Source organism: Urocampus carinirostris, chromosome 12 (assembly GCF_059441175.1).
Source record: "Urocampus carinirostris isolate Australia breed hairy pipefish chromosome 12, RoL_Ucar_1.0, whole genome shotgun sequence".
Taxonomy (NCBI): Eukaryota; Metazoa; Chordata; class Actinopteri; order Syngnathiformes; family Syngnathidae; genus Urocampus; species Urocampus carinirostris.
Window position 1 is genome coordinate 24,980,369 of NC_142360.1, and position 251,434 is coordinate 25,231,802.

Below are 251,434 nucleotides of genomic sequence, written 5' to 3' on the forward strand. Positions count from 1 at the left end.
AAACTTGGCAATGACTATAGTTTCTCCCATATCGCATGTGTTAAAGGCTTTTACACTAATTGTATATCAGTTGAACAAAATCAGATTTGTAATTTCTCTGCTTCATTCATTCATTCATTCATTTTCCGAAGCGCTTGTTCTCAATAGGGTCATGGGGTTTTGGTTTCAAAACAACAACATTGTTTAGGTGCGTTGTACAGTGAAAAGTGACCCCTTGTACCTATTTTTTTTATATGAAGCCCTCAGAGCAGTGGTCAGGAACCATTTTGACCCAAAGAGCCATACATCCATTATCTGCACTGCTTACCCTCAGTAGGGTCGCGGGGGTGCTGGAGCCCATCCCAGCAATCATCGGGCAGTGGGCAGGGGACACCCTGAACTGATTGCCAGCCAGTCCCAGGGCACACAGAGACAGACAACTCACTAGCTCATTTACACCTAGGGACAATTTGGAACAGCCAATTGAACTGACATGCATGTTTTTGAATGTTGGAGAAACCGGACAGCCCGGAGGAAATCGACGGAAGCACGGGGAGAACATGCAAACTCCGCACAGGAAGATTCGATCTCATGACCTCAGAACTGTGCTGCGGACGTGCTAACCACTCAACCGCCGTGCCGCCTACCCAAAGCAGAAATCTTTAGATTTTTATTTTGTTTTATTTTTTTTTTAACAGAGCCACGCCATATACTTTTTATTTCACTGTGTGATGTTTGATGATTTTATCAAATCTATGAAATAACAATAATGCCAAAACCTGTGTCCCATATGAATGTAAAAATAACACTTCCGTATAGTCTCTCTCTTGCAGTTACTTAATAGCATTGAGGCTCATTTATACTGCCATGTTTGACCTAAATAAAAATTTCGAAACAAAGGTGCAAGCAAGGTTATTTTGTAAAAAGGTCACAAAATACTGCATATGAGGATACCAACGTATTTACCTTCAGTGCAGAAGGTTCCGGCCGAGGACAAAGAGTGTGCGTATCAAAATGCGCTACTAGAGCTTTTGGGTAAAACGTTTATTTTGGGTTAAATGTGGCTTTTCATCATTAAGTGTCTCAACAGTGATCATCTGTTATTTAATGAGCGTCCATATAAAGGATTATTTAGGGTTTTACAGCCACAACAGGGTCTGTTGGTTTGACACCTTGACTGTAAACTGTAGTTACAATTGTGTCCTATATATACTGGACTGTACCCCGTGCGTTGCAGTATTCCCTCAGCTCTGCAAGAAACCATTTAGTAAATATTGCACAAATTCTATGTATTCATGAAAAGTACCATATATGGCTTGGGAGCCATAGGTTTTCAACCCTGAGAGGAAACAGGTTTTGACACCTCTGCTTTAAAGTTTTAATTTAGAGAGTATTCACTTGCTGTCAGGACCAGAACGAAAACAGGACCAAATTGCGTAGCGTTTACCGCATGTTTTATTGAAGGAAAGAGGAAGGGCTGCGCCCACAATCCGATGTTCGCTGAACGCGGGAAGCAAGTTGCTCTCGTACTCGGATTGTGATCCGAACACGGAAATGGATCTTTCCTAACGAGCAATGGCGGTGTCAGGGGCGGAAAAACTGGTCGGTAGCCGGGACTGGGAGAGCAAGGCGTGGTCGGGGTCGGAAACGAGTCGTAAGCCAGAACGAGAGAGTAGGCGTAGTTGGGGACAAAAAGAGGTCGTGAGCCGGGACGTGAGAGCAGACGTGGTCAGGATCAAAACAGGTCGTAGCCGGAGACAGACGGGAGCAAAGATGGGACAGGTGGGAGCAATGTTCCCTCTAAGCTCCGCGCGTGCGCAATTGCGCACTGCCCCCACATTCTCAGCGCACAAGAAAATCTAGCTAGCTCACAAAAATGAGGGCTCGAAATTGCTAATTAAAAAGCGAATTGAGTCAAAGTTACAGTGCATGAAGGTAAAAATACACGGGTTCCCCTGACGCTGTGTCATAAATGCAGTATTTTGAAGTTAATATCGAAGTAGAAGGAAGTTGAGTAAAGTTAGTAAAATTTTTCGAGAACCGGCTTCTTCGGCTCGGCTCACTAAAAGAAACTGTCTCTTTCAGGTCCTAAACGGCTCTTCAGGTTGTTTTTGCTTCTTTAATTCCAACATGACCAAATATTATGTAAAACGACTTAAAGGAAGGGGGGAATGGAACAAAAAAGAAAAAAATACCAAAATGAAAAAGTAGTGAAACACTGAGAAAAAAAACAAAAAGGAAGAGAAAAAAAAGAAGGAAATTTTCAGAAAAAAACAGAAAAAAAGAAAAGAAAGAAACAAAGGAAAAAAAGTAAATAGAGAACAAAAAGAAAAAAGTAACAGCTAGGAAAAAATAAACACAATGAGATTTTTTTAAAGGAATTTTTTAAAAAGTAGAAAAAAACAGGGAAAAAGAAGAAAAAGTTTGTGTTGCATTCAAATAATTTCAAATTATATCAAGTCAATCTTGTCACCAACATTGTAATTCCCCTAAAAAAATGAAATTAAATACAGTTGTGTATCGTGCAACCGACTAAATAATCCCCCAAAAATGTTAGTATCATGCGACAATAGATACCAGGAAAAAAAATGGAAATCTTGTGAAAGAATTGTAAAAACAAATGACGTTTGTAGGCCGAACAATCTTCAAAAATACAATATTTAATTCATTCAAAAGTGAAAAATGATTTTGCATTGCTGGAAACTCAGCAAAATGTCAAGTTTTGGACCTGTTTGATAATAATTTAGTTGCCACACTTTGGATTGCTGTTGCTCACTGTTGTTTCAAGCGTTGCTCACCGACTTTGTGTGAACGCTCAGACCCGTAGAAAATTAGAGGGAACATTGGGTGGGAGTCAGGGTCGAAAAAAGGCTTGCCTAGTATACACTGAGGTTCACAGACGGACTGACAATAGGGGACTGACAGGACTGGGTTTAAGTCGGGACAGGGAGCCAATCAGAACCCGCGGCAGTTGGCGCCAAATGAGCGGGCACAGGTGAATCACATCAGTAATTATGACACTTTCACACACACACAATGGCATTTAGTTATTTACTTCCTAATGTAAAGCATATCCGCTTTATTGAGAAATACAAATATCCACAAGCTGCTCTGTATTAAAAGCTTACATTTTTCGAAAGCCTATGAATATCCTTTTACAGTCACTTGCCTCTTTTTACCATTATAAAATATAAACAAAAGAATCCAAAGCACAGTGTAGAATGTAAACAGTAATTAGGCTCATTTCACTTGATGGCGTGTAACTGATCATCAAACATGGAAAAATCAGAAAGCGTCAAAGATCTTGCTGCTACGTCATTTCAAACAGGACCGGCCGAGACAACAACACACTTGAAAACGTACGGTTGTTGAATGTGTGTATTAAATGGTCGGGGACAGAACTTCACTTTAGATGTTCAGATGTCTTCGAGTCATGTAACCCCTTTAAATAGGTTCCTTCACAATCAGTCCTGGTTACATTTTTTCCACATAGTTACCAGGGAAGAGACCTTCTTTTCCTCGAATTCTGCCTGTCCACCATCCCGACGGATCTGTACGATAGAACAACAACAAAAACACAAACTGAATAATTAAGTGTGCTGGAGTTGATTTTTTTCTGAATTACTGTGGACCTGAAACCATGGATGGTGTGCTGCAGGTAAATGTTTATCCAAGTAATAGATTTTTTTTTGAGCACCATTAGCTGGCCCCGGAGGTAAATTCAATTTTGAAATATGGGAGGCCTAGAACTTTCCATTGTTGTTGTCTTGCACGCTGCAAATATAGGTATGGGGCGATGTAGCACTGTTTTGTGGACAGTTTAGGTTATTTCGGCTCATGTGGTTTAAATTGTTGCAATGCGGAAATTACAAAAAGCCATCATGGCAGCACGCTTTGCCTGCTGTCTAGAGATACAGCATTGCCTTTTATAGTGAACAGGGAGTGTGTATTATTGGACCACTAGAATTCGCAGTTTTGTGAGATAAAAACGAGAACTAGAGCTAAAAAGCACAAAGAAAACTCCAAGCAATGGAGACTCAAAGTGGCCAAACAGCACCATTTTCCTATCTATTTTTTTCCTCAGCTTTTTGTGGGATTTGAGGTTTTTAGGTCCTCATAGCAGCAATGATGTAACCTCCCTCTAGGTGAGGCTTATGTTATGTAAAATAAATGCTTCTAGTCCTATACATATTCTTTTTATTGTTTTAATTATGAAGTTTTTTTTTACAAGGACGAAGCTTTAAAGGGGATGAAGAAATACCTTTTTTTTAAAAAAAAGATTAGGCGCAGAACATGTACAATCATGCAGATATGTTTCAAAATTTTCAACGAGTCATTCTTTTTCAGATTGGAATATTTACATGTTTGTTGACTTAATCGTTTTTGTTGTGTGGGCTCCTAGTTATCCTGGCTGCTTACTGCATGTTTTTGGTCAGCCAGCGTCTATTTTTTTCCGCTGATCGGTCCCGGTTCGTCCTCTATGGCAGCCGGCTAGCCTGCCTGGAGGTGTGTGCTGTATTTTCTCGCTGGTTCAGCCCTTGTTAGCTCTGTGTGTGTTATTTTTTCCAGTTTGCCCCATTTTGGCTGCTCGCCATTTGTTGTACATTGCTGCACCCATCTCTAACACAATGCCTAGGCATTCTCCACAAAAACTACCAAAATTTGGCTTGAAACACTAAAAACCTTTTTGACTGGTTAACATGTAACCCAATAGAGTGACTGGCTTGCAAGGGTGCTTGTGTGCTTCACATGACATTTTAGAGCTCAGGAAGTCAATGACTGTTTTTAAAATGCATTATATAAAATTAATCTCCCTTTAAACAGCACACTGACTCTTAAAGGTTAATGGAAATTTCATTGTTAATTAGCAGTCATTGAGATGCCGACAACTATTAATGACTAATTTGTTAATGGCCCACAAATTGGAGACGAGTTAAAATTGTGTGTGTTATTTATCTTATTACTTATTGATCAGGGAGAATGTGTTTTATAGCTATTTAGTGTTAAATTAGAGTGTTTTGTCAGGCTACGGATTAATTGGATTTCAGTCATTGCTTATGGAGAATATTGTATTGACATGCAAGAAATTCTAGATATGAGCTTGATCTAGGAGAGAATTAATCTTGTATGTAGAAGGGACACTGTATTTCTTCAAAACTATCATTCATATTTCTTCACAGGTGGGAAGGGAAGTATTTGTACTAATAGTGTTGGTATGTTGAACCAATGACCACTCAAGATTTGGGTATCGAATCGGTCCAAATAAATGTGCTATCATCACTAATCCTATTGTTGGATATTTATTGTAAACATTGAGAAGATTCATTTTGTAATTGGAAAATAATGAGTCTGACCTATACTGATCTTTTGAGTAGTCATGGATGCTGAGGTACTGAAATACACTTGTTTAGAGTTATACCTTGAAATTCCAGCATCATTTTTCAGAATACTGTACTGGAATCAGATCATGGTAATTTGTGAGTATGTTGATCAAAGCATAGTACTGTATCGGCACAGATACCTGGTATACACCAAGTACTCACCCTTTTCTGAATTTCACAATTTCTGTACATACTCCAAGACACTTTGTACAGCAAAAGTTCATTCCCAGACATAAACAACTTTAACAATCTTAACTGTATCATGTATCGAGTAATCAATTCGTCTGTATCAGTAAGTAGCAGCAGATAATCTCCTTTATCCTTTCAGGAGCGATATCAGTTGACATTTGCATTGTGACAAATCAGTGTTGGCTATATCATAGATTATCTTCTCAATTTAAATGTAAAAAAAGAACTGAAACCTACGACTCAGCACATTTCCGAACAAGCCACGTACCTTCTTTTACAAGCTCAAACACATCGTTGTACTCGAAGCTGATCTCATCGGTGTCCTGGCCATTGTACTGATACAAGGCTCGACAGCGGGGCCCCTGAGGAACGGGCTGAGGTTTAGGAGCGGGAGGGGGCCGCCGACCGACGCTCAGCTTTCTTTGTTTTCTGTATTCATAAAAGAAAGACAAGCGACTATAGTATTGACAAAGAATATTGAAGCATTTTTAAAAAATGTCATTTTTTTCTTACATAAGGTGCACTGGACTATAAGGCGCATGAAATTGAGTCTACACTAATGGCATATAATGGTGCAATGATCGATCATTCGAGATGTCATGATTACTGATTCGGGACACTTGTGACTGCCCCGTTGGCGCCAACAGCCACGGGATCTGATTGGCTGTTGAACTCTTTTTAAACCCCAGTCTTCCAAAAGGAAGCCGTCAGACCGTCTGCGAACCTATGCCCTCAGCTAGGCAAGCTTTGTACTCTCCGACATTATCCTGGCCTGTTTCCTGCATGATACCTGTTGCCGACCTGTTTCTGGACCGTTTCTGCTTTTGATCCTCCGTCCCGCCATCGACAGATTTTGCCCTGTTTCCTGCCTGATAACTGTTGCCGACCTCTTTTCTGGACTCGTTACTGCTTTTGCTCTTCCGTCCCGGCCATCGACCTGTTTTCTCACTTTCAACGACGAACCTCGGTCGACACGGAAGTTCCACTTCCGCGTTCCTGCCATCAGCTACCCGTGACCGACGATCATCGGATAATGGATGCAAGCACTGTTCGCTTTCTCAATAAAAACTGAGTAAAACGAACGCTACTGGGTCCTGTCTCCGTTCCTGGCTTGTGACACGAGACTATACAAATCGGTATTTCTGGCCATGTGAGCAAAAATAGTGTGATTTTGAGACAAGCTTTAATGGCTTTTCGTATGTTATCTGGACCACTGAATGTGTCATTAAGTGTCACAACTCTCACTGCCACGACCTGGATTCAAATTCCACTGAATATCAATCATGGGTCTTTGCTTTGGCAAAATAATGCAAAGGAATAATGGAGGGTCAATTACACCCCTTTATAGTAGATAGCGATAACGCCCCGCTCGATCTTCTACCTGTTTAGTCAATTGAGGGACCACATCTCATTTCGTTGTGATTTTGTTTTATTTCCCTTTTCTACCAATAATAATGGGTCCATAGAAAGTTAGTGAGAAGGGGAAGGAAAATGTAAAACACTGACAACAATGATGGAGTCGAAAAAAGAAACAATAGCAAAGTACGAAAATGATGTACAGGTTTCTGCCGTTAAAGTGCTGCTGGAGGTAAATACAGTAGTATACAGTAAAAAGTTTAAATATTTTATATTTTTAGCTTATTACCATTGTATTCATCTTTATTTACTACACAGTTAAATGATTATCAATGTTCAGCCCTTTAGGGCAGGTGTAGGTAACCTATGGCTCAGGAGCCATACATGGCTCTTTTCATGAGTACATATGGCTCAGAAATAAAGTGTAACCATTGCACACCTCTCTGTGGCGTTCCAAAGTTAAGTGATTCCATCACGATTTTGGTCCATATAAAGCCGAAGTAATTAATGCAGAAGTTCGATAAGAAACCATTCAAACTGATCAATAAAAACGCTGGCAAACGACTTTGATTGGGTGAGCAGTACAGGTGGGCGGATCCTTGCACACAGGGCAAGGCACTTCCTTCTCTCTCGCTCAGTGCAGTCTACACCGTAAGTGAATATGACGATATGCTTATCATTTGCAGTCATTTGTGACATTTTTACAAAAGAACTTTGCATGCACATTGTTTTGAAACCGTTATTAAGGACAAATTTAATGGAAAAAAATTGCCTCAACACTCTGAACTGAAGGTGGAAGTCAAATTGTAAATGGCAAATTTACATTGATTTGGGACACAGGATTTGGCATTATTATCATTTCATACATTTGATGAAATCATCAAAAGATACACAGTGAAATAAAATGTGCTGAAGAATTAGCTTTTGTCTAGAGAGCATGTTTGGCAGTTTTTTCAATTTTGTCTGAAAATATATGATGTGGCTCTCTCAATTTATTTTTTTGCTTTTATGGCTCTTTGGGTGAAAAAGGTTCCTGACCCCTGCTTTAGGGGGACGCTTATATGCAACGCAGGCTTCAAAGCGAACATCCATGGTACATGCTGTCCTTCAGTTTTACTGTTCATTTAGCTTTTTTTTTTTTAAAAAAAAAGGTGAATGCATTCTACTATCTTTGCTTTAAACTGCACAATTCTTCAAGTGGATAAATTTGAGAAGTGCGAATTCTCTCTCGATTTGGGTCACAGCTTGTCGTTAGGATGGGATTTGTGTGTCCTGAAGTCAGACCAGTTGAAAACCAATGCCATATACTGGCCAATTTGTTTTTTTTTTTTAGGTGCGCTTAATAGTCTGGAAAATATGCTACTCATTCATTTGTAATAAGGTTCATATGTTCTGTATAGTTGGTTACTTGAATTATTTTTTAAGACAGGTACCGCGTCCTCTTTCCAACCCTCCTCACCCTGACATGCCCTCGTCGGGCACGTTAAGGAAGTCCATGTTGCCCTGCTTGCTGTAGTTGTTGCTCGGGGTCCTGGGAGCTCTCTGGAAACCCAGTTTGGGCAGCGCAGTTTGTGGAGGTCGGCTCTGTTTATGTGAGGAGGAATACATAATATCCGAACGTTTGGGTCCTCTTGAGAACTGGGTGGCGCCGTTTTGGTGTGCTGTGGCAAAGAAAAATAGATGCATGACTTATCTCAACCGTACCATTAACCACAAGAAAACAAATTATTACAGGAATACCCAAATCTCAAGTATGCATTGACACCAATGATCTTTTTTTGTTTGTTAAAAAAGGTGAATGTATTCTACCATCTCTGCTTCAGACTGCACAATCCTATTCGTCTGCAATGACTTCTATTTTACCTCTTATTAATTGAAATGGACCACTCTTAATTTCCCTTCATCTTAATTTCATTCATATCTCTCTAGACCTTTCTTTATTTGGTCACTCACTTCCGGGTTCAATTTTCCTCCTCAAAACTGCGGTCACTTGTCTAGATTTCCCTCCTATGATGACTCTCCCTCTTAACTATTTAATCATGCTGTCTCCTTTGCCTTGTGCTAGCTTATTGTCTCCCATGTCATGACCCAAGCACTCTTGTCTCAGCTTTTTGTTATTCCTGCGTACCAAAGTCTTTGCGGATACGAGTACTGCCTGACAAACTCTAGGTCTGTCGCCTTTGCCCCTTGGGTCTACTGGAACACTGACCCGTCGTCTAAATTATGGAACACAAATTTAGCCTTAATACCTGACTTTTCATGTACCCAAACCTGGCAGGATAAATGACCACCGTTTGCTGTACTAATCAGTGTTCCTGCACTTTGCTTTTGCACCACTCCAAGTGGGTTTTTGACACCATTCAGGTATTGGTATCAATATCGGTAAGTGACCATTCCTTCCAAATACCGCGTTATTAATCCGAAGTGGGTAGTAACGAGTTCAATTTACTCCATCTCATTTACTTGAGGAAGTTTTGGGACATTTTGTAATCTTTAAATCACAATTTTTGTTACTATTACTTAAGTAGATGTGTGATGAAGAAAGGGTACTCTTACTCTGCTACATTAGAATACATAAAACCCATTACTTAAGTACGCGCATCCCTCCTTTGCTTGCTTTCTTCCGTTTCCCCTGTATGAGAGCAGATCTATGCAGCCCAACCCCCTCCTCTTGTAGAGGGGCAACGTCACTAGCTAGGCAGGTAGCAAAACGACATGTGTGTGATCGGCCATGGAACCATAGGTAAAAAGAAAAAAAAAAGACCGCATAGAAATCAAAGTTAAACTGTTTAAATGTGATATTTTTTACTTTACATTTTCAAAAGGTTTGTTTTTTTATTTTTCCGCAGGGGTTGTGGTCCCCATTAACCGCAAAAATAAAACCTGTTTTCCATTCTGAACATAACAACCAACCACAAACCAAAGTTACAAATAAAAACACAAAGAAAATAAGTATGGTATTACCTTTGCTTGGTCTGTAATTTTGTCCCCCACCATAAGACTGTTGGGCACCTTTCCTCATTGGTTCTGATGAAAGATATTCCTAAGTTTTGATTTTAATTGAACTGTATAATTTTGACATTTTTTACTTACTGGAGGACTTATCTAGTCCATTCCCTATTGTGATGGTGAGGGTCTTTCCTGCACTTTTAAGCTGGGCCTGGTCCCCAATTCCATTCTGGAACATCACCACCCTGGAGCCGCCTCCACTCCATCCTTCTTTCTTTACCCTGAATTCAAGTCTATTTGGGAAGCGAGGATTTCACATTTCAAATTTCTGGACATGAACCTAAATCTTATAGCGTTTTTTTACTTAACCTGTCGGTGAAGGATATCAAGAGCTTACTCCTGGTGGCTTCCTCGAAGCGTTTGGACAGCAGGCTGAGGAACTCAGTCTTAAAATTAGACTCTAACAGATTGTCATACTGCGTCTCGTGCAAAACAAAAAAGTCGTCCTGTCTCGTGCTGAAAGCAAACATACGATCGTAAAAACATTGAATATTTTCATTTGCCATTACAGACGCTCCCCTACTTACGAACATTCGAGTTACGAAAAACAGTAGATACAAACATTTTTTTTCGGGGTATCGGAAAATACCTGGACATTGCCGTAAGTTAGATTTTGTTTTGTGTGAACTTTTTTCCGAGTACATGACAGTACTGTAGTGCGTTTTTCCACCTCTACCGGCGTGTGGTGGTGCTGTGTGAGGTCACCCAGCATTCACACCGAAGAAGAAATCTGTTTCCTCTTCCTAGTTCGTGTGTAAACATATTGTACTGTATCTCCAGCGCGCTAAGAACATTTTTATTGTTTAATATCTTGTGCATCCATTCAATATGGTTGGTGTAAAGTGTAAAGAACAGACAAGCCGTTTCTTTTGAAATGAAAGTGGAATAAGAAAGATTGATGCGGTTGAGAAAATGGTTGGATCGCTTTATTTCGACCACTTTCTACCACGGAGGAGGAAGTCACTTAACTATTTAAGCTCATCTTCCAAAAGTAAGTAAACTTAACTTCATTTATCTTTATTGAGCATATTACTTAATTATATGTTTATGTTTCAGTACAAAACAATAAAGGTTACTTATACAAACCCTAAACATACAAAATATAGCACTGAAGCAACTTATGAATAAATTCAACTTACGAACGATCGAACGATTTCATTCGTAAGTAGGGCAGCGTCTGTACAGAATATGAAATGTTTAGATACTTTGCCTAAAATGAGCAGAATATTTTCTCATCAAGTACGTTTTTTTTTCTTGCGTTGTTCATAATAATGTACACTCTTGGAATGAATAAAATGGACCAGCTACCGATCTGATCCATTTTATACATTCCTCGGTAGCCTAGATGGTAGGGCGCCCGCTCCGAGACTGGCAGGTCGCTGGTTCAAGCCTCGTCCGTGTCATACCTAAGACTTACAACATTGGTACTCATTGCCTTCCTGCTTGGCGCTCGGCATTAAGGGTTGGAATTGGGGGGGTTGGTCACCTAATGACTCCCAACACAGCAGTTGGGTCTAAAATGGCGGCGCCCTGTTTGGCTGCGGCTGCATCGGCTCGCTACAGTTTAACTGTACGGGTGTATCGACATTTCGTTCATTGTGCATGGTTACAAAGAATGACAATAAAAGTAAATTCTATTCTATTCTATTCTATTCTATTCTATTCTATTCTAAATGGCATCAAATGGTCCATAGCAAAGTTCAGTGCTTGCTGTGTATAGAACTTATACTCAAATAATTATAGAGCTTTTGATCCAAACAGGCTCACGGAAACCTTTAGAGAACTTTGAGGAAAGCAACTAAATGGATTTAATTACTTTGCATTGATGAGGTCTTTACCTGAGCGAGATCCCATTTAAGCTCCCAAACTCCAGCTTTCGCTTCAGTATTTCCTTTATTTGCCCTTTCTCCGGACCTTTTTTCACTTTCTCCCGACCAATCAGGTAAATTCCCTTTGGTGTCAAGATCAAATCCCTCTTGATGGGCTAGGATGCAAGAAGAAAATGATCAGTTAGAAAGAAAAAACTGGAAAGTTTGGGATAAATCATTTTTTCCAGGGCACTTTATTTTTAGAAAACGCTAAAAATTGAATTTCGGTTCGCATCTAATTTTCTTATGTTTAAATTGTCAATACAGGCTATGATGTATCCTTGATTGAAGTTATACATTTCTCTCATTTTTATTTACTTATTTTACGTAACTTTCAAAGATTTTATTTTGTTTCTTTAAAAAAGCATTATCTTTTCAAGCAGCTGGTATATCGTTTTGCACATTTTAAGATTTTTTTTAAAATTTAGGTATAACATAGCAAAAGCAAGATAATTACCTTTTTATTTATTTTTATTTATTGTTTAATTGTTGATTTATTATAGGAGAGCATTAAAAATAAAGACACTTGTTGAGGTTTTTGAGTTTTTCCTTGCCCACATGTAGGTTTTAATTTAGGGGATGGTGTCATAATAGTCTGTAGTTTGCAAGAGTCTGTGGTCTGTTAAGCCCTTTGAGACTCCTTGTGATAAAGGGCTATACAAACAAATATGACTTGACTTATATTGTGTATGTAGTCATGGTTTTATAACTTTTCATATCTAAATGTAGTTATTGACCATTGGTTATATGTATCCATGTATCTAGTCGTTAGAGAGTCTCTACATTGTTGCAAGTGGTGTTCTGATTTAGTGTTGAAGGGTTTAGCTTGCAGGATTCAACCTGTAAAATGACTGTTGTAAACCTGGCATTTGGAGAAATTTCTTCTGACCTATTATTCGTTTTAATCATAGCTTGCATTGGTCTGCCCCTCAGGTATATAAATGATTTGAAAACGCATTTGTGAAACCATATAGCCTTGTTCTGTACTCACGAGCACAGAATATTACTTTTTTTTGTTTTTATTTTTTATTTAGACCAGCTCGGTGGCCTTGGGGGTATGGCGCCCGCCTCGAGACTGGGAGGTTGTGGTTCAAGCCTCGGCCGAGTCATACCTCCCTGCTTGGCGTTCAGCATTAGGAGTTGGAATTGGGGTGTTTGGTCACCTAATGACTCCCAACACCTCAGTTGGGTTGAGCGAGGGGGCTGGGAATCCCCTCCTCTGAATCAATCTCCCAAAAAGAGTCAGAAATGACTCTAGCCACCTACCACTAGGGGGATATGGCTGTGGTATATATATATATATATATATATATATATATATATATATATATATATATATATATATATATATATATATATATATATATATATATATATATATATATATATATTATTATTATTATTATTTTTTTTTTTTTTTTTTTTTGCTTCACTCTAGCATTTGTTAGAGGCGTCATGTCTTGCAACCGGGATATTGAAAAATACGTGGAATAAAAGTCTCTCATCCTTCAAATGCTAACCCCGACGTGATTTTTAGCTTGCAACCTTCTGATCAAGTCCTGAAATCTGTATTTGTTTAATTATTATTTTTTAATGTTTTTTTTTAAACTAGAATCTTTTTTTAGTCCAGTTAAAAAAATTATACTGCACATTTATCTGCCATGGAAAATATTTTTCACAAAATTATATGAATTTTTCCAGCAAAAAGACTGAAAATAATCCAATAAATTGAATAACTTCCTGCAGAACCTTAGACGTGGTCTACAACACAGTCCTGACAAACACCTGTAAAAGGAGACTTGTGTTTCTAAATATTCTGATTCACTACCCGCTCCAAGATTCACCTTGAACCTTCGATCAAATTTGTTGACCGAATCAGCAAAGTCAACACGCTCCCTCTTGGCCAAAAACTGTCTGAGCTCAGGCCTCTGTTCGAGACCGAGGTAGTCTCCCACAAAGTTTCGGTTGATGCTATTTTTTCTCCGCTCCTTTGAGTTGTACAGGATGTCCGAAGCTATTATAACAGGATAGAATTCAGAAATAAGATATAAGATAAACAGTCTTCTTGGAATGTTTCAGGGGTGGACACATACCCTCTTCCCTCATCTGCTCATACTTTTTTCTGGCAATGTATCTTCTGTAGGCCTTCTGAATAGTCCTTGCAAATGTGTCAAATTTTCTCTCCCTCATCTCCTCAAGAAGAAACAACTATGGGAAGCAAATGTTTCAAATTAGGCTGCCATGCTTATGAACATAAGTTAAGAGTATTTTTCCTTACCGATTCTGGATTTTTAACAAAGACCTTGGTGCGGCCCATCTGGTATTGGTCATTGTCCATGTTAACGGAGCGAAGGAGGTGAAGGACCCCCTGCTGCTCGGCACCCCTCCAGCGTGGCCACGTCTCGGCAGTCAGGATGGCGTACCTGCACACAAACACATTCGGTATTGCATGCAGTTTACAGTATTTTGGTATGCAGACGATCAAAATGATGAATTACTAACTATATTGAAATTACAAAGGTTACATTTATAAATCATAAGCTGACTCTCTGCTATTTAAGTCTTACAGTACCACCAAGAGCTGAAACCTGTCACCAAATGTTAAAATTTTGGAGCAGTCATATCAGAAGAGGGGTCAGTATCGTAATCAAGGGCAAAATAGCGCAAACCAAAGAGCACTAGGTAGACTTAAACCCATTTGGAGGGACACGAACATAGTAAATTCAAAGATAAAACTCATGCAAGCACTGATTACTTCCATCTTTCTGAACGCTCGCGAGACATGGACTCTCACAGCAAAATCCAGGCCATGGAGATGTGATGCTTCAAGAAACTTCTAGGTATCAGCTACTTAGCCCATGTGACAGACAAAATGCCATCAGAGGGCAGATTGAACCCTACAGAGAACTGTCTTCCACTGTGCGCAGACGAAAAATGCAGTGGTAAGGTCATGTCACAAGATCATCAGAACTGGGCAAGATTATTCTCCAGGGCACAGTCCAAGAGGGCAGGAGATGGGGAAGACAGAAAAAGAACTGGGTCGACATAATAAAGGAGTGGACTTGTGCCATCTTTGCCACGACCCAAAAAGAAGCCAGGAACTGTCAGCAGTGGAGAAAGCTGTCAGAGTTGCCTCCTTAGCAGTGCCCCAACAGCCCAGGCATTTAAGGGATCCTTGAACCGTGAACTGTGACAGCCAAGAAAAGGAAAATCACGTGTAGTCAAACAAACAGCACATCATAACGCAGTGTGTTTTTTTTTTAAATTACTCAATCACTTATGGATTCTATTTTCCTCCTCACAGCTTTCTTAACTTGTATTGACTTCCCTGCAGATTTCCTACCACTACTCTTCCTATTTCCCTTTTCAATAATCTGTCCCCTTGGTTCCTTGCTAGTTTGTTGTCTTTCTCGTCACATTCCAAGCACCCATGTCACAGCGCTCTTGTTTATTTTGTGTACCAATCCACTGCCTGATCTCCTGGATAACAAACACCGCCTGAAGAACTCTTTGGACTTGTGTTCTGGATACCATGCTGCCTTTCCACATTCTGAACCCTGCCCTAATAAAAGACAACCGTTTTGTTATATGAATCTATGCTTCCGCATTTTGCATCTACACCATCCAGAGGGAGTTCGTGACACAAATTCTTTAAAGTAATATGTTTTACGCACCCCTTACTGCAAACTAAGATCGGGCCTAAAAAATCCAGCCCGGCCCAACTGGCCCATGGATATAAAAGCCCGAACTAGCCCGAGTCCGACCGATTAACTTACCTTCAGGGCACGGGCCCTAAGTAAACCCGAAGCTGCACTTTGGCGCCGTTCGTACATCTTCGCCGAAATGTGCGCTTTGGAGCTGAACAACCCAGCTCTTAAGTGTGTTACTCAAGTAAAAGTACTGTTACTCCAGAATAATATTACTCAAGTTGACATTTTATAACCGAACCTGGCCCAAAGTTCGGGCTGGGTTTTGGCCGGGTTGAGGCCAGGGCCGAAGATCTTACTTTACTGTCATAAAAATCTCTACCTTACTGTCATGAAAAGCATTCTTATTGCCACACTAAAATGCAAAAAAATAAATAAAAATGATACTAAAAAAGACGTCGCTAGTTTGTTTTAGCATAGAACAAATGCTAGTTTGCAGTGTGCTAAAGTACCAGGTTGCACGACACGCACACAAAAAGGCCGCTCTTTAACACATATCAGCTGAAAACTAAGTAAGCGTTAGTCAACTTCAAAGATTTACGAATGATAATATGTTTTTTGGGCAACCAATAGTCTAAAAATTGCTTCTTTTTTTTTCAAAAATGACCAATCATGGTTCTGCTCCGGTCATCAGATGAACCATGCTTGGTTGTCAGCTGAGTGTTTATCAAAGAAATTGTCATCAACTCGTGGTGCCAACACTCAAAATGACCACCCATCAGGACAAATTTTCGCTATCCATCCATCCATTATCTGCACCCCTTATCCTCAGTAGGGTCGCGGGGGTGCTGGAGCCCATCGCAGCTATCTTCAGGTAGTGGGCAGGGGACACCCTCAACCGGTTGCCAGTCACAGGGCACACAGAGACAGACAACTCACTCGCTCATTCACACCAAGGAACAATTTTAGACCAGCCAATCAACCGGACATGCATGTTTTTGGAATGTGGGAGGAAAACGTAGTAAACCCACGCAAGCACAGCGAGAACATGCAAACTCCACACAAGAAGATCTGATCTCATGATCCCAGTACTATGCCGCACACGCGCTAACCCCTGCGCTGCCCTCATTTTTGCTACTTAAAATAAATTCCACAAACACAAAAATAATCAAAATGTTTTTTAGACTATTGGTTGCCCATAAAACTACCTTGGTGAAGATCTTTTAAGCTAAAAGTGGGGTGTGTCATTTGAAGACTTAAGCCTGCAATCATGACTTTAAGCCAGAGATGGCAGCAGAGTAAAAAATGTTTTGAGTTTATTTCTTAGACAAGCTCTAATAAACTCTTCTTTATTCATATTTTTGGGGGTTTGTTCCGCCCTGATAAAAGTTAATAACAGCAGAGAGGAGCAATGGAAACAAATGCACAGGGGCTTGTTTAAGTTGAGAGGCTTTTACATACCTTTGTAGGAATTTTGTGAAGACCCGTCGGTATGCGAAGCCGGCCCTTCGTACGCGGATGTTTTCTCGTAGCCCGAGATATTCCACCTGATGTTTGACTCTGTAAATGCACATCGAAGGCATCACTGAAGGGTTAGATGTATGTGTGTGAGCAGTTTATAACACTAACCTGCCCTCCTCCCAGTCTTTGGGCCTTTTTGTCTCATTGGGTTTTATACAGCGAATGTAATGAGGAGTGCACTTCATCAGTGTGTTCACCAGGTCATTGGCTTGTTTCTGTGCATAGAGTTAACATAATACAGGGTGTTCCAAAAGTCTTTTTGAAGTTCCCATATCTCCTTAACTATGGATGATAGTGAGATAAAGGTCGTACCATTTTAAAGCAAATTATAGTATGTTTTTTGTAAGGCTATTGATTTTTTTGAACTTCTTTTCAGACATATCAATGGCGTTCACTCAACCAGAAAAGATGTTGTGGTATATGAATTTGCAAAAACTCGTGGACTGTTGTTCAATGTGCATTTTGCAGCACAATTTGGAAAAGGACCACCAGAGAGGAAGTCAATACTGGAATAGCATGGTAAAGTCATATGAGATTAGTGCTTGTGCCCACTGTAAAGAACAGGACGCCACTCAACTTCAAAATATGTGATTGAACAAGTTTAAAACTGCTTTCCAGCAGAGTCCCCGGAAATCGATCAGAAGAGCCAGTAGGGAACTTCAGAGTCCTACAACAACTAAAGACGACTGCACCGGAGGCCTTACAGTCCAACAGTTGAAGGACAATGATAAACCAGCTCCTAGTGACGTTTGCATTGTAATACAACAGAAGATGAAAGATCACAGATTTGACAACTGGCATGTTTTTAGCGATGAGGCGACTTTCCGCGCAAATGTCAAAGTTAACAAGCATAACACTTGCATATTGGGTATTAAGAACCCAGATGAACTTCTTGAGCATCAGCAAGATTCCCTAAAGGTGACCACATTTTGTGCCACGTCGAAGAAAACTGTCTACGGACCATTCTTCTTTGAAAGAGCAACAGTGAATGGTGAGACTTACCTGAGCATGCTGGAAAACTGGTTAATGGATAAATTGAACGAGAAAGAGTCTAGTGACTTAATTTTTCTAAGAGGATGAGGCGCCATCTTACTGGAGACAGAAGGTTAGACAGTTTCTCTACACATCACTGCCAGACAGAAGTATTTAACAATCTGGGCAGAATGATCACAATCTGCTGTCCTGGCCACCCAGATCTCACACAATGCGATTTTTTTTTGGTGGGGATTTGTGAAATGATTGATTTGTGTGCCCCCATCTTAAGAGGCGTGGAAAAATTGAAGGCATGGATTACAGAAGCTGTTACAATCATTGACCATGCAATACTAAGACACGTTTGGCAAGAATCAGACTATTGACTTGATGTGCGTTGTGTGACCATGTTTGAGCTTAACAAGCTTTCTGAATTAGATGTTTTGTATATCCATAATAGTTTCTCAGATATTTAATGTCAAAATGTATCCAAGACTTTTGGAACACCGTGTAAATATCATGACAAATAGAATTGTTTCCCGTCTTGGAAATTGGATGCATACCCACCTTGATTTTGGATCCTGCTGTAGTTGGCCTACTTTTTTTGTCCGTGTTGAGGTTTTCAGGAAACAAATAACGGATGAAGTCACTGTTGAACACGGGAAAAGTGTTCAGTACATTTTTAAGACCAAGCTGTGTTTGTGATTGAAAATTGGTCAAGGAGACTCACTGGTGACTGCTTTGCATGAGCTCAATGAGGTCAGGAAAAAGCACGTCACGGTTTCTCTCACAGAAGCCGTTGATATCATAAGACACCTGAGGTAACAAGTGATACAGTGATTACAAATCAATTGCCAATATCTATGTTTTCTCCCTTTTTTTCCTGAAAATGTTCTTTCAGCCCTAAGCAGTACTCGACTGAGGACCTTAGACATGAAAACGTTTTACCCCAGCCCGGGGTTGGTAATGCCCTTATTGAACAACCACTGGATTAACTTATTGATTAATTGGCAGCCCAGGAAAAGCAGACATTGGAAGTTAATCAAGATGATTGTGATAAGACACTTAAGATACGCTTTTTTTTAATCACAATTTTTTTGTAACAGAAACTCGATTGTATCAGTGACATGCGGTCAGGGGAGGCAAGTGAGGCTGTGCCTCACCTGTCATTATTGAGATGCAAAATTAGAACTATTATAAATGATTTTATTTATTCCACGTTAAAGTTCTCAATCATTTTCCATGATTTTAGAATTTCCCTTTTCAAAATTGCTGAATTTTCACCTTATGGAAGGAATATCATTAACACAATTAGTATGTAGTGTATCACGGTGCTGAGTGTCTACAGAGTGAAGCACGCAATTCTCATGCTTCATAGCAGAGGGCGACAGTGAGACCAAGGAAGATAAAGTAAGACAATAATAATTTTTTCATGCCACAGGTTATATATTGCTTTCTTGTACTGCCAATTAAAGAACAAATGATATCGATGTTCATTTATTTGTAAATATGACTGTCCCTCACCAGACGAGAGCCTCATCACGTCACTGAATCTTACATATTACTGAGAAAGAAGTAATGCCGTAGGAGCCCCATTTTTAATTTTGACAAATGTTCTTCTTTCTCTTCTTCTTCGGGTTTAACGGTGGATGGCATCCATCACTTTGATGCATTACTGCCCCCTGTCAATACTCTTTAAAAACTATATGAGTACTTAATAAAGGTTTATGGCCGTGGGGTTTAAGTCATTTTAGTTCAAGGGTTACATTTATTGAAATTATACTCCACTGTGGCTGAATAGCCCAATTCGGAAAATAAAACAAAACAACTGAGAGCAGGCGATTTAGGAAATTGAGGGGGAAAAGTAGTCCCATTTTTCAGATCTTAACTTTTTTTCTATTTTACAAAATATAATTCTTAAACTTATACACATGTTTCACTTTTTTTAAAATTTTATTTTACCATGCAGAATTCTTGATTTAAAGATGGGGTGCATAGTTAGGGGTGTCCTTAAAACGTTTCTTTTATCAAGCATATGTTCGCAATGCTCAAATGAGTTCAAAGAGCTATTATGCTTTTTTTCCATTGTGCCTATCTGCTGTTGTTTTATTTCTATCAGGCCTGTTCGAGGAGGAACAAACCCCCAAAAGGATGAAAGAGAAGAGTTTGTGAGAGCACATCAGCTGCGATCTCCTGGCCTAAAGTCATGATTGCAGGCTTGATGGATTGCAAGCTTTCAAATGACACACCCGACCTTTGGATAAAAAAGTAAGAAAAATAACAATTAAGATCTAAATCCGGTATTTTATTCCCATTTTCCCTGAAAAATGATTCATGAAATCACAGTGCAATATAATTAGCAATATTCAAAATCAACAAAATAACCTGCATTCTGCAAAACCATGTCAATTATTCGACAGAGGGTTTCTAAACTTTTTTCAACATGAGAGCTACTTTTTGTTATTAAATAGGGCAAAGGGCAACCAGTTTGATATGTATTCATAAAATAATCACTTCTCATCTTATTACTGCACTGTAACTGAGTTACCAGGTTGTAATTATTGAAAGTAAGGTTAAATAGACCTTAGTCAGCCACTAAAAAAGTCATTTTACCAGAAAACCACAATGACCAAGCACTGGTGAGCTGTTTCGGGAACCACATTGGAGAGACCTGCAATAGACTCTTTTTTTTAATAATTATTTTTTACATTCACCAAAAATATCAAAAATAAAAACTTTCTGAAGCACATGTCTAATTATATTTTTTCTGTACAAATAGATAAGTTGTAAATTAATCTATTTGTAAATCTGACTGTGCCTCATTAGCAGTGGTGGGAATAATGCTGTTATAAATAACCCTGTTACGTAATGACATTATTTTTTCAGTAAGTAATTATTTTTTTTTTTGCCGTTACAAAGCCGAAGGTCACTGAAAGTCAAAAGCGATGCGTTTGAATAAATTGAGTAAAGTAAACCATAACATACGACTGTAAACACGAGAGGATGCACACACACTCAGAGACACACTGCATATGTTCGGTGACAATGTGGCATTATGGGTGATGTAGTTGTTATTAAGCACATAACATCACATAGACAGAGAAATTGGATAGTAACTTTATATTGTTTTACTGTTGAATTTTGTTGTAAACAAAATATTTATAGCGCAGTTCCCCTTTTTTGACCAGTGTTTCAGGTTACGAGAGTTTGATTTAACTATTTTACACTGCAGTGTTTAATGCATTTTATATTGTTAACTGTTAACTATTGTTGTGAGAAAAATACTTGAAGCATAGTAGCATATGTCTTCTTGAGCAGTGGTTTGACTAGAGAGTAAGATGTATTCTATAGAGTCAAACTCACTTTATATTGTTTTACAGTTGACTTATGTTTTGAACAAAATACTGGAAGTAGAGTAGCATATGTCTACTTGACCAGTGGTCTCAGGTTGTGAGAATTAGATTGAATTTAGTAAAGTCATTTTATATTGTTTACTGATGATTGTTATTTTATTATATTGTTTACTGTTTATTCTTGTTGGGCTTCATTTGTAGGATAAATCTGTTTTCTTGTCAGGGGACCGGACCGGGAGGCAGGACGCAGGAAGGGTGAACTCATTCGCGTTAACGATCAGTTAATTTTATTAAGGAAATAAAAGTCGTCCAACACTCAGGGACAAAAATAAAAACAGGCTTACACGCAAACAGGAACTCAGACTAGGAATACTCACAAAACACGCTTTTACTCAGAACGGGCAAGTACAGGTTTCCTCAAGTCAAACAGAACAGAATAATGCAAAGTAATGCAATGAACCCGCAACCGGCAATCCCTAAAACCAGCCCTTAAGAAGCACACACGCAAATTAGAAAATCTGCTACAGCCGGGGCCAAGGGGGCGGGGCCAGCCGGTCGCCATGGCGACCATGCTGGACATGACATTTCTGCAAGGTGCCATAAATATTACAAGGTTCTATTAAACAACCTGTCTGTTCTTCTCTATTCAACTGACTCAAATACTCATCTCATCTCATTAGCTACACCGCTTATCCTCAGTAGGGTTGCGGGGGTGCTGGAGCCCATCCCAGCAATCATCGGGCAGTGGGCAGGGGACACCCTGAACTGGTTGCCAGCCAATCGCAGGGCACACGGGGACAGACCACTCATTTGCTCATTCACACCTAGGGACAATTTGGACCAGCCAATCCACCTGAAATGCATGTCTTTGGAATGTGGGAGGAAACCGAAGTGCCCGGAGAAAACCCAGGCAAGCACGGGGAGAACATGCAAACTCTGCACAGGAAGTCTGGAGCTGGATTTGAACCCACGCAGGAGGTTCCCAAGACATCAACTGTGCCGCACATGCGCTAACCACTGCGCCGCCGTGCTGCCTGACTCAAATACTGCTTAGTAAATTTCAAATTCTTAGACATGCAACAACTTATTTTTAAAGTAACGGAAATAGTTACTTTCCCTGGTCAGTAGTTACTTAGAGTAGAAGGTAATTCAGTTACTAACCGTACTTTTTGGAAGAAGTAATGAGTAACTTTAACTAATTACTTTTTTAAAAGTAACATGCAGAACACTGCTCCCTAGACACGAACCAACTGCAACTTCAAGTCACTTAATTGTAGTGCAGAAATATCCCAAATTTCTGGTGTGTTTTTTGTTCAAATAAAATATATTCTGCTTCTGAGAAGGAATTACCGGTAAGATGATGGGTATTGCCGCTACAGGGGATTCCGTCTGTCTAATAGCTTCCTGTCACAGTAAGTACCTTTCCAGCGTAGTGATGTATAACAAAGCCCGAGTTCCAGCTGTTGAAGTGCTCGTGCGTTCCCACGGCAGCCTGCAGTTTTTGCAGGAGCGTACCATCTGCCCCTTCTCCTTTGGCATGCATGGTGGCGCAAACATCATCCAAAACGCTCATCACGCCTGGAGGGTTCTAAAGGGCCGGCAATAAACTTGTTTCAGGTATATATAACTGTATTACCTATATATATTATCTTACCAGTTTATTTTCAATAAGATCGCAAACAATCTTGTTGTTGAAGTATTGAATCGGAGTCCACTTGATGCCCTCCTGAACATACTCCTCCTGTGGGGTTTTAGAAGGATATGATGAAGTCTACCAGCCCAAAAAATTGTACAAATGCTAACACAACTGCTTCTGTAAAGGGACACTGTGCAATATTTAACCACTAGATGTTACTGTAGTGTGTAGTGCAACCGAAAACGAGTTCTACAAAGCACAAGAAAGATACAAACTATAAAGACTAAAAGTGACCAAACCGCACCATTTTTCTTCTCATTTCTTTTGCCTTTCACAAGGTTTTTGTTTTTTTTGGGATCCTGTAGCAGCAAAATGGCAGACAATCATGTCAGTTCCCTCTAGGTGGGACCTTTATTATATACATTTTATACACATGTCTTAACATACGAATGTATTTAAAAAAAAATACACCTTAATATGATAGTTCATTTGCAGCACGGCGGCGCAGTGGTTAGCGTGTGTGCGGCACAGTTCTGAGGTTATGAGATCGGACCTCCTGTGTGGAGTTTGCATGTTCTCCCCGTGCTTGCATGGGTTTCCTCCGGGCACTCCGGTTTCCTCCCACATTCCAAAAACATGCATGTCAGGTTCATTTGCCGGTCCAAATTGTCCCTAGGTGGGAATGAGCGAGTGAGTTGTCTTTCCCTGTGTGCCCTGCGACCGGCTGTCAACCAGTTCAGGGTGTCCCCTGCCCACTGCCGGAAGATAGCTGGAATGGGCTCCAGCACCCCCTGCGACCCTACTGAGGATAAGCGGTGCAGATAATGGATGGATGGATGAATGGATGGATGATAGTTCATGTATTTTTGCTTATCATTTAAATAGACAGTCATGTCAATCATCCTGAATAATTTAATCTGGCCCACCATAAATTCTGGAGTATGTAAAAAAAAACGACGGAGGCAGCGCCAAGAACAAGGATGCCTCTCGTCTCAATAAACTGGTGAGGAAAGCGAGCTCAGTTGTGGGCACAGAGCTGGACAGCCTGACAACTGTAGCTGAGAGCCAGGCACTGAAAAAGCTGTGGTCAATCATGGACAATTCATCACATCCTCTACACAGCATCATCTCCAAACGGAAGAGCAGCTTCAGCAACAGACCGCTGTCACAGTCCTTTTCCACAGACAGACTGAGGAGATAATTTCTTCCTCATGCTATGAGGCTCTTTAACTCCACCCGGGGGAGTAAAAGCCCACATTAAACCACACCCCCACATTGCATATTACCCTATTTTTATTACAGTGTGTATTTTATGTAGCACTATTTAAATACTCTATATCAACATGTTACATTGGGTATTTATGTATTATATTCCTTTTACTTTATTATTGTTTTATTTCCAACATAAGGATACTGCTGGAAGTGTGAATTTCCCTACGGGGATGAATAAAGTATCTATCTATCTATCTATCTATCTATCTATCTATCTATCTATCTATCTATCTATCTATCTATCTATCTATCTATCTATCTATCTATCTATCTATCTATCTATCTATCTACTAGTCTTCTGTGTCTTGGCTGGTTTAGCTCCTGTCAGCTCTCTGTGTGTTATTTTGTTGCCAGTTTGGACCATTTTTTTGTACTATTGCTGCCCCCACCTGTGTCTCAACTCCTGGCCATTCACCACAAAAACTACCCAAAAATTGACTTAAAACACCAAAACGCCTCTTTGGCTAAATAACATGTAAACCAATCGGGGGACAGCATGGCGGCGCAGTGGTTAGCGCATGTGCGGCACAGTTCTAAGGTCTTGGGAACCTCCTGTGTGGGTTCAAATCCAGCTACTGGACTTCCTGTGCGGAGTTTGTATGTTCTCCCCGTGCTTGTGTGGGTTTCCTCCGGGCACTCCGGTTTCCTCCCACATTCCAAAGACATGCATTTCAGGTGGATTGGCCGGTCCAAATTGTCCCTAGGTGTGAATGAGCATACGAGTTGTCTGTCCCCGTGTGCCCTACGATTGGCTGGCAACCAGTTCAGGGTGTCCCCTGCCCTTTGCCCGATGATTGCTGGGATGGGCTCCAGCACCCCCGTGACCCTACTGAGGATAAGCGGTGTAGCTGGTGAGATGAGATGAGATGAATCGGGTGACCGGCTTGCTAGTGTGCTGGTGTTCTTCAAATGAAGTCACAGCTCAGGAAGTCAAAGATGAGACAGACTCTTCAAAATGCATTATATTGGAAATGATTGGAGTTTGAAATATTTATATAGATATTATGCAAAAACATTTTGGGGGAATTTGGGTGTCACTTAGAGGACACCTCAAACGACACACCCAGCCTTTAATGTAATGTACATCTCTTAACATTGATTTGATATGTTGACATGTCACAGAATCATGCCACCCACCTGCTCTGCTTTCAAAGTCAATTCAATGAAGATTTGTTGCAGCTTCTCATTGACAAAATTAATGCAGAATTGTTCAAATCCATTTCTCTGTAAAGGATAAAAAAGATAAGTCACCGTAAAATAAAAATACAACGATCATACATCAAGTATTGACCTGAAAAATCTCAAATCCATAAATGTCAAGTACTCCAATGCTGAATTCCTCATGTGGTTTTTGAATGGCTTTATTGATGGCCTGGGCAAACCAGTCACAGATCAAAAGTGAAAATACAATAAAACCACAAAGTGGATCAAAACAATTATCGGGATTTGATTATTTGTTTTAAATTTGAGGACCTCCACCAAGTAGTCAAAGACCCGTGCGTAGAGCGCTTTGGCCAGGGCGTCTCTTGTGTAGTTTGCCTGTTCCTGGTTCAGGGTCACGTCGATGGACTCGGATTTACCCCCCCACTTGGAATCCATTTTACGGCTGGTCAGTTTCTCCTGCAGACGGTTGGCGTCAACGGCAAGCAGGTAGGCTGGGAACGCAAGCACTGGCAGGGAAAGCGGACAGCAAATATTTATCATACACATTATAAACTCAGGAAGATAAAGGGATGCTATTTAAACAGGAAAACAATAGCAGTGTTCATTTTACCTCTGAAAAGTGATAAGTCCCGGCGACTCGCATGCTCAAAGATCTATGGGTCCCCAAAATTTTGTGTTATCGAGGTTGAAATTGTAAATCGTTACGTTTGATTTCTGTTATCGTTGCCAAAGGTGGCCAATCTCCCTATTAGGTTAAAGGTGCAATCATACCTGTCAACCTGTACGTTTTTGCCAGACAAAGTACGTTTATTATGCATTTTAAGACGTGTTCGACGTACAAGAAAATCTGTACGGAAAAACGCAAATTTGTCAATGATGGGTGCTGGAAATTATTTTTCTATCATTTTTTATGGAAGATGTGTAAGTTTTGTTGTATGGACCCCTGTGGGGGAGGCAGAGCTGCTTAAAACAAATATGGTATTCATTTACAACGCTAAGACCTAAGTAGCAAACAAAGCGGGCACAAAGCAACTAAAAATATGTCCGAAGAAACAAAGATGAAAAAGTCCAAACTAGAAAACAAAGATGACAAAGTAACAAATACAAGCAGAACCAAACTCACCCAATCTAGTGATGGAATGAAAAAACGCAATGACCTGACAGTGTGTACTGTTCAAAATATTCGTTTAAAGCGTTCTGCGATAATCAGGCACAAGTGTGTAATAATTGGCATACCTGTCAACCAGGGGTCAGCAATAAATGATTGGTGAAAAATCAATGCCATTAATTGCGAAAAATAATGGAATGGTTGCTTAAACTCATAAATCCATTTATTGCAAAATTTAAATAATTAGCAATTATTGCGACCCATTAATTGCGAAAATATTCGGGCTCATATTACCTATGAAAACCGTAGATATCAACGTTATTTAACAACGGCAATGCTTTTCTAAGAAATTTTTAGCGAAAATTTATTACTTTCGCACATATTTTTATTTCAAAACCTCAATTTTTGACGATGATTTTGAAGTAAGGCCGGCCTTATATTCGGGGAAACACGGTAGCTGTACGTACGTAGTGTGGTTGCAAAGCAGCTTTTTATTGGTCGGGACAAAATCGGGCTTGTTGATTGGCTCACGTTTTGCCTCAAGCACGTACGTCGTGGATGCACATACGCACACGTTGTACACCACTACTACTACGCTGTATTGATTGTAATCTTTGCACGGTTATGGGACCAAAAGAAAAAATGGTTAGAGAGTACTTCACGCAGATTGATGTCGTCAACGGCAAATGGCTCTGCTCATGTGGCGCCGAGCGCATCCAACGGCGCAACACCGGTTGGAGCAATTTGGAAAGCCACATTAAAAGTCAGCACTTGAAGAAAGAAAGTGATGCAAAGAAGCAGGAGTCATCCAATCCTGGATCGATAGAAAATTTCCTGTCGTCACCGGCTAGTATACCATTAAATTACCAATTAATGGCTAGAAATCCAATAAATACCCATTAATTGGCCTTGCCGCGAAAAAATTAACATTAATTTTTTCGCACTTAAATATTTATTTTTTTTCCAAAAATCAATTACTGATGACCCCTGCTGTCAACCTGTACGTTTTTGCCGCACAAAGTACGTTTACTATGCATTTTAAGACGTGTACGACGTACAAGAAAATCTGTACAGAAAAAAGCAAATTTGTCAATGATGGGTACCATCCGGTATACACCGACTATCACGAAACGGCAAATCAATCAAGTCAAACGAGTTCGCCGCGGAAGCCTCTATCTCGGTATTGTTTGTTTCGTCGTTGATGCTACTGTGCGCAACGTCTGCCGCCTGGGGATTTCCCATCATGCATCATTCCCCCCCAAAAATATGGTGTGCGATTATTTTGTATTTTGTACGGGAACAGTTTTATACGCCTTACCCGCCTGGATTTTTTGTACCTTAATGAATGGAATCAACAAAACTTCAGTTTGTATTTCCTTGGGTTGTCTCTGTGTGATTTTAAAACTGGTTTAATGATCTGAAACCGTTGTGAATTATAAACATGCCAAAAACACAGAAATCAGGAAAGGTGGAAAAACTTTTCCACATCACTGGAGAGCCATTAACTGCTGCACCCGTACGCCATCTTGAAATATTCAAATACATATACTGTTGTTTTTGCCTGAAAAACATAATTAAGAATGGAGACAAAAAATGTTTGAGGCATTGTCTAGCTCACAGGTGTCAAACAGGCGGCCCGCGGGCCAGATCAGGCCCGCTAAAGGATTGAATCCGGCCCGCGAGACAACACTCAGAGAAGCGCAAGAGTAAAACAAGCTGCAGGTTGAAATATGTCAACTTGATTTTGCCTAAGCCAGGTGCCTCGAACAAAGACACTGTACTTGTATTTGTTTCTGTCTCTCTTTCTTTTCCATGCCTTCCCCCCCCCCCCCCCCTCTCTTTTCCGCCCCTTTTCTCCCACTCTCTGTCTGTCTCTGTTTCTTTCACTCTGTATCTCTGTTTTTCTCTTCCTTTGTTGCTCTTTGTCTCTTTCTCTCTCTGTGTCTTTTGACCTCTTTTGCTCTAACTTCCTTTTTTCCTTTTCTCTCTTTTCTCTTTCTCTCTTCCTACCCTTTGCGCTTTCTTTTCTCTTTTCTCTCCTTCTGTCTTTCTATTTCTTTTTGAATTTCTTTCTTCCTCTCCATTTTTTCCCCCCCTCTCTCGCGACTTTTTATCTTTTGTTTTTCACACTCTCTCCCTCTCTCTCTTTTTCTTTCTTTGTCCCACCCTCTCTCCTTTTCCCTCCCTCTTCCTCTTATTTCTTTTTCTTTCTCTTTAATCTACTAGTCTGGCCCCCGACAGTTTGTTCTATCGTGTGGCCCCCGAGTTAAAATGAGTTTGACACCCCTGGTCTAGCTCTACTAAAACCTCCTGTCTGCTCACTTGTTAATAAATCACTTGTTCACCAAGCTGCCAGTGACATGAACTTTTTAAGGAAGGCACTGCCATGCAGCATCCACAGAACAACAAATGATTGTTTTTTCACTTACTCACATTCCTCGGAGAGATTAGCAAGCCAATTAGCTGCCGTTCTCCCGAGGGGAGTCCGTGTACACTGCGAGCATTATGCGCGAGCAGATAAGTGAACGTGTACTAGTGAGGCATTGCACTTACAGTCTGTGTTCTCCACCTGTCCGTAATTCCCTGCCTCTATGAAGCTGATGTTCCCTAGGTGGAGGATGCCGGCAATGATCTGCAGCACCTGGACCCGGATCTCACCTGGGATCCCGATCACCTGCATGGCTTCCTGGAGACCACACAAAACCATGATTGGGCCACTTTGGGGCCGTGTTATTTGTTAGAAAGGAGTGCCCCCTAAGGACAGTTGAGGTGCTCGGGAACCTGTTCTGAAGATAGCTTTTTTTATTGGTTGGCTGAGTCTATTTACCCTATTGTTTGATAGTTAACTTGGTAACAACATAGTAACAACATGATAAGTTGTTATTATAGAAATTCCAGTTCACGGGCTTCATGGACGATAAAGAAATCTATTCAAGTACAGTGGAACCTCGGTTTTCGAACGCCTCTCAGTTCGGACAAATCGGAGTCCGAAACAAAATTTCGAGAAATTCTTGCTTCGCTGTTCGGTCAAAAAATCGGAGTTCAAAAGCCGGTACGCTAGGGTGCGATGCTGAGCGGCGTACGGGTGTAGATCGCTCTTTTCGTGACCGACTGTTATCGCGTGCGGACGTGCTTCGTTTTGCTTTCGCTTTTAATATAGGTGTATGATGTGTTTTAGCCCCTAATTATGCCTCCGAAGAAAGTCAGTGCTATCAGCAAAGTTGCTACAGGTGAAAAAAGAAAAGTAGTGCGTACAACTATTGTATTTAAGAAAGAAATAATAGCAAAATATGAAGGAGGTGTGCGAGTGTCTGATCTTGCTAGGGAATACCCCACAGTCCACCTGCGCCTTCTGCTGACCACCACAAAGGTAAGAAATCCTATTCATAATTCTTTTCTTTATCCTTTTTTTTAATTTTTACACGTTCATGTTAGCTTAATCTTTCGTACGGAAGATTACGATAACGCGAACGTACGATTAGCCTGGGTTAGCTTCATGTTTACGTTGAACATTCAAGGTAAACATTCAGGGTGTTGGAACGGAGACCCCTTTCCAATGAACCGCTCACCACTTGTTGTGGAGACCCGGGTGCTAAATGACTTGTAAACCACCTGATTTTTTATTTTTACACGTTCATGTTAGCGTAATCTTTTGTACGGAAGATTCAAGGTAAACATTCAGGGTGTTGGAACGGATTAAAACAATTTACATTATTTTTAATGGGAAAAATGATTTCGGTGATCGAACAAATCGGTTTTCGAACAGGGTTCTGGAACGGATTATGGTCGAGAACGGAGGTTCCACTGTATTGATAATTGATTTTAAGCAATTTATTAAGAGAGCCGAATGAGAATTTATTTTTGGATTAAACACACTTATTTATTCATCTTTTTATTGATGAATTTTACAGAAAATAGAACAAACTAAACTCCAATTTTTGGGTTTTGAAAAGCAAATAAGCAAGACAAGGAAAGCAGTTTCTTAAGATAGCTATCTGGCTACCTTCTAAGCTTTCAAGCACATTATCTTCCTACCTCTCCTGCTAATTAGCAAGCTATCTATCCAGCTTATTACAATTTTTGCATGCTATCTAGCTCACATTTGACCTTTTTTTTTAAATTATCAAGCTAAATTTGGCCTACTTTCTAGCTAACTGTCCAGCTTTGTTTTTAGCTTTCTATCTGGCTATTTAGATGGCTTTTTACTCATTTAGCTAGCTCCCTTTTAGTTTTTTTAATCAATTTTCTAGCTAACTTTTAAGCTACCTTTTCAGCTATTCAGCAAGCAATTTAGCCAAGTTGCTATTTTAGAAATTCATATCAAAATGGGTGCCCTTTGTAATAACAAGTAACAAAAAGAAGCTTTCAGTTTGATAAAGGTTGGAGACCTCTGAAATAGACAGGGTGTGTTTTTTGGTCTCTTGATATCGCAGTATTGTGTCATTCAACCCAAAAATAAATGCTAAGAATCACAGGGAAAAATACAACCTAGGGCGACTCGTAGTGACCAAACGGCATCATTTCTCTCTTTTCATCCTTTAGCCAAGTCTTCCGCAAGCTCTTTAGGTTTTTTTCCTGTAACCGTAGCAGCAGGACAACTGACAGATATGCAGGGTAAGGTAGGGTTACTTTAACTTTTACTTTCAATTACTTTTGGATTACTCCATTACCAAATATGCTAATAAAAGACAAGCTGTTTGGATTTATTTTCATTTTGTTTCTGTCGCATTTTGTGTTCGTTTTGCCGGAGATCAAAGAGATCAAAGCCAGGAGAGAAAGCTTACCATGTGTTGTGAGTCAGAATTGTATTCATATTTAGTTTCTTTTGTCTTTTATTAGCATATTTGGTATTGGAGTTATCCAAAAGTAATTGAAAGTAATCAAGTTAAAGTAACCCTACCCAACCCTGCAGATATGTCAGCTCCCACCAGGTGAGGCTCCACATTTCCTGGGTTTATTAAAAAAAAAATGCAGGTTCATGCCAATACATCTATTTTTGCTTATGATTAAAAGTGTTGTAACCTATTTGTTTTATTTTAAATGAGGGTACTTTGTTTATCTACATAAGTATCCCTTAAAATACATTATATATGCACTCAGGGGTCACATAAAAGACATTTAATTGAACGAAATGATATGATTGTATTTGAATATACACCATTGTCTCGTAAAAGTCCTTGCTGTCATTGGTCCCATCAACTTTGTACGTTCCAGACTGGTTGAGGTAGAAGTAGTAGTCCGGGTTCATGATACCCAAGGCTTCCTTCTGCTCAACACTAGCGCCCTCTATCACCTGAAAGGCAGCAGCGCAGGTTTATTTGCATAGAGGACATTTTTTTTCCAAGTTTGCTTTTCATCCAACCTGATAATAAATGTGGAAGTTTCTTTCACCGTCATTCTGGCTCACCACCCTCGACTTTTCCAGAAGAAAGTTGGAGATTTTGCCACCGTCTGGTTCACCGCCTCGACTGAACTGGATCTCGAAATATTTCCCCTGTATTTTGCATTACAAATATTGTCGGTTATAGATACAATCCAGGAGGCCATGGGTTAATGCCATTAGCAATCATGAAATATAGCATTTTAATAGCAAATAAAAGCAATTATGTTGTGAATAAAGGCACCGCAGTCTTAGCATCTGAGTACTGTATGAGTAAATAATATTCGGGTGTGTGAAAACATTCTTGAAAGTCATGATTGACCTCAATAAGTTCACTTCAAATGCATTTTGGTAGTTTAAAAAACAGTGCATGTGATAACATTTCAGTAAGTTATGAGGGTGTTTTAAGAAAAGGACAGAAAAGAATGTTCCAGAACAGGGGTGTCAAACTCAATAGCGTAGAGGGCCAAAGCTGAAATCTTTGGTCGCTGCCAGAACAGGATTAATATTTTTGAATACAGTGAAACTTGCCTTTTTTTGAACATAATTGGAAATTTAAAACAGACAGGAATATTATTCCAATTTTGCTTTTGTCGCAAACCAGGGACAGAGACGGGACCCAATAGTGCTCGTTTTTTCAGTTTTTATTGATAAAAGAGGGAGAAGTCTGCGGACTGAGCAAGAGAGAGAGAGAGAGAGAGAGAGAGAGAGAGAGAGAGAAATAAATACAAGTACAGTGTCTTTGTGAGAGGCACCTGGCTTTTGCAACATCAAGTGGACATTTTTCAACCTGCAGCTCGTTTTTCTCTTGCGCTTCCCTCAGCGCTATATCGCGGGCCGGATTCAATCCCTTAGCGGGCCTGATCTGGCCCGCTGGCCGCCTTTTTGACACCCCTGTTGTAGAGGGACCTCGGGTGTCCTGAAAGGCGCTTTGAAATGCAATTACATACTTTTGCTTGTATTGTCTCTCAAGCACATGTTGGGTTTGAACTGTGTACATGGCTGTCTGTCAGAAGTGGCTGTCAGCTGACAGGAAGTTGGGTATTTTTGTTCACTGTTGTACTGACCCCGGCAGTGTGTGTTTCTAATAATGAGCTCCCGGTGTTTCTAATAGTCAGCTCCGGAAACAGGTTGGCAACAAAGATCAGGCAGAAAAAGCAGGACAGGAACGGAGTCGGACGAAAAGGCTTACTGAGCTGAAGGCAACAGTTCGCGTAACGATCTGACGGCTTCCAAGAGGAAGCCAAGGGTTTAAAAAGAGAGTGACAGCCAATCAGCTGTCCGGGCTGTTGGCGCCAATTAAGCCGCCGCACCTGCACTCAATCAGCAATCATGACAGCTTTGGTGAAAAACATAATCTGAGTCGTCATATTCTTCTTTAACTCTTCAACGTTATCTTCTTCTCTGCATTCAGGTTTTTCAGCTTCCTCTGATGTTTTGTCTTCTAGTGCCGTTTTACATTAAATTCCTAATTACTGCCTCACACACAGGTTTACCGGTTAATGTCAGTGAACATATTTTTAGCCTCTCTTCGGTTTTGAAAGGCTGTTTTCTGCATCAACTTTTTGCGTGACCATTGTGGGATTTAGCATTCGCATAATCTACGGGAACCGAAAGGTCACCCTGCTTTTCTCCGTTTAGCCTTCCGTTACATGGTGATTGGTAGAAAGTCGTCCCTGGGCATTACGTCCCCCGCTTCCTGACACTAAAGACTCATTATTAATGCACTTGTCTGGCCGACGTGTTGTTTGTCGATCGATAGTACACAGCTAACTCTATTGATGCTGAAACATTTTCGAGAAGTATTGTAGCGGCAGCAGAAGCGCTGCATTGTGGGATCTGTGTGAGTTATCAGTCTTTCATAGAGCTGGGCCATCATAGTAGATGTTTATCAAATGATTTCACGGGTCGGATATAATTTTACGCTGGGCTGGATGTGGCCCGCGGTCCGTGAGTGTGACACCTATGTTTTAGAAGTATAAATAATAGTATTTCAGGAATGTAATTCAGTAGTTTATTAATGACCCATTCTGTAGTGCAGGGGTTGGGATCCCTTTTGACCCAAAGAGCCATAATAGCAAAATATTTAGATTCTTTTTGCGAGCCATGCTATATATTTTAAGACAAAATACAGCAAAACCACCAAACCGCTCTCCCCCCCAAAAAAACTAATTCTTCAACACATTTGATTACACTGTGTGACGTTAGATGAATTAATGAAATACATGAAATAATAATAATAAAGCCATAGTCTGCGTTCAATTTCTACAAATATACCATGTTAAACTTTGCTCCTTCCTACAGTTATTTAAAATCATAGAGGCTGATTTCGACCTTTACGTTTTTCATGAATAATGGTTTCCAAACAGGGTGCAAGCAGAGTTCTTTGGTAAAAATGTCACAAAAAAACTGCAAACGAAAAGATTATGAATATGTTTCCCTTCAGCACAGTGGGCACGTGTAAGAGAGGGGAAGGTCCCATATGTGCAGAGATCTGGCCCTCCCTACTGCTCACCCAATCAAATTGCTCTGTTAGCTTGGCTGGCGTATTTTTTTATCTGTGGGTTTTTGTAAAAAATTGTCTCAACAGTGAACATTAATTTTTTAATGACCTTCCATATAAAAGATTCCATAGCAATGCACAACCAAATTCAGGAATATTGTTCTGAACCGTGACTGCAAACTGGGTCAAAACTGTGCCCTTTATATACAAAAGCTCCCCTATTTGCGACCATATCGACTTACGTAAAACGGTAGATATGAACATTTTTTTCGGGATGTCGAAAAATATCCAGACATTGCTGTAGGTTAGATTTTGCATTGCGTGCACCATTTCCTGAGTACAGGACAGTACTGTAGTGCTTCTTTCCAGCGTGTTGCGCTGTGAGAGGTCTCCCAGCATCCACCCGGAAAAATGAATCATCTTCCTCTTCCTCGTTTGTGTAAACATATTACTGTATACTGTATCTCCAGCGCGCTAAGAACTTTGACATTTGTTTAATATCTCGTGCATCCATTCAATATGGTTGGTGTAAAGTGTAAAGAAGAGGCTTGAAAGTGAAATAAGAAAGCTTGATGCGGTTGAGAAAATGGTTGGATCACTTTTTAACGCCGACTTTCAGAGTCATATCTGGCTGGCGGGCCATAGGTTCTCAAACCCTGCTGTAGTGTATGAAGCTATTTTTGAAGGGTATATGACATATGTGCATTACTGACATTTGCAAGTCACTGTAGCATCGTTTGACTCTGTAGGAAACAACGAAAGTATAGGGAAAAATAAAATCTTGAATCAAACAACCAAAATTAAACTTTTACTCACAAAGCGGCTGGAATTGTTGTTGCGGACCGTTTTGGCGTTACCAAAAGCTTCAAGTAGAGGATTGGACTGCAGGATTATGTCTTTTACATGCTAAAAAAATTTGAATTCCGACACTTACTGTATATAAATATGAGGAATGAGGCAATGAGAACAACTCATGTGCTTACCTGAACCTTTGCTCCTCCTCCGGATACTTTGGAAATGTAGCCCATGATGTACTTGGCGGCAACAGTCTTCCCTGCACCGCTTTCACCACTAACACAACACAAATAATGACTTCAAATTCAAAAAAAAAATGTGGGTCGATTACACTCCTGAACAGTAGATGGCGCTAATGCCTTGCGTGATCTCTTCTTCCTGTTCAGTCAACTGGCCCGTTTAAGAGGGACCACATCTCATTTTATTGTGATTTTGTTGGTTTTTCTGCCCATAATAATAGGTCCCAAAAAGGTTAGTGATAAGGTAAAGGAAAATTGGAAAACATTGACAAAAACGATCAAGTGGAAGAATAAAACAATTGCGAAATGTATAAATGGTGTAAAAGTGTTTGCGCTGCTAGAAGGTAAAAATAATACTAAAAGAAAAAAAGTTCACCTGATGATAACACACTGATTTTCTGCTTCAATCATCATGTTTCGGTACATATTGTCGGTCAAAGCGTAGATGTGGGGTGGATTCTCATACTGGGCCTACACAAGGGAGACAAAACAGTTTCAGTATAAACTTTATCAAAAATATAAAAAATATATAAAAATACAAAATATAAAATAATGAGACTCACTGCTCCTTGGTAGAGTTCAATTTCTCTGTCAGAGAAGTAGGGCATCTGCTTAAATGGATTTACAGATATCAATACAGGGCCAATGTATGTCTGAAGACTAACGTTAAGAAGCAGAGAAGAAATAGTTTGTATTCCGTTCTTGGAAGGGTGTCCAAGGTCGGATGAAATCCAGGCAAAATGCGGGTAAAGTGCTGAGTCAGTTTTTGCAGCATTTTTCACATCTAGGGTAACTTACCTGGCTGCCTGTAAGATATGTTGTTCAATGTGGTTCAGGCATGGGAGAGTGGAATGTCTTTCAAGTAAAAAGGCTCAGTCAATAAAACCAATGGTCATCTATTTTTGGCATTTGGCACTTGTGGGGTAACATATCTGACTGCCAGTGAAAGACAGGGGTGATGTGTAAACTCTGTCCCGTTTTTTGGGTGGACAGTCAAAAGCATCCACACATATAACACGGGCCAGAAAATAGTTCAGACCATTGAACAACCATATGCCAATGCCAAAAGCGCGTACTTATCAATGGTACCGTTGGAGCGTGGAGTCAGTGTGAGACAAGGCTGCATTTTTCTCCAACTATTCAATATCTTCCTGGAGAGGATCATGCCTGAATCTCTGGAGCAACATGGTGGTATAGTCAGTATTGGGGGACACAACATCACTTACTTCTGTTTTGCTGATGTTATTGCCGGTTCGGCAGGAGATGAACAGGAACTCAGAGATCTGGTCCATCGCCTGGACAAAGTATCAAGCCAGTATGGGATGGAAACGAGCACACAAAAAACAAAAGTAATGACCAACAATCCCCAAAATATCATCACAAACATCACCATAAATCACAGAGAGCTACAACCTGTCACTAAATTTAAATATCGTGGAGCTGTCATATGAGAAGAGGGGTCAGAACCAGAAATCATGGCCAGGATAGGTCAAACCACAGTCACACTTGCAAGACTGAAATCCATACGGAGGGACAAGAACATAGCAGTGAAATCAAAGATCAGACTCAAGTGCTGGTTCCTTCGATCTTCTTCTATGCTTGCAGGATATGGACTATCACAGCAAAACTGGAAAATAAAATGCAGTCCATGGAGATGGGATGCGACAGGAATCTTCTAGGCATCAGCTACTTAGCCCTTGTGAAAAACGAAATGGTACGCAACTCCATTAGAGGGCACATTGGACCCTACGAAGAACTGTGCGCAGACAGAAACTTCAGTGGTATGGTCACGTCACAAGATCATCAGGACTGGCCACGATAATTATCCAGGGTACAATTCTAGGGGGCAGGAGGCCGAAAATGAAAAGAGCAGTCAACATCAAGGAATGGACTGGTGCCAAATTTGCCCGATCCAAAAACAGGCCAGGGACCGTCAACAGTGGAGAAAGCTGCCCACAGTTGCGTCCTCAATGGTGCCTGATGACGACCCATGCAGTTAAGGGATCCGTGAACCAGTGTTCCCTCTAAGCTTGCTCGCACATTCTCAGCGCACAAGAAAATCTAGCCAGCGCACAAAAAGGAGGGCTCAAAATTACTTATTAAGAAGCGACTTAAGTCAAAGTTACAGTGCATGAAGGTAAAAATACACGGGTTCCCCTGACGTTGGTCCTAAATGCGGTATTCTGAAGTCAATGTCGAAAGAAGTTGTAAAGTTAGGTCAGTAGAGTTTGTCGAGAACCGGCTTCTTTGGCTCGGCTCACTAAAAAGCTCTATCGGGTCCTAAATGGCTCTTCAGGTTGTTTTTGCTTCTTTAATCCCAACATGACCAAATATTATGTAAAATTATGCACAAAATGACTTAAAGGAAGGGAGGAATAGAACAAAAAAGAAAAAATACCAAAATGAAAAAGTAGTGAAAAGCTGAGAAAAAAAGAAACAAAAGGAAGAGAAAAAAACAAGGAAAAATTTAGGAAAAAGACAGAAAAAAAGAAAAGAAAGAATTTTAGGAAAAAAAGTAAATAGAGAAAAGTAAACACAATGAGATTTTTTTTAAAGGAATTTCAAAAAAAAGTAGAAAAAAACACAGAAAAAAGAAGAAAAAGTTTGTGTTGCATTCAAATAATTTCCGATTATATCAAGTAAATCTTTTTGCCAACATTGTACTTCCAATAAAAATGTGATTAAGTACAGTTCTGTATCTTACAACCGACTAAATAAGCCCCCCAAAATGTTAATATTATGCAACAAAATATACCAGGAAATAAAAAGATATCTTGTGAAAAAATTGTAAGAAGAAACGACGTTTGTAGGCTGTACAACCTTTGCAATAGTACACGAGTCAATTCATTCAAAAGAGAAAAATCATTTTGCATTGCCGGAAACTTGATGTCAAGTTTTGGACATGTTTGATAATAATTAACTTGCCACACTTGGGATTATGGTTGCTCACTGTTGTTTCAAGCGTTGCTCACCGACTTTGTGTGAACGCTCAGACCAGTGGAAAATTACAGGGAACATTGCCGTGAACCGATATACATATATGTCTATACTTAGGTCCAAAACGAAAACATTATCACCACCTTCGAAAATAAGGATACAAAAATGTAGTCATCCATGTATCGCTTCTTGAGGTTCTCCACAATGGCATCCTCCGTAATCTTGGACAACAGGACCATGTCATCCACCCCGCTTTGTTTAACATTTTGACTCTGCCAGTGATACTTCGCCTGAATTGGAAAACACAAAAAGATCAATTTTGTCAGTGCGTATTATTTCACCACTAGATGTCACTGTATTTTGCAGTGCAACTGAAAACGATTGCAAAAAAGCACAAAGAAGAATCCAAACTACGGATACTCATAGAGACCAAACCGCATCGTTTTCCTTCTAATTTGTTTTCCCAGCCTTTCACTAGGTTTTGGGTTATTTGGGTACCCATATTAGCAAGATATGGGACAATTAATTCAGCTCCTTGACCCTTCAGTTTATGAAATCCAGGTTATAGGTGCGTTGTGTAATATTTGACCACTAGATGGCACTGTATTGTCAAAAAACAGTGCCAAATGAGCACAGTGTGGCCGCAAGATGCCAGACAAACATGGTGGCGATTACTGGATTTGGATTCAGCTTTCTTTGACTATGTTCGGGGAACATGAACATTTCCGTAAAAAACACCAATATTAGAGTTGATAGATTAATGTACAGCAACCTTAGCTTATATTTTCAAGTGCTAGTACACCTCCAGATATGTATTACTCAGTGACATAGATTTGACACCTAGGCCTTCAGCTGCAGTCTAAATAAGTAATGTGTCATTGTGTACGAACCATCCCTAGAACCTGACTTTGGAAGTGACATTTTCTATGTAATTGCTGAGGACACAGGTGAGAAGAGGAGATTTTTACTGGCCTCGATTCCTGCAGCGCACCGTTCACAGTCCGCTTGGGGGAACCGGCAATGCAGACGTGTGACATGTAAAGCCTGTCTTTTGTAACAAAATCTAAGCTAAACAAGGCTGTTTAAACAGAGCCAAAGAAGACCAATAATGGGTATATAATAGAAGAAAGTCAGCGAGAAAGAAGCTCGGTCCGACTCGAACATACTGACCCGGCCCGAAATCAGATCGGGTCGGGCGTGGGTTTGGGCTTAAAATCTGACCTCTAGGCTGAAAGTGGCAGACAAAACCTTCCCCCTTGTGAAAGGCTTGCCCGTTTCAAAGTTGTCCGAACTATTGCTATTAAATCGACACAACAATATATTTCCTTGTGCAGCTCATTATCGTAAAGTTTACCGACTGTTGTCCCTTGCCAATCATATTTTCTAAAAGAGATGACGTTTCTCAACACCACCTAGGTTCCATTCGGACGCCGACTCGGAGTCTGACTTTCTCGAAGACTGATGTACTGGGACACGGCCTTCAGGATTTTTTGTGAGGGCCTCCGTGAAGATTTCTGAGCCGAGCAACAACTAATGACTAAAATTTTATATCTATCCACCGACAGCAAGACAAACACATACAATAAAAAAGAAAATAAAAAAGCCCAAAAAAAATTGGACCATGGCCAACCCAAATGCCCAAACACCCAAACAAGTTAAGCACCTCGGCACCCAAGAAAGCGGCCATGTCACTAGGGTCAGGGTGACACAACACACGCTTCTGTCCAACAGCTGGGCCCTATAGCTTTCACTGGTTTACCACTGCGGCATCATAAAGGTGCCCTGCCCATTACTTTGAACGCGTCCAAACATCCCACTATCCTTTTATATCAAATTAAAATTTAATGTATCAAAAACTTTAACGTGGAAGCACACCAGGCAAAACCAGGGAATGAATGAAAACGAAGCTGAAAGACAGTTTGGAAGTACTGCCGGACAAAACCCAGCTAATTTCACATGATTCAGACATTTTTTTCGAGAAGGCTTTGCAGGCCCTCACGGCCCGCCACTGGTATTACTCAATTTCCTGCAACACACTCAAGTTAAACCTAAACGACAAAAAAAAACTTTCATATCTTCTTGCTCAGCACTTTTTCAGTTCAAGTTTCTGACAAAAGCTAATCATTCGTATTCACCTTTACCTTCAAACGTGAATTTCCTGACATAGACTTTGATGTAGGAGTCACGACTAAGCGTTAATGATAACGATAGTTTTTACATATTGAAGCAAAATTATTCAGCACAAATTGTTGGACTTTAAGATGCGTAAGACGCAAATATGAGGAAGTGTGTTGCCATAAACTGGCTTCCACTTCCCCCTCTGAAACCTCATTGCAGCTTCCTCTGAAACTTAGCTTGTCTCAATTTGCAACAGTGTTGCAGTGGCACTTTTGGGGCGTGCCCATCAAGTATGACAGGGGAGTCAAACTCATTTGAGTTGGGGGCCACATGCGAGAAAACAAATCTCACGCGGGGGTCACACTAGTAGAAAAAAGAAAGAGTGAAGTTAAAAACAAAGGGGAAGAGAGGGAGAAAAAGAAGAGTTAGAAAAAAAGAGAGAGAGATGGGCAGAGAGAAGAGAGGAAAACCAACAAGAGAGTGAGTGAGAAAAATAAGAGAGACCTAGATAGAAAACGAAGAGGGAGAAAAAAGTAGAGAAAAAGTTAACGACAAGCAAGAGAGCTCTGGAGAGAGAAAAAGAAGACAGATTTAAAGAGAAAGGAAGAGAGAGGGGGCGTTGGGGAAATAGAGAAAGCCATAAAAAAGAAGAGAGAAAGAGGAGAGAGAGAAAAGAAGAAAGATAGAGCAAAGAGAGAGGGAAAGAGTGTGTGTAAGAGAGAAAATAAGGAGACAGAGAGAAAAAACGAGAGAGAGAATATAAAAATAAGAAAGCAAGAGAAAGAGAGAAAGAGAAGAGGGAGAAAAAAAAGAGTTCGAAAAACATAAGACAGATTTATGGAGAAAAGAAGAGGAAGGGATAAAAAGAGAAAAAGAAGAAAGAGATGGAGAGAAAAGAAGAGAGATAGAACAAAGAAAGAGAGAGAGGGAGAAAGAGAGAGGGTGTGTGTGAGAGTGTAAAGTTGGCTGTTTTTGTTTGTGTATTTCTCAAACTTCCATGCTATGAAATTAACCAGTTTTTATATTCCTAATATAAAAACAATCATCACACACACACACACACACATAGTCACGTTTCAAAGATCTGTCTGATTCCATTATTTGCAAATACGTTTCTCAATTTTATTTTAATGTGAAGTCGCGCTTATGTGTGACTTTATTTCCTGTTTATGTGTGAAATCAATAAACCACGCCTACTGACCGGATGTTGTCAGTACGGCCCGGGCGACCTCGGAAGATGGCGGCTGGGCTGTGCTCGCTCCGTTCCCGAGGGAGGTCAAACCTCAATAAGTGTTTTTATCTGAATAATTCTGCAAACAGAGAGTTTATATCTTGTATATCTCTCACAGAGAGAAACTGAGAGAGAGAAACAGAAGAAGGAGAAAGAGGAAAAGAAAGAGAAAGAAATAGATTTGTAGTTGCTTTGTGAGCGGCACCCGGCTTTGGTGACATCAAGTGGACATATTTAAAACCGCAGATCATTTTTCTCTTGCGCTTCTCTTAGCGTTGTCTCGCATGCCAGATTTTATCTGTTGGCGGGCTTGATCCAGCCCACTGGCCGCATGTCCGACACATGTGAAGTATGATAAAATCAATGTTTACTGTAAACATGGTGGTGTCATTTTTACCAATTCAAATCCAGATCCAAACATTTCTATTACACGTACTTTGCAAGTACTTGGATCAGAACAATACCATTGTCCTGGGATCGATACTCAGCCCATCCACTGACTTCCTCAAAGCGTTGCTTCTGTCTTTGTCACCCAGCTCTCCCTGCTCATCGGTATCATTTGATACTGACCTGTATTTATTTGGATCGGAATGATAACAAAATTCCAAGTATCGCCCACTTAGGAGACAACTGGGTTGGGATTTTCCTTTGGACTTGTTTTTTAGAAATCAGATGTAGGTTTTTGATCCTCGAGAGCCAGGTTTTTTCTCTTTTTTTCACAAATTTTCTCATTTACTACAGCTGCAACATTCAGCGAGCTCCTGTTCATGGATCCAGCTGTGTCGGAGGAGGGATATGAGGAAAACAGGCAGGATGATGGCTCTAGAGCAGGGGTGTCAACTTCATTTTAACTCGGGGGCCACACGATAGAACAAACATTCTGTCGGGGGTTGGACTAGTAGATTAAAGAGAAAGAAAAAGAGAGATAAAGAAATAGGAGAAAGAGGAAGTGAAAAGGAGAGAGGGCGGGACAAGGAAAGAAAGAAAGGGAGAGCGCGTGAGAAACAAAAGAGATAAAAAGTCCTGAGAGAGGGGGAAAAGAAAGGAAGAGGAAGAAAGAAATCCAAAGAGAAATAGAAAGACAGAAGGAGAGAAAAGAAAGCGCGAAGGGTAGGAAGAGAGAAAGAGAAAAGGAAAAAAAGAAAGTTAGAGCAAAATAAGTTAAAAAGACACAGAGAGAGAGAGACAAAGAGCAACAAAGGAAGAGAAAAAGAGAGACACAGAGAGTGAAAGAGACAGAGACAGAGAGTGGGAGAAAAGGTGTGGAAGAGAGAGAGAGAGAGAGAGAGAGAGAGAGAGAGAGAGAGAGAGAGAGAGAGAGAGAGAGAGAGAGAGAGAGAGAGAGAGAATGCAAGCACAGTGTCTGTGTTCGAGGCACCTGGCTTTGGCAACATCAAGTTGAAATATTTCAACCTGCAGCTCGTTTTTCTCTTGTGCTTCTCTGAGTGTTGTCTCACGGGCCGGATTCAGTCCCCTGATCTGGCCCGCGGGCCGCCTGTTTGACGCCTGTGCTCTAGAGAGTGTTTCTCAAACTTCAACAAAGAAACACACTTTTTCATTCAATATTCTTGAGGCACATCTTGTTAGGGTCTGACATACCTCCTACCGATGGAGGGCCCCAAACAGGGTTTGAACTGGGCACAATTTGGGTTTACAATTCATACCTGTCGCACTCCAGGGCTCCATGCCCTTACAAAATGTTGTATTTTCCATTACAAAATACAAAATAATCTTACACCATATTTTTTTTTCAAACGTGTTTATTTAAAACATGTTATATTGTACATGTGTTTCGTTATATCATATATATTGTTCATTAACATTTTGTTGTGAGATACCGAGTTGCTCGACATGAATGAGGTTTATTATAAGTTCAAAAATGAAGTAGCTTGGACGCTCACGGGAGAAGGAAAAAAATACATGCAAATATGATTAAGTAGAATAATACATTTTCTTATTTAAATTATGAATTCATTTTCTGCCTTAAATTATTGTTGGTAATATACTGATTAAAGGGATAACCACAAACCTGCCTTTTTTCATTTTCTCCTTTTATACATCCTTTTTTCTTATCTTTTTTATACAACAATAATGATTCGTAGTGTAATGCATCAAAGCAAGTGAGCCGTTTGAGAGCCGGCTCTCTTTAATGAAATGAGCCGAAAAAGACGGTTCTCTAAAAAGAGACGGACTTCCTTTCACTACATAACTACCTCATAAAATCCGAGGCGGCAGATGCATGCGAACAGTAGCATCAAACCGCTCGCTTCGTTTGCAACGAAAAAAAACGATACTGAGATAGAGGCTACCGCGGCCAACTCGTCTGACTTAATTGATTTGCCGTTTCGTGATAGTCGGTGTATACCGGATGGTACCCATAATTGACAAATTTGCGTTTTTCCATACAGATTTTCTTGTACGTCGTACACGTCTTAAAATGCATAATAAACGTACTTTGTATGGCAAAAACGTACAGGTTGACAGGTGTGCCAATTATTGCACACTTGTGCCTGATTATCCCAGAACGCTTTAAAAGAATATTTTGAACAGTACACACTGTCAGGTCATTGCGTTGTTTCATTCCATCACTAGATTGGGTGAGTATGGTTCTGGTTCTATTTGTTACTTTGTTTTCTAGTTTGGACTTTTTCATCTTTGTTTCTTCGGACATATTTTTAGTTGCTTTGTGCCCGCTTTGTTTGCTACTTTGGTCTTAGCGTTGTAAATGAATACCATCTTTGTTTTAAGCAGCTCTGCCTCCCCCACAGGGGTCCATACCACAAAACTTACACATCTTCCATAAAAAATGATAGAAAAATATTTTCCAGCACCAGTTTTACCATGTCACTCAAATTTACAGTAAAAAGTTCAATATCATCATTTGTCGTCACTCTGGCCAAGGATGAAACATATGCTCTCTATTTTGGTTAATTTCCTTTTGGAATTTGGCCTTTTTTTGATCGTATTTTTTTCTTTTTTGCAAGTTTTACTATAATCATATCTGGATTTTTGACAAAAATTACAAAATCAATACTTAAAATGATCAAAAAGTATCTGCCAGTGGAAATATCTCAAACAATTTTACAACTTTCTAATTAGAAAAAAATATATATATATATACCCTGTATAGATATATATATTTTTTTCCCCCCAGCAAAATAAGAAAATAACCATTGTATCATCAAAATCACATGCAAAGGTTTCCATTTAGTTTTTGCATCGAAATCTTAAACAGCTTCATCAAACAATTTGTTAAATGTATTTCCCTGTTTAGTATCGGTATACAAAAAGAACAAAACAGTAATCTGCTGCCACCTACTGTTGTAGATGAATGTTAGTTACTCTCCTTGAAAAACACTGCTCTATGACAAGCAGATTGAGTAAAAGAAGAACATTTTAGAAATGTTTCAAAAATTGTTAAAAGTCAAAAGGAATTATTTTGATCTTTTGAAGTATAATATTCTTGTTTATTAGAAAAACAAGTCAAAAATGTAAAAACTTTTAGTTGTCTTTTTATTTCAGGAGACGAAATAACTAAAAAAATGAAGAAAAATAAGAACGAAACAATAACCATGCTAAATAATATTTGGATCCCCCAAATATATTTTCCCGGAGGCAAAAGATTTGCCAATTTTTGCTATTTTTCATTAACTTACATTATGTACGTATTTTACTATATATTACTTTAGTACATTGTGTATTATTTAGCGCTTCCTGGTGGCAAAAATACCGAACAATATTTTTTGGAATAATGAGCAAAACGAACTATCATATAAATGTGCATTTTAAAAAAAATACTCCTAAATCTCCTTAGTCTGTATTATTACTTTTGCTTTTTAGCACTGTTCTTGCTAATAGAGTGACATCAAGTGTTTAAATAATACACATTATTCCTTTAGGTGAAATGGGATTATTTTCACAATTTTCTAGTATAGTTTTCTCTTTTGTTAAAAAGAGAAACAGGTTACAAATGTAAAAACTCGAATCTCGGTTGACAAAACACTTTTATACTGACTGTGCTAGGTCAGGGATATCAAACTCACTTTGGCTTTGGGGCCAGACTTTCTGTTCTGAAGCGGGCCGGATCAGTAGAAGATTTTCATATTTAGCATTGAATGTGTTAAATGGTTTATTTCAACAGTTAAGTGAATGCAGTTTTACACCCGAACCAACTCATCATACTATACAAACTCAACACTGACTTCTAGTGGCCGTAGAGAGCTTCTTATTTGCATTTATTTGGAATTCATAACTTTTGATAGAAACGACCTAGAGGCACACTTCTTATTTTGACATATTCTGAAATTAATGGTGGGCCGGAATAGGTCATCCATTGGACCGGATCCAGCCTGCGGGCTGTATGTTTAACAAGCCTGTGCTGGATCGTAATGGTAGACTCAACAAATATAATCCAGGCAGAAAAATTTCTGCCCATATTAGGTATTATTTCACTGATTAATTTTCATATTTCACTAAACCATGGGTCTTCAACGTGGAGCTCGCGGCACAAGGGTGCCCCCTAAAGACCACTGAGGTGTTTGCGGACCTTTTCTGAAAATAGCTCACCAATGATGGGACATTGTGATTTTCTAGAATAAAGACAACATAGTTGACTGAGTCTATTTAACACTATTTTAAATGAGTATCCTGGTAATTACATATTAATAACATAGTAATACAATGACACATTGTTTTAATGTATTTATTTATAATAAATGTATAAAAAACTGGGTGCCCTTTGTGCTAATTAAAAACGAAAAGTACCTCTCAGCTTTAATAATGTTGGGACCTCTGTACTGTAATTAAAACAATAATACCGGTACTTCAAATGAGGAAGTCAAGTCATGTTTATTTGTATAGCCCTTAATCACAAAGAGTAGTCTAATTTTCGGAATTATTTTATGAATTCTAATTAAAATGAGCAGACATGTGTGCTATTACTTAATGGTTTAGGTTTTAAAAACAAGTTGAAAAATAAAGCTAAATAAATTGAGTTAGGCCAAACTCTATTGTTTCCAATGTAGGCCATATCTCAAGCTTTGGTTGGGTTCCCTTTTTATTTTGGAGCTTTCAGGTTCATTTTCAGGAACTAGAAAAATAATTTGATATTTGACTTCAAATGAAAAGTTCACTTTTTGAAAAAGGAAACAGCTCAGGAGGTAGAGCGCTCGTCTTGGGATCAAGGGATCCCAGTTCGAATCCCGGCTCGTCCGTGTGACATGTCAAAGTGTCCTTGGGTAAGACACTGAACCCCTAATACCCCCAATAAGCAGGTTAGCGCCTTACATGGCTGCAAGGCCGCGATTGGGAAATGTGGAGCACATTGTAAAGCGCTTTGGGAAGTCATTGACTATATAAATGCAGATCATTTCATTTCGAACTACAAATTCAAATGATGCTAAACAAACTCATCCTTATTAAGATCACAAATATCGAACTTCCCAACTGTAATCGTGGTGTATAAACGTCAAAGATGTATTTCAGAATCAGAAAAAATGAGGAATACAATACCATGGTGCTTCTTCTCTCCTGATTCAATCAGGTGAAAAATATCAGAAGATCATCATGCAGCAAGAAATATCACAGCGGCCTTCCGCCAAGAATGTATCCAAGACGCTTTGATAGCTTCTTCTTCCGACATGCACAGAAGAAGAACTGTTTAAGGGTGACAAATACACGGTGTTGCGTTCGATGACACCAAGAGCGAAAGTTGGAACTTCCTTGTTTGTGTTTGTGCAGCAAATCGGCAGTTCGGTGGGGGGTGGGGGGTATTTAGGGGGGTCTTCGAATCTTGAGAAATGACAATGTTGACGATGCGCACGGGTGTAAGCAGCCTGTATTTGGGGATGCTTTTGTCTTTGGTCTCTGTAATGCTGTCTGTTCTCCAGTGTCTCCTTTCACAGACTTCTGAGCCTATTACAGGGCAGCTGCATTTAAACCGAGACTTAATGACACATAGGTGCAATGTTTATAATTGTTAGTCATCTAGGTCGACACTGGATCCTTCAGAAGTCATCAGCCAACTTCTGGAGTCAGTTTGGCCGAGCTGAGCGAACAGGGGGGCCAATATCTTTGCAACACCAACTTCCCTGTTTTTTCATTGTAAATATAGTACAAAATGTGGTAATAATTTGGTTCCACTTCGCAATCGTGCCCCACATGCTGATTTCAAATAAATGTTTCCAGTTTTTTAGCATTAAGTTTGAAGCTTGAATGTGGTAATATGACAAAAAGTCCTAGAGGGTGCAATACTTAGGCTAGGCACTATTGTTGTGTTTTAGATCTACCAATGCATGTGGTTGTATTTTTGTTTGAATTAGTCATTCTTTGTCAAAGTAATGAGCTGCAGATAATTAAATACTATAAATAATAAGTGTAGCTTCTTCAAATACGATAAGACTGTGAGTTAATTATTTTTAATGGGCATTTGAGTTACCATCTTGGGTAACCGGTGTCATGATTACTTATTACACTCGCCTGTGCCCGCTCGTTTGGCGCCAGCTGCTGCTGGTTACCTGATTGGTTCCCCCTCCTCTTTAAGCTCAGTGCTCACACTCACCCTCTGTTTACACAAGGCAAGCATTTTGACTCTGACTCCCGTCGGTCCCATGTTGTCACCCGTTTCCCACTCGCTCGTTCCTGATATCCCCGTTTGTCTCCAGCCACTTCCGCATTCCGGACAGGCTCCGATCCCGTGAGTGGCCTGCTTCCCCGGTCCAGCGAGCACCGGATCGCTGGCGTTGATCTTTCCTCTATATCTCAATAAACTTGTGAGTAACGTTACGCATCTGGGTCCTCCTTCTGTTCTGGTCTTGACAACCGGAGATAACTGCACTCGGCACTCACAAAATCCTAAAACCTTCTCCTTCCAAAGATAAGATGAAAATGTTAAACTAGGACCATAAAACGTTTTATCCCCCACACTACAATTTATATATTGCTTTCTTGCTCTGCCAATCAAATAAGATGTGGGTTCAGTTATTATACAGTGGATATTCTATACATTCTTAAACTATGTCGATGTGTCAGGACCAGAACGGAAACAGGACCCACTCGCGTAACGTTTACAACAAGTTTTATTGAAGGAACCAGAAAGGGGTGCGCCCACGATTCGGTGTTCGCCCTCAGACTCGGCTTGTGATCCAAACACGGAAGTGGATCTTCCGTAGCGAGCGATGGGGCGGAAAACGGGTCGGTAGCCGGGATCGGGAAAGCAAGACGTGGTCGGGGTCGGAAACGAGTCGTAAGCCGGGACGGGAGAGCAGACGTGGTCGGGGTCAAAAACGGATCGTAATTCGGGACGGGAGAGCAGATGTGGTCGAGATCAAAACAGGTCGTAGCGGGAGACAAACAGGAGCAAAAAACGGGACATGCGTGAGTCAGGGTCGAAAAAGGGCTTGCCGTGTAAAAACAGAGATTTGCAGACGGCCAGACAAAAGGGGACAGATAGGAGTAAGTTTAAAATGGGACTAAGCCAATCAGAGTCCGAGGCAGCTGGCGCACAGGTGATTCGCATCAGTAATCATTACACAATGTTAATTCCATAAAGACAAAAATGAATATCTTTTGATAATAGACAAAGTGAAACATTTTCCAGTCATAGTAATGACACAAAGCATTTATAAATAATTTCATTTAATAATGTACCAAAAAAACAAGCAGAAAATGTGAACAATGTACCATCATTTGATAGGTTATTTTCAAAACAATGTACATGGCTGATTGGGGGGTGCGGTGTAAGAAGCAACTACAGTGGAACCTCGGTTTTCGAACGCCTCTCAGTTCGAACAAATAGGAGTCCGACCCAAAATTTCGAGAGATTCTTGCTTCGCTGTTCGGTCAAAAAATTGGTGTTCGAACGCCGGTAATGCGTGAGTGCGTACGCTAGGGTGCCATGCTGAGCGGCGTACGGGTGTTTTAGCCCCTTATTATGCCTCCGAAGAGTGCAAGCAGCAAAGTTGCTACAGGTGAAAAAAGATAAGTAGTGCGTACAACTATTGCATTTAAGAAAGAAATAATAGCAAAATATGAAGGAGGTGTTGCCTGCGCCTTCTGCTGACCACCACAAAGGTAAGAAATCCTATTCATAATTCTTTTCTTTATCCTTTTTTTAAATTTTTACACGTTCATGTTAGCGTAATCTTTCGTACGGAAGATTACGATAACGCGAACGTACGATTAGCGTGGTGTTGGAACGGATTAAAACGATTTACATTATTTCAAATGGGAAAAATTATTTCGGTGATCGAACAAATCGGTTTTCGAACAGGGTTCTGGAACGGATTATGGTCGAGAACCGAGGTTCCACTGTAATTAGAGAGAAGAGACCAGTTTCATGTGAGACCTTGTGACTTATTCTTGTGCTAGCTAACAGAAAATAAATGTCTTTATTTCATATCTGGTAAAGAATCTCATCTCATCTCATCAGCTGCACCGCTTATCCTCAGTAGGGTCGCGGGGATGCTGGAGCCCATCCCAGCAATCATCGGGCAGTGGACACCCTGGACTGGTTGCCAGCCAATCCCAGGGCACACAGGGACGGACAACTCACTCGCTCAGTCACACCTAGGGACAATTTGGACCGGCCAATTCACCTGAAATGAATGTTTTTGGAACGTGGGAGGAAACCGGAGTGCCCGGAGGAAACCCACGCAAGCATGGGGAGAACATACAAACTCCGCACAGCAAGGCCGGTAGCTGGATTTGAACCCACTCAGGAGGTTCTCACGACCTCAGAACTGTGCCGCACACGCAATAACCACTGCGCCGCCGTGCTGCCCTGGTATATCAATCAACATTGTTAAATTAGACTATCAATGATAACCATTCCATTAGGAACAGTCTTTAAAAGGAACAGTGTGTATCAATTAGCATTTCTTAGTGGTAAAAACAAACTTTCATTTATTTAAAAAAAAAAAACAATAATGATTTAAAAATATTTTAAAAAAACATGAACTATTAACAAATGTATTCTGTTTTCAATATATAACACCCGAAAGGAGATTCCATTGGATGCCAGACTGTTATTTTGACTATTATGCACTTTTCACATCAGTGGTGTCGAATTAATTTTCACAGAGGGCCTTCAGCGTAATGGCTGCCCTCAAAGAACTTAATAGAACCTTTTACATGTAACTACATGTAAACGAATGATGTGTAAAATACACGTAACTTCATGTAAAATAACTCTGAACCTTGAAAAGTTGTAGCTACACATACAGGTACATACTGGAATATGTTATACACTAAATATAACAAAAAGTACAAAATCGTCTCGAACAATTTAGGGATAATTTAGAACAGGTTTGAATTTGGCATAGTAAGGGTTCTTTTGAACAGTCCTCTCCTGTTCTTCTTGCAAGTTTAAGATTCATTGATTTATCCTCCTCTTATTTTGAATGTCTACTAAACCTTAAACTTGATCGAAGAATATGCATTTCCTTTATGTAACATAATTGTCTGCCGTCTTGCTGCTAAAAGGTGTCATGGCGACTTTTAGTTTCACCTGTGCCCGCTTGTTTGGTGCCAGACTCTGCGGGCTTCCTAATTGGTTCCTTTGTCCTTCTTAAGCTCAGTGCTTTCACTCGCCTGTGGTCAGTCCGTCAGCGAACCTCTGTTTCTACAAGGCAAGCACTTGATGACTCCCGTCAGTCCCGCTTTTTGCACCCGTTTTCCACCTCTCCGTTCCTGATATCCCCGTTTTTCTCCGGCTACGATCTGTTGTTTGACCCCGACCATGTTTTGCTCTCCCGTCCCGGCTTATGACCCATTTTTGATCCCGACCACGTTTTGCTCTCTGTCCCGGCTATCGACCTGTTTTTTCCGTCTTTGACACCACGATCTCCCGCTCCGGAAAATCCACTTCCGCATTTGGAACACGTTCCGATTCTGTGAGCGCTTTGCTTCACGCGGCCAGCGAGCACTGGATCGCGGGCGCTGCCTTTCCTCTTTAGCTCAATACACTTGTGGTAAAAGTGTCATGATTGCCGATTCAGAGCACCTGCAACTGCTTAATTGGCGCCAACAGCCCGGACAGCTGATTGGCTGATGTACTCCTTTTAAACCCCCGACTTCCAAGAGATCCCTGTCAGATCATTATGCGAACTGTTGCCACCAGCTCAGTTAGCCTGTACGTCCGACTCTGTTCCTGCCCTGCTTTTCTATGCCTGATCTTCGTTGCCAACCTGTTTCCAGACCTGACTTTGCCCCCTTTCTGCCTGCCTGTTACCCGATCTGTTTCGCCCCACTACCTGCCTGCCTCCTGTTGCCGACCTCGTTTCCGAACTTGACACCGCCCTTGCTCTCCAGTCCCGGCTAACGACTTGTAATTCCTGCCTGTCATCGACCCTCCTCGCTAGACACGGAAGTGCCACTTCAGCATCTCCTGCTCTCCTTGTTCTTCAACCATCGGAGCGTGGAAGCAAGCCCTGCTCTCCGTCTTTATTAATAAAAACTGAGAAAACGAGTGCTATTGGGTCCTATGTCTGTTTCTGGTTGGTGACAAAACGCGATTGGGTCTACCCTTAGTTCTGTCGTGACAAAAGGTACCCAAAAAAGACAAAAGCCTTGTGAAAGGCTAGGGAAAAAAATGATAATAGTGCTTGAAGTCTTTAAGTCTAAGTGCTTTGAGTCTCAGGATTTTGCGTTCTTTCTTTTTAGCACTTATTGGTAGTCGCACCACACCAGGGGCCAGGAACCCATGGGTCATGTTACTCGTGTCAATTCCTCCCTGGCATTCCAATTGGTATGCTCAATGTCTGGTATGGTGAGTGCATAGCCGCATTTATAAAAATTAAAGAACCTGTTGTGTCCATTATATAAAGGGCACAGTTTTAGCTACAGTTCGCAGTTATGTTTTGGCTGTACACCACTAATGAATCCTTTATAAAGAAGCTCATTAAATAAACTATGTTTACTGTTGAGACACTTTGTGATTAAAACCCACACAACAAACTGTAATTACCCACAAACACTAGCCAAGCACACAGAACAATTACCGTAAATTCCGGACTATGGGCCGCTACTTTTTTCCCTAACTTTTAACCCTGCGGCTTATTCAGTGATGCGGCCAATTTATGTAATTTTTCTAACGGCCGCTAGCGGCGCTCGAGTGTTGCTACCATTAACTGCCCTGTCACAGGCACCGTTTGGGATGAAAGTTACATTATTATTATTAAGGCTTTGAAAACTCTCTCGGTGTACCGTCTTTCTTTGTAAATATGTGTGACCCATGTATAATATGTATTTGCAACTGTATATTTTTGTAATGTATTTATTTGTATTTATTTTAGACACTTATTCTGATATGTTTTGCACGGTTGAATGAAAAAGGAGGGGCGGAACAAACGCAGGGTGCCGAGTTTAAGTGAGGACCGCTAAAGGTGAGGGACAGACAAGGAAAGAAGAGGGGGTAAAAAGTTGGTTAAAGAAAAAGTAGGTGCGTGAGTAAATGTGTTCATCTGATATATTTTTCCCACCCTTACCTTTGGAAATATACACTTTTTCCCTTGGATTACTTTCAACGGGACCCGGACTCTGCAGGTCTGCATCAAACCTTAAGTACCGATATCATTTATTATTCATTTTGCCGGCTGTGATTTTTGGGCTGTGGACTTTAATGAAGGACATTTATTTTCAATCGCGGGACTTGAAGTCGGGTTTGGGTTAATTTTGTGTTTGTGTTACATGTTTAAATGTGGGCGCATGCGGCTTATATACAGGTGCGGCTTGTATAAGTACAAAATCCGTTTTCCTCTTAAAATGTGGTGGGTGCGGCTTATAATTAGGTGCGCTCTATAGTCCGAAATTTACAGTAAAGTTGAGCGGTAAAGTCGGGCGGAGCTATACAACACAGAAAGCACCACTCTCGCTCACATGTGACCACTGCATTGAAGGAAAATACATCCATAAACTTTTTGTTTGCAGTTTTTAGTGACATATTTACAAAAGAACTCTGCTTGCACCTTGTTTTGAAACCATTATTTACGATAAATAATGATGGTCAAATGAGCCTCAGTGATCTTAATTTTGGGAGGGTGACCAGTTTAAAGTCGTATATTTGTTGAAATGGGACACGGAGTCTGGCATTATTATTGTTTTATAAAATGTAATAAAACATTTAATGTCAAACAAAAAAATAAAACGGGCTGAAAAAAATGGATATAGTCTGGAGAGCGGGTTTGGCGACATCTAGTGGTCAAAAAATACACACTGTCCCTTCCGCTGTGTTTACAAATGTTTTGCCCTCGCCATTGGCTTCCTCATGAAATCCCAATTCTCTACAAACATGAAACAGGTCTTTACTCCAACTGGAAAGAATTAGAACTCAAAGACAAATAATAGCACCTTTTCAAAAGAAAGCACCACAATAAACAAAGTGAACATGAATGGAGAGCTGGAAAGCAGAGTGAAGCTGCCAGAGATATTGGAATCTTTTGACAGCTTTTCCACTCATCCATTTAAAAACAAAAAAAAAACAATAACATAGTCAACAAAAGTCGTTTCAGGCATAGTAGTTTGTCAATTGCACGTTTGCAGTTTGTGGTTATGTTGCAATATGGATTAAGGTAGAGGCAGACTCTGGTAAGAACTGGTAAAGATGAACATAAAATACCCAACTAAGAGGTCCGGTCCAATGATTTTTGTGCATAACGTAAATTTGAAGAACATTTTCCGTCGTGTATTTAAAAAAAATCACCCGTTTGAAGGAAGATCATCAATCATGTGGCTGACCATAACAGGAGACAGTTTATAATTAGACAATGAGTCACTGTGGTGATCTCATTCAGACACTGAATTTCCGATTATATTTAAAGAGTGTCGAGCGAGGGCTGTTCGAAGTAGGAAGTCTATCTCAGCAGTGGTTTGGGCTTTTTCACCTTCATTTCATGCTTTTTTCCGTTAAACCAAGGTTGTCAAACTTTGGCTCTCAGGCCGGATCCAGATGATTTGTTCTCAGGCAGGCCGCAACAATAAAATAATGTTAACTTCAAGTTTTTAGCTTGCTGGAGTTTTTCAGAATTATTAAGCCTACTTTAGTAGCATAGCCTAAGTATCATAATCATGGATGACAAGGGATATGTTCCAAGCATAACATATTTATTAAAAAACAATGGGAGAAATGATTTTCAGATTTCCCCATTGAATGTATTAACTGGATTATTGAGTGAATGCAGTTTCACACCTGCACCAACACACCATGTTATACAAACTCAAGTGGGAGCTATGAAAAATATTTTTGTCATACTGGTTTGAAATGGATACAAAATAAATACAAAATCTATGTTTTAAGCAGTGCATGGGCACAAAGAATAGACTACCTCAGCTCTAACTACAGCTGAGAAAGAAATACAGTTACAGTGTTTCTATGATTGGTGCCTGGCTTTGGGGACATGAAGTTGACATATTTCAAACTGGAAGGCTCCGCCCTTGGAGACTCGATCTGCAGCCTCAGTGGAACGGTTTAAATCTAGGCTTAAAACACACTTCTATTCTATAGCTTATGAATAACCGATATTTCAGGTTGACGATGTTTGTGTATTGTTTGTGAATGCTACATCCATTACAACCTTGTCATCCAGGAAGGGGATTTGTCACGGTTGCCATGGTGCCCAGTTGGTCCCAGCCGGGTGGCGTCGGATTCTGTCGCGGTTGCCACGGCGTCTAATTGGCCCCGCCCATGGACACCGGCTGAGACGCATTGACTGATTGCTCCTTGGCAGTACTTAGACGCGCTCTTTTGAGCCGTTAGTTGTCTGAGCATCTGTGAGACTTCTGCGAGACTTCTGCAAGACTTCTGTTAAACTCTGTGTTAAATGCCTAGTTCTGTGACTCTGCCTGTGTTTGATCCTGTTTTGTTTTTTTTTACCTGATTTGTTTGATTTTTACCACTCTTTTGTTTGGATTTCAATACACTTCTGCGACCATCGATCCTTGGATCTAGTGTGGGCGCATTCTTCTTCTCCCTAATAAATTGTGAGTACGCTACGCGAGTGGGTTCTAAATTGTGTTTCCTGCCCTGGTCCGAGACAGGATTACCTCATGTGCGATCCCTTCTCAAGGTTGCTTTGTTTTCCTCATCTATAGGTTTTGAGTTTTTCCTTATCCTCATGAAGGTTTTAGATCAGGGGTTGGTGTAATAATAGTCTGTAGTCTATGCAGCCCTTTGAGACTTCTTGTGATCAAGGTTTATACAAATAAACATGACTCGACTTTATCTTGCGATTTTCTCAGCGTCATCTTGCGGGGCGTATTCGATCTGTTGGTGGGCCTGATCCGGCTCGGGGGCCGCACGTTTGACATTCATGCCAAAGAAGAAGTTTAACGTACATGCATGGCATCCATAAAGCACATCTCAAGCAAAATGTGGCTTATAGTCAGGTACAAGTTACGTATGTAGAAAATGTTTTTTTTTCTTTAAACATGTATTAGGTGCGGCTTATAGTCACGTGCGGCTTATAGTGCGGAAATTACAGTGATTTTTTTTTTTTCCTACTGGCCCTTTTGTCATTTTTTTTAACCAAACTTGAAATGTTTGCCCACTGCCGATTTAGAGTTTAATCAAAGCTGCCGAATGCAACACAAAATTGCATCTTATTTAAAAAAAAAAATGTTAGCTCCTATTGCTACCAACAAGGCTTTTCTGTCCTGGGTAACAATGAGGAATTTAAGAGTTAATAGAAAGAAAGAATTTAAAAAAAAAATAGATATTGAAACAAACATGACGTTTTCAATAGGCTATTCAAAACAGATTATTGTCAAGAAAAACAACTGTGCTCAATTAACAAGTATACGGTAAGTTGGACAAAAAACGACATAATATCTTTTTAATTGAGTTTCTTTACAAACAAAAACGTGAACTGTGTACATTTAATAAAACAAAGTGGCCCTGGGAACACCAAACCTGTCCTGGAGCCGAGGAGCAGCTTGAGAAGTAGCACCAAAATATTTGAACACAGGGCGAGATTTCAGCAGCCCCCGCAGGTAGAAAGTGGAACTCCGATCTCTTCTCCCGACAGACTTTTCGGAGCCTACTGGCAAATTTACTGCCGCAAGGCTCATATGGTGAGTGTGTGGTGAGGTTAGCTGGTCCGGTTTAATGTCCCTGGCAGGTCTTGCAGCACATCTGTCTGAAATAAGGCCGGCTGCAGAACTTGAACCTGAGCACTAGGGGGCAGTAGGCCACAGTGTTCACGTCTTTGCACTCTGCGGGAGAGACAGGAGACAATGATGAAATAGGAATACTGAACCCCTCGCTCCTTCACGCTTCAGTTAACACTGGTTTTCTGCTTCTTTTGAATTGAATTGTCTTTATTGTAGCGAATGTGGTTGGTCAATCAATCATTTTAAGCAATAATCGATTGACCAATTAAATTGAAGAGCTGAGTTTATTCTTTAAAGAACGTCTTGCCTTTTAGGAGATCCACGTATGTTATATAGATCATTTTGTCAGAAAATGGATGAAAAATCTGAGTCAATCTGAAGGATTGGCAGATCAACAATTTTAAGTAAAAGCTGTTTTAGCGTTTTAAGCAAAACACACGCACACTCTTGGATTAAAGGAATTTACTAAGCATCTACAGAAGAAACTTGAACAGAACAGAATAAAAAAAAGGAAAATAATAAGACAAAGAAATGTCAGAACCAGAACCGACGGTACACCCAAACATGTAACGTTTCACACCAAGCTTTATTGAGGAAGCGGACAAGTCAGGCGCGGGAAAACAAACGCCAGCGATCCGGTACTCGCTAGGGAGGAAAAGCAGGAAGCCCTCGAGATCGGAGCGTGGTCGGAGGACGGAAAAAAGTCGGGCAGCCGGGACGGGAGATCGGAGCGTGGTCGGAGGGCGGAAACAAGTCGGGCAGCCGGGACGGGAGATCGGAGCGTTGTCGGAGGGAGGAATCAAGTCAGGTAGACGGAGACGATCGGGAAGCCAGGCGCAGACAAGCAGGATACAGGACAGGACGGGACAGATGGGAGCCAGAGTCAAAAAGTGCTTTCCTTGCATGTGCGGAGGTTCGCTGACGGACTGACAAGGAATGAATGAGAGTACCGAGTTTAAATAGGAGGGGAACCAATCAGGAAACGAGCAACAGCTGGACCAGGACATTTTTTCCGTGGTTGACGGAATAATGAATTCTGGTGTCTACTAGATATCCTGAAGGCGAACGTTTGGCCATTAGTTTGTGCCCTCAAGCTCAAACGCTCTTGATTCATGCAACAGGACAACAATCTGAAACACACTGGCAAGTCCACCCAGTCTAAACCGCTCCCCAAGAAAATAAAATGAAGGTTCTTGAGGAGCCAAGTCAAAGTCTAGATGTATGTCCAATTCACATGCTGTGGTGTGACCTTAAACAGGCAGTTCCTGCTAGAAAACGTTCCAATATGGCAGATTTGAAACAATTTTGCAAAGAAGAGTGGGCCAAAATTCTTTCACATCATTGTGAAAGACTCATTACCAATTATCGTAAACGTTTGATTTCTGTAATCACCGCCAAAGATGATCCAACTGGTTCAAGGGGCAATTACTTTTTCACATAGGTTTTGACTTTTTGTGCCTTAACAAATGGAATTAACATTTCATAAGTGAAATGAAATGAAATGATCTGCACTTATATAGCGCTTTTCAAGTCAAGACTTCCCAAAGTGCTTTACAGTGTGCTTCACATTTCCCAATAGCGGCGCTAACCTGCTTATTGGGGGCATTAGGGGTTCAGTGTCTTACCCAAGGACACTTCAACATGTTTTGTATTTCCTTGTGTTGTCTCTGTGTGATATTAAAAATCAGTTTGTTGGTCTGAAACCTCTGTGAGTGATAAGTATGCAAAAAACACAGAAATCAGGAAGGGGGCAAATACTTTTTCACGCCACTGTATATCGTTACTCACCAACCCTGCTTGTTCGACGTATGCTCAGAAATAAAACCGAAACAGTATGAATTTGATTTTTGTATACTTTACCTTTTCAAAACGTTGCTGTTCTTTTTGAAAATGCATGCTTCATATCTAATCTATCTGATTATTGCCCAGATAAGATGCACTGTCAATCTTGATGCTGTTTTTTTTCAAATCCTCAAATTTCTCAGAATTCTTTATTGCATTCTTTTAATTTAATCAAAGCAATGAAACACATTATAATTCGTTGATATTGAAACTTTATTGCATTCTTTAACTGAGAATATACGTGGTGCGTTCTCCGCAAAATGCCCTACAGGGAATATAAACATTTGATCATGATGGTTCATTATGGACTTGTAACCAACTGAGTCATTTTGACAAAAGGATAAAATGGCTCATATAGATACAATATAAGGCTTACTGGAAAGGTCGGGAACCTGTGGCTCAAGAGCCATATTAAGATCTTTTCATGAATACATCTGGGTTGGAGATAAAATAGAACCTATACATACACATACATACATACATTCCTTTTAAAAAAATCTCATTGTGTTTATTTTTTCCTAGCTGTTACTTTTTTTCTTTTTGTTCTCTATTGACTTTTTTCCTTTGTTTCTTTCTTTTCTTTTTTTTCTGTCTTTTTTCAAAATAAATTCCTTCTTTTTTTTCCTCTTCCTTTTGTTTCTTTTTTTCCTCAGCTTTTCACTACTTTTTCATTTCGGTATTTTTCTCTATTCCTCCCTTCCCTTAAGTCATTTTGTGCATAATTTTACATAATATTTTGTCATGTTGGGATTAAAGAAGCAAAAACAACCTGCGGAGCCGTTTAGGACCCGAAAGAGCCGGTTCCTTTTAGTGAGCCGAAGAAGCCGGTTCTCGAAAAACTCTACTGATTTTACTCAACATCGTTCTACTTCGACCTTGACTTCAAAATACCGCATTTACAACACAACGTCAGGGGAACCCGTGTATCTTTACCTTCATGCACTGTAACTTTGACTTAATTCGCTTCTTAATTAGCAATTTTGCGCCCTCATTTTTGTGAGATGGCTAGATTTTCTTGTGCGATGAGAATGTGCGGGCAGTGTGCGATTGCGAACGCCGACAATGTTATCAAACCTGCAGCAGATAGCACTAAATTACCATACATGAGGAAGAATCCCAATATCTGGTACTGCTGCAGATGGCAATAATTCTACTAAAAAACAGTGGACAAGGCTAGACTGACCTTCAGGATTGTCCGTACTGATGGGAATTATGAGGTCACACTTGCTCTTGCACTGCTGCATAGAAGCTGGTCTCAGGTGTTCCAGACATTCGGCAGATGGTACGCCCGTGTGGGTCACACACTTCACAGATCGCATCTCCTGACCCAGTCCGCACTTGGCCGAACACTGCAAGACGGAAACAGGCACGCATGAAAAATATTTCTTTTGTAACACTGTTACTGAAATCAAGAACAGGTACTTCAGGATATGGTGAAATGAAATGATCTGCATTTATATAGCGCTTTTGAAGTCAATGAAGACTCTCCAAAGCGTTTAACAATGTGCTTCACATTTACCCATTCACCCACACTCACACACCAATAGCGGCCGTGCAGCCATGCAAGGCGCCAACCTGCTTATTGGGGGCATTAGGGGTTCAGTGTCTTCCCCCAAAAACACAGAGGAGCCGGGATTCGAACTGCCATCTCTCGATCCCAAGACGAGCCCTCTACCTTCTGAGCTCCTGGTGAAAAACTTCTGAACCCAAATTAACTAATTCACATCATCCCAAGAATCTGAATTTCATCCAAAAAGTCAAATTTTTACCAAAGGAAATCCTGACCAAAATGGCTTTGAGGGGAAATTCGTTCGACCAAATCCATAAACCAAAACTAGAACATCCAAACTGTATATTCCCCAATAACAGTAGTCATTTGTTGTTATTAAGACATGATTATTGGCATTAAAATTCATATTTCAGAATGGATTAATGATGGAAACTTTTAGTATTTAAGAGCAATTTTTTGTTGTTGCCTTTGATGACCAAAACAAAGTCTTACTGCTTGCACATACTTTGTGCTGTTTTTGTGCTGTTCTATCTCATCTCATCTCATTAGCTGTACCGCTTATCCTTATTAGGGTCGCGGGGGGAGCTGGAGCCCATCTCAGCCATCTCCGGGCAGTGGGCAGGGAACACCCTGAACTGGTTTACAGCCAATCGCAGGGCACACGGGGACAGACAACTCACTAGCTCAGTCACACCTAGGGACAATTTGGACCGGCCAATTAACCTGACATGCATGTTTTTGGAATGTGGGAGGAAACCCACGCAAGCACGGGGAGAACATGCAAACTGTGCCGCACACGCGCTAACCACTGCGCCGCCGTGCCGCCCGATGTTCTATCTATGATCTGTTATTTCATTTTTTGTCCATAGGCTGCTGTAAACTGACATAAATTCTGCCATTCTGCTTTAACAATGCACTTGCAGCTTCAATACGTCACACTTGGCATGGAAAAGGCTCCATAGGTGTTGGGGAACAATTGAGTTTAATATAGAAGACAAAAAAGAAAGATAGTACTGTATGTATAAAAAGCATAAACATGAGACAAATTTGGACTCATTTTAATGATATTGATTACTCCGAAGGAGAGTGCATTCGATACTGTATTTCAATCTTAGAGGCAGCTGATCTTCTGCTTTTTGTTTTACTTATTTTAATTTGTAATTTTTGCGTGTTTTTCAAGTCAAGTTGTGTTTATTTAATCATAAGGTGTCTCAAAGGTTGCACAGACCACAGACTATTGCAAACTACAGACTATTCTTACACCATCCCCTGATCTAAAGCTTACCTTAGGGCAAGGAAAAACTCAAAACCTCAATATGAGGAAAATGAAAAAAACTGTGTCTAAATTTGTTAAAATAGAATTGTAAAGAGTTACTTTTTGCATCATTTATTTATAACACTAAAGAGTTAATATTTGTAATATTTATTTTATTTCTTTGCATTTTTAGGGATTTTGTGTTTGTCTTTAAATCTGTTCAATGTGTAAAAAGCTAAAATTGTTTTGTATTTTTTTGTAGATCTGTGAAAATCTAATCTGTATTTCATGTGTTTTGCAGGGATTCTCTGCAAAACACATGAAATGACAAATTACTAAATAATTCGGTGCAATATGTTGTATTAATGGCAGGACGGCTGATGAGTGGTTAAGTTAGCATGTCTGCGGCACAGTTCTCAGGTCATGGGTTCAAATCGAGCTAACAGCCTTCCTGTGTGGAGTTTGCATGTTCTCCCCGTGCTTGCGTGGCTTCCTCTGGACACTCCGGTTTCCTCCCACATTCCAAAAACATGCATGTCAGGGTGATGGGCCGGTCCAAATTGTCCCTCGGTGTGAGTGAGTGAGTGAGTTGTCTGTCTCTGTGTGCCCTGTGACTGTCTCGCAACCAGTTCAGGGTGTTCCCTGCCCACTGCCTGAACACGGCTAAGATGGGCTCCAACACCCCTGCGACCATAGTGAGGATATGCCTTGCAGATAATGGAATAGATATGTTTTATTATTATTGTTAGCACATCATTCAAAAAAGTCTGAGGGGTCATTTGGGAGTCGAAAGAGCCGGCTCTTCTCAGTGAGCTGAGTCTGGTTTCTAAATAGAGCTGTCTTCTTGGTTGTGACCAGTAGGGGACTTTACATGATAACTCCATGACGACAAGACGCCAGAGCAGGTGTGTTGGGGTCATTTTCAAAAACTTTTAAGAATAAATATTTATATTCATTTATAGTGTGAGAGTGCAAAGAAACACGGCAATTGCAACAATTTCAAGCATTTTCAAGCACTTTAACCAAAGTTCAAGCAATTTCCTGATCTTGAAAACTCATCAAACATTTTCAAGGTGTTCAAGCACCCACATGAACCCTGTTTTTAGATGAAATTCTTAGACAATGTTAAAACAACACATCAAACCTGCTGTTAAAGCAAGCGTGCAGCAGATGTCACTAATGCTAAATAAACAAGCAAAACTTAACAAAACTGAGCACTGCTTGATTTTTCTTTCCTGATTTTTGTAGCATTCATAAATGCAGAAGTGGTAATAAACGACAGTGTGATCTGCTAACGTTCAGAAATGCGTATTTCGTTTTTTGCTGGTTAATAGTGTAGTAAACTATAAAATAATCGTAGAATTTCGTCGCACTGCTAAAATAAGCAAAATATGGCGCATAGCAGATTCCTTTGCTCATTTTAAAATTGACCTTTTGTCACAATTTACAGGTGGTGTCCGTGACTTCAAAAATATTCTACTTGCTGATGCCATCTTCTGGCTGAAATTATTATTGCAGCTCCTTTTGTTGTGTTAGCAAGTGTGTAAAATTCTAAGATGCGCTTGAATAAATGTATCCTTTTTTTTCCATCTTTTTGGGGTTTGTGTTGGAATTTCGACTGTATTTGAAACAGTCCTTTTCTTACTTTCACCATACATCTCGTCTACTGCCCAATTGCTACCCCAACAGCCACCTCATTTCAGTAAGATGAGCCATAAAAGCCGGTTTTCTAAATAGAGCTGTCCTCCTGGGTGCGACCAGTAGGGGATTGGAAAATGGTCAGCATCAACATTTCAATATTGGTGAGGAAAAAGTGTCACCTCTGCGACTATGACAGGCTTACCTCCCCCCAAGGGCCCGTCACCCACTGTGGCGGAGGGCACCGCTTCAGGTTACAGCGCACCCTAGAGGTCGGTCTACCATGCTTGGGGCATTTTGCATCTGGAAGCGTGTCTCCACTCTCTCCACTCCTGCACAAAACCACTCGGTGTCTGTAGCCAGGACCACAGCTGGGTGTGCACTGCAGTAGGATATAGAAAGAGCCAAGGAGGGGGAAAAAAGCTTAGCAACACATCGTCCACTCGAAAGAAGGCAGCATATTTATGAAAAATACATCTCTAAAGACTCCTTAGGTTCACCTGGATATGGTTATTACACTTGCGTTTGTCTTTGTTTTATATCTTTTTATGTATGTGCATACTTTTTACCTTGTTGTTATTTGTATTTGTGTCTTATTTAGCCTATTTAACCGTGATGTATGTTGTGCATATGGACTATTTGACAATACAGTTGAAAGCTTAGTTGAATGTGTATCACTATTTAGGTTTTGGGAGGCTGAGAACTGTTTAGGTAATTTTCAATTATTTCTAATGGGGAAAATGCATTCAAGTTACGAGAAATTCTAGAGCTCGATACGGAAATGAATTGATCTCGTATGTAGAGGGGCCACTGTACCCTGAGTGTACCTTTTTGCCAGCGTGGCGTTAGCACCTAGCTGTTTTTTTTTTAAGAAACTTAACAATTTCCAATTGTTGTTTACTCTCATCTCATTAGCTGCACCGCTTATCCTCAGTAGGGTCGCGGGGGTGCTGGAGCCCATCCCAGCAATCATCGGGCAGTGGGCAGGGGACACCCTTAACTGGTTGCCAGCCAATCGCAGGACACACAGGGACAGACAACTCGCTCGCTCATTCACACCTAGGGACAAGTTGGACTGGCCAATCCACCTGAAATTGTTGTTTACTAAATAATGGAAAAAGTTTGTTTTCAAAGGAAAGATGAGAGTTCAAGCTTTGTTTTGTGTCCTATATATATATATATATATATATATATATATATATATATATATATATATATATATATATATATATATATATATATATGTCCTATATAGTGTAAAACTCTGGTAATCCGGATTCGGTTTATCTGAATAAACTGTTTGGTCAGGAGGATTTCTGATGTCATTGTTACAAAAAAAAATCTATGCATATTTCGGATTTTATAATCCGGATCTTCGGCTATTCCGGATCAAAATCCTAATCATTTCGATCCATTCCTATGCATATTGTCATGTCTATTCCGGAGTCGATATGCCGCCATTGACATCTTCTGCCCGGAAGAGGCTGGATAACGCAACTTTGCCGCCATCCTTTGGTCCGTAGACAAACGAATTACTCTATGCGTTTGTCTTCTTGGGACTTCTTCCCCGTTTATCACTGACCGACTATCTCATTGTGCTTCGATTCAAGTCGTGATCTATTCGTGCAAAACAACACTGAAGGAGACTACGCAGAGTGTCACATCATGGCGTCAATGAATAAGACGAGTCGAGAGAACTGGACATTAGAAAAAACATTAAAGATCCTACAATACTGTAACGATCACACTGGCATGAAGAAGAACGATATCACGGCTTCTTTTCACATGAAACGTTAAACATTGTCAGATATTCGGAAAAACGCGTTATGAATGTTTCATTAATATTCTGTATTAACGGAACACTGTTGTTGAGAAGAGAGTTCCAGTGGGACAGGTTGGGAAGTTGCGCTGTCCCTTCTTCCAATTACTGAGATAGCAACGTGCTATTGTTGTTGTACCCTGTTTTGAATCGCTATGTCAATAAAATTGGCTGGCACTGACTCTCTCAATTTCCCCCAACATCTGGCACTGAATGAGTTAACTGCCAAAGAGACATTGAAAAAACCTCAGAAAGTGGGGAATTTTACGTCTGCTCACCTCTGACCAGTTCAAGGCCATCCACTCGGGGGGGCAACTGTTGTTGTTGCAGGGTTCAGTGAATGACGGTCGTGAAGGTGGGCAGGCGGAGTCATCCAAGATCTTCTCCTCCGATGAGGAGATCCTCCTTTTGCACAAAACCTGACGTGTACGCAGACCGCCATTGCAGCTGTGACTGCACTCGGACCACATCCCTGTCCGCCAGCTAGCCAAAATCACAGTCTTTGATTACTTTTATCACCGGCAGCGTTTGCAAAATCGTCCGACACTCACGTTGGGGAACATGGCTCAGTATTGCAGAATCTGCGCCTCTCTTTGGGTTTGTGCTTCTTATCGCAGAAGTGGTTATAAACGACAGTGTGATCTGCTAGCTTCCGACACACAACCTGCTGGATCTGCTCACCTGGAAGCCAAAAACACACAAGAAATAGCGTCATTTTAAAGCCGATTTTATTTCTTTTTCTCGCCTTAATGCTTGGTCTGTCAAGTCAGACTGCCGAGAAACATATGGCAAGAACTACAAGCACTTTTAAGCACTTCACACAAAATTCAAGCATTTTCTTGACCTTGAAAACACAACATTAAAATTCAAGCACTTTTCAAGGATTTCAAGGACCTGTCCTGAACTACGAATATCGCCTGATAAACTTGGACTGTCGACTACACATCTTGGACTCACTGATTTAGAACCATCTGCCTGTCAATTTGGTAACGCTTGTTTGCCTCTGGTGCCCTGGATACCGTTGCCTCGCTGCCTGGCTTTTCATATAATCAACACTCTCCTAAAACTGGACATTTGAACATGTAGACTGACTTTATGCTCGTAATCGCAGTTATTTGTTAGTGTAGCATGAAAATGGTAAAAGTAAGAAAAGACATATGCATGTTCTTGAGGAATGATCTGACTCAGGCTGCAACAATGACTTTGAACCAGTAGGTGGCAGCAGAGAGTAACAGTTTCAAATTTCGGACAGCGCCTTTTAAAAGGCCACATTTACCTGCCATATGTGAAAAAAGAATAGTAATGAAACCTAATTACAATCAGTGTTGGGAATAAACCTGTTATAAATAACGCCGTTACGAAACGGGGTTATTTTTTTCTGTAACAGGGTAATCTAACGCATTATTTTTTCAGTCAATCAGCTTTACTGGCAGTCAAAACCGTGCGGTGCTTTGAATAATGCGTTTTTTTTGCTTTGCTCTAAGTTGTTAACTTCAAGATTTTTCGTATCCTGTCACCATTCAAAATAGCAATCACCATGTGCGGTCCCTTCTCAAGGTTTCCTCGTTTTCCTCATGTTGGTTTCAGATCAGGGGATGTGTAATAATAGTCTGTAATAATGGTCTGTGCAATAACCTGTGCAGCCCTTTCAGACTCTTTGTTATTAAGGGCTATACAAATAAAATGACTTGACTTGACTCCATTGCGAATAAAGTATTTACTAATGCACCGAAAGAAAAGGCGAACGAGGGCTGAGTTTTGACAACACCCGACTTGTGTTGTTTGTGAACGAAACGTCTCTAACGTCTCTTGGAAGTGAACGATCGGAGTTGGCTCATCACCAATAACCAACTCGTTCCCTCAGAGACGCCATTGTTCTCTTGTAAATGGTATGAATGCATTTTGTTAATACTTTAAATTTATTGAACATAAAAAGCTTTACTTGGTTTGTATTTCCTTTTTTTTAATAAATATTAATTTTTTTTTCCCTATTTTTTTTGTTGATAGAAAATGTAAAGTTTATTCCTTTTTTCCTTTTGTAATTGTATATTTTCTTTTGTTTATTTTTAGCCATTTTTGTCTTGTTCTTTTAGGTTATTCTGTGCATAATGTTACATAATAATTAGTAATGAATGGATTCAAGCAACAAAACAACCTGAAGAGCCGTTTGAGATCTGAATGATCCGGCTCTGACTCAAATACTGCTTGGAAATTTTCAAATTCTTTGACAAAAGACTTTTTTTCCTACAGAGCAATTCAGCTACAAACTCAGTTACGTTAGTAGGGAGTAACTATGACTAATTCCTTTTTTAAAGTAACGTTCCCAACACTGCTTACAATAAGATAAACTATCTACTAAAGGGGTGATGAATCTACGTTAATAAGCGTTTATACAGTATAATCTATAAATAATACTGTTGGAATAAATCATGAAATAATTTTTCTTTTTTCCTTTAAAAAAAAAGTTAAAAAAACACACCATTTATTAAATGCAAAACTTGTTCTGTTCAGTCTGCCACATAAATAGAAAACTGTTCCCAACAATTTGAGACATCTTGCAGTGTTGTATATAGTAAGTTACAGACCTCCGGCACAAAGGGCAGAGCAGTGTGACCAGGATGTGTGATACCAGGCAAAACCAATCAGTGGTTCCCGGTTAACAGGGGGATTAAAACGATAATGGATTCCAGGATTCTCCTCCTGGACCATCACCTGCAATCAGATTTACAATATCCACTTATGTTATACAATCAGAGCATCAAAACAGATACTCATTAGACAGATGTTGTTTTTACCAGGACAACAAGGCTCATATTTGTTGGTCCCAAAGCCTCAAGCGATTCTGGCCCATCAGCCGGTCGCCTATAGTGGAAAGTCGTTCCGGCGACGTCAAACCTGTGCGCTGTTTCAACGGGCAGCTTCCCATTGAGTAAGAACTGGTCGCTTTTACTCTTTAACACTGCAAGAGAGAGAAGAACAAATCATAACAAGGAACGGAAATGCCCGTCTTTGGCGTAAACGCCTCAGCTAGCAGTGTTACTCACTACTTTTACCAAAAAGTAATTGAGTTAGTAACTGAGTTACTCTACAGTAAAAGTAACTCGTTATCAGGAAAAGTAACTTTCCCGTTAGTTTAAAAGGAAGTAGTGAGTCAAAGAATTTCCTGAGCAGTCAGTTGAATCGAGAAGAAGAATAGACAGGTAGTTGTGTTCTGGAACCTTGTAATATTTATTGCATCTCACTAGCAACAGATTTATTCTACACTTGAAATGCAGCAAAAATAAACAGTAAACAATACAATAAAATAACAGCTTTATAGTTTAGTTTGGCGAAACAATGGGAGAAATGATTTTCAGATTTCCCCATTGAATGTATTCACTGGATCATTGTAACAGTTAAGTGAATGCAGTTTTACACCTGCACCAACACACCATCTTATCCAAACTCAAGTGGGAGCTTTGAAAAATATTGTTTTTGTCATACTGGCTTGAAAAGGATACAAAATAAAAACAAAATATATGTATTAAGCAGTGCATGGGCACAAAAAATAGACTACCTCAGCTCTAACTACGAGGCCGGGCATACTAAAGCTGAGAAAGAAATACAGTTACAGTGTTTCTGTGATTGGTGCCTGGCTTTGGGGACATGAAGTTGACATATTTCAAACTGGAAGGCTCCGCCCTTGGAGACTCAATCCGAAACCTCAGTGGAACTGTTTAGATCTAGGCTTAAAACATACTTAATACAATGTTAAGTAAACTTTATAGTTTAGTTTTAGTTTAACAGTAAACTATGTATAATAAGTTTAATAAACCAATGTGTGTGCCAAATCAGAATTCTTTGTCTCTTTATCGCCTTCTGCCATGTGGCAAGAGAATTGCGTGCCTCACTCTCTCATATCTGCAAACGCTCAGCACAGTAATAAGTTACATACTAGTGGTATACTTTTTCTTTGCACTATCAATACAAAAAAATTGCACTTGCAAACAATGTTCACTGCGTTGTTATCAATGACAGTAAAGACTATTCCATTCTATTAATAATGTTAATAACAAAGTGAAAATTCAATGAATTCGACAATGAAAATCCCAAAACTGTGGAGTTAAATGAGCAAGACTTTTAACACTAAATAAATATAACCAGGGTTGGGTAGGGTTACTTTAACTGGATTACTTTCAATTACTTTTGGATTACTCCAATACCAAATATGTTAATAAAAGACAAAAGAAACTAAATATCAATAAAATGACTAAATTTTGTGCAGGCTTGGGGAGTAACGGAATACATGGAACGGCAAAAATGATGTTGGCAAGCTGTTTGGATTAATTTTCATTTTGTTTCTGTCGCATTTTATGTTAGTTTTGCCAGAGATCAAAGAGATCAAAGCCAGGAGAGAACGCTTACCACGTGTTGTGAGTCATAATTTTATTCATATTTTGCTTGTTTTGTCTTTTATTAGCATATTTGGTATTGGAGTAATCCAAAAGTAATTGAAAGTAATCAAGTTAAAGTAACCCTACCCAACCCTGAATATAACCATTTAAGTTTTATATTTCCATAATGAATGAATGAATGAATGAAAACTTTATTCGAACATCAAAATAAAAACAGAACAAAAACAATAACTAAACAACAAAATAACGTTACATAATATGTTCGAAAAGGGGTAGTAAGAAGCAAATGCTTATATTACTTACCCCTTCATCTTCCCCACCAAATATACCAATGATATAACAACAAATGTAATGATATTAATAATAACAGTTTTGATATAAGAATAGCAACAATAACACAACGTTAAAAAGACGCACTATTCCCAATCTCCCGCACCACTAATACCCCACCCTCCTCATCTCTGTATTCCGCCAGGAATGTTCCTTTGTATCTAAACCTGAACAAGTGAATAGTTGGACACCGTTTGATCTCGTCTCGCAATCCGTTCCAAAGCTTGACTCCACACACAGACACACACATACTTTTCCTGGTGGTTCTCACCTTTGAGATTATGAAGTAATAACTTAAGTTATTATTTCCCTCTTTCCGAATGAATAATTTACAGAAGTTTTCTGGCACTATGTTTTTGGTGACCTTAAAAAGCAGTTGTGTAGTGAAAAATTTTACTAAATCATCTAATTTTAATCATTTGGACGGCAGGAATAAAATATGAGTATGATCTCGATATCCAACCCTGTGTATGGTTCAAATTGCACGTTTTTGGAGGATAAAAAGTGGCTGTAGTGATCACATGTGAAGTACAGCCTCACCTGACTGCCCGTCAATGGGCCAATAGTACTCTTTTTGTAAATAAAAGAACCAATTAGTGCATGCTTTGTAATTGCTTACTTTGTCAATCAAAACTCAATCATTCATAGATTGTTAAATCAAGGTCAGGAAAGACACACGCTTAGGGAAGTTTTGTGTTGAAGTCCTTGCATAAAGCATCTTACCAATGTAATTTAGAGAAAAGTTGAGCTCTTGGATGTGGATGAAGACTGAGCCTTTGGGGATTCGGATGACCTCCTCATAACCTGAAAGATAAACCACAACTCAAACACAACCTAAAATTAGGTTGACATTGGTATCATGCTACTGATATTGACTCGCTTCAGTGTAAAAATGCTTCTATTAAAACTCAAATGAATGTATTGTGTAGCTTACTAACTTGCGAATCTATTACATTTCATAAAGACCCTGAATGTATCACTGTTGCTCGTGCAAACCAGCTTATGACGTATACAATTGCCTACAATTGCAAAAGAACATTGTGCATCGATGGATATTAAACGTAGGACAAAATTGCCATTAGGGAACATTTTGGCTTTTAGCAGTCGAACGTTGAACAGTTCAATTAAGTTACCCCATGATCAAACAACCTCCTGGAGACATCAACATATTATAGAGGCATCAATGGTAGGCAGGGCAAGTCCTCTATCAACAATGTTAATAAGGCAGGATTACTCTTTTAAACCAGGAATATATGGGTTTGTAGGAAGTCTATATGCTATATTTAGTTAGTTTTGGGGAGTTCCGCAACTTTGCAAATTTTGAACTACAGTGGAACCTCGGTTTTCGAACGCCTCTCGGTTCGAACAAATCGGAGTCAGACCCAAAATTTCCAGAAATTCTTGCTTCGCTGTTCGGTCCAAAAATCGGAGTTCGAACGCCGGTAATGCGTGAGTGCGTACGCTAGGGTGCCATGCGGAGCGGCGTACGGGTGTAGATCGCTCTTTTCGTGACCAACTGTTATCGCGTGCGGACGTGCTTCGTTTTGCTTTTAATATAGGTGTACTAAGTAATAGAAAAATATGAAGGAGGTGTGCGAGTGTCTGGTCTTGCTAGGTAATACCCCACCGTCCACCTGAACCTTCTGCTGACCACCACAAAGGTAAGAAATCCTATGCATAATTCTTTTCTTTATCCTTTTTTAATTTTTACACATTCATGTTAGCGTAATCTTTCGTACGGAAGATTACGATAACGCGAACGTCCGATTAGCCTGGGTTAGCTCTATGATTACGTTGAACATTCAGGTAAACATTCAGCGTGTTGGAACTGAGCCTAAAATTCAGGGTGTTGGAACGGAGCCCCCTTTCCAATGAAGCGCTAGCCACTTGTGGTGCTAAATGACTTGTATACGACCTGATTTTTTTATTTTTACACATTCATGTTAGCGTAATCTTTTGTACTAAAGATTACGATAACGCGAACGTACGATTAGCCTGGGTTAGCTTTATGTTAACGTTAAACATTCAAGCTAAACATTCAGGGTGTTGGAACAGATTAAAACTATTTACATTACTTTTAATGGGAAAAATGATCGAACAAATCGGTTTTCGAACAGGGGTCTGGAACGGATTATGGTCGAGAACTGAGGTTCCACTGTATGTGGCCAATTGCATTTTCAAGGACTTGTTCGGTTCTGTTTTCTTTTGGTGCCCGTTTCAATAGTTTTTTTTGTGCCTGTTTTGAACAAAGGAAACAGTATTTTGAAACTGCCCCAAAGAAAACCTCTTGGTTCCATTTTTGGGTTACGTTTTTAAGTCTTTCCCTATATACATCATGCTGTCCGGTAATCTTTCTTATTTTCAAAAGTTTTGATGTAACATGTTAGTTTTCCTACAGCTCACAATTTTTTAAGTTATTTAAATACAATTGACTCGGACAACAAAGAAAAATGTATTTTGGAACAACAAAATCATAATTTTTATTCATTGCCATTCCAATGACAAAAACAAAAAACGTGTCGAACATCGTTTCCGTTATAGCGCTAACCATGGACCAAATCAGATGCAAAACTGGTCAGTTGTATGGGCACTGGAAAAAAGACGTCACGCGTTTTATACGGTTTCAGTTATGGTTCAATATTTACCGACACTAGAATAGAATAGAATATACCTTTATAGTCATTGTTACAACATGGGTTGAATATATTGTGACAACGAAATTGGACGTGGCACTCCAGTACCGCATTTTACAGTGAGGACAAAGAAAACAAAGAAGATGTTTGTACTGTCCTTGTTGCATAGGCTTTTTTTTCCTCCGGAGGGAGGTGTATGAGGGGGAGAGGGACAGACAGAGATGGCCGGATCCAACTAGATGTTTGATCTTACTGTACACACAATCCAGTGTTTTTTTCCCCTAATTGCTCAGTCCACGAATTGAATGAATTTGGGAAGTACAGTCCTTAAGCATGCCTGATTAAAGTCGCCGGCGACGATAAAAGCTCCGTCGGGGTGAGCGAGCTGCTGTTTATTGATAGCAGCGGGCAGGAGATGTAGAGCTATGCTAACGTTAGTTTTCGGTGGAACGTTATCGTCCGGTGGAACGTAAACAGCAACCACAATGACCACAGGTATTGCTACCGGTGCCGATTAACCCATTGTTTCTTTATTGTACTTACAATACCAGTATCAGCTGTCTTCTGGTGACCATTTAACAATTACGAATCTGGAATTTAGGAAAATGTAAACTCCCATTTAACAAATGCTGTAAGGAATAAAGCTTATGTTGGGATTTAATATGATTTCCTTATGAAGTATCAGTCATCTTTTGAAGCTGCGAGGGAATTTAATACACTAAGTGTATTGGTATCGAAGAATACTTAAGATTTGTGTATTAGCGTTGGTCTGAAAAAAATATGGTATCACACATCAGCTATCTTAACTATACAGTGGAACCTCGGGTTTCGAACGTCTCTCAGTTCGAACAAATCGGTTCTCGACCAAAAATTTCGAGAAATTCTTGCTTCGCTTTTCGTTCAAAAAATCGGAGTTCGAACGCCGGTACGCTAGGGTGCGATGCTGAGCGGCGTACGGGTGTAGATTGCCCCCACCCCTCGTAAAGAACTAATATTACGTGCGCGCGCACTTCTTTTCGCTTTCGCTTTAAATATTGGTGAACGGAGTGTTTTAGCCCCTAATTATGCCTCTAAAGAAGGTTGGTGCAAGCAGCAAAGTTGCTACAGGTGAAAAAAGAAGAGTAGTGCGTACAACTATTGCATTTAAGAAAGAAATAATAGCAAAATATGAAGAAGGTGTGCGAGTTTCCGATCTTGCTATACATACAGCATGGCTTCTGCTGAGCACCACAAAGGTAAGAAATCCTATTCATAATTCTTTTCTTCATCCTTTAACCACTCACCACTTTTTGTGGAGACCCGGGTGCTAAATGACGTGTAAACGACCTGATTTTTATAGTTGTACATGTTCATGTTAGCGTAATCTTTCGTACGGAAGATTAGGCTAACGTACGATTAGCCTGGGTTAGCTTCATGTTTACGTTCATGGTAAACATTCAGGGTGTTGGAACGGATTAAAACGATTATACATTACTTTTAATGGGAAAAACGATTTCGGTGATCGAACAAATCGGTTTTCGAACAGGGTTCTGGAACGGATTATGGTCGAGAACCGAGGTTCCACTGTACACCTGTAAAATGTGCTAACAATGGTTGTTTCTAGTCCAGTAATAGCCAGAAAAGAAAGTAGTAACACACACACACGTGCACACAAGCACACGTTAACCCAAACCCCTTCCCACCCACTCCATAGTTTTCTGAGCCACAGGAGATTTGAAGCACGAATAGTGTTTAACTCTGCAGGAAGGTGATGGACTGAGCAGAAGCTTTAGATTCCAAACACATTCCCAAGCAGACTGCCTCGGCCGCTCTCTGGACGCTAAATGCCAATAAACTGACTCTTTGCTTCGTCCCCTCAATCTATTTTCCTGTCTCTTTCATATTTACTGGCATCAACTAAGCTACAGTATAGTTTTTCGCAAGTACTTCGCCAGCAAGCCGGGCCGCCGCAACCTTGCAGATAACTTTAGCCTTACTTGACAAAGAAAGAATGAAAATAAAGGCATGCCATAATTCCTTCCAGAGCTTGGAACACAAAAGGGAAAGCGAGGCTTGGCAGGAAAGCTCTTTATGGAGCTCTTGGAGGTGAGAAAGGAAATGTTGTAAAGGTCTCAATGAAGGTGAGGTCGGTTAGAAGGTGTTGGTCTGAAGAATGAATTGAGAAACTGTTTTTTGAGGTTGAAGCCATTGCACAGGTGGGTTATTTTTGGATGTAAGGAGACAAGTGGACAATATTTCTGTACGAATTGTTGTCTGTCCCTGTGTGTCCAGCGACCAGCTGGCAACTGGTTTAGGGTGCCTGATAATGGGCTACAGTACACCCGGGACACTAGAGAGGATAAGCAGTGCAGAAAAAGGATGGTTGGATGGATAAATAGTCATATTAAGTCAGTGTAGAGCAGGTGCGTCAAACAGGCGGCCCACGGGCCGGATCAGGCCCGCTAAGGGATTGAATCCGCCCCGCGAGAACGCTCAGAGAAGCGCAAGAGAAAAAAAAGGTGCAGGTTGAAATATATCCACTTGATGTTGCCAAAGCCAGGTGCCTCTCACAAATGCTGTACTTGTATTTCTTTCTCTCTCTTTCACTCTCTCTCTTCCTCCCTTATTCTCTCACTTTCTATCTCTCTCTCTCCCTCCGTTTTTCTCTCACTTTCTGTCTCTCTCTATCTCTCTTGTTTGTTCCTTTTTGTCTCTCTCTGTGTCTTTTTACCTTCTTTTGCTCTCTTATCCTTTTTTCATTTTCTCTCTCTTGCTATCTCCTTCACTATTTCTCTCCTTCTCTTTTATCTTCTCTCTTTCTATTTTTCTTTGGATTTCATTCTTTCTCTTTCTTTCCCCTTCTCTCACAATTTCTCTTTTTATCTCGTTTGTTTTGCACTCTCTCTCTCTCTCTCTCTCTCTAATTTTCTCTCCCTCTCTTTCTCTCATTTGTTCCTTTTTTTCTTTCTCTCTAATCTACTAGTCCGGCCCCTGAGAGAATGTTTGTTCTATCGTGTGGCCCCCGAGTTAAAATGAGTTTGACACCCCTGTTGTAGAGCAGGAATTTCAAAATTTCATTTTCAAAGGACACATCTCTATCACAGTTAACAGAACACTTCACAATAAAACAATTCATTAAGATGAAAGAATCGCAAGAGAAAATCAGCATGGTTTTGTTTCTATTTGATGATAGTAAGTTGTTTTGTTCATTCACACTTTTGGTCACATTTGGCTTGTGGACCATGAGTTTGAGAGAGGTGTGTTGACATGATTGGGAGATTTTGCCAATTCACTAATTGTTGTAGATTTTACCTGAATGTGAGTGAAATGTTCATTAGGTGTGAGGCAAAAGAAGAGTTGTCCTCACATAAAGCAGTACTGCCTACTGGAGGATTTTTAAATGCTAGATTGGACATCAAGATGGGTACACACCGGATACAAAGCAGAAGAAAAACCCACATAAAGCACTTAGGTTTGTTGCTTCTGTGACGTTTTATGTTCAAAAGTAGTATTTTAAGTCTGTAAAATACTGTTAAAAGCACCCCTGTCCCTCAGGTAGAAGGAAGAGCCTTGATGTTGCACATTGTACTAGTTCTAGAGACCGACACCTAGACCTGATGCCTGCATTCATCTAGAACCTGCTCATTTGGTTGAGGATTTGAGACGGAGAGCTTGTCGATGCTATCAACCGGACTTTTTGCATGATTTCAGGTACTTCTTATATCTAATGTTGTTGTTGACTGTGTATTCTCCGTTTGATGCTCTTGCAAAGTCCATTGCTGCCTGGTCATCCTGGAAGGGGGATCATGTGCGACCCCTTATAAAGGTATCTTAGTTTTCCTCAGGCATAGGGTTTTTTCCTGCCATTGTTTAGGTTTCAGATCAAGATATGTTACAAGAGTGGTCTGTGCAGCCCTTTGAGTTTTCTTATGATGAACCCATTTAATGCAATTACGTATAAATGCATCTGCTAAGGCATTGTCCCTTAGTGCCAAAACATAAAAATGTAGTTTTATTTTTTGGAAAAAAACATTATAAAGGGTTTGGCACTGCTCATCGGTAAGAATCAAGCCTCTGGGAATGGTTTCATTATGAAAAATCACCATAAGGTGGCAAGAGTAGCTTTGATCAGATCTTTCTAATACTAGTCTGTACAGCCTTTTGAAACTCCTCGTGATTAAGGGCTATACAAATAAAACTGACTTGATTTTGTCCACACATCAAAGAAGCCCACTTTCTATATCCGGCGAATGAGTGAGTGTAAATGCCCACATATGTCGATTAGGCGTAGTAAAGCAGTGTGGTGAGAGTCAAAAGACATGAACAGATACCGGCAGTTAACTCTTTAACAAAGCGTTTTCCTTTCCTAAAATATGACAAATCCCATCGTCATCGTAAGGCCAGAGTGGGATGAAGTTACAAGCACGTCCGTAGGAACACTGAGGGATCGCCATGGTGACCTAAATCATGTCATCAATTCACCGGAACTGTTGGCCGCTGAAATCTTCTTGCAAAGTTTATGCAAAGTTAATGCTCTCTCTCTCTCTCTCGACCCCTCTCTCTCCCTCTCTCCCTCTCTCTCTCTCCCCCTTTTTCTCTTCTTCTGTCTTTCTATTTCTCTTTGGATTTCTTTCTTCCTCTCCCTTTCTTTTCCCCCTCTCTCACGACTTTTTATCTTTTGTTTTTCACGCTCTCTCCCTCTTTTTCTTTCTTTGTCCCGCCCTCTCTCCTTTTCCCTCCCTCTTTCTCTTATTTCTTTACCTCTTTTTCTTTCTCTTTAATCTACTAGTCCGGCCCCCGACAGAATGTTTGTTCTACCGTGTGGCCCCAGAGTTAAAATGAGTTTGACACCCCTACCTTAGAACTATCAACTATGGCCAGTGGATGGCATCATGTATTGTTTTGAATGTGCCCTCTTTTCAGGGCGTATGCATAGTCCTTGGGAAAAAACTGCCATGGCGTAGATTGGGAAGTACATTTTTCAAAGCATGCTGAGATTGAACAGAGTTATGTTTTATGTTAAATCCAATAAAACTGTCAAAAAATAGAAAGAAGACAGAGGGGATGTGTTACAGTTAGAATGAGAAGCAGACATTAACGCAAAGACATGCGTTTGGCATTGATGCTTTACACTTGCTGCCTGCAACTGTTAAAACACCTTTATTCATATGTTTTGGATGTCAGGTGTGTGTTACGAGCAGTGTTCCCTCTAAGCTGCGCGCGTGCGCAATTGCACACTGCTCGCACAGTCTCGGCGCACAAGAAAATCTAGCCAGCGCACAAAAATGAGGGCTCAAAATTACTTATTAAGAAGCGACTTAAGTCAAAGTTACAGTGCATGAAGGTAAAAATACACAGGTTCCCCTGACGTTGTGTCCTAAATGTGGTATTTTGAAGTTGAACGAAGGTGAGTAAAGTTCGTAGAGTATGCCGAGAACCGGCTTTTTCGGCTCGGCTCACTAAAAGGAACCGGCTCTTTCGGGTCCTAAACGGCTCTTCGGGTTGTTTTTGCTTCTTTAATTCCAACATGACCAAATATTAAGTAAAATTATGCACAAAATGACTTAAAGGAAGGAGGGACTAGAACAAAAAAGAAAAAAATACCAAAATGAAAAAGTAGTGAAAAGCTGAGAAAAAAAGAAACAAAAGGAAGAGAAAAAAAGAAGGAAATTTTCAGAAAAAAACAGAAAAAAAGAAAAGAAATGCAGGAAAAATGTAAATAGAGAAAAAAAAATAAACACAATGAGATTTTTTTTTAAGGAATTTAAAAAAAAAAGAAAAAAACACAGAAAAAAAGAATAAAAAGTTTGTGTTGCACTCAAATAATTTTCAATTATATCAAGTGAATCTTGTTGCCAACATTGTACTTCCACTAAAAAATGTGATGAAGTACAGTTCCATATCTTACAACCGACTAAATAAGCCCCCCAAAATGTAAATATTATGCGACAAAATATATCAGGAAATAAAAAGAAATGCACATCTTGTGAAAGAATTGTAAGAACAAACGACGTAGGCCGTACAACCTTTGCAATAGTACATGAGTCAATTCATTCAAGAGAAAAAAATATTTTGCATTGCCGGAAACTCAGCAAAATGTAACTTAATGTCAAGTTTTGGACATGTTTGATAATGAATTATCTTGCCACACTTGGGGTTGCTGTTGCTCACTGTAGTTTCAAGCGTTGCTCACCGACTTTGTGTGAACGCTCAGACCCGTGGAAAATTAGAGGGAACATTGGTTACGAGTTCTGTGCATAGAGAATACAATAAAAAAGCATTTCACCTCCTTCAGCCAGAGAGTCATTGAAAACTCCCTCCACAGACTCGCAGCTGCTGCCGTCACCCCCGCAGACCCGACAGCGATCCTCACGAACGTCTGAGTTGAGAACGCGATTGCATCCGACGTGCTGCGAGAAAAGACCAGGGAATGAAGGAATGAGGTGGGGTCACGCGGGGGCAATACATGAAGGAGGCCGTCGGTGAGTGGAGAGGTGTCGGAGACCAGACCGAGGGATTACCTCTAATGTCTTCCAGACCTTTTTCCACAACACAGATCAGATGACAGGTCCAGATGTGTTTTATGACCCTAGGCATACGTTATGCTAAAGTCAAGGGTGGCGACACAAATTTTCTTGTAGATGAACTAAACAGGTGGTCTTCCTCAAATATCCTGCTCGTAAGAAATGCTCTTTTACTTACCTGTCAAGGTAACTCGTCACCTAATTCAATAACCATCATTGAATGTTATAATCTTCAAATTAATTCACTGCTATTGATGGTTTTAGGCAAACCCCACAAAGGAAAAACATTTCTATATTTATTCAATTTCATTTTCACTACACATCGAAATTAAAGAACACAACCGATTTACAGGCTCGAAAATTTGTCAAAGAAATAAACGTTTTGAATTGGAAAAGAAATGTGTGGCCTGAAAAGAAAATTTAAAACTTCAAATCAAGCAATGGGTTTCAAATTGAATAGGAGTTCCAACTAGGGCAGGGGTGTCGAACTCATTTGAACTCGGGGGCCACACGATAGAACAAACATTCTGTCGGGGGCCGGACTAGTAGATTAAAGAGAAAGAAAAAGAGATAAAGAAATAAAAAGAAAGGGGGAGGGAAAAGGAGAGAGGGCGGGACAAAGAAAACGAGAGAGAGGGAGAGAGCGTGAGAAACAAGAGAGATAAAAAGTTGTGGGGAAAAAAAAGGGAGAGGAAGAAAGAAATCTAAGGAGAAATAGAAAGACAGAAGGAGAGAAAAGAAAGCGCAAAGGGTATGAAGAGAGAAAGAGAAAAGAGAGAAAAGGAAAAGTTAAAAAGACACAGAGAGAGAAAGAAACAAAGAGCAACAAAGGAAGAGAAAAAGAGAGACACAGCGAGTGAAAGAGACAGAGAGTGGGAGAAAAGGGGTGGAAGAGAGAGAGAGAGAGAGAGAGAAAGAAATACGAGGCACGTGGCTTTGGCATCATCAAGATGACATATTTCAACCTGCAGCTTGTTTTTCTCTCGCGCTTCTCTGAGTGTTGTCTCGCGGGCCGGATTCAATCCCTTAGCGGGCCTGATCTGGCCCGCGGGCCTCCCGTTTGACACCTGTGAACTAGGGTATTAAACTAGGAGTTGTTTTTGCAAATTAGGTTTTTGAACCAGGAGTAGCTTTCAGTCTAGTTCTAGGCTTTTATTCCACGATTTACGTTTCAAATTAGGGTTTTAAAAAGTGAATAGCCCAAAATATGTTTTTGTAATGCAGCACGGCGGCGCAGTGGTTAGCGCTTGTGCGGCACAGTTCATGTCATAGGAACCTGTCGTGGGTTCAAATCCAGCTCCAGACATCCTGTGCGGAGTTTGTATGTTCTCCCCGTGCTCGCGTGGGTTTTCTCCGGGCACTCCGGTTTCCTCCCACGTTCCAAAAACATGCATTTCAGGTGAATTGGCCGGTCCAAATTGTCCCTAGGTGTGAATGAGCGAATGAGTTGTCTGTCCCTGTGTGCCCTGCGATTGGCTGGCAACCAGTTCAGGGTGTCCCCTGCCCACTGCCCGGAGATGGCTGGGATGGGCTCCAGCCCCCCCCGCGACCCTAATGAGGATAATCGGTACGGCTGATGAGAGATGAGATGAGATGTTTTTGTAATAGGGTATTATACTGAGTATAGGGTTTTGAAATTTGTTTTTTAAACTGGGAGTAGTGTTTCAGTCTAGTTCTGTGGGTTTACACAATTTGTGTTTCAAAATACGGTTTTAGACATTTTCAAACTAGGATATTTAGCTTAGTATTGGGTTTTTTAATTCGGTTAAGTATTATCCTAGTGATTTTGGGTCCAGTATTAGTATTGTCAAGTGCTGCTGCCCGTCTCCACAATCACGGTGACCAGATAATGAAGTTGCTGTATCCGAGTCAGATCAGGAAGCTTCGCCTGCAACTGGTAACCATGGAAACCAGTACTACCGTATTTTGGGGAGTATAAGTCGCAGTTTTTTTTTCATAATTTGGCCTGGGGTGCGACTTATACTCTGGAGAGACTTATATGTAAAATGATTAACATATTATATCATTGGGTTTTAAATTTTTATTATAATAATTATACATTGTATCTCGAAGCGCCTTTCAGGACACCCAAGGTAGGACACAACAATAAACGAAGAGTAAAACAAGCAAGTAATAAATACTAAATAGCCATACAGTGAAACAACAGAGTTAAATAATATTTTCCATGTACTGGTGAACTAATAGTAAATATTTTGAAGCACAAAGAAACCACTCTTTGCAAGCCTAAGGATGCACAATGTTTTTTGCCCTGCTTGTAGAGACCAGTATTATTAATATTCTTCTTCTTATTATTATTATTGGTATATAATTTCACGTGTTATTTTCACACTAAACCACAAGAGGGCGCTCTAGGCCAGTGTTGATGATTTCAACCTTGCCCTGTTGTGCCGAAAAACGTCCTCCCGTGTGACAAGCACCCCTAGCATACGTAACCCGCGCAAGCATCGCTGAAATGACTTTGTATCTCATTTTTGGGGAAATGTATTAGAACAGTAAACCACAGAGCATTTGCACCTGGTATAGAAATCACTTTTGAGCTAGTTGAAAATATTTACTTTGGCGAAATGACACCACCTTTTCTTTACCAAATCGCGATAAGAGCTTTCGGAAGACAAGCAGTCATCCACGCGGCGAACATTTTTGGGATTTTGTCAAATAAATGTTCCACAAAAATACCACTTATATTCCAAGTGACATTTATATATGATTTTTTTTCCTCCTTAATTGTTGTCATGATTGCTGATTCAGGACACCTCTGACGGCCCAATTGGCGCCAACAGCCCTGAGCGCTGATTGGTTCAAAGACTCTTTTTAAACCCCCGGCTTCCAAGAGGAAGCTGTCAGATCGTTTGCGAACCTATGCTCCCAGCTAGGCAAGCTCCATACCTTCTGACATTTTCCTGCCCTGTTTTCTCCTGCCTGATACCTGTTGCCGACCTGCCTGATACTTGTTCCCGAGCTGTTTCTGGACCCGTTTCTGCCCTCCTCATCTATCCCGACCATCAACCTGTTTTGCCCTGTTTCCTGCCTGTTGCCGACCTCTTTTCTGGACTCAATACCGCCCATGCTCTCCCGTCCTGGCTATCGACTAGTATCCCTGGTACCTACGATTATCCACACGGAAGTGCCACTTCTGCATCCAGCCACCTGCTACCCGTGTCCGTCGATCATCAGATCGTGGAAGCAAGCACTGCTCCCTCTCTTTATCAATAAAACTGAGTAAACAAACGCTACTGGGTCCTGTCCTGGCTTGTGACAATTATGCATTTTTGGGCTCGAGTGACATATACTTATAGTCAGGAAATATATGTTTCGTGTGGGAGAGCATACCCCTGGCCAGAAAAAATGGCCTGGAAGGAATGGGTGCCGCCAGGTTGTACTTGCCCAAGACACACCACTGGAAGTGGTGCCTTTACGACCCAGGTGGTTAAGGGATCCGTGAACCGTGAATGATTACTTATACACAAGTGAAGGTTAGGCTAACCATTAATGGTCGATCATAGTCTTTTTCAACAGTGTTGGGAGTAACGGGTTCCTGGAATGCCATTCCTTATCTCTGTTATGAGTAATGTAACACGTTATTGATAAAACTAACTAACTCACCTGTCGGTACAGCACGGTGCATTACTCTGCTACTTTTTTTTTTAAATAGATTGTAGATTAAAATGTCATTGAAGGTCACTCACAAAGCATCATACAACCTTCAATCCACCAGCAACACAAAGATGGGAAGCATCAAAGTACAGTGTGCTTATATGTCCCTACACAATACAACCGAAACCAGTATGAATTTCTCCCTACTGATATTTGCCCTACCATATTTACAAAGCCATATTTCCAATTATAAAATACTGAAATCAGGGTGGCCAGGTTCATATGCGCGTACTTGGTAGGAGGCTAGGTTTATACGGGAACAAGTCAATCAATGGGGCAAACGTCAGCACAAAATTTTTGGTAAGAGTGCTGAATGTTAGTCTTTTTTTATACGTAAAATGATCTATACACCACACCATACACCAAGGGTCTCCAACCCTTATCAATGTAAAAGCTACTTTTGATTACTAAATAGAGCATAGGGCACCCAAATTGATATCATACCTGTCAACCTGTACATTTTTGCCGTACAAAGTACGTTTATTATGTATTTTAAGACGTGTACGACGTACAAGAAAATCTGTACGGAAAAACACAAATTTGTCAATTATGGGCACCATCCGGTATACACAGACTATCACGAAACGGCAAATCAATCAAGTCAAACGAGTTCGCCGCGGTAGCCTCTATCTCCGTATAGTTTTTTTCCGTTGCAAACGAAACAAGAGGTTTGATGCTACTGTGCGCATGCGTCTGCCGCCTCTGATTTCATGTGGTAGTTATGTAGTGAAAGGAAGTCTGTCTCTTTTTGGAGAACCGGCTTTTTCGGCTCAACTCATTAAAGAGAGCCGGCTCCCAAACGGCTCACTTGCTTTGATGCATTATATTACGAATTATGATGTTGTATAAAGAAGTTAAGAAAAAAAGGAAGTATAAAAGGAGAACATGAAAAAAGACAGGTTTGTGGTTATCCCTTTAATCAGTATATTACCAACAATAATTTAATGCAGAAAATGAATTCATAATTTGAATAAGAAAATTCTTAATTATATTGCATGTATTTTTTCCTTCCACAGTGAACGTCCAAGCTACTTTATTTTGGAACTTTTTTTTTTATCATAAACCTAATTCATGTCGAGCAACTCAGGATCTCACAACAAAATATTAATGAACAATATATATGATATAACGAAACACATGTACAATATAACATGTTAAACTACATAAACACGTTTAAAAAAAATATGGAGATTATTTTGTATTTTGTAAGGGAAAATACAACATTTTGTAAGGGCATGGAGCCCTGGAGCGCGACAGGTACGGATATGCATTTCTGGAATAACAACTTACCATGTAATTATGTTGTCACTTTGTTATTACCAGGTTAATTATTAGAAGTAGGGTTGAATAGACTCGGTAAACCACTAAAATAACCAATTTATTGGAAAATCACAATGATCCTGCTCTAACGGCTTCATTACTACAGCCTATTAACAACATCACAGATAAATGCAGCCATGAGGAGTAATAATAGCCAACACAAAGCGGTAAAACTTAGCCAAGTCAAATCATGGTTTGGCAACTGGTAACTTTCCGAACTTACAGTAGCTCAGGAGGCAGAGCGCTCGTCTTGAGATCAAGGGATCCCAGTTCGAATCCCGGCTTGTCCGTGTTACATGTCGAAGTGTCCTTGGGTAAGACACTGAACCCCTAATACCCCCAATAAGCAAGTTAGCATCTTACATGGCTGCAATACAAGGCCGCTATTGGGAAATGTGGAGCACATTGTAAAGCGCTTTGGGAAGTCATTGACTTGAAAAGCGCTAGAGAAATGCAGATGATTTCATTTTTCATTTTATTTCATTTCCGACAAAAGAGAAACTAAATAGTTACTTCCAGGATTAATTATGCACAAGATAAAAGTTAACGTGGAAAGTTTGAGCCATGTCATCTCACTTACGTCGCTTCAATTCTTCTTGCCAGCGCTAATAAAATCAAGTCATTTCTGAAAGGCACATCACCTCAAAAATAGAAATGTATGCCTTTTGTGAATGTAATTATCAATTTATTGTAACATATCTGAATAAATTTGACTGTTTTATGAAGCACACCCATGTGCCATGAAACTAAGGATTTGACTGTGATTTAGACAATCTGTATCGTGACCATTCTACAATACACACGTGCTTTATTTTAAAATGGAAGTCGACCCAAAGCATTTCCCAACTATTATCTGATGAACGTGGTGTTTTAAATCATATTGAGTGCTCGGACTATGAGCCGTTTTGAGCTTTATTATGATTATGATCACGGTTTACCTGCTTTTTAAGGCAGAGCCATAATTGGTCATCAGTTGAACCCCGATCAACACGAATGGCCTCTTCCATTGAAATTAGAGGTAAGATCAAACCTAAAAAAAATCCAGCCCGACTCAACCCCGCGGTTATTAAATCCTGACCCAGCCAGAGCCCGACAAATTTACTTGACTGGGAAAGAGTCCAAAGCAAACCTGAATTTTAATATTTTATTGATCGTAAGGTCATTCCAAAGTGCAACATATTGGCATTCAAAAACACTAAAAGAAATTAAGAAAAACATTGCCATAGTGTCATGATTGCCGATTCAAGGCACCTGTGACTGCCAAATGGCGCCAACAGCCCTGTGAGCTGATTGGCTTATAAACTCTTTTTAAATCCCCGGCTTTCAAGAGGACGCCGTCAGATCGTTGCGAACTGATGCTCCCAGCTTGGCAAATTCTCACTTTCAGACACTTTTCCTGCCCTGTCTTTCTCTGCCTGATACCCGTTGCCAACCTGTTTCCGGACCTGATTCTGCCCTGTTCTGCCATTCCGACATCCGCCCCGCTACCTGCCTGACACCTGTTGCCGACCTCGTTTCCGAACTCGATACCGCCCTTGCTCTCCCGTCCCGGCTAACGACTAGTATTCCTGCAAATCTACGACCATCCTTGCTCGACACGGAAGTGCCACTTCCGCGTCTCCAGCCACTTGCTACCCTTGTCCGTCAGATATCGGATCGTGGAAGCAAGCCCTTCTCTCCCTCTTTATTAATAAAACTGAGTAAACGAGGGCTATTGGGTCCTGTGTCTGTTTCTGGTTTGTGACATATAGCCAGTAAATGTTACTTTTATAGAGCAAGTGCAGGGAAATAAAAATGTAATCACTCAATTCTGAAAGAAAATATGGGATCATGAAAAACAGACACAGAAATAACAATCAAAATATATCACTAATATTTAGTTGCACCACCTTTGGCTTTTCTGACAGCTTGCAGTATTCTTCTTGAGGCAGGGTCAAGAAGAAGGATGCCTCTCGTCTCAATAAACTGGCGAGGAAAGCGAGCTCTGTTGTGGGCACAGAGCTCGACAGCCTGACAACAGTAGCTGAGAGACGGGCACTGGAAAAGCTGCGGTCAATCACGGACAATTCATCACATCCACTACACAGCATTATATCCAGACAGAAGAGCAGTTTCAGCGACAGACTGCTGTCACTGTCTTGTACTACGGACAGACTGAAGAGATCTTTTCTTCCTCATGCCACGAGGCTCTTTAACTCCACCCGGCGGAGTAAAGGCCCACATTAAACCACACCCCCTACATTGAATATTACCGTACTTTTATTGCAGTGTGTATTTTATGTAGCACTATTTAAATACTCTATACAACACGCTACAGTGGGTATTAGCACGTCACATTGGGTATTTGTATATTGTATTCTTTTTGCTTTATTATTGTATTGTTCTCAGTGAAGGGATGCTGCTGGAAATGTGAATTTCCCTGCGGGGATGAATAAAGTATCTATCTATCTATCTATCTTCATCAATCTGGTGCCAACTCTATTTGATTGCAGTTGTAGTTCGGGTTTTAGTTCATACCAACCCTCAAAACAGCAGCCTCTCAGAAATGGGTAAAAATGCGGATTCTTGCTTTTGAAAAGAATATATTACAAACATAAATGCTCTGTTTAAATAAGTAGAGGCTCATATAACATAGTAATGCTTGAAAATCCTTTGGGTTGACTTGTATTTAATTTACAGGTTAACAAATGGATGCAATTCCATCTGAAGTGTTCTCATTACAGGCAGAGTTATTGGTGGAACTCTTCTTGACTTGTAATAAATATTTGGTTACACAAACATGTAAAGCCTTCAAACTACTATCCCATATTTGTTTTGAAGTTCTTGATTTATTCAGTTCTGAGTATCTTAGACTGACTGAAGTTAGCAACAAATCAGTTTCATGTCTTTTTTTTTGGGGGGGCCTGGAAACGACATGCCTTTTGTCTGCAACGGCATGTCGTGTTGAACCGGACCATCTGTTCCGTGGTTATTTCCCTTCCTGCACCCGCCCCTTCTATTTATGCCTTGTCACACTATAACTTTGCAACTACAGCCAGCATGTCATTAAAAAGACTCAACTATTCTTTGGTGTTGTCCCCGACACAATGCCCACCGAAATAGTACGAAAAGCTTCACATGGGGCACCACGGCGCTGCGCTGCAGGGTGAAAACAGTGCAAAAGAGGTGTGGAAAATGAGAAAGGAGGCGATGATAAGAATAAAACTGAAAGGAAAGCGTGCAGAGTGGACTGAATGACTGCGAGGTCACGGAGTACAGGGGAAAACAGAGTAGGAGGGAGTTGGAGAGAACATGGAGGATGCAGATAAACAAAATCCTCTTGTTGGATGAGCCTTACTTAGTCAAGCTCACTCTAAGAATGAGCTGGTATGAAAGGATAACGCTGTGTGTTCAATACTTCTTACCAGGTACTTTTGAGGTGACTTTGTATAACACATGAAAATCCTTGAAAACTGTTTCAATCCATTATATAAAAAAAAAAAAAAATCATCCTTAGATGTACCGTATTTTCCGCACTGTAAGGCGCACCTAAAAGTCTTAATTTTTTTCAAAAGCTGACCATGCGCCTTATAATACAGTGCGCCTTATATATGGATCAATATTAAATCGCAATGTCTCGCAACTTAGGCAACAGCCGCCGACTCGATTTCCCCCCGAACGTGGAGTAGTCCGCGGTGTATGCTGGGATTTATATACCGGGGTTTCATTGGCTAACCAATGTGTCAATCATCATTTGAATCGATCGCTATTGGCTAAAGTTATTCGGAGCCTCGGATAGGCTAGAGGGCCGAAACAAACCCTGCAATTGGCCGAAAAAGATGTGTCAATCATCATTTGAATCGATCGCTATTGGCTGAAGTTATTCGGAGCCTCGGATTGGCTAGAGGGCCAAAACAAACCCTGCAATTGGCCGAAAAAGATGTGTCAATCATCATTTGAATCGATCGCTATTGGCTGAAGTTATTCGGAGCCTCGGATAGGCTAGAGGGCCGAAACAAACCCTGCAATTGGCCGAAAAAGATGTGTCAATCATCATTTGAATCGATCGCTATTGGCTGAAGTTATTCGGAGCCTCGGATTGGCTAGAGGGCCAAAACAAACCCTGCAATTGGCCGAAAAAGATGTGTCAATCATCATTTGAATCGATCGCTATTGGCTGAAGTTATTCGGAGCCTCGGATTGGCTAGAGGGCCAAAACAAACCCTGCAATTGGCCGAAAAAGATGTGTCAATCATCATTTGAATCGATCGCTATTGGCTGAAGTTTTTCGGAGCCTCGGATTGGCTAGAGGCCCGAAACAAACCCTGCAATTGGCCGAAAAAGATGACTGAATAGCAAGCTTGCTAAACTACGCCATAAAGAAACATGTTTCATTAGTCTGTATTTGTAAATATTTTACTCTCGTGGATTTACTTCACTAACGGTTGTAAGAAGACCATGGTTGCGTATCATTATTGAACGTGAGAACTTAGGTGAGCTATGCGGCTTTATATTTTCCCGGTATCTTGTTTTAGAACGATCTTGATGTTGCTGTGATGAGTTGAGTGAATTAAACTCAATTCCAAGTGTTTATTGTCATATGCGCAGTAAAGTTGCGAGCGAAAGAGAAAATAGAAACTAAGGAATGGTTGGCATTTCTTGAATCCCAAGACTTTAACCTTCCGAATGATATTTGAAATGACGCATTTGAGTGACATCGTACGGACACCGCATCCACACGTATTTGCTTCTTTGCATGCTTTGGGAATGTTAAGGGGGTAATCAGTTTGACTGAATCATCTGACTGTTTTGTCGACGTTCCCATTGTAGCGCCTTATAACCCCGTGCGCCCTATAGTGCGGAAAATACGGTAAGTATTCAGACAGTGTGTACATTGACATGCAGGCAATAATTCGACCAGAAATAGACCTTAAAAGACTGAGACCGATTGTGTGTACAGTGGAACCCCGGTTTTCGAACGCCTCTCAGTTTGAACCAATCGGTGTCCGACCAAAAATTTAGAGAAATTCTTGCTTCACTGTTCGGTCAAAAAATCGGAGTTCGAACGCCGGTAATGCGTGAGTGGGTACGCTAGGGTGCGATGCTGAGCGGCGTACGGGTGTTTTAGCCCCTTATTATGCCTCGGAAGAAAGTCAGTGCACGTAGCAAAGTTGCTACAGGTGCAAATAGAAAAGTAGTGCGTACAACTATTGCATTTAAGAAAGAAATAATAGCCAAATATGAAGAAGGTGTGCCAGCGCCTTCTGCTGACCACCACAAAGGTAAGAAATCCTATTCATAAGATTACGATAACGCAAACGTACGATTAGCCTGGGTTAGCTTTAAGTTTACGTCAAACATTGAGGGTGTTGGAACGGAGCCCAACATTGAGGGTGTTGGAACGGAGCCCCCTTTCCAATGAACCGCTCACCACTTGTTGTGCAGACTCGGGTGACTTGTAAACGACCTGATTTTTTTATTTTTACACGTTCATGTTATCGTAATCTTTCGTACGGAAGATTACGATAACGCGGACGTACGATTAGCCTGGGTGAGCTTCATGTTTACGTTAAACATTCAAGGTAAACATTCAGGGTGTTGGAACGGATTAAAACGATTTACATTATTTTTAATGGGAAAAAATGATTTCGGTGATCGAACAAATCGGTTTTCGAACAGGGTTCTGGAACGGATTATGGCCGAGAACCGAGGTTCCACTGTATTTCGACTGCAATGGTTTGGTTAGTTCAGGGGTAGGAAACCCAAAATGTTGAAAGAGCCATACTGGACCAAAAAAAACAAAAACAAAAAAAAATTCTCCAAAGACGCAAAAATGTAAAAGCCTTTCATAAGCGTTATAAGTCAAGTCAAGTCACGTTTATTTGTGACGCCCTTAACCACAAAGAGTTTCAAAGGGCTGCACAGATCAAGGACTATTGCAAACTACAGACTATTATGACACCATCCCCCTTATAAGGAATGCAACGCATGTTATATTTATACTAGCTATGTTAACCAACTATCAACTCTGGACCACGTGACTACTCTGTTGAAGGATGTCGCCTTTATTTTCATTACAATAATAATGAATATCAGTTTGTTTCATTGCATTGACAAAATTGAAGAAATGTAAAACAGAATCTGTAAACATTTTTAGAAAAGCGGCATGTAGCCAGTCTGCAGGACGAAAGAGCCCTTTTCAGCACCTGAGCCGCATCTTGCCGCCGGGTTAGTCTTTTAGTTTTACTAAAACCCTCAAGTGTATTGATTGGACACTTCTGGTTTATTTTCTGCCCAGCCCACGGAAATACGAAACTCCATATGTAATGGATGCAACAGGTGTATCCATCCATATATAGTGTAAGTCTTTGCTTTTAGCAAGCCATGTAAGAGCACATCTTCTAAACCAGGGGTCTCAATTTTTTGGGGGTCATCGTAACTTGGGTCAGGGTATTTGTTCGACCTCGTTTCACCACAAAATAAGCTTTAAAATTGAAAAAATTAAGAACATTCATCAATAATTTAATAAAAATGTAGTTGTAGTTTAATTGTAGTTAATCATAGTTGTAGTTAATCATATGCGAAATCCTCAAAAAAGGAAAGTTTAACTACATTTGAATAGGAAATGATTAGAAAGAAAGAGAAAGAAAGAAATAGAAATAGAAAAAGAAAGAAAGAAAGAAAAAGAAAAAGAAAGAAAGAAAAAGAAAAAGAAAGAAAGACAAAGACAAAGAGAGAGATAGATAGATAGATAGATAGATAGATAGATAGATAGATAGATAGATAGATAGATAGATAGATAGATAAAGTCATATTCTAATGTGTGTATAACGGTCTTTAACCTTTCATATGATGAACACAAACTGGTTTCAACATGGCTTCTTGCAAAATCATTTATTGTAAAATTGAACTCCTGTAACGTATGACGACACGACCGAAAGAAATACAGCCGACTTGTGTTCTATAACCATGCTCAAGCTGAATAAACATCTACGGGACACTTGGCTCAAAGGCAGAATCTCATCTAAAATGACATGCAAGGTGCATCCACTTTCCATTTAGCTTCATTTTAACGACAGGGATGATCTCCTCCCCAGAGAAAGCATCTACAATTCTTAGATTGGATGTACATATTATAGCGGGGCCCTCACAATATGGTCCCACGGGATGCAACGTGCCCCTGGGCCACATGTTTGAGACCCCTGCTCGTCACATATAGGACGAAGCAATGGAGCTCACTTTTTGAGCGCAGAGGAAAAGGGCACCATCATTTGTTAGATTTGGTGAGTGACATGAGTAAAATAATCTTTTATATACAGAGAGCCCTCGCTACTAGCGCTTTGGTTATCGGGGGTTGACTGCTTTTCAGATTTTGAATTAAATTGTATTTATTGTCATTAATATAAGTATATTGTTCATTGTGTTCTGGGCAGAGAGCAGACAGCAAATGCAATCACTGGGGCAGGTTAGGGAAGAGGCTTTGTGTGTTTGGTAGGCTCCAGTATATATATATATATATATATATATATATATATATATTGATAGAGCAAGAACTAGGAATTGGCTTTCTTGGCAGCGTTATATTTTCCAATCATCAGCCCCAAGAACGGCTCTACGGAATGCATGCGGTCTGCTCACAGCTAGTGGCTGGTAGACAGTGCTCCAGCTGCGGCTTACCTTACACTCGCCGTTTACACAAGCATCCAGAGAGTCGTCTCTGCACGGTGTGCCGTCTACCACTGCTGGCGCGCGCTCCGTGTAGAAGTTGTACCCCTCTGCCAGGCAGTTCAGAGAGCAGGTCTTCACACCACCTAGACCCAACACAAACAACACACTTCATTCACCGAGTGTTTGGCATCTGTCATGATTGCCGATTGAGCTGAGCTGCGGCGGCTCAATTTGCGCCAACAGCCCGGACAGCTGATTGGTGGACACTCCCTTTTTAAACCCCCGGCTTCCAACAGGAAGCCGTCAGATTGTTATGCAAACTGCTGCCTTCAGCTCAGTAAGCCCTTTCGTCCGACTCCGTTTTTGCCCCGCTTTTTTCTGCCTGATCGGACCTGATTACGCCCCGTTCTGCCTGCCTGTTACCTGACCTGTTTTGCCCCGTTACCTGCCTGCCTCCTGCTACCGACTTCGCTTACGAACTCGACACCGCCTTTGATCTCCAGCCCCGGCCAATAACTTGCTATTCCCGCCGGTCTCCGATCCTCCTCGCTCGACACGGAAGTGCCACTTCCGCGTTCCCGCCACCTGCTACCCGTCTTCGTCGATCCGCGGATCGTGGAAGCAAGCTTTTCTCTCCCTCTTATCAATAAAGACTGAGAAAACGAGCGCTATTGGGTCCAGTCTCCGTTCCTGGTTCGTGACAGCATTCAAGGCAAGATATAGAGACGTTTCCTTCTCGAACGACACAATGCCACATCCACCAATCTCCTTTTCTTTCAGCACATGGTAAATACTGTATTTGTAATCGCTATCTAACTATATGGTAATCTCCATTTTGAATCGTGACATTATCCGCAAAGACGTGACGTAAACAACTTGCAGGGGAGCGGAAAACTGCGCTGCTGATAATGGCTTCAAGTTTGTGGCTGCACGCCGCCGTTGTCTTTCTGCAACTAAAGTGGCGCACCGCTTTTGGCAGTCCGTAACAGTAACAGTGTTGAAACAGCGGAAAAAATCGTTAGGTTACCCCGTGACTGAAATAACACCGGAATGTACAGCGTTATCTATAATGGCGTTATTCCCAACGCTGTTGACCAATAATTCAAAAATCAATTTCAAAGACAACATTTAGGTAACCTATAGCCTGGAGAAGGGTGGGCGCCACCTGGATGTACTTGCCCAAGACACACCACAGGAAGTGGTGCCCCTATGACCCTAGTGGTTAAGGGATTCAACCACCCACAATCATTAGGGTCACACATGTGAATCTTGTGCATAAGTGTCAAACTCTGGGCCGCAGTGCAATTCTTAAAACTAAAATTAGAGCTGGTCTGCATGTATTACACAGCACTGTAATGCCACATCCACTGCTAATACTACAAATCCCATGATGCTCTGTTGATGTTTTGTCTTAAATATTAGTTTCAAAACAGGATGCGAGCAAAGTTCTTTTGTAAAAATGTCACAAAGTTTTGCAAACGAGAAGGAAGCTGACGCATTTACCATTGGCACGGACTGTGCTGGGTGAGAGAGAGAACGATGTGCATGCGCTATGTGTGTATAGATCTGCCCATCCTTACGACTCACCCAATCAAATTGCTTTGTGTGCTTTGCAGGCATTTTCAAGTGTTTACAGTTTTTGTCGTGGGTTTAAGTATCTGAACAGTGAACACACATCGTTTTATGAGCTTCCATATAAAAGATTCCGATGTAGAGCCAAAACAGGGTCTATTGGTGTTACACGTTGATGATTAACTGTGGTTAAAACTGTGTCCTATATATACACCGGACTGAACCACATTCAATTAATTTGCAAATATATCAAGTCAATGTTTTTGCCAACATTGTACTTCCGATACCCCGCGACTCTACTGAGGATGAGCAAAGGATGGATGGGTGTACTTCCACTAAAAAAATGTAATCAAATACAGTTTTGTCATGATTACTGATGCGACACCGCAGATTCTGATTTTCTCCCGATCAGTCTTTGTACCCAGTCCTGTCTGTCGCCTTTTGTCAGTCCGTCTGCGAACCTCAGTTCACTAGGCAAGCCTTTTTTGACCCTGACTCCCACCTGTCCCATTTTTTGCTCCCGTCTGTCCCCCGGCTTTGACCCGCTTTTGATCCTAACCATGTCTACTCTCCGGTCCCAGCTTTCGACCTCTTTTTGTCCCCGACCACATTTTTGCTCTCCTGTCCCGGCTACTGACCAGTTTTTCCATCCCCGACACTGCCATCGCTCGCCACAGAAGATCCACTTCCGCGTTCGGAGCACAATCAGTTTCAGAGCGGCCTGCTTCCCGCGTCCAGCAATCACCGGATCGTGGGCGCAACCCTTTCTCTTTCTTCCAATAAAACTTGTGAGAAACGCAACGCAAGTGGGTCCTGTCTTCGTTCTGGTCCTGACAGTTCTGTATTGTAAACCAACTGAATGAATCCGCAAAATGTAAGTACTATGTAACAAGAGACTATTTTTTTGAAAAGAGATGTTTCATGTAATAGTTGAAAAGACAGTTGACCTGGGTTGGCCATGCAACCTTTCCAAATTATTACAATTTGAAAAACTTACCAAGTGTTGCTGGAAATTTAGCCCAATGTAACTTGATTTGATTTCAGGTTTTGGACATTTTCAATAAGTATTTGGTTGCCACACTCGGGGTTGATGTTGCCCACGTTTTTTCCAAGCAATGCTCACAAACTATGTGTGATTCCTCAGACCCTTGGAAGCTAATGAAGGATTTTATACATTTTACTATAAAGGATTTTATTAAATACAAGTTACATTTATCGAGTGCAATGAAGATTTTCACTGAGTGAGCTTCAGGTCAGGCCGTTCCAAATGCGGAATGTTTTGGCTGGGGAATTTTGACAACAGGACTCTGACGGAGAAGGCCAGACGCACAAGGACAAACATCGCGACGCTCTTCTCCGGGATGATGGAGCCCACATGGGGGGCTTTCCGGGCACGCCCATGGGAAGAGCCAGCACACCAGCTCGTGGAAAAAAAAACGTGGGCCGGGAGAAGAACTTCAGAAGATCGATGGTGAACGAGAGAGGAGGCACATTTTTTATATTTAATTCCTAACACTTACCGGGAACATTGAGTACAAGTACTCAAAACTGAATTAGTCACAGCTATGGTCTTAATGGTCTGCTCTTCAAATCACTGAAGACCTCCCAAAGCGCTTTACAATGTGTTTCACACTTACCCATTCACACACACTCACACACCGATAGCAGAGTCAGATATGCAAGGCTGCTTATGCATTAGGGATTCTTGCCCAAGGACACTTCAACATATAACACGGGAATCGAGCGCTTAACCTCCTGAGCTGATATTAAGTGGAGATAACACATATCATTTTCATACGTAAAATAAAATATAGTTCTCCCAAAATTCTGAAAATTCCATGAAATGATTAGCATTTGTTCGCTTTTTTGCGTACTGAAACAAGGAACTTAAACTCACACACGTGAGGTAAAATTATGTGGTTGGAAACTGAACAAGTGAGTACAGATGGTGGACGATCATACAAAAAAATGAATTTATGTTATTTTTACTAACCTCACTCTTTACTTGCTCAATTTATTTAGACTGACTTTTCCTGCAGTCCCTCAAAAAACTTTGCACAGTCCATTTAAAAAGCAGCCGACCGGTTTACAGTATATTTTTTCACGGACGCAGCTCAGCAGCTCTCCTCCAAGCTGCTGTGGACATTCTCCTGCGCTGGCTTTGTTTGTGCTGGCTGTGTTGAAGTATGTACTGGCAGGTTTCAATGATAAAGTGGTCAGACCATGAAAAACTTCAATTCCCATAGTGCCTAGCTTTGGCGGGGCAATTGCTGCTTGCAGCTGTGCGTGCATTACAACTCGCAGGCTGTCCCGTGGGTTAAGTGTAAAGGATAATTGTTCTTAAATAAAGCTTTCTACGAGAAAACCTCATTTAATGAGCTGGCCTGGGCTGAGACTTGACAGCTGTTTCCTCAATAGTGCAAGGGGTTTGGGAACCTAAGGTTCATGAGCCATATATGGCTCTTTCGATGAGTACATACGGGTCGAAAATAAAATGCTAATTGAGCAAATTTCCTCTGTAGTGTTCCAATTTTGACAAGCTCAAAGTCAAGTCCATTGGGAGACAATACTGATGATAGGTTGGTCGTTTTGGTTGTAACATTTCTGTGTGAATATAACTTGTTTTTATATTCCTAAATATAAAAACAATCTTTCACACACACACACACACACACACACACACACACACACACACACACACACACTAAGTAACGTTTCAATAATTAGTCTAATTGCATCTCTTGTATGTTTATCAGTCTTGTACTCTTTTATTTTGAAGTCGCATTTCCGGTGTATTTTTCTGTTTCCTGTGTGAGTAAAGTTAACTAGACACACGGGAGCGGGCAGTGCTGCCGGGGCACTCGCCCGGGGTGGGCCACAGGAAAGTGCTCTCCCGCTTGGGAAATTTATTTACCTTAATGCGTGTTTTTATTTGAGTAATTCTGCCAACATAGAGTTTATATAAGTTTTAACTTTAACAACTGATTATTTAAACTGTTTTGTCCAGTATCAGTGTTCTCGTTTGCCCGCGTCCCTGCGTCCTAGACGCATTATTTTTGCTGGGGACGCATCGTGTCAAATCAACGTGCGTCCCCGGGACGCAACTTTTTTTGACACGAAATCTTCATTATCATTCTTTAACAAAGATTTACCGCACTCCAAACTTTTCGTGAGGCAGATCCGCCATTGTTGTTTTGGTCTCGCGGTTCGAATTTTCGTCTGCACGCCGATCTCCAGTTCGAGTTGTATAGTGAAAGTCCGTTTCTTTTTAGAGAACCGGCTTTTTTGGCTCAACTCATTAAAGAGAGCCGGCTCTCAAACGGCTCACTTGCTTTGATGCATTATATTACGAATGATTATGTTGGATAAAGAAGTTCAGAAAAAAAGGAAGTATAAAAGGAGAAAATGAAAAAAGACAGGTTTGTGGTGATCCCGTTTGATGAGTATATTACCAACAATAATTTAATGCAGAAGATGAATTCATAATTTGAATAAGAAAATGTATTATTCTACTTAATTATATTTGCATGCATTTTTTCCTTCTACTGTTAACGTCCAAGCGACTTAATTTTTAAACTTTTTTATAATAAACCTCATTCATGTCGAGCAACTCAGTGTCTCACAACAAAATGTTCATTAACAATATATATATATGTTCTCCCCGTGCTTGCGTGGGTTTCCTCCGGGCAATCCGGTTTCCTCCCACATTCCAAAAACATGCATTTCAGGTGAATTGGCCGGTCCAAATTGTCCCTAGGTGTGAATGAGCGAATGACTTGTCTGTCCCTGTGTGCCCTTCGATTGGCTGGCAACCAGTTCAGGGTGTCCCCTGCCCACTGCCCGAAGATGGCTGGGATGGGCTCCAGCCCCCCCCCGCGACCCTAATGAGGATAAGCGGTACGGCTAATGAGATGAGATGAGATATATATGATATAAGGAAACACATGTACAATATAACATGTTAAACTACATAAATAAACATGTTTGGAAAAAAAAAAAGATATTTTTGTATTTTGTAAGGGAAAATACGACAGTTTGTAAGGGCATGGAGCACACTAGATTTTGGGGACCCATCGATCTCTGTTGGGACTCATAGATTTTTGAGCATGCGAGTCCCCGGGACCCATCACTTTTCATAGGTAAAATGAACACTGCAGTATACTGTATAAAGAGCACAGTCTTACCTACGGTTTACAGTCAAGGTGTCACACTAACAGACCCCGTTTTGGCTGTACATCGCGAAAGAATCCTTTATATGGACGCTTGTTAAATAATGTATGTTCACTGGTGAGACACTTTATGCCAAAAACCCACAGAACAAAGTCTAATTACCCATAAATGCTAGCCAAATTTTTCAAATCATCTAACACCACACAGAGAAATATATTCATTGGTTATCTTCACCGTTTATCCTCAGTAGGGTCGCGGGATTGCTGGAGCCCATCCCAGCTATCTTCGAGCAGTGGGCAGGGGACAATCTGAACTGGTTGCCAGCCAGTCGCAGGGCACACCGAGACAGACAATTCGCTCGCTCATTCACACCTAGGGACAATTTGGACCGGCCAATCCACCTGAAATGCATGTTTTTGGAATGTGGGAGGAAACCGGATTGCCCGGAGGAAACCCACGCAAGCACGGTGAGAACATGCAAACTCCACACAGGAGGTTTGATCTCACGACCTCAGAACTGTGCCTCGCTCACTCACACCTAGGGACAATTTGGACCGGCCAATTAACCTGACATGCATGTTTTTGGAATCTGGGAGGAAACCGGAGTGCCCGCGGGGAAACCCGCGCAAGCACGGGGAGAACATGCACACTCCACACGGGGAGGCTGCGGTGCCTGGACTTGAACCCTGAGCCTCTGCACCGTGGGGTTGCACGCTAACCACCCATCCACCGTGCCACCCCAGAGAAATATAATGCACTAAAAGGGCGGCAGTAGCTCAGGAGGTAGAGCGCTCGTCTTGGGATCAAGAGATCGCATTTCGAATCCTCCGTGTTACATGTCGAAGTGTCCTTGGGTAAGACACTGAACCCCTAATGCCCCAAATAAGAAGGTTTGCGCCTTACATGGCTGCACGGCCGCTATTGGTAAATGTGAAGCACACCGCTTTGGGAAGTCTTCATTGACTTGAAAAGCGCTATATAAATGCAGATCATTTAATTTTATTAAAAATTGGCGTTTTGTCTGGAAAGGGGGTTTGGCGGTTTTGTCTTAAAATATATGGTGTGGATCTCAAAAAAATCGTTTTTATAAATCGAAATATTCAGCTATTTTTGCTGTCCGGGTCAAAAAGGTTCCTGAGCCCTGGGCCAGTGGTTGGCTTATCGCGAACAACGCACAGTAAGACAAAAAGAGGAGTTCAGGACGAAAACGAGTGAAAGAAACGTGACCCCGAAGAGGGAGACAGGCTTGACAGCGACAGTGCAGTGCGATCTGACCCGAACACACTGCTTTTATTTGAACAGCTGCAAAAGATTTGCATTGTGGAATCAGCTGTCTGAAATCGCAATTGGCTCCCCACTTATCTCTGTGAGTCATTAAGGTACCGGAGGCCAAGATTAAAGTTGGTTTTCTAGTAGGAACAATTTAACTGTCACATCCAAAGCAAAAGAGCAAGAGTATTCCGCGGGTGAACTCTTATTTGTATTTAAAAAGCAGACACCCTTGCAGAGTTTTTCCTTCCAATCACTTTGTCATTGCAATTTTAGAAATCGACACTTCTACTGCCTACCGTAAATACTTGCACGTATGCCGAATTAAAAAAAAAAAAAAAAAAAAGGGGTGGCATTAGCTCAGGAGGTACAGCACTCGTCTTGGGATCAAGAGGTATCAGGTTGAGGTTAAGCGCTCGATTCCCTGCTCCTCAGTGTTATATGTCGAAGTGTCCTTAGGCAAGACACTGAATCCCTAATGCCCCTAATAAGCAGGTAGGCGCCTTGCATGGCTGACTCCCTATTGGTGTGTGAGTGTGTGTGAGAATGGGTAAGTGTGAAGCACATTGTAAAGCGCTTTGGGAGGTCTTGAATAAACCGTGTTCAACCCTTGGGAAGGGGTACCTACCTGGCTTATAGAGGACCAACCAACCAACGGGGAACTAATGTAAGAAAACATAAGCAAGCTGCCGCATAATTATGACTAACACTGTGATGAATTTTTAGATATTTTTGTGTAAAATTATTTTTCTAATACACCATGCCTGGAGGTCAAAATAAACATTTGTCCATTACTGCTGACTAGAGAAACACGCAACCTGGAGCCCATCCTAGCTAACGTCTGCCAGTGGGCAGGGGACACTCTGAACTCGTCGCCTGTCAGTCTCAGGGGACACAGGGACAAACTCACTTGCTCATTCACACCTAGGGACAATCTGGACTAGCCAGTTAACCGGACATGCATGTTTTTGGAATGTGGAAGGAAACTGGAGAGCCCAGAGGAAACCCACGCAAGCACGGGGAGAACATGCAAACTCCGTAAAGGAAGGCTGGTAGCTAGATTTGAACCCATGACCTCAGAACTTTGCCGTGGACGCACCAACCACTGCATGGCAGTGTCATCCTAATTTGGTGCATAGTGTTTTATTATTAATATTATGGATAATTTATTATGGATAAAATCTGAGGAGCTGTTTGGGAGCCAAAAGAGACGGCTCTTCTCAGTGAGCCGAGCCTAAAAATGTTGTTTGCTAAATAGAGCAGTCCTCTTGGGTACGCCCAGTAGGGGGTGGTGACGCTTCACACGACAACGCCATAATCACAAGCCACCAAAGCAGGCGTGTTGGCGTAATTTTCACACTTATTCTAAAAAAAATTGCATGTTCTGTACAGTCTAACTGCCAATGGCAACAATTTCTAACATTATCAAGCAATTCACAGAAGATCTAAGACATTGAAAACACAACATTAAAATTATAGAATTTTCAAAGATTTTAAGCACTTATACAAAACCTGTCCATGGTAAGTACTCGTAATAAACTCATATTTTATTTTGTTAAAGTATATTAAAGTTTTTAGAGACCTGTTTCACCAGGTGCCTAATGCCTTCAATGTCTCTCTTAGATTGATCATCCATGCTATTTTCTTCTTATTCTGTATTTGGTGTTGTTAAATGATTCAAATTGAATCTTTTCTTCCGGCGCCGTCACGAATGGCAGCCACTCCAGCAGCTCCCGTGTTATTTTCGATTGTTTTGTTCTCGATTGTTCTCAGCTCAGGGATGCTGCTGGAAATGTGAATTTCCCTTCGGGGATGAACAAAGTATCTATCTATCTATCTATCTATCTATCTATCTAAAGACCAGTGTTCCCTCTAAGCTGCGCACGTGCGCAATTGCGCACTGCTCGCACATTCTCAGCGCACAAGAAAATCTAGCCAGCGCACAAAAATGAGGGCTCAAAATTACTAATTAGGAAGCAACTTAAGTCTAAGTTACAGTGCATGAAGGTAATAATACACGGGTTCCCCTGACGTTGTGTCATAAATGCGGTATTTTGAAGTCGAGTCGAAGTAGCAGGAAGTTAAGTAAAGTTAGTAGTTTGTTGAGAACCGGGGCTCACTAAAAGGAACCAGCTCTTTCGGGTCCTAAACGGCTCTTCGGGTTGTTTTTGCTTCTTTAATCCCAACATGACCAAATATTATGTAAAATTATGCACAAAATGACTTAAAGAAAGGGGGGAATAGAACAAAAAAGAAAAAAATACCAAAATGAAAAAGTAGTGAAAAGCTGAGAAAAAAGAAACAAAAGGAAGAGAAAAAAAGAAGGAAAAATCTATTTAAAAAAAGCCAGAAAAAAAGAAAAACAAATGTAGGAAAAAAGTAAATAGAGAACAAAAAGAAAAAAGTAACAGCTCCGAAAAAATAAACACAATGAGATTTTTTTAAAGGGAATTTTTTGAAAAGTAGAAAAAAAACACTGAAAAATGAAGAAAAAGTGGGCAGCACGGCGGCGCAGTGGTTAGCGCATGTGCAGCACAGTTCATGTCATGGGAACCTGTCGTGGGTTCAAATCCAGCTCCAGACTTCCTGTGCGGAGTTTGTATGTTCTCCCCGTGCTTGCGTGGGTTTCCTCCGGGCACTCCGGTTTCCTCCCACGTTTCAAAAACATGCATTTCAGGTGAATTGGCCAGTCGAAATTGTCCCTCGGTGTGAATGAGCGAATGAGTTGTCTGTCCCTGTGTGCCCTGCGATTGGCTGGCAACCAGTTCAGGGTGTCCCCTGCCCACTGCCCGGAGATGGCTGGGATGGGCTCCAGCCCCCCCGCGACCCTAATGAGGATAAGCGGTACGGCTGATGAGATGAGATGAGATGAAGAAAAAGTATGTGTTGCATTCAAATAATTTCCAATGACATCAAGTGAATCTTGTTGCCAACATTGTACTTTCACTAAAAAATGTGATTAAGTACAGTTCTGTATCTTACAACCGACTAAATAAGCCCCCAAAAATGTTAATATTATGCGACAAAATATATCAGGAAATAAAAAGAAATGGATATCTTGTGAAAGAATTGTAAGAAGAAACGGCGTAGGCCGTACAACCTTTGCAATAGTACATGAGTCAATTCATTCAAAAGAGAAAGATCATTTTGCATTGCCGGAAACTCAGCAAAATGTAACTTGATGTCAAGTTTTGGACATGTTTGATCATGAATTATCTTGCCACACTTGGGATTATGGTTGCTCAAGGTTGTTTCAAGCGTTGCTCACCGACTTAGTGTGAACGCTCAGACCCGTGGAAAATTAGAGGGAACATTGGTGAAGACTCAAAATTAGAGTTAAGCATTCTCACTCACCTCCTCCGTACGGCTTCCAGGTGTAGAATTTCCCTCGGAAAGGAACACTGTCAAAGTTAGAGCATTGCAATGCTCGGAAATCCCGTGAACCTGCAGGGCAGTCCTGTAGGACACATCAATAAACGACGTTTAATTCTGGATTTTTAACATCGATCAAATAAGTATCGATAACAACGGGGACTCACGTCAATATTACAGGATTTGTAGCGCTTTCTCTCCCCCAAACAGTACTTTCCGCCAATGGTTGGCCTTCAATCAAGCACAGAAAATCGGACCAGTCAGATACCATTGACTTTATCAAAGACCTTAAAGCTGGGGTCTCCAACGTGGTGCCCACCAAAGGGCGGTTGAACTTCCCGCAGACCTGTTCTGAAAATGGCTCACCAGTGCCGGGTGAATGTGATTTTCTACTCAAATGATTTTTTGGTCAGTTAAATGAGCCTATTTAACCCCTATTTTTAATAATTAACCTGGTTTTAAAGAAGTAATAACATAGTAATAACATGACAAGTTTTAAATAAATACATTCCAGTTCATGGGCTTCATGGAAAAATAAATCTATTTAAGTATTGATTATTATTTCAAACAATTAATTAAGAGAGTAGAAAGAGAATCTTTTGTCAATTAAAAAATGTGCTCATTCATATCTTAATTGATTTATTGTACAGGATATATAACAAACTAAATTCCAATTCATGGATTCTATTAAGTGAATGAGCCCAAAAATGTGCTGTTTATTAGCTAGCTATCTGGATACCTTTTTAGCTGTTTTGCTACCTTTTTAGCTAACTAGCAAACTATGTTCATGCAATCTAGTTAACATTTTACTGTTTTAGGGAGTTATCAAACTAAATTGTGGGCTGCTTTCTAGCTAGCTATCTAGCTTTGTTTTTAACTTTCTATCTGGCTACTGAGATGACTTTTAACTCTTTTAGCTAGTCATTTAGCTCCCTGTTAGTTCTTTACCTGTTTAATGTTCTCAGTAACTATCAAGAAACCTTTTTTCCTTTTTGGCTATGTAGCAAGCTTTCTAGATAGCTTTTGACATTTTTCTGCACGCTATTCAGCTAAGATTTTAACTTTTTTGCTAGTTATCAAACTAAATTTTGGGCTTGTTTCTAGCTAGCTATCTAGCTTGATTTTTAGCTTTCTATATCACTTTTAGGATGCTGTTTTGGTCATTTGGCTAGCTAACTAGCTTCCTGTTAGTGTTTAACTTCTAGGTAACTATCAACCTTTTGTTAGCTATTTAGCAAGCCATCTAGCTAAGTTGCTATTTTGGAAATGCATATGAAGGCGGGTGCCCTTTGCGCTTATTAGTACCAAAAAGTAGCTTAACAAGTTGGAGACCCCTGCCTATAAGATATTAAAAAACATGTTTTGTTTTTTTTAAATTGGGCAAAGAATGGGAAGTACTTCTCCCCAGAATTATGCAGGTATGTTGGAAAATATTTCACGTGCCAAGGGACTTGAGAAATTTAGTCTCAAAGTTGACCAATCCTGCTCTTTTTATCTAGAGCTTTGACTATATCTAAGACACATAACACGGACAAAATGGTGAATTCCATTAACACAACATGTGAGGCAGCTCTGAAACAAATGGCGATTATAGTGAACAGTGATTGCAATCGGCTCATTATTGGAACTTTTGTCACGCTGTGGCTGAAACTCTTGTCTTAATTGCAAGCTTTGATCTCAAAAATTTGTGTGAGGTAATTTTACCTTCCACTGTTACACAGCGAGCATTCCTTATATGCCTTCGCCTCCTTTTTGCTAAGCAACTGTGGCATTTCATATGTGTTTTTCCTGGCGTGTGTCGCGGTTGGTATGTTGTCTGGCTGGCTGTTCAGGCTGCCAGAGGCTTGCAGTTTTGTTTCCTCCCTGTTAGCCCCTGTTAGCAACTGGCTCTCCAGGTTTGCATATAGCCTATAGCGTGTAGCCGTTGGCATTTAGCCGTTAGCACTTACTCATTAGCACATAGCTGTCAGCATGTAACTGATAACACGTAGTGGTTAGCGCGTAGCATGTAGCAGTTAGCATGTATTTGTTGGAATATAATTGTTAGCATAATATTGTGTATCCATTATCATGTAGCCATAGCATATAGTTGTTAGCATCTACTTGTTGGGATGTAATCGTTAGCACAAAGCTGTTAGCAAACATAGCTGTATTTACCGATTAGCATGTAACCTTAGCCTTTGCTCATTTGCATCTACTTGTTAACATCTACTTATTAGCATTTAGTCGTTAGAATGCCTTTTGCCCATGGTTACACTTCAGGTGGATCAGTGACCCACTTTGGCCACCACTGGAAATACTCCTGGTTACAATGAAGACCAAGCCCTTGCATAAAAGATGAGTGTTTCCCGTCATTCCAGATGGGAGAAATTTCGCTCGACTACGGCGACTACCTGGTACGTACTACCACTGCGCTTTACAGCACAGTTGGCAATGAGTTGGGCCTTGCTTTGACACAAGTCATACAAGCAATGATAACAGCTGAATCAGCTCATCTTTAAAAACTTAAAAAGCTGGCGTGTACCTCGGGCTGTCACAATATCGCATGGAGGAAGAGACGCCACCTCCACAGGTCCTGCTGCACTCTTCCCAAGGCGACCACAGGCCCCAACCCCCATCAACACCTTGTGGACGTGTCCCATACGCCACACAAATCCTCTTGTAGCACCACTGTAAGGCATAACACGCATATGATGTGAGAGCAAAGTATGCATACGAATCAATCAAGTCACATTTATTTGAATAACCCTTACGAAAAGTCTCAAATGGCTACAAAAACCAGCAACGTGGCCTGATCTGAAACCCCGACGAGGCAAAGAAAAATTCAGCAAAGGTGCCAAATGTTGAGGAAGGTAACAAAAGAAGTGACCTATGCCTTATTTTATTCCTGATTTTAAAAACGGCACCAAATAGTCGTTTCTGAATTAAAGCGAATGCTACAGATTTATCTATGTCCCTTTAAATTCCTGTAAAATTCGCCTAAGATCCCAATCCAAGACGTACCTAAGGTAAATTTGATGCTGTTCTTGAACCGTTTGGAGAATACGAACGGTTTTGTCTAAGGTTTTGTCCCAAACTGAAATAATCACTGCAAGTCCTACTAACATTGAGTAATCGGAGTTGGAACACACAGAAATAGAAGGTTTATATTCTTGCCTGAAATTTGAGTGTAGCATGAGCATCTTAGCTTAAAAGCACTTGGGACAATAGCACAAAGCCTTACCTGGTCCCAGGTCAAATTTGATCACAATCTGAAAAAGTACATACTGTATTTTACACATTTTTCTAAAGGTATGTCAAAGTGTTTCCAAAAGTGGTGATGAAAAGTTTACGGCTCTGCAATTCTTAGACATTGTGAAAGAGTTGTAAATGTTTGACTTCGCTTTCCAGAAGTCAATCAATTATTGTGCACACTTGCACGTGATAATCAGGGGTAACAATGGATCCAGAGTCGCATTACGCACGTTTAATTTCGGCTCTGATTTGAATACACACTGGTAATGTGCATATATTTATGTTGGGAATTTCATTGGCTGACCAATGTGCTAATCACCATTTGAATTGGTCACTTCTGGCCAAAGGAAGTTAAAGATAAAGGAGGCGTGTCCATTTTGTCAATACAGACCCTCTTAGGCTCGTGTGAAAAGCCTGCAATTGCTTGTTAAAGGGAAAAATGGGCCAAAACAAACGAATTGCACCAAGGAACGATGCAGAAAGGTGTTTCTTGTGTGTTTTGGAGTAAATATTTTACATGGCAGGATCCACTGGACTCTCTTGGATGTAACAGGACCATGTTTGCGGGGAACTGTGTCATAAACTAAAATCCAGGGGACCTAAATGGTGAGTTACTCCAAATTTATAGTTTTCAGGTATCGTGTTTCAGACCAATCGTGATGTTTGTGTGATGAGTACAATTTGAAGCTTTCCAATGATACTTGGTACTTCAGTAACTAGTGATACGTATTAGCTTCTCAACATTCCGCCGATTTTCCTTACCCCTTTCTCAATTGTGTTGGTCTGGCAGATTGTTCCCTCGGCTGCAGGAATGCTACTCGTGATGCATCGGTTGCTCTTGCTCATGCACCACAGCTCACTGCAGACTTCCTGTGACAGGGTTGGAGTTGAAAGTTGATTAACTAGAAACACTTCCCGTGTTTTATAGTCCCTTGAAGTGTCATGGAGTAAGTGTCAAGACAAGTATCATGTCGACTAATTGGGATAAAAATTGAAAGTCCAGTGCAGATTTTGTTGTCTGATGAGAACAAAAATGGCTTTTGGAAATGTTTCTCTCTTCTCTCTCGCTTAACCATACCTTATTTGGTAACTTACTTCCGGGTACTGTTTTCCTCTTCAAAGTTGTTGTGATCTTGATTTCCACACAGTTTTCCCTTCTATCACGACTCTTCCGCTTTCCTTTATTAGTAACTCTACCCCTTGGTTCCTTGCTTGTTCATTGCCTTTTTCAACGTGGTCCAAGCACCCTTGTCACAGGGCTCATGTTATTCAGTGGATTAAACTCCTCTGTGCCCCCTGATTTCCTTTTGGTTAGACTTTTGGTTGAACTCACTGGACCACTGAACCTTTCGCATGTCTTTTTGGTAACGTTTGTTTGCCCGTGGTGCTCTGGAGACTATTGCCTCGCTGTTTGCCTGTCCGTGTGAAGAACGCAGCCCAAATAAAGAACAACAGTAAATTGTACTAACCATTGCTTCTCCTTTGTGCTTCTGTACTATTTTGAGAGAGTTCCTGACAAATTTACTATTTAACATTTCGAAAGCAATAACCTTTTTTCATAAAATGAAGCATTAAGAAAACGGAAATATAATTTCTGTGTGAAAACAATGGAAAATAAAACAAAAATCATTGATGTGGGCGTGCTTGGTAAAGTAGAGTAAAAACAGAAAAGTATCTGAGGAAAGGAAAAAAATTGGACAGCAAGGTTGAAATGATGTATTAAGCAGCATAAATCCACTACAGTGTCAGAATTTAAATACAAAGCTACAAGTGAAAAAGGAAAAAAGTGCTGATAAGAAAACTTACTGCATATTTACACTGTCGGGACCTGACTCCATACTGAAAGCGACACTGTTCGTCTGCGTCATAGGCCTGACCTGGGGCTGTGGTGGGGTAAACAAACTCCTGCTTTGGCGGCACGTTGTTCAGGCAGGATCCCATACCTGAGCTGCAATACACCAAAAACCAAACAAGAAATCAGATTCTAAACATTAATACAGAATATCCATCCATCCATCCATCCATTCATTATCTGCACCGCTTATCCCCAGTAGGGTCGCGGGGATGCTGGTGCCCATCCCAGCTATCTCCGGGCAGTGGGCAGGGGACACCCTGAACTGGTTGCCAGCCAATCGCAGGGCACACAGGGACAGATAATTCGCTCGCTCATTCGCACCTAGGGACAATTTGGACCGGCCAATTAACTTAATATGCATGTTTTTGGAATGTGGAGGAAACCGGAGTGCCCGGAGGAAACCCACGCAAGCACGGTGAGAACATGCAAACTCCACACAGGAGGTTCGATCTTATGACCTCAGAACTGTGCCGCACACGCGCTAACCACTGCGCTGCCGTGCTGCTAATATAGAATAATCATTCATTATTTTAAGCCAGGGGTGTCCAATTTTTTCAGGAAGCGGGCCAGATTTGGTCAGCTAAAAATGTGTGAGGACCAAGTATTCAGACTGGCATTATTTAAACATTCATTCATTATCTGCAGACAACTCACTAACTCATTTACACCTTGGGACAATTTGGACCGGCCAATTAACCTGACATGTATGTTTTTGGAATGTGGGAGGAAACCGGAGTGCCCGGAGGAAACCCACACAAGCACGGGGAGAACATGCAAACTCCACACAGGAAGGTTCGATCTCATGACCTCAGAACTGTCCCGCACATGCGCTAACCACTGCACTGCCCATTCTTTAAACAAACTAAGAAATTCAGCCCCGTCAAAGTTTGGCAGTGCTTGGCGATCAGCGTCATGATCTTGTAGCTCACCTTTGTATCATTTTCATTTGACTCGCAGGGTTTTGTGAAAGAAAGTTCTGCTGTGGGGTTAAAGTAGCTTCTAGTTGCTTCACCTTTTCACAGCGTTCAATTCCAGTTAGAATGTTTCGTCTGGTAATGCCTCTTAATATTATATTCTTTGAAAAATGCCAGTCTCTTGGCAAATTAGGCAGACGCAGATGTTTTAGGTTTCGGTGATAAAATACTCCAATTTCCGACAGCCAATTTCCTTTTTTTTTATCTACAGTCACCATATCCGAAATGGGGTAGGCTTGAATTAGTTAATGGGCTTAACAGTGATCGGGTTGAAAAACTGTGGAATCACAAAAATCCCTGAACTGTAAATTGCATGGGTTTTTGATGTAAGCAGATCCTATTTATTACTAACAGTTCATAACTGCAGAAGTCTATACTGTAATGCCATAATGAATTAAATCGCCACCAAGTGATTTTATCCACATTTTTGTGGTGTTCCCGATATTTGAGAAGCTGACTCACTCCAAAAAGCTGGTGATGTAATCCCGGCTGCAGGCCGACCAGATGAACGGGTTCGTCTTCATGGTGATGTGGTCGGCCATCAGCTTGGCCGTCTCCTGGGTACGAGGCCCACACGCATTACCAATGCCGTCATGGTTCATTCCAAACCTTGAAAAAGCAATGATATTTAATGACTTCTCCCCATTTTATACAGTATTGACTTTTATGACTGAGCACTGTTGGCTCTCCAAAATGAGATCTGCAAAATATTTGCGCATTCAGTTCCAAACTAAGCACTCTGAATGAAGTGAGTGAGGACGAGCCGTTACTCACAATGGGGCACAACGTGGCTGTGCACAATGTTTCTGCATGTGTGTGTATTTCTCAACTGGTGGGTCGGGACCCCAAAGTGGATCACGGACCCATTTTTAGTGGACCTGTTTTCAGTGGGTCGCAGGTGTTTGCCTTGGCAATGCTAAGAAAAAAAACAACTGGCAGTCATTTAAACTTCTTAAAGGTAGTGTATGTTAAAAGTCGACTGATTATAGGGCAGGACGATTTTCAGCACTGATATTTGGGAATTTGACGGACATCGGTATCTGCATTTTTTTTCATTGTACAAGCCGATTATTAGGTTTCGTGCATTCTCTCTCTTGGTCCTACTCCTCCCTCCCCCCCATCTTCACTCCTGATCCACTCCACGCCTTCTGATTGGATAAGCGACCGAGGGCAAAGCCACTGAAGCAGGAGAGAGCGGCAGCTCAGCTAACATCCTTAATAGAAAAGCCTGTTTTTGGTTAAGCGATAGCGTAAAAAGGGTAGTTAACTTGTTTTAGAGAGGCACATTCTGGTGGAGACTGAAAAATTAGCTTTTATCATAACATTTGTTCGTCAATGAAGCGTGTGTGTGATTCAGAGCCTTGTCATGTTCAAAATAAAAGTTTCCTTCATTCATTCAAATATATACGTAATCTTTATCTAACTATACGGTAGTCGCTATATTAAATGGTGACATGATCCGAAAACCACTCTGAGGAGAGCGGAAAACCACTTCATTCAGAGTAACGTACCGCTTTTGACAGTCAATAACGGCAACGGCGGAATAAATAATCAGTTAGATTAACCCGTTCCGTAACGTAAGCTTCATTTGCAACTGCGTTATTCCCAACACTGTCGAGGACAAATGGTTTCATGCAACTCTAGGACCTTACACCTTATCCGCCATCGATTCGTTTTCGTTAGCATCCACGTGTGCGCCTTACTCACGTATGCCCCATCTCATGAGCAATAGTGAAAGCCGTTCCGAGGCCAATGTCCTCGTTGATGCTGCAGCTCCTCTCCGGCTCGCACATTCCTCCAACGGGCGCAAGACCTGCACAGAAAATTACGCACTATTCCAATACAGACTCCTCGTAGTACGGACCAAAACCGCAGATTGGTTAAGTTATGCAACTGAGACAGTTGAGACATGGAAATATGTTTCAATTTCAGGCAAAAAGATGATGTTTGGTAGTTACCTAAGGTTTCACAGGGCTTGTTTTTTTGGATACAGATGTCATACCTGTATACAGTCAAAACACAAACCAAATTGTTAAATGCTAATATTGTTTAAGTACAACGTAATGCACGATGAAAACGATATGACATTTTTGACATCAGGCATGAAAATGTGTAAGGGCTTAAAAAGGAGAGAAGGGTGAGGAGGAAATACCGTATTTATTTGTGTATAACGTGTACCGCAATTATTTATGTCTTTTTCTCAGCTCACACTCAGCATTTAAAGTTACAAATGTGTTGAATACGTGCGTCCATGATTCAAATCATTCATTAACAACTATGAACACAATACCAACATCAAATTTACCTTGTGTTTGTTTCATGTCCTTTAAAGTCCGATTTATCATCAGATACATTAGGGGTCAGGGACGTATGGCTCGTGAGCCATATATGGCTTTTTTCATAAGTACATATGGCTCGGTGATAAAATGTTACTCATACATGTTCCGTAGTGTTCCAATTCTGCTATGCGCAATGTCGAGTGTTGTGCATGCATAGCTGAAGCTACTCTAATCCTGGCTAATGTCACAGTTTTACCTGCAGTTCACAGACCCTGTTTTGGCTGTACGTTGCTGAAGAATTCATTAAATGGAAGCTCATTAAATAATATATGTTTACTGTTGAGATACTTTATGATAAAAAAAAAAAAACATACAACCAACTGTGATAACCCACAAACTCTAGCCAAGCACACAGAACGATTAGATTGGGTGAGCGGTAGAAGTGGGTAGAGCTATGCAACACAGTAAGCTCCCCTCTCTCACTGCGCTAAAAGGAAATACATCCATAAAGTTTTTGTTTGCAGTTTTTTGTGACATATTTACAAAAGTACTCTGCTTGCACTTTGTTTTCAAACCATTATTTACGATTTTAAGTAAATTTGGGGGTAGACAAGTTTAAAGTGGTATATTTGTTGATATGGGACACAAGCTCTGGTATTATTATTCTTCCATAAATTCAAATCAAATCCTCTAATGTCACACAGAGAAATACAATGCTCTGAAAATGTAGCTTTAGTCTGGGGAGCAGGTTTGTGGTTATGATGTCTTATCTTAAAATATATGGTATGGCTCTCTCTCAAAAAAAAAAAAAAAAATTCTAAATATTTTGCTATTATGGCTCTTTGGGTCAAAAAAGGTCCCCGACCCTTGAGATTCACGAAAGAGTAGAGTCCTTCGTTGTGCTTTTTTGCGATTATTCTTCTCTTTCATGACGATTTTCAGTTTTCTCTATTGTTCATCTCTGGTACCATGAATAAAAAAGTACGATAATGCGATAAAATCGAATGTGCGTTACACGGAAATAATTACAGTACTCTTGCCCGCGCGAACTACGCTAATCTTAATTCAAACACCCAATTCATTCTGGGAGATCTCACGATACCCACTCCACACCTTAAAACATTTTCTCCACGGATCTATATAAATTACATAGGTGCCCCTTTTTGACTTCAGAACAGTGAATTTCTACTAAACATTAAATATTTTAATGCCTGCGACATGAAAAAAACAACAATGCAGGATTGTGATTATGTTTAATTAATTTACCGCCAGCTTGGTTGATCCAAATCAGCCTGTTTTAGGGGTTATTATACAAGGTAAGACTTTTTGGGTTATTCACAAAAAATAACCAAATTTTTTCCAGCACTCTCCAATGTATTTGGCTTTTTCAAACAGATAAACTTACCATATAAGGTTAAGGAGACACTGTGTAATATTTGACCACTACATATCACTTTGCGTGTAGTGCAACCAAAAACGAGTGCTACAAAGCAGAAGAAAGAATCCAAACAACTGACACTCAAAGTGACCAAAAGTACCATTGTTCATCCCTTTTTTTGCCCAGCTCTACACAAGAATTTTGGTCTTTGAGACCTCATAGCACCAAGATGGCAGACAAGCATGTCAGCTCCCTTAAAGTGAGCCTCATGTCATGTAAAATAAATACAAATCGAGTATTCCAAAAAAGTACAAGTTTCTATGATAGTTCATGTAATTTTATCCATCTATATGATTTTTGTAATGAATTTAACTTTTTTTAAAAAACCAATAGAGACGCATTAAATAATACACTATCTCCCTTCAAAAATTATAGGGCGCTATCTCTAACAAAAACACCACATTTTTGCATTTTTTGCAAAATAACTATTTAGAACAGAATTAACGTGGTTTTGTTTTTTTTGTTTTCAATAAAAAAAACGTTTCGGACTGTTTCCCAGTCAAATGACCAAATATTTATGGTTATTTTTACTAAAATAACTCAATCATAGGGAGTTATTGATGCAATTCGTAAGTAAATTCATTTTGGCGGTTTGATGTCCATAACAGTAGCAGTCAATGGTACTGAATGTGTTAAAAATCCATCACAATTTAGCTCAAATATTTGCTTTTGCTTGAGAACAAACACACAAGGAAGAAATTTAATTTGAATCTTAATATCCGGCAACATGTGTTGTGTGTTCGATTAAAAAAAAAAAGAAGGTTTGTGCCAGATTTTGTTTTGTTTTATGCGGAACATTCCAAAAGCAACAGCATCAGGTTTTTATCAGTTTAACATGTTTTCTCTTTTCTGACAGCAACACTGACTGAAATAAAACTGTGAAAGAAATAAACAGAAAAGAACAACTATGTTTTAATTCTAATCCTTTTTCGTTTCTATCTTATCTGTCTTGTTTATATAAAAATATGTATAGTAAAATGATCTTACATAGGAGCAACATAGGGTAGCTTTATGCCTACAAAAAACATCAATGACATACAGTTATCTTAGCAACATCTTTGGTTGACACAAGGTTTTTGGTTTTGGAGTACCTGTAGCACCAAGATGGCAGACAATCAAGTCAGCTACCTCTAGATGAGCCTCATTTTAGACTGTAGCTGATAGAAAATGCTTCAGCGAGGCTTTTAACCAACACAAAGAAGTTTGTTAACCTTACCCCGATTTTAAAGTGGGATTGGACGTGAGCCACAAGAACCCAACCAGCCTGTGCACACCCCACCACTTCTATAAAATAATAACGTAATAATATAATTTGATACATTTCTTAAGAAATAAGATCATAAACAAGGGGCACTGGGGACAAGAGTGTAAGGGAAATTATGGTCTAAGTGTGCCTTTTATATTATATTCTATATTTTATACGCTTATATATCTTCATACGTTTGTGTATCTTTATACCAGGGGTCAGGACCCTTTTTGACCCAAAGAGCCATAAAAGCAAAAAATGTTTTAAAAAGAAATTGAGAGAGCCACATCATCATTGTCGACTTTAGGAAAAACCAGCCCAACCATGCCCCACTTTGCATCAACAACAAGGCTGTGGAGGTTGTCAGCAGTATCAAGTTCCTAGGGGTGCACATTACAAACAAACTCACCTGGTCCGTGAACACTGCATCACTGGTTAAGAGGGCACAGCAGCGCCTGTACTTCCTGCGGAGGATGAGGAGAGCCCACCTGCCCCCACCCTCCCTCATCACATTCTACAGGGGCACCATAGAGAGTATCCTGACCAGCTGTATCTCTGTGTGGTGTGGAGGCTGCAGCGCTACCGACTGGGGTAGTGTGAGGAGGGTAACGAGGACAGCAGAGAAAATAATCGGGACTACACTTCCCTCCATTCAGGACATTGGCCAGAAGCGCTGCCTATCCCATGCTAAGAACATTACCGGGGACCCCTCTCACCCCCATCATGGACTGTTCACTCTGCTAGCCTCTGGGAAGAGGTTCTGCAGTGTGCAGTGCAGGACCACCAGGCTCCGCAATAGTCTAGTCCCCCTGGCCATTAGACTGTTAAATGGTCAATCTAACATATAGTTAACTTAAATCTAAACGGCTGCTAATCTGACTTTTTGCACTACTGGCAGTTTTTTATAGCTTGCCACTCATTGCACATTGCTCTCTGCACTATTGTAATTACAGCGTTATTGTTACAGTGTTAATGTTACTGTGTACCTGACTTGTTAACCTGACTGCCCATTTTGCACATCTGGTTAGCTACTCTTCTTGCACTATCGGCACTATGGTAAAATACTATACGTAGCCAAAATACAATACAACTTTATTTATATCTGTACATTCAAGGAAACTGTGGGGGTCAGATGCATCGACATTTCGTTCTGTATACACGTGTACTAGAATGACAATAAAGTAGATCTGAATCTGAATCTGAATCTGAATATATTTTCAGACAAAATTGAAAAAACTGCCAAACACAGTCTCTAGACAAAAGCTAATTCTTCAGCACATTTTATTTCAATGTGTGTCATTTGATGATTTAATCAAATGTATGAAATGATAATAATGCCAAATCCTGTGTCCCAAATCAATGTAAACATTTACAATTTGTCTTCCACCTTCAGTTAAGAGTGTTGAGGCAATTTTTTCCATGAAATTTGTCCTTAATAACGGTTTCAAAACAATGTGCATGCAAAGTTCTCTTGTAAAAATGTCACAAATGACTGCAAACGATAAGCATATCGTCATATTCACTTTTGGTGTAGACTGCACTGAGCGAGAGAGAGAGAGAGAGAGAGAGAGAGAGAGAAGGAAGTGCCTTGCGCTGTGTGCAGGGATCCGCCCACCTGTACTGCTCACCCAATCAAAGTGATTTGCCAGCGTTTTTATTTATCAGTTTAAATGGTTTCTTATCGAACTTCTGCATTAAGTTGCTTCGGCTTTATATGGACCAAAATCGGGATGAAATCACTTGACTTTGGAACGCTACAGAGAGATGTGCAATAGTAACATTTTATTTCGGAGCCATATGTACTCATGAAAAGAGCTATATATGGCTCCTGACCCATTGGTTCCCTACCCCTGTTTTATACGTTTGTATATTTCTGTATTGTACTCGAAACCAGTTAAGCTTTTAAGTTGTTTTCAGGAGCAAGCACCTTCAAGGTCAGGACAATAAGTTCCCAAGCCAAAAAGCTACAATTCAGACTCACTATTAGACTCCTTTCTGTTATCAAACAGGTGCATGGAACTCCCTTGCTAACCATCTACAACTTAAAGGCTATTTGTTCTGTGGAAGCGTGACTCCCTAATTATTGCTCATTTATTATACTCGCACGCTATCAAGCTAATAACATTATACACAGCATTTCCTGTCTGAACCAATCAGAAATCTTACTGTGTCCTCCAATCAGAATCCACAAGACCGTATAAAAAAGAGGCGCACAATTCAGTCTGCGGAGGTATTTCATTTAGATTCAAGAACGCAGCATTGCCTTTGTTTTTATGCGCTTGCTTTACTTTAATAAACGAGTTTGATTCAACTTAAAAGTTTCTTATTTCATCCTGACGGCGCAGTGGTTAGCACGTGTGCGGCACAGTTATAAGGTCTTGGGAACCTCCTGTGTGGGTTCCAATCCAACTACCGGACTTCCTGTGCGGAGTTTGTGTGTTCTCCCCGTGCTTGCGTGGGTTTCCTCCCACATTCCAAAGACATGCATTTCAGGTGGATTGGCCGGTCCAAATTGTCCCTAGGTGTGAATGAGCGAGCGAGTTGTCTGTCCCTGAGATTGGCGGGCAACCAGTTCAGGGTGTCCCCTGCCCACTGCCTGATGATTGCTGGGATGGGCACCAGAACCCCCGCGACCCTACTGAGGATAAGCGGTGCAGCTAATGAGATGAGATATATATATATATATATTTTTTACCATTTTCATTGGCCGGAACAGAGTTTTGCTGGCCGTGGTTTGTAGATTGCCCACCCCTGAACTAGCCCAATGTTTACACCAAAAAAGTTTATTATTTTGCAAGTAGAGTTTTATGGACAAAAGTATTCGAAATTGTCAAAGAAAAAAAACAAAAAAACACTGCTCCTTCCTTACTCAAACTGTCTTGCACACCCTCTGAGTCAGAGGATATCGACGCCTATAATCTATTTCAAATCTACAACATGACACTTCCTGCGGACATAAATAATTTCATGCTTCTTGGTACTATCTTTTAACAGCATTTCTAATGATGTTTCGCTCTGACTACGTTTCAGCTAATAAAACCTTGTTTTACAGGCCTAATAAATGAAAGGAGTACATCTGTTTTTTATGATTTCCATCCACACATCAGCTATTGCCAGATATGCCGGGACAAGCTGAGCAGGCCCAGCTGTTGTCACGAGCAAAGGACAAGACGAAGCCTGAATCTCTCGGGAAGTTTATCTTTCAGGAAACGTTGTTTGGTAACACATTTGCCCGAAGCTGTTTCATGTGACCACGTTTTAGAAGTTTGTATTCCTGACCTGGTGATGAGAACTGCCGTGTCGTGGTGAGCGATGCCGTTGTCGGGAATAGCGTTCCCGTAACTGCTCCGGTGCTGGATAGATTTCTGCCATTTGCAGAAACTGTCTAAAGACTTGCCCGCATGGTGATTAATCTCTAATGTTGGCTGAAAATATGGACGGGAGAGAAGATAGGGGGAGTGGTTAGTGCTAATTGAGTTCAGCTCAATTTTGATTTATACTTTTCTTCATCGTAAGCAGCGTTTAAACAACTCTTTCCTGGCAAAATTCAAGCACTTTTCAAACACTTCTACCTTCAAAGGAAGAAATCCAGCGCCTATCAAAAGAAAGCATTTTTTGTTGTTGAGTTTCACGACGAAAATAAAGTCGCCATCTTGTTGCTAGCACATACTTTGGTCTATTTTGAGCCGTTCCTATCAATGATCCGTGATCTTTTTGTGTCATTGGTCTGCTATAAACTGACATGAATTCTGCCATCCTGCTTTAACCATGCACGCGCAGCTTTACTACGTGCTTTTTAGATGTTGGGTAATAATTGAGTTCAATAACGAAGACAAAAAAGTACTGTGAGTATAAAAAGCGAAAAATTTTCTAAATTTGGTTTTATTTTGATGATATTGACTGCTGATCTTTTTTCTTTTACTTATTTTAATTTATATTTTGTGCTTATTCTTCAGAAGATCTTTGTCTACATCGGTGAAAATAGATCTGCGAATAGTTAATTGTTTTGCATTTAATCATGTATAGCATTGACAAGTTCATATTTTTAATCTATATTTTATTGTTCTGCATTTTCAAGGACTTTGTGTTGTTGCTCGACTTTAAATCTGTTCAGTGTGTAAAGAGTTAAAGTGTTTTTTATCTTTTGTAAATCTGTGAGTATTTTAATGTATAATTCATGTGTTTTTATTTCATATTGAAAATACTAATTACTAAATAATTTGGTGCATAAGGTTTTGCATTTTTTGATATTATATCAATATAAAAACAAAACAATTTGAGGAACCGTTTGGCAGCCAAAAGAGTTAGCTCTTTTCAGTGAGCCGAGCAAAAAGCGCCGGTTTTCTAAGAAGAGCTGTCCTCTTGGGTGCGACCAGTTGGGGAAGGTGACAACGTCATAATGACAAGCCATCGAAGCAGACATTTTCACGCACTTTTAAAAAAAAAATCTTCATTTGTGGCGTGGTCTATAGAGCCAGAATGCCAAAAAACAATGGAAACAATGTCAAGCATTTTCAAGCATTCAACCCAAAATTCAAGCATGTTCCTGACAAGGAAAACTCAACATTAAAATCCAAGCATTTCAACGATCCCAGCATATGTCAGCAAAAAATCGTAACAAAAGTCAAGTTTGAAATAATAAAAAAAACATGGTTATGACTCCTTTATGCTAGTGACAGACTGAAAACAGGCTTTCAAACTTCAATATATTATCCTTGCCCGGCCTTCCTGGCATTCTAGCTCTATTTCCACGAATCAGCATGGAGCAAAACCTTATGTATGAGGCTATTGTGTCAGACTACAAAACTAGTTTTTGGCTGAGACAGATTGTCGAGGATATGAAAATTGTCTCATCGATTAGGCGGCAGATTATTTAACTTATTTTATGTATTTTTTTTTTACATTGGTAGAAAATACTTCTTCAAATTATTTCATCAAACAAGAAAAATAATAACTAAAAATGAGAAAGTGTAGGAATTATTTGTGTATTGTATACGAATGGGAATACATTAGTTGCTGCCTAAGCTGCAAGAAATATATTCTTACCTTTTTTTTCTTGTTTTATGAAATTATTTTAAAAAGTATTTTCGACTTATATTAGAAAATAAACCTAAAATGAGCAAAACAAACTACCTTTAATTAGATGAGACACCATTTGTATACTTGTAAATTAATTTTTATGCCATTTCTCAGATTACATTTTTAAAAAAATCATCCTAGAAATAGGCAAAAAAAGCATGATATCATTCTGCTAATTTTAAGAAATATTTTCTACATCAATTAGAAGACATATGTGGAAAAAATACAATTATAAAAGGGACAGTGTGTACTATTTGTTCTAGTGGTAAAAAAATGTTCTTAATTAAAAAATTTATTTACTTACGAGCAAAAACACAAACTATTATATAAACGTATATTTTATAAACACTCGTAGATCGAGAAATGTATTTATTTTACATAAACATGAGTTTCACCTCAAGAGAGCTGACAGAGTTGCCCGCCATCTTGCTACTACCACTACCCAAAAAACAAAAACCTGGACAAAAGGCTCAGCAAAAAAATGAGAAGTCAAATTGTTTTGGTCACTTTGAGGCTCCGTAGTTTGTATTATTTTCATTGTGCTTGTTAGCACTTCTTTTGGCTGCACTACACGATACAGCATCATCTAGTGGTCAAATAATACACACTGTAAAACGAGCAAAAATTCTCCCAAGGGAGTAAGTTTTCATTTATTAATATTTATTATGGGGACCAGAACCACCCCCAAAAAGTGAAAATTTGTAAAAAAGGGTCACACCTTCATAAAAGCCCCCTAAAGGTTAAACTTTCAACGATATTACGTCATTACCAACTTAGAGTATATGACTGAGAAAATAACAACTGAGGTTTTTGAGTTTTTCCTTGCCCTCATTTAGGTTTTAGATCAGGGGATGGTGTCATAACAGCCTGTAGTTTGCAATAATCTGTGGTCTGTGCAGCCCTTTGATACTCCTTGTGATTAAAGGCGTCACAAATAAACATGACTTGAATTTTAAAGAGAGTAGACTAATTGAAGATTATTGAATTGATGGTTCGCAAGTGAAGGGAGCTAAAAAAACAAACCCCAACAAGTTTGTATCAGTGTCTTACTAAAACTATTAACCGCAGACACAAGTTTTGCTCCTGCTGTATTTTTAAATACACACTTGTATGCTTGTCTGTGTTGTTGTAAGGCAGTCGCAGTAGAGGGCACCCATGCCCAATAATCAGGTGGGCCCTGTGTATGTGTTAACTACAGAAATGGAACCAGCCGGTGGGTCAAACTCAATTGCAATTTTTGGTCGTGGGCCGAACAAGAAAAGCATTTATTGAATACTCTAGAACTTATCAGTTTCTTTTTTAAAAATAGACATGAATTCAAAATAAACAAGAATATTATTCCAGAATAAACAAATGTAATCATTAAATAACTTAACTTTGTTCCCCATAAAAATATATCCTGTCAAAACTATACAGATTCAAAATATGAATAAAAAAAACTGAAATATAGATAAAGTTTGTGCTTTTCAGTAAAATGTGTGCTTTTAACATAATATTATCCCAGAATAAACGAAAACATGAAATAACTTGGGTGGGTTAGCATCCATGTTATCAACGCTTCATCTAGCCGGGCATGTGTCACGGACCAGAAACAGACTCAGGACCCAATAACCCTCGTTTACTCAGTTTAATTAATAAAGAGGGAGAGTAGGGCTTGCTTCCATGATCCGATATTTGATGGACAAGAGTAGCAAGTGGCTGGAGATGCGGAAGTGGCACTTCCGTGTCGACCGAGCATGGTCGTAGACTTGCAGGAATACTAGTCGTTAGCTGGGACGGGAAAGCAAGGGCGGTATCGAGTTCGGAAACAAGGTCGGCAACAGGTGTCAGGCAGGTAGCGGGGCAAAACAGAACGGATGTTGGGAAGGCAGAACAGGGCAGAGTCAGGTCCGGAAACAGGTTGGGAACGGGTATCAGGTAGAGAAAAACAGGGCAGGAAAAGTGTCTGAAAGTGAGAATTTGCCGAGCTGGGAGCATCGGTTCGCAACGATCTGACAGGGTTCTCTTTAAAGCCGGGGGTTTAAAAAGAGTCTATTAGCCAATCAGCTCTCAGGGCTGTTGGCGCCAATTGGGCAGTCACAGGTGCCTTGAATCGGTAATCATGACAGCATGTATATAAAAGTATTTGCCAGACCGTACATAATTCTACACCGGGGCCGGATGTGGCCCACGGGCTGTGAGTTTGACACCTATGGGCTACAGAGACAGCGTCTTTTTACACGGTACACCCGAGGGTCGTGAAATTACAAAACGTATTCATTCATTTATTTATTCAATGTTTTGCAGTGTGGGGCCAATCGCAGACCCGACAACAGTCAATTATTCCCGTTGTCTTCACATCTGGCAGAAGAAACGGCTGCCAGACCTGGACTTTTCCATTTTATTACTTAAATGATCTCTCTGCATCCAATCACACGCTTGCATGCATGATAAGCGAGAGGGTCCGCTCTAGTTTAATGCGATTACATAGAGCAGAAGGGGAGGAGAATTCTGCTGACCACAGCTGGAAACATGCAACCGAGGAATGCATGCGGTGACAACCAAATTCAATTGTCTCGTCCCGCAGTCCCTCTTTTTTTTTGGCGCACTTCATGCTTGAATTGTCTTTTTTTTTCAGATGAGAATGGACTCTAGTCAGAGAACATTTTACCAAAATGCTTTCAAAATGCTCCCAACCACAGTCCAACAATTCGTGGAAGATGGATAACATCACAAATGACCCGAGCAATTGTTTTTTCTAGGCAGTGGCGGGAAATTGAGCAAATGTTTAGGTAGTAGAGTTGGTGAATTATGAGTCGTTATTCTTTCCCATTTCGGCCCAATTTGAGGAAACCCTAAAGCCACATGGTAATCACAGTTTAATACAGATATGTCACACATACAGCCCGACCCGACCCGCTGTAAATTTCCAAGTATGTCAAAAAAAGCAAATCTCTAGCTCATTTCTATCAAAAAATATGTTTTTTTTCATTAAATGCAAACCAAAGGCTCTCTCTAAGCTGCTAGAAGTCAGTGACGGTGTTTAAAAAAAGTCTGCCATCCAGTCTGGTTTCATGTTTAAGACTATTGTGCAATATGTTCTCAGCTTTAGCAAGCCCTGCCTAGTAGTTTGATCTGCTACAACTCTCATTCTGTAGGGATGCAACAACTAATCGATACAATTGATCAAAATTGATTATTAAAAGCGTTGCCAACTAATTAGATCATGGATTTGTTGTATCACATGATTTATGAGCCACTAAGTGCATTAAAACAATGCAGATAAGAGTGTTGTAGTACCACTTTAGTCCGGCAGAGGACTAAAAAAAAGTCAAGTCAGATTTATTTGTATAGCTCTTAATCACAAGAAGTCTCAAAGGGCTGTGGAGAAAATACACACACATTACCAACATAAAATATAGGTAATAACATAGTTTTTAGAAATCCCTCAAGCTCACAATATACCTAAACATTATCTAATAAGTTGAAACGTTACTTCCTTCAAAAAACTCAAGTAAAATAGTATTGTAGACCCGCCCAAGATATTAATTTTTATTAACTACATAAATGTATTATCATCAATGTTTCGTAAATAATTCATTAAAATTTTGAATTTCCTTTAGTATGTGGCTATTCTAAACTTGTCTTTTTTTTAACATCGCATTGAACATTGCATCATTACAAACTTTCAACTCTGTAGTGTTTGAATGTTTCATCATGAAATAATTTTAACAGTTTTCAAGGGAACCGAAAGTACAGAGAAAAAAAACTAAAAAATAAAATAAAAAAAGGAAAAAGAAATAATATAACATGTTTAATTCCAGGGTTGGGTAGGGTTACTTTAACTTGATTACTTTCAATTACCCTTGGATAACTCCAATACCAAATATGCTAATAAAAGACAAAAGAAACTAAATATGAATAAAATTACTAAATTTTGTGCAGGCTTGGGGAGTAACGGAATACATGGAACGGCAAAAATGATGTTGGCAAGCCGTTTGAATTTATTTTCATTTTGTTTCTGTTGCATTTTATGTTCGTTTTGACAGAGATCAAAGAGGTCAAAGCCAGGAGAGAAAGCTCACCACGTGTTGTGAGTCATCATTCTATTCATATTTAGTTTCTTTTGTCTTTTATTAGCATATTTGGTATTGGAGTAATCCAAAAGTAATTGAAGGTAATCAAGTTAAGGTAACCCTACCCAACCCTGTTTAATTCTACACAAAGGGCAGATTCTTAAGAATTTGGTATAACATTTTTATATTGGGAATGTTTATCATATGCAAAGATTTAGCCCCCCAAAATTGTTGAGACTATTTTAAAAAGTGGGTTTACATTTTTGATACATATTTTTGTGGGTAAAATTTTAATGTATTGCTCTTTTTGGTTTTGTATAAGTCCAAGTATAATATGATCTTTGGATAAGATGGTAAGAAAAGAGAATCTTTCATATTTGCAGGTGTATAGCAAATATTTGTATGTATTTTTGTTTATTGTAAAGCTAACCGACACACACACTTTGATTTTTCTCTTGCTTTTTACAATCGAATATTCTTCTATTACGCGCACAATTTTTCCATCCGTCCAGAACTTCAATATTTGAGTAAAGCGGAAACAAAAAAAATATTTTAGAAATCTTATTCATCGATTAATTGAACAAGATAATCGACCGATTCATTGACTATGAAAATATTTGTTAGTAACGGCCCTATATTTGTTTTTCTTTTTTATTTATTTCAAAGTAGTATGACAATTAAGACAAGGCCAATTTAGCTCCCACTTGAGTTTGTGATGTTTATGGGGAGTTGGTTCGGATGTAAAAACTGCATTTACTCAACTCTAAAAGTAAACACATTGCTAATGCATTCAATGCCAAACGAGAAAATCGTTTTTTTCCATTCTTTGTGAATAAATGCTTATTATATAAGCTGAATGATAAAGCCTAGTACTGAAAAACAAAGCTAAGTACAGTATTTGGTGTTAAAGTTTTTTGACTGACCCGGCAGACCCGAGAAAAGAAAGTCTGGATCCGGCCCAAGAACCAAACTGAGTTTGACATGCCTGATTTGAGTTAAAGAGTTGGTAAATTATGAATCATTATTCTTTCCATTTGTGGGACAATTTGAGGAAACCTTAAAGGCACATGGTAATGACAGTGTAATACATCTCACATAAAACCACTGGCTGGGGAACAGTAGACTCCATCTCGTCTCGCTAGCAAAGATGCAAGGAAAACTAATGCAATAAATATATTTTTTTTTTTAAAAGTCTGGTCAAGCGCAAGTTTATTTCGACAAGAGAAGTGAATGTACCTGGTCCTCCATGAGAAGAATGAGTCGGGTCACCACAATGTTGACTGCGTTCCCCAGGCTAGAATCCTGGAACAGTTTGGCAACCTGACCTCCAGGGAAACAAGAAAAGACCAGTCTTAAAAAGCTGATATAATAAATCAATAGTACTTAAATAGGGGCCCATGAAAGCCAGGTACTCCATGGGGTACATTTGATTTAAAATCATATTGTCTCTTTTCGCAGATTTAGTAGTTTTGTAAAAATGTTTGACTTTGTGGAATGTTTCCACTAGTAAATCAATTATGACAAAAAAATTGAAATACATTTTATTGACAACCTATTAAAAGAACCATTACAAACAAGTATAGTGAACCCTCATATGTCGCAGAGGTTAAGGTCCAAAAGAACCTGTAATACGCAAAATACTTTTTTTTAACAGTTATTATACAATCAAATACTTTTATCATACAAAGAAACCAAAGAACAAACCATTTTTACAGGCTCAAGCCTTTGTTGAACAAATTTAGGTATTGTGTATGGTACCTGTTATGTTTCTTTTTCTTTACCAATACTTACTCTCTTAAAGACTATTTAGCCAATCAGAATGCAGAACACAATGCATGATGAAAATCCATAAAGGAGTAAGACAGTGAAAGATGAACCACGCTACAGCGAGGGGTTGGTGTATTTATTGATATGTGCCGCTATTTCCACAGGATTATACACAAAATATTATAATTGGAAAAATTGGGTTATTTAATACAAAAAAAACTCAAAAATTGGTACATAAGTTTGGGCTGTTTAGTATACGTTAATTTTATTTTATTATTGGCTATTTAGTTTTGTCAAGGTTGCCATGGAGCCCAACTGGCCCCGCCCATGTGACGCCAGCTGCGGCTCGTTGACAGATTGGCTTTCCGTCTATTTAAGCTCAGAGCTCTCAACCTTCCTTTGTCAGTCCGTCAAAGAACTTCTGCCCCGCAAGACGTGGGTTTTGACTCGGTCCCGTTTGCTTTTGGTATTTCTTGTCCGCTATTGTTCCTGTTTATTTTTGTCCTGTTTAATATCGGTTTCCAGTTTCGTTCCCGTCTATTTTTGTCCTGTTTATTTTTCGCTACAGTTTTCGTTCCCGTCTAGTTTGTCCTGTTTAATTTCGATATCCTGTTTCATTATCAATCCTGTCTGTGCCGTCCTGTCCGGTATCGAACCCCATCCGTCCGATATCTACTCGGGCAATTGGTATCGAGCTCGTCGGCCTCTGGCTTCCTATCATTCTATGCCAGACTGCTGCCTAACGTGCATGACTCCCCATTTCCCGTAAAATATAAGGCTTGTGTGAGAAACATGACGCATTTGGGTCCAGATCCTGTTCTGGTCCTTGACAAGTTTATCGTTTAATCATTATTTGAGATATATTTATTATTTATGGTTTCAGGATGAATAATAATAATAATACATATTATCATTACTCTAATTATTCTTATCATTACTATTAATGAGCGTTATCAATGATTTCTATATAGATTTTGATAGTATACGGCTTCCTCTTATCAACTATTCTCCACATTTCTTGCTTCAAACATAACATTCTTGAATCAACAACGTAAACTATTTCACAAGCAGTGGATCTCAAAAAATTACGATGTAGAATGAAAAAAAAAAAGTTCTAAAGGTTACTAAAGAAAAGAAAGACTACTGTACGTAGTCACATTACAACATTAAGAGTTAAAAATCATGGAGAAAACCATGTCATTGCAGACCTCAAGTGTAATTCTGACCATCTCTGCCACTCAGCTTGAATAGAACCTGCGTTTTAATAGCAGCTACTATACAACCATTCATTAGACACATTCCAAATCTGTGTGTATTGATACACCCGAGGAAGTAGGCGGTGAATGATTCCCACTGCTATAAAATACAGTTTACAGCAGTGAGGTGCAGTGAGCTTCATGTCCGGTGAGGCACAGTCAGATATACAAATAAATTAACCTACGTCGTAATCATTGTTTGACTGGCAGACCATAAGAGCAAGATATAAACCGTGGCATTGAAATAAAACATCTATTCTCTCCCCTTAACTTGTAAATAAAGTCTACGCACTGCTCCTTTTTGAATAAAAACATCAATAGATAGGTAATCCTCCACTATGAAAAAAAAGGCAATTCAACAAGAAAGAAATGACTGGATGGCTTGACTTGCTGTTAGCTTGCAAATACCATCACTAATTCTATCGTCTGGGGGCGTAGGTGTGCTCCAAATCAGACTCCGTGGTCTCTCTATCGCCCTCTGCCATGAGGCAAAAGAATTGCGTGCCTTACTCTGCACCTGCATATGCTCAGAGTAGTAATGTATACGTTACATACAAATTGTTTTAATAATATTATGTCATGATTGCCGATTGAGCCCACCTGCGACGGCTTAACTGGCGCCAACAGCCCGGCCAGCTGATTGGCTGATACTCTCTTTTTAAACCCCCGGCTTCCAAGAGGAAGTTTCTTTTGTCTTTTATGAGCATATTTGGTATTGGAGTAATCCAAAAGTAATTGAAAGTAATCCAGTTAAAGTAACCCTACCCAACCCTGTTTATACAGTGCTTGTAGTTCAAAAAATACATTTTGGATGGATAAACTTACTTTTTTAAAACAATGTCCCTTTAAGTCTTTTAAACTTCACATCAGTACCCGGGTCAATCTGCGCTGGTGGTCTTTAGATTGAAACTACTATCATGGCCATCCCTGTCATTGTGAATGAACCTCTCTTACATGTTTCTCCTGGCATGGTTTTTCTGTGCCTCGACATTTTCGGTTATGTGTGCTTGTGTCTCGGCAAGTGTGTGTGAGTACTTCAGCATCAATGAGGATTCTATTTCTCAGGATGTTTTTAATTTTCTGAGGGATTTTGATTTGTTTTTTTCTCATCTTATCTCATCAGCCGTACCGCTTATCCTCATTAGGGTCGCGGGGGGGCTGGAGCCCATCCCAGCCATCTCCGGGCAGTGGGCAGGGGACACCCTGAACTGGTTGCCAGCCAATTGCAGGGCACACAGGGACAGACAACTCACTCGCTCATTCACACCTAGAGACAATTTGGACCGGCCAATTCACCTGAAATGCATGTTTTTTGGAATGTGGGAGGAAACCGGAGTGCCCGGAGGAAACCCACTCAAACATACAAACTCCGCACAGGAAGTCTGGAGTTTTTAAAAATTTCTAAAACATATTTGAATAGAATTTGATCCTGTGAGAGATTCTAAAAACCAGAAGGATCCAAATAGTCTCTATCATCGCATTGAACGTTTTTGTTGTGTGTAGTGAAACTTACAATATTCATGAGGGCCAAAATGTACTGCTCAATGTCTTTTCGGCCATGGTATCCCACCATCATCTTGTCAGCGACCACCAGCGTCTCCACGTAGCGTTCCCAGCTTACCGAGCGCTTCAGCGGCAGTTGGCTTCGACCCACGTGAAGCGAAGGCGTCTTCAAAGTCCTTTGCCACCATGAGGAGCTCTTTATAGACTTCTCATCTGAGGAGCAAGATTCACATTGTAATTCTTGGAGGGACGTGGATAGCACATATCCAAGGAAACGCGCCCGAAGGTTGCGTCCTGTTGCCGGCTGTCATGTACTGACTAAATCACATGTGTCAGATCAGGCCCGCTAAGGGATTGAATCCGGCCCGCGAGACAACACTAGCTAGCAAGCACAAGAGAAAAACAAGCTGCAGGTTGAAATATGTCAACTTGATGTTGCCAAAGCCAGGTGCCTCTCACAAAGACACTGTATATATATATATATATATATATATATATATATATATATATATATATATATATGCACTCAGTCCCTCTACACACAGTTATATCTCTCTCTCTCTCTCTCTCCTCTCTCTCTCTCTCTCTCTCTCTCTCTCTCTCTCTCTCTCTCTCTCTCTCTCTCTCTCTCTCTCTCTCCTCTCTCTCTCTCTCTCTCTCTCTCTCTCTCTCTCTCTCTCTCTCTCTCCTCTCTCTCTCTCTCTCTCTCTCTCTCTCTCTCTCTCTCTCTCTCTCTCTCTCTCTCTCTCTCTTTTAACTTTTTTGGCTCTGACTTCCTTTCTCTCTTCCTACCCTTTGCGCTTTCTTTTCTCTTTTCTCTCCTTCTGTCTTTCTATTTCTCTTTGGATTTCTTTCTTCCTCTCCCTTTCTTTTTCCCCTCTCTCACAACTTTTTATCTCTTTTTTTTCTCTCGCTCACTTCCCTCTCTCTCTTTTTCTTTTGTCCTGGCCTCTCTCTTTTTCCCTCCCTCTTTCTCTTATTTTTTTTATCTCCCTTTTTCTTTCTCTTTATTCTACTCGTCCGGACCCCCGACAGAATGTTTGTTCTATCGTGTGACCCCCGAGTTAAAATGAGTTTGACACCCCTGGACTAAATCCTATCTCGAGTTGGCATGACGCTTCTCTTTCTGAGAAAATCAACTAAAGTAGAAATAGCTTTCAAGTTTGACGTATCGCCAAACCAGCAGGCGCTATATACACCTAATAAGGTGTACTGTTTAGCAACCTGCTGAATACTGATGTAAGACAATGCTGAGAGAAGCATAAGAGACAAATAAGCCTCACGTCAAACAATGACCTGCAGGTTCAAATATGTTCACTGGATGTCATCGAAGCTAAGCGCCGCCACCAAAGCAAACCACCAACTGTTGCTGTATTTTCTGACTACCAATTATCAACTAGAGAAGATTTAAGGGGAATACCCATCCTGGCTTTAGGTTACTTACAGACAGGGTTGGGTAGGGTTACTTGAACTTGATTACTTTCAATTACGTTTGGATTACTCCAATATCAAATATGCTAATAAATACAAAAGAAACAAAATATGAATAAAATGACTAAATTTTGTGCAGGCTTGGGGAGTAACGGAATACATGGAACGGCAAAAATGATGTTGGCCGTTTGAATTTATTTTCATTTTGTTTCTGTCACATTTTATGTTAGTTTTGCCGGAGATCAAAGAGATCAAAGCCAGGAGAGAAAGCTTACCACGTGTTGTGAGTCATAATAATTTTAGATTATTTTGTCTTTTATTAGCATATTTGGTATTGGAGTAATCCAAAAGTAATTGAAAGTAATCAAGTTAAAGTAACCCTACCCAACCCTGCTTACAGACACATTGTTCCAGGATATACCATTGCACTCACGTGTGATTTGTGGATGTCTGTTAACAGCAAAATTTGATACAAAACTAGAGGTTTTATCCCCAGTGATTGGAAAAAAAATTGTCAGCACCTGGATTAAAAAATAGAAAATAGCACCTGGGTGTCTTTGCAGTTTAAAGAAGCACCTTTCAATCGTAATACAGTTCCCAATTTCAGATAAACATTTTCATTAAGAAATGAAAAGCTGAAAAATACTTTCAAATTATTGAATCGATCGTTCAAACTTAAATGAGTGATTGTGTGCTATTTTGTCACTTTCTAGTTTCCCCAAGTTAAATAAACTTGTGGAAGTTAAATAAACGTGGAAAATATTTCAATTATTGTTTTACAAATGTACAGTTGATAAACACTACAATGGATTCAATCTTAGTGGCAAAAAAAAAGAAGGAAAAAAGGAAAAAAAAAATCTTAGTGGGGATAAAACGTAATTGTTTTACAATAGAATCTTGCACCACTAGTGATCCCAAGAGCCAAGAACAGATCCGCAGGTTTGAGAGCGTTCACCATTCGGGCCCCAGTCCTTTGGAATGCTCTTCCCCCTGGGATTGGATCTGCAACCTCAGTGGAACTGTTTGAATCTAGGCTTAAAACACACTACTATTCTATAGCATATGAATAACCTATATTTTATGTTGACTAATATCTGTGTATTATTTGTTATTGCAACATCCATTGGAGCCTGGTCATCCTGGAAGGGAGATTACCTCATGCGCGGTCCCTTATCAAGGTGTCTTCATTTTCCTCATGTTGAGGTTTTTTAGTTTTTCCTTGCCCTCATGGCGGTTTTAGATCAGGGGATGGTGTCATAATAGTCTGTGGTTTGCAATAATCTGTGGTCTGTGCAGCCCTTTGAGACTCTTTGGGATTAAGGGCGTCATTATCTAATAATTAATACACCTTTTTATGCCATTCATTTACTGGTCTGCCCCCCATGGGAGTACATTTTTTCGACCATGTGGCCCCTGAGCTTAAACGAGTTTGACAGCCTAGCACTAGGTGATAGGAGATAGGTGACACCAATCCCAGAACCATCAGTATATAACAGATTATTTTGACGATGGAGATTATTCCAAATCGTTGTGTATACCTGGATTTAGACAGATTTTCATCACCATTCGTCATTTAGGTTCAGAAGATGAGACAGCTAAAACAGCTTTGTCCACGACCTGAGCTATACAACTACCAAAAGGGGGAACTCTCCAATGCCTCAGGTACATTACAGAAAGGTAATGCTACTCTAAAGAAAATCAAAACTATTATTATATGAAATTGAGGATCATAAACAATTACTTCTAGTTGTTCGTAAATATTACAGACGCTGCCCTACTTATGGACAATATCGTTTGTAAGTTGCTTCGGTGCTATATTTTGTATGTTTAAGGTTTATATAAGTATGTTTAAGGCTTGTAGAAGTAACCTGTATTGTTTTGTACTAAAAAATAAAAATTTCATAAAATAATATGCTCTATAAAGATAAAGTTAAGTGTAAGTTACTTTTGGAAGATACGCTTTAAAAGGTCCTCCTCCGTGTTTGAGTGGCCAAAATAAAGCAATTTAAAAGCGATTTTGATCCTTTTCTCAACCGCATCAAGCTTTCTTATTCCACTTTCATTTCAAAATAAACCTCTCGTTTCTCCTTTACACTTAACACCAACCATTTTGAATGGGTGGACGAGATATTAAACAATAAAAATGTCAAAGTTTTTAGCGCTCTGGAGATACAGTATAGAATGTTTATACACAAACTAGGAAGAGGAAGCCCGATTTCTTCTTCAGGGTGGATGCTGGGTTAGCTTTCACAGCGCCACACGCCGGTAGTGGCGGAAAGAAGCACTACTGTAATGTACTTTCCTCCATAAAGGTGCACAATACAAAATCAAACTTATGTCTAAATATTCTCGAAATCCTGAAAAAAATGGTCGCATCTACAGTTTTTCTTAACTCAAATGTTTGTTAGCAGGGGAGTGTGTGTATAGCATCTCATCCAGTGAGCAATCACAGGGTCTATTTTTTTCCTATCAGGCCAATAGCTGTTTTAGTCCAAAAAAAGTTGTGCATAGATATTCAAAACAACCTTTTGTTGGGCTGTCTCTGAATACACATGTCCCCAACACATAATTTCTGTAAGCCTTCAAAGATAACTCAAAATGATCTATTTTGGCTGAATACATTTTTCGTAGAACGGCCGTCAGTCAAAGAGTTCATAATAATACCACAAAACCTCCTATTTTCTCAATGAAGCCTTAAGTACTATTTCTGAAAAAAAACAATTCCCAAGAGTGGTTGTATAAAGGCTCAACTTGATGCTATTTTAACTTTTATTTGTCATAAAACGAATATGTTGACTTAACAACGCCCTGTAACACAGACTCATTCGCAAGTGGTAATGGAGACACCGACGCAATGCACAACACAGCTGGCCATTGCGGTTTGACTCCGGACCTCACTGTTAGTTGTAAAACCGGCCGAGATATTTCCCATTCTTACCGATGACTCCGCAAGACTGGCCCTTGTACTGATGGCGGAGCGAGGAGCGCTTGTAAACCACATGGGGGCGCCCCTCAGTCCGGTCTCCTCTCTCGGGCTTGGTTCGGTTAGTTGGCGAAATGAGCGGTTCGATCAGATACTCTTCACCACCGGCAACAATCACACCTTGCTGCAGAGACAAAACAACAATCGTTTTTTGTTTTGAAATAGAAAAATAATGAATATAAACAGTACACATACTTTCTGTATTACTCTTTATCTATCGCTTATACTTTATTTTCATCATGCATTGTGTTTGTGCGTTGTGTTAAGATGACATAATTGTCTGTCATCTTGCTACTAGAACCAAAAACCTTGTGCTTTTTAGCATTTGTTCTCGGTTGCACTTCGCAATACAGCAAAAACTGTTGATAATAAATAAAATAATTGAATAATACACACTGTCCCTTAAAATCGACTAATTTTAATTGGATGGCTGGAGAAAGAGACGCCAGATTCAAGTTAAGAGTGATTTTGTAACTAGGATTGTCATGCCTTTAGAAAATTTGGTGACTTAAATCACCCATTTATTCCTAATAATTGCCCTGATCATCGATTGGCTCCAACTGGCAATTTTGCAAGAGTAATCACAGTGTCTGAAATAATGTCTGCCCGGACGCCCGGGACGTGCATCTTGTAGGTCGGGCGTACAACTAACAAAACGTCTCCGCCCGGGTGGCCGACAACTTTTTCAAGAAAAAAAAAAGAAAGAAAGATTTTTTTCCAAATCAAACCTTTGCTTTATTCCAATTTCGAAATGTTTGTTCGGTTTGGAAATTTTTGGAATTTGGTTTGGAAATTTTTGGAATTTGCATACTCGGCAGCCGATCAAAAGCCTGCATCAAATAACTTCGTGCTTTCGGACCTTCCCGAGCGTTATAAGGTCATGCATTTGCATATCATTTTCCAAAGTAGAGGCACAGAGAAGAAAAATGGATAAGTGGTTAGGAATCAAGCCAAAACCTCAGCCCCAGAAGAAATATTCAAAAGAAGCTAACAAAATGTATGACGCTACAAAACGTAAATGTGCATTAAAAGAATCGTGGAAAGAGGAGTTCACGTGGCCTGTAGCGGACGACGCAACGCAAACATTGCATGAATGAAGATGAGTAAATACAGGTACATACTGCAAACAGCGATGTCATATACATTCAATGAATGTTATAAGTAGATTTATAATAAACTTAATTTTAAAGTGTTGTTCTGTTATATATTCTGATTATCAATCCTTAATACTTTGCAACAATGTTTTTTTTTTTGCGATTAGTCGTCTTATTGTGTTTCAAGTTGTGAAAAACGGGGCATGCAACTTATTGGCTTTTCAGAGTTGTCTGCCCTGGTGTCCAGTAACTTTTTCTCATGACTTTCGGACACTGGTAATAATGTGTGTTCCTTCTTCGCATTACTTAATAACCACAAGCTTCTTTTCCATGGCTTTTATGTTTTTTACTCCTTTTAGCAGCATTGCAAGCCTCGCACCGGAGAGTGAATAAATACAGCGCATGAATACAGTATTGTATCGCTGAATCGCAAAGTCCTTACACACTGAATGCTGAAAAGGTAGTTCAGCCAATAGCATATCAGCATTTTTATGGTGTTACGACGCAAACCAATAGCAGACCAGCATCTTATACCGTGTCGACCAATTGCAGACAGGGATCTTGTAGACGTAACGTCATGACACCGCACAGTTTGAATTTGTTACGTTTGTGGGCACATGAAATAATCTGTTGTTTACGTCTGTGCAGCCCTTCGAGACTCCTCGTGATTAATGGCGTCCCAAATAAACATGACTTGACTTCAAGGAGTAACACAAACCCACGTGAAAGCCTGCATGAGAAGAGCAAAATGAACCCGTTGCACACAGGGCGACACCTCTTCTGATTTTGTTTAGATGTGCCCGCCAGCATCTTGGCTCCATCCACAAGCGGCAGCTATCAAAGAGCATCTAATCCCATAATAAAATTAGTGATGCTCCCATGGACATACCACCCGCTCTCTGGATGAATGTTCTCCACAGTAATTAAGTGTGCGTTTTATGAACGCTTTGTGAACACGTCTCATCTTGGGCCGCACATGCGAGCGTTAGCGCAGAGCCCTGCTGAGTGTGGTGAGAGGATACATAGCCACACGGATGTACCACTGCGGAAAAGTAATATGATTAGCGTCGATTCCCAAAGCCTTTACGCGTTTCTGCACTCTCGGCGAGTTCCTCTGATTGAAGTACGGGGCAGCCAACCAAAGGAACAAGTACATTTTGGAGCAGTGGTCCCAGAACTACGGCCAAGCTCCACATTTGATTTGATTTTTGATACACTGTATTTCTTTGTGACCCTTTGCTCTGAAAATGCTGGTCTGCTAGTTTGTTACCTCCCGTCTCGATTACTGTAATGCACTACTCTCCGGTCTCCCGAAGTCCAGAATCGAGAGTCTTCAGCTGGTACAAAATGCTGCAGCGAGGCTGTTAACTAGGACAAAAAAGTCCGATCACATCACGCCGATTTTGGCTAACCTGCATTGGCTCCCTGTTAGCCTAAGATGTGATTTCAAGGTTCTCTTGGTATTATACAAAATCATACATGGACTTGCTCCCTCATATCTTTCAGATCTGATTTCCCCCAATGTTACGGTCCGAAGCCTTCGTTCTGAGAGCGCCGGTCTTCTGGTGATCCCAAGAGCCAAGAAGTGTTCCGCTGGTTCGAGAGCGATCTCCATCCGGACACCGGTGCTGTGGAATGCTCTCCCCCCTGAGATCCGATCTGCAACCTCAGTGGAACTGTTTAAATCTAAGCTTAAAACACACTTCTACTCTATAGCATATGAATAACCTTAACTTTTCTTGGACAATATCTCTGTATTATTTGTGATTGCAATATCCTTTGCTGTCTGGTAATCCTGAAAGGGGGATGCCACATGTGCGGTCCCTTCTCAAGGTTTTTCCTTGTCCTCATGTTGGTTCCAGATCAAGGGATGGTGTAATAATAGTCTGAAAAAATAGTCTGTGTAATAACCTGTGAAGCCCTTTGAGACTATTTGTGATTAAGGGCTATACAAATAAAAATGACTTGACTTGACTTGACTAGTGATCCCAAGAGCCAAGAAGAGATACGCAGGTTCGAGAGGGTTCTCCATTGGGGCCCCGGTGCTGTGGAATGCTCTTCCCCCTGAGATTCGGTCTGCAACCTCAGCGGAACTGTTGAAATCTAGGCTTAAAACACACTTCTGTGGTGTAGCTTATGAATGACCTATTTTTCATGTTGACAATATCTGTGTATTAATAGTTATTGCAACTTCTGTTGCAGCCTGGTCATCCTGGAAGGGGGATTACCTCGTGTGCAGTCCCTTTTCAAGGTTTCTTCATTGGTTTTGAGTTTTTCCTTGCCCTCATGTAGGTTTTAGATCAGGGAATGGTGTAATGGTCAATCTAACATATAGTTAACTTAAATCTAAACGGCTGCTAATCTGACTTTTTGCACTACTGGCAGTTTTTTTATAGCTTGCCACTCATTGCACATTGCTCTCTGCACTATGGTAATTACAGCGTTATTGTTACAGTGTTAATGTTACTGTGTACCTGACTTGTTAACCTGACTGCCCATTTTGCACATCTGGTTAGCTACTCTTCTTGCACTATCGGCACTATGGTAAAATACTATACGTAGCCAATTACAATACAACTTTATTTATATCTGTACATTCAAGGAAACTGTGGGGGTCAGATGCATCGACATTTCGTACTGTATACACGTGTACTAGAATGACAATAAAGTAGATCTGAATCTGAATCTGAATCTGAATAATAGTCTGTAGTTTGCAATAGTCTGTGCAGCCCTTTGAGACTCCTTGTGATAAAGGGCTACACAAATAAACATGACTTGACGTGACGTGTACCGTAGACTATAACGCTCTTTTTTTGATTTTGCCAAAAGCGAACTGCGGAGGCGAGACTGCTGAACTTTTACCACCTGACTAGCAGTGATATGGATGACAAATGAAAAGGAATTATGTTTTAACTCATTATCACACTATATCTATAGTCATGGTACCAGAGACAAATGTTAAGTCACGTTTATTCATATAGCCCTTAATCACAAGGAGTCTTAAAGGGTTGCACAGACCACAGATTATTGCAAACTACAGACTATTATTACACAATTCCCTGATATAAAATCCGTGACTAAAATTAGCGTGATGATGAGATAAAATCTACCGCCTTTTCTCAAGTCATCTATACCACTAGTGATCCATTGCTCTGACAACTAAGCTGAACTTGTACCTGTTATGACTGTGCAGGGTACAACAGAAAGTCTATGTTCTATGTACTTTTTTCTTTGAGTTGAAGGATTTTATATTTTAAGCTAAAAATAAAAGAAACTGAAAAAAATAAAGAAGAATAAAAAAAACACGTTTTGGGGGGTCTCTTCGGCTCTTGTGTTACACTCAGACAATTTGCAGTTATTAGCCATTTTTTTAAAATGGAAAAACTAACTAAAGTTGGCAAAAGCCAGAAGAACGTAACTTGATTTGATCTCAGGTTTTGGACAAGTTTGATCATAATTTGGTTGCCACTGGTTGGATTGATGCTGCTCACCAATCCAAGTTACACAGACTTTGTTTGATTGCGCAGACCCCTGGAAGCTTACAGGGAATATGGATGACATGTATGTTTTTGGTTTTGGGTTTCATCAAATACATTTCCCCCAAAATGTGACTTATTTCTTCCCTTCTTATTTTTGCATTTTTTGGCCTGTGTGACTTATACTCCGGAGCGACATATAGTCCTGAAGATGCGGTAACACAATATGCATGATTGGATATGCTCGAATGTGAGGTCAGACTGTTGAAATCCATCCATCCATCCATTATCTGCACCGCTTAAGGGGGTGCTGGAGCCCATCCCAGCTATCTTTGGGCAGTGGGCAGGGGACACCCTGAACTGGTTACCAGCCAATCGCAGGGCACCCAGGGACAGACAATTCGCTCGCTCATTCACACCTAGGGACAATTTGGACCGGCCAATTCACCTGACATGCATGTTTTTGGAATGTGGGAGGAAACCGGAGAGCCCGGCGGAAACCCACGCAAGCACGGGGAGACCATACAAACTCCGCACAGGAAGTCCGGTATCTGGATTTGAACCCATGACCTCAGAACTGTGCCGCACACGCGCTAACCACTGCGCTGCCGTGCTGCCCCTGTTGAAACTATTTGTATAAAATCTTCAACCTCACTCATTTTATTGGTGATGCACTCTTACCAGGCCATTACAGTTGCTGAGGGCCACTTTGCTGGAGTGCGGCTGGTCCTGGAGGTGTCCTGCATAATGGCAACGGGGAGCATACGGACGACTCCAGGCTAATCGGCCTCTTTTCCAGTACTCCACCCTAAACTGGCGGGATAACAGTCCTCCCTGTAGTGTCAGATTCAGCAGGAAGTTGTTGTGCGATGTAGATAGCTGGTAGTAGAGCTGATGAGAGAAAAAAAAAGAGGAAAGTCAGTTGAAAGTATGCAAAACGTAGTTATAATCGCACACATTTCAAAGAAAGACATACAGAGGTTTCAATTGTTGTTTCTTCTGTACTGCGTCTTCTTCTGTGGTAGTGAGGGGTTTTCAAATGCAGCGTCTCTCCGTCGGGTCCTACTCGTACAGGGATTGCAATCTCATACTGGCCGAGACTTGACAGGAAGGCAGCTGAGGAAAGAGAACAAAATAAGGGGCTACAATTATGATAGGCAGTAGAGGTACAGAGTATTAGCACTGATATTCGGGATATCGGTGACAACATTTTAATTTATTCGACCAACCAATTAGATACATTTTTAACTTCTCGCTCTCCCTTCCCTCTCTTTCCTTGGAGGCTACCCGGACTACACCTTCTGATTTGATAAACGACCGGGAGTGGAGCCACTGAAGCAGGAACAATAACATTAGGTAGCTATTTTGTCCCGACGTGCTATCAAGGCATGTTTGCGATTTAGAGAAAAAGTGTAGTTAACTTGTTTAAGAGAGGCACATTCAGACGGAGACTGATATATTAGCTCTTATCATAACATTAGTCCGTAATTAAGTGTGTGTCTTTGTGATCTAAATAGAGCATAAAAAGCACGTCAAAGTGGAAGGATGAGTGATTAGCTGTTACCATAACACATAAGTCAATCTGACTCTAGTACAAGAGTGCCAGACATTTCAAATTCGATGCACTTTTTGTTTTAAGTCCATTTAAGTCATGTTGGTTGTATTGACCTTTTGATTTATCTATTGTAAAAGAAAACAGGGAGCTATTGAAGTTTTTATGTACCCTTATACGAGTTCTTGCTAAGCCTAATTTTATTTCCTGCAGTTAGTTAGTTAGTTTTTGGTTGAAGTGAAAGATTAGTCAGGTTAGTTGTGTTGACATTCTAATTTATTTACTGTAAAATGTTTCATGGTGCTATTAAGGTTTCATTTGAATATATAGCAAATATTATATTTCTTTTTGCTTATTAAAAATGTCTTGCAACAATTTGTAAGCTTTTACAGCAAATAAATATCAGCTCTATGTATCGGTTATCAGCCTCCTCTAAATGCTAATAATTGGGATTGGTTGGCCCTGACCTGAAAAAACAGATCGATCAATCCTTAATAGGCAGTCAAATTTCACATTTATCCCTTAGTATATTTTTATATTTTATATGTAGTTACTGATGGCGTTATACTCGTTGATTGTTTGATTCAGTTTATATATGAGGATGTGAGAGTGAATGGTTGCCTAGGATCTATTTAACATTGCAGTTTTAGTAAGAACCCTGAGTGTTAAACCTAAAAAGCAGAGGTAACTCACACCCAGAGACAGACGGGTACATTTAGCAGCTTCGCAGAGTTAACCTGAAATCTCGGAGATTCGTAACAGTGTCAATGAAACTAAACTGCTCGTTACCAGCATTTTTTGTCAATGAACATTACTTTTTTCTCTCTCTCCACTCTCTCCACCCCCTTTGAGGCACATAGAGATTAGATTCCCATGGTCTTTCAGTAAGCGGGCTTTTTTATAACCAGTGTAACGATTTACACCAAAAAACAACAGCAACCATGTGATGAAAGTGATGTAACTGAGTCAAATTAAGATGATTTTCCTGCAACTGGTTTCCATGGAAACCAGTACTATTTGTTTCATGTGGGGGAGAAATGGTAAATGGTCTGCATTTATATAGCGCTTTTCAAGTCAATGAAGACCTCCCAAAGTGCTTTACAATGTGCTTCACACTTACCCATTCACACACACACTCACTCACACACCAATAAGCGGCCATGCAGCCATGCAAGGCGCCAACCTGCTTATTGGGGGCATTAGGGATTCAGTGTCTTGCCCAAGGACACTTCGACATATAACTGCCGGGAATCGAACCTGCGATCCCAAGACGAGCGCTCCATCTCCTGAGCCAATGCCGCCCTAACCCCTAGCCAAAAAAACAAAGACACACCACAGGAAGTTTCACCAGATGATGGCAGTAGCCCGTTGGCCGCCTTGCCCTTGGCTTTTTGCGAGAATTATAGCATATCCCATTTCCGACATGGCGACTGTCAATAAAAAAGGAAAGTTGACTGTGAATGCCGCTGCTTCCATGTCAAGTAAAAAATTGGAGTATTTTTTTCACCGAAATCTGAAACCACTTGATTGTTCCATTTGCCGAAAGACTGTAGATGTTTTCAAATCATATGACATCGAGAGGCATTGCCAGACAGAATATGCCAAAAACAAAAAGATAACTGGAAAGGACCACTGTGAAAAGGTGAAGCAACTGGAAGCTGTTTTAACTGCACAGCAGCGCATTTTCACAAAAACCTACAGGAGAAATTAAAACGCTGCAAAGACGAGCTACCAGGTCACGACGTTGATCACCAAACACTCCAAACTTTTTACGGAGGGTGAAGTCACTTAAGACTGTTCAAAGAATGCCAGGCTGAACACATTTTTAGCTTGCCAGATCTGGCCAGCTTTCTGTAAAGTTTGGACACCCCTGATGCAAACAATGAAAAATACTGGAAACAATGAACAACAGTGAGAAATAATAGTAGTTAAGTTAAAAAATAACTCTGGCATCTAATGCAGTCTCCTTTGTAGGCGTACAAAAGTAGAAAAACAACTACATTCTAAACAGACTAAACTTATCTGCTGGATTTTGAATCGTGTCACATATATCTACCTTTCTGGTATAGTGAAAAAATAATAATGTTTATAGACCTTTAATAGAAGTCCACAAGACTTGCAAGATTGCGCCTAAATGAAGAATCAAACGAATCAGACAAGCACTGAATGGGGAGAGAAGTGAGATTTTATGTGACATGATTATCATTCGATCAATTACTGACCGTTTAAATCTCACTAGGTAACCCGTATGCAGTTGTACTCATGTTTACTTTTAAACTATATGAAACACTTAGAGGGCTCCATGGAGGAAAATAATTTCCAAAATCCGACTGACTAAACAGGAGCAGTACCGTATTTTCCGCACTATAAGGCGCACCTAAAAGCCTTTATTTTTTTCAAAAGCTGATCATGCGCCTTATAATACAGTGCGCCTTATATATGGATCAATATTAAGTCGCAAAGTCTTGCAACTAATGCAGCAGCCGCTGACTAGATTTTGCCCCGAACGCCAAGTAGTCCGCGGTGTATGCTGGGATTTATTCACCGGCATTTCATTGGCTGACCAAAGTGTCAATCATCATTTGAATCGATCACTATTGGCTAAAGTTATTCGGAGGTAAAGGGGGCGGATCCTTTTTATCATTTACAGGCTGGCATAGGCTAAAGCGGCAAAACAAAGCCTGCAATTGGCCGAAAAAGATGAATGTGAATAGCACGTTGGGTTGACGGCATAGAGAAAACAGTATTTTACTATTCTGTGTACTGTATTTGTAAATATTTTACTCTCCTGGATTTACTACACTCACAGATATAAGAGGACCATGGTTGCACATTATTATTGAACACAACGACTTCGGTGAGCTACTCCTGCTATATATTTTCCCTGTATCTTGTTTCAAACTGAACTCGATGTTTCTGTGATAAGGGGTGCAGATAATGGATGGAATGGAGTGTCTATTTTTAAATTAAACTCAATTCCAAGTGTTTATTGTCATATGCACAGAAAAGTTGCGAGCGAAAAAGAAAATAGAAACTAAGGAATGGTTGGCATTTCTTGAATCCCAAGACTTTAACCTTCCGAATGATATTCGGAACGATGCATTTGAGTGACATCGTACGGACACCGCATTCGCACGTGTTCCCGACACGAATTTGCGTCTTTGCAAGCTTTGGGAATGTTAAGGGGGTAATAAGTTTGACTGAACTATCTGACTGTTTTGTCGACGTTCCCATTGTAGCGCCTTATAATCCGGTGCGTCTTACGTATGTCAAATATAGGACCAAAAACTATTTTTTCGGGGTGCGCCCTATAACCCGGTACGCCTTATAGTGCGGAAAATACAGTAATTCCTATTCTTACGGTCAATCGCACGGATGCTAGTACTTCACTACAATCAGAAGGTATTTACAGGTTAGCATTACCAACTTCCTTAGATAACACTTAATGAGACTGAAATGAAAAAAAAAATCGAATAATAAAGCACAGGAAGCTAAACAAACATTTATGTGATAAAATTTGAATTATTTGGAAATGATCCTTTTCAAAAATCGCATAAGCCCTATAAACTCACTCAATGTCAGACTTTTCCATCAAATTGGAAGAGTCGGTTTCAGCCATTTTGACACATCAGAAAATGTAGTCCTGTGACTAGATAGGACGTATCAAAAGAAAGCTGTAACCCTCATATTTAATCAGAAAATAAAAGGTTGCTTATAGCGTTTACCATAGTAATCCAACAGTTGAACATTGCTAAGTTTGCAAGAAAACTTCAGAGAAAAACAGATTTTTGTGGAAGGTTGCACTTCAAGTCGAACTTTCACTTCAGTGCTTTTTTTGCATTTGTGACACCTCCAAATCTAAATGCTTTCCATAAACACAAGTGCACTTTGTTTCAAAATCACAATTTACTGCAACAACACTGAACTTATGCATAACAAAGCATGAATTTTGCAGGAACTTTCCAGCCATCTATGTTTAGGGGGACGTAGTCACATGATTCAGGACTTCATGGCGATTGCGTTCCTGCAGAAATGCACAAAACTTCATCCCTCCCTGCCCTGATGATCACGTCAAAAAAAGGCTCGATGCGTAAACTGTCTGTACTCATCCTTGCTACTATGACCACACTACGTCTATTCTCGCTATATAAGGCAAGAAAGACCAGGAATTTGGGGATCCCTTGATGAGTGGACCAAGATCTGATCCAAGCCACTTGTGTCATATAATGGTGATTCATCATACTGAAACCATTCCCAGAGGCTTGATACTTACTGATAAACTGCACCAAACCCATTATAACCATTCTTTTAGTGAAACAAAAAAAAAATACATGAGCTAATATTTTTGCACCCTGGGACAATATTCCTGAAAAGGTATATATACACGTTATAGCACTGAATGTGTTGAAATAATTATACAGCTGATACATTTTTATGTAATGCTTTTACAGTGGAACCTCGGTTCTCGACCATAATCCGTTCCATTTCTTTGTACGAAAACCGATTTGTACGATCACCGAAGTCGTTTTTTCCCCATTAAAAGTAATGTAAAATTGTTTTAATCCGTTCCATTACCCTAAATGTTTACCACGAAAGTAAACGTGAAGCTAACCCAGGCTAATCGTACCTTCGCGTTAGCGTAATCTTCCGTACGAAAGATTACGCTAACATGAACGTGTAAAAATAAAAAAGTCAGGTCGTTTACGCGTCATTTAGCACTCGGGTCTCCACAACAAGTGGTGAGCGGTTAAAGGATAAAGAAAAGAATTATGAGTAGGATTTCTTACCTTGGCGGTTGTCTGCAGTAATGATCGGTTGGTCGTAACATTTCTCAGAATTCACTGTGTGAATATAACTCGTTTTTATATTATTGTAATAATTTGCCATCTCATTTCTTGTTCTAAAGCAAAACAATATGTTATGTCTATGTTCATTTGCCTTCAATTAGATTTTCATCCTTTGAATAATTTCCGTTAATTTTTATAGCTTATCTATAAAAATACTGTCACATGTTTTGCAGAATGCTGACAACTTTTTTCTCACTACAATGACTATTTTTCACCAAATGCATATTACACAAACCTCAACTGTATGTAACACCTTACATGCAAATATTTTTGTGTAAATATTGTATTAATTATAACTATAACCTCATCTTCTCTGTTCCTTTACCTCACTTTGAAGATGGAGTGTCATGCCAAATTTCATTGTCAGTCACAATATGTTAACCCATTTTGTAACTATTTCAGTAAAGGTATATTCTATTCTATTATAAATGGTTTGCATTTATATAGTGCTTTTCAAGACCATGAGGAACTCCAAAAACACTAATGTGTTGTTTTTCATACTTTTGTCGCAAGTTTTTCGTATCCAATTTTCAGCGAATTATTTTTATTTAATTAACTGTTCCCTTTTACATTTCTTCCTTTTCTTACTTGTATATCAAGAAGCCATGCTGTATTCCTGAAAGAAGGGAAACTCGCACACCTTCTTCATATTTTGCTATTATTTCTTTCTTAAATGCAATAGTTGTACGCACTACTCCTCTTTTTTCACCTGTAGCAACTTTGCTGCTTGCACCAACCTTCTTTCGAGGTATAATTAGGAGTTAAAACACTCCCTTCACCGTTTTTGAAAAACGAAAGCAGAGAAGGAGTGCGCGTTGCCGTGACAACAGTTCTTCACGAGGGGTGGGGGCAATCTACACTCGTACGCAGCTCAGCATCGCCCCTAGCGTACCGGCGTTCGAACTCCGATTTTTTTGAACGAAAAGCGAAGCAAGAATTTCTCAAAATTTTTGGTCGAGAACCGATTTGTTCGAAGTGAGAGGCGTTCGAAAACCGAGGTTCCACTGTATAGTGTAGTCAAGGGGAAATAAATACTGTTTGGGTATTTTAGCAAACACCAATGTCTTAATCATGTTCAACCAAATGGCAGGAAGACATTACTACGAATGGTTACACAGTCAAGACGGCTCCCATGTTCAAATATTGATTGATAGCACATGATTCTACATGTTTTCCTAAACACACCCCTTTGACTTTGAGAGTAGGAAAAAGGTGTGACATTTACAATCTGTTTTAAACACTATCCCTGATGTTTTCTGGCGAATCAGTTATGCTTTTGCGCTGAAATTTTCTCATAAGAAAAACTCCAATTCAATTTGGAATATCAAAAATCCTGAAAATATAATCCTGTTGAAAGGCTAAAAATAAGCCACCACACAAATACTCACAATCACCCTGGTTTCTTTTATCAGCAATGGAAGGAAGTACTCTGGATGGAAAAGGGTCCTCCCTTCATTAGGGCCATGAGGTCAACTCCCTCGTAGTCTAAAAGTCTTTTTTTGAAACAATAGAGCAGTACTTTTAAGAGATAAAGTAGAAACTCTAACAAATGTGGAGAAAGTTACTGGATATGAGGTTCCTATGACAGGGTTTTGCATTAATGAAGCTGAAGGGAGCAGACTTGAAATTAAATAATAAAGATATGACAATAATACTTTAAAAAACTGTCAATAAATCGTACTTTAAATTCTATATATATATATATATATATATATATATATATAAATACATACATACACACACATATATATATACATATACACACATGCATACATATACATACACACACATACATACATCAGTGTTCTCGTTTGCCCGCGTCCCTGCGTCCTAGACGCATCATTTTTGCTGGGGACGCATAGTGTCAAATCAACGTGCGTCCCCGGGACGAAACTTTTTTGGTACCGATTACTTTTTTTTTTTTTTTACAAAGATTTACCGCACTCCAAACTTTTCGTCAGGCGGATCCGCCATTGTTGTTTTGGTCTCGCGCCGATCTCGGCAAACGAGATCTCGTTGCTTCGAGATGACGTCATTGCTTTGGTGGTTGCTGAGTGAAAGAGAAGTATGCCTCCGTAAAAACAGTTGGTATTAAGTGCAAATCAACAAAAATTGGTAATTTCTTCAGTCTTGGTAATAAGTCGAAACATAATACAGAAAGTGGTAACAACGGCTTCAATTCCGGCACGAAAAAAACGGCGGAGAAATTCTTCAGAAGACTGCGAAGGCAAGGAAAACACGTGTTTTGAAGCGAACGATTCGATGAAAGATAAACAAAAGAATACTCCTAGCAAAAAATGGACTCAATTATGTTCCTGGTTACGCTATGAGAAGGATGATAATGGAGGCTACATGTTCTGTGATGCGTGCACCCAGCATGACAAAAAAACTGGATTGCATAAATCATTTCGCCATACGAACTTTCAGAAAAGCACATTGGATCGGGACAATGACAATGAAAACCACAAATTAGCTATGGAAATTCTGTTGCTGCAATTGGACCTTGAGAAGGCATTACAACTGTGGCGGGACAGCAAACGAAGAATCTATGAACTGAAAAATCTGAAGTGATTAAAACTGCATAAATATATAGACTAATATTTCAGCAATATTATTTTGTATAATGTACAATATTGTTGTTAACTGAAAAATCTTGAAGTGATAACTGATTTGTATTCCCAATAAACTGTGATGATTAAAACTGAATGAATATATAGATTTATATTGCATATTTGTCGCCGATTTACAATTTCGATAACACTAAATTTAGGGGACCCATAGATCTCTGTTGGGACCCATAGATTTTTGAGCATGCGAGTCCCCGGGACCCATCACTTTTCAGAGGTAAAATGAACACTGCATACATACATATATATTGATCATTTGTTGGTTTTATTTTCATTTTTCAAACTGACTCAGACTTTACACATAAACATAGTCTGCACTGTGTGCTATCGCGCATGATCGCTACCCATCTTTCATTTTCCGCACTATAAAAATACATCTTGTGTTATTTTTGGGGGGGATAGATGAGGCGCACCAGACTATAAGGCACAGTAAGGGCTAGGTTTGCACAAAATCAAAATAGTGTATTTGTGCATTAATTGATTGCCGGAAGATATCGCTGATCACAATTGCATAGCCACGGATGCACGGGAATCAAACTAGGTTCCTAGACTACTATTCTTAGTCACGGTAACAAATTGTTGATGTTATTATTAGGCCGGGCCACAAAAGAATAGGCAAACATTCAACCGAGCCATGGTACAGAAAAGGTTGGGGAGCACTGTCATACAGTATTGTGTCAACAACTCATAAAGTGAAGCGCACAAGATTCTGAACTGAAGAAAGAGAAAGGCATTGTGGGAAGTAATTTGGGCATTCTAAACTGATTGAAGAGAAAGTCATTGAAATCCTGAAATATATAGATAAATGCATGGCCCCACGTATTGGAAACATTTCTCACTTAAAATGCTTAGTTGGAGCTGAGAAAAAGTGAGATTTTATTACCGATTTTTAATATTTTTTGTTTTCTCATTTCTCCAACATACCTGGTACTGCAAATAAAATAGTTTGATAATGATAGAAGACCTAGTGCAGGGGTGTCAAACGCATTTTAACTCGGGGGGCCACACGATAGAACAAACATTCTGTCGGGGGTTGGACTATTAGATTAAAGAGAAAGAAAAAGAGAGATAAAGAAATAAGAGAAAGAGGGAGGGAAAAGGAGAGAGGGAGAGAGCATGAGAAACAAAAGATAAAAAGTCTAGAGAGGGGGAAAAGAAAAGGAGAGGAAGAAAGAAATCCAAAGAGAAATAGAAAGACAGAAGGAGAGAAGAGAAAAGAAAGCGCGAGGGGTATGAAGAGAGAAAGATAAAAGGAAAAAAGGAAGTTAGAGCAAAAGAGGTTAAAAGACATACAGAGAGAAAGACACAAAGAGCAACAAAGGAAGAGAAAAAGAGAGACACAGAGAGTGAAAGAGACAGAGACAGAGTGGAAGAAAAGGGGTGGAAAAGAAAGAGAGAGAGAGAGAAATAAATACAAGTACAGTGTCTTTGTGAGAGGCACCTGGCTTTGGCAACATCACGTTGACATATTTGAACCTGCAGCTTGTTTTTCTCTTGCGCCTCTCTGAGTGTTTTCTCGCGGGCCGGATTCAATCCCTTAGCGGGCCTGATCTGGCCCGCGTGCCGCCTGTTTGACATCTGTGACCTAGCGCCTTTTTATGCTTGTCTGTATCCCAAGTGATCTAGGGTTTCGGGTTTGATTCCCGTTCCAGCCAATGTTATGAGATTGCAAACAAACATCCATGTCCTTAGCGGCCTAGTGATTTGGATACCATGCGTTTACCATTGCTCTCCAGTTCAATCCCGTCCCGCTAAAGGTATTATATAAGGCGATCGTTCAAATTTCTGGCTAGTTAGGTTTTTCGGGGTGCACCTTATATTTGGGAAACACAGTATATATGTGAATTCAAAGTAAAAGAAAACACATGGCTTGAAAATAGTCCCCAACAATTCTGCAAGGCACACGTTTCAAAAGATTGACGGTGATGGGGTCAGAGGTCATGTGAAGGAAATATAGAATTACATACTCGCTCGGGATGACGAGCAATGTACACTCTTTCCTTGGGGGGATTTAGGTAACTCTACACTCAGATGTGTGTGGGAGGGCACTGAAAGACAAGAAACTGGTAGGGAAAATTTGGGGTGGGCAGCAATTCGTCTGTGCTACACATGTCAGGTTTTTGAGGGAGGGGGGTAGAGTCAGGAAATGCTACAGAGGTAAGGATGGGTGGGTGAGGGAGATTTCTTTAGAGTGTGGGTCTTTCCTGCGCATGAGCCCCTCAAGCATTTGATGAAGCCCATGGGATATGAACTTTAGGGGAGGTCAGACCCCCCTCATCACCCTTAAGCAGGAACAGTCCAAACCAAATAGTCAAACGTTTAGGAACTCTTTTAATGTTATTCACTACCGTTCAAAAGTTTGGGGTAGCTTAGAAATGTCCTTGTTTTTTTAAGGAAAAATAACATGAAACTACTGTAAATTCCGGACTATAAGCAACTACTTTTTTCCCAAACTTTCAACCCTGCGGCTTATTCAGTGATGCGGCCAATTTATGTACCGTATTTTCCGCACTATAGGGCGCACCGGGTTATAGGGCGCACCCCCAAAAAATAGTTTTTGGTCCTATATCTTCCATAGATAAGGCGCTACTATGGGAACGTCAGATGATTCAGTCCAACTGATTACCCCCTTAACATTCCCAAAGCTTGCAAAGAAGCAAATATGTGTCGTAGACACGTGCGGATGCGGTGTCCGTACGATGTCACTTAAATGCGTCATTTCAAATATCATTCGGAAGGTTAAAGTCTTGGAATTCAAGAAATGGCAACCATTCCTTACTTTCTATTTTCTTTTCGCTCGCAACTTTACTGTGCATATGACAATAAACACTTGGAATTGAGTTTAATTCACTCAACTCATCACAGCAACATCAAGATCGTTCTAAAACAAGATACCGGGAAAATAGAAAGCCGCATAGCTCACCTAAGTTCTCACGTTCAATAATAATACGCAATCATGGTCTTCTTACAACCGTGAGTGTAGTAAATCCAGGAGAGTAAAATACAGACTAATGGAACATGTTTCTTTATGGCGTACTTTAGCAAGCTTGCTATTCAGTTATCTTTTTCAGCCAATTGCAGGGTTTGTTTTGGCCCTCTAGCGTATCCGAGGCTCCGAATAACTTCAGCCAATAGCGATCGATGTAACGGATGATTGACACATCTTTTTCGGCCAATTGCAGGGTTTGTTTTGGCCCTCTAGCGTATCCGAGGCTCCGGATAACTTCAGCCAATAGCGATCGATGTAACGGATGATTGACACATCTTTTTCGGCCAATTGCAGGGTTTGTTTCGGCCCTCTAGCCAATCCGAGGCTCCGAATAACTTTGGCCAATAGTGATCGATTCAAATAATGATTGACACATTGGTTAGCCAATGAAACGCCGGTATATAAATCCCAGCATACACCGCGGACTACTCCACGTTCGGGGGAAAATTTAGTTGGCGGCGGCAAGTTAGTGGCAAGACTTTGCGAATTAATATTGATCCATAAATAAGGCGCACTGTATTATAAGGCGCATGGTCAGCTTTTGAAAAAAAATTAAGACTTTTAGGTGCGCCTTATAGTGCGGAAAATACAGTAATTTTTCTAACAGCCGCCAGCGGCGCTCGAGTTCAAGGCACATGACGCAGCTTACAAGCTAAACGCAATCGAGAAGTCCGATAAAGAAGGAAACAGAGCTACTGCACGCATACTTTACCTTGCGAGCGTGTTGCTAGCGTGTTTATGAATAAGGGAGCGTGGAATGTCGTCTATATGATAAAGTCTCTTGCCCGTACTGGGGAAGACAACTTTGATGACGTCGGTTGTAAGGAGGAAGATGACGACGGTTTACCGTGGTTTCTGCAAGTATGGTGTGTTTGTTTTTAACAGACCGGTTCAATGTGCTGCGAGCGTGTTGCTAGTAGCGTTTTGCTACCCTTCACAGGCACGGTTTGGGATGAAAGTTATAATATTATTATTAAAGCTATGAAAACTCTCTCGGTGTACCGTCTTTTTTTGTAAATATGTGTAACCATGTATAATATGTATTTGCAACTGTATATTTTTGTAATATATTTATTTGTATTTATTTTGGACACTTATTCTGATAAGTCTTGCACTGACCAATTAAAAAGAAGGGGCGTAACAGACGCGGGGGATGACGGGAAGTGGGGACCGGTAAAGGTGAGTGTGTGTGGACACGGCAGACAATAGTGGATATATATATATATATATATATATATATATATTACCTTTGGAAATATACACTTTTTTTCTTTGGATTACTTTTAACGGGACCCGGACTCTACAGGTCTGCAACCAATGTTAATTACCGGTGTCATTTTCCGTTAATTTGCCGGGTGTGGTTTTTGAACTGCGTACTTAATTTTCAGTTAAAATTGCGGGACTCAAAGTAGGGTTTGGGTTAATTTTGTGATTATGTTACATGTTTTAATGTGGGCGCATGCGGCTTATATGCAGGTGCGGCTTGTGTAAGTACACAAGCGGCTATCCTCTCAAAATGTGGCGGGTGCGGCTTATAATCCGGTGCGCTCTATAGTCCGGAATTTACGGTAATCAGAAATCCATCCCATACATTGTTATTAAGGTAAATGACGGTTTTAACTGCAAATGTCTGTTTTTAATGCAACACCTACATAAGTGTAGAGAGGCCAATTTACACCAACCAGCACTCCAGTGTTCTAATAGAACATAGTGTTTGCTGATTGCATTAGAAGTCCAGCAGATAATTACAACACCTAGCAAAAGATATGGAATCACCAGACTTGGTCAAGCCCTCACTTAGACATTTTAGCAATCAATCAATTTGATAAACATGGAATCACTCAATTCTGAAGAAAAAAAACATATGGATCATAAAAACAGACGAAGAAAGAACAATCAAAACTTATCACTCGTATACAGTTAAACCACCTTTGGCTTTTATGACAGCTTGCAGTCTCTGAGGCATGGACTTGATGAGTGACAGTTTTCTTCATCAATCTGGAGCCAACTCTCTTTGATTGCAATTGCCAGATCATCTTTGCAAGATGGAGCCTTGCTGTGGACATTTTTTTTTCAATTTCCACCACAGGTTTTCAATTGGGTTTGAGACAGCTGACTGTGAACAACCCACATCTTTGGCAACCATACGAGTAGAGTTACCTTCTACAAAGAAGTTTGACGATCCTGACTTTGGTCTCAAGAGACATCTCTCTTGTTGGAAACATGATTCTTACCAATCCACTTAGTCCCGGAGCGTTCCAAAGTGTGATAACTGCACGGTTTTCAACTGCTGAATAACGAGCAGACTTAATCTAAGCCTGGTGCTCAATTAAGGAAAGGAAATTGACTGGGTGTGTCCTTATTTTCTACTCAAAATGCACTGATTCAAATTTTTTTCTTTAGAATGGAGTGAATCCATATATATTTCCATGCATTTGCTTTATAAAAGCAACATTTACTGACTATTGCAATCCGTTTTCTTAATTTATTTTAGTGTTTCTGAATGCCAATATGTTGTACTTTGGAATGACCTTATGTTTGTGATTTGAGTTTTTTGTACAGTGATGGCTTTTTGCTAGAAAATCCATGGGCATTCATGTTAGCACAGCTGAAAAAGGTTTAGCTGGTGTGAAAAGCCATAAAAATGACCTTCCCTTAAGCTATCTGGGGCATCACAATACATAGGTGTTATTCAACTTTCAGCATACCTTCCAACCTTTTCCCACATTTTATTTTTACATGCATAACAGAATCCGTCTCCAGAATACTTAAAATTCGACAGTAAGCCGAAAGTACCGAAATGAAAATCGAATCCGATGGTTGGGGCAGTTTATTCGAACACAAAGAAGTGAATTGTTTTTATTGTCACTGCCTAGGTTGTTCCTCCTGAGAACCTTCAGGAAGGAGAATCATTGCTGGGCCTTCCCCAATTAGTCTTGCTTCAAGATAAAGCAGCTGTAGACCAAAATACTAGTCCCAAGCAATGTTCCCTCTAATTTTCCACGGGTCTGAGCGGTCAAACAAAGTCGGTGAGCAACGCTTGAAACAACAGTGAGCAACAGCAATCCCAAGTGTGGCAACTAAATCATTATCAAACAAGTCCAAAACTTGACATCAAGTTAGATTTTGCCGAGTTTCCGGCAATGCAAAATGATTTTTCTCTTTTGAATGAATTGACTCATGTACTATTGCAAAGGTTGTACGGCCTACAAACGTCTTTCACAAGATATCCATTTCTTTTTTTTCCTGATATATTTTGTCGCATAATACTAACATTTTTGGGGGCTTATTTAGTCGGTTGCAGGATACAGAACTGTACTTAGTCACATTTTTGAGTGGAAGTACAATGTTGGCAACAAGATTCACTTGATATCATTGGAAATTATTTGAATGCAACACAAACTTTTTCTTCTTTTTCTGTGTTTTTTTCTACTTTTTTTTTAACTCCTTTAAAAAAATCTCATTGTGTTTGTTTTTTCCTAGCTGTTACTTTTTTCTTTTTTCTCTTCCTTTTTTCTCAGCTTTTCACTACTTTTTCATTTTGGTATTTTTTTCTTTTTTGTTCTATTCCCCCCTTCCTTTAAGTCATTTTGTGCATAATTTTGCCAGATCAGGCCCGCTAAGGGATTGAATCCGGCCCGCGAGACAACACTCAGAGAAGCACAAGAGGAAAACAAGCTGCAGGTTGAAATATGTCAACTTGATGTTGGCAAAGCCAGGTGCCTCTCACAAAGACACTGTACTTGTATTTCTTTCTCTCTCTCTCTCTCTCTCTCTTACTCTCTCTCTCTTTTCCACCCTTTTTCTCCCACTCCCTGTCTCTGTCCCTTTCACTCTCTATGTCTCTTTTTCTCTTCCTTTGTGGCTTATTGTCTCTTTCTCTCTCTGTGTCTTTTTAACTTCTTTTGCTCTAACTTCCTTTTTTCCTTTTCTCTCTTTTCTCTTTCTCTCTTCATAACCTCCCCGCTTTCTTTTTTCTTTTCTCTCCTTCTGTCTTTCTATTTCTCTTTGGATTTCTTTCTTCCTCTCCCTTTCTTTCCCCCTCTCTCACGACTTTTTATCTCTCTTGTTTCGCACGCTCTCTCCATCTCTCCCTTTTTTTCTTTCTTTGTCCCACCCTCTCTTCTTTTCCCTCCTTTTTTCTCTTATTTCTTTATCTCTCTTTTTCTTTCTCTTTAATCTACAAGTCCGGCCCCCGACAGAATGTTTGTTCTATCGTGTGGCCCCCGAGTTAAAATGAGTTTGACACCCCTGCCTTAGGGGGTCCTTAACTAGCAGCTTCGTTATGTACCACACTAAAGACAACATCTACAGTGAAGAGGTGACTCAGAGAAGTTGGCCTTCGAGGTAGAGTGGCAAAAAAAAGCCATATGTGAGACTGGCCAACAGAAGGAATAGATTCATATGGGTTAAAGAACAGATATTGGACAACTCGTTTGATAAATTAAAGTGTAACTTTTTCATCGAAAACACAAACCTGTCCTGGTTCACCCTAAACTTTTGAATGGTAGTGTATGTACAGTATATCTAGTTAAATGATATGTGATCAATAGGCGAACAATAAGAGATATCGTAAAGGCCATCATGACGTATGTCTAATTAATGCAAGTCTTTTTAAACTTATAGAAACATGATCGCCATGTGATTGGAGCCATTTCTCATTGAATTGAATCGTAATCCCACTGAATGGCGTCATTCCTTTTTCAAGATTCGTACACACCTTTCATGGCCAAATTCAAGCACTTTTCAACCACTTCAAGATCAATTTATAAATGTTTCCGGTACCTTCAAAGGAAGAAATCCAGTGTAGATTAAAAGAAAGTATTTTTGTTGACTTTGATGACTAAAATGAAGTCGCTATCTCGCTGCTAGTACATTATATGTGCTATAGAATAGAATAGAATAGAATATACCTTTATTCTCATTGTTACAAAATGGGTTAACATATTGTGACAACGAAATTGGGCATGACACTCCAGTTTCACACATTCACAGTGAGGTAAAAAACCCAAGAAGATAAAGGAACAGAGAAGATAAGGTTATACCAGCTCGGAAGCCTAGATGGTAGGGCGCCCGCTTTGAGACTGGGAGGTCGCTGGTTCGAGCCTCGGCCGAGTCATACCTAAGACTTACAACATTGGTACTCATTGCCTCCCTGCTTGGCGCTCAGCATTAACTCGGTATCACGACAACACTGTATGTAACATCCCACATGCCGACATTTCTTGTGTAAATACCATGTAAATTATAACTATAGCCTTATCCCCCTTGTTTTATAACCTTATCTTCTCTGTTCCTTTATCTTCTTGTCTCATACCTCACTGTGAATGTGTAAAACTGGAGTGTCATGCCCAATTTCGTTGTCACAATATGTTAAGCCATTATGTAACAATGACAATAAAGGTATATTCTATTCTCATCTCATCTCATCTAATCAGCCGTACTGCTTATCCTCATTAGGGTCGCAGGGGGGCTGGAGCCCATCCCAACCATCTCCGGGCAGTGGGCAGGGGACACCCTGAACTGGTTGCCAGCCAATCGCAGGGCAATATTCTATTCTATTCTATTCTAATGACTAAAATGGCTGCGCCCTGTTTGGCTGCGGCTGCATCGGCTCGCTACAGTTTAACTGTACGGGTCAGGTGCATCGACATTTCGTTCTGTGTGCATTGTTACAAAGAATGACAATACAAGTAAATTATTATTATTATTATTATTATTATAAAACAAGGAGGATAAGGTTATAGTTTTAATTTACACAAAATGTACCCAAGAAATGTACCTCACTGTGAATGTGTGAGACTGGAGTGTCATGCCCAATTTTGTTGTCACAATATAATGAGCTGTCCCTATGTATTATCTACCATCTTTTTGTGTCAATGGGCTGCTATAAACTGACATCAATTCGGCCATTCTTCCTGATCAATGCATGAACAGATGGCTTATATAGGACTTGTTTACAAACACAAAAAGGGCTCAATAGCTGTTGGATAATACGGAAGAGAAAAAAAGAAAATACTGTATGTATAAAACGGAAAAATGGGCCAAATTTGGCGTTCAATCTTTCAATCGACTGCTCTTTTGCTTATTGTTTTACTTATTTTGATTAACATTTTTTTGTGTTTTTCTTAGGATCTATGTCTAAATTTTTCATGGAAAGCACTGAAGAGTTAAAATTTTTCATTTATATTTAATTTTTTGAATTTTCATGGGTTTTGTGTTGTTGTTTGAGTTTAAATCTGTTCAGTGTGTAAAAAGGTAAATATTTTTGTATTCTCCCCATTTTTCTGTAGATCTGTAAATATTTTGATTTATACTATTAGGGATCCCCTGAAAATCATATGAAATTACCAACAACAAAATAATTTTTTTATCATAAAACAACAAGCCTAAAGAGACGTTTGGAAGCTGAACCAAAAGAGCCGGTTTTCTAAATAGAGCTGTCCTCTTGGGTCCGACATAATGACAAGTCACTAGAGCAGGCGTGTCAGCGTCATTTTCACACTTTTTAAAAAAAAAAATATTCTCAATTTTTTGTGTCTTTTGTAGAATTAGACTGCAAATAAACATGACAACGGCAACAATTTCAAGCATTTTCAAGTACTTCACACAAAAGTCAAGCATGTTCCTGACCAGGAAAACACAACATTAAAATTCATGCTTACTAACAATATTGTCTCTTTATTGAAGTGGGAGAAGAGTAGCAACACTTAGCAACAAAGCGAAGAGTTATGTAGCTAGTTTGTCTCTGTTTTGTAGACATGGAGTGGGAGCTCGTCCCCTTCTCAACTTCACGTTGTCACAAAAAAGCAAAACCTATTATATTACCCCACGATCAATTTTAACCTTTGGTGTGTCCGTAGCATTACACTTTTACATTTAATTTTAGGCTGGTTTTCAACCTTTTGTTTGTGTTGTATTTTTTTCTATAAGAGCTACTTTTAAAGCTAGTTTTTCTTATATGAATGGACACAGGTACTGGCGTTGAGTCAGTTAGAGTTCCCTGTCAAGGGTCACATTTGGTCTTAGGGGACGCTGCTAAGTTGTAATTGTATCGTCTCACCTTGTGACTGTGCAAACTCATCTCCGTAACCTTCCACAACCTGCGCAGCACCCACGACGACAAGGAAGGTCCAGATCAGAACAGTCCTCCATAGCGTTTCCATGGTCACTACAGAAGGAGCTATAGTAACAGAATTCAGTGCAGTGGTCCCCAGGCCTCGGTCCCAACATGTCTCCTGCCCTCTCTGGTGCCCCCTTCGCCTAGCAGTGATTGGCCATGGCTTCAGGAAGTGAGGAATCGGACATGACAGCTTCCTTCAGCAAGTGATGATGGATCCAGAAGAGGCCTCCAGACATAAACAGACCCACGAGGAAACCGGTTCGCAGGGGGTTGGAACTCCTCGTCGGAGCACTGTGAAGGGAAAGTTGAACTCGTCAACCAAAGTAAATGCAGTTCTGCGATTGGTGAAGCCAGAGTTAAATGGTCATAGTCTTGAGCTCAGCGTGTATTGCACGTCTCAAAGCTAATCAATCCTGGCTTTGGCAAAGACCAAACACACTATCTTTCACTCTGATGGTCAAAGACAACAGCAAGTTCAGACTCAAGGCCCCCTAGGCCTCCCTCCTTAAGCTGCCTGTCCACCGGAAAGAGTTCAAACACAAAGAAAGCATTGATGCTGTAAAAAGCTGTGCTTAATGCCCAAACACAGACTTAAGTGGGTATTATGTCAGAGATCTAGGAGGGAAAATGAGGCAATTTGAGAGGAACAGCAGGTTGCCATCACCGCTATGCTGGCCGACCCGGTCGCTGGTTGCACGGCTGAGTGAGTTGCAGGCTGAATGCTTGACTGTGCCGCTTTTAATTGGCTGACATTCTGGCAAGTCAACTACTGCTCGAGTCTTTGAGAGACTATGAGGAAACATTAAGGCAGACAATAGGAGATAAGATAGATTTAGTGTCAGGCTGGCAAGAATTCCACTCAGAAACATGCTGCAAAATTACATTCATGTTACTTTTTATTTTAAGTAAAATTTTACTGTATCTTAACTTGTTTTTTAGGTGAAATGATACACAATGAGCAAAATTATTAGATATGCTATTTTTGGTAAATCGTAAAATAGGAATAATTTTTCAAATAAAATAGATTAGAAGCCTGTGGAGTTTTTTATTTGAGAAGACGATTATTTAAATAATTTTTCATTTGACAATTTTCTAAAGGCTGTTTTAGTATATTCAGACTAATAAAATACAGTGGTATGAAAAGGTTCGGGCACCTCCGAACACTATCAAGATTTTCCTTAATAAATGATCTGTTATTCAGATCAGCAATTTCAGTAATCATAAATCAGACAGTGATCTTTTAGAAGAGAAATTCAATGAATAAGGATCACAGAAAGTGGGCAATACTGCTTAAACAAAGGTAGGCAGGTTGATAAATCTGGGCACCTCAACAGAAAAAGGACATCAATATTCAGTAGATCCCTCCTTTTGCAGAAATAACAGCCTCCAAACTCTTCCTATTCTGTAGCTTCCAATGAGAGTCTGGAATCTGGTTGAAGGAAATTTTTGACCATTTTTCTTCAAAAACATCTTCAATTCAGTCAGGTTTGATAGTTTCAGACAATGGACAGCCCGTTTTAAAACCCACCTCGGATATTCAATAAAATTGAGCTCTGGTGACTGAGATGGCCATTCTAGAACATAATATGTGTTCTTCTGAATGCCTTAGTAAAATTTGAACAGTGTTTAAGGCCGTTGTCTATTTTAAGTATCCAGTCCCGGTGTTCTGCCGAAACGTCTTACCTTTTTGAGACGTACTAACAATGACTAGTGCGCACGCTCGCATGGCTGATTGTGATTTCCTACGCAGAGTACTTGCAATTTCCGTTTTGATTAAGACTGATCTGAAAACTTTCACTGCTTCAAAATACTGTTTTGTGACGTAGCTTTTAAGCCAGTCTTGTTTGTCTGTGGTAGCTTTTTAGCATGGTGTTTGTTGACTCCGGTAATCACGCACAGTAAAAATGCATGATAACCCTTGTTTCAGTGTTGCTAGTTTTACTTGATAAGAAAGAAAACAAAATTCGCTGTCGGACCAGCCTACAGTAGGACGTCTCCACAAGGTAGTACGTTTCGTCAGAATACTGGCTGGCGCAACTTTAACATTGTCGTTGTTTCTTGAACATTGTTCCTAAGTATCTGCTGAAGCGAAACGGAATACACACAGCCTTTAACCTGAACAGGATTGCTAGTACCAGCACTGGCTAAACATGGAATTACCATCTTTGTTTACTGTGAGTAGCAAGACTTTGTTTGAAAAGCGTTTTTTTTTTAAATCTAAACTTATCTAGAGATCCCAATTTACACGTGTGTGTTTGTGTTCGTATGTGGTTTATAGGCTCCGAAACGGCTGGACAGATTTTTGTGAAAATTGCTCTTTAGGGGTCCGAGCGTGTCCCAAGCTAGGATTTGTGTCAAGGCACTCCCAATAATACCAACAAAAGAGTGGCGGGCAGGAGGGGTTGTTTGGCTCTTGAGGTCAATAAGTCGGGTCCTTTTTGGTCGAGCGATTAGTCATGAAAATTCCGGCTCTTTTTCGGAAGGCAGCACTCTCGTCTCACGAGCAACCCCAACAACCTTGCCAAAAGAAAATGCCCGGCAACGCCGGGACATTATGCTTGTTAAGACTAGCACAGATCCTTTAAGCGGCAGGTTTGCTCCACCGGTGGTTACCAGTAGCAGGAGAAACCTTGTTACTGTACACAGATACAGCATCTTTACCATCTGGTTGCCGTTTATTTTTAGTGTTAAGCAACATCCTGCTCTTCAGAGATAAGCTGGACCTCGGTATTGACAGCATGAGACAATACTAGATCCTAAATCACCGGGGGAAAACAATGTTGTTCCAAAATTTTGAGTATCACATTGTACAATACTTATTGCATCACTTGTGACTTTGATATTTTGCGTGAAAAACAAACTTTGCTGCGATGACGTTATTGTAAAGTTGGCCGTTTTGGATGTACATCTCTCAGAATTCAGTCTAATGAAAATAATTTGTTTTTATATTCCTAAATATAAAAACAATCTTTCTCACACACACACATAAAGTAACGTTTCAATAATGAGTGTAATTACATCTTTTGTGCTTTTATCAATCTTATATTCTTTTATTGTGAAGTAGTGCTCATGTGTGTCCTGTTTTCACTGACGTATAATAAACCTCGCCCACCGTTTGGGCTTTCTCTCTTTTCAACCAACTTGGAGCCTCGTGAGTACCTTGCAGCTGCTATCACGATGTAGTTTTTAACAATATATGTATTTTATCTGTGTAAATACAGCCACCAAAGAGTCTTAATAATGACTATCTTTGACAGTTATGTCTTCTGCTTTTGTTACATACTGAAGCCTCAAAGGCTCTTTGTCCTGTAAAAAGATATACGTGCACAGAAATTGAATTAAAACAAAGTATTTCAAATGAAAACAATCCAACTATTATGAACCTCATGCAAGCCTTCAGCCAAGTTTGAACTGTTAACAAAAGTGAACAAATATTTGTGGAAGACTGTGCTATATTTGTTTCCATTGGTGTGTTTTGTCACAGAGAAGAATGAAGTAAAAGTCATTTGTTCAGCTTGTTTCTGTTATGAAATTCTGGCAAAACAAATACACACGTTGCGAGTAATGAGTTACGTCGTTCAATAGATACTCCACTATGACTTTAGATGTATGGCAAGGAATCAAATCCAAAAAGCTTTGGTGCATACATACTGTAACTGTCATTGGAGCAATTAGGATGATGTATCGCTTCCAATCTTTCAACTGCACATTAAAACGTCATTGCTTTTCAATGCCAGAAACATAACCTAGAAGGTTTCCATGTAAGCTCTACCATCATCAGCATCAGCTTTGTCATCTGCGTACTATTATCCAAAAACGTCAACGTCTTAATCACTATGAAATTACACAGTCGGGCCCATCAAAACAAGCCGTCATGCTGCATTTGAAATAAATTACGCTTCAATTCAATTAAACAGCAAAAGCTCCCTTTCAGAGGGTCAACTTTTTGTCTTTGTGAAGCAAATCTGCACATCGTTATTCTACTTTCCCAGGTGAGGTCTCAAAATATCGGATTCACTAGGCCTTATTATGAGAGACTTTGGGGGGGATTTAACAAGCAGGTTGACTTCGAAATAAGATTTGCAGAAAATAAGTGACCCGGGTCATATTCTGTTTGTCCTCGAGTTCATTTGACAAAACGATAAAAGGTATTTTACAAAAAGAGAGCATGTGGCGCTAGTACGTATGGAGGGAAATATGCGTATAGGGATTTGATTTCATGTTTTTGGACAAATCTGAATGATTTAGTGACAAGGCTAGTGACAACATGTATCCTTTACTCATGTCGATTGGGAACAACCGTTTGGAAGGAACAAAGAGCGAGTTCTGTCACAAACCAAATAGAAGTAATTTCCTTATTCGAGCTTTGGATTTATGAAAGGCCATTCACCACAATCGATTAAGAACCACAGTTTTTATTCAAAAAGTGTGCCTCGTTGTTGTTTCTTGTGCGTTACAAAAGTTGTGCCCGAGCACGATTTACACTATACGAGTTATGATACACGAAATTTAAATAAAAATGCAGCAGACGAATTAACACATTCACTAGACTCTTGTTTAGCAAATTAGCCAGTGTTAGCATGTATTAGTATTCCAGCATTACAAGACCAAAAAGAAGAATACTAAAGCACATGTAATTTTCTTCATTCCTTACTCAGTTAACATAATGACTTATAAATGATCGAATGTTGTTGTTCTTATGACAAAGATTAAAAAACAAGAAAGGACTGAGAAGTCATACGAGTAGTTAATCGCCAACCTCAACGATATCGCAAAGCCGCTAGCCACCAGAAAGCTCAGCAAGAAACTCGACAAATGTGCCAAAAAATGTCAAATTAACTCACATTTGGCATAGTTGGGCTCCCCTCGTAAAGATTTTTTTACGATGATAGCTAATATGTTTTCTTAAATAGTAAATAAGAGGTGCATTTGGAAGCCAAAACAAGGCTACTCTAAATTTTGGAACAAAATAGTTTTCCCCATTTGATTAAGATCTAGTATCAGTCCGGCAATGCAGAGATCCGTCTCATCTCTGATGATGCACTACACTTAAATACAACGACCAGATGCTGAAGGTGCTGTATCTGAGTCAGATCTGTAGGATTCTCCTGACACTGGTAACCATGGAACCCAGGACTATCTGTTTATGTGGGGAAGCAAATCCCAACCCACAAAACCAGCCTGAAAAGGGATGGGCGCCACTGTATTGAACCACCTAAATAAATTCACAAAATGTTAGTATTATGTATCAAAAGATATTTCACATAATAGTTGTAAAAAGAACTGATGTATATTACATTAGACAATTCATTCAAATTCAAAAAACTAACGAGTCTTGCCGGTAAGCCAGCAGAATGTAACCTGATTTGATGTCAGGTTTTAGATACGTTTGCTAATGATTTGGATGCCACAATTGTGATTGATGTTGCTCACCGTTATTCCAAGAAACACTCGCAGACGTGGAAGCTTTCAGGGATTATTGGGTGGGGATGACATCTGAAAACATTAGCGATGCCCTTCTAGAGAAATGAGTTGATGTTTTTGCCAACAGTATTCATATAATACATACCAGGAGCAAAACGGGAGTTGTTCAATATTTACTTGTTACTCACGATGTAATGTTCTTTTTTGAAAACGGAAATCTCATGTGCTAGTTGTTGTGAAAACTGTGGGCCGTGCAATCTTTCCAATATGTGTCAGCAAATTCTTAAAAAAAAAATAGTGTTGCTATTAACTCAGCAGAATGTAACTTGATTTGATGTCAGATTCTGGGCATGTTTGCTAATAATTTGGTTGAAATTGCTCACCATTCCAAACAAAGTTCACAGACTTTGTTTGATACCTCAGATCCATGCAAACTTGTAAGAAACATTGGTTAAAAAGTCAGATAAAAACTGGAGTGAGATATTCAAAACCCATTTTTGAACTGGACTCTCACCATTCTTACTCAACTTTGCAGCGTAAGCAAAACTCCGACACTTTTCGCTCCTTGAAAATTCTTCCGCTCCCTCAAAGCAGTCTGGGGGAGAGAAGAGCAAACGGAGACGCCACACGGGCCCAGATGGCTGGCAGCCCACCAACTGCAGCCAAAGGTAATCGGGAGCAGATGGGAAACCTTTTGGTGACGAGAGCAAGGGGAGCAAGTTTCCTTGTGAAAAGGAAGGGGGGGGGCTCACAGCCGAACCCTTGGGAATGGAAGAGACAGCGCAGCGTGACCTGCTCAGGGCAGCTGAGACGATCATCTAGGTCAGTGTTTCTCAACTGATGGGTTAGGACCTAAATGTTGGTCGCGGACCTGTTTTTAGTGGTCGCGGGACTTTGCCCTTGCAATAGAATGCTGAGAAGAAGAGAAAAAAAAAACGAGGGTCAATTACACAATAGATGGCGATAATGCCCTACTCTATCTCCTCTTCCTGTTCAGTCAATCAGCCTCATCCCAAATGACAAATTGTTCATCTCCGCCCTCAAACGTGATGAACCAATCACAGTGTGCACAGCCAACTCACTACACCCGGAAAATCTCTGCCTCCACCTCTACTGGAATGCATTGCAGTGTCACGAACCAGGACAGAAAACAGGAATGAGAACCCAATCGCGTAACGTTACTCACAGTTTATTGGGGAGAGGAGGAATGAGCGCACACTCAATCCGGGGATCGATGGCCGCGGAAGAAGATTGAAATCAGAACTAAGGAGTGGTCAAAATCAAACAGATCGGGCCAAAAATCAAAACAGGATCAATACACAGGCAAAAACGGAGATTCACAGGACTTGGCATATCACACAGAGTCTAGCAGGAATTTCGCAGACGCTCTGACACCAGGCGACTCAAAAGACAGTGTTTAAGTAGTCCGGCAGCAATCTGTCAACTTGTTTCAGCTGGTGTCCATGGGCGGGGCCAATTGGGCGCCGTGGCAACCGTGACAGAACCTGGCGCCACACGGCGGGGACCAATTGGGCGCCATGGCAACCGTGACATGCAGTCCGTCAGTTTTCGTTCATTTCTTTTTCTTACATTTTAAACTTTAAAATGGTCAAATGATGTGCATAACTTTTTTACCCTTTCCCAAGCCACATCTTAATCGAGACAAGTTTAATTGACGTCGACCACAGCACCAACTCAACGTGGATAACGTTAACAAGGATTTCTACATAGTATTTGAGGCAGCATATTTTCACTTTGCTGTAGAGAAAGTTATTGGTATTAGAAGGTTATCACCTCTAGTGTTGGGCTGATGCTAGCTACTGTTAGCTCTTGGCTGCCTTGTACGTCACGTCACTTTGTTCACTAGGAGTTCAGTGGCCTGTTATGCGCTAGTTTTGTACTTTGGTAATCATACATGATTGGTAGCTGTTGCCCAAAGGGCTCTAGTCATAGTAACATTAGCATTTGGAGCTTAGCTTCTTTAAGTTACCTGAAGATAACTAAGATGATAAAATGTTGGCAATGTTATGCTAAAGGATTAAGAAATACTGTAGCACCAAAGTAACGTAGAGGCACTCCTAGTAGCCAACAGATGGTTATAAATAAAGAAACTTGTCCTAAGGATACATGAAGCTTAGACTTAGACAAGCCAAAGGTTTACATTGACCTCCTCAACAATTAAATCATGAAAATAAACATCCAATGCATAGTTTAGACCCATTGGGTGACTTTGAGATACGTGATCTCCTGCCAAAGTTCTCCATCTATGACACTTGCCATATGAGCACTCTTCACAGAATGTTGACAGTTTGTCTGAGTGAGTAAAGGCGGCGGGGTTGAACCATTGGTCGATGTGTTTGAGAGGGACCACAATTCATTTTATTGTGATTTTGTTTGTTTTATTTCCCCTTTCTGCCCATATTAATGGGTCCCAAGAAAGTTAGTGGTAAGGCGAAGGGAAAATGGAAAACATTAGCTATTTAAAAGCAGTTTTAAGGGATCGCTCATATGCAATGTAGGCTTATACGCGAGTATAAATAATACTTGAAGTTTTTTTGGTATTGTTGGTAATTTTGTTTTTATTTGGGTCGCAGCCTAACATTAGGGTGGTATGATGGGTCCTTAAGTCAGACCAGTTGAGAGCCACTGATCTAGAATGGTAATTGGCCAACAACAGAAAAGGAAGGGCTACGTGTACAATATCATTTATCAAGAATATCCAAGCAGCACTGGGATTGTACAGTAAAACACCGAGCGCTCTTTGTACTGATACTGCTTCCCTTCTCCACTTTGTAGAACGAGTGAAAGTCTCTCTCTTCCTCTCCCTCCGGCTTTCTCGCAGTCATTTCCTGCACAAGCCCGAGTCCACTACGTTTCATTACCTCTGCTCCCACTCTAGATTTATGGAAGGCCTTATTAAACTTGCAGCATGATATCAAGTGCTTTTCATTACCTCAACTCTCATCTTGATTTTTCTAAACCCACAGGGGGAAAAGCAGACCTCCCCAACGCTGTCGCCTTTCAAGTGGAGCTTCTTAAAACTATTTGCGGACACAAAACACCATGCACACGCTGTTTCTTAAAACCGACCGCAGTCAGATAGAAAGTCATAAAAAGGCGTCTGCAGATGGGACAATTTTGTACATCTTGCGTGGTCCCTGTAAGGCAGGGGTCCTCACACTCCGGCCCATGGGCTGAATAAAGCTTTCTTTGTTTGGCTTGGCCTCCTGAACAATAAGAGTTTTCCCTATCGCAGAACTGAAAAAGTATGGACCAGCCCATATCTGCCAACCTCCATCCATTTTCAGCACCACTTATCCTCAGTACGGTTGCAGGGGTGCTGGAGCCCATATCATCTATTTTTGTGCAGTTCGCAGGGGACACCTTGAACTAGTTGCTAGCCAGTCACAGGGTACACGGAGACAATTTGGACCAGCCAATTCACCTGTTTTTGGAATGTGGGAGGAAACCGGAGGAGAACCACGGGGAGAACATGCAAACTCCACACGGGGAAGCTGCGGTAGCTGGACTTGAACCATGAACCTCTGCACTGTAGGGCTGCTCGCTAACCACCCAGCCGCTGTGCAGCCCATGTGCCAACCTATTCTATGATATTTTAGATTAAGTTTTGTTAAAATAATTAAATACTATCATATTCTTGAATTAATATAATTTTCATTTAACATAATTTTTTTCTTACCCTTGAATGAAAATTATTTTGTTTTATTTAACTGCATGTTCTTTGGCAATTGTTTACAAAAGCTTGCATGCTGGCGAGCATCGGTTTGTTTCAATGACAACTGGCACTGGATTGGGACATCGCTCAAAAAAAGCAGCTTAAAAAAAGGGAAATATAGTAGATCTACATTTTGCAAAACCGAGCAATGAGTGAAATAGGTAATTAAGTGCCCGGAGGAAACCCACGCAAGCACAGGGGGAACATGCAAACTTCACACGCGCTAACCACTGCGCCGCCGTGCTGCCTCTATTGGGCCATGTAGTTTTTTATTACCAGAATGAAAACTGGGGCAAAGCAATCGGGCATGTTAGCGTCAGATTTGTGTGTCCAAGCCTTTAGAGATACAACGATATCCCAAAAAATAATGGCACAACAGATATCAACATACAGTATAATCTCACAATATTATCTCAATACTGTGGATATGTAGTTCATTACCTCCCAATTTTGTAAAAACAATATTTGTATTGCATTATGGTCTATTAATTTGACAATGGTGTGTTCAGCAGAATCAGGAGAAAATGTGTAAATGGATTTGCTTGGGAAATATTTATTTATATAAAGTATTGACGTGATTGATTTATGGGAAACTTTAAATACTGCAGGGGCCAAACTGTCCTAAATCAAATGTATTGTACTAGAAAACTAGCCACCAGAGGATGCTAAATCTCCACAAATGCAAAAGACTTTTTAACAGATGTTTGGCTTTTACCATTGTGACATCACGGTATTGTGGTAATTCTATTATCGGAATATCACAATATTGTAATTATAATTATATATTTACTAAATGTGTGGATAAAGTTGTAGACGGGTTATAAAAATTCAGTTATATAATACGAACAATAAGTACAGCCAAACCTGTAACAGTCACTCAGTAGATAAGTAGGTAACCCTCATAATAAAATCATTTTGGAGACCTTCTCTAATGGGAGAAATTGAGGATCGATGGATACAGGTTTTTCAGGGCCGATACCGATCGTTAGCATAAAGATGGGGCCAATAATCGATATTTGGAGTTGATATTTATTCGCTTTAAAAGTTTAAAAATTGACGCAAGACATGTTTAATACTGCAAAAAGAACCACAATATTTGTTATTAATGCAAATAAAACTTTGATAACATTCTGAAACCTTTTACAGTAGATAATATAGAATTTTAACACAACTAACGTGACTAATTTCACTTAAAACTGAAACTGAAAGTGCAAGGAAATAAAATTAGGCTTAGAAGCAACTTTAAAAAGCGCTATATAAAGGCAGACCATTTATTTAGGGGTACATAAAAACATAAATAGTCCCCTGATTTTTTTGACATTAAAGAAATAAAAATGTCAATACAACCAACATGACTTCAATGAATTTGAAACAAAAAGTGCATCGACATTTCAACGCTCGTGAATTGAAGAGTGTGGGCACTTCTCAGTTTTTTAGAGCAAGATTGAATAACTAATGTTATGGTAAGAGCTAATCACTCAGCCTTCCACTTTTGATCGACTCGTAGAATACTTAAAAATGCCGATACCGATGTCCGTCAAATTTCCAAATATCGGCCCACCCGACAACCGGTCGACCTCTAGTGAAAATAGAACAACCAGCAGAAGAGCAAGCAAGGGAATTCCTTGGCTTGGATGAAAACAGTTTTGAATGGAACAAATGTACATAACAGAGAAACTTGACTGATTCACAGCGTTTTCAGAAGAGTCAGGATCTGCCCCAAACAAACGTGATAGAAGAATAAGAGAAGAAAGGGTTTGTTTCTATAACGAGAGGCTGCAAACTCAGAACACTTGGGATAAATGGATGCAAATTTAACATTCACAATGTCATGATTCTAGCCGGCGCAGAAATAATTTGACGAAGCCAGCGCAGCCTCACGTTTCATACCCCAAAAAAAAAAAAAAAAAAAAAAACCTGAACTATTCTTCTGTCTTCAACTGCTGCCAGATTGTGTGCAACTATCTGTAAACTAGCTCACAAATCTAAACCATATGACCGGCTCAGAAGAGTTGGTGTGGCGCAAACAGATGCTAAATGTCCCTCAGTCTCACGTGAAGTTTAGCACCCGCTCTCCTCTTACTCTCTCTTAAACACAAACTCAGATTACTCACTTTTATCATGGAGTAGTACGTACTCCTCTTCATGTTACTTCTTGCTTTAAAGGGCAGCGGGGCTTTCCTACGTCTAATAAAACCTTTAGGCTACTGGATCAAATGGGCCGTACGAGTGTCTCAAGTAAGGTGCTGCGTTTTACTCTACATCAGCAGCAATTATTCCCTCGTAGCTGTTCTTAAAAAAACAGACAGATGTTGCTAGAGATTTTTTCATGAAACCTCTGAACAGGTGATGGCGGTAATGCAAAACAGAGGGGGATCTAGCGCAGACTAAATTCACTTTGTGTCTGGTATAAAGACAGAGGACAAGAGGGGCAGGCATTCCTCTCTCCGTTTCCCCAAATAAACAGACTGCAGATGAAAAGTGGGAACATAAACAGGCCCTAGAACTTCCACCGTGAACCCCTCACTCTAAAAATGTGCCTTGCAAATCTGAAACAATATTTAGGGAGAGAGAGAGAGTGCTGACTTGACGAGGACTGACTCAGTTTTGCACACACAGCAAAAGTCTGCGTCATTTTGTGCTGTAATAATTCAAAAGAATGTTCTTTGATGAAGGTGTCTTAAGTCATATCTACAAAGAAACACAAAACGATGTGGGAGGACTAAGTTGTCTTCGATAGACTGGAGTACAGTAGCTTCCAATCCGTGATCTAGAAAGTGCTTGTCAAGTGTCCTCTGGTGGAGAGCACCGGAATAGCTGTGATTAAAAAGTCTGCGTCCAAATTTTTAATCCAAAACACTTTTTCTCCTTAGATCCTCATCGGTCAAAATTCACAGCATACCTTCAATGTGCTCCTTCTTTATGCTTTATGACACTGACGGCCATCTCTCGTCATAACTCCCAACTGGGAACTGTCCAATCTTTTTGTTTGTGTGCCAGAGTAAATTGCTAGACTTTAGTTTGTAAAACACTGGAAAAGTAATCAAATATTTGTTTTTTTCCTTGATCTCTTGGAATTATTTTCAGTCAAAAATACCTAAAAGTAGTCACTTGTGATCAAGAAAGCAATGATTTTTTTTCAAGATTTTAGCTGGGTATCTTACTAAACTAGACCCAACACTGTACTGAACAAACACTGATGTTAAACTCCATCCATTATCTGCACTGCTTATCCTCAGTAAGGTCGCGGGGACGCTGGAGCACATCCCAGGTATCTTCGGGCAGTGGGCAGGGGACACCTTGAACTGGTTGCAAGACAGTCGCAGGGCACACGAAGACAGACAACTCACTCGCTCATTGACACCTAGGGACAATTTGGACCGGACAATGAACCTGACATGCATGTGTTTGGAATGTGGGGCGAAACACTTTGGTTCCTGGAGGAAACCCACGCAAGCACAGGGAGAACATGCAAACTCCACACGGCAAGGTTCGATCCCATGACCTCAGGACTGTGCCGCACATGCGCAAACCATTGCCCCGCCGTGCTGCCCGAGGTTAAACTCAACACTAATAATTCATTAGATTAAAAATTAAAGGGTTAAGTCTAAAAAATTGACTTCCAACTGTCTATCCACAGAAGGGAAGGAACCATTATTGCACATAAAAGTCTCATGTTCACTTTAAAGCTTAAATTATGATCTTGCCTGGTTTAACAGTGAACGTTTATTTATTACTTTGGTAAAGGTTATTCATTTTAAATTAAATTATATGTTTAACTTATTTTTAAAGTTTACCTATATTTTCATTTTTTTCTAATGAAAAACTAAAACAATATTTCACGTAAGTCAAGTCATGTTTATTTGTGACGCCCTTAATCACAAGGAGTCTCAAAGGGCTGCACAGACCACATTTAATTGCAAACTACAGACAATTATTACACCATCCCCTGATCTAAAACCTACATGAAGGCAAGGAAAAACTCAAAAACCTCAAAATGAACCGCACATGAGGTTATCTCCCTTGCAGTATGACTCGGGTGCAATTGATGTTGCAACAAATGTAAGCAAAAATGATTTCCATTGGGAACAATGAAATGTTTTACTAGGTTCTAACTTTTTTAAGTAAAATAAGAAAAAAATACTACAATTATGTGCTCGATTTTTACTTTATTTGTTTGAATTTTTTATTGTTTGTATTGTAGTCTTAAAGGTCATTTGATGTGTCTTTAAAAAGTTGAAAGTAGAAGATTTTCTCTGTCATTTATGTTTTAACAATGCCCGACTGAGTTCAAAGAGCCCTTATCATTTTTTTATTCACCCTGTCTCTGTGCTTTTATCCAACTTTAGGAAAGTTGTTCAGGGCAGAACATAATAGGTAGAAGGAATGGGCAAGTGCGGGGTGTGGTGGAGAGAAACTTCTAGCTTGTACCAGCAATTTTTGTTTTGTTTCTATTATTGTAGCTTGAAAAATGTGAAAGTAAGGAAAGACCTGTCACAACTACAGTCTAAACACCAACCCAAACCCCAAGAAATGCAAAAAAAAGAAGTTTATTCAATCATGTCTAAGAAATGCCTGTACTTGCTTGGGCATTATAAGGGGGTTGCCAAAGGCTGCAGTGATGACACAAGCCAGGAGATGGCGGCAATGAGTAAAATAAGTTCTCAATTCCGTACTCTATCAAACTTCATCAAACCAAAAAGTGATTCAATATACTTCCCTGTACTACCTCACGAGCAGATAATTAGTATATAAAAACATAGTAACCTGCTGCCACTTACAAATATGGATGAATTACAGATACTAGGCTGATTAATGGAAGAAAGCAAAGATGCTGAAAATGGGATGCAGTTTTCCAACAATACAATGGAGCAATTTCCTACAGCATTGATTGAAAAACGCCGATTTAAGACACTGATTATCAATTTATTATAAGCTTAAGTATAAGCAATCGATCATGTTTATTACATTTGAATTTAGTTACTCCAGTTGTTGTTTTTCTGCCTCTTTTACACGTGTCCCTGATGCTTGTCTGCCTGTCTGTCTAAAAAACACATGCACAAGCACACTGATTGCCTGTAAAGATGCAAAAATAACATACAATTTCACTTCCCAGGAATAAATCAAGTCAATTGAATAGTGGTGTGCTAGCTAGACTCAATGACCTCGCGAAGTTCCACAGTGCAATAAATCATAACATCCTGTGGACGGAACACGAGAAATCAATCGAATGAGCATATAAAATCGTGCAAATTTGAGCGGTTTTTGCGTCTTTAGAAAGTGGACCTGCAGATCTTACCTCTCAGTGTCTTCGGCACAAGTTTTCAATGCTTTCCTGCAGACTGTGCAGAAAATCGAAACGAAGGAGGTGCCGGTGTTGTGGCTCTTGACTGAATCAACTCAGGAGAGGAGACTTGACTCCTTAAGTCCGCTCAGCACCAGAGCGCCTCTCAAGTTAGCTAGAATGCTATATCTTATTTCCGGTTGATATTCCAAAATAATATTCAAACCGGAAGTCATACATGTCATGCTGAGGCAACACTGTACTTTCAATACCAGAGAAAAAAAAGACTAACGACGGCCGTCGGGCGACATGCAGCCAAATAAAATGGACGAAATATAACGAGGATATAAATAATGCTAAAAAAAAAATATTACCAACAATAATTTAATGCAGAAAATGAATTCATAATTTGAATAAGAAAATGTATTATTCTACTTAATTATATTTGCATGTATTTTTTCCTTCTACGGTGAACGTCCAAGCTACTTCATTTTTAACCTTTTTTTATAATAAACCTCATTCATGTCGAGCAACTCAGGATCTCACAACAAAATGTTAATTAACAATATATATGATATAACGAAACACATGTACAATATAAATTGTTCAGCTACATAAATAAACAGGATTGAAAAAAAAATATGGTGTAAGATTATTTTGTATTTTTTAAGGGAAAATACGACAGTTTGTTAGGGCATGGAGCCCTGGAACTTGACAGGTATGATATAATGACAATATAAATAATGGTAAACAAAATTACTACTAATATATTTGGGGTGCCAGCTTCGTCTCCTTTGTCCCTCTCTGTCTCTATGACAAAAAACGGGACTATCTATTAAACCAAGGACATTTGAACAGTGAGACAGACGCGTTAACCGGTCAGCCTTCGAGACACCCCTCCATCAGTTGGAGCAAAAAATTTGGTTTGTGGACGTCACGCAAGGGCAAAAGATCATGGGAGACTCACAAACATCCCAGATGACGCACTGAGATGACAGACCCAAATGCCATTTCCAAGGTTTTAACAGACCGAAAAACTATGTCATAAAACAAAAGATATCGTTTGAAGATATTTATTATTAAATTAAGTCATTGTGTTTCCGTAGTGCAGTTGTTAGCGCATTTGCTTAACAAAGGAAAGGTCCTTGGTTTGAGATCGGGTGGAATATATGTTGGCCTGAAGAGGGATGGGCACCACTAGGTGGTACTTGGCCAAGACACAACACAGGAAATGGTGCCCCTACAACCCTAGTGATTAAGGAATCCAACTAACCAACCAGTATGGTAACCAGTGTTGGGCAAGTTACCTTTAAATGGTCATTAGTTATAGCTACAAACTACTTCTTCCAAAATGAGTTATGAAATGAAGCACTATATAATAACTAGTTACCAGGAAAATTAACTTTTTCAATTATTTTAAAAATAAGTTGTTGCATGTCAAAGAATTTGAAATATTCTGAGCAGTATTTGAATAAGTTAAATAGAGATGAACAGACAGGTTGTCATGGAACAGAACAAGGACTCGGATCCAATAGCGTCAGTTAAAGGATTTATTGTGACAAGATTCGGTGGAGCAGGCTTGGGACGTCGAGCCTTGGCAGTGGAAAGCCTCTTGGGACGATATGGCAACTCCGTGGTGAAAACGCGTGGCGAAACGTAGCAGGTAAGTCGGTGGCCGGGACGGAAGAGTAGATCGAAAACTTTTAACAGACAAGGGTCAGGCAACGAGAATCAGACTTGGAATATACATGGGCTTGTGGTACCTTGAATGTTGGAGGTTCACTCAGGAAATGAGGAAGACACTCGAACGTCCATCTCTGGACGCTGACAGCTTATGTAGTAGACTTCCACCAATCAAGAGATCGCGTTCCAGCACACCAGCTGATTACCTCAGGTGACTCCGGTTAGGTAATCACGACAGAACCCCCCCCTCAAGGGACGGCTCCAGAAGTCCCCCAGGGAAAAATAAAAATAAATCCGAACACGTCACATGGTAACACCGGTAATCCAAGGGAAAAAAAAAAAAAAAAAAAAATCACAGGCCAGTTACAAATAATTCCCCAAAACCCAAAATACATCACCAATAATCCAAAAATCGAGGGCCCAGAGGTCGTCCGATGAACCCTCAGAATTCTTCCGAGTGGATAGAGGCCCCTTCGTCCGCATCTGAAGGGGTGGTAGCGGGTGGGTCAGCCGGTGGAAGAGCAGCAGCGTCGGACCTCCGACGACGACCACGGCGTGGTGCTGGTTGGTCAGGATGCAGTTGATGGAATTCTGCCACAAGAGATCGGTCCAGGATCTGCCTGCTGGGAATCCATGATCTCTCCTCCGGACCATATCCCTCCCAATCGACCAAGTACTGGAAGCCCCGACCCCTGCGTCGGGAGCGGAGCAGGCGGCGCACTGTATAGATAGGCTCCCCGTCCAAGGAGCGTGGAGCTGGGGGAGGAGGTGGAATGGGTGCCAACGGACTCTGGCTGACGGGCTTGATTCGGGAAACGTGAAACGTGGGGTGCACTCTCATAGATCTTGGTAGACTGAGACGGACTGCTGAGGAGTTGATAATTTTTACTATAGGAAACGGGCCAAGATACCGAGGAGCCAGTTTCCTCGACTCAACCTTCAGTGGAAGATCAGCTGATGCGAGCCACACCTTCTGGCCCACCAGGTACTTCGGAGCAGGACTCCTCCGTCGGTTAGCCCCAACGGCATGAGTCTTGCTTGCCCGAAGGAGTGTGGCCCGAGCACGAGCCCAAGTTCGCCGACAGCGACGTGCATTCGCCGTAGCTGACGGGCAGTTTACTTCCTCTTCTTGACTAGGGAACATAGGGGGTTGGTACCCATACACACACTGGAAGGGGGACATTCCAGTGGATGAGCTAACCAAGGAATTGTGAGCATATTCCACCCATGCCAATTGCCGAGCCCAGGACAACGGTTCACTAGAGACCATGCAGCGAAGTGCCGTTTCCAAATCTTGGTTCACTCGTTCAGACTGACCATTGGATTGAGGGTGGAACCCTGATGAGAGGCTGACAGAGGCACCCAACAGACGACAGAACTCCTTCCAAAACGCGGATGAGAACTGGGGACCACGGTCAGAAACAATGTCCAGAGGGATGCCATGGAGGCGGAACACATGCTGCTGGACTATCAATGCAGTTTCCTTGGCGGAGGGGAGCTTCGGTAGTGCCACGAAATGGACCATCTTACTGAACCGGTCCACGATAGTTAGTACAGTCGTCATCCCCTCGGATACTGGCAACCCCGTCACAAAGTCCAAGGAGATGTGGGACCATGGGCGGCGGGGAACCGGAAGTGGATGTAACAGACCGGCCGGACGTTGGTGGGATGTTTTGTTCTGGGCGCACACTTGACAGGCGGAGACGTATTCCCTAACGTCCTTGGCCATGGTAGGCCACCAGAAGCGTCGGGACAAGAAACTGTGAGTCCGAGCCGACCCCGGATGGCAAGAAAAGTGAGAATTGTGCCCCCATTGGAGGACCTCGGACCGTAAGGGTTCGGAGACGAATAGTCGACCCTCGGGACAGGAGCTGGGACCCGCCTGATCGGGTATCGCCTCTCTGACTCGGGACTCGATATCCCAGGAGACTGCTGCCACCATACAGGAAGCTGGAAGGACCGTTGCGGGACCCTGAGGTGTGTCATTGGAACTCTGGAATTGTCGGGACAGCGCGTCGGGTTTCACATTCCGAGATCCGGGTCTGTAGGACAGAGTGAAGTTAAAGCGGGTGAAAAACAGGGCCCAACGTGACTGGCGAGGATTGAGCCGCTTGGCCGATCTAATATATTCTAAGTTCTTGTGGTCAGTCCAAACTATGAACGGCACCGTTACCCCCTCCAACCAATGCCGCCATTCCTCCAGGGCTAGCTTGACGGCCAACAACTCACGATCCCCCACGTCGTAGTTGCGTTCGGCCGGGGACAACCGCCGGGAAAAGAAGGCGCACGGGTGCATTTTCTGGTCCTTGTCCGACCGCTGGGACAGGACAGCACCCACTCCCACATCTGAGGCGTCCACCTCCACTACCAGTTGGCGTGCAGGGTCCGGTACCTGGAGTATGGGGGCCGTAGAGAAATGGGTTTTTAGACGGTTGAAAGCTGCATTAGCCTCGGAAGACCACCGAAATGGCTCTCTAGGACTGGTAAGAAGCGTGAGGGGAGCTGCCACCGAACTGTAGTTCCTGATGAACCTCCGGTAGAAATTGGCAAAACCAAGGAATTGTTGGAGTTTTTTCCGAGACTCAGGGACAGGCCAAGAGGTGACTGCTGATACCTTGGCAGGATCCATCTGAAGGGTCCCCTCCGCCACGATGTAGCCCAGGAACGAGACTGTCTTGGCGTGAAACTCGCACTTCTCTGCCTTAACAAATAAAGAGTTCTCTAGGAGACGACGGAGAACCAGCTGGACATGTTTTCGGTGTTCATCGAGGGACTTTGAGAAAATCAAGATATCGTCCAGATACACAAAAACAAAACGATTAAGCACATCTCGTAAAATGTCATTTACCAAAGATTGGAAAACAGCTGGAGCATTGGTTAATCCGAACGGCATTACCAGATACTCGTAGTGACCGTTGGGTGTGTTGAATGCCGTCTTCCACTCATCACCCTCCCGGATTCGGACTAAGTGGTAGGCGTTGCGCAGATCAAGTTTAGTGAAGACCGTGGCCCCCTGTAGAAGCTCAAAAGCAGAGGCAAGCAGCGGCAAGGGATAGCGATTTTTAACCGTGATTTCATTAAGGCCCCGATAATCTATACAGGGCCGGAGTGACCCGTCCTTTTTTCCCACAAAAAAGAACCCCGCCCCAGCAGGAGAAGAGGAGGGTCGAATGATACCAGCCGCCAAGGCATCGGAAATGTATTCCTCCATGGCCTTCCTCTCGGGAACGGACAAGGAGTAGAGGCGGCCCCGAGGAGGAGCAGACCCCGGCAGGAGATCAATTGCGCAGTCATAAGGCCTATGAGGGGGCAAGGAAGAGGCCTTAGCTTTACTGAAGACCTCCTGTAGGTGGTGGTAACAGGCTGGGACCTTGGACAGATTGGGTGGAGCCCTCGTGGAAACAGGATGATTTGGGTAAGGAGCGGCTTGCAGACAGGTTTGGTGACAGTCCATGCCCCATTCAAGTATCGACCCAGTGCGCCAGTCGAAATGGGGGTTGTGTTGCACCAACCAAGGATGACCCAGGACAAGGGGTTGGTTAGGGGAGTGGAGTAAGTGAAATCGGATCTTCTCTCTGTGATTTCCAGACAACTGTAGTTCAATGGGTTCCGTTATTTGAGATACGGTGCCTAATAGGCGGCCATCCAAAGCCCGAGCTGATACCGGGTTAGGAAGGGTTTCAACAGGTATCCCCATCTTGTGTGCGAGTGACAAATCCAGGATATTTGTTTCAGCACCAGAATCGATGAGGGCATGGAAGGGTTGAGATGTACCGGAAATAATGAGGTTTGCCCGGAGAACAGGTCTATCAGTCTTGAGGGACGATACTAAAGCTGAGCTCAATCGGATGTCCCCTATATCCGACGAGCGTTGGCTTTTAACGGGCAATTGACCACCCTATGTCCCTGGCCGCCGCAGTAATAACATAGCCGTTCAGTACGCCTTCGCTGGCGTTCTTCGACGGAGAGAAAGGTGCGGTCCACCTCCATCATCTCATGAGGTGCGGTAGAATTGGTTGGGGGGTTCGGTATCTTACTAATGTCTTGACTTAGCCTGGTGATGGGTTGGCTGGGATCTTCTCTCTCTCTGCGTCTTGCCTGAACCCTACGGTCGATCCGGGCGGTCAGTTCGATAGCATTGTCAAGAGTTACCGGAGGAGCGTGGGAAACCAATTCGTCTTTGATATAACCGGACAAGCTATGGAGGTAGGCGTCGACCAGCGCCTCTTCGTTCCAGTGACTCTGGGCTGCTAGTGTGCGAAAGTCAATGGCATAGTCGGCAATGGAGCGTCTCCCCTGGCGAATGTTCAAGATTGAACGAGCAGCATCGACTGATGAGGCTCCAGAATCAAAAACTTTAATCATCTCCTGGCTTAGCAAATTAAAAGAGGTGCATGCTGTCGCCCCCCGTTCGTATTCTGCCGTTCCCCAAAGGCGGGCTCTGCCAGTCAGATGATTTATCACAAAAGCCACCTTCGCCTTTTCGTTCACAAAGGCTCGCGGTTGTAGATCAAAAATTAGTCGGCAATTTATAAGAAAGGGGCGGACCTGGGCGGGCTCTCCACTGAATCTCTCTGGCGAACCTACTCGTGGTTCAACACTGCCGACCTGATCAGAAAGGGGCGGAACTGGATCTTGTGCTCGTGTTGCCGGGGGAGCTTCGCACTGTTCAAAAAATTCTTGGTGACGTCGTACTTGCCGGACTAGTGTGGATACGTCGTGGACGATCTGTTGTATTGCGCCTTCGGTGTGTTGTAGGCGCTGTAGCGCGGATTCCTGTTCGGCATTTCCGCATCTCTCAGAGGTGGGACGAACTGTCGCTGGATCCATGCTTTGGTTCGAGTGTTCTGTCATGGAACAGAACAAGGACTCGGATCCAATAGCGTCAGTTAAAGGATTTATTGTGACAAGATTCGGTGGAGCAGGCTTGGGACGTCGAGCCTTGGCAGTGGAAAGCCTCTTGGGACGATATGGCAACTCCGTGGTGAAAACGCGTGGCGAAACGTAGCAGGTAAGTCGGTGGCCGGGACGGAAGAGTAGATCGAAAACTTTTAACAGACAAGGGTCAGGCAACGAGAATCAGACTTGGAATATACATGGGCTTGTGGTACCTTGAATGTTGGAGGTTCACTCAGGAAATGAGGAAGACACTCGAACGTCCATCTCTGGACGCTGACAGCTTATGTAGTAGACTTCCACCAATCAAGAGATCGCGTTCCAGCACACCAGCTGATTACCTCAGGTGACTCCGGTTAGGTAATCACGACACAGGTAGTGTGTTATAAAACCTTATAATACCAGTAAAAGATTTATCCTACAGTTAAAATGCAACAAAATAAACGACGAACAATATAATAAAATAACAATCATTATGTACGTGAACACACAGAAAATCGTACAAAAGCCAAGCAAAAGCGTATGCAAACGCACACAGAAGCGAATGTGAAAATGTACAAAAACGTACGTATAAATGCACCAAAACATACGTAAATTCACAGGAAAACGTGCATAAACCAAACAAAAACGTACGAAAACACACACAAAAACGTACGTAATAATGCACAATAACGTACGTAAACGCACACAAAAACGAACATAAAAATGCACAAAAAAACTACAAAAACACACACAAAAATGTTTGTAAAAATGCATAAAAACGTATGTACATCCACACAAAAACGTATGTATTAATGCACAATAAAGTAGGTAAACACACACAAAAATGAACATAAAAATGCACAAAAACGTACGTAACGCCACACAAAAACATGCGTGAACCAGACAAAATGTACATAAACACACAAAAAAACTTAAAAAAAAACGATTTACAACTCCTTTAAACACTGTTCATGTCTTGTTTTTGTTAATGTAGCGATGACATTGTCTTTGGACGGGTAAAGAGTCTGAGATGGCACTTTATTGATATGGTGCAACCGTTTTAATCCCGTAATGACTGTAAAAGTCTTGCATATGCTTTTGTACTTGAATTAGCAAATCTTGCAGCGAGTTCAAATGACAACAGCTTCGCCACAACTTCTTCCTTTTCAAAAAACAAAACGCTGTAACTCCTGTGAAGGCTACAGCGGGTCTCAACATTTTTTTATGAATGAAAATATTTGGAGTCGTCTACCTCTAAACCAACACTCACAAAAACCATATAATATGTTCAATGTTTCAGCTTAATCTGGTAGTCTTTTTAAATAAGTATGAATAAAAATAAATGGAATAAACCGTTAAAAAGGAACAGAAAAACGGGCAAGTGAATTGAGACAAAATATAAGGAAACTATAGAGATATTTGACATTCCAAGTAAAATTGTCTTATTCTATTAGCTATTTGAAATCTTGTTTGTCCTATTTTACTTTTTTGCTTACATGCTTTTTTTAAATACTACTTAAGTCTCGACCGGAACAAGCTGTGGACCCAAATGCCTAAAAGCTTTATTAGGGATCAGTAAAGTCATGAAAAAGACAGCAATCTGGTGCTCTCTGGGCAGGAGGAGCAGGAAGCCCTTGCGAACGAAGCGTGGTCGGGGATCAGAAGAAATTCGGGTAGCCGGGACAGGAGAACGGAGCGTGGATCGGAGATCGGAAGAAAGTCGGGCAGCCGGGACGGGAGAACAAAGCATGCTCGGAGATCGGAACAAGTCGGATAGCCGGGACAGGAGAACGGAGCGTGCTGGGAGATCGGAACAAGTCGGGTAGCCGGGAAAGGAGAACGGAGCGTGGTCAGAGATCGGAACAAGTCGGGTAGCCGGGACAGCAGAACGGAGCGTGGTCGGAGATCGGAACAGGAAACAGGGGACGGAATCAAGCAGGATACAGGAACAGGTCCGGAACAGAACGGGAGCCAGAGTCAAAAAGTGCTTGCCTTGCATGTGCTGATGTTCGCTGCCAGACTGACAATGAGTGAACGAGAATGCTAATTAGGGAATGAGTGTCAGCTAGGGCTGAAAGAGTGAGTGCAGGTGAGGGTGATTGACAAATCGTGACAACTTAAAATTTGGTATTCAAAAGCACATGCTCTATTCCATGTTGGTAATTGTGTCCATTTTAAGTATGATTTTCCTTATCATACTTGAAAAAGGATTTTTTTAAGTACCACTATATTAAAATAACAAAAATAAATACCTATTCATCTGTCTGAATCAAAAATTACTATTTCATCAAGCGATTACTGATTATAGTTAAAAGTAAACATCTGTTTTCCTCTGCACTATCGTACTCCAGTGTTATTGTTATTGTACAGTGACTTGTTTACCTGACTGCCCATTTTGCACATCTGGTTAGCTGCTCCTCTTGCACTCTTTGCACTACTGTATAATACTATACATAGCTATAATTATTTACTATATTATTAGTACTTCAATACTCCAACTCAATACAACATTTTATTTATATCTGTACATTCAAGGAAACTGCGGGTCAGATGTATCGACAATTCGTTCTGTATATACGTGTACAAGAATGACAATAAAGTAGATCTGAATCTGAATCTGAGAAGCATAAAAGTCCAAATAGTGCGCAATTTAAAAAAGTGCTATATATTGGTCTTTCTACGATCATGACTTCAAGCCAGGAGATGGCGGCAGAGAATGACAAAGTTTCAAATTCTGTACAGCACGATAAGTGGTTCTGAAAATGGAATGATACAATATTTATTCAGATATTCAGTTGAAAAATGTGTTTTTGTTTCTCACAAAAATATTCAATTTCTTCCCTCTACTTACGGATTCAATTCGTTCTGGGAGTAGCTTCATAAACTAAAATATTTGTAAGTAGAGACCCATTTAGGATGTAAATGCTCTGATCCGTTCCAAAGTTCTTTGTACTGTATGATATTTTTTTAATAAATCATAAAATAGCATTAGAACATGAAACAAATACATGGCAATCTACTAGACTAGGAATCCAACAAGGATCTGAATCTTCAAAGAGCTCCACATCAAGGTTGCGGTAGGAGTTGGATTATTCCCTTGGCCTTGACTGCCGAAGGCTAAACTTTGAAAATCAACGTGTGCTTTGAGCACATACCCATGGATTTGGGATACCCTAAACTGGAGAGCGTCTAAGTTGTGTTTATTTTTGCTTATTTGCTGAACCCTCTTGTCATTCAGAATTTTATTGGTGTAATAATAGTCTGTAATCTGTACAGCTCTTTGAGGCTTCTGGTGATTCAGGGCTAAACCACATGTGTCAAACAGGCGGCCCGCGGGCCAAATCAGGCCTGCTAAGGGATTGAATCCGGGTTGGAGACAACACTCAGAGAAGTGCAAGAGAAAAACAAGCTGCAGGTTGATGTTGCCAAAGCAAGGTGCCTCGAACAAAGACACTGTACTTGTATTTCTCTCTCTCTCTCTCTCTCTCTTCCACCCTTTTTCTCCCACTCTCTGTCTCTGTCTCTTTCACTCTCTGTGTCTCTCTTTTTCTCTTCCTTTGTTGCTCTTTGTTTCTTTCTGTCTCTCTGTCTTTTTAACTTCTTTGGCTCTAACTTCCTTTTTTCCTCTTCTCTCTTTTCTCTTTCTCTCTTCTTACCCTTCGCACTTTCTTTTCTCTTTTCTCTCCTTCTTTCTTTCTATTTCTCTTTGGATTTCTTTCTTCCTCTCCCTTTCTTTTTCCCCTCTCTCATGGCTTTTTATCTCTTTTGTTTCTCACGCTCTCTCCCGCGCTCTCTTTTTCTTTCTTTGTCCTGCCCTCTCTCCTTTTCCCTCCCTCTTTCTCTTATTTCTTTATCTCTCTTTTTCTTTCTCTTTAATCTACTAGTCCGGCCCCCGATAGAATGTTTCTTCTATCGTGTGGCCCCCGAGTTAAAATGAGTTTGACACCCCTGGGCTAAACAAATAAAGATGACTTGACTATGTATCTTCATCCTAACACAAAATACGGTAAAAAAAAAAAAAACAGTAATTACATTAACATATTAACAGTGATCCTAACCTTGTGCATAAAAATACCCAAAAACCAAATAATAATTAGATGTTCTTAAAAAGCATTAGGTCATGTCTAAAAAAATAATAACCCCAAATCAATTTAATTTAACTTTCTGTTTTTGGAGGGGTAAAATAATCACCCAATTTGGGATATTATTTTTGATAAATGTACACATTTTTCTCTAAATTGGCCCAACTCTGTTAAAAGGGACATGTATTGTTAAGTGGTTTCTTGTGGTGACAAAAACTGTATTCATTAGAAAAAAAATTGACTTGAGTAATAAACAAAAATACATTAACTATCATTTAAAGTGTTTTTTTCTGAAAATACTTGCAGGTCAAAAAATGTTGATTTATTTTATCCAAAATTATTCTCATTGAGAAGGAGCTGACATAGTTGTCTGCCATCTTTCTGCTAAGGGTATCAATAAAAACAAAAACCACGTGAAAGACTGTGTTAAGGTCTGGCATGCCTCCGACCACCAGAGGGCGCCTAATCTCTCTCTCTCTCTCTCTCTCTCTCTCTCTCTCTCTCTCTCTCTCTCTCTTTCTCTCTCTTTCTCTCTCTATTTCTCTTTCTCTCTCTTTCTCTCTCTCTTTCTCAGGGGTGTTCATAGGGGCATTTTGGACTACAGCCAGTGTCAGGGGTTTTTCACATTCCACGTTCATTTCCCCCCGTCAAGATCACTGCCACCTTTTTCCAGTGTCATCCTGATTTGTGAGGTTTGGTTTTTGTCTCTGGTCCTGACAGTTTTATTCTCGTTTTTCACCGATTGTTTATGACTTTGTCGATGATTTTGTTCTTAAATGCCATCAGTTTTTGAGGGACTCTTCCTTGTCCTGCGTTTGGGTCCAACACAAAACATAACAGGCTCGGCAAATAAATTGTGCTATCCGGTCAATTTGTGTGTCTGTAGTTACTTATCCTCATTGCATTTAGTGGTCAAATATTACACATTGGGCAGCACGGCGGCGGAGTGGTTAGCGCATGTGCGACACAGTTCTGAGGTCACGAGATCAAATCTCCTGTGTGGAGTTTGTATGTTCTCCCCGTGCTTACGTGGGTTTCCTCTGGGCACTCCGGTTTCCTCCCACATTCCAAAAACATGCATGTCAGGTTAATACAAAAATACTATTCGAAATACAACAAAACTACAACTGAAATACTAAAAAAAACTACTACGGAAATACTACTTTGCCACATAATATTCTAAGTCCTGTTAAGTCATGGAGTTTACATTTTATATGATGTAAAACTTTAGCATTTAAAATACATACCTGTCAACCTGTACGTTTTTGCCGTACAAAGTAAGTTTATTATGCATTTTAAGACGTGTACCACGTATAAGAAAATCTGTACGGAAAAACTTAAATTTGTCAGTTTTGGGTACCATCCAATATACACCGACTATCACAAAACAGCAAATCAATCAAGTCAAATGAGTTCGCTGCGGTATCCCCTATCTCGGTATCGTTTTTTTCGTTGCAAACGAAGCGAGCAGTTTGATGCTACTGTGCTCATGCATCTGCTGCCTTGGGATTTCCCATCATGCATCATTCAACATCAGATTTCACGTGGTAGTTGTGTAGTGAAAGGAAGTCCATCTCTTTTTAGAGAACCGGTTTTTTTCGGCTCAACTCATTAAAGAGAGCCGGCTCTCAAACGGCTCACTTGCTTTGATGCATTATGTTACGAATTATTGTGTTGTATAAAGAAGTTAAGAAAAAAAGGTAAGTATAAAATGAGAAATTGAAACAAGACAGGTTTGTGGTTATCCCTTTAATCAGTATATTACCAACAATAATTTAATGCAGAAAATGAATTCATAATTTGAATAAGAAAAGTATTATTCTACTTAATTATATTTGCATGTATTTTTTCCTTCTACAGTGAACGTCCAAGCGACTTCATTTTTGAATTTTTTTTATAATAAACCTCATTCATGTCGAGCAACTCAGTATCTCACAACAAAATGTTAATTAACAATATATATGATATTACGAAACACATGTACAATATAACATGTTAAACTACATAAATAAACACGTTTGAAAAAAAATATGGTGCAAGATTATTTTTTATTTTGTAAGGGACAATTACAACATTTTGTAATGGCGTGGAGCTTGACAGGTATATATTTCGTTCCTTCTACTGAGACCATTCAGATGGAATAAATATATAATGATGCTCGCAGAGGCGAACTGGCCCAAATGGCTACACACCGCCCCCTTGAGGTCAGTTTTCAACATTGCACAATTCTCTTTCCTTCTGATCTTAAAGCTCAATAGTTTAGTTCAGGGCTCTCCAAACATTTTTTAGGTGTCGAGCTGCTTTTTCTTCCTAATTAGCACAAAGTGCATTTCCAAAATAGGAACTTATCAAGATGGATTGCTAAATATTTAATAAGTAGCTGGATAGTTAGCTGGAAAAGAAAACAGGTAAAAAAAAAAAAGAGAGAGAGAGCAAAATAGGTAGCTAAAAGAGGAAAAACCTTACTAAATAGCCGGATAGAAATCCATCCATCCATCCATTATCGCACCGCTTATCCTCAGTAGGGTCGCGGGGGTGCTTGAGCCCATCCCTGCTATCCTTGGCCAGTGGCACATGCATGTTTTCGGAATGTGGGAGGAAACCGGAGTGGCTGGAGGAAACCCACACAAGCACAGGGAGAACATGCAAACTCCACACAGGAGGTTCGATCTCATGTAGGACAGAAATCGAAAAAATAAAGAAGCTAGCTAGCTAGAAAGCGTGTCAAAATTTAGCTAACTGGCAAAAATGTAAAATGTTAGCTACAAAGACTTGCAAATACATATAAAAAGCATGCTAAAAAGATAAAAAGGTAGGAAAATGGCCATCTACAAAGGTATAAAGGTAGCCAGATAGCTAGCCAAAAACAAATAACTGTGTTTAGTACGGGAATAGGTTTTTGTGTCCATGAAGCCTAATAACTGGAATTTATTTATTTGAATTTCTAGGAAAAAAACTCTTATAATGTTATTACTATTTTGTTACTTTGTTATTACCAGATAAATTGTAATAGGGTCAATTAGACCCAGTCCACCAAAAATATCAAATACAAGGAGGGCTTTTACTATTACTAACTTTTACTACCCCCCAAATTTGTGATGTGTTTCACAATTAGCCTTTTTTTTTAATAAATAGTTTATTCGTGTTCTTTGTGTTGTTGTTTTTTTTTGTTTTTGCACTAAAAATTGAATATATAATAGACAATTTGTTGTGTTTTACAGAGATTCTAGTTTAAAGTTGCTTTAGATAAAAAAGTTAAAATGAGTTCACAGCAGAGTGAAATTATAAATGTTGGGATTATTTGGTAGGATAATGGAGTTTTCAAAAACGTATTATTTTATTTTTTGCAGAATATTATTACTAGTATTATAGCGAACAAAGGGACCCCTGTTTTTTTCTTCTTATTGTATATATTATTTTTCTTTTTTATTTGTATTTTATTTTGTTTTTTTTCCCTACATTTTTAACTATTTTTATTGCTGTTTCCTCTTTTTATTGTTTTTTTCCTGATTGCTTGTTTTTAATTTATTTTTCCTTTTTTTGTTTATTTTTTTCTAGCCTTTTACTGCTTTTTTTCTTGCTTTATTATGTTTCCTCTTTCTCCCCTTTTTCTAATTGTTTTCTTCCTTTGTTTTTTCCTAGCTTTTTCTTTTTTCTTGCTTTTTCCTTCTTCTTTTTCATTTTTTTTCTTTATTAATTTGTTGTTTTCCCCAGCTTTTGACTTCTTTTTTATTGCCTAATTATTTTTTCTTTGTTTTTCTCTCTTTTCCTTTTTTACATTTGTTGTTGTTGTTGTTTTGTTTGTCTTTTTCTTTTTTTTTTGCACTTAATTCCTTAAAGTTAAGTCAAAGATCAGATCAGCGTGACCTGTCATTAAATTTCAGCCTACCCGCTGAAAACCTTCATTGCACTCGATAAATGTAACTTGTATTTAATCATATAAAATCCTTTATAGCAAAATGTATAAAATCCTTCAACCTTCGGACCTGTTACCGTGCATTGTTCCTCAAAAGGTTTTCACCTAACAGGCTGAAGTCATGCACTGTTGCATTTGTTTTAACAAAAGGAACAAATTGTTAAGTTAATAATTATTTCTCGAATATTTCTTGACATGATATCTTGACCATTACATTGCTCTTCTTTATTACGGTGTACAGTACATGTAATATTAAGCTCACATTATCATAGAAGATGGAGAAGATAACTGACAATATATACATCAATTGTGACTATTTGTGAAAATGGATGGTCTCCAAAAATTCATAATCGTACATGTAACCCCATTAGGGTTCCCCTGGCTAAGGTGATAAGTGCCAAAAAACGTGTAAAACCATTTGAAGAGCAGAGTTGTTTCATTCACATGATTCTGTTTGTTGCTCAATAGCCGTCTTTACCAAGGCAGTTCCACCAGACGATGTTCTACCAATGGATTGTGTGGGCTTTAACCCTTATCACGACCCCAATGACATCAAGAAGTTCAACATTCAGAGGAATCATCTTTTCATCGACAAGGTGGAGCTCGGCTCCAGTAACTTTGGTTACGTCAGGAAGGGTGTCCTCCAGATTGTCGAGTGAGATGTCTGCTGGCTGGAAACAGATATAAGCAAAGTTGTTGACACCGAAATGTTCTTCTTGTGTTAATGTATAGAGGTCAGTTAGACGTAGCCGTCAAAGTGCTGAAGTGCGACAATGAAAAGCTGATGAAGGAGGAGATGATGAAGGAGGCGGAGATCATGCACCAACTGAGTAATCCATTCATTGTTTAGATGCTAGGCTTATGCAACGCCGAGAGTCTGATGCCGGTCATGGAGATGGCTTCCAGTGGTCCACTCAATAAGTTTCTCTCCAACAATAAGTAGGTGCCGTGCTGAGGGTCCTTTATTGTCCTCGGGAGGGTCACATTGACATCATCAAGACTCAAGATTGTCTTCAATTCAATTCATATGCACAGCCATATGCACAGTAAAGAACCAGGATTTCCTGCACAATGAAATTCTTACTTTCCTGTTGTCAGTTCAAAACGGTGTCAGGATGAAATAAGACTTGTGACTTACAAACAAACTTATTTATTAAGCAAAACAGACAAGGGAAAACACTCTAAGATTGGCATGCAATGAAATCTGAAGCATGAGAACCCTTCTTATACTGTTTCATGGATTCTGATTAGAGGATAGAATAAACCACGTGCACGTAAGAGTATTCTGAGTGATTTAGACAGGAATCACATTTTTAGATGAAGTGTATGATGTTGGTCGCTAGATTACATGCGAGTATAATAAATGACCGATAGGGATAGTGAAACTTTGTAAACACAATGCATCTCTGTGAGAAGAACAGCAAGCTCTCATCTTGGAATTTGGGAGTGTCAAGGTCATCTCGATTAGCCAGTTAGCAGGCCTCATGGTGGCTTTCAAGTTGTAGCTTTTTAATCAGAGGCACATCCCTTGGTGCCTGATAACCTATTCTCCTGACATTGGAGGTGTTTGCGAAATATTTGAGAAAGCTTACCACGTTTTGTGAGTCATAATTTTATTCATATTTAGTTTCTTTTGTGTTTTATTAGCATATTGGTATTGGAGTAATCCAAAAGTAATTGAAAGTAATAATCAAGTTAAAGTAACCCTACCCAACCCTGCCTTATATTCTTTTACATAACTTCGAATTGAAAAAAGACAGGAATATTATTCCGGAATCAACAATCTTGAACAATAACTTAAAATACTTTCCTCCCCACAAAAATATCTCCTGTCAAAACTATACAAATTCAAAATATAAAAACATAGAAACATTAATCAAATTAGTGCTTTTAACTTTGGGATTTGGTTTGGTGAAAAACACCTGCTGGATCTTCATATTCTTCTTTAACTCTTATAATTTTTTATCTTTTGCTCTGTGTTCAAGTTTTTCATCTTATCCTTGTGTTATGTCTCATAATTTTACAATATGTTCCTTGATTATGGGCACATTTGCACATAGTTTTACCGGCAATGTCGGTGAACATGTCTTCATCCTTCGATAGGTTTTGAAAGGCTGTTTTCCAAATCGACTTTTTTGCTTGGCCATTGTGAGGGTTTTGCATCCGCCTAATCCACAGGACCAGAAACGTCACCCTGCTTTTTTCCGTTTAGCCTTCCTTTACATTGAGATTGGTAGAAAGTCGTCCCCGGGCGTTACGTCTCTGTTTTCTGACACTAAAGACTCACTAATAATGCACTTGTCGGTCTTGTTTTTCAACTGGCCGACGTGTGGTTTGTCGATAGATAGTTTTAAAAGTGGCTGCGCTTGTCAGGCTATTGCTAACTCGTTTGATGCGGGAATTTTTCCGAGAATTGTCGCAGTAGCAATGTAGCTTCTCTGGCTCTAAAGCAGAGGTTGGGAACCTATGGCTCTTCTTATGAGTACATATGGCTCGGGGATATAACGAAATGGTGCAATTATCTTATACATTGTTAGTCTGCTTTAACTGTTGTACAGGCACGCCTATACGATACTGATGAGGGAAGGGTTACATCCAATACAAAGAGGACACAATTGTAACTACAGTTTACAGTCAAGGTGTCAGACCAACAGACACTGTTTTGGCTGTAAATCGCTAAATAATCTTTCATATGGAAGCTCATTATACAATCTATGTTCATTGTTGAGACAGTTTATGATGAAAAGCCACAGAACAAACTTTAACCCAAAACAAAGTTTCCACCCAAAAGCTCTAGCAAAGCACCTAGAGCAATTTGAATGGGTGAGCGGTAAGAATAGCTATACACAGGGCGCACCATTATGATTATATGCAGTGACACATTTGAATATTTTAACAACCTCAATGTTGCAATCACCGCAGGGATACCGTACATGTGGAGGACATTGTAAACCTGATGCACCAGGTTTCGATGGGCATGAAATACCTGGAAGAAAATAATTTTGTTCACAGAGACTTGGCAGCTCGAAACAACCTGCTAGTCAATCGTCAGTTTGCCAAAAATCAGCGACTTTAGCCTGTCCATGGCTCTGGGAACAGACACCGACTTCAAACCCAACTTCATAGTGTTGGGAATTAAATATCAAAATGTATCGTTTACCAAATTGTTTGAATGAGTTATCTGACTCCATTAACCAAACACAACCTACATTCTCCCAATAATTTATGCGCGCTCGTTTCTTGATGGAAAAGATGAACAAGAAAGCCGACATTTTCACACGGGGGCAGATTTAAATCCATTAACAATTTAACTAAGTGTACTCCATCTACAATGGCCGAATTCGTGTTGGTTGAGTCTCTGGGGAGCCCTCTTTGAAGTCCTTTAGCTTTCTCTCCCCGCAAGATGGTGTGCCGGCTCCTCCCATGGGCGTGCCAAGGAAGCCCAACGTGGGCTCCACTTCGCCGTGATGTCTGGAATGTTCAGAACAACACCGAGCGTTTCTACGTCATCGGGGCCTTGTTCTCAAAACATCGCCTGCCGTCCTCCGTCAGAGTCCTGTTATCAAAATTCTCTAGTCAAAATATTCTGCATTTGGAACAGCGTAACCTGTCATTGAATATCTTGCACTAAACTCAATAAATGTAAATTGTATTCAATCATATAAAATCCTTTATAGTCGAATGTATAAAATCCTTCAATAGGTTATCACCACAAAGTGTTATCTTCATTGCGCAAAAAATGAGTTTCCTTTTTATCTGATTTTTGGATCCTCATTGGAAATGAATTGGACATAGGCTCGTTCTTCAGGGCCCTGGCCGCTGAAGTGGTACGCCCGGGAATGCATTAATTTACGCTAATTTTCCAGTAAAAGTGACGTGTGGAGTTTTGGCATCACCATGTGGGAAGCTTTCTCTTATGGCGGGAAACCTTACAAGGTACTGTGCAGGGATTTTTTTTTACCATCGAATTGCAGACTCCAAATTGTTTGTTATTTGCTGGTTTGATCCAGAAAATGAAACAAGTGGAGGTGAACAGCTTCATTGAAAGTGAGAAACGCTTGGCATGTCCAGCCAGATGTCCGGATCGAATGTATGCAGTGACGCATGAATGCTGGAGATAAAAGTGAGAAGATAAAGTTAAAAAAATATTTTTCTTGTTTTTCCCTACATCTAAACATTGTGTTGGGTGTGTTTGTCCTGTCTCACCAGACACAAGGACCGTCCCGACTTCAAAATTGTGGAAGAGGCAATGAGACCTTACCATTATTCCTTATCAAATGCGGTTAAGCCATTGGGTGCCGCCACAGCCGAACAAGTAAACGAGTAGACATTGAAACAACGCGTATTCTGTCTCGTGGTTGAACAAAGCGTCCTTTCACTTGATCGTTAAAAAAACAAAACAAAGAGCTATTTATTAACCATGCACACTGGCTGGCCTTAACTACGACAGCAGTCCAGCTAAAAAGGCAGTGATAATTAAAGCGTTTGGAACCAGAGTGTGTCATGTAAACAGGAGCTTCTTCTTTGTTTGTTTGAATGTTTCTTTAAATTGATGCATAAACTTTTCTTCTTTCGTACCGCGCTAAAAACATTGCTTTTCGTTTGGGTTGTCTCTACATTGAATGAAAAAATGTCAGCGATTTTCAGAAAAGTGCAGTCAGGGAGGCTGTGGCTTACCTGTGAAGGATTTTTACATTTGACTATGAAGGATTTTATACGATTGAATACAAGTTACATTTATTGAGTTTAATGCAAGATATTCACTGACTGGGCTGTTCCAAATGCAGAATATTTTGACTAGGGAATTTTGATAACAAGACTCTGACGGAGGACGGCAGGCGTTGTTTTGAGAACAAGGCCCTGATGTCGTAGAAACGCTCGGCGTTGTTTTGAGAAGCCCCACGTTGGGCTTCCTTGGCACGCCCATGGGAAGAGCCGGCACACCATCTTGCGGGTAGACGTGGGCCAAGAAAAAAGGAGCTAAAGGACTTCAGGAGAGGGCTTTCCGTAGACTCCCACGACACTAATTCGGACGTTTTCGATGGAGTACACTTAGCCCTGGGCTTCACCATCTCGGAGAAGAGCCCCGCGATGTCTGGAACACTCAAAACAACACAGAGCGAACCGTCCTTAAGGGGGACCACTGCAATAGTGCAGTGTGTAACAAATAACAGCAGCAAAAAAAATCCAAAATACCATTTTTCTATGCATAGGTAGGTTCTCCATTTATCACAATTTTTGTGCTTGTTTAGGATGGTGGTAGCCCTTGGGAAGAAACAGTCACTTGAGTTTGTTAGTCCTTGTTTCAAAGGGGTTGATGGGCGGGGAGAGGAATCCATTTTAGTGTTTTTTTCTGCTTCTGCGCAAAACTTTAAAAGTTAATCAAATGTTCTTTTGTTCTATCCTATGGGTTATAGATAGATTTTTTTGCTCTGAAATGATGAAAATGATGTAAATCTGTTGATGTAAAGAACCTCACTGCCCATCACTGAATATTGCCCATTTTCACAAGAAGTCGAATTAAAATCATATTTATACTGATAGATTTTACACATTTGACTATAAAGGATTTTATACGATTGAATACAAGTTACATTTATTGAGTTTAATGCAAGATATTCACTGACTGGGTTTTAGTTCGATGACAGGTCACGCTGTTCCAAATGCATAATATTTTGACTAGGGAATTTTGATAACAGGACTCTCTGACGGAGGACGGCATCAAATCATATAAAAGAGTGTCAGGATACAAATATTTACAAGGTAGTGCTTGGACACTAGCCTGAGTTTTAATAACTGTGCAATCAAAAATGTTTACATCGTAACACAAGTGCAATAAAAGGAAAGAAATAACTTTATTATTTTGAAAGGGTGCAGGCCATTACTTTTAACGTCTAAACCGGAAAAAGAAAACAACCCTAACGATCACTTCTTGACTTTAATAATCGTTTGAAAGGGAGGAGTCTGTCGCTGGCGGCTGTCATTTACCCAAGTGTAATGTTAGTGGAATTTACTGTACATTTGCAGCATGGATGGTCATCAAAAGATAAATTTTAGTGTCAGTACGCTATCTATATAACAGTGGCAGTTGCTTTGAAGTAACTTAGGACAGAATCTCGAAGGAAATTGACGAAAACGGGAAGACGGAACAAGTAAGTTCAGAAAAAGTAGCTTTCCGCTTTGGTTCCGCCATAGTCTGATCTTCTCTTTTTGAAATAGATTATTTCTTTTTCCAATGTATGCAACACGCACACGATGAAAAAAAAGTTTCGTGTTTTTATCGTAATGAATCGATGTGTTTTGGATCTCTTTTCGAAGCAACAAGTCGAACCGCTTGCAGCCGAACAAAGTTGCTACGGGCGTCATGCGCCTCTCTGTTTAATCTCCTCCTTTCATGTCGGAAACAGTCGTGCAACTATCGACTCCGAAGTCATCTAAACGACCTTTACTAGACGTGAAATTTTCTTTTGCTATAATCAGTCTCTATTAAATCGTCGAAATGAGGTTTAGATTGTATTTAAATGTCATTCCGAGCATTCTTTCAATTTGCAAGGATTAGCGTTTTGCATAGGAAATGAGTCACTGTGTTTAACCTGAATGCAAGTTTTCACTTATACTCAGGGTTGGGTAGGGTTACTTTAACTTGATTACTTTCAATTACTTTTGTATTACTCCAATACCAATTATGCTAATAAAAGACAAAAGAAACTAAATATGAATCAAATGATGACTCACAACACGTGGTAAGCTTTCTCTCCTGGCTTTGATCTCTTTGATCTCCGGCAAAACTAACATAAAATGCGACAGAAACAAAATGAAAATCAATCCAAACAGCTTGCCAACATCATTTTTGCCGTTCCATGTATTCCGTTACTCCCCAAGCCTGCACAAAATTTAGTAATTTTATTCACATTTAGTTTCTTTTGTCTTTTATTAGAATTTGGTATTGGAGTAATCCAAAAGTAATTGAAAGTAATCCAGTTAAAGTAACCCTACCCAACCCTGCTTATACTATACATCTTTTTATTTTGAACACAAATGAAAAATATTTCTTTGTCACTCGACACGTTTTCAAGGTTGCAGTGTGTTGCAGATTTGTGTTTCTGTTAAGAGATTATAATATTTTTCATCCATATAACACGCACGTAAGATTAGGCCTGCCAGTGTTAAAAGTGGGACACAGATGCTGATGTTGTGTAATCTACACTACTTGATCTCAGACTTTATTGACACTAATCTTTTATTTTGTAGTAGAAAAATCACCAAAGAGAAATGTGCCATTTGGTGTTAATGCAGAAGTTATTGTTCTCAATTTCCCGGGCATTCAGTCAGATTACGTATAAATGCATTTTCAGAAGCATTGTACCAAAAAGTAGACACTCTTTGTTTTTTGTTTTTTTGTTTGTTTTGAAACTCATGAAGGGTTTGGCGCTGCCCCTCAGTAAGTATCAAGCCTCTGGGAATGTTTCAGGATGAAAAATCGCCATTGGATAGCAGGAGTGGCTTCGATCGATCTCCCACTCCCTAGTTTGACTTCCTGTATCCAGCAATTGAGAGTGTCAGTGACCATAATCATGTGATCACCTCCCCGGAAACATCAGGCGCTACAAAGTTCATGCATAAGTTCAGTTCTTGTTATAAAATGTTATTTTGCAAGCAAAGTGCCCTTGTGTTTATGGAAATCATTGTTTAGATATTGGAGGTATCAGAAATTCAAGTATTAAAAAGCACCAAAATGAAAGTTCTGCTTGAAATGCATCCTTTCACAAAAAGCCGTTTTTCTTTGAAACGAGGACTTTCAAGAAACTTGGCAACGTTCCATTGTTGTTTACTAAACCGTGGTAAAAGCTAGAAGAACACATAACTAATTTTCTGTAAGCCTTCAAAAATAAGTCGATATTGCAGACTGGCACTTCCCATTTGAGTGAAACATCTGGCATCGAGTCATTTAACAGTTTTGAAATTCGGGGCTAATCTAAAAATGAAAAATAGAAGATGTGTTTCCTTCACATGAAATGGAATTGTAGAATTATGTGGATTCACAGGTTTACCAAGCTGTCATGTTATGACATTTAATCAAGGAGCCTTTAATTGTTTTGTACATCTTACTGAAAAAAAATTTGATCGAGAAATAAGACAAGACGGCTCTTCTAAGGATCGCTCATGGCAGTGTTGTGCTGCGGTTTTGGAGCGTTCCTAGAACAAAAGTCACAATACTTGTTCCCCAAAATTTGAATAAATCGATTTTTTTTTTTTTTAATTTTTACTTTAACCTGTAAACCGTTTCTCAGGGCCATTACCACACTTAACAAAAGTTCAAAAACCAACATCTTGCCAGTTGCATTGAAAAAATTGTATTGTATAGAAAATTGTATTTGTGTATTTCGTTGACTTTTCATTGCACGATTATTACGATGCACGATTTGTCAATGCAGTATGAATACAACTTAGGCTAGTCTACAAGGACTCCCTTCTAAATATTTTTGCTTAGCTATACAGATTTTTTTTAATTTAAAAAAAATATTTTTCTCTTTTAAGTCCTTTTTCTGTGTTTATCCTGGAGTGCCATGTCTAATCTCGTTGCAACCAGTGTTCATTACCTTGTTATTATTGACAATAAAGACAATTGAATTCAAAATGTCTTCTACCATTAAATCATACAAAGGTTGAACAATGTAAACCTGTAAAAAAAGGATTAAAATAGAAAAATGATATACAAATGTCTGGATAAATAGTCCAAAATATTTATAAGGTATTTTTGAGACTGGCTTAAGTTGTAGGAGCAATTTTCTTTTGTGATAATAGTGAAATGAAAAACAGTGCTTCACTTTTTACATATGAATTTTCGCTCCGATTTTACAGGGGTCCCCAAACATTTTCCTAGGAGGGGCACATCATTTTTCCATTTCTGATGAGGGGCCGGGGTCCGTTTGTAACTGAAATAGTGTGATGTTCGCCTGAAAGTTTTCCAAACATCCACAATCAAATAACATTACAGAAAGAAGGTCCATGGAACATGAACCTTTCTGTTTTAACAGCTCCAAGTTCAGCTTTGTCAGAGCACTGGACCACCAGTGTAATAGATGACTTGTGAAAAGGCAGTAGATTTTATCTTATTATCACGCTCTTATTAGTCATCGTACCAGAGACGAATGTTCATTTTGTTGTGCGTTTCACATGTTATAATGACAAGAATAGATTTTATTGTCATTGTAACTTGTGAAATGCACAGCAAAATTAACTCTAATTCCAATTGTTTCTCTCAAATTCCAGTAGCTCAGGAGGTAGAGCGCTCGTCTTTGGATCAAAGGTTTCCCAGTTCGAATCCTGGCTCGTCCGTGTTACATGTCGAAGTGTCCTTGGGTAAGACACTGAACCCCTAATACCCCCAATAAGCAGGTTAGCGCCTTAAATGGCTGCAAGGCCGCTATTGGGAAATGTGGAGCACATTGTAAAGCGCTTTGGGAAGTCATTGACTTGAAAAGCGCTATATAAGTGCAGATCAGATCATTTCATTTCAAATTAGGAGAGCTGGTACCATCCAGTTTTTGCCATTTTGACTCATTTTTGAAGGCTTACAGAAAATGTAACTTTGTAACAATATAGAAATAGGGCATATCATAAGAAAGCTTGAACCCTCACGTTTCATTAGGAAAAAATATGTTTCGAGATTTTACTATTGTTTAGGAAACAATTGAACATGGGTTAGCTTCTTGAAAATATTTGTTTTCAAGAAAACCTCTGAGGGAAATAAAATGCTTTTTGTGAAAGGAGGTATTTCAAGCAGAACTTTCACATCAGTGGTTTTTTGTGCATTTGTGATATCTCCAATATCTAATCACAGCTGACAACAGTTTTTTGTAGAGTCCAATGTGTCCTCTGATGGTGGTGCGCACATAGCTGATGCCTAGAGCTTTCATGTAGCATCGCATCTCCATGGCCTGGATTTTGTTTGCTTTCTATACACACAAGGGCACTTAGCTTGCAAAATGACATTTTATTGCAAGGACACTGAACTTAAGCATGAGCTTTGCAAGAACATTTCAGCACCTGGTGTTTCCGGTGATTTGATCACACAATTTCAGGCACTCTGGGGCCACACACACACTTTCAATTGCTGGATAGAGGAGGCAACATAAGGAAGTGGGGGCTCCATGATGTGTGGACAAAGATCTGATCAAAGCCATTCCTGCCATGTAGGAGTGATTTATCATACTGAAATAATTCCCAAAGGCTTAACACCCACCTATCTGCAGTGCCAAATCCTCTAGAATGTTTTTTAATAAGGAAACAAAAAAACATGTGTCTCCGGTACTTTCACAGATAGAGTAGTAATGCACCAGTGGTAAAAGTTCAGGGCTCTAACTGCAGGGACCCAGGTTTGAATCCTGTTACAACCATAAAAGCGCACCCAAACTTTGAGTTCTTTTTCAGGTTAAAAAAAAAAGTTCCCTGCTATTGTTCTGGGGGTCGGACCAAATGTGGACGTGGGCTATGGTTTGGGGACCACTGATTTATGTAATTAAATGTTTCATTGTATGTTGTATGTTTTTTGCGTTCTTCAGCTGATCTTCAATGACTTTGCTAACCAACCTTTCTTGCGTTTTCCTCTCCTCACAGATCGTGAACACGCCCAACACCGCCTTCAACAGTTTGCCATACCCATTTTTTGACCGGCAAAACGTATTTACTGTACGGTTTTTGAAAGTTTCCCAAGGTCCTCGGCGCGCAACCATGTCCATGGCCCTCAAACAAGTTTTCAATAAAGACAGGACATTCCGACCAAAACGCAAATTTGAGCCCGGCACGCAGCGCTTTGAGCTTCACAAGAAAGCTCAGGCCTCGTTGAATGCCGGCCTGGACCTGAAGCACGCCGTCCAGCTCCCGCACGGGGAGGACCTCAACGACTGGGTTGCGGTCCACGTCGTGGACTTCTTCAACCGTATCAACCTCATCTACGGCACCATCAGTGACTCCTGCACCGACCAGACCTGCCCCGTCATGTCTGGTGGCCCCAAGTATGAATACCGCTGGCAGGACGAGCACAAGTACAAGAGGCCCACCGCGCTGTCGGCCCCCAAATATATGAGCCTCCTCATGGACTGGATCGAGGTACAAATCAACAATGAAAACATCTTCCCCACTAATATCGGTGAGTCTCGAAACAAGTTGAAGCTTCTCAAAATAAAGTATTGCATGTGGTATATAGGACTGCAACTAATGACAGTTTTATTAGTCGACTAGCCATCTAATATTGAAACGATTAGGCAAATAATCGGATAATTGTATTTTAGTTTTCCTTAAATTTAGTATGAAGTGGATTTAATTATGTGGAAAATGATGATTCATACAATAGAAATGGCTACAATGAAAAATGCATATTTTTTTAAACACAATGCAGGTTCTAAAAAGTGCAGTCCTCTGTCCAGGGTTCGTACGGGTGCTTGAGATCCTGGAAAAGGCTTGAATTTAGGGGGATTTGCAAATGCTTGACATTGTTGCCTCGTTTCTCAACAAATACTTAAAAATGATGCAGACACTGCTCTCTAGTTGCTTTGCCATTGTATTTCCCGGGATTACCAGAAGTTGGCATTAGTTCTGATTAGAGGTAATATATGTCCTAGAAAATTCAGCCCGACCCGACTCAAGTTGGGGGTATATAAACCCGAACCCGCCCAAACCGGACTGATTAACTCGATTTGATAAACGAGCCCGAAAGAAACCCGAAGCTTTATTTTGCCGCCAAAGTAAACACAAAGGTTGACTCCGGCCATGCGTATTTTAGCATTGAACTATGCATTTCTGCTGAAGTACGCTGATTGGGGTTTACTTGGGGCGGAGTACCTCAAATCCAGAGTGCACTGCAAGCGCCAAAGTGCACATCTCGGCGACCTGCAGCAAACAAAAGTGAAACTGGACAAAATGGCACCGGAAAGAAAATCAAATATGCATATTACAAGCTGCAAATAGTGAAATATTTGGCCAAAAAGCAGGAAAAAAAATTGTAAAATTTGTAAGCTATTGGCAATAAGCGGAAATGACGTCTGACGTGAGGGAGGTGGAAGGAGGAAGCCTTGTGTCTTTTACCTCAACACCAGGAATGAAAATTTGGGGGGATTTTTTGATTAAGAATTAAACTGAGCATTTTTTTAATGTAAATAATTACTTGAGTAAAAGTAAGTTCATGCTGTGTGTAGATCTTCCACAAAAAAAAAAAAAAAAAAAAAAAACAGCGAGAGAGAGAGAAGCACTACCAGACCGACGTAATGGTTGACATTTTAAGCTTGAATCCGGCCCGAACTTCAGGTCCGGTTTGGGCCCGGGCCCAAGATCCCACCTCGCAATGATGTCCTTGGTCCAGTCAGTTGATGGCTTGTAGCCACAGGTCCCTACAGAGCTTTTAAAAAAGCCTGTTCTCTGGGACTTGCAATAAAATTCTGTTTTTTTAAATTGCGATTTGTTCTCCCGTACACACAACAGCCAGACGGTTACTTTTTGTAAATTGTGACTCTAAAAACGTAACTCACCATATAAATCTTCCCTGGCTCTATTCAAACTCCTACTGCTACTCCTGCTGTTTCGAGTCAACAATGCTCATGCATCCTGTGGGTTTTTGCTGGGCTCTCAAAAATATTTACACGTGTACTCAGATCCGCAATTGTAGACACGATTTACTTAAGATCTAAAAATCATTTCTTGATAAAAGCATACGCTCGATTAAAAATCGCATCCGTAAATCACGGACATGACAAACACGTGTGAAGATTGCAGACATATTTGAGGAGCACTTGGTGACCTCAAACAACAGGTCCATGGATTGATTCACGACAGATTTTTCATTTTAATGGTACCGGAGAAATTAAAAAATTGGCCTTGAAAGTCCTTAGATAGTTCTTGAATTTGGCCATGAAAAGGTGTCCAAACTCTGCATCTAGTAGTCATGGAATCCAAAGTACATGACATCCTATCTTCGAGCTTAAACAAGAGAGAGATTTTTTTTCAAACACTCTGAGCATATTGTTCATAATGGTGCAATATCAAATGGCAAATTGGGCTGAAAAATCCTAAAGATTCAGTGAAAGCGCTGCACGAGCAACAAATCGCACATTACAGCGCAAATTGATGGGAGATAAGATGTGAGCCACGGATTTGATCCCGCTTTATAGATAAGCCGCATGCCTGATAACGATACAAGGCTTCATTCATTGCATTGCTCTCCTGTTGCCATGGCATTTTTCGCTCTCCATTTGTGAAAAGTGAGGATTGTTGTGGCTTCGCATTTCAATAGCCACGGCAGGATCCAAGCAAAGGATTTGGAAAGTAGGTCGTGTCATGTACAACAGGCTGTTCGGAGGGAGGAGAATCTGACACTCATGGCCCCTGGAAATGAATCTTCGAGATATGGTTGGGCGGGCGGGGAAAGGGACGTCCAAATCGAGCCCATGTCAACAACAACTTGTGCATTTAAAAGAAATACCTTTTTTTTCGCAGAAGTTGAATTCCAAAAAAAGACCCAAGATAGTCAAAATTTGTAAAAGCATTTATTTATTTTTCAAGAACAAACCCAATTTACAATTTGAACTATTTGTTTAACAAATAAAAGTATTGTACTTTATTAGTGTGGTTTTTTTCTAACAAATAAATGGTTTCTACTGTCAAATTATGAATTTTGAAAATAATCTTGCTGTCATACTTTATTGCATTAAAGAGCGAAAATGGTTTCAAGACACTATTTTTTTTTTACTTCAGACTATATTTTGTCTCCATCCTGCGTTTACCTTTTTTTAGAGCAGGGGTCGGCAACTTATGGCTCGCGAGCCATATATGGCCCTTTTCATGAGCACACATGACTCAGAGATAAAATAGAACTTGTGCAATTATTTAATTTATTGTTACATGCCGAGCCGATCATCACACATGCAAAGCCAAGACAATATTGATGGACTAGATATTTAGATAGATAGATACTTTATTTATCCCCATAGGGAAATTCACACTTCCAGCGGTATCCTTGTGTTGAAAAATAAAATAATAAAATATAGAATACAAAAATACCCAATATCACGTTTTGCTATAGAGTATTTAAATAGTGCTACGGAAATACACACTGTAATAAAAATAGGGTAATATGCAAATGTAGGGGTGGGGTTTAATGTGGCCTTTAATCCCCCGGGTGGAGTTAAAGAGGCTCATGGGATGAGGAATAAATGATCTCCTCAGTCTGTCCATGGAACAAGACTGTGATAGTGGTCTGTTGCTGAAGCTGCTCTTCCGTTTGGAGATGATGCTGTGTAGTGGATGTGATGAATTGTCCATGATTGACCGCAGCTTGTTCAGTGCCTGTCTCTCAGCTACTGTTGTCAGGCTGTCCAGCTCTGTGCCCACAACAGAGCCCCCGCCTTCCTCACCAGACTAAGGGTTCAGTCCAGTAGGACACAATTTTAACTACAATTTACAGACACGGTTTTGTCTGTAAATCGCTAAGGAATCCTTTAAGTGGAAGCTCATTAAACAATCTATGTTCATTGTTGGGACACTTTATGATGAAAAGCCACAGAACAAACTTTTACGCAAAACAAACTTTTTACCAAGAGCACGTAGAGCAATTAGATTGGGCTAGCGCTAGGAACGGGCGGAGCTATACAGAGAGCACACACTCTCCTCGCCCAGCGCCGTCTCCACTAAAGGTCAATAGATGGTTCTTTTTGTAAACAACTTTTCTTGCACTTAGTTTTGAAACCATTTTTAGGACAAAGATGGCAGTAAAAATGAGCCCCAACACTCCCAAGTAACTGCGAGATGGCATTATTATTCCATAGAGTTATTGAAACAGGTTTGGCGGTTTTGTTCAGTTTTGTCATGAAATATATGGTATAGCTCTCTCAAAAAGATCTATATTTTTGCTATTATGGCTCTTTGCTTCAAAAAAGTTCCTGACCCCTGCTTTAGTGTGTCCAGACGTTCCACTTTGTTGGCGATAGAAAGCATTTTCCTCTGCCTTTCGAGCCCGGCTGCAGAGCATTTCGTTGACATGATGGCTTTTAGAGAAACGCGAAAAAGGCTTTGTAGGAACTATCAAGCCGTTTTATGTTCATCAGGGTTCGTACGGGGGCTTTTAAATCCTTGGAAACGCTTGAATTCTAATGTTGTGTTTTGGCTATGCTCTGCCATTGCATTCCCTCTCCCATCATGATTGCCTGCAGCTGGCATTAGTTTGTATTGCATCCTCCTTCAAACGGGTCGCGCCCAAGGGAACAGATGCATGCTACCTCTAAGCAGGGCACTACGTAATGTGTATTAGTGCAAAGATTATGTATATATTATGGACATTTTTATGGGCCATGCAAAAAAAGAAGGTAGCATTTTCTTGTGGAAAATTGTAATGGGAAGAACTTCCTGCAACTGAAAATGTAAGCTACATATTATTGTCATTTTACCCAACATCTACATGGGGAGAGATTTGTCCAAAAAAATAAATATTCACAAAACACTCAAGCTCGGAAGTCCTAAATGCACACGCAAGATTAAAAATTGCATATGTAAATCGCAGATATATTTATGGCTCTGCAAAATACATGATTCACACCAGAGTTCTTCTTCTTTGGTACTGGAGAAATCTGAAAATTGTCTTTGAAAAAGATGTACAAACCCTGGTATGTGTACCACTTACACAGCAATTTAATTTGCATACAGGCAAAAAAGGGGCGGGGACGACTGTTAAGCCAGAACACAATGTATGTGATGGTTCAGTTACTTATTCCTCCCCCTCCTGTCTTACTTTGCATTCTATCCTAATTACAATATGGTGTTAGTTACAATTAACACTGTTTTTTTAATTTGTGGTATTTTGACAAAGATCAGATCACATTCGGTCGTGATTTTATGTAAAAATGTGAGATTTTCCAAAAGTTTCACCTCTCTGTTTTATCAAATCTACCCAACTGCTTGTGATTCCCATCTCGTGTTGTCTGACTCCAAGGTACTCCCTTCCCGAAGACCTTCATGCAGGTGGCTAAGAAGATTTTATCCCGCCTGTTCCGGGTTTTTGTCCACGTCTACATTCACCACTTCGACCGCGTGAGCCAAATGGGCGCCGAGGCTCACGTCAATACCTGCTACAAGCATTTCTATTACTTTGTGACAGAGTTCAACCTCACGGACCACAAAGAACTGGAACCCCTGGTAAGTTCATAAGGACTGCCCGTATAATGTTCCGCCGGCAAATAATTTACAGTAACCGAGGGAGATTATCGCATACCAGAACCCCCGTGAAACCTGAAATCTGCGAAATAGCATTGCACCTTCATAAACACCCTCAAGGGGAAAAACTTACCTCAAGATTACATCCCTGCCGACTGAGAGTATACAACCGTAACAAAATAACAACAATAGATCTACAGATAAAAAGACAGAGTTGAAGTTGAATGAACAGTCTTTATACGAATGTATGACGAAATCGGAAGGCTTCTTTCAGTGTAAGAAAGCAATTAGGAGAGCAGCTGGCTAGCTGCACTCTAGCATCGGGTGTCCTCAGATTGAGCCAGGTCTCTGTGATGGTTAAAATATAACAGTCATTAATGTAGCAGTTTCCCAGGAGTTGTAGCTCCAGGTCATTCGTTTCATTGGTAATATAATAGAATAGAATATGCCTCTATTGTCATTGTTACAAAATGGGTTAACATATTGTGACAACGAAATTGGGAATGGCACTCCAGGTTCACAAATTCACAGTGAGGTGAAAAAGCCAAGAAGATAAAGGAACAGAGAAGATAAGGTTATAAAACAAGGAGGATACAGGAGGTATATAGTTATAATTTACACAATATTTACACAAGAAATGTCGGCATGTAGGATGTTTCATACAGTTTGGTATCGTAATACATGGGTCTGGCGTTGTTAGTTACAGGCTTGGCAGGGGTAGCTTGTGAGAGTTTTATGTAGAAATTCTTTGATGTGCTCAAATAAATTTCCTTTTTCATCTTTTTGGGGTGTTTTGGTTGGCATTTGGACTGTATTTGAATCGGTCCTTATCTTACTTTCACCGTTTTCATCCTAGAATAAAAGAAAAGTGTGAGCATGCGCGTGAAATTACTCTTCTCTGCCCCATCCCCCTGCCTCCTTTCCTCTAGCATAATGCGCTCTGCTGCCAGAACACTGAGTCAAGTCAAGTCATTTTTATTTGTATAGCCCTTAATCACAAAGAGTCTCAAAGGGCTGCACAGGTTATTACACAGACTATTTTTCAGACTATTATTACACCATCCCCTGATATGGAACCAACATGTGAGCAAGGAAAAACTCAAAAACCTCAACATGAGGAAAATGAAGAAACTTTGAGAAGGGACTGAGGGTAAAAGTAAGAAAAAAGCAGATAGGCGCGATGAAAAAATAATAATAAATAAAGGCTCTTTTAACTCGGTTAGTCATTGTTAACAAATAGTTAATCGAGAAAATGTTTAATTTTAAACTTTTTAAGGACACCACAGACTATGCGCTCCACCTTTAACGATTCTGAACAGTTTGAAATCAAACTGTTTTAACAACTGACATTTGTTGTTTTTAACGTTTTAACAACTATCATTTGTTCTTCGGACTGCACGCATTTAATTTCAAATAAGTGTGTCAGGCATAGTCTAGCATCACGCTCAAGTTCTCTTATAAGAAAATATGCGCATATAAAATGGAGAATGCATGTCATCAAATCCCTATTGGTTTGAATGTTACTTGAATCTTGCAGAGGTAAGTCAGACTGTTTTCATTCAACTGTCCAACGTGATTTTTAATTGTTCCTGTGTCACGGAGCTACTGCCATGATCCGGGGGGAAATGCTCAAAAAATTTAGAAGTTTTCATACGCCACCTTGATGTTGACATAGCCCTTTTTGTATGTTGCTGCTTGAGACAGAGACACAATTGCCCATAAGCAACTCTCAGCAGATATTATATTCCTGTCAAGATGCCGCACTCCATTGTCAAAACGTCAACAATGGACTAATAGGGGCGGTGGTGGCTCAGGAGGTAGAGCGCTCGTCTTGGGATCAAGAGATCGCAGTTCGAATCCCGGCTCCTCCGTGTTACATGTCGAAGTGTCCTTGGGTAAGACACTAAACCCCTAATACCCCCAATAAGAAGGTGAGCGCCTTACATGGCTGCACGTACGCGTCCTGTATTCGATTCGTCAGTCCGTCTGAACAGCACAATTTCAATTTTTCACACCAGACCCATGCCACTTTCATATGTGGTCCTAAATCCGGTACGTGGACGGTCTAGGCGCGTTTATGCAGCCTGCAGGTCATCAAGATCCAGGAGGAAGCGTAGATCTCAACAACCGCGGCGGACGATAACAGAAAAAGCATTTAACGTGAGGTTTTAGATTTCATTAATATTTAGGGGGACAACTCCGTTCCGCATCTGGTAGCTCAATAACTTTAAAATTGCTCGATCCGCTACGCCGTTAGCATCCACATACCTGTCAACCTGCACGTTTTTGCCGTACAAAGTTTGTTTATTATGCATTTTAAGACGTGTACGACGTACAAAAAAATCTGTACGGTAGAACGCAAGTTGTCAATTATGGGTACCATCCTGTATACACCGACTATTACAAAACGGCAAATCATTCAAGTCAAACGAGTTCGCCGCGGAAGCCTCTATCTCGGTACTATCGTTTTTTTCATTGCAAACAAAGCGAGCGGTTTGATGTAGTGAAAGGAAGTCCGTCTCTTTTTAGAGAAGCGGCTTTTTCGGCTCAATTCATTATAGAGAGCCGGCTCTCAAACGGCTCACTTGCTTTGATGAATTATATTACGAATTATTATGTTGTATAAAAAAAGTTAAGAAAAAAAGGAAGTATAAAAGGAGAAAATAAAAAAGACAGGTTTGTGGTTATCCCTTGAATCAGTATTTTACCTACAATAATTTAATGCAGAAAATGAATTCATAATTTGAATAAGAAAATGCATTATTCTATTTAATCATATTTGCATGTATTTTTTCCTTCTACGGTAAACGTCTAAGCTACTTCATTTTTTAACCTTTTTTATAATAAACCTTATTCATGTCGAGCAACTCAGTATCTCACAACAAAATGTTAACAATATATATGATATAACATGTTAAACTACATTAATAAACACATTGAAAAAAATATATAGAGTAAGATTATTTTGTAAGGGAAAATACAACATTTTGTAAGGGCATGGAGCCCTGGAGCTTGACGGGTATGCATCCATGTGTACTTCCGTAAACACAGGGGCATTGTCAGTGATGCCACTTATGCGGAGGACTTGTGGCCTTCACACAGGAGACGCATAGAAGTCACAGGAGGAGATGGCATAGAAGTCACATTTAGATGGAAATGTGAACACTCTCACAAACACATGGGATTTCACCCCCCAAAAAATCAGGATTGAGCATTAAGCCCTGGGGCATGAACCCAGCCTAATAGTCTTATCAAGGGCAATCATATCTTTCAGTATCGCAGTGTGACGCCTTGGGGTATGAGCGGCGTTACGGTGATGGTCAATTCAATTCCCTTTAGAATCTAACAGTACGGCAACATGAATTGTATATATTCTTCATACAAGCTCATCCTAGCTTCTCCGCTGTTCTTCTTGTACGTCCCCACAGAAAGAGATGACCTCTCGGATGTGCCACTAGGAGGTGCCGAGGGGTTCTGTAGACGCACACGCCGGACAATCGCATCCGTCCACTGGAAACAAACTGCAGTTGAGATTTGAAATGACAAACGCGTTCATAAAAGAGTCTATTTTTGTATTGAAGTACTGTCATCTATTTTAGCTACAGACTGTAGGTTTTCAACCAAGTAAGCGAAACAGAAAACATATCAAAGCTAGTATTAAGATGTCGAGGTTTGAATTTCCGACCATTCCGTTATGCTTTTGTTTTTCCTTGTTCATGATGAAATCGGTAGGGTGTACAGCTTTATGACCATTTTCCTGCATTAAAGGTTCCTAGTCCAAATCTGAGTGGTTCTATTGCTGTTTTTGTTTACGTGAGATCCTCGTGTGTGTTGGGAATTAAATATCAAAATGTACTGTTTACCGCTCGTTTCTTGATGGAAAAGATGAACAAGAAAGCCAATATTTTCACACGGTGCCAGATTTAATTTCATTAGCAATTTAACTAAGTGTACTCCATCTAAAACGGCCGAAATAGTGTCGGTTGAGTCTCTGGGGAGCGTTCTCTCAAGTCCTTTAGCCCTCTCCTTATTGGGCCACGTCTCCCTGCAAGTTGGTGTGCCTGCTCCTCCCATGGGCGTGCCAAGAAAGCCGAACGTGGGCTCCACCAGCTCGCCGCGATGTCTGGAATGTTCAAAACAACACCGAACGTTTCTACGTCATCAGGGCCTTGTTCTCAAAACATCGCCTGCCGTCCTCCGTCAGAGTCCTGTTATCAAAATTCCCTAGTCAAAATATTCTGCATTTGGAACAGCGTAACCTGTCATTGAATATCTTGCATTAAACTTAATAAATGTAACTTGTATTCGATCGTATAAAATCCTTTATAGTCAAATGTATAAAATCCTTCAATAGGTTATCACCACAAAGTGTTATCTTCATTTTGCAAAAATGTGTTTCCTCTTTCTCTGATTTTCGAATCCTCATTGGAAATGAATTGGGCTTAGGCTCGTTCTTCATTTCCGCAAATTTTCCAGTAAAAGTGACGTGTAGAGTTTTGGCATCACCATGTGGGAAGCTTTCTCTTATGGCGGGAAACCTTACAAGGTACTGTGAAAAAGATAAACAAGGAAGCCGACATTTTCACACGGGGGGCAGATTTAATTTCATTAGCAATTTGACTAAGTGTACTCCATCGAAATGGCCGGATTAGTGTCGTTGGAGTCTCTAGCAAGTCTTCTCTGAAGTCTTTTAGCTCTCTCCTTATTGGCCCACGCCTCCCCGCAAGATTGTGTGCCAGTTCCTACCATGGGCATGCCAAAGAAGCCCAACGTGGGGTCCACCAGCTCGCTCCTCCGTGTTATATGTCGAGTGTCCTTGGCCAAGACACTGAATGCTCCCAATAAGCAGGTTGGCACCTTGCATGGCTGCATGGTGTGTGAGTGTGCGTGAATGGGTAAGTGTGAAGTACATTGTAAAGTGCTTTGGGAAGTCCATTGACTTGAAAAGCGCTTTAATAAATGCAGACCATTTACCATTCAAGTAGCCCTCTTTGTGCTTTCCGACAAAGTAAGCCACTTCGCCCAACAACTGCACAATATTGGTTTGACTAGTCATTGGTGTTAAGAAAATACAGCTTTTTGTTTTTGTTGTCTACTATTTACTGGCATCACCCAACTGTTTACTACGGTTTACTGCCGTCCGTCATGGTGTCCTCACACAGTCAGGTCACGTGTGTGCAAATGAGCATTAAAAATGAGGTTGAAATTCGATTGTACGAAAATGTTTAATGACGACACAAAAAAGTAGTGTAGTTTGGACCAGGGATTGGGGGTCATTTGGGAGGCTCAAAATAAATGTATGACTCAAGGAGTTTATTATACCTTGATTACCGTATTTTCCGCACTATAAGGCGCACCTAAAAGCCTTTATTTTTTTCAAAAGCTGACCATGCACCTTATAGTGCGCCTTATTTATGGATCAATATTAAGTCGCAAAGTCTTCCAACTAACTAGATTTTCCCCCGAACGCCAAGTAGTCCGCGGTGTATGCTGGGATTTATTTACCGGCGTTTCATTGGCTAACCAATGTGTCAATCATCATTTGAATCGATCACTATTGGCTAAAGTTTTTTCGGAGGTCAAGGAGCGGATCCTTTTTATCATTTACAGGCTGGCATTGGCTTAAACGGCAAAACAAAGCCTGCAATTGGCCGAAAAAGATGAATGTGTATAGCACGTGGTTGACGGCATACAGAAAGCATTTTTTACTATTCTGTATTTGTAAATATTTTATCCACACTCACGGATATAAGAGGACCATGGCTGCACATTATTATTGAACACAACGACTGTGGTGAGCTACTCCGGCTATATATTTTCCCTGTATCTTGATTCAGACTGAACTCGATGTTTCTGTGATAAGCGGTGCAGATAATGGATGGAATGGAGTGTCTATTTTTAAATTAAACTCAATTCCAAGTGTTTATTGTCATATGCACAGTAAAGTTGCGAGCGAAAAAGAAAATAGAAACTAAGGAATGGTTGGCATTTCTTGAATCCCAAGACTTTAACCTTCCGAATGATGGAACGATGCATTTGAGTGACATCGTACGGACACCGCATCCGCACGTGTTCTCGACACGTATTTGCGTCTTTGCAAACTTTGGGAATGTTAAGGGGTTAATAAGTTGGACTGAACTATCTGACTGTTTTGTCCACGTTCCCATTGTAGCGCCTTATAATCCAGTGCGTCTTATGTATGTCAAATATAGGACCAAAAACGATTTTTTTCGGGGTGCGCCCTATAACCTGGTGCGCCTTATAGTGCGGAAAATACGGTATTTATATTGATATTTTTTTCTGAAATAACAGTACTTTTGAGGAACTGTCGAAGCTAAAATGTTTTAACCTTTCCGTTGAAATGACAACTAGAAATAGAGTCCATGCTGCAAGGTAACTTTAACCTTATCGTGTTGAGGTTAACGTACACGTTTTGGCTCAGTGTCAGATTATGCCGGCGCAGTTCCCACATCGCCATTCTTCCTCCACGAGACTCGAGTCTCACGTGACGACCAACCCTTTCAAACACGAGACTAAATTAAGGTGCGTGTCTTCTGCATTGCTGACGCTTGGTGGCGCCAAACGCTGAAATGCAAATACAATTCTTCAGCCTATAGCGGGGCTGTCAAACTCATTTGAGCTTGGGGGCCACATGGTAGGAAAAATATCTCACGGGGGCCAGACTAGTAGAAACAGAGACAGAGAGAGAGAAGGAGAAAGAGAGCGATACAAGATACAAGAACATTTCTTAAGAAGAGAGATGTAGGAAGAGAGTGCGAGAGAGAGAGAAAGAGATGGAAAGAAACAAATAGCGAGAGAAAAAGTTAGGAAAAAATGAGAGAGGAAAAGGGAGAAAGATGAAAACAAAAAACAGAAAGAGACAAAGGAGAAAGAAAGCGAAGAAGAGGGACAGAAGAGGGAAAAAACGGAGAGAGAAAAGGGAAGAGAAAGTAAGACAGAGATTAAGAGAGAAAGACACAAAGAGCGATGGGAGGAAGGGAAAGAAAGAGTGAGAAATAGAGGGAAAGGGATAGGAAGACAAGGAGAGAAAATCGAAGAAAGAGAGATGGAGAGGAAGGGAAAGAAAGGGGGCAGAGAGAGAGACAGAGATGGAGAGAAGGGGAAGGGAGGGAAAGAGAGGGGGCAGATGGAGAGACAAAGAGTGAGAGAGAGATGAGAGAAAGGAACAGGAAGAGAAAGAAAGAGGGATGGGGGCAAAGAGAGGGACACAGAAAGAGAGAGAGAGAGAGAGATAAGGATGAAAGAAGAGGAAGAGAGAGAGGGGCACAAAGAGAAAACTTGAGAGAAAGGGAGAGGAAGGAAAAGACAGAGAATGGGACACAAAGAGAACTGGATGAAGAGAAAGTGAGAGGACAGGAAAGAAAGAAAGCTTGATTCAGACTAACAATAACACAAAAAAAGGGGGGGAAAAAAACAAAAATTAAACAAAAGGAGAAAAATATCAAAATAAAAACGTGAAAAAAGATTTAAAAAGCTGGAGGAATAAAAGAGAAAACCAGAAAGACAGGGTCACCCCTTATTCAGTATATTAACAATAATAATGTAACATTATGCACCAAATGAAGTAATAATTTTAGGGAAAAAATATATCATCCCATTAAAACAAAATAAAAATTAATATTTCACGTTTTTTCCCTTTTATTCAAAATTGGACTCTTTTTCTACAAAGCCACTTTAATGTCAACTTCAAGCAACTCAGAAAAACACAAAAATATTAATTATAACTATTGACTATTCAGTGCAACAACAAATAAACTATGCAATACAAGAATGCACTTTTACATTTAATCTGTGAAACATATTGAATGAAAAACACAGGAAAGCTAAATTAAAATATTTACAGATGTACAAAATATATAAACAAAACAATATCAACCTTTTGATACTCAACACATTTAAAAGTGAAGAAGTGTCATTTAAAAACTTAAGCCTGCAATTATGACTTCAAAACAGGAGATGGCAGCAGATTAACACGTTTTGCGTTTATTTCTTAGACACGCTCTTATGAACTCTTCTTTTTTCATCTTTTTAGGGGGTTGTTCCGGACAGGCCTGATAAAAGTAAAATAACAGCAGATGAAAAAAAAGGCATTAGGGCTCTTTGAACTCAGTTGAGTTTTGCGAACACATTCTTAACCCCTGTAGAACCCAAAGTAAATTGAATACAGTTCTTGAACCGTTTGGAGAATATTGACAGTTTTGGTTTCTACTGAATAGTAAGACTCTGAAGTTTTTTCCCAAACTGAAATAAACACTGCACATGTTACTAACATTAAGCAATCTGAGTGAAAGCACAAAGAAATAGAAGGTTTTATTCTCGCCTGAATTTAACCATTGCAAATGTGTTTTTTACTTTGGCCAATTTTTTGTCATTGTGAAAGCGTTGTAAATGTTTGACTTCTATATCTAAATGGGAATCCGTTATTGTGCACACTTGCGTGTAATATTGGTGCAGAAAAATGAATCGCGATTGGCTTTGCACATATTTACCTCTGACTCTTTTGACGACATAACGTAAATGTGTACCGCAAAGTTCCGGACTCTAAGCCGCAACACTTGTCACTAACTTTCAACCCTGCGGCTTATGCAACGATGTGGCTAATTAATGTGTTTTCTCCAAAGGCAGCCAGGGGAGACCGAGCACTAAAGGTAAAGGTGAGACACGTGGAACATATGAGTCAAGGAAGATGCATATTTAATGTAACTTCCTTTTTGTGCATGAATAAAACTAGCATGAACAAACACTCATCATGGAAAAAGTGTCAAACAAAAGGTGAGAGGCTAACAACCACATTGGAAATCATCTGACATGTCTGTTCATTTTTAAAGGGGAATTATAGAGCGAAATGAACCGATTACAACAAGGATCCTCAAACAATGCAGAAATGCTTTTAGGTGGATTTTTTAAATGTGTTTTGGACTAAATATTTTACATGGTTGGATTCACTGGACTTTTGTGAACGTAACCACACCATATTTTCAGGGAAATGTATTATGAGCTGATACCGACATGCTAAACGTGAGCAATACCGGCGTGATAGTTTCCGGATATTTTGTTTCAGATTGATCTTTATGTTTCCCTGATGGGTATATTTGGTCATCATATCTTGAATACCAAAAGTTGAAGCTTTCTAATGTTATGTTGCATGACATATTTCAGTGACTGGTGACATCGCGAAGAAACAACGGTGGGCTTTCGTTTAGGTGTTAATAGAGAAAATATTTAGCTTTCAACTTTCCAAGGACACCTCAAACTACGCATCTCACCTTTAAAGTCAAAAGCACAGAATCCTTGGGGAAAAAATGTGTAGTTCGCTAACGAACCAGCTTATTGTGTCATGATTGCTGATTCGGGGCACTCGCGAATGCCCCGTTGGCGCCAACATCCCTGGTTGCTGATTGGTTCCCTGACTCTTTTTAAACCCCCGGCTTCCAAGAGGAAGCTGTCAGACCGTACTGCGAACCTACGCTTTCAGATAGGCAAGCTTTGTACCTTCTGACAATCTCCTGCCCTGTTTTCTCCTGCCTGATACCTGTTGCCGACCTGTTTCTGGACCCGTTTCTGCCCTGCTCTTCTGTCCCGGCCATCGACCTGTTTTGCCTGTTTCCTGCCTGATATTGTTGCCGACCTTTTTTTCTGGACCCGTTACCGCCCTTGCTCCCCCGTCCCGGCTATCGATTAGCTTTCCCACCGCCCACGACTATCCTTGCTCGACACGGAAATGCCACGATCATTGGAACATGGAAGCAAGCACTGCTCTCTTCCTTAATAAAACTGAGTAAAAACAAACGCTATTGGGTCCTCTCTCCGTTTCTGGCTTGTGGCATATTGATACAGTTTGTTCTTGAAAGACACATCACTAATTTAGACTAGAGTGAAGGCGTAGGTGTAAAGTCAAGTCATGTTTATTTGTGACGCCCTTAATCATAAGGAGTCTCAAAGGTTTGCACAGACTTCAGACTATTACAAACTACAGACTATTATTACACCATATCCTGATCTAAAACCTACATGAGGGCAAATAATACACTGATATTGTCAACATAAAATATAGGTTATTCATATGCTATAGAATAGAAGTGTGTTTTGAGCATAGATTTAAACATTTCCACTAAGGTTGCAGATCGGATCTCAGAAGGCATTCCACAGCACCGGGGCCCGGATGGAGAACGCTCTCGAACCTGCGGAACTCTTCTTGGCTCTTGGGATCACCAGTAGACCAGCGTTTTCAGAGCGAAGGCTCCGGACCGGAACATAGGGGGAAATTCAATCTGAAAGATATGAGGGAACAAGTCCATGCATGATTTTGTATAATACCAACAGAACCTTAAAATCACATCTTAAGCTAACAGGGAGCTAATGCAGGTTAGCTGAAATCGGGGTCATGTGATCAAACTTTCTTGTCTTAGTTAAAAGCCTCGCTGCAGCATTTTGTACCAGCTGACGGCTCTTGATTTCAGACTTCAGGAGACCAGTAATCAAGACGGGAAGTAACAAAGGCGTGATTTATAATCTCCGCATCTGACTGAGACAGCATAGGGCGAATTTTAACAATGTTGCAAAGATGGAAAAAAGCTGTTCTAGTAATATTCTTAACGTGTGTTTGAAAGGACAGATCGAGTCAATTATGACACCTAAATTTTTGACTGAGTCACTCTGGGTGATATTACATTTGTCAATGTTCAGAACAGTTTTTGAGAACAAGTCACGGCATTTAGATGGACCAATAACTGTCATGTCCTGCACAGTCGTCATGGCACCCAGCTGGTCCCGCCCCTTGACACCGGCTGAGACAGATTGACTTGATTGCGTGTGGGATACTTAAGCGCTCCTTTTGGGACTGCCCGTTGCCAGACCATTGCTTAACTTGAGGAAAAACCTGTTCATGCCCGTTTGTTCTGAGTAAATGCCTAGTTTGTGATTTTGATTGCCTTTAAGCCTGTTTTGTTTTGTCTTTGGTCCCTGCGTGTTGGACAACTTTTATTTTCTAAATTAAAGTAACAGATCGTACACGCAAAATGAGTTCACACTTCCTGCCTCCTGGTCCGTTCCGTGACAATAACTAACATTTCTGTCTTTTCAGACTTAAGGCCCAAGAGGTTGAGTGACATCCATTCTTTGATCTCATTGGCAGATTCCTCCATTGCAAGATATAGCTGAGTGTTATCTGCGTAGCAATGAAAACTGATATTATACTTGCAAATAATATCACCTAATGCATGAGAGTCAAACTCATTTGAACTCGGGGGCCACACGATAGAACAAACATTCTGTCGGGGGCGGACTAGTAGATTAAAGAGAAATAAAAAGAGATAAAGAAATAAGAGAAAGAGGGAGGGAAAAGGAGAGAGAAAGGAGGAGAGCATGAGAAACAAATGAGATAAAAAGTTGTGAGAGAGGGGGAAAAGAAAGGGAGAGGAAGAAAGAAATCCAAAGAGAAATAGAAAGACAGAAGGAGAGAAAAGAGAAAAGAAAGCGAGAAGGTTATGAAGAGAGAAAGAGAAAAGAGAGAAAAGGAAAAAGGAAGGTATCATAAAACATGGTCACGTCGTTCTCTACAGCAGGGGTGTCAAACTCATTTTAACTCGGGGGGCCACACGATAGAACAAACATTCTGTTGGGGGCCGGACTAGTAGATTAAAGAGAAAGAAAAAGAGAGATAAAGAAGTAAAAGAAAGAGGGAGGGAAAATGAGTGAGGGCAGGACAAAGAAAGAAAAAGAGAGAGGGGGAGAAACAAAAATGATAAAAAGTTGTGAGAGAGGGGGAAAAGAAAGGGAGAGGAAGAAAGAAATCCAAAGAGAAATAGAAAGACAGAAGGAGAGAAAAGAGAAAAGAAAGTGCCAAGGGTAGGAAGACAGAAAGAGAAAAGAGAGAAAAGGAAAAAAGGAAGTAGGGGCAAAAGAAGTTAAAAAGACAGAGAGAGAGAGAGAGAGAGAGAGAGAGAGAGAGAGAGAGAGAGAGAGAGAGAGAGAGAGAGAGAGAGAGAGAGAGAGAGAAATGAATACAAGTACAGTGTCTTTGTGAGAGGCACCTGGCTTTGGCAACATCAAGTTGACATATTTCAACCTGCAGCTCGTTTTTCTCTTGCGCTTCTCTGAGTGTTGTCTCGCCGTCCCGATTCAATCCCTTAGCGGGGCCGCCTGTTTTACACCTGCGACCTAATGGAAGCATGCAAATGCTGAAAAGAAGGGGGCCAAGTACTGAACCCTGTGGAACACCACAGGTAACACTAAAGAACTCAGATGTCATTTCACTGCACTGTACTCACCAAACTTTTGACATGAAAAATGCTAGAGGTTATTACACACTTCCATTTTATGAGCGAAACATACTCTTTCTTCATAATGTATTCAAAAAATACATGTGTTTGTTTTAAAACGCAGAAAGGAGCTTTACCAAAACGGAAATCAAATGTGATCGCCGGGGTCGCTCTTCAAAATAAAGCAGCTGTAAACTAAAAAACTCGTCTCGAGTCCAGTTTTTGTGTCATTTGAATTCGAAAAAGTGGTACATTAAAAAAAAGAAAAAGCGGCAAAAAGCTGTACAGTAGTCTATCAGGTGAAGCGGTAGTGTTGGCATGCATGCTGAAGAAACCTGAATGGCTTCCCGAAACAATTATCGCACGCTTTTTATTCGAAAACTTCCGCCTTGCGCAATTCGACTTAAGGATAAGAGCGAGCATTCCAGTAGAGCTGAAACCCTGCAGCAACTTGATCCCCGGCCTACTCTTTTCAACCGACTCATGCCACTTTACGCTTTCTACGTGCTAAACCTTAGTGAAATCAATTCTGGCTCTTTCTAGAGAACCGGCTCTTTCGGCTCGGCTCACTAAAAAGAGCCTCTGATTTTCCTTCCTACCCATCGAGACATCCTACCAACGATGCCCAGTGAGCAGTGTTGGGCATGTTATTTTGAAAAAGTAATAGCTTATAGTTACTCATTACTTCTTCCAAAAAGTAACCGAGTTAGTAAATGAATTACTCTATAGTCAAAGTAACTAGTTACCAGGGAAAGTAACTATTTCCATTACTTTAGAAATAAGTTTTGCATCAAAGAATTTGTATTTTTCTGAGCAGAATCTGAGTCAGTTTGACTAGTGTTAGGAATTAGATATTAAAATATGTATCGTTTACCAAATTGTTCGAATGAGTCATCTGACTCCATTAACCAAACACAACCTGCATTCTCCTAACAATGCACGCTCGTTTCTTGATGGAAAAATGAACAAGAAATGGTATTTCCACACGGGGGCAGATTTAATTTCTGAAATAATTTAACTAAGTGAACTCCATCGAATTAGCCGAATTAGTGTCGCTAGAGTCTGAGTCAAGCCTCCTCTCTCAATCTTCTGCCTTTCTTCCTCTGCCCATGTTTTTCCCGCAAGCTGGTGTGCCGGCTCCTCCCATTGGCGTGCCAATGAAAGCCCCCACGTGGGGTCCACCCCCTCGCCTCGATGTCAGGAGAAACTCAAAACAGGAGAGCGTTTCTACGTCATCAGGGCCTTGTTCTCCAAACATTGCCTGCCATCCCCCCCTGTTATCAAAATTCCCAAGCCAAAACATTCTGAATTTGGAACAGCGTGACCTGAAGCCCACTCAGTGAAATGCAATAAATTAATTAATAGTTTAAATAAGAATATGTATTATTCTACTTAATTCTTTTTGCATGTATTTTTTCCTTCTACGGTGAACGTCCAAGCTACTTCATTTTTTTTTTATATAATAAACCTCATTCATGTCGAGCAACTCAGGATCTCACAACAAAATGTTAATTAACAATATATATGATATAACAAAACACATGTACAACATGTTAAACTACATAAATAAATATGTTTAGGGAAAAAATATGGCGTTGTAGTGGGTTTTACATAATTCACCCACGGAACCATTGTTGAGTTAGCGAGTTCCTAGGGGGACTCTTAATTCGGCCGGCTCGAGCCACTCTCGTGTTTGTTTTGTTATTGCAAGTTTAAATGTCATCAAAGCAGCTTTCGTTGGCACCTTTGTTTGACACTCCGCCTACGACTCCCGTCTCTGCTCGCTACAGCGTAAGATTACTTTGTATTTTGTAAGGGAAAATACGACCGTTTGTAAGGGCATGGCGCCCTGGAGCTTGACAGGTTTGCTGCAGGCCGTAGTTTGCCCACTCCTGGTGCTCTGATCTTAAAATCGCCACTGACTTGCTCATTCTTACTCCCAAGAGCCGGTTTATAGAGCCGTTTCGTTCGCGAACGACACGTCCCCACTTGTCTCGTGCGGTGGGGGTGATCCCCTCCCCCTCGTTTGACGTCCGTGTTGTGTTTATATCACCTCGGGATTTCGCAAGACGCGATGGAGGGCAAGGGCGAGCCAGAGGCCACGGACAAGTGGGAAGATCTTGCAGGCACCAATCAGACTCAAGAGGGTTTCAGTTCCTTTCCGACTTGTTGTTTTGATGGCTCGGTGTCAAAAAAAGTTGGGTCCGTTTGGTGACTCAGCATACAAGCTTAAAAAACGAACACGCCCTAAACCGCTTCGGAGTTGTTTTGGCGCCTTTCGGAAAATATCTTCTAGGAATTTGAAGGGGAGGAACCATTGCAGAATCCAAAGAGAAGAAAACAAAAGTTACTTCTACAGTGTTCATTTTACCTCCGAAAAGTGATGGGTCCCAGAGACTCGCATGCTCAAAAATCTATGGGTCCCAACAGAGATCCATAGTGTTATCGCGGTTGAAATTGTAAATCGGCGACAAATATGTAATATAGATATCAGGTGTCAAACCGGCGGCCCGCGGGCCAGATCAGGCCCGCTAAGGGATTGAATCCGGCCCGCGGGACAACACTCAGAGAAGCGCAAGAGAAAAACAAGCTGCAGGTTGAAATATGTCAACTTGATGTTGCCAAAGCCAGGTGCCTCGAACAAAGACACTGTACTTGTATTTATTTCTCTCTCTCTCTCTCTCTCTCTCCCACCCCTTTTCTCCTACTCTGTCTCTTTCACTCTCTGTCTTTTTAACTTCTTTTGCTCTAACTTCCTTTTTTCCTTTTCTCTTTCTCTCTTCATACCCTTCGCCCTTTCTTTTCTCTCTTCTCTCCTTCTGTCTTTCTATTTCTCTTTGGATTTCTTTCTTCCTCTCCATTTCTTTTCCCCCTCTCTCACGACTTTTTATCTCAGTTGTTTCTCACGCTCTCTCCCTCTCTCTTTCTTTCTTTGTCCCGCCCTCTCTCTCTTTTCACACCCTCTTTCTCTTATTTCTTTTTCTCGCTTTTCCTTTCTCCATAATCTACTAGTCCAGCCCCGACAGAATGTTTGTTCTATCGTGTGGCCCCCGAGTTCAAATGAGTTTGACACCTCTGATATAGATCTATATATATACGAATATAATGGTACTCATGTCTATGTTCTTGCACATGTCGACTGCACTACGTTTACTGCTCACCTTGCACAATGTCTGACCATTTCTTTTTTCTGCACTATGATGTCTATGTTTGCACCAATGCATATGCTGACTATTTTTTTTTGCACTATGATGACTTTGCACCAAATGCAATATTGCACAACCCTTACGATACCAACGGTATCACGATAACACTGTATGTAAAATCCCACATGCCAACATTTCTTGTGTAAATACCATGTAAATTATAACTATAGCCTTATCCCCCTTGTTTTATAACCTTATCTTCTCTGTTCCTTTATCTTCTTGGCTCATACCTCACTGTGAATGTGTAAAACTGGAGTGTCATGCCCAATTTCGTTGTCACAATATGTTAACCCATTTTGTAACAATGACAATAAAGGTATATTCTATTCTATTCTATATATTCATTCAGTTTTAATCATCACAGTTTATTGGTAATACAAAGCAGTTATCACTTCAAATTTTCAGTTCACAATATTGTACATTATACAAAATACTGAAAATACTGCCATCCACTTAACTATTTTTAGCAGTGAAAGCATGGCCAAGTCTTCTTTTTGATGTATCCGTTCATACTTGCCTCTCTCTTCCTGCAGAAACGGAATTTCCATAGCTAATTTGTGGTTTACATTGTCATTGTGCCGATCCGATGTGCTTTTCTGAAAGTTCGTATTGCGAAATGATTTATGCAATCCAGTATTTTTGTCACGCTGGGTACACGCATCACAGAACATGTAGCCTCCATTATCATCCTCCTCATAGCGTAACCAGAAATATAATTTAGTCCATTTTGGCAGAAAAGTCCTTTTTTTGCTAGGAGTATTCTTTTGTTTATTTTCTTTTGTCGAATCGTTCGCTTCAACACACGTGTTTTCCTTGCCTCCGCGATCTTCCGAAGAATTTCTCCGCCATTTTTTTCGTGCCGGAATTATTGCCTTTTTTTTATCACTTTCTGCATTATTTTTCGACTTATTACTGACACTGAGAAAATGACCAATTTTGTGTTGATTTTCACCTCCACTCGACGACAACCACCACAACAATGACGTCATCTCGAAGCAACGAGATCTCGTTTGCCGAGATCGGCGTGCAGAGGAAAACTCGAACCGCGAGACCAAAACAACAATGGCGGATCTGCCTGACCAAAAGTTTGGAGTGCGGTAAAACTTTGTTAAAAAAAATGTAATCAGGTAATAATGACAATTTTGTGTCAAAAAAGTTGATTTTAGCCGTACAAAGTACGTTTTTAATTCATTTTAAGACGAGTCCGATGTAAAAGAAAATCTGTATGCAAGAACGCAAATTTGTCAATCGCATGCGTCTGCCCCCTGGGGATTTCCCATCATGCATCATTTCCCCCCAAAAATATATGGTGTACGATTATTTTGTATTTTGTACGGGAAAATACGACAGTTTCTACGGGCATGGAGCCATGGAGGTTGACAGGTATGTAAATGATCTAATTCGGGGGTGTCAAACTCATTTAAACTAAGAGAGAGAGAGAGAGAGAGAGAGAGGAGGGGGGAGAAAATGGGAAAGGAAGAAAGACAAAAAAGAGAAAGAGACAGAGGAGAGAGAAAGCGAGTGAGAGAGATAGAAGAGGAAACAACAGAGAGAAAGAAAAGGGAAGAGAGTAAGACAGAGATTAAGAGAGAGACACAAAGGGAGAGAGATGGGGAGGAAGTGAAAGAAAGAGTGAGAAATAGGGGGAAAGAGAGAGAGATACAGTACTGTATATGTACTTTTTTACAAGAAAAGCACCTGTAAAAAAAAACAAAAAATATGCAACAACAACAAAAGACAAGCTCTGTAGAGTTATTGTATACTTAAAATTACTTTAAGCTAAGTCGGTTTTTACAGTTTTTTTTGTAGGTATTTTTGAGTTTTTTTTTTTATTTTTTTAAACAAAATACTGCAAACATAAAAACAAGACAGAAAATAAATAAAATTAACCCAAAAAAAGCATTTTTTTTACTAAAATAAGAAAAATTATGGTTGAAATGACCGTTTTTGTTTATTGTCCGACATAAAGAGAATGTAGGTATTTTTTAGTATATATTTTTTTCTACATTTCTTTACACAAAATACTGTAACCATAAAAACAAGACAGAAAATAAATAAAATTAGACAAAAAAGGCATTTTTTTACTAAAATAAGAAAAGTAATGGTTGGAATGACCATTTTTGTCTATTATCCGACATAAAGAAAATGTAGGTATTTTTGAGTATAATTCTTGTTTTTTTACACAAAATACTGTAACCATAAAAACAAGACAGAAAATGAATAAAATTAGCCAAAAAAAGCATTTTTTTAACTAAAATAAGAAAAATAATGGTTGAAATGACCGTTTTTGTTTATTGTCCGACATAAAGAAAATGTAGGTATTTTTTAGTATATATTTTTTTCTATATTTCTTTACACAAAATACTGTAACCATAAAAACAAGATAGAAAATGAATAAAATTAGACAAAAAAGGCATTTTTTTACTAAAATAAGAAAAGTAATGGTTGAAATGACCATTTTTGTCTATTATCCGACATAAAGAAAATGTAGGTATTTTTTGAGTATAATTCGTTTTTTCTATATTTTTTTTACACAAAATACTGTAACCATAAAAAGGAAGTGAAATGAAATGATCTGTATTTATATAACGCTTTTCAAGTCAATGACTTCCCAAAGCGCTTTACAGTGTGCTTCACATTTCACAATCGCGGCCGTGCAGCCATGTAAGGCGCTAACCTGCTTATGGGGGTATTAGGGGTTCAGTGTCTTACCCAAGGACACTTCGACATGTAACACGGAGGAGCCGGGATTCGAACTGCGATCTCTTGATCCCAAGACGAGCGCTCTACCTCCTGAGCTACTGCCGCCCCGGCAAGACAAGACAGAAAATAAATGAAATCAGCCATAAAAGACACGCATTGTAGAGTAAGACCATATAGAATAGAGTAGAATAGATTAGAATAGAATAGAATATACCTTTATTGTCATTGTTACAAAATGGGTTGAACATATTGTGACAACGAAATTGGACGTGGCACTCCTGTTTCACATTTAACAGTGAGGATAAAAGAAAGCAAAGAAGATAAAGGAACAAAGAAGATAAGTTTATAGTCTACACAATATAAAGGAACAAAGAAGATAAAGGTTATAATTTATGCAATATTTACACAAGAAATGTGGGCATGTAGGATGTTGCATACAGTTACATACCATTGACATTAAACCAAATGAATTTTGGCGAGGCCTTCCTGCCTGTTTTCTAAGAAGTTTCCGTTGCCGAGTGCTTCTAGGAAAAAGCACACCTTAGAGCCAGCGCTTTGACCTTATTTCTACTCTTGGAAAGAATTCCGATTAATTTGATAGTATGACTGGCGGCTTTTTGCATTCTTATCATCTCAGTCTTAGACAGTTTTACGAGCTTGGCTTCCTACGCACGACGTATGAAAGTATTTGCACATGTACATGTAGCTCTTCCCATGTCAACATTTTATATTTAGTCAAGTACATCTGAGAATCGGCAGTCACGGGTTCAGGCAGACCTCGTCCAAACTGATTTTCAACGGGTCTACTGTGGATTCTGAGGTACGATAAGTGGAATGGGCTGTTGAGACCAAGTATGTCCGGAGTTTAGTCCGAATTGCCGGTAGTAAGTCGGATTGGTATTGAAGGATTTTACACATTTGACTGTAAGGGATTTTGTACGATCAAATACAAATTACATTTAAATGCAAAAGATATTCACTGGCTGTGGGCAGGTCAATGCAACCTAGTGGAGGATGATGTTTACAGAAAACAGCAGGAACTGGGACGAAGGGCTGATATGATAATCAGCGCTTCCCGACGCAAGAGGGGCCTTCGTGACGCAGGAACGCTCGGGGTCTAGACGTCGAGACGCTCTTCTCCATGATGGTGGGGCCACGTGGTGGCTTTTCCTGCCCCGCCCATGGGAGGAGCCGGCACACCGAGAGACGTGGGTCGAGGGAAGAACTTAAGAAGATCGAGGAGAATTAAGAGAGAAGGCTTGACGGAGACTCGAGCGACACTAATTCGGCTAATTCGATGGAGTTCACTTAGTTAATTTATTTTAAAAATTAAGATAGATTTGATTTATTAAACCCACTTTATATTGATATTTATTATATTTTTTATTGTTTATATTTATTGCACTTTAAGTATAGGATAGATTTGTTGCTGGTGAGGAAGAATAAATATTATAAAGTCCTAGAACACAACTAACTACCTGTTTGTTCTTCTCTAATGAAGGATATTATATATTTACTATAAAGGATTTTATACTATTAAATACAAGTCACATTTATCGAGTACAATTAAGATTTTCTTTGAGTGGGCTTTAGGTCACGCTGTTCCAAATTCGGAATATTTTGGCTGGGGAATTTTGATTACAGGACTCTGAGGGGGGGACGGCAGGCAATGTTTGGAGAACAAGGCCCTGATTACGCAGAAACGCTCTCCTGTTTTGAGTTTCTCAAGACATCGAGGCGAGAGGGTGGACCCCACGTGGTGGCTTTCATTGGCACGTCCGTGGGAGGAGCCGGCACACCAGCTTGCGGAAAAAACGTGGGCAGAAGAAGAAAGGCAGAAGATCGAGAGAGGAGGCTTGACAGAGACTCAAGCGACACTAATTCGGCTAATTCGATGGGGTTCACTTAGTTGACATGTTTGAGAAATTAAATCTGCCCCCGTGTGGAAATGCCGGTCTCTTGTCCATATTTTCCCAAAAAGAAATGAGCACGCATTGTTAGGAGAGAATGTATGTTGTGTTTGGTTAACAATTGGTAAACAGTACATTTTAATATTTAATTCCTAACAGTATCCAGGGGGAGTCAGACTCCACGGCTACATTTTGTTACCGATACTGTTCATAATTTTCATGGAGAGAATTTCAAGACGTAGCTTTGGCAGGGTAAGGGTCCGGTTTGAAGGCCTCAGCATTGGATTTCTGCTTTTTGCAGTTGATGTGGTGCTGGTGGCTTCTTCAAGTCGTGACCTTCAGCTCTCACTAAATGGCAGGCGATGAAGGTCAGCCTCGCCAAGTCTGAGACCATGGTTCTGAACCCGAAAAGGGTGGGGGATGAGATCCTGCCCCAAGTTGAAGTATCTCGAGGTCTTGTTCACAAGTGAGGGAAGGACGGAACTTGAGATCGATAGACGGATCGATGCAGCGTCTGCCGTCATGCGGACCCTGTACCGGCCATTTACCGGTCGATCTTTGTTCCTACGCTCACCTATGGTCATGTACTGTGGGTCATGACTGAAAGAACAAGATCCCGGATACAAGCACCTGAAATAAGTTTTCTCTTAGGGTCGCTGGGCTCTCCCTTAGAAATGAGGTGAGATACTCAGTCATCAATGCAGTTGTGACCAACCTTCTGGAATCCCAGACCCAATTGCGCTCGTTTTAAAGGAATCTTTATTGGATTGAGCTGACAGAGCTGGCTTTGGAAGCCGAAGGTTGTCGGTCGCTGGCAGCGTTGGACGAAAAGGCAGTTCCGTGACAGGTAGGCAGAATCAATAAGTCTTAGCGGGCAGGTCGATGGCCAGGGCGGGAGAGTAGATCGTAACCGCGGGGCAGAAACAGGTCAGAACTGAAGGCAGGAATCAAAACAGGAGAGTAGTCTTTGGTAATTAGTAATCTGGCGAAACACACAGGATCACAGAAGTACGGTCTGACGTCCTTCTCTGGGCGCTGACCGCTTAAGAAGAGAACGTCAGCCAATCAGAGAGCGCGCTCCAGCACGCTGAACGATTGCCACAGGTGTCTTCACTTTGGCAATCATGACACACTTAACCTTACATGTTCCCTGCGAGCAGCCTCCTTGCCTGATGGCAAACCCATTCCTTTAAACACAGTAATTATTTGTATCCAAAAATTATATGAAACACATAGTCCTTTGAGCTTAAAAGTAACAATTTTTGTTTTTAATCAAAAAATATAAAAGCCAAGAGTGAATGTACAATGTGATCCTCAACATTTCAAAACAGAATAGTTTTCCTCCAGTGATTTAGGATCTTGTATCAGTATTGTCAAACTTGCGGTCAATGCCGCGGTCTGGCTCTCTCTCTCTGAAATGCGGCTGACATGTTACACCGAAAAACAATGGTGACCAGATAATGAAGGTGCTGTATCTGAGTCCGATGAAAAAGTTCCTCCTGCTACTGGTAATTATCAAAATCATGTTTCATGTATGAGAGCTAAAAACAAAAAAACAATAAACGACCTGGGAAGGGATTTACTTGCCCAAGATCTACCTCAGGTAGTAGTATCCCAACGACCCATGTGGTTGAGGAATCCGTGAACCGTGAACTTCCTCATAGGTAAATAATTATCCATCCATTATCCGCACCACTTATCCTCAGTAGGGTCACAGGGGCGCTGGAGCCCATTCCAGCTATCTATGGGCAGTGGGCAGGGGTCACCCTGAACTGGTTGCCAGTCATTCGCAGGGCACACAGAGACAGACAACTCACTCGCTCATCCACAGTAGGGACAATTTGGACCAGCCAATTAACCTGACATGCATGTTTTTGGAATGTGGGAGGAAACCAGGGTGCCCGGAGGTAACCCACACAAGCACGGGTAGAACATGCAAACTCTGCACAGGAGAATTCGATCCCATGACCTCAGAACTGTGCCGCGGATGTGCTAACCACTGACCAACTGTGCTGCCCTGAGCAGATAGTTAGTAAATTATTTTTTAAAAAACTGTTATCTGCTGCCACCTACTGATATGAATGAATGTCATAGTTACTTGGCTGACCCCTAGAAGAAAGCAAAGATATTGAACAACGGCATGCTTTTTTGCAAAGATCTATCTATCTAGCTACCATGGTCCTATCCCTTAAGAGGGGTGACCGACAGCAAGACAAACATACAGAAACAAGGGAAATAAAAGGGAAAAAAATAGCAAAAAACTCACACAAACATTTTTGGACCATGGGCAACCCAAAAGCCCAAACACCCAAACAAGTTAGGCACCTCGGCACCTAAGTTGGTCATACTTTTGTCCCTCCAGATGAATCGGGACACAAGAAAGCAGCCGTGTCACTCGGGTCAGTGTGACACAACACACTCTTTTGTTCAATAGCAGAGCCCGACAGCTTTCACTGGTTTACCCCTGCCGCATCATACAGGTGCCCTCCCCATCCCTTAGAACGCGTCCACAATCCCACTATCCTTTCACAACACCTCTCCACTCCTTCCTATCACCAACAAGAGCTCTAGCTTCCATTATATTTAGACCTCTTTCCTGCAGTGCACTCATAACACCATCCATCCACGTCAATCGCGGCCTTCCTCTTGGTCTCCTTCCATTGACTTCAGCTCTGTAGATCCTCTTCAACATCCATCCTCTCCATGTGTCCAAACCAACCGAGTACTCTCTTATCCACACGCTTGCTGAGTTCCACTACTACTCCAGTTCTGACCCTCACAGTTTCATTTCTCAATCTATCCAATCTTGTCACTTCTAACATTCTCCTTTTGCAAAGATCTTATTGGGTCATTTCCCACCACACACTCAACTGGTCTAGGTAATGTCATCATTGATTGAAGCACACATCAACACAACCTCCTGCACAACCGCATATTTGGAACCCGCATAGTTTCAGAGATCCACCACGTGTAGTTAGTCGGGCCACGTGCGAGTGTCAGTACTGCCGTCAATCAATGTGGAAATTGACAGACGACAACAACAACAGGGACGTGCCAAATTGCGAGCATGCTCTCGGAGTTAGGAGCAGATTTGAGATCCCCCGAGTCCGAAAGGAGATGGCGTTATCACCCGTCGCTATTTACGACGCCCCGTCCTGCGTGTCTTCTCTTGACCTATAGTAAACCGCGCCTGCCGTCCGTCCCTTTGTGATCTTGGAAAACATGAACGACAACATGTGCTGCCAGATAGAAAGGGAGGGAGCGTCGGCCGCAGGCTTGCGTAATGTTTGCTAGCAAACCAGCGAATGTCGGAGGGGTGGAAGCCGAAACAGGGAGGAGAGGCAGGAAGCCTCCAGTCACAAGACTGCAAAGGACTGAAAACAAACCGTACATGGATTCAGATCGGACTCCCTTGATAAACAGTGCAATGATGTGATACGCATCGTGCTGGAACAAAAGGTCAGAGAAAGTGCGGGATGTATTTTAGAAATCAAGAAAGTGGGTCAAAATAGAAACAAATACTGTATGACTTCAAAATTTATATATTGACAAACAGTGCAGAGAATGTAGGTATGCATATATGATTGTAAGACTTTATATATGGTAGTCAGAGTATACATATTTGTTTTGGTTTTGTAAAGGGGTGAGAGCTAATATCCTATGCTTCTGCTCATTCCTTTCTGAATATGTCTTTGGTTTTCTTTCTTTTTTCTGGTTTCATGTAGCTTCCTCATCGTTTAAAATTTCTATATTTATTTTCAGTATAAATGACAACAACAACGGCAGCATCCCATGTCATGCATCCTATTTCTCCAAATATCCTTTTGCTGTTTGTGTTTTTGAATTACAAACGCTGCCCTACTTAAGAACGAGATCGTTCGTAAGTTCAATTTGTTCGCAAGTTCCTTCAGTGCTATAATTTGAATGTTTAAGATTTATATAAGTATGTTTAAGGCTTGTATAAGCAATGTGTATGGTTTTGTTTTAAAAAATAAACATTTCTTAAAATATTATGTTCTACAAAGATAAATAAAGTGGAGGTTTAATTTACTTTTGGGAGATGCGCTTTAAGTGCTCCTCCTCCCGTGGTAAAAAGCAGCTGACATAAAGCGTTCCGACCATTTTCTCAACCGCATCAAGCTTTCTTATTCCACTTTCATTTCAAAAGAAACGTCGAGCCTCTTCTTTACACTTTACACCAATCGTATTGAATGGATGCGTGAGACTAAACAATAAAAATGTCAAAGTTTTAGCACGCTGGAGATAGTATAGACATAGACAGTGTAGAATGTTTACACACAAACTCGGAAGAGGAAGCAGATTTCTTCTTCGGGGTGGATGCTAGGTGACCTCTCTCAGCGTGGAAAGAAGCACTACAATACTGTCCTCTACTCGGGAAAAGGTTCACACAGCAATGTCCGGATATTTTTCCACATCCCCAAAAAAATGTTCCTATCTTGCTGTTTATAGTAAGTCCAATGGTTGTAGGTATAGAAGCGTGTGTAAATTGAATTGTTTTCATTGTCATTGATATCAACGTTGCCAAACATTGCATGCGACAAGATTGGACACGGCACTCCATGTGAGGAAAGGGACCTGATGCAGGGTTATCCGCACTGATAGGGATGGCAGCAGATGCCCTTTAGGATTTTCTCTGCTTGATTGGCTTCCCTCCTATTTAAACTCAGTGCTCTCATTCACTCCTTGTCGGTCCGTCAACCTCTGCACATGCAAGACTTGTGTTTTGACTCCGGTGTCCTGCCCGTGTATCCAGTATCCGATATCCATCTCATCTGTCTTCTTCTGCCCGGTATCTGACTCCAGTCTCCAGTATCCAATATCGATCCCGCCTGTCTCGTCCTGTCTGGTATCTTGCTTCTGTGTCCGGTATCGACCCCATCTGCCTCATCCTGTCCGGTATCTTGCTCCTGTCTCCAGTATCCGGTATCGATCCCGTCTGTCTCCTCCTGTCCGGGATCTTGCTCCAGTCTCCTGTATCCGAGATCGATCTCGGCTGTCTCCTTCTGCCCGGTATTTTGCGCCAGTCTCCAGTATCCGATATTGGTCCTGCCTACTAAACTCAGTAGTGAAGATAAAGTGTAAACAAATTTGGATCAAATTTGAAAGTTATTATGTATGTTTAATCCTACGACCCACCAACAAATTATAACAGTGGTAGTTAAAATGGAAGAAATAAAATTATCTGCTTTTATATAGCGCTTTTCAAGTCAATGACTTCTCGAAGCGCTTTACAGTGTGCTTCACATTTCCCAATAGCGGCCTTGTATTGCAGCCATGTAAGACGCTAACCTGCTTATTGGGGGTTCAGTGTCTTACCCAAGGACACTTCGACATGTAACATGGACAAGCCGGGATTCGAACTTAATCCTAAAACGATCGCTCTACCTCCTGAGCTACTGCCGCCCCAAATTATGGGCTCGTCCGGGATTTGAACCCGGGACCTCTCGCACCCGAAGCGAGAATCATACCCCTAGACCAACGAGCCGCGTGAAAGGCGAGAAAAGAGAATAGTATCGATCTGATCCAAGTATTGATAATATCGATATTTGGATCGACCCGCCCACATCACAACATCCTCTTATGGAGGACCAATCTTGTAGAAATGTCTAAAAAAATAGATAAATACAAATAAATGCCAAATAAATAAATCACCTAGTACCTAAATATGTAACAAAAATGTAATGTATTTATATATTTTTATCTTATATAATTTATTATGTCAATTATTTATTTATTTCGGTATTTATTTTATTGCGTATTTTGTGGTTTATTCTGTAAAAAGCTTTTCAAATGAAGGGGGCGGGTAAAACTGGCTGAGCTTTTCACCCATTGGTTGATCAGTCATCAGTTGATCCATCCACTCGTCGATCAACCAATAGGTGAAAAGCTCAGCCAGTTTGACCCGCCCCCTTTATTTAATTCGATTTTGTTGTGCAATGAAAAATAAACGACAACATAAATACAGAAATAAATAAATGACAAAATGCATAAATGTATAAATGAATTGTATTTTTGTTCTATATTTAGGGATTACATGATTTTTTTTAAGTACATTTACATATTTGTAGGTATTTATTCATAAATACATTTATTTCTAAATTCGGTTAAATGAGTCCTCCATTCCCCGCATACTGTGACAGCTTATTGACAAAATGTCTCTTTAGCGCGGCAAAAGGAAAATTCTGTGAATGGCAAAGATAAACACAGTGTAAACTCTCTTTTAGTGCCGCAAGCGGAGCTAATAATGGACGGATTTTTTCTTATTGAGAGGGAACAATAAAAGTACAGTTATATAAGCTCTACACTTACGATGTGAAAGGGTCATTTGTTCCTAGTGAAATATCTGAGGTGTGCTTTCTCTCTCTGTCTCTGTAACAGTTTGTTTAGTTTTTTCTATGTGCTTTAAAGTAGCTTTGAAGCTTTAATCCTGATTTTTACTCTTAATGTTATTTTTAATCATCAAAATTTTTATGCGATGGTAGAAAAGCCTTTGACAGGCCTTTTATTGGGTTTTTAGTGTAATCTGTTTTTCTACACCTGTCAAGCTCCACGCCTCCATGCTCTTACAAACTGTCGTATTTTCCCTTACAGAATACAAAATAATCTTACACCATATTTTTTTTCAAACTTCAGTCAAAAGAGCGCAAGAAATGCTGGTGCTCCGTGGATTGTTATCAGGTCCGGGAAGAGACTGAGGCAGATATAGTTATTATTTAGTTACAGTCGTTCATTCATTATCTGCACCGCTAATCCTCAGCGGGATGCTGGAGCCCATCCCAGCTGTCCTCAGGCAGTGGGCAGGGGACACCCTGAACCAGTTGCCAGTCAGTCGCAGGGCACACAGAGACAGACAACTTGCTCATCCACACCTAGGGACAATTTGGACTGGGCAATTCACCTGACATGCATGTTTTTGGAATGTGGGAGGAAACCGGAGCGCCCGGAGGAAACCCACGCAAGCACGGGGAGAACATGCAATCTCCAAACAGGAAGGTTCGAGCTCATGACCTCAGAACTGTGCAGCACACACCCTAACCACTGCGCTGCCGTGCTGCCCTAGTTACAGTCGTATTCTCTCTCTCTCTCTCTCTCTCTCTTTTTTTTTCTCTCTCTCTCTATCTGTCTCCACCCATTTCTTCTCTCTTTTTTTCTTTATCTCTTTCTTTGTTTTTCAGAACACAACCGCAGCAAAAAACAAAGGATTACTGTACTTTCCTTTTTGTTGTCACTGGTACCCCCTCTGAGTGGAATCGCACACAAAAAATGTCAACCAAAAAAAGGAATGTCGCCAACTGTCACAGTTTGAATTCAAATCAAAATCAAATGTTTACATTGAGCATGCTGTTCGTATCTCACGAAGCATAGTTATTAAATTAACTTTGGTTTTAATAAGCGAATGTAGCACAAGGCTGTCAGATAGCTCGCATGTCTCAGTTAGGTAATGGATGTGCAGAGAGAGTTGATGTTTCTGGAACATTAAGGTTCTTGGATTTGTTTCATTATCACGCGCATGAGACAACGATTCCACCCGGGTCTCAGAAAGTATTGTCGTCGAGTTGCAAAAGGCGGCATGTGGGCACTTTCACACTCGGCAAAAACAAAAAGATGGTGATGACGGTCCATTTCCCTCACCTTGCTGTTTATGGTATCTTCTGAGGACTGATTTCTTCGAAGAAATTACACAGACTCTACTTCATGACCGAGCAATTTGCTGCTGTTTGAATCCCAGCAAAGGAGTTCATTTTTAAATTAGTTTTAAATGAAATAAAAATTGCCTGATTTAACATTAGGCAATTTTTACTGGCGTGCAGTCTCTTTCATAGGATTAATACTATGTGGCCCACCAGTAATGTTGACCACAGTATAAAATATATTTGTACCCCCCTAAAAATGTTCACGAGTTCACCAGATGATATCAGTAGCCCCTTTGTCCACCTTGCCCTAAGCTTACAGTGAGAATTTTCCAACATGGTGAGTATAAATAAAAGTAGATTGCCAAAAAAAAGGAAAGTTGACTGTGAGGGCTGCCACTAGCAGTGGAATTATCGAGTATTTTTTCACCGAAATCCGAATCGACTGCGTGTGCCAAAAAAGAAACTGTGCGTGTTTTCAAAAATAGAATAGAATAGAATATATTAGAAATAGATAGAATATAATAATAATAAAATAGAACAGAATTAGAATAAAAACGAATATATTGGAAATAGAATAGAATAAGAATAGAATAGAATAAGAGAAAATAGAGTAGAATAAGAATAGAATAGAACAGAATAGAATACAAAAAATATATTGGAAATAGATGGAATAGAATAAAAATAGAATAGAACAGAATAGAAAATAATATATTAGAAATAGATAGAATAGAATAAGAATAGAACATAATAGAATAAAAAAAAATATTAGAAATAAATGGAATATAATAAAAATAGAATAGAAAATAATAGAATAAAAAAGAATATATTAGAAATAGATAGAACAGAATAATAATAAAATAGAATAAAAAGTGAATACAATAGAATAGAATAGAACAAATAATATGTTAGAAATAAATAGAATAAAAATAGAATAGAATACAGTACAATAGAATAGAATAGAATACAACAGACTAAAGTACAATAAAAATAGAATAGAATAAGATAGAATAGAACAGAAGAGAATAGAATTGAAAATAATAAAATTAGATAGAATAGAATAGAACAGAACAAAAAAGAATACATTAGAAATACATAGAATAGAATAAAAATAGAATAGAATAGAATAGAATAAAAATAATAGAATAGAATAAAAATAGCATAGAAAAGAATAAAAAGAATAGAATAACATAGAATAGAACTGAAAAGAATAGAATGGAAAAGAATAAAATAAGATAGAATAGAATACAAAAATAGAACAGAATAGAATGGAATAAGATATAATATAATATAATATTATAATAGAATAGAACAAGATAGAATAGAATAGAATAAAATAGAATAAAATAGAATGGAATAGAATCGAGTTGACATCGATATCAATGTTGTTGAACATTGTATGCACCGAGATTAGACATGGCACTCCGGGGTAAAACACGGAATCAAGACATTGAAGTGAAAAAAGATAAAAGACAAAATTAAATGAGTAGAATCAACCCCAAAACAGGCATTTGTCCTTCCCTTAACTGTGTGAGACAATTTGATCATGTACACGTGAGGGTCTGCATGCGTGCATCCTGGTGGGAAAAGTCAAGGAAGTCGGGGTCATTTGCGTAGATACACTAAACCAGGGCGGTTCAATGTCCATCCGACCAATGTTATTAATTGCTGGGTCAGGCAATATTCTTTACATTGATTTTATAGATGATAGAAACATACAACGTATAATTTCGTTCTCTCTTCTTTCTCCTTCTTTTGCGACCTCTCTCTCTCCATCTCTTAAGAGAGAAAACGAGAAAGAGGAGGAAAAAGAAAGAAGAGATATTGAAAACAAAGAGAAGAAAAAACGAGAGAGAGAAAAAGGGTCAGAGACAGAGAAATAGAAAAAGAGAGAGAGCAAAAGAGAGATAAAGAGTAGGAAAGAGAGTGAAAAGAAAAAAAATAGAGAAAAAGAGGCAAATGGAAAAAGAAAGAAAGAGACAAAAATAGAGAAAGGAAGAGAGGGAATGGAAAAGGGACAGAAAGAGGCAAAGAAAGGGAGAAAAGAGAGAGAGAAGAGAAAAGAGGGGGGGGGGCAAGAGAAATAGAGAGAAGAAAAGAGAAAAAGTAGTTTGCAATAATCTGTGGTCTGTGCAACCCTTTGAGACTCCTTGTGATTCTGGGCGTCGCAAATAAACATGACTTGACTTTCTCTCTGTCTCTTATTTCTCTTTCTTCGTCTTTCTTTTTCTCTCCCTCTTTCTTTCTGTCTCTCTCTTTCTTCTCCCTTTACAGGAAGCTGTCAACCGGAGGTTTTGTTCTCGCCTACAGTCTGTGCGGCCCTTTAAGACTACTTGTGATTCAGGGCGCCACAAATCAACATGACTTGACTTTCTCTCCGTCTCTTTTATTTCTCTTTCTTTGTCTCTTTCTCTCTCTCTTTCTTTCTGTCTCTCTCTCTCTCCTCCCTTTCAGGAAGCAGTCAACCGGATGTTTTGTTCTCGCTTAAAGTCTGTGCGGCCCTTTAAGACTACTACTCGTGATTCAGGGCGTCACAAATAAACATGATTTGACGTGACACTTTCCTGCAAGAAGAAATTGTAATAAGTGTTAGGAATTAAATATTAAAATATGTATCGTTTACCAAATTGTTCGACTTAGTTATCTGACTCCATTAACCAAACACAACCTACACTCACCTATCAATGCGCGCTCGTTTCTTGGTGTGAAAAGAAGGACAAGAGACCGGTATTTCCACACGGGGGCAGATTTCATTTCTTAAAAAATTTAACTAAGTGAACTCCATCGAACATACGACCGAATTAGCCGAATTAGTGTCGCTCGAGTCTCTGTCGGGCGATCTCTCTCGATTTTCTGCCTTTCTTCCTCTGCCCATGTTTTTTTCCGCAAGCTGGTGTGCCGGCTCCTCCCATGGGCGTGCCAGGAAAACCCCCACGTGGGGTCCACCCCCTCGCCGCAATGTCTGGAAAACTCAAAACAGCACCGAGCGTTTCTAAAAACAATGCCTGCCGTCCTCCGTCATCAGGGCCTTTCTGTGTCGTCGGATGTGCTGACTATCTTATCAGCCTCACGTCCCGTTCCCTCCATTCCTGTAAACCATATTTCCTACCAGGGTGCCCTGAACTTTCACTGCTTATTGAACTTAAGCCTACTCGGTGAAAATCTTCATTGCACGCAATAAATGTAACCTGTGTTCAATCGTATAAAATCCTTTATAATCAAATGTATAAAATCCTTCAAACATAACCACCGTACAACATATTCTCACTGTATTACGCTGGAGCCTCCACAGACTCTGCCGCTATGCCGAAAGTGACACGAAAATGGAGCAGTGCTAGGAATCAAATGGACTCAACCATTTCAAGGTGGTGGAGTATTTGTAACGCTGCCTTTATCTTTTGTTTTGCCTTTTTTTTAACCTAGCAGTTTTTATCCTATTTAAACTTTTATCAAGGAGAAGAGAGATTTAATTCAATTGACGTTACTAGTTTGGGGTTGCACGGGTTGAATTTAGGGGTGCTTGAGCACCCCCAATAACGAACTGGTTACGCCCATGCTTTGGGGGGCCCTTATAAAACACAAGAAGATGGAACATTTGTTCGACATTCACTTCTATGACATAATCACGGGAAAGCATTCCCGTGCTTAGTATGATATTAAAGCTGCCATTGTGTGAAATGGTGAATGTTGTCTGTCGACATGTTGCACCATCCTCAACAATGACGTGCTGTTTTTAGCGTCGCGCGTCCTGAGGGGAAAAACACCGCCATGAGGCCCAGTTCCAATTCCTCCCTGGCAATTTTAAACCTTCTCCTAAAACGCATTCATAAGCGTAGACTTCAGTAAAGATTAAGTAACAGTCTTACAAATGAATGATGCAACCGTTAATCGATCGTCTCCGAGTCGAAAACCCCGTCTGTTTACACTTTTTCCTTTGAAGAAACTCGCAACGCCGTCCGATCGATACGAAATGGAATGCGGCCATTTCGGCAAGCTTCGAGAAAACACTAGTGCTGTGTAGATCGCGAACGAACTGGCCCTGTGAGGGGTGATTGTGATTCTGCGTTGTTGACTTTAAAAATGGTTGAGTGTGAAAAAATGTTCTCATTTTTTACTATTTTATCTTTTTATTTGGAAATATGTAACTAGTTTCATGTGTTTTTTCAGGAATTATGCGTTTTATTATTATTTTTACATCAAAATTAAAAAAGTATAGTCTTGTATTGGGTAGTTCATTCAGGTTGTTGCACTGTATTTTTTAATTTGTTTTTGTTGTTGTTTTTCAGAGATCCTGAATTGTTTTCTTTAAAGATTTTTGGGTAAAAAGTTGAAGGTTTCAATTAGGTCAAAGTTCGATGTAAAGTAAAAAAAGTATTTGCAATTAAAATTTATTAGAATAACAGATTTATTTCTAAAATTGTCGATTCATTTTGTGCACAATGTTACATTATTATTGGTAATATGGCTTTATTTATCCCCCTATAGTTTTTCTTCTTTTGTCTTGCTTTTTCTTATTATTGTCTCAGCATTTTACTTTTTTTTGCCCCTATTCTTTTCCTTTTTTTGATCGTATTTTTTACATTTACTTTTCTCTTAACTTTTTACCAATTTTCTTGATTTCTTCTTCCTTTTTCTTTCCTTTTGCTTTTGTTAATATTTTTTCATGTTTCTTTTTCTTTGCTTTCTTCTTGCTTTTTATTTTTATTTTTTGCCCCCTTTCCTTGCTTTTTCTTCTTCTTTTTTGGTTTTTTCTGAGCTTTTTACTTCTTTTTCCCTCCTTATTGTTACTTCCCCCAAGCTCTCCCCTATTGTTTTAACCTTTTTTCTTATTTTCTTCCTTTTCTCTCTTTTTGCTGTTATATATTATTTTTTTTTCTTTTGAATTTTCTTATCTGTTTCTTTTTTTTGCAAACCCTTTCCTTGCTTTTTCTTCTTTTTTTTTTGCTGTCTTGTTTTAGATTTTTTTTCTTCTTTTGTTTCTTTCCCCCTATCTTTTTACTTCTTTTTTCCCCCTTTATAATTCTTTTAATTTACTTTTACTCCCCCGCCCCAGCTTTCCCCTTGCTTTTTACCTTTTTTACTTACTTTTTCCTCTTTATTCTTTTCTTACATCTTTTTTCTCTCTGTTTCTTTTATTCCTTTTTGCCTTTTTTTTGTTGCTTTTTTCTTCCCTTTATGATGTCATTTTATGCAACATGATAAAAAGTCATTCGTATTTTATGGATTAAAGAGAAATAAATTTGAAGAGCCGTTCGGAGCGAAAGAGCCGACTCTATTTAGTGAACCGAGCGGAAAAAGGCGGACCTCTAAAAAGAGCCGGAATTCTCACCACGTGATTCCCCTGGGTTGCTGACGCAACGTTGAGAAGTTAGGGGCGTGGCTAGAGGAGGAGTCTGTGGTGAGGTTATAAAATAGCCGCAGCTGCTGCCATTCCAGCACCCTTCCACGTCCCTTCAAGCGGCCTCTCCATCCCCCACGACCGTCCTCTGCGGCTTGTCCGAGCAGTGGCTCCCATTGACGCCAACACTGGAGCTGTAAAATCACCCACAAGGTAATTCCACCTTAAATTGTCTTTTGATAAGTTCTTTTGATCTTCTCTTATTCCATTGAAAGAAATTGTGCGCCATGAATGGTGGTGCGAGTCTTCAAAATTGTTTTGGCGTGCGGGCAATGTTTCAATTTGGCTTTTTATTTAAACGCAGCACCAAAAAAACCCAACTCTAGGATCACTAATTGAGGAAATAAACAGTTTGCACAAAAAAACAGCTCTTCAATACAATAGTCCTGTTTATTTGTATTGCCCTCAATCACAAAAAGTCTCAAAGGGCTGCATAGACTGCCATTGTTTTGTGTTTATTCCTATTTTTTATGTATTTGAATAAATACATAGATGGGTAAAGGAATTGGTTCCTTAATTGAATAAAACAATTGTAGAAATACACAATTCAATAAAATGGTTCCATTGTTTTAGTCAAGTTTCTTTGGAAACGCTTCCATTAAATTGAAAATAAATGAAATTAAAAAAAAAGAACATGATAATACATAAACATGTGCCCAAAGGGAGTAGGCCAAATCGATAAGAATACCCCAAGAAACTCTTGATAAATGAATTTTCTTTGATTTGATCAAAAATAGCAATACTTCATCCTATTTTTGTTATTCTAAACGAGTCATTAATTAATAGCTTTTCGGATGAAGTATAACTCTGTTCCACTAAAAATACGTTGCATGCACTACAATGAAATGTTTTATACACTCATTTGTTATTGCTGAATATTTAAGATGCACTGTATGCAAACTTTTGTGCCTAAATCAGACTCTCCTGCAAAAACTGTGTTTATTCAGATATGTTGATTAAAACAAAAAGCGATTTATAGAGCAGGGGTGGCGAACAAGTTTGACACAAAGAGCCGAAATTTTTAACTGTGGGAGTCAAAGAGCCTACAGCACCACTGACCTGCCATGACAGACACACACAATTTAAAAACAATTTCCCATAACACATTCCTCTCCTTGCAATACAACAAGTATTGTTCTTGTGTTGATTTCAAGGAAAGTGTCCACCCTCAATACACACACAAAAAAAAACTAAACATGAAACAAGGCAAAGAGCCACAGTATATAGAAAATATAGAAAATAGAATGAGGCAAAGAGCCGCATTCTTATTGGCCAAAAGCCGCACGCGGCTCTAGAGCCACGTGTTTGCCACCCCTGCTATATAGAGTATATTAAGACCTATTAATGCAAATATCACCAACTGTTGGTGTTTGCAACACCGGAGGCGACCCAATGTAGCTATGCGCTGTAATATTCAGTAGTGCTGGCAAGATGAAGCCCCGAGGGCTTAAAGATTCATTTCCTTCAATACGCCATCACGTGGACAGGAAAAAATGTATAACATGCTTGTGAATGTAATAAAACTGCGTGTAAAATATGCTGAAGGTGTAAAAAAAATATGTGAAGAGTGTATTTAAAGAGTAACAGTTGGAGTGTATGATTATTATTTTTTCTGATAAAGTGATTCATTTGCATTCAAAAACAATATTTTCTTTCCGAGATTTTGGACCAAGGTCGTTTTTTGTTTTTTTTGCAGAGAATTTTTCCTGCATGTGAAAAAGCTTTTACGTGGGACAGATGACGCAGGGGTGTATAGATGTGTGATAATAGCAAGTTGGTAAAGCAAGAGAGCCGCATATTTCTGTGATTCCCAGTACTGAAAGGGACACTCGACTGTTTCTCTGTCGCTGTTATTTCGAATAATCCTCAAAGCTCGCGAATCATTTCCTGAATCAGTCTCGTGGTACACTCTCTTTGCGGGCATTTAAACCACACGCACACACCTCGAACCGCACAGCACTATTATTCAGGAGCACGACTAGTTGTACACAAGTAGGCTTTGTTTGGTTATGTTATCCTTACTGTAATGCAGTTTTATTATACATAGTTGATCACTGTAACCAGAGGACCATTGTGAATGAGAACCCCTCCCCCCCATTTAACTTCTGAGAGAAAAAGTCAAACATTTCAAAACCCCTGTGGTAACGTAAAATCAGACTATTGTCGTACACTAATTATAAGCTACATTGGGTCGCCTCCAGTGTCGGTGACATTGGAATAGGTCTTAATAAATACACGATGCAGATTAAGATTGCGACACACGTTCTGTCGGAAGCTTGGTTCATGTGGAGTCAGATTTTGCAGGGGTGTCAAATTTAGGCTCATCCCTTGTCACATTGGGTTACAACATAAGGCCAAAGGGGATGTACCAGAGATCTATCCAATTTTCCCTTTCAATATTTGATCAAATTGGTTTTGAAACGCTTACAATTTAAGCAAATTATTATTAAGTCCTTGTTCTAGGCGTTTAATTTGATATTTGATGATGAATCATGCATTTTATTTAGATATCTATGAAAAAATATGTAATTTTATCGTATTACTGTAATTGGTTTTTGACATTTTTTAATTTTATTTTCAGTATTTCTGTTGTAGGGTTTTTGTAGTCCTGTAGCTGTATTTTTTTAACATTCCTCTAGTACAACTGTAGTAGTACTTTGGTCTTTTTTTCTGTCGGGTGTTTTTTCTTACTATTTTTGTTGTAAGATTGTTGTAGAATTTTTTTTTGGTAGTATTTAGGTCGATTTTTTTTGTAAGGTTACTCTAATTGTGTGCGGTTGGTGTTTTAGTAATTCTATTTTAGTATTATAGTATTATTATTATTATTATTAAATTATATTATTATTATGGTAGTATTTCTGTAGAATACAATAAAGCTTATTATCATTGCAATAAGTGAAATTCAAAAGAAAATGTAATTACCATCCTGATGGTGAAAAACTTAGGAGATACCACAGTTAAGATAATAAGGTAAGGATAATAGTATATTAAAAATAATATTAAATCAAAATACTGTCATGTTACAGAACTGAAGGTGATTATTGCCTTGGAGTAGAACCAATTTTTTATTTTATGGGTAAAAGGATTTTTGTAGCATTTCTGTGGGATTTTCTAGTAATCCATAAAAAAGGATTTTCGAGTATTTCTTCATATGTTTGTTTGATTACTGTAATTGTTTTTGAAGTATTTCTGTATTTTCTTTTCAGAATGAAAATTAGTATATTAGGTCAGTTCTGAAGCACTGATTTTAATATTTAGTTTTGTAGTATTTTATATTTTTTTTCTTTTTTATCATATACACAAAGGGACGATGGATACAAATAAGACACCCCAAAAAATATATCATTACTTTTTACTCTGCATATATATTTGTGTGTGTTTGGTTGTGGTTGAATCCCTTAACCATTAGGGTCATAGTGGCACTATTTCCTGTGTTGTGTCTTGGGCAAGTACAGCCTGGTGGCACCCATCCCTCTCCAGGCTGACATATGCTTGCACCCGATCTCGAACCGGTAAACTTTCGCGTGATAGGCAAACGTGCTAACTATTTCACTGCATATTTCGTCATTATATTTTGACTGTTCTGTTTGGCGGGCAGGCTGCGTGTGACCCGCGTGCCACAGTTTGACCACCCCTTTAGTAGAAAACTTTCGACTGGTTTCTAATATCCAATTTATCCTTAGGGCCCCGGTTGAAAGCGCCGCAAGAAGCTTGACCAGCCCACACCAGTGTGACCGTTTGCAACTCTCTCTCGAGCATTTCGAAGAAAGTGCAATCGCGCAGACCGGCCGCCGCACACCCATCCAAAACGAATCGAAGCAAAATGGTGCAAAATAAGAACACCGAAGTCACTGGATTCCATCGCTCTTTTAAGGTGTGTTATGACTTTAAAAGTGAAGTTGCAGCTATAGCATTCATTTCTGTTGCATCGCTATCTTATCCTGCTCAATGTCGTGGGAAGTCTTATTTTGCTTGGCTGTACTACGGTCCGATATGCAGTATTGTTTGTTTTGGAATGAAATGGCCCGATAGCGGCTTCTGCTTGATTCTATGTTGGCACAGTCGAACCAAGGAGTTCAAGTTTGAAATGTTTGCTTTTCAGGGCCAAAATCCTTTTGAAACTGACGACTTCACCAAAAATGGATCTCATATTATTGATTCAACATTTGATTTTGATTCTTCCCCAAGGCATGGTGAGGTTTTTTTTTTTTTTTTTTTTTTTTTTTTTTTTTGTAGTTACAAGGATAAATTCAATATCTCATACTTACAATGCATTTTCTATTTTAACAGATTTACCTTCCAGTCAACCCATAGACATCCCCGATGCCAAGAAGAGAAACAAGAAAAAGAAGCGTTGCAGGGCGACGGACAGTTTCTCCGGACGATTTGAGGGTACGCTGATTTTGTGGGGACTGTAACTCGATGTCGTAAAAGCAGAATTCTAACTTCATTCAAACTTTCACAGATGTGTACAGACTGCAAGATGAAGTCCTTGGAGAGGGGGCTTATGCCAGGGTGCAAACCTGCATAAATCTTATAACCAACAAGGAGTATGCCGTCAAGGTAAGAAGACGTCAGTCGTGTCTTGCTTTAGCTTGAACGGACGTTTACTGTTTTTATCTCCTGTTGAGGCAGTTTGAGCGAAAAGGCAAGAAATTCCACTCCTTACATCAGATGCCACATGACTCCCTTTGTGTGCTGCTGCTGCTCTGGAATTAGCTGCAGTCAGCAGACACGCCTCTCGCTGTTTTTATGTTCAGCCAGCCAATCGCAGAGTAGGGGAGACATTTGCCCTCCCATTCATCCGACTCCTACTGCATGGCGAGTCGATGCTCTGAGGGAAGGGGGGGAGAGAGTGAGCGAGCGAGCGAGAGAACATTGTGTGCTGCCAAAACAAAACCCTCACATAGAGGAGGAGGGGGGTGTGGGTGGCTCTGTTTGAACGTTTGTGACCCAGGCTGTTTACATGGTTTTATTCCATTTCTTTTTTTTTTTTTTTTGCCTTCTGCAGTACAAATTCTTCTGTTTTAAAGACGCGGCCTGATTGAATTTAAATGACTTCCTCTTCTGAAACGTGCTCAACCTCACAGGAGAAGGCACTTTTCTCTGAGTGTCTTCATAATTTTTTTACAGAGTGCACAACTCGACTACAAATCAGGTTTATGAAAGCTGACTGATTTTGTTGGCTCCCTTCATTGCCGTGTCAGAGAAATGGATATTTAAGGCATTCGTGTGGTAGGGTGATGTTGATCTGTTGCTGTTGTTTATGCTGTGATGTGTTGGTGGAGCCCCATTGGACTTTGTCAGTCTGAGGGGGAGGAAATGCGTGCAGTAGGTCATTTGCTCGTTGAAAGGGGGCTCAGACTGCTTCTGCCAGATGTCCCGTCTACCATCCCCCCTTCAGACTGTGCAGTCTTAGTTTCACAATGTACAAGCAGCAGGCTCTGCCTAGTTAACACCTGCCTAACTTGAACGGTGGTTTGACCTTCTTGCTATGTATTAAGCCATTCATCTTAACTAGGTTACAAACATGGTGGGTAGCTAAGGACTGGTTCGGGAAAGGCTCACCAGTGATGGATTGTTAAGATTTTCTCGGGAATTGGACCTAATCAACAGTATTTGTAGTGTTTTTATATAGATGGTAAATGCCTTAGCACTTATTGTAGCACTTTTATAGTGGTTCTCAACTGGTCTGACTTCAGGAACCATCATCAAACCCTAATTACAGGCTGCGACTCAAATAAAAAAAATTCCCCCCTCTCACATTTATTGCATGAAAAAATTGTGCAGTTTATAGCACATAGAATATATTAATTATAAGAAAACTAGACATGATGACCAGCAAAACCAAACCATCTTTAAGTAGTATGCTCAACTGCTGCATTTTGAATTAAACCAAATGTAGCGGTCTTTTTCTGTGGTGTAGACTGGTAGGTGTCAACTCTTATTTGCAGCAAATGATTGCCATCTACAGTTAAGAAATTAAATGACCCTCGTTTTATTTTGTCATGGCAAAGACCCACTGATAGTCTGTCTTTTTGGTCCCGACCCACCAGTTGAGAAACACTGCCCTATAAAATATGAGGGTTTAATTGACACCTCCGTTTTAGTTTATTGTGCTGTTGACTCAGACTGACTGAGTGGAAGTGTAGTTTTGCAATCCCCACAGCTCTCTTCTGTGCAAGAGTCCAAAACACAAGACTTGAAAAGCCACTGTAATCTGGCTAACGGGAAGAGAAACACGCACAACATCCTAGCAAACAATAACCGTCCGCGGCTGGAACATTCATGCCCTTTTGCCACAGTGTCAGCAGTCTATCGTTCTCTTGGCGTGACGCGCTACAGAATGTGGCCCTTCGGTGGTAATCCCCCCTCCTATTGTCGAGTGCAGTTAAATTTAGAGGGTGTGTTTTGTTTTTACCGTTTGGGATAAACAGTTTGGGATTAGCGCATGGAATGTTTCAAATGAGGAAAAGCTAAGTACACTTGGATTTAAATAAGACTGACACTTGGGACTAAATATAGAGATGCAATGTGACTTTGTTCATTATCATGTTTGGCAGGCCAGCATTGGAAGTAGGTTAAAGTATCTTTGCAAGTGGGCCACAGGGTGGGGTCCCTTGCGGTAGGCGAGGCCTACTCTTAACTTGGCACCCCATATGGAACATATAATCTATGTCCCATAGTTATACAAACACGGGGATACCATTCTACATATGTGTATATATGCTTTTTATTTTTAAATAGTTTGACTGGCTTTTCATGCTAACTGGTTAACTGAATGTGTTTTTTCTTCTTCAGATAATTGTAAAAAGACCAGGCCACAGCCGCAGCCGTGTCTTTCGGGAGGTCGAAATGCTCTATCAGTGCCAGGGACACAGGTAGTGATCCTATTCATGAATACAAGCAAATGCACTTGATAAATTTAGACAAAGTGTTTAAAGGTTTTCCTTTAAGGAGCACATATACCAAAGCATTAAAGGATGCACTTAAAGGCCACTTTTTTTTTCCAATTTTTTAATTTAAAAAAAAAGTAATATAAAACAATGTAATTTTGATTGTTGGAAGTCATTTTTGTCTTTGGATATTTAAAGCCTTGAATTGTAAAAATACATTTTCTAGCACTTGCTGCTGGCAGCTAAAAATGGGTTCAGCAGGCCACAGTTCCTCCCCGGGCTTTAGTTTTGGAAACTCTTGTTTTGAACCCTTGTCAATGGTGTAATTTAGCACTAATGTTATTACTCAAATTATTATAGATTTAGTCCACCTCTGCTTTGTTTGACTGTCTTTACCTTTTCGATTTCTCAGTAACATCCTGGAATTGGTAGAGTTCTTCGAAGAGGAAGACAAATTCTATCTGGTGTTTGAAAAGCTCAGAGGAGGTCAGTAAATTCCAGCTGTCTCGCACTCGTATTAATTTTATCCTGCAAAGAACGTGGCATGTTTTTGAGGGGGCCGGTGGGGTCCCCTTATTTTATCTAGCTAATCTAATGGTGTTTCCTCCCAATAGGGTCAATTTTGGCACACATTCACAAGAGGCAGCACTTCAGTGAGCAGGAAGCGAGAGTCGTCGTGCAGGACATTGCTCGGGCTCTGGACTTCCTGCATAACAAGGGTAAGCGCGCTTGGGCAAATGTTTTCTTAGTTTTGTCTGTAACCAAAAGATTGACTGCAGCTTGTTGATTTCTAGGAATGGCACACAGAGACCTCAAACCTGAAAATATCCTCTGTGAAAGTGCAGACAAGGTGAGTTTTTGTGTAGTTTTAATAACCTGATGCAAAAAGAGAGTTGTGATTCAGTGCTTAAGAGTCAAGGTCTAGAAATAAAGTGGATGATATGAGGTCATTCTTCTAATCTTGAATTCCTTACTCAGATTTCGCCAGTTAAGATTTGTGACTTTGACCTGGGCAGTGGTATCAAACTCAACAGCGACAGCTCCCCCATCTCCACGCCTGAGCTCCTCACGCCTGTAAGTTCATGATTAACTTTTGAAATAATTTATTTCATTGTGGTCATGTTTGCCAAGGATCGGTACATGTAGTGCTGTGTGGCACTGGCAAACCTGGAGAACAGTCATGCATAATGGAATTAACTAAACATTGACTATGATCAGTTGGATACATTACAATATTTACTGTAGCACCATGAAGCACATATAGTCCGTTTTTTTTTTTTTTTACCACTTGTTGTTGTATTTGATGCTTGGTGCAAATAGAAATATATTTTATGGTATTAAAATGGCAAATACGAATACAGAGGTTTTTATAATCCTTCCATCTATTTTTTTTGCGCCGCCTATCCTTACAAGGGTCGCAATGGTTTTATAATTAGGAACCACAAATTATAATAAAGTATAAGAATCTATGTAATTTTAAGGGAAATTCTTTAATTTTCATACTGTTCATTTTTACATTATTCTGTGCAATTGAAAGGTATTTTAATCATGTTAGGATAGTATAGATAAGACTTTATTCTGTTCTGAAACATAGTATGTCAATGAGATTAGACATGGCAATCCTGAGTAAAACGTGTAATAGTTTGAAGAGGGAAAAAAGATAATCAGGCAAAAATCTACAACTTAGTGCTTGGAAAAAAATGGCCTAAGTTAATATAAGTTTTAAGTGAAATATCTCTGTGTATAGATTTTATTTTAAATGTGAATACTTTGCCTCTTTTTATTAGTTCTTATATTGTATATTTGACAACGGGAGTGGAACTTTAATCCTGTTGTAGCAATACAATAATAAAACTGATTCTGATATAAGAAAGGTGAATAGAAAATTGTTAACTCTGACCCACTTATACAATTCCTATGTTTAATCTTATGTAAGATGTTGTTTTGTACCTTGGATGGCTTTACCATGAAGAGAAGGCTTTAAACTGTATTACTTCTTAGCTTCCTGCTTCTGGGTCATACTGGGTGCTGTTATGCACAGTCCGCTGATCAGTTTTTCATTGGCACTTGGCAGGCAGCATTTTTTAAGCCTTATCATGTCACCTTATCTGCAGTTTCCTGTCGGATATATATTCATATCAGTGTAAGGTACACGTCCTACTTTGATTTCGCAAACCCAGCTCTATAGTCACAACATGAAGCAGAGTGCAGAGAAAAGTTGGATCCTTGCTACATCATTCTTCTGGCTTTTGCTAGTTGACACAGTCTAGTATGTATTCTACGGGTACATTATAGATTGACAAAAGCAGCTGAAGGAAGCCCGCACGAATGATGTGTTTTGGGAAGTTCAGCTTCCTTTAGACGAACCAATGAATGCAGGACACGTTTGAGCATTGCTAAACAAAAGGAAACTTGATCCACTGTACTGCAAGTACAGCCTTTGACCGTAATGAGGCCTGAGAGGGACGTGCGAAGATTTCTCGTTTTGTACAAAGAGAGCTTTGACGTAAAGTGTTCACCCTGTGCTTATTTAATGACCGTACAGTCTTCCAATTTTCTATATTCAACTGATTTCTTTTCAAAGGAGATCACTGGGGTTTGTTTTATGAAGCCCCTCCTTTCCTTTCCTCCCTAGCAACTGAGATGTGATTGGCTTAGATGAGCGGGAGGGGAGGCTCACCCTGCTCATGTGCCCTAGGTTTTTGTTTTTTTTCACTAATGTCTGGAACAATGTTAACTGATTTTTCATCCCTCCCCTCGGCTATGCAGCATTTTTACAGTTGCATGTGGTTTCTTTTCCATGTGTTTGGTGATTTTTAAGATGGTTTTAAGGCTGTTGTAACATTTGAGTTAGAATTTTAGAATAATGATCAAATGTAGGTATGAGTCTTGCAAAAAACATGTTTAGTGCTTTGTTTCAGAACCTTATTTTATAGTCTCCATTTTCAAAACACAATATAGTGTTTCAAAATTTGCAAATATAAAGTTGATCCCATTAAATTATCTTTGATAAAAATTATTTGTGATGGATGTGGAGTTGGTAAGAGTAAATACATTTAGTAGGATTTTTTTAACTTGGTTTTCACTGCTCTTCGTACTACAATCCATAGAATAATATTCATCTAACTTTTTGTTTGAGTAGCACAAGCTAATCTATAAACACTAGTTTTGGAAAAATAATTTACCTTTTCCACTTCAGCAGATTATCATAAAAATAATAAACTTTTGCCTTCTAAAGATACTGAAGAATGTTACTCTGTTGATAATTTTAAGACTGCACAGATTCATTTAAAAACTGTAAATCAGATGATATCTGACGTTTTCCTGCGGTCCATTAGTGTGCCATGGCACAGATTGAGACAAACCCGGTTAAGTGTTTAACAAAAAATCAGCTCGGCTCTGCAACTTATTTTCAGTCCAACCTAAAATAAGCACAACTGCTCAAATACCAATGGTCTACTGTGCGCATATTACGGATGTTTATGGGTAATGTTCCATCGAAGAAACACTATTATAGAGCCCAAATTAAAGCAGATAAGGCCAACGTCCCATTGACGTGTAGTCTAAATCCTCCGCAGGTAATCTGGTTTACCAACATCAGAGGTGTGGCTCTTCAGTGGCGTCATTATGGTCTGACTGGTCACATGGGGCCGGGAAAACACCAGCCCGTGTTATGAGTGGAGTGATAAAGTTCATGTGGGCAGTGTAGATACTTGTGGGAGTTCAATGTTAACCTTGAGTTTATTTCACTGGTCCTTTCACGCGGACCAAGCAAACCTTTGCGATAATCAGCTACACATTTTGTTTTTGGAGTCTGGCTCTCCATTTTAATGGTAACAATGTGGGGGCTGGGATTTTTCGCCTGCAACAGAAGCTGTTTTGTCTGAGTGAATTCTGGTGCACGGTGTCCAGTACATTTCACAACATAAATATGGAGGAGGAGCTGCCGGGATGTTGTATAATAGTCTTGTATATAAAATATGTCCCCTGCAAATAAAAGGAAAGATGGAATTTTGAGGAAAACATTTGACCACGTCTGTCCTAGCTTGCATGTATCACTCAAGCAAAATTACATTTTTGAATGAGACTCTCTTAAACCTGTGGCCTACTCTTGCTCCATTTGGCATTTGCGCTTAAAAAGTTATGTAAGTGGTCTGCGGTTCTGCGGGATGGCCAATCGGCTTTGCTGGGCACAGTGTTTGGCCTGATTCTTTCCTTGGATACATAACAAGGAGACGTCAGAGCTGAGCCCGCCTGCTTGCTTTTGCCCTCGGTCCACTGTGTACTTTGTGCAGCTGGAAGCTCCGAAGTTGTGATTCAATGTTCCAATAAACCTGCCCCATTTTGATGTTGCGCAGGGTTGTTGCACAACATGTTTTTACTTGCCACACAGAGAAGCTGTGAATTTTTTTCCCCTCTGGTCCATCCCTTTAGACAAGCATGTGACTCTCACAGATCTGTGCAGTTTAGGCCTCTAGCTTCAACACATGGTGCTAGTTGAATGAGGAATCTGGGGAGGAGAAATAAAAACACTTCCATTTATTTCATGAGTGCTGCACTTTGCGAAGCCTGAGGTTAAAGGATGTGGTTTCTCTGTTTTCTTATAGTGTGGCTCTGCAGAGTACATGGCACCCGAAGTGGTCGAGGCTTTCAGTGAAGAGGCCACTATTTACGACAAGCGTTGTGACCTCTGGAGCCTGGGTGTCATCTTGTACATCATGCTGAGCGGCTACCCGCCCTTTGTCGGCCACTGTGGGGGTGACTGTGGCTGGGAATTGGGGGAACCCTGCCACAGATGTCAGGTAAGCTAATGAACAAATCACTCGCTCTTACTTTGTTATTCACTACATCTTCCAAAAACAGTCGGTAACTGAATTATTCTATAGTAAAAGTAACTACTTACCAGGGAAAGTAATTATTTCCTTTACTTTAAAACAAGTTGTCATAGAATTTGAAATTTTCTGAGCAGTATTTGAGTCAGTTGACTAAAGAACAGACTGGTATTTGTGTATAGAACCATGTAATATTTATTGCACATGACCAACAACAGATTTATCCTATACTACATATATAAACGGTAATGTGCAGCAATTCCTGTAATATCATATGAAGGTGCATTTTTAAAAATAATCATATGTCAGGAAAATTTATTTGATATAACATGAGCCTGTCTTAGAGGGGGCTCCCATAAGTGGCTGCTACGGATGCCTAAAATTCAAGTCTTGCAAAAGCTTTTTAGCATATTTTTTTCATTTGCACAACACAATACAGCTACATTTAGTGGTCAATTACACATTGTCCCTTTAAGAAACAAAATAAATGGGTATTTTGCATCATCATTTTATAAAAAGCAAAGCTGTATAATGTATAAAACACATTTTTGTAGCGAGTAAAAGTCGTAGTATATGCTGTGGCTTGCAAATGTACCCCAGGCTGTTTTTTTGACCCTGCTGGTTTAGACTTTACCGCCTCCATTTTGCAACATATTTCTCAACAGCTTTTGTGTACAACAGGAGTTATTGTGCTTATGTAACTAGTCAACTAAAACGTCTTTTCAGTTGAAGTGTATGTATTCACTTTTGACCAACTGCTTGCCTTTCCATAGGACACTCTGTTTGAAAGTATTCAAGAAGCAAAGTACGAGTTTCCTGACAAAGACTGGGCTCATATTGCCTCAAGTGCCAAAGACCTTATATCCAGACTACTGGTCCGGGATGCCAAAAACCGCCTCAGCGCTAGCCAGGTGCTGCAGCACCCCTGGGTGCAGGGGGTGAGTATTCTGCTACCATGCGACATCCGTAATTCTGCTTTAGCTATATAATATTTATTGTGGTTGTTTTCTTTCTCAGGAAACATCTGATACTCTGCCTGCCCCATTCTTTCATCAGAGGTAAGGCATTCAACATGTTTTTGATCAGAAACCAGTGTTCGGCACTTTATTGAAATAAAGTAATTAGTTACTGCGACTAGTTGTCATTTAATAAACCTGTAACCCAGGATCACTAACCCCCGAAACGAGCTCCATACTCTGCGATACAGAGTAGTTTGTAATGCAGGTTTTAGACAGTTCCCAGACATTAAGATGGAAATATTAGAGTAGTTTGTAAACAAAATGGATATGGAGAGTCTCAATTGATGGTTTGCAAGCTCTCAATGTAGCACAAGCCAAGAAATATGAAGGCTTCACTTCTTCAAGTTTGGTGTATGGTATATGATTCCTTACATTTTGTTTTTTTTGCTATTTTTATCAGTTTAGGGGTGGCTGTACAGTAATTTGTAACTAGATTCAGAGTAATGCCCTACTTTTGGGTGTCAGTAATCTGTGATGTAATGTGATTATTTTTTTAAACGCAGTAACCTCATCTAATTTATTTTAATTAACATGCCCAACACTGGTTGTGATGCCGTTAGCGTTTTTAATTAACGCGTTACCGAGAAAGGTAATTATGTTCCATGAAGGCCCTTTGAAATGCAAGTCTTTTTTTTTTTCTTCAGAAGCGGCAACGCAAGGGATCTGACTTTCTTTGCGGACAAAGCCATGGCTGTGAACAGGCAGCTGGCCGAACAGGATGGCATGGAGGAGCAGCATCAGGCGGAAACTCCCTTCGTGGTTACTGCTGCTAGCGGCTCCTCCCTTCGCCTCTCGCCTCCTTCCAACTCCAAGCTGGCCCGGCGAAGACAGCGCGGCAGCCAGCCCAAGGTCGGCCCCGTTTCGGCCGCCGAGCTGCGGCAGCTCCTGGCCCCTCTGGTCATCGTAGGGGACTGTGCCTGAACGGAGACGACCTTAACCTCGGACCTTCCGCCAAAACCTCGCCTCATCTCCTCGCCTGTCTCTGACTAGCTGTCCCCGGTCCCTCGCCATTCAGGCTCTTCCTGCCTCGCTGTAAGGGGAGACCGCAGCTCTTCTTCCGAATGCCTTTTGACCCTCTGCAGCACTTCTCGAGCACATTAGCCCAGGTCTACAAAGCGGGTTCAGGTTTTTGCGGAGTAAGGTTAAGATATTTTGAGTCAGCCGTCTTTACACTCTCCCTGCCCAACAATTATGTTTAGATTTCAAACAAAGCTCAGACACCAAAGGACAACCCGTCGTGCTGCTCCCACGTTACACCTGGATCCACTGTGAAATACCTTGTCTGGAATGTTCTTTGCCTGTATGCATATGCAGGAATGGTCAACCTGCACATACATACAAGCCTATGCAATGAAGGTGCACATAGGGGGGTTGGAAGAGCTGCAAGCCAATACTGTATGTGCCTGGTGCAGTTATCGTGTGGCTGGGGACTCTTTAAAGCTATTTATTACGTTGTCTTCTCCATTTAAGGCAAATTGAGAGCTTTGGAACTTGATGGCTGTACAATCAAGCTCCAAGAGCAGAACATGTCTGCACACTGCCAGCAATGATGCTATTAAAGCAGTGATTTTGACTATGATTGGTAGCCAAACTGTTAACAATATCACTTGTCTAAGTATTCTTTGTCACCCCTGGAAATTACTCTAAAGCCTTAAATAAGGTATTGGATGGTGCAGGTTTTTTTTATTTTATTTTTGGTAAAGAATTGGTGTCCCACAGCCACGCCTAGTGCTTACCACCTTTTCCTTTTTTTTTTTTTTACTTCAAGTGCGCGGCTTTATATATTTGGCCCGTAAAGTTAGAATTCCCTCTAGAGTTTGAAAAGCACAAATTGGCCACTCTGACCCCGGTGTCATTTAATTGAACTCACTTATTTGGACCATCAGCATTTGTAATGCTTATTTCAGAGACGTTTGTTTCCAAATATTGATACTGAGTTTTTTTTTTTTTTTGTCCTCAGGAGTTTAAAAAAAAAATTTAAAAAAGGAAAAACATTCCGCAAAAAAACACAAAAAAACGTCTTCCACAAACGTGTAGCTGTATTATGTTTACCTTCTATTTTTCTATGTTGAAAACTCCATGTGACTGTGCCATTATATTTTTTTTTTCCATTTTTTTGTATGGCTTTTCTACTTGGTGATTGTCATGGGGGTGCTGCTGAGTTCAGGTGAATCACCGGCTGGTTTCCTTCAGTTTGTTTCTCTTATGTTCGGAAGTTTGTGATGACGAGAGTCGGCAGAAGTTTTGGTTGACCTGGAGCGTTCTTGCCCAGACAGTTATGATGTATTTGGTTTTAGTGTTCGCAAGTGGATAACTATTGTTTTCTTCTCGAATTGAGTTCAAGCCCCTTACGAGACTGATAAGTTGGTGAAAAGCACCCAGGTCTGTTTCATTTAAGTGGGTTTGAGTCATGATCTGGCACATTGAAACACGTCACAAATGGGTGCTGGCGATTCGCTACCAGCACCGCATCCTTGGTACTCTGAAATATTTGCCTTTCGGTGAAAGATCCTATCTGCTGATAAGAGGACACTGTAATAGCTCTTGAAACCATCTACAAATGCATTACCGTGGGATTTTATTGTCTTATAATAAGACTTGAATTTATATATGCAGCTGTTTCTTCTCTCTTCGGGAAACTACTTTGCTAAATCGAAATGCATTAAGTGGTTGTTTAAGGCAATCTTTTTTTTTTCTTTATACTACAGTTCAGTATTTTTTTTTTCCTTTGTCTCTTTGGAGCATAACAAAAGTTTTCGACCGGTTCTGATACTTGCAATCACGCGCATATCCAAAGGGCCATACTTTGAGTCCTGACTGGTTTAAAGAACATGTTTTGGTCACGATCATTTCTACTTCATGAAATGGTAAATTGTTTTTAGAGTCAACGGGAAGAAATTTCTATTCTAAGCCTGTCACTACTTTTGTGTGTGTCAATTTGATATGCAAAGGTTCTATCATTTATGCGGACAGTGTCGACCTTTCCCCATAGTTTGAATGTATGCCGCAGGCAGAATTTTGAATCCAGCAATAATGTCAAAAGCCTTAATTGTAATCAAGTGTGAGGTAAACAATTTGACTTTGGAGGACAAACGAATGCCGGATTTTACCATCTTGATGCCCTCAGGGGAAAAAGTTTAGAATGAAATACATCCTTATAAAACAATTTTTGATTTAAGATGAGCACTTTACTGTACCATTTGAATGATGGCAATTAATTCAAGACAACACTTACAACAGTTGTTCCACAATTTTTGTATTGTTTTTCTAAGAAAAAAGGCAATAAAATGCTTCAAAAAAAACCCACTCACGTGTCATGTCTATTGATATCCGGTTAAGTTCAAAAGGGTTGGCTGGAAATGTGATTCCTGGCATGTGCTCACCAGTTTCACATTAACTAGTATTATCTTTTGGCCAAGGTTGTGGCCGTGCATGCCGACTGTTTGCAGTAAATCATATAACCGCAGATAGTTGAGCTATGTCACGTGTACTTGTCAGCTCACTTTTTCCTTTGCTGACTGAACTGACTTGTATGATTGCACTTTGCGTCAACAACCAGAATACCACATGGGGTTTTCCGCAGGCTGGTAATGCCATAAATGACTGACTGATGCAATCTGTTGCAAGAACTGTATGGACAGTTGATGTAGAATTGAATTTGGATGCACGGCAGCTGTTCCATACAGCTATAAAAAGGAATAGAAGGAGTGCTAACATATTGGTTAATGTGTGAAAAGGAGAGCAAATTCCTCACTCCAAATAGATCAATTACGTGAGATCCTGGCTGTTGTAAGACTAAAATTTATGAGAATGGGTACAACATTTCAATTCAAATAAATGGTTAAAATCACAGAACTTGTCGGGTAGCTAGTCTTGGAAATTTAACAAGTTGATTTTCTTAACTCATTCAATGCCAGAAGAGTCATTGCCAGCCAATGGTTACCATTTTGACTCATTTTTTAAAATTTACAGAAAAATATGCATAGGACAGGGCGTCTAGAACCTTTCTCAAACTACGAGCTACTTTTTCTTATAATTGGCGCAAAGGGAACCATTTTGCTATGCATTTCTACGAGCTACTTTTTCTTATAATTGGCGCAAAGGGGCACCATTTTGCTATGAATTTCTAGTAATTGCGGCACAAAAGAATAACCCCAAAATCCTTTTAGACACTGTAGCATCACTAACGAGGGAACAGATTATTCCAGATAGTTCTACCCATTCGGCCCATGACTTCATGGTCTTCTTGAATAAGAAGATTCGACACATACGGGAAGATATTTCTAAAGACCATGTAAATACGTCACATATTAAAGGTCTGAAAATTATAGATGCGCGACATGGTGGCTCTCCAGGAATTTTTTCCCGATTTAGTGATCCGTCACTTGATAGTCAACAGGAAATATAGGTCATTCATAAGCTATCAAATAAGAAGTGTGTTTTAAGCCTAGATTTAATTAGTTCCACTGAGGTTGCAGATCGTATCTCAGGGGGCAGAGCATTCCACAATATCGAGGCCTGAATGGAGAATGCTCTCAAACCTGCGGTTCTCTTCTTGGGATCACTAGTAGACCAGCATTTTTTAGAGCGAAGGCTCCGGAGCGGACCATAGGGGAAAATTAAATCAGAAAGATATAAGGAAGCAAGTCCAGGGGGATTACCTCATGTGCGGTCCCTTCTCAAGGTTTCTTTATTTTCCTCATGTTCAGGTTATTGAGTTTTTCCTAGCCCTCATGTAGGTTTTAGATCAGGGGATGGTGTAATAATAGTCTGTGGTTTGCAATAATCTGTGGTCTGTGCAGCCCTTTGAGACTCCTTGTGATTAAGAGCGTCACAAATAAGCATGACCTGACTTAAAATAACTTATGTTGTTACTTTGTTATGCCCATGTTTTTACCAGGTTGTTTATTGGAAGCCGGGTTGAATAGACTTTGTCAACCCCCCCCAAAAAAAAAGAAATTACAAGTAAATCGCAATGACCCAGCACTATGGAGCTTTTTTCCCAAAAAGTCCGCAGGCACCTCAGCTGTCCTTAGGGAGCACCCTGATGATGCAAGCAGGCACCACGTTAAAAAACTTGTGGCATAGGATAGAGGAAAGAAAACATCCACCCTCATTTTTCCTTGGAAAAGAAAACTGTTTTTAGCCTTTAAAATTGTTGAGTAAACAACAGTTGAAAGTTGCTAAGTTTCTTGAAAATACTCTGTTCCAAGAAAACTTCTGAGAAAAACTTATTTTGAGGAAAGGATGCATTTCAAGCACAACTTGCACTTTGGTGCTTTTTTTGCATTGGATACTTGGCGATCCCATTCCTACGGATGTGCACAAACCGTCTTTCCGACGAAGACGAAAAGACCGTCTTTTTTTCGAAAGAAACAGAGCTGTGTTGAAGCTTAACTACTTGTGCATATATTTGCTTTTCTCACCACGTTGCTTCACTATCCCTACTCGACATATGGGCACCCTACACACTCAATCACTGGATACAGGAAGCAACACTAGGAAGTGGGGCTTCCTCTATGTGTGGACAAAGATCTGATCAAAGCCACTCCTGGTGATTTTCATTGTTGAAATCATTCACAGAGGCTTGATAGTTTCTGATGAGCTGTGCCAAACCCTCTATGTACATTTCTACCTATTTCCATTTTTGCACTCGGGGACAATGTTTCTAAAAACAATTCCCAGAGGCTTGATTTTACGGATGAGCTGCGCCACACCCTCAATAACAGTTTAAAATATATATCTATTTTTATACATACATATTTTATATTTTTACATTTTGGCACTCAGGGACAAGGCTTCTCAAACGTATTTATA

The 251,434-nt window shown here is 40.2% G+C and overlaps 6 protein-coding genes and 1 non-coding gene across 7 annotated transcripts; 3 read left to right on the plus strand and 4 right to left on the minus strand.

Moving 5' to 3' along the window:
* Nucleotides 1-2,715: 2,715 nt before the first annotated feature.
* Nucleotides 2,716-47,312, minus strand: myo1f (myosin IF). Its single transcript, XM_088348869.1, has 28 exons — nt 47,170-47,312; nt 38,471-38,599; nt 35,936-36,025; nt 35,749-35,843; nt 35,322-35,409; nt 35,155-35,244; nt 31,818-31,949; nt 31,614-31,748; nt 29,009-29,141; nt 25,657-25,853; nt 25,475-25,555; nt 25,321-25,407; nt 22,930-23,016; nt 22,696-22,863; nt 18,653-18,738; nt 18,490-18,571; nt 17,059-17,165; nt 16,891-16,989; nt 14,061-14,205; nt 13,876-13,990; nt 13,627-13,796; nt 11,753-11,898; nt 10,224-10,370; nt 9,999-10,147; nt 9,870-9,932; nt 8,365-8,566; nt 5,818-5,978; nt 2,716-3,530 (listed from the first exon to the last, which is right to left on the minus strand). Exons 1-28 carry the CDS (start codon nt 47,170-47,172, stop codon nt 3,454-3,456), a joined length of 3,264 nt encoding a protein of 1,087 aa, XP_088204995.1. The 5' UTR covers nt 47,173-47,312; the 3' UTR covers nt 2,716-3,453.
* A 9,153-nt stretch (nt 47,313-56,465) lies between these two features.
* On the minus strand, nt 56,466-169,096 carry adamts10 (ADAM metallopeptidase with thrombospondin type 1 motif, 10). Its single transcript, XM_088349315.1, has 26 exons — nt 168,977-169,096; nt 154,458-154,808; nt 136,356-136,495; nt 136,061-136,270; nt 130,765-130,933; nt 126,406-126,608; nt 123,106-123,189; nt 116,015-116,160; nt 109,731-109,774; nt 109,480-109,585; nt 108,235-108,381; nt 106,750-106,891; nt 105,706-105,813; nt 104,234-104,379; nt 101,877-101,940; nt 101,692-101,794; nt 91,336-91,469; nt 78,447-78,570; nt 70,272-70,352; nt 67,620-67,783; nt 67,410-67,536; nt 65,376-65,505; nt 65,103-65,307; nt 63,211-63,387; nt 59,786-59,951; nt 56,466-56,862 (listed from the first exon to the last, which is right to left on the minus strand). Exons 2-26 carry the CDS (start codon nt 154,558-154,560, stop codon nt 56,753-56,755), a joined length of 3,333 nt encoding a protein of 1,110 aa, XP_088205441.1. The 5' UTR covers nt 154,561-154,808; nt 168,977-169,096; the 3' UTR covers nt 56,466-56,752.
* On the minus strand, nt 168,825-174,154 carry LOC148355304 (uncharacterized). Its single transcript, XM_088350215.1, has 3 exons — nt 174,015-174,154; nt 172,200-173,943; nt 168,825-168,878 (listed from the first exon to the last, which is right to left on the minus strand). Exons 2-3 carry the CDS (start codon nt 173,853-173,855, stop codon nt 168,825-168,827), a joined length of 1,710 nt encoding a protein of 569 aa, XP_088206341.1. The 5' UTR covers nt 173,856-173,943; nt 174,015-174,154.
* An 8,270-nt stretch (nt 174,155-182,424) lies between these two features.
* zap70 (zeta chain of T cell receptor associated protein kinase 70) lies at nt 182,425-187,847 on the plus strand. The gene is given in 8 exon segments (XM_088350216.1): nt 182,425-182,440; nt 183,989-184,175; nt 184,253-184,459; nt 186,443-186,578; nt 186,580-186,645; nt 187,316-187,456; nt 187,531-187,643; nt 187,730-187,847. Coding segments are annotated over 8 exon segments (984 nt in total).
* Nucleotides 187,848-189,457: 1,610 nt separating this feature from the next.
* Nucleotides 189,458-203,507, plus strand: mob3a (MOB kinase activator 3A). The gene is made up of 4 exons (XM_088349816.1): nt 189,458-189,672; nt 194,141-194,672; nt 199,500-199,702; nt 203,149-203,507. The coding sequence occupies exons 2-4, from the start codon at nt 194,255-194,257 to the stop codon at nt 203,176-203,178; spliced, it is 651 nt and encodes a 216-aa protein (XP_088205942.1). The 5' UTR covers nt 189,458-189,672; nt 194,141-194,254; the 3' UTR covers nt 203,179-203,507.
* A 21,747-nt stretch (nt 203,508-225,254) lies between these two features.
* Nucleotides 225,255-225,326, minus strand: trnap-cgg (transfer RNA proline (anticodon CGG)). Its single transcript has one exon. It is a non-coding gene; the product is annotated as a tRNA-Pro (tRNA).
* Nucleotides 225,327-232,888: 7,562 nt separating this feature from the next.
* mknk2b (MAPK interacting serine/threonine kinase 2b) lies at nt 232,889-248,921 on the plus strand. Its single transcript, XM_088348919.1, has 14 exons — nt 232,889-233,023; nt 236,554-236,744; nt 236,973-237,063; nt 237,161-237,262; nt 237,336-237,433; nt 239,672-239,751; nt 240,179-240,252; nt 240,381-240,485; nt 240,561-240,616; nt 240,745-240,840; nt 244,374-244,568; nt 245,372-245,536; nt 245,616-245,656; nt 246,262-248,921. Exons 2-14 carry the CDS (start codon nt 236,694-236,696, stop codon nt 246,536-246,538), a joined length of 1,431 nt encoding a protein of 476 aa, XP_088205045.1. The 5' UTR covers nt 232,889-233,023; nt 236,554-236,693; the 3' UTR covers nt 246,539-248,921.
* The last annotated feature ends 2,513 nt before the right edge of the window (nt 248,922-251,434 follow it).

Bases quoted from the DNA above. Each gene is read 5' to 3' on its own strand.
- myo1f (XM_088348869.1), bottom strand. The intron at 35,245-35,321 runs GTAAGCACATGA...AAATTTTTTTAG, and splicing joins GAGGAGGAGCAAAGGTTCAG to CATGTAAAAGACATAATCCT. The intron at 9,933-9,998 runs GTAAGTAAAAAA...ATCTTTCATCAG, and splicing joins TGGACTAGATAAGTCCTCCA to AACCAATGAGGAAAGGTGCC.
- adamts10 (XM_088349315.1), bottom strand. From the start codon at position 154,560: ATGGAAACGCTATGGAGGACTGTTCTGATCTGGACCTTCCTTGTCGTC. The intron at 101,941-104,233 runs GTACACGCCAGC...GCTTGATTGAAG, and splicing joins CGATATTGTGACAGCCCGAG to GCCAACCATTGGCGGAAAGT. The intron at 63,388-65,102 runs GTGAGCAGACGT...ATCCTACTGCAG, and splicing joins TGGCCTTGAACTGGTCAGAG to TGCACACCCAGCTGTGGTCC.
- LOC148355304 (XM_088350215.1), bottom strand. From the start codon at position 173,855: ATGGAGGAATACATTTCCGATGCCTTGGCGGCTGGTATCATTCGACCC. The intron at 168,879-172,199 runs GTACTAACTATC...TTCCGTCCACAG, and splicing joins TATCCGAGGGGATGACGACT to GATGTTATGATTTATTGCAC.
- mob3a (XM_088349816.1), top strand. From the start codon at position 194,255: ATGTCCATGGCCCTCAAACAAGTTTTCAATAAAGACAGGACATTCCGA. The intron at 194,673-199,499 runs GTGAGTCTCGAA...TCTGACTCCAAG, and splicing joins CATCTTCCCCACTAATATCG to GTACTCCCTTCCCGAAGACC. The intron at 199,703-203,148 runs GTAAGTTCATAA...ACGTCCCCACAG, and splicing joins ACAAAGAACTGGAACCCCTG to AAAGAGATGACCTCTCGGAT.
- mknk2b (XM_088348919.1), top strand. From the start codon at position 236,694: ATGGTGCAAAATAAGAACACCGAAGTCACTGGATTCCATCGCTCTTTT. The intron at 237,263-237,335 runs GTACGCTGATTT...AAACTTTCACAG, and splicing joins TTTCTCCGGACGATTTGAGG to ATGTGTACAGACTGCAAGAT. The intron at 244,569-245,371 runs GTAAGCTAATGA...GCCTTTCCATAG, and splicing joins AACCCTGCCACAGATGTCAG to GACACTCTGTTTGAAAGTAT.